Source organism: Macrosteles quadrilineatus, unplaced genomic scaffold (genome assembly GCF_028750875.1).
Source record: "Macrosteles quadrilineatus isolate MER2022 unplaced genomic scaffold, UCM_ALF_1.0 Scaffold_3__2_contigs__length_128488019, whole genome shotgun sequence".
In the NCBI taxonomy this organism is placed as follows: domain Eukaryota; kingdom Metazoa; phylum Arthropoda; class Insecta; order Hemiptera; family Cicadellidae; genus Macrosteles; species Macrosteles quadrilineatus.
Window position 1 is genome coordinate 27,852,998 of NW_026542596.1, and position 207,072 is coordinate 28,060,069.

At 34.4% G+C, this 207,072-nt stretch overlaps 6 protein-coding genes across 15 annotated transcripts; 2 read left to right on the plus strand and 4 right to left on the minus strand.

Annotated features, from left to right (window-relative positions):
• The first annotated feature begins 810 nt into the window (after positions 1-810).
• Positions 811-18,965, plus strand: LOC128988934 (H/ACA ribonucleoprotein complex non-core subunit NAF1). The gene is made up of 6 exons (XM_054410724.1): positions 811-913; positions 6,971-7,991; positions 10,605-10,771; positions 11,717-11,957; positions 15,218-15,332; positions 15,867-18,965. Exons 2-6 carry the CDS (start codon positions 7,063-7,065, stop codon positions 16,575-16,577), a joined length of 2,163 nt encoding a protein of 720 aa, XP_054266699.1. The 5' UTR covers positions 811-913; positions 6,971-7,062; the 3' UTR covers positions 16,578-18,965.
• Positions 18,966-21,644: 2,679 nt separating this feature from the next.
• LOC128988516 (protein Malvolio-like) lies at positions 21,645-139,127 on the minus strand. Of its 8 annotated transcripts, XM_054409874.1 has the most exons (15): positions 139,006-139,127; positions 48,879-49,028; positions 48,484-48,606; positions 47,747-47,973; positions 46,804-46,942; positions 43,848-44,003; positions 43,072-43,230; positions 41,490-41,537; positions 40,393-40,551; positions 39,029-39,252; positions 36,699-36,909; positions 35,739-35,809; positions 33,605-33,685; positions 32,833-32,916; positions 21,645-21,901 (listed from the first exon to the last, which is right to left on the minus strand). In XM_054409874.1, the coding sequence occupies exons 1-14, from the start codon at positions 139,072-139,074 to the stop codon at positions 32,880-32,882; spliced, it is 1,854 nt and encodes a 617-aa protein (XP_054265849.1). In that variant the 5' UTR covers positions 139,075-139,127; the 3' UTR covers positions 21,645-21,901; positions 32,833-32,879. The 8 variants fall into 8 exon arrangements, with proteins under 8 accessions (XP_054265849.1, XP_054265855.1, XP_054265847.1 ...); XM_054409880.1 differs by lacking the exon at positions 33,605-33,685; XM_054409872.1 differs by lacking the exon at positions 32,833-32,916.
• Positions 139,128-143,858: 4,731 nt separating this feature from the next.
• LOC128988939 (5-phosphohydroxy-L-lysine phospho-lyase-like) lies at positions 143,859-162,967 on the minus strand. Of its 2 annotated transcripts, XM_054410731.1 has the most exons (11): positions 162,711-162,967; positions 157,548-157,666; positions 154,294-154,456; positions 152,822-152,964; positions 150,322-150,461; positions 149,212-149,294; positions 148,569-148,776; positions 147,198-147,342; positions 145,433-145,532; positions 144,403-144,612; positions 143,859-144,047 (listed from the first exon to the last, which is right to left on the minus strand). In XM_054410731.1, exons 1-11 carry the CDS (start codon positions 162,776-162,778, stop codon positions 143,972-143,974), a joined length of 1,455 nt encoding a protein of 484 aa, XP_054266706.1. In that variant the 5' UTR covers positions 162,779-162,967; the 3' UTR covers positions 143,859-143,971. The 2 variants fall into 2 exon arrangements, with proteins under 2 accessions (XP_054266706.1, XP_054266707.1); XM_054410732.1 differs by lacking the exon at positions 162,711-162,967 and having other exon boundaries at positions 152,822-152,959; positions 157,548-157,661.
• A 2,649-nt stretch (positions 162,968-165,616) lies between these two features.
• Positions 165,617-184,537, minus strand: LOC128988940 (U-scoloptoxin(05)-Cw1a). 2 transcript variants are annotated; one of them, XM_054410733.1, is made up of 3 exons: positions 184,329-184,537; positions 169,694-169,849; positions 165,617-165,983 (listed from the first exon to the last, which is right to left on the minus strand). In XM_054410733.1, exons 1-3 carry the CDS (start codon positions 184,393-184,395, stop codon positions 165,772-165,774), a joined length of 435 nt encoding a protein of 144 aa, XP_054266708.1. In that variant the 5' UTR covers positions 184,396-184,537; the 3' UTR covers positions 165,617-165,771. The 2 variants fall into 2 exon arrangements, with proteins under 2 accessions (XP_054266708.1, XP_054266709.1); XM_054410734.1 differs by lacking the exons at positions 169,694-169,849; positions 184,329-184,537 and adding an exon at positions 166,935-167,146.
• Positions 184,538-192,034: 7,497 nt separating this feature from the next.
• On the minus strand, positions 192,035-193,471 carry LOC128989058 (uncharacterized protein K02A2.6-like). The gene has a single exon (XM_054410914.1). The coding sequence runs from the start codon at positions 193,469-193,471 to the stop codon at positions 192,035-192,037; it is 1,437 nt and encodes a 478-aa protein (XP_054266889.1).
• A 2,598-nt stretch (positions 193,472-196,069) lies between these two features.
• LOC128989060 (uncharacterized protein K02A2.6-like) lies at positions 196,070-199,279 on the plus strand. The gene has a single exon (XM_054410915.1). It carries the CDS (start codon positions 196,070-196,072, stop codon positions 199,277-199,279), a length of 3,210 nt encoding a protein of 1,069 aa, XP_054266890.1.
• The last annotated feature ends 7,793 nt before the right edge of the window (positions 199,280-207,072 follow it).

The window sequence follows — 207,072 nt, forward strand, 5'->3', positions numbered from 1 at the left end:
CGATTAACATATAGGCATATTCTTATTTCAAAAATCCTTTCGGGCTCCGCCCCAGTGGCTCTGGAGTTTCCCATGTTAACCTTATGAGAAATGGAATTATTGAATCTTAACAGCTGTTTCAATTAAACAAGTTGGTTCTGTTCTATGATGTTCAATAGCATTAAAGTTACAAGGATTACCAACAGGGTGCAACACTATTATTTCTTTTACATTTTTATGACAACAGCTAATTTGCAACCAAAAGGTGAGTGAGCGTAGCGAACGAACTTCAACCTGGAGGCGAGTTAGCGTAGCGAACGAGCTAACCTGAAGGCAAGTGAGCGCAGCGAACGAGCTCTAACCTAAAGGTGAGTGAGCGTAGCGAACAAACTTCAACCAGGACGTGATTGAGCCATGCGAACGAGATAATCTTGAAAATTAAGAAGTTAAACGGGGCAAAGCCCGCGGGTTACAGCTAGTTCTATATAAATAGGGAATAAATATAATATTTTTCAGGAGGCATTTTAGTGTAAATCCAATCAGACAAATGGAAATTCGCTTAGTCTGCAGGTTTGCTGCGGTGGGGGTATTTTTTATTTCGTTTCGTTTTTCTCGGTCCTTGGTTGGACACAACAGACAGTCAGACTGACTGAACTGACAGTGACAGAGACAGAGACGAACCTGAACAGATTACAGAGAGAATACAATAAATAATACACAGTACACACACAGACAGACAGAGACAGAGACCGAGACCGAGAGGGAGAGACGAGAGACTAGTCCAATCCAAACCCAGACCACGTGATGCGATTTCTTTATTATTTTTTTCAACATCACATCATCAAACAACTGAAAACTGAAATAAATTTCCTAATTTGTGTATACCTAATTGTGATTGTGTGTGACACAGATTTTCCCGGAAAGTATGTTACAGGTATGACTGTTAAATTAAACAAAGTTGTATCTAATTGGCAAGTGGTTGGTCTACAGTAAGCCTAGGCCTAGCCTAAACTTTTTGACATGGTTTTACTGATCATTAAGGTCTCTAACAGTAGTGACCGAGCTAGGAAAAATAAACTTGTTGTTTAGGGGAAATTGTATGTTGTTCCTACTTATAGGCCTAGCCAATTTCCTTAACTAAGTTATAGTAGGTATTGAATATAGCCTACTGTAGGCTAATTTTTAAATTATAAGTTGTGCAAGTTTAACTATAGGTAAGCTTAGATAAAACATACTCCCATAGTAGGCTTAGATTTCTCATCCTTAAGGAACAACTGAAGACAATTTTACTGTTTGCTCTGTAAGGTTTATGTACTGTAGAGGGTTTATGTAGAGGTCGTGTTTTGTTTACAATTTGTTATCCCGTTATTACAGTCATTTAGAATCTCATTCAACCAAATAATACGATCTAATCATAAACAATAACAAGTCCCCTAGTTCTATAAACGAACAGTAACTTAAAGCACAAATCAAGAAATTACCGGTAACCCTAAAATAATAGAAACAAAATTTCCTCAACACTAGCGCCCAGTGTCACCGTACATGAATTAGACACGAAAAACGTCTTTCAAAATTTACAATGGTAACTTATGAGAAGTCTAGCCTACTTGTGTTTATTAGTCTGTGGTTTAACTTAGCTGGGTACAGTTTCAATTGGCTAAGTTTACGTGACTATCGATTGAAAATATTGATTTGATTAGTCTGTAGGCTAAGCTAGGCCTATTCTGATATGTCTTCTGTATTCGGCAGTTGGCAAAAATGGGGGTTTCTTTTTAAATAGCTTGCGTGTCTTAGGCTACATTTGTCTTGCTAGTACCGTACACCTAACTTAACTTAGGCCTAGTTGAATTCCATGCTAACTTCAACACCCTTGATTTTGGGGAGACAAGTCTCCTGGTCATAAATTAACATATTTGGCACAGGGTGTCTACCAGTCAGGAATTCCGGGAAATTCGGGGAAAAGTCGGGGATTTTGAAAGGTCGGGAAAAGTTGTGAACAAGTTATGAATTTCGGCCGAAAGTCGGGAATAATCTAACCTTTCAAAATTAGGGATGAACGGGTCCCAAAACTTTAAAAAAATGTTCTGGATCTTATATTCCTGATCATTGGGACGGGATTACATTTGAGGGGTGGGGGATGAAACGAAAATGCATCTGAATTCCAATTCGATTCAGTGATGATCAAAATAACGATTTGAATCATGGGAATTCAGTGTCCACGTTTTTGAATCAGCATCCATACGTTATGGAATCAGTATCTATATACGGTACCGGTATTGAATCAGTATCCATATACGTTATTAAATCATTATCCAAATAACTTTTTGAATCAGTGTCTATCCCTCCAAGTGTCCATAGTTTAGGCCTTAATGTCCACCTATTTTTGGCGCATTTGCAAGGTTTTATTAAAACGGATCTGAGAAGCTTAAAACAATGTTAATTCTAATGTTCTATATACCATTTTGTTTGGAAAATCATGGGCTTCAATATTATATATAAAACATAAGGAACATTTTTTCAAAAAAAAAAAATTTTAAGGTAAAAAAAATATAATTTCGAAAATTTTCAAAAAAAAAATAAGTTCGCGCCTAATGAAATTGTATAAATTATAGGCCTATAAATATTTGAAAATAGCCACTTTGTTCTAAATTTTATGAGGATTACAAATATATAATAATATAAGGAAGTATATTTGCAAATAAATAAGTTATGGGCAAAAAACTGATTTCAGTACATAGCGTTTAGCTAAGAATGCATAGCCTAACCATAGCTAGGAATCTGGCTGATAATTTACATCAATATCACTACCTACTTCTTCAGGATCATCAACCAGCACTTCAAAACCACTTAAATCTTCTTATAATGCACCACGTATATCACTACTTTTGATTTTTAACACTAAAACAATGATAAACGTAATAAAACACATCAGTCATCGGTCCGGGGGAACCTAGCTGTTTACAAATACACGCACGTCAGCTGTCTGCTACAATATTTTCAGAACTAAAATGAATAGCGCTTAGAGACAGACATCTGGAGACAGCTTAGAATGTAACGGAAAGAACGATACCTAACTCGATCCAGTTCAATCCGATTCAGTCAGTTATAGAGCCTTCGCCGTAAACGATGTCTGCTTGTCGAAAAATCGGCAAGTAACACTATACAAAGTGTGGTGCTTGCCGAATTTTCGTCAAGTAACACTGGGAGGGCTATACGTCATTGAATCAGTATCCATATACGTAGTTGACTGTTACATTGATACTGTTACTTTGACTATCAGCATCCATATATAACTTATTGACATTATTCAAATGATTGACATTAATTATATAAGCTATTCATTGAGATGAGACATTGCTTAGCCATACAAGTTATTACCATCCAAGTACATGGCATACATAGACATAGACATACTTTATTTGCACAAAACATTCCATACATGTCATTACATTTAGAATAGGTGCATTGTCAAAATTACAGATCCATACATAAAATATTTAACATTAAAACTTAACTTAAAATTAAACACTTAAAATGAAAAAAAAAAATTACAAACAAAAAAAATGTTCTAAATTGTAGTTCTGTAAAACAGTGTAGTTCTGTACACTGAGACATTGCTTAGCCATACAGGTTATTGCCATCCAAGTACATGGCATACACTGAGACATTGCTTAGCCATACAAGTTATTACCATCCAAGTACATGGCATACACTGAGACATTGCTTAGCCATACAAGTTATTACCATCCAAGTACATGGAATACACTGAGACATTGCTTAGCCATACAGGTTATTGCCATCCAAGTACATGGCATACACTGTGACATTGCTTAGCCATACAGGTTATTACCATCCAAGTACATGGCATACACTGAGACATTGCTTCGCCATACAAGAAGTTATGTATACCTTGTAGTTCTGATTCTATCCTCTTATTTTATCAATGTAAACCAATTGAAAGATTCAGTATTTAAATCTTACAAAGGTTTTTATTTGTTTACACCCAAACATATCGTTATTTATAAAATGAATAAAATAAAATAGGTAACATTACAACATGATGCTGCAAGTAAAAAATATGAAATAGGCAAGAAGCTCACTGATATTTCCAGAAATACTGGTTCTTCTAATGTATGATTGAAAACAGATATTTCACTCCACTGAGAAGTATGAATAGAAAAATTCCATGTTGCTTCGAATCGAGTTACATCAACATTTTTTTTTTTTAATCGAATCGTTGCTTTGAGTTGAAATGTTTTGCTGCTTCACACACCCCTACATTTAATACGGGATTTTCTTGGCATGTGATACGTTTCGATCGTCAGTGATTTCGCTGGGTCGTAAGTGACAACATATGTTGACGAAGGTACCGTGACCGCGAGACGGAAAAAGGTGTAGTAACATGGAGAATGGACTGAGTTTTTGGTCGGGATTTATATAAAAATGGTAATGAAAAGTCGGGAAAAAGTCGGGAATTCCATTTGAGAAATCTGGTAGACACCCTTTGGCAGTGGCCTAGGCCTATTCGTCCAGTTCAACAACGTGGTCAACTCCCAAACATATTCAGCGTTTCAACCATGTAGGCTAAGGCCCCGTTTTAGCTAAGGGCAACAGCGACAAAACCAACGGTTGCTGCTGTCAGCGACAAAATGTGTGTCCACACTGAGTGGCGCGACAAAGCGACGAGACATGGACTGAGGCAGCTATGGTGGATGTCACTTTGTTGCGTCGCTGGTTTAGCACTACCATTTGGTAGTGAGGGGGTTAGAATTGTGTAAATATATCTAAAATTAAATTCCTTATTCGAGGCATTATCAAATTTATGTTTTTTGGTTGAGTACCCTAATACAGTATATGTAGGCCTATTAGAGGTAGCTATGAACTGAAAACAATATATATCTCATGTGAACGTCTTTATTTCTAGGACTATTTTGAGACCAAGACATATTAAATAACTAAAATCAAAATGGAATTACGTGTCATTGATTGCAGATATGTCCTAAGTTAAATAATTTGAATAATTATTGCTGATTCGTAATTCAGCAGCGTGCTTCAGGTACTTAATAATCTAATCTAAAACATCAATCTTACTAAGTATCAAGTAACAATTTTTCAGACTTTTAGGCTATATTTTAAGAATTATTTTGGAGTGACTTGTTTGGACTATGTTTACAGTAGTAAAACATGTCTCGTACTGTTTGCACTTAACAAAACTTTTCATAATTTGTAATGTAAAACAAAAAATTATAAAAACAATTAAAGTAATATTTACAAGCAAAGAATTCATTAAATAAGAACGCCTTTGCAAAGAAAACGCAACAACGCGCTCCTGTATTGCGGGTATTGCACTGACTTTCTGCAGGCGTTTTTTGTAGGCCTATATATGGATACTGACTCCCTCATGAACGAATAATTTTTTGATCACCACTGAATCGAATTGTGATTCGATGCATCACACACCCCTACTAGCTACAGTTCGGCCAAGTTTCTGTGCGCGCGACCAAATCCGGTCGGGTCTAGGCGAGGGGGTTGGAGGGGGTAGGCCTACTTTGTGAAAACATGTGTGTCTTGCTACTCACTCACCCTACCCCCAGCACTGCCAATAACCGGTACCCGTATGTTTTAGTTCGGCTAGTAGCGACCGCACAGAAGTTTTGGCTGAACTGTACTTACTAACCTACACAGGCATCGGTCATCAGCGGTAGCACCAGTAGAATATTACCATTGACTATACAAACACTAGTGTTTAAGTTTATATAGTCAATGCTATTAGGCCACTGAATTTGATACTATACATATTGTGACAGATGTATGAAATGGAGAAACACTTAAGGTTAAAAAACGTGTCTACTAGCTTGCATGACATATAAAAGGTGAAACGGGAGGTTTTTGGACAGTTGGACACAGATATAGACTATATAATAATGGCTTTAAAAAATCAGTAAACAGCTTTTTAGGAGGATATGGCCTACAATATGTTTTGAGATTTATGAATGCATTCGTCATAGTTAGTTTAGAAATGTCTACTTGTTCATGACAAATAAATGGGGAAATGAGAGGTTTTGCACACAGTTCCAAATGTTTAAATTGGCTTTAGAAAGTTATCAAACAGCTTTTAGGGGGATATGGCGGTAGTCTACAGTGTGTTTTGAAATTCATGAATGCATATGTCATAGTTTAATTTTTAAAAGGTCTACTTGCTCATGACAAACAACAGGTGAAATGGGAGTTTGTGGACAATTGGGCACAGTTTTAGGTGTTAAAAATGGCTTTAGAAATAGTCACCAAACGGCTTTTTGGACCCCCGGACCCCCCTGCTTTATTGCAGAGTACTCTACACCAATTAGCTCACAACTCAAAATAAACAAATATTATGCCTCACATGATTTTTCCAATGATATGAAATGTGTCCAAAAACCATAATTTTGCTTAATTTTCATGGATTGATCAGAAAAAAATACTCCAAGATAAATAATTTATAATAAGGTTTTTTGCTGTAGGGATTTAGCATGTAGGCTACAAAAAAATTTGTTTTTATTTTTTTGCAAATTTGTGGGTAATTGAGCACAAACTCCAAATTCAAAACTATTTTTTTTGTTTTCTTCTATATACCAATTGTAACTTTTCCACACTCTTAGAAACTAAACTTTTATTTCACAACTTGAATTTGTACGCACCACACTACTCTGTGTACCACTATTGGTACACCTACCACAGATTGGGAAACAGTGGTCTAGGCTACTATAAATCTAAACTGACTAGCTAACTATATTTATTGTTGCCAACAGCAATTTTCACAGAATCCTTGTTTACAAATGTCTAGTATCTATGTCAAATGTCTATTTAGGCCTGCCAAATGTGTTTAGTAACCAAAATAATTAAGTGTTTAGGTAGGCCTAGGCCTACTAAAAGCTAAAATAACAAGAGTTTTTTTACTTCAGTCCACTTATTAAATAACTTATATAGCTTACATTATTAATATTTGTTTCAGGTTACATTATGTTTGGTCCAAAATTTAAAATCTACCTTTTACCAAGTGAGAATTACAGCAGTAGTTGAAGCTTTCAACACCTCAGTATTTAAATGAGTAATGTTGAGTTAATCAATATGAACAGCAATGAATTAATAGTGTGTGATGTTCCCGATGAAGAGAGTGTCGTTAATGACAAGGGTGGCTGCAACAAGTTGCAAAACAATATTAAGACGCATGCTACTGATCCCCGAAATAATTCTGATGAGTCTATGATTGTAAATGAGGGTGTAAATCAAAAAGTCTTACTTGGCCTCTGCAAAAATGTGTGTGCTACCACCGAAAAAGATTCAAATATATTCCCTGGTGAGGAAAGGTGTTCAAATGAGTTAAATGAAAACTTTGCCTGTACACAGAAGGAAGATAAATGTTTAAAATCCAAGCTGAATTTTGAAAACAAAGAAAAGAATCATGCATCTAAAGCGACCACCAATATGGTCAGTTTTGCAAAGGAGAACATCACAATGGAACAAAATTCTATTGATATTGATAATAAAACCATTCTTGATACTTCAGTAGGAATACCACCAAATGAGAATGTTATACATTCTGTAGATATCGGAAATGAACTAGTACAAGGAGACAACTCTCAGCCTGTTGATTACTTTAATATTGTTCCGGATCCAAACGAATTTGATTGGGACCAGAGGAAGAGTAGGCCTACGCCTCTGCAACATTTTGCCAATCTTAACCAAGCTGCTAAAGAGTTGATTGCCTTATCAGACAACTCAATTGTAATTTCAAACAGTAATGCAATTCCTCAATCAGACAACATTGTGTCAAGCAACTACTCATTATCTCAGCTTCTGCAATATGGAAGTGATGATGATGATGAGTGTTCAATGGTAGAAGATCTGCCTTTAGATGTTCAGAAGTACAGAGAAAACAATGTCGAGATGGAGGATTCAGATGATGATTCAGATTCATCCACGAGTAGTTCTACTTCTATCATTATTTCAGACTCATCTTCAGACTCTGAAAGGTAAGTTACTTTTAAGTTTTTAACCTTGTCTTTAAGTATAATTTTTCAAAGAATCTATTCGTAGATTTAGGGAATTTCCCATGTAGGGAGTAAGCTATTACCGTAGGTGGTACGATAAGAACAAAACCTGGGACCGATTAACTTTTTAATTTGATGGCCCCAGAAATCAAAAACACTTTTCGTTACAATGCATATACATCTCTAGATATAGGTTGAAATGCTAAGATATATTTATATATTATGTGTGTTTCTGTGAACACGATAACTTGAGCAATTTTGGCCTGATTTTGATTAAATATGTCATGAATGTGTAGGACTGGACAAACATGAATGAGTTCTGGGATCAAAAATATCAAGTACTAATAAGAAGGGAATGTTATAGAGTTTTACTTTTTTATTAGTTTTTTCAATTGTTAGCTACCCGTTAAAACATTAATCTTTATTACAGCCATTGTAACTTTAAAAAAATTGTACATTGAGGCGTTGCTGTACAATTAAAGTGTATACGAGACTGGAGTAGTTGCAGTGGTTAAGAAGGTCACTTAATTTTTTAAGAATGTAGTTGACGTGGATTAGTTTTGTAAAGTGCTTCTGTCTTGTGGCTTTTTGAGTAGATACTACCTTGTTTCATTTCATTATCCCATTACAGACTTGCGTGTTACTGATATTGAGTGATTTTAGGCTATCTCTTATACAATTTGGTCTGAGGCTTCATATTCAGTTATTTACATGAAGTATACTAGTTGAGATCGAGAGTTTGCTGAACAAAGGTGTGATCTATCACACATTTATATCAGGGGCGAACATAAGGGGGGGGGGGAAACTAGGGGGCCTGTCCCCCCCCCCAAAATAATAGATATGAAGAAAAAATTGGTAGCATAATATGAATTATTTATCACGAATCATGCGCAAAGTGGCAGCCAGTGATAGTTGGTGCGAGTTTGCGTTGATTCAGTCCGACTCGAGCTCCTGCTCGTGGCCCGCCTATCTGTGCTTGCAGCAGTGACCGCTAGAGACCAGCATAACTACCGGCGACAGGGGAGGGGAGTAATGAAGAGTTCAGTCAGTTCAGTGGTAGTGAACTCGATCGGGTAGTGGTGTAAATGGGAGGTTGGGGTTCAGCGTGCTGACGGTCCCCTTCCTTCTGGCTATTGATGGCGGGTTTGCCTGTCAGGGATTAGATAGGTCCCGAGTGTTGCTTGCACTAAATGCGTCGGGGCGCTCTACCATGGTCCTCTAGGTCCCGACCTAGTGGAACCCAGGTGGAGTGACGCTTAAACAAGTAGCCGGAAACCCTGGTTAGGATTGAGGGGCAACCCTCTTTCCGAAGGGTCTGCTTCGGCAGCCGGTGAGCCTGATGACCTTAAGTCATCCGCCCATGATGTGCAAAAGGTTGATGCGTAAGCTTCGGCCTACATCATGGGGCCCGGGTAAGTCTCACGATAGGTACCGGGTATGTAGTCAGGGGGCTTCGGCTCTCATGACAAATATTGAAATTGGAATTGAATTGAAATTGAGTTCAGTGGTAGCCATTGCTATTGTTTGTTATTTACATCTGTTTGACATATGTTGTACTGAAATGTTAACATTTACAGTTCGCACAAAAGAATACATATACAGTAGTTAGAACACCTTCGAATATGATAATCACAATCGGGTATTTGACTTCTTTAAAAGGTATAGATAAGTGTTTACAGATGGGATGACTCACTGTTAAATCTTGATCAATGTTTTTTTTTACTAACCGCCCGTGCGTGGATTGTATACAGCAAAGCAAGGAGTGAGCCGGTACAGTATAAAGGTGATCTGTACTGATAAAATGTTTTTGGCAGTGACCAGGATCCGAACCCACGACATCGCTGCCTTGGGCCTGAAATCCGCGACGCTACCGACTGAGCCACCGACTCACTCAATGTTCAATGCTCAATGTGTTTTGAATTTATTAATTGAGATATTTTCTTCATTTGGCTTGAATAGATACATTTTTATGATTTAATGGAACAATATAATGATACAGCGTGATCTTGGTAAATGACACATTTAGCGCAAATTACCACAGCAAAACTGAGATTAAGTATCATGGTGTGTCTACTTAAAATCACTTAACTGAACATTAAATTAACCTCGGCCCCCCTAAAAAAAATATATATCCGCCACTGATTTCTGTAGTGGGCTTAGGGTTAGGATGGATATGGATATTTAAGCATTTGAGTCAATGTTAAGGTAAAAGAAGAAAACTTTGCATTGGTGGTAACTTAATTACCTGACTACCATAACCCTCTTTATTTTACGTTTCAGATGCCTAGAGCATATGTCAGCAGTCTAAACATGTCTTTTCCAAGATGAAAGAAAACCAAATTTTCCTGGACCACCAAAAACCTGTCATATTATTGTGCCTATTGAGAGCATTCCTCCCTTACCAGGGTGCATCAGTTGGCGGTCAATTACAGCCATTATTGTCAAATATTAATAGCTTTCGTATAAAATAAATAAATTTGTCAAGTTCGATCAGTAAAAGTCCATAGTCTTATCCTTAGAGACAGGCATAGGATGCTAAAACGTTTTGTGAATTTGTTTCCTCCTAAAACTATTTACAAAGTGTTTATGTTTCAGTGAAGAGGAGTGTGATAACACCATCAACAAACCAGTTTGTAAACCAATCAAAGCCAGAGGAGAACTGGATCTGTGTGATCTGCCTCCTATTGAAGATTTGACTATCAGTGTACCTGAAGAAGAGTGTATTCCTGTTGGGAAAATTTATCAAATAGTTGATCAGCTTGGTGAGAAGCCATTTACCTGTAGTAATTCCTGTTCTTCAAAGTTAATCAATCTCACACCAATGGGATGTGTTATTTTAAATACTAACCAACGGCTGTTAAACCAAAATTTATAACTTTTGACTGCTAATGTAGACATTTTGTTCCCAAGATATGTCTGTTGCATTTTTAATACTAACAAATCGCCACTAAACCAAAAATGTGTAGCCTAAATGATGGATGATATAAGGAGACATCCTATCCCCATATTTAATTAAGCTGTAACCATATTTAGAAGAAAATGGGACTTGGTTTAATTCATTTTTCTATATTCCATTGTTGTTTTGAGCTATGTTATATTAAAAAAAAGGTAATAGCTGGCCCATATATATGGCATCAAATTTAAAATAAAAACATCTCCAATTAATGAAGTTAGAAACTCAATAAATATTTGTGATTTTTGATTTTAAATTTTATTCAACCCAATATTATAAGTTCTTCTTGAAGGCATATGGCATGTCTACTCAGTGCTCTATTTGGGGGGGGGGGGGTACGCGGCGGAACACGCTACCTCTCTTTCGGAACGATAAAAATATTGTCATAAATAAGATACATAAATATGGACAAATCACATTAAATAGATTACTGTACAGTTTTGGCACCTAATTTTTTTTTTTCAAATCGAGCACTGTGTCTAATTCTATCAAAAGTCAGAGATATGAATCAGAAAGTTCTCAGTTCTCATAACCCACATTGGAATGTATATATTTATTTATTTCAAGCGTCTGTTAGTTTTATTCAACGCTCTTTTTAGTATGCTTTGACAATTTGGAACTAATAATGTCAACATTAAATACATTTATATTTAAAATTCCGTGCTTAATCTTACAGTTGTAAAAGGATGAGGCATTAGTAAATATTTTTCCTCTGAATTAATTCCATGCTACAATAGCCTATCTTTGGTTACAGTGATTGTTCAGGCTAACAAAGACACACCCGCTTATGATTTGGACACAGTTCTATTCACTCAAGGAGGCAAGCCGCTGGGTAAAGTGTTTGACGTTATGGGACCAGTCACCGAGCCCTACTATTGTATTAGATTCAACTCTAAAGATCACATCGAAGAAAAGAACATTACGTTGGACCAGACAGTATACGCTGCACCCAACACACAGTATTCTAAGTTTGTTTTCCTGGCACAGCTTATGCAGTGAGTTTCAGTAATTTGTTTATCAAATTCACATATGTTTGATCTATCTACGATTGTATAGCCCCTAAGCTGCTAGAAATATTTAGGAATAAATTATATCCGTTATACTCTCATCACAGCTCAATGCTTCTCAGATTTGTTTGATGTTGAGGCATCATCAGTAGGGACTTGTGAAGTTTTTAGCCGGTGGCATTGTTAGATAGTTCAACCCGATACAATACCACTTTTTATTTTATTCTATTTTTACTGCTGCCAATTAATTAACAATTTCAAATAAAATTAAAGAAGTAAAGTAACTAAGGCCTATCTTACTTTTACGAGATACTTTTCAATTAATTCTTATTTTGCCATTTTCCACAGACTAACTAAATCATAGAAGCATGACCTAAAAGTAGTTTAACTAACTAATCTTGTCAAATGAGATTAGGAAAGGACAGTTTAATGTGCTCATTCTGTGTGTTTTACTACGGTAACCTATTTAATGAATCCTCTTGACCTGAATATTTATCTTTGGGTCCATAACAATTTGCACACATTCAATGCCTCTCTTATTGTATCACGAGCCATCAAAACCGACGGCATCAACAAAGTTGGTTCTCAGAGACAAATCTGGATTAAAATTTAAGAGCCAATAAGATTTATTGCAGCCATTAAACATAACATTTTGTAATAGGCATTGTTATAATAGTACTTAAAAATAGTATCATATATCAGTTATAAATTTCAATAAACTTATATACAATATCTTATTTAGATTCTAAACATGATATGTCACTATTTAAAAATTCTTTCTGAGTGTAGAATGATTTTGATTTTAAAAACTCAATAATCTATAAGTTTTCATTATTTGAAAGTAATGTTGCATCATCAGCATAAATAATGGAATAGGTATTTAAGTTTTTGGGCAAATCATAAATATAAACTGTAAAGAAAAAAGGGCCAAGGATTGATCCTTGTGGGACTACTGATACCACTTCATCTTGGAACAATTACTTCTAACGGAAACATATTGTAATCTCTTTGAGAGGTATGACTCAATCAGTTTCAAGGAACTTTGCGCCACACCGTAAAACTGAAGTTTTTTTTAGGAGAATATCAAATGGGACACTGTCAAATGCTTTACTGAGGTCACACAGCACTAGAGAAACAGATTTTTTCCCCTCAAAAGCATCTAAAGAATAATCTACTAATTTATTATTGCTGATGTTGTTGATTTATTTTTACAAAAGCCATGTTGACAGTTTGTATTTATATTATGAGATTCAAAAAAGTAATTGAGTTGATTATACATAACTGATTCATATATTTTTGATAAAATTGGAACAATTGAGACTGGGCGGTAATTTTGAACCATATTTTTGTCGCCCTTCTTAAATATTGGTGTGACTTTTGAAACCTTAAGCGATTGAGCAAAATAACCTGCCTGCATGCAGTATTTAAGATAAAAGCAAGTGGTTTACTTATAAATTCAATTGTTTGTTTGATTATATGATTTGATAACCAATAAAAATCCATAGCCTTAGAATAGTTTGAAAATATGTATTAAATTCATCTGGATCCAGGGGTAAAAGAGGGGGAATTTTCGTCTCTAATTACCTTCCAAGTGGCTCTGCACTTGTTTGGGGCATTGTTAATATATTTTTCAACTGAAAATTTTTTTGCTCCTACCAACTCTTTTCTGTACCTTCTTTTAATTTGAATATATGCATTGTAAGCAAAAGTAGGTATTAAAACTCATAAATGATCTAAGTTTTCTCAAGAGACAGGTTATTCTAGCTAAACTTAGAATAGATGTAAAATAGAATCTTAGTAATAGTCAGTTTAGTCACTATTAGGCCTATCATTACATAAATGTACCTATGTAAATCATATTATGATAAAGGGATTCTAAAGATAATTCTTTTGCGAGTCCAAGTTATAAGGAAGCTACATACGAAAGACTAAATATAGCAGCAATGAGTCCCATTAACATGATAAAGCCTACTATTTCCATACTTTTAACGTGAACGGTAAATAGCCCTGTGAAACCTTTATGTAACAAAAGATACAGTACTCAATTTTAAATGGCTCTAAAGTCACCCACTTCCTAATCGATGGAATTGCCATCTATTATACCACATGGAAAGTTTGATCCTGATATGGTTTTTTTGTTTTATCCCACTTAGTTATTATACATCAAAACACATGACTGGGTGTGAAGGTTTGCCAACTTGTATCAAAAGACATACATAAACTTTTTTTACACTTCTAATTAGAAATTCAGAAAGCCCAGCTCTTTCATTTGCATTTCCACCAAAACCAAACCTAGCTGTTTTTCATCTATATATAAATAAAATTAGAGTTTTGTCTGTACATTTTTCAGAATCATAAATTTTTAGGTTATTTTTACATTTTCTTCATTAAAGAAGACGAAACAAGTCTCATCTCAATTTCTTGTCTGTCTGTCACAACCTAAGAGCCATTTTACGCGGCCTTCTCCTGAAAAACAAAGAGTACATATCAAGATCCAAATAATTTTAATGTATTCACTGGATTCGCTATAAGATCCCCGTTTGTAGAACGGGCACACAGCTAGTCAAAAATAAATTGCAACTGTGCATATTTGAACCCAAATGTAAGTGAATAATTGGTTTTGAAAGAAGAGAATCAATATACTGTACCTATTACGTTTCTTTTTAACTTAATAAATGTCCCCAGCCGAGACAGCGTGATAAATGCAACAGAAAATTAAAAAAGAAATAATAAAAAACTCATTTATTTTAGACAACATTTGTATGGCCTATTGTGTGTCCAGACTCCAGGGTGTCCACTCAACAGGTTAAACTAAAAACTGAATTTTAATTTTGATGACAAGGGAAAAAGCTGGGAATTGTACCTATATTTTGTAATAGGTTCTCTTAAAACAAAATGAGTCTAATACCATGCAAAACTTGGTTTTGAGTTTCCATTATTTTCTTTCCTCAAATAATTAAAAACCTTCTCATCCATGTAGAGAATACATAAAATTAGTTTCATCATGTGATCTGTTTTGTCGTTTTTTTTTTTCAGGAGAAGTCCACGTAAAATGCCTTCTGGGCCGTGACAGACAGACAGAAATTGAGATAGGACTTGTTTCGGCTTCTTTAATGTATAAAACACAAACACAACCAAAAAAATATTTAATTCTGAGCAATGTACAGACAAAACTCAAATTTTATTTATATAGAATAAATTTGGTGTTTAACATTTAAATATCTCAACAGACTTTCCTGTATTTTCAGACTAAAGGGGAGCGATGCATCTTGGGAGCATGATATTGAGCCACCTGAAATTTACCTTGATTATTCAGATGATGAACAAGAACAAAGAGCAAAGAAAAAGCAAAGAAACAAAAAGGTGAGTTTAGTTAGGTGTTATGTTGAACAAACGGTAAAAATTGAACCTCAAAAAAATATAATTAACTTTCCTATCTGTAACCTGAATAACGAGTATACAAAATATCAGCCTTCTAACTAGTCTGGAAGTTGGAGAATTGGCTATGAATGAGTCAGTGAGTGAGCTTTGGCTTTTATATTTTTAGTTTTGATTAGTCATCACAGAGAAATGAATCCCTTGCTTCAATTCCTCGCCTGATCATTTGAAATTATTTGTTCTTCATAATATGAAGATGGAAGATTAGATAAAGATGTCTGCAACAAAAGACTCTATGCTTACGTTACTTAATTTACTGTTTTTGAAAGACCACTTTTCTGTCTAATTTCTGCACCTCAGATAATAGCAATAATTTGTAATTATTTTGTTTTACATTGAAGAGAATTTTGGTAACCAATGAACAATTATTTAGTGTGTGTGATTTGTATCTTTATCTGGAATAACATTTCAAATTGTCAACAATCAGATATGCAGTATAATAATGGCAAAATCTTGCAGGCTACATCCAAAGCTGAGTGTGATGCAGATGAACCAGCGAGGAAAAAGCATTCAGCTTATGAGAAAAAGATGAACGCCAGAAACTTGAAATTGTCTGCCGCTAGAAACAACCAAACCCCAAATAGATGTAGAATGGATGGAAATGCTATGTGGCAGCCGAACCTGCCCCCTATGTGTAGTACTCCTCCTCCAGCCAGGGGAGAAGGGCTTCATCAGATGTTTGGCCGGCCACCGATGTACGACAGGGTGCCTCTGTCCAATCCTCGGTTTTTTACGCAACATCGTACGAATGAGTTTTCGCCTTACACCTATAATTGTGGTCCAAGCACTTCTCATTCCAGGGGTCCTTCACCAGCGCACCAACACTTTCCCCCCGGACCTCATGGAGCTTGCCATTCCTCTGGCCCTTCCAACGGTTCAAGGATTTCTTCATATCACAACTATCCCTCTCACGGGGAATCAAGAAATCATTTCCCAGAAACTCCTCCCGACCACTCATCTTGGAACTCGTCTTTTCCCAACCCAAACCCACACTCGTTTCCACCGCGTCCTGTAAGTGGATCTCCCTCAACTAGAGTTCCTACACCTCCTTATCAGTTTCCCTCAGGACCATTTACACCTCAAAGACCGCCTACTCCTAGACCTTTCTACAGAGGATCTCAGTATAACTTCAACCCTCCACCTCGTCCACCCCCTGGTAATTTCTATTAAAAATGGTTCACTCCGTCTTCTAAAGACTCCACAAACATGCAAGTGTAAAGTTATGATTGTTGAAGAAATGTGAAATGTTTATCTCTTTTTACCGATCGATGTCTTAAAATACAACTTTTAACTAACAGTACGGCCATATTGTACGATTGTATGATGTTTATAAGTTTGTTACTTACTTAATGTTCAAGGTGTATATGGAGGTTTAGGCATTTATTGGATACTATTTATTCACTTTTCATTTGTTTAAAATGTGTTTAGGTTGTGCCTCAATAATTTTATTCGTAACTGAATATTGTGTAAATACTACACAATACATGAGAAATGTGATTGATGAATGTGGAAAAGAGCTTTATAAATAGTAAAAAATGGGATATATTTTTCCATTTAATTTTCTTCAATACTGGTGCTCTTAGAAGACTAATAATGTATGTGATAACACATATTGTTTTCCTCTAGATTTCTTTTGAGTTTGGTTTTTAGTTTCTTGGAAAGTCTTCCCCTGGTTTTCATAAAGTATAACCTCATATTTAGTAGTTTAGACATTATTTTTCATTGTGCTACTTCAATAGAAAGCCAAGTTGAGTTTTACAGTTTACTTCATTAATGTTAGTTGTTCATTTGTTCCATCTTTAAGCAATTTTCAACTGTCACAGAAAAGTTGTACGATATTCTCAAGGGATCTTTAGAAAGAGGTCCTGACTATATAATAAAATAAATACTATTTTCAATACACTGAAATCAATATATCCAAATCAATTTCAGTTAATTAATTGGATTTTGGTGGCTCATCCAACACGATTAAATGAAAGTAAATAAGTGTTCAGCGGTATTCTTTTCTTTTAAAGCCTACATATTTTTGGCACAGTCAGATGAAAGGGACAATACGTAGGTGAAGGTTTTGATGCAGCTTCTTAACTGATATAAAAGCTTAACTATGTTTTAAGACAGTGACAATATTATCATGTAATGTATATAACTGGCCTAAAAAAAAGGCACTGAATAAGTCTGGACCACAACAGTTTTTGATATAGTCCATTTGTTTAATAATTTTGAGGTGTGTTAAAAATAACGAGAATTTTCTTCTTTTTTTATTTTATATGTTTACATTGATGTTGTTGCATTCAATATAGTCTAATAGTCCCCTAATGATTGGCCTTATGTCAGTGCTTATTCCAATCCCTAAATCACTTCTCAAACTCAATTTTTGAGATACACTAAGTAATTTCAGAGATGTACTTTTAAATGTTATATACAGCTTTAAAACAGCCCTTTAAGCTTCTCTTTATCTTAGGAAACAGGAAATGTCACATGGAGCCATGTCTGACAAAAATAGAGGCTGAGGCATCAATGCAGTATTGTTTTTGGCAAAAATTCACAAACAAGTAATGAAGTGTGAACAGGTGCATTGTCGTGATGCGAATGCTGTTTTGTCAACCAGGCTTTTTTTATTATTGCTTCACCCAAACAACGTTGAACTAGTAGGTGAACTCTGGCCTGTTGGCAGGAATCATGATTCACAATACCATTAAAATTGAAGAACACTGTGTCAACCACACTTGTTTTTTTTTTTTGTTTTTTTTGTCTTGGTGAGCCAGAATGCATACACTGGGATGATTCGATGATTGAGCCTTAGTTTTGGTATCATATCTGTAAACCCACGTTTTGTCACTTGTTATAATACATTTAAGTAAATCTACATTGTTTTCGACTTCTGCCTGTGACGTGTTTCATCCCCAAAGCATTTGACCAAGTCAGAGACTTCTATAATTGTGATTCAACAATCGTGCATGACCAATTCTTTGACTTTTTCCATGTTCCCATCAGTTGTTGATGTGTTGTGGCGCTCGTCATCTTGAACGTCTACCCAGCCATCTTGGAAACCTTATACCATTTGTAAACTCATGCTTTGCTCATAGCAAACTCGCCATTGGCCTTTGTTAACATTTCAAAAATTTTGATTTACTTCATTCAATTTTTAAAACAAAATTTGGTACAAATTCTTTTAACAAACAAAACTCACTCGAGCACATAAAAAACTTCTAACTTAATTAGCTGTTACGGATATATTTTATCATACTTCGGAAGCCTGTAGCCTATATTGTATATATCAACATAATAAACAAATTTTACAACCAAGCCTGCAAAATTTAATAATTCCCTTTATTTTTTAACACACCTCGTATTTGTACCATTAATTCTTTACATTTCATTACTGTACTAACCTGGCGCTGTTCTAACCATATATTATTTTACCTATTTTGAGTTAAGTATGGAACAAATATTAAACAAAAAAATATGTTTAAGCCAACACATTCTTCTTTTAAACTGAAATACTACTTGATTTGTTATCATGTTCTATTTTAAGTACTATTGAATAAATAAAGAATGTTACCATTAAGAACATTGTCAATTTATTTACCATCAAAACATTTTAGCTTGAGCAACAATTAGCACCTCCTTATTAGGTGCTAATTGTTTTCAATAGTTAATTCCAAGGAGGAATCATGTTAAATGAGGGTGTTGTAAACACCGCTCATACTATTGCAAATGGTTTGTTTACAGCCAACTTCACTGTTTAACCCTAAACCACGCGAAGGTTTATGTGGTACGCGGGGGTAAGACATACCCCTACGTACGATAAATTTGTCATAATTTTACAAGTATGGTGGCAACCCTGGTGAGCATAACAGTAGCTGCCTAAAATAGCATATGCTATCATCTGGTCGCAGGGTTGTCAGTCTTGACCGAGTCATTGGACCTGTTATCACCACCCTGGGTCTGGCTTACCCTCACGTGCATACTTTTGTTACCAGTTAATTGTGTTCATTGGGGGGTCTAGTGTACCCCCGTGCGCGTAGTAGTGTCTCAGTTTTATTATCATAATTATTACTTTATAATTTTTAATTATGGTAGTATTGAAAGTTTGCCTAAAAAACTAAGTACCTATCTGTAAACCAATTGAATAGAAATGTCCAACCATAGAGTCCACTGATCTAGCCTCCCAGTGCAAAGGCGTGGTGCGCCGTATGTCTTAGACAAAAAAACGCCAAGACCAAATTTAAGTGTAAAACCTCAAAAAAAACTTATGGAACGACCAGAAACAAATATGTAAAATATTTGTGAAAATTGTTTAAAAGAATTTCTAAACCAACCACTGAACGAGGATGTTTAAAGAAAAACATACATAATAAAGACAGTTTTCAATTTTTTGAACAGTATTTTCTGGAAACCGGGAATATATAATTTATGATACATTAAATGTGTCCATGGTTTTTTACAAATATTGTACTTTTGTAAAAGTAAAAATAATATTTTTTTGCAATAAAAACTTGTTAAACTACGATTTCCCGGGATCACACCATTTGTCCGAGTTTGTTAAAAACTACAAAATATTATGAAAATCAGTTGTCCGAGGTTGGTGTAAATAATAATAATATTTAATTAAATCAACTGTCCTAGCATTCATTTGTCCGAGGTTTTAAATTATTTAAAAAAAATGTTGAAATATCAACTGTCCGAGTATTGTCAGCATCAAAAGTGACATCGCCGCCGAGACTAGCGTCTCAGGGTCCTGGTCAAAAACCGATGAGAACCTCTTCTGCGAAAGAGAGGGGGATCTTTGTATTTTTATTTAGCCTTCATTCAAACCTCAACTTAACTAAACTAGTTAGTTTTACTTCAACTTCACAAAGTAAACTGAAGAAACGTCCATGACTATTTTTTATTTATTAGTAAACTCATTTGATTTATCTAAGCCTATATCTTTTTAGCGAATTTCTCATACTGTTAATACTGTTCTATGAAATGACGACCATACAAAGTAGCATATAGGGAATAAGCTATTGCCGTAGGTCTCATGGTAAGACATGTAAAGAAAAAAAAGAAATAACAAGTTCTTTACTTAATTACTTGACTCGTTCTCATCAAATACAAAATTAATTCACACCTCTATATAATATAATTTAGATATTCCATAAAGGTGTGAAAAGAACAAAAAGTTGCCCCCTGGTGGGGTTTTAATGAATTTAATTTATATTTAATTGAACTCATGAGGACATATAATTACAGAGCAGTGCGCAGTGGAATTAAAGATGTTAAGTTGAGTATATATGTAAATAATATATAAATAATATATGTAAAACTAAACTCCATATCCAATATATAATCAAATTTATGTTTTCTGATTTTGCAATACAGTATCTTGAACTTAACTGATTAAAAATATCAATACCTCAAATGAAAGCCTTTATTTACTAGAAGAATTTTAAGACCAAGACATATCAAATAGCTTAAATAAAAATAGAGTTACGTATCATTGATTGCAGATAAGTACTAAAACGAGTATAATTATTGTTGATTCGTGATTCAGCAGTGTGCTTTAGGTTGTCCGATCTAAATAATCAATAGCTCAAATGAAAGCTTGTATTTCACTATAGGTTTTTAGAACAAAACATATAGGGTAATGTAAATTAGAACTGCTGGAATACATCTTTAATTGAAGTAAAAATGTAGTTCACCAAATTTAGTTCCAAGTGTCTTTTTAACCTAAAACGGTGGTTTCGTGGGCAACGTTTTATGTCAGATGATGAGGTAGGTCATCACTAAAACAGAAGAACATTTCAAAGGCTTTTCAAGTTGGTACTATTTGCTTGGCATAAGGAAGTTAGAGAAACATTTACATAAGTGTGTAGAGCTAATAGTTTATGCTGACAAAAAAATCAAATTTATCCCAAAAATGTATGTTATTCTATCTTTTTTAAGGACTTATTTAACTACTCTCGTAATCATAATGAAATTGGCTAAATACATTTGAAGAATTGTCGTATGTGCCTAGATCCGCCATAGGTAGGTAGGCATATCCCAGGACACGTGCCTAGTATTTTATAAGGTGAACCTTCAAAGAGCTCAAACTGGCACTATTCAATTAACCTTGGAGCTAGTATTTTAATAAGCAAAACCAATATCTGATTTTAATATTGTTCATTCATTCAGGCCAACTAGGTCGTAATAGTTAATTTAACATTTACTTCATAAATTGCTTAAGAAAACAGGAATTAAAACTCTGAGTAATAAAAATACTTTGGTTTAATAATTAATTTAAGTAATTACATCTTAAACAATATACAATTTTTCTATATACTTATACTAGTTAAATAATCTTATTACTGTATGTACAATAAAGCAAGATGATCTACATTGTTGAAATTTCCGAGGCACTTGAAGTTGAAAGTGTTCAATGCGCGACCCGACCCTGATGGAGAAGTGACGGACTTCAAAGCTTGGCGATGTCAAATTCTTTGTTCGACGTATACTTAGGTACTGGCCTGAAAAAAATCATTAAATTAATTATATTTTTATACAGAATATTTATATAATAAACAACTATTATATTATATTGTTTATAGATTAAGGTAAAAAGTTAATATATTTTACTGGTTGTAGGTATCAAACTAACTAACTGAAATAACCGTCAAAAGAACTTGAGATTAAACCTGAATTCTCTTATTTATGTGGTGTGGTTTATGCAACATCAAATAAGCAAAACTTAAGATCATAAAATTACTATCAGATATTTCTCAATTTAATAGAAACAATAAAAATAAACGGTATCAGCAATCTGACACATAGTTTCTCCCATCAGCTTACCAACAACCCTTATCATGGGCAAGTGGTGAGAAAAAGTACTGTATGGTATTTTAAGGGTAAAATGACAAAAGTTGCAATAAACGCAATTTTTACAGCAATTGGGAGTAATACCATTCTGTTTAGAATTATAAGAACAATAAAACTTTAATCAAAATAATTAGTTGATCTTCTTTACAGAGACCCAATTTAAAATTTTTTTTTATAAATGGGAAAATCACATAAGTTACAATCACTTTTGAAAAATAATTTTTCAGCAATTGGAGTTATACCGTTTTGTTTAGAATTAAAAGAACTACATACCGTACTAAAAATTGATCAAAATCATTCAGGCAATTTAAAAAAAAAAACTATTTTTCCGTTATTTTACAGGTTTTTATGGAAAAGTCACCTTAAAAAAATAAAAAAAAAGTTTTTACCAAAATCGAACCACAAAAAACTCAAATTTGAAAATTGTAACGAAAACAATACTTTCTCTATTAGTATGTAGGTATAGGGGGAGAAAGTATATAATTGTACTTAAATTTTATTATGACAAATTTTAGTGTAGTCTTCAATTTACTTGGAGATTAACTATTTATTAATCTTTGTTATAACTGTAAACATATTTTAATTTTAGTTGGTTCAATTTTTAAATTATATGTTTTGCAGATTTTTATTGAAGGGAAAACTGTTAGCTTTGTATACATACTATCAAAAAAGTCCCAGATTGTAACTCTGTTACAGTAATTTGTTGCACGTTTTTAAAAGATTGGATATAATTTTATGCGGTCCTGAAAACTACACATCAAACTATGTACAACACCAGACCAAGCAAAGATTACTACAAAACAAACCAAAGACACCTAACAAATATTTTGATAGCTAAAAAAACCAAATTATAGTTCGGCCGCTTAGAAAGCGACCTCCTCCAGCATTGGTTTAGCATTAGCGCGCAGGTCGTTTTCTAAGCGGCCGAACTATAGTAACAATGACTTCAGGGCTCTACACTACTGGCCTTTAAAGTTCCCATGTTATCCTTATGGAGAAAAGATTTGTTTACATTTGAACAGATGAATAATATACATTTTTTTTTACACAATCATCCATGGGAACAGCTGGTTATTTATTTGGATGAAATGAAAATATTTGTATTATTTTGTGGCATAAAAATTGGAGTTTTACTGCATAAAACTTGTTGAATCGTTAAATGAATTTAAAAATCACGATATGTAAGTTGTGGTTTTTGAGATCTATGTTTCTCTGCAACTAAATCCTTATGTATAATACCTGAAGGTGATTTCTACGAAACACTACTCCTCCGTTAATAATGGACGGATTTGTACAAACATATGACAAAGTAAGTATATTTTGTGTAGACACCCCTTTTACCAATTCCTGTAATAAAAGTGCTTGGGCTTTGCCCCACAGGCCATCAAAATCCCAATGTATTTCTTATGAAGAAAATGTACTAACCCAGCTGTCATGCTCATTCTGCTATTTAATTACATTTGTTTACATGAAGACTAGCGGAACACCTATGCTTCGCTACAGAAACCTTTAAATTTGTTGAAGTGTTTAATAAATTAGTGTTTAAATGATTATGATAAAATAAATCACATTAAATAAATAATAAATTATTTGAATTTTAGCGAATTTCCCTATAGGGAAGTAGCTATTACCGTAGGTCTCATGGTAAGACCTAGGCCCGGGACTGATTAACTTTTTTTATTTTGATGTCCCCAGAGGCCAAAAAAACAATTCTTTCAAATTTTTATATATGTATATATATATTAAATTATTGTAGTAAATAAGTACAACTGAGTACAATAATTTAAAATAACAGCAGCCCTAATACGTGAACACCTAAATTAAAACATATATATATATATGTGTGTGTCCATCCGCACGATAACTTGAGTAATTTTTGTCTGATTTTGATAAAATTTGGTTTGAAGGTGTAAGGCGGGATAAACTTGAATGAGTTTGTGAACCAGCATGAACAGACCATGGCAACGGGAGGTTTTATGGGGGTAAAAATGGGTTTTTCTCATTTTTTACCCTTAAAACACAAAGTTTATCAATTTTTCTCCAGACCTTTTTAAAGAGTAAATACCCCCGCCGCAGCAAACCTGCAGACTTAGCGAATTTCCATTTGCCTGATTGGATTTAAACTAAAATGTCTCCTTAAAAATATCACATTTATTCCCTATTTAAACAGAATTAGTTTAACGAGTACTTAGGTTTGCTGCAACAGGGAGGGTAAAAAAGTATTTTTTATGTAAAATATTAAAAGGTACTGTGGTTTAGTAAGAAATTAATGTATTTTCCAAATTTGATCAAAATATGTTCATAAACAAGCAAACTACAACAGTTGACTTATTCTCCATAAGAATAACATGGGAAATTTAAAATAACAATTTTTTTGAATTTTCTCCGTAACAGTTAGGCGCATAATAACGCTTCAATATACTAAATTATTTGTATTTTTAAGCTCTACAAAATGGTTTAAAAAGAAATTGTAAAATTTTGTGTTTTTAGGGTCAAAAATGGGAAAAACCTATTTTTACCCCATAAAACCCCCCATAAACCCCCGTTCCCATAGTCCGATCGTGCTGGTTCGCGAACTCATTCAAGTTTATCCCACCTTACACCTTCAAACCAAATTTTATCAAAATCGGACAAAAATTACTCAAGTTATCGTGCGGATGGACACATATATATATATATATAGATATATACAAATTTGAACGAATGGTGTTTTTGGCCTCTGGGGACATCAAAATGAAAAAGTAAATCGGTCCCGGGCTTAGGTCTTACCATGAGACCTACGGTAATAGCTACTTCCCTATAGGGAAATTCGCTAAAAAAACAAATAATTTAGAATATCAAAGTGTTTTTGCACGGTGATTGGTTACGGAGAAAATTAAAAAAATGTTTAATTTAAAATTCTAATGTTATTCTTATGGAGAGTATTATAATATGTTGTAGTTGGCTTGTTTATGGACATATTTTTATCAAACTTGGCGGATTTATTTATTTCATACTATTGATATTTTAATAAAAAACACACTTTATTTAAAGTGGTTAGAGTTGCAAGTGCTCTTTGAACTGAAGCTAAACAGGAATCCACTGCTGGTCCTCGGAGTATACAGGCCACCAAGTGCAAACCTAGACCAAGCCATCGATATACTCTCTGAACAACTGGAAACAGTGCTCACTACGGATGAGCAAATATTAATAATGCGGGGTACCACAGGGTTCGGTTATGGGCCCATTTTGTTTTTAATTTTAATTAATGACATTAGTTTCAATTTAGCTTGTAAGTCAACAATTTACGCTGATGACACCTCTTTACTTGTTAGCCATAGAGATTTAGATTGTATGGAAAATGTTGCCGATTCTGTTTTTAAAGATGCTGAAGAATGGTTTACAGTAAATGGATTGTTTTTAAATTCTCAAAAAACACAGAGACTATTGGTGACCTTGAAAAAGAATCATGAAAACCATCAATTTGTTCATGATTATGAAAATGTTGTAACATTACTTGGTATAAAATTAGACTGTAAGCTGTCACGGTCTGACCATATTCATTTTGTAAATAATAAATTGTCCAGAGTTGTACATTTGTTAATAAATCTAAAAAGACATGTTTCCATTAAATACTTGAAAATGGCATATTTTGCATTTTTTGAAAGTGTTATCAGGTATGGTTTGATAATCTGGGGTAACGGAGATGGAATTGAAAATTTTTTAATCAAACAAAAAAGCTGTTAGAGTTTTGACGGACTCAGAAAGGTTAGCCCACTCAAGGCCACTTTTTGTCTCATCAGGGATCCTGACTATTGTTAACTTGTATATTTTGGAGGTATTGATGTTTGTCAAAATTAATTTAAAAATGTTTTCTTTCAGAGAAGAAATACATGATCATGTGACCAGATTTAGGCATAAATTAGATCAACCAAGGTTTAGGTTAAGTAAATCAATGAATTATCATGTTAATTTAGGTGTAACATTTTTCAACAAGTTACCATTGACTTTTCAGAGTTTGCCTCAAAAAGCATTTCATAATGGATTGTATAATTGGTTACAACTGAACCCATTTTATACTCTTGATGGATTTTTAAATATTAAAATAGAGTCTTCAAGCCTAGCCTAATTTTAGATTATACATGATTTTTCTGTGATGTTAGCTCAATTTAATGTTGCTTGTTTATCAATGTGAATCATATATGACGATCCCTATTGCAAAATTTTGTAATTTTGTCAAATGTCTAATAAATGTCTTATTTGTCTAATAATGGGAGACATCAATGTAAACAACCTAGTTGATGACAATGAAAACGAAAAAATTGAAGAACTCCTAACCTCCTTCAATATCTCAAGACTGAGGCTACCTCCCACTCGAATTACAACTGACTCAGAAACATCAATAGACTGGATATGCTCAAACATTGATAATCAACAAATAGAAACCTCAGTTATAACATCAGGACTATCTGACCATACAGCACAAATCGCAAAAATAATCACTAGAAAACCGATCATCCACAACATCAAAGAAAATAAACGGATCTTCAACAAAACAACAATAGATAACTTTAAGACACAACTACAAGAACAAGACTGGGAAACTATAATACAAACTCATGACGTAGATGAAGCCTACAACAATTTCAGCAACATCATCCAGACAACACTAAACCACGCCTGCCCTCTTAAAACGTCAAGAGTCAAACAACATAAAAGCAGACAGTGCTGGAATCGAGAATCGGCTAGACTTAAAAATGAATATATAAAGGCCTTAGAAAAGGAGCAAACAACTGGACTTATGGAAAACAAAGCCAGAACAACTATTAAAAAAAAGGAGTACAACCAGCATTTGAAAATGCTTCGGAAAGAAAACAACACAGCTCACATAAACCAGGCTGAAAACAAGTCTAAAGCACTGTGGCAAACAATAAACCGAGAAAGGGAAGCGAGATCAAATACTGAAAACCAAATCCATCTTCAAGTCAACAATAAAACAATAGACGACCCAATAGAAGTTTCAAACTGTTTTAATGATTTTTTCTCATCAATAGCCGACCGAACACTCCAAAATAACAATAACTCAAGAACCAATGCCTTAACAGACCACTTACCAGCAACACATCACACACTCCAGTTCAGACGGGTCACACAAGAAGAAGTGCAAAAAGCCATTCAATCTCTAAAGATGAAAATTCATCCGGAACTGATGAGGTATCAGCTAAACTTCTAAAAAATTTTAAAAATGAAATAGTAATACCCCTGACAGACCTCATAAATAAATCACTCTCACAAGGAAAATTCCCAGATAAATTAAAAATAGCTAAAGTCTACCCAAAATACAAAAATGGACCAACGATAGAAAGAAACAGCTACAGGCCAATCTCCCTAATATCAACGTTTTCAAAAATAATCGAAAAGATAGTACTAGCCCAACTCCTACACCATCTTCAACAACACAACCTTCTCAATAGTCAACAGCATGGATTTATCAAAGGCAGATCGACAGCCACAGCCTTAATACAACTGACGGAGCACATACTAGACCAAATAGAAGAAGGCAGCACTTCAACAAGCCTCTTCCTAGATTTTAGTAAAGCTTTCGACTGCCTAAACCACAAACTTCTTCTACTCAAGCTGGAAACACTAGGTGTGAGAGGAAGAGCAGCAGAATGGTTTAAAAGCTACATTAGTAACCGGAAACAGCTTGTGGAAATAGCCTATATAAAGAACAACACAAAGTATAAGGCCCAATCCAAAGCTGTAGAAGTGCAAAGAGGAGTACCCCAAGGATCAGTACTTGGCCCAGTCCTTTTCCTCCTTCTCACGAATGAGCTACCTAGTTGGATTGGGGAAGATGGACACACCACCATGTACGCAGATGACACGGTTCTCACATTTGCGGACAAAACAATGGAAAATCTGGAAGAGAAAACCAACACACAACTCCAGAGAACAAAGCAATACTGTACCTCCAATGACCTAGTTCTAAACTAAAGCAAAACCGTTCAAATGACTTTCACTACCAAACGCAACAACACAGACATTACAATACTGGGACTACAAACACAAAATACCTAGGCATCATAATTGACTCCAAGCTATCATGGAAACCCCAAATAGACCAGCTCTGCAAAAAGCTAAGTTCAAGTCTCTACGTTATACGTAGGATCAAGCAAGCCTAGTAGCCAAAGTTGCATATTTTGCTCTATTCGAGTCCCACCTCAGATATGGCATTGCGACTTGGGGTGGAACATCAAAAGGCAACCTGGAAAGAGTACTCCTAAAGCAAAAAGAGCAATTAGATGCCTTGCCGACCTAAACTACAGAGACAGTTGCCAAGAAGCCTTCAAGAACCTTAAAATTCTCACATCAATTTCACTCTACCTACATAAGAGAAGTCATTATCCACACCACACCACTAAAACAGCCCAGCCAAGACACAGACATACACCAGCACAACACAGGACATGCCACCAATTTTTCCCTCCCACAACACCATGTGAGTCTGTACGAGCAGAAACTATCCTACAATGATGCTCTGTACTTTAACAACCTACCAGAGCACCTTAAGAGAGAACAATCCAATCTGTTCAAGAAGCACCTGACAACATGGCTTATGGACCGGCCGTTCTACTCTGAGGATGAATTCTTAAACAATAAGCTACCATAAAAAAAGAAGAAAAAAAAATTCTAATTGTAATTGCAAATGACTGTAATAGTTTATGTACATACTCATACTGTACATTTTACGTACCTGACGCATGAATGTTCTCTAGGAATATTTCAATAAAGATTTTGTCTATTGTCTATTATTAGTTTCCCTGTAGCAGCTAACCTAGGTACTCGTTAAACATAAATGTTAATTTAATAGATTAATTGAAAATCAATCCAGGCAAATGGAAATTCGCTAAGTTGGCAGGTTTCCTGCATCGGGGGTATTTATATTTCATTCTACAATAATGATTGAAACTGTAGCTTAAAGTTTGTTCGTTATTCATACTATTTTTACTTATTTACAGAATGTTTTTGAATACAACATTTTTTGTTTTCCCAGAAGTTGGTCATCACCAGACTCGTAGCTGAGCTGACCCGTGAACATGCAACATAAAATTGTCCATGAGAAAAACAATCCTCTCTTAAGTCTAGTCATGCGATCTTAAGTGACTGTCCCTGCGCTTTGTCGCCATTGCAATGAAAAGTATTAAAGCATTAATGTTGATGGTGAGGGCGAAGCACACTTTGAAAGGGAATTGCAACCTTTTAAAATCAAACAGGTAGTCAAAGGTACACACACCACTGCTTAGACATTTCATAGAAGTATTCCCTGGAATTAAGGTAATTATTTTGTCACTGTCGTGGTATAAGATTGATAAGTAATCCCAGTTCCTCACAAGTGTGTGTATGTATAAGGTGAATTATGAATGAGTATGAGAGTGAAGAGTGAGTATGAGAGTATAAACACTCTGATGTGAATGATATTGTGTAGAACGAACCCCCCATTAACATCCTTATGAAACGGTTTAAACAACTACAAAAATATTGACAGAACTATATCATAATTTCTTAAAAATTAAAATCCAATAATAAACTAAGTTCAATTTTACTTTCTTCAACACTAATCACACATATTAGAAGTTGATAAAATTAAAATGCCACTTTAAATTAGGTTAATTTCACTGACATACAACTAACTGTGATGTTGATGATATTGTCTGAAAAATAAGCTAAACTTCATTTTTATTCTAACAGGTTATGATTAAATAGATTGCAGGCAACTGCTGTCATCTTACTAATATTATAAATGTGAAAGTTTGTGTGTTTGTTTGTATGTTTGAAGTTCAATCACGCATAAACCACTGGACGGATTGGGCTGAAATTTGGCATGATGATAGCTTACATTCCCGATTAACATATAGGCATATTCTTATCTCAAAAATCCTTTCGGGCTCCGCCCAAGTGGCTCTTTAATTCCCCATGTTAACCTTATGAGTATTCATATAAAGGGAATTAAAGAATTTAGTCAGCTGTTTCAACTAAACAAGTTGGTTCTATGATATGGAAAAGCATTAAAAAGTTATAAGATTTACCAACAGGGTGCAGCACTATATTTTTTTTGCATTTATAAAAACAGCTAATTTGAACTAAGCAGCAACAAAAAACTGTGATTCGCAATGAGAACTGTCAAAGTAGGATTGTTTACAGTTATGTTTATGTTTTTCATTTCATGAATAATATGTTATATTTTGCGAATTGAATTTATTTTTCTCTATTGTTTAGATGAAGTGGTAGAACATTATGGCTATGGTAGATGTGTAATACACTGTAAATTTAAAAACAGCAAATTTTATCAAACTGTATCCTCTCTTTTTGCTAACGCAAAGCTTGAGTATAACTGCAATAAGCATTTTATACTTGTATTCCAACCCCGTACGAAGGACGGGTACTCTGCTAGTTTCAAATATTTCTCATCTAAAATAATGTAAACAAAAACCCAAAACAAATTATTCTTTCTATACAAACTCCATGCTAACTTTGACCTTCTGTGGGGCTGGGCTCATTGGGAATTTTATAAAATCGCTTTTTATTGTCTGCCTATGCTATGAGAGGAATATGTATGCAAAATATCATGCTCCTAGGTGATATGGTTTGGCCTGTGCGTTTATCGGAATTTCGCATTTATGTATAGAAGAAGAAGATTTGTTTCTTGGTACCATGTGGTCATTGAATTAGACTTAAGCATATATTTTAAATGCAATAAACTATATAAAGTGATGGTAATACAATAAGAAATCTGCATTTAAATATTCAATAAGTACGATTGAGCTTTATGTATATGTTTCCTGGTAAGTATGCTGTAACTGTTTCTTATAGTTTATTAAAAAAACCGAATTATTCTTTTCTGCATTCTCACCCCGTAGTGAAGCACGGGCAGAGCAACTAGTTATATTAAATGTGTCCAGAGTATCAATGTCGAAGGAACGACTATTTGCAATTGAGTTTCATCTAATATTTCAAGGGATGGCTCCTGTCTTCTTCACTTATGATTGTTAATCACTTGAATATGATTATTTAAAATGAGTGCTCAAGAAAGAAGATCAGAAGTTCTTGATAAGTTTATTACACGTCCCTCCCTACAGGCTTACAATGTCACAATCATGCAATTGCAGATGAGTATGTTGCTTTATGTTTTTGGCTGGTGATGTAAAGTATCAGCGGTTGAAGTAAGTTACAAATGCTTTTCATGCTTTGTTTTATTAATTCCTTTTTACTGGATATTTGAGAAAAGTACTTTTATGTGTGTACATTCCGCTTGATGAAAACATCGTAGAAACTATAGACCTGCAACTGTTTAGAGCCTATGAGGGTTATAAGAACAACAATTATTAAACATTGTGCAACGTTTTTATGTTACTTTTAAGATACATAATACGTTTTGTTTTCAATAAAGTTATAGGAGAACTGACTGAACTATTGGAAAATTAGGTTTAATTGTGTATAAACCTAAGTGATAGGAGATACAGCGGGAATAGTTTTATGGCCAAAAACATTATGTAGGTGGTTTCAGAATGAAGCTCCTGGTGGAAGGACAGTTAATTAATGCCTTTTAAAATGAAGAAGTTCTACCTTAGTTAACTTAAGTATTCACATGTTTACCTTAAATTTTCATGAGCAAAGCCACGACGGGTGAAGCTAGTATTTCTCATAAAAATGTTCATTCTGGAATTAACATGAGACGTATGCGAGTGGACAGGGACATCTCCCACGGTTGTAGGGACATCGTCATTGTCTCCTGTGAAAGTTATTGTAGTCATCCGTGATCGCGGCAATAGTGTGAATTTTTTAATCGTGTGATCCTTCCACAAGCGATCTGCAATTGCAATGTTATTGCGATCGTAAAGTTCAGCTTGAGCTTGATTTGACTTTTTGCTCTATATCTCGTGTAGACCAGGTTCCGCCCTTCTCGAAAATCAATACTCTCTATTAAAATAAACTTTCCTAAGCAAACCGATTTTGACCCAATGTGATTTTGGTCCGATACCCAAGGGAAACATTTTTGACCTGAGGACCCAAAGTTAAAAAATATAGCCCGCAGACCCTTCATAGTATTAATGAAAAATAAAATGAAATTATTTATTATCTAGTGTCCTAGCCTCCCAGGTTTATTTGCCGATCTGATTGTGGAAAAGAAAGATTCAAGTTAATTTAGTTATGCATGGGAGGGAGTCTCTGGTGTGCATACTTTAAACACAACTATGTCCAGCCCAAATAAATCACTAGCCAAGCAAACAAAGCAAACCAATCGAATGTACACAGAATATCTTGAGCTAGGGTGGTCTTGAAATGTACAGAAACGGCAACTCTGAGCTAAATAAACATTCATCATGAAAAATGTTGTTTCTCGTTATTGTTCATTCTAACCCGAAATGGTAGAGTTAGAGTATGATTACCACAGCTCAAGATTTCCCGTGAATAGTGAACATGTTAGGAAGCAGCTTAACAACTAAGGATGATAAAAATGATAAAAGCTGATGACTTTGGTGGTACGCAACCTTTAACTTAATGTAATATGAGGTTTGTAAGCTTAAGTAGAATTACCTACCCAGTATCGGCCAGTTGGTGAGTTTGGGCAATGGTTGAATTACTCAATCATGCATTTACACTGCATGAGGGGTTATCCTCTTCACTGCAGTGGGAAACATAGAGTTAGTACATAGAGTAAAGAGCGTAGAAGTACCACAACCGAAAGCCAAGTGCTTGCTCACCATAAAGATAAAAAATTGTGCAAATAACCATTGGATAATATTTACAAATAGGTAACACAAATTGGATTAGTTTTGTAACATTTGGAAATCAATTAATAAATATACGTTAACCTTATTGTGAACGAAATGGAATTGTAAGGTTGAAAGTGATTGATAAATAAAATATTACAATTGTATGTCCAACTCTTTAGTCTTTTTTTATGTTCTATTGTAAGTCTAAATTGTAGACCAATGATTGAGGGGGCGTCATGCACCCTATGGTAACAATGAAAAATTAGCAACCGCTTAAGAAGGATAAGAGCCTCTTGGTAAAAAGACAAATATCTAAATCCAGTTTGAATTACTACTACACCAAATCCTTTGATTGATGTAGTACAAACCTTGATTTACCGCCCCGAAATTTGTACCTATTAAGGGTTGATTATTGTATTATTATTAGGCTATCCAATATTTACAGTTACAGTACAACCAAATGATTCAGCCCCAAAACAAAACTAATTCAACCTACCATATTAAGCCCAGCGTTTTTAATAAGTTTTTCAAACACTGGCAGCAGTAATCAAAGCAATTTACATTGTTTTATGCAAAACTACACTTCTGTTGACTCACATTGAAGATGCTGAAATTGATTCAGAATTGGTACAACAATCAATTTCCATCGGGTGCATTGATTGTTTTGAAACTGATTGTCTGAAATTTCATTCAATAGAACTTTAAATCCTAAAGTATAATTTTTTTTAATTATTTATTTTAAAATTGAACTGCCACTAAGGATGATACAAATGTTAAAACCTGACGACTTTAGTACTCAACCTTTAACCATTGACTATTGGATACTGAATAAGACATCCCATCTATATGAACCAGCTATATCACCAATATTTATAAAAAAAGAATGTAGTTTGTGAGCCAGTCACAGAATGCGCTAGTGTCTAAAATTTTAAATTCTATTATTTACCTAATCTTTAGTTGCTTACCAGGTTGGTGGATCCTAACAATTGCTATAGCTCACAATAAGTCATTATATGTATTAGTTTGCCTTGGTAAAAAAGTTTGTGTACTAAATAAAATTTAGTAATTTAGATCAGCGCAATCTGTCAGTGGCTCACATCAACTACGACGATTTTGACAAATTTAACATGGGAATGGAATGTCTAGTTGTATTAATAGTCAAAGCTTTAACTAATGTAATGTGAGGTTTGTAAGCTTAAGTATAGTTACCTTTTTACCAAACATTATGTTGTTTAAAATGTATTAGCCTCAATGGTTTATTAAATAAATCATTTAGTTTAGACAATTAAGTTTTTTTACCAACATATCAAGAGCAATTTGTTTTTAACTGTGCCAACTATTTAATTGTATTTTTTTATTTAAGTTTATTAGCAACATGATGAACTCACAATATATTGATCAACTGATGGTATTGATTATTCTTCTAAAAATTATCCTAGTTGATCAGGAAAAGCTAATTATATCATTAACATACAACATCCCATATGTGCCTCCTTCAAAATGTAAACGGTCAAGGATAAATTTAAAAATATAGGCTATGAGGGAGAGAGAAATAGCATCTTCCATTTTCCAATAATATAAGTGAATTAAACGGATTTACTTTGTTTTATTTCTACACAGCAAGTTTTGCATAGTCATAATAGCCTAATTGAGTTTCATTTGTAAGAAATCATACATACATTTTAGCCAGGTAAAAACGACGAATCCCATAGGTAACTACTATGTCCTGCTTATCATATGATATCTGCAGAACACTATTTTATCATTTTTTGACACAAAGATAAAAAAATTTGGTTACTAACCTGTCGACTATCAGTCCTCTATTGTCTTGGATGACTATAGTTTCAGGGTTAAGACCACATTTTCAAATCTTCTCTTCAGTCGTCAAATGTCAAACATATTCTCTTGCATAAGCCGTCGTCAAAATTACTTCACACATACACATAAACACACAGAAAACATTTATATTTACAAAGCATGTACATGCGCGTGAGGCCGGCCAAGGACAAAACCAGACTGCCAGTTTAGTTTTACACTGCATTTTAGCACTACATTTACTTTAACACTACATTTACTGCCAGTCTGGTTTTGTCCTTGGCCGGCCTCACGCGCATGTACATGATTTGTAAATATAAATGTTTTCGTGTGTGTTTATGTGTATGTGTGAAGTAATTTTGACGACGGCTTATGCAAGAGAATATGTTTGACATTTGACGACTGAAGAGAAGACTTGAAAATGGGGTCTTAACACCGAAACTATAGTCATCCAAGACAATAGAGGACTGATTGACGACAGGTTAGTAACCTCATTTTATGTCAATAGATCAATCCTGGAGGCAAATTATGTATAAACAAAGATAAATGTTTGACACAACAAAATGTATATGAACTTACCCACAACCACACAAAAAAAACTCACACTCTCACTTTTTCGAGAAGTTCAAATTGATCCAATTAACTTTTACAGTCTTGGCTAAAGACTGACATCAATCATGTTCAAAACAAAAGAAATAATTAAAAACTGGTATTAAAATTAATTTTAAATATTAGTTTAGTTTAAAATATGCCCCAATAATAGTACTGTTGGGTAGCACTATAGTTTAAGGTAATCTTAAATTAAATTAAATAATTTCATCCTTTTTTTTAACGCACTACACTTTAAAGATCTTAAATTTAAAATACGACCCGCCCCAGCACGCTAAAGAATTGCCAACAAAAACTACATACAAACCTTGATAGTATTGTATCCCTCTCTAGATGAAACTCTGTGGAGACCTTGTTACCAAAGAACTTTGCAACAAACTGCAACATTAAAAATAAAATTACCTTTCAACTGAAATTTTATAGTCAATATAAAAAAAAATAATTTTTAAGTCAAGGGTCCCCCAGGGTATAAAATATTGTGTGTTGTTCTGTGTGTCTGCTTTATGACCTATGGCCTACCTGTACTTCTTCAAGGCCTTTTAAAAAAATAAAAATTATTGTTCCTAGTAGAAAGAGTTTACCAATGCAAGTTCTGCTCGTTTGAGACTCTTGTCGGTTTTTGTTTGTTATTTGTTATGTTATGTTATGTTACATCGGGGATATTCAGGATTTTTCCGCTATTGCAGAAGAGGATGATAATGTCTACACGACCACAGGAGATATTTAGAATTTGACCAAAATCATGGAAGATGATGATGATGTTCCTGTGATTGCGGAACATATTCAATATTGTGTAACATTCTTGGCAGACGACAATATCTTCACTACTGTGGGAGATGAACAGAATTAAGACGTGATAGCGGAAGACCATGATTATATCTACAGGACAGTGAGAGATGTTCATGATTTTACAGCGATTACAGAGGACAGACAATGTTTCCGATCTCTCAGTTACCGCTGAGAGATACTCAGAATTCTGCTTCAATTGTGGAAAATAGTAATGAAATTGAAGGAATTTGATGAGTTAAAATTTTAATTGGTAAGCTAGAATTTTTCATTGCTTCTTTAACATTTTCTTTGCTTCAGAAACACCTCAATCCCTCAAAATTACATTTTGTAAGGACATAAAGACCCAGGTTGGTGTAGTATAACCAATCTATACAGTAAAATTGGTCAAATTAAACAAAAGGCATTGGTCCCGAGAATTGATAAATTTTGGTATCGACACATCTCTATTTTATAATAAATACTGTAAAACGACACTCACTTCATTCTCCGCAAAACTCTTGCAGCAGCCCATGCTGATGAACATGTGGATTAGAAGATATACAACCATGAAGACATAGATGATGGAATACACAACCAGGCCAACGACGATCAAGTAGTTGGACCAAGAGGACATTACTGACTTAACTACAAAAATCACATTGATTGCTAACACAGTCAGTGATAGCAGGACGGACACGAGTTTGTTTTCCCTGTAAATAAGAAAAAACATAAGTAATAATAAACAGAACAATAAATCAACACAAGGAAAAAACACTACGTGAATAGGTAACTTTAATTGCCTATTATGGTTCATTATTGTTTCTAAAATATTTTAGGTATTACCGTGGATCATTCTCAAACAGGATAGAAAATTAACAAATATTCTCTAGCGATTTAAACCTTAAATATACATAACCTTGAAAATAGTCCTTCGAATGAGGGATTCCTCTAAATCCAAATACATACAAATTATGAATCTATTAATTAATTCTAGTTAAGACAAAGCAATCAACTTTAGAAGTAAATTAACCTGACTACACACTGAAATCCAGCAGAAGCAAGGAAACTTTAAGTTTAAGCTAAGCTTTTCTCTACAATAAAAAACCCCCACTTTGGACATTTCAATTACAGGGTGTCTACTACATTCTGGATAAAAAATTCATGGACAATTCCCGTACATTTAAGGACACTTTGCCGTAACCTTTGTCGGTGTCATTAGGCCTACCGAATAATTTTCCTGATTTGTCAAACTGTATTAATCTTGTTATTAACTGCAGTTGTACCAGAGAGAAAAGTAAATAATAATAGATAGCCTAAGAGTTAAAAATTTCAAAATAGAAATTTATTGAAAGTAAACAAGCATAGGCCTACCTATACTTAGGTAAAGCTTTTATAGTGTAACAGAGAAACGCAATCATTGTCTCCTGCGATCGCGACAAATATTTCCATCGGTCACATAAACTTCATAACATAGCTTATACGATCCAGGCGGATTAATTTGGCATGATTCGCCCTGGCACAACGTTAGGCTCTCGACTAATAAAAAAAAAATCTTTAATGCATATTGTTACTCAGTTCTTAGTACAAAATCAAGGTATTGTAAGCGGCTACCAATAAGCAATAAGCACAGACTAAGATTATTGCATTTTCATTTGCAAAGTTAATATCGACACATAGCTTTCATTAGTTGTTTATCTAGGCTCAATTACATTTTCTTAATATATTTTACAGCTATTTCAAGAATCAAAATACCCAGGCCTAGGCCTAATTATATAGGAGGGCCTATATAAACTGGGTAACAAACAATGAGGTTATAATAGCAGCAAAGTCACTATCATCATTCTAGTTCATAAGATTTAGATTGCTTAAAGCATACAACTCAATAAATAAATATATGGGAAACAAAAAACATTGAAAACTGAATAGCCAACAATATAAGACAAAGATACAGAAAATGCAATGACATAATTTGAAACCAAGCAGGCCTACATAGTGATAAAACATTAATGCAAACAACAATGCTTGTGGTTTTGTCAATTGAAAGATAAAATATCCATAAAAAAGGGGTTAACTTACAAAATAAGACTGTAGATTATTTACATGTTTAATATGAAACCATAAACAGTTTTATAGCACTAGGCAATGGCCGCGGCAAATTGAATCGAAAGTACAAGTAAGAAGTGAAATTTAACAGCCATTATAAAGCTATTATTTTCACGATAAAATAGGTTTGGGATCTCATAATAATTCCTCATAATATAATCTCATAATAAGCCCTAGTAATAAAAAAAGAAGTTGTAGAGGAATAAAAGTGATACAACTTTTATGAGCTAGCTAACTGAGTCAACAGTTCTTGGAAGTACTTGACTTGACACTTGATTGTCGTGATAAAATATTAATGGTTTGAGATTGCTAATGGGATTTTTATTGCATAATTACTCTAGTAATAAATTATGAAAATGTAAACAAACATCTGATAAACCTTTTATGTGCTCCTAACCAACTAGCGACCAATAAAATTATGGCCCATTAAAAATTTAAGGACATAGTCTGGCATTTAAGGACAATTCCCGTACATTTCATGGCCAGTAAAAAATTAAGTACAATTCCCGGTTTTCCCGGATTTCCCGGTTGGTAGACACCCTGAATTAGGCCTACTTATACAGACAAGTATTCTTTGTTTGCAGTTGATTTTTGCTGATGAGTATTTATTATTTTCTAGCACAATCAGTAAAAACAAGTTTTAACGGTCAGGAATCTACTAGCTTGAGATTTTATAATAAGATTAGAAGACTACTTACAAAAAAATAGGTCAATGGAAAGACTTACCACCCATTGACAAACTCTCCCATGATTTGGGGGTTGCTAGTGAAAGCTATCGTGGGAATGGTAGCAAACGGAAGCTGCAAGCTCATAACTGCGTTGAGAATATCGTTCATACCACTCAGATCTGTCATATTGTTGTAGAAAGCTACAAAGAACGTTGGCACGATGGCAACAGCTCGAGTCACTAGCACTCTCACCCACCTCTTCCAAGAAAGGTTTAGGAACCCCTGCAAGAAAGATTGATATGTATTACCATTGATTTAAGATACCAAAGTAAACATGTGATCTATGATATGTGGGGTTGAGACAATTTGTTTTGCAGCCCTTGTTTGTACTCAGAAGATAAGCCCAAGGCTTGCACTCAACTGAAATGACTTTAAGCTGGCTGCTTGTCACACAGTTGATTAACTCATCATACCTACACACATCTCTTCTACCTCATGTGTATTTTTCCGATGGAAACGAAGATCTTTGGCTGAGTGGACCAGTACAGTTACAGTAATAATGCTTTTACTTTCATCTAGCTTTTGATTTTTATGTGTTTTTTTCTGAGAATATACACAATTTTACTACAAAATATGTATTTATTTATTTTCAGTTTCAAAATGCAGTTTTTATTGCAAAAAAAAACTTAGCCTTAAATATATTGGTTAAAGGAAAGGCTATAGGCCACGATTTTGATTTTTAGAAAAAAGGATAGCAGCTAGCTTGCCTGATAAAAAGTCCAGACAGTGGTGGTCCGAGAATTTCATTGGGGGGGGGGGGGGTGACCACCCCGATATTCTCTTACAGGGAAGATGTTCGTCTGGGGGGTATGGAATTTCCCCCAGAAAAAAGGGTGGTCCGGGGGATGAACCAGCATGATCGGACCATGGGAACGGGGTTTTACGGGGGATTTTAAGAGGTAAAAAATATGGGTTTTCCAATTTTCGACCCTCAAAACACAAAATTGCTCTAATAGCTGCTGTCGTATATACAGTGTTCAGCCACCGTTCATTAGTTTATAACACTATTTACAAAACATTACATTTACATAGCCTACAAATAAAATCACAAACCACACCTGCTATGAATTTAGCTAGCTGTTCAGTAACAAAACTAGATTAGGTCAACGCCCAAAGAAACTTACAATTTCTTGATTAGCAAAAGTTGTTACAATGGTTTTTACTATACTCCATGTTATCTGGCCTTTTGCTCATCTAAACTGTCTTAACGAGTTCATGTCAAATAATCATACCTTAGTATTTACAGACAATAATATTATATACTAGGCCTATGCAAATAATATATAATTTTATCATCACTGGAAATTACCATTAAGTTTTTTGGTTTCATATTTTTCGTGACACTAAACCGCTAGTACTCACCTCCATAGTGAACTGACCAGCGTAACAGCCAGTCATCGTGCTGCTCTGCCCAGCCGCCAGTATGCCGATGGCCCAGATGTACATGGCCAAGTCTCCGAACTGACAACCAAGGAACACTCCTCCTTTGTAAATGTCCACCTCCAACGTGTCAGTATTGTTCTACAAGCAAAACTATTGTTTAATGTCTTTGTCAGGCTGAACAATCATTGTAACTAAATATATCAGTGAGAAAAGTAAAATATCTGTAAAATGGCATAGATGTTTCACTGTCAACACCTCGTTACTTTTGCAAATTAGTCCACAGGCTAGAAATAAGATGTTAAACCTCTTATTTAAAGATGTTAAACCTCTTATTTAAAGATGTTAAACCTCTTATTTAAGGAAAATTCCGTACATTCATGGCCAGGAAAAAAATTTATTACAATTCCCGATTTTTCCAGTTGGTAGACACCCTGAAGACTGCTGAATTAAGCTTTCCAATGATTGAAAAGCTAATTATACATTCGTAACATTTAATCAAATTGGATTCTCAAGTAGATTCTCCATCTATGGGTCAGTTGTAGCGTTGTAGCCAATTTTTAATTGAAGCATACTTAAATGAGCTAAATGGTGTGCCCTGTTGATTTCCTCCTTTAGTTTTTAGTAGTATGATATTTTATTTGACATAAAAGATGCTAAGGTAGTTAAGGGTAGTTTTTCCTTTCAATTTGTCTAGGGTGAAAAGTTAGCCAATTTGCCATAAACTGGCAATTTACATCAGCACACTATGTTAAGGGATCAATTTCACTACTTTCATTTTCATTCTAAGACAGTATACAACTTAAAATTGGGAATGGAACGTCCAGTTCTTTCCCATAGAATGTTACAATGTGATATCATCCCTACAACCAAAAACTCCAACATTAGTTTTGTGTTCAGTGGAATGAATTTATATTCTACTGAAATAACAGAGGAGATAAATGTCAAGTAAACTTTCTTTCAATAGATGGAAATATTTACACTTCCCAATTTTTTGATCTTAAAAATTATAAAGAAGCATAGCTAAAATCTTGAAAGATTTCAAGATAGGTATCAAATTGTCAAAATAAAATACTTACTGGGAAGACATCTGCATGTTGGTTGTGATTAGCGATGCAAATATTTCTCTGAAAAAGGCAATCACAAATTTAAAAGCTATGCACCATAAAATTTTCTTTATAAACATAAACCTAACTCGTTTTTCAATATAAAATATTTATTCAATGGTGAGTTTTGAGTTGTGTATAACATAGGTATTGTCTTTATTTTATATCAACTTGTACAACCACTTGTTAACACGTTCAATGCAGGTGACGAGTAACCTCGTCATCGCTGGCACTGCCAAGCGGCGCACGATGAGTATACTCGTCAAATCACCACTCCAAAATTATTGCCTCGATATGAGCTGAGCTGTCGATGGAGGATGTTATTTTTTGTTGCGCTGTATGAAGTAGTCCTTTGTGTTTCCTTGGGCGGCGTCAGTCCCATCACACACGGTTTTTGTTATTTGTGTGTATATTTTTGTGTTTTAGTGTGTTATATGACATGGGTGTTGTGCAATAGTGGATGATTATGGCTAATTCTTCACGGATTGATGACTTTCTCACTGAAGATGAACTAGGAGATAGGACAACAACCGTTTACAAAACAAACTATGGATTACTTTTGGTGTCACGTGCGTCAGTTCTACATGGCAGCCTGACGGGTGTATGACGAGTATTACTGACCCAAATGATAACGTCCTATATCTCGTCAAAAATTGAAAATTTTGACGAAATAACACCAGATTATCATTCAAAACGACATTTGAGAAGTTAATTTGAGTGTTCATATTTTAGCCATACAAGTGATATAGCCAATTACGGAGCCGCATTGAACGTGTTAAGCACTATTTTTCAAAAATTTTTTTTTCAAAAACTTAATTCATAAATCAATTTATTGGACGCAAATCAAGTTTTCTTCATAATTATTACTGCTTGACAAATAGACTACTGGGTACAAGTTTTAAGTCATATGATAACTAGGTGATAAAAATTATTCAAAAGTCTAAAGGTGTTTTTTACAGTTTTACTTATCTTCGTGGTTGCACATAACATCATTAGTACCTAAAAGAGATAACTTAGGAGTGTTAACACTTTGTTTCAGTAAATCCTAAACCTAGTGATGCCAAAATGCAGGGTAATATTCCCTAGGATACATCAGTGATCCAAAAGTAGGCTATACACAAATTCCTAGGAGGTATTTACTTAAAATGTTAGGTAGTTGGAGAAACAACTGGTTAACAGCAAATGTAATGGTTCTATGTTGTTGAGTATTAAAACTGCTAGTACTCAGATACAAATTTAATCTTCCTTTACATAAAAAATTCAATACAAAAATTATTATCAAAAGTACCAATTACATTACATTTTAGGGGGGTCAATATTAAGTTTACCAGACTTAAAACTATAAGTAGTACCTCAGTATTTTCAAGGTGTTTCTAATTTCTTAAAAATACCAAATTTTTGGGAATTTAATTATTCTAACGATTTTCAATTTGAGATAATATGCATAAAATATAACAACACAGTAAAACTAAATTTACTTATCTCATTTACATTCTATATTGTTTGTGGATTAAATGTGGAGAGTTACTAGATATGTTTACAGTCCTATACTTACAACATCAACGTTTGTCTTGTTGTAAAGTCCGTGGGCGAACACAGCAACAACAAACACGTTAATAACCAGAGACACTGCCAATGCGATCGTACTCTCTACAAAGTAGTACAGGTTTGCCTCTCTCACCTTGGCTGTATTTTTGCGGTCGATATTCCTTGACTGTAATGAAAAATTTTGGTTTAGAAAAACACTTGAAAATCTTGCATTGTAACAACCCAGTGTTTAAAGAATTAAAAGGAAAACAGGATTCCACAAACACACTTCATAAACCCTGTCATATCCCTTACGTGGTCAGCTGACTTTTCATCCTCACTGATGATGGCCATTTTACGAGCAATAACAGAACAGTATTGCCAATCACCAATAGATTTCGTCTAAGTGGTAATGCCATAGTCCTCTGGAAGTTATGTAAAAAACAATTCAGGGCTGGAGCCTAGAAAAACACACACTCATTGAAACTATATATTTTGTTAACAAATGCGTTGAATGGTTGTAAAAAAGCAGTATTGGCATAAGTAATCATAAATTTGGTGTGGTATGTATATATTATTATGTCATGATAGCCATCATTCCACACCAATGGCAAGATCATCCCACGATTGTGGCAAAATCTTTAAGATCTCCAGGATTGCAAATAGATTATCATCATTTTCCGCTATCTCAGTAAAATTAAATTGATTCTCTGTTTTAGTGTTTTCGCCAAAAGCCAGTAATACTGACATCTGACTTTGATACCTGACATTATTTCAGTAATTTTATCCCGTATGAAGTCTCACCTTGACCAGGCCGGAGTGCAGGTAGAGATTGTGAGGCATGATGACAGCCCCGATGATGCCAACACCTTGCAACAGAGCATCAGAGCTGCAGCCCTCACACCAAGGGATCACCAACCCCTTCAGCATCTGTCCTACATCAGGTTTCACTACGATGAACTGAAACATACCATTGTTGTACAGTTTTGGATTGAATTTAAAACACTATTTTTGATAGACATAAACCAAACTATACACTAGTTGGGTCCATATCTCTAACTATAACTCGTGAACTAGTTCATTACAACCCAAAAATGAAAATACACAAGTTTGAGTTGGGTTGGGTGATACAAATATGAAATTTGGACACGAGCAAAGTAAGGACATGCATAAAGTAGTAGTTGCTTAACTTGCATAATTTCAGGCCAACAATGTTTATTTTATTGGCATCCATAATTTGCCATTTGCATACAAAACTTATAAGAAAAAAGAGAAAGAGTCAAACAATTGTCTTAGCCAATACTTGGCCAAATCTAAAAATTTAATAATAATGTTAACATTAATATCTTTAAAGTACCATACTATCAAGCTTTGCTCTGGTTATTTCTGTAATATATTATATTCTTTAGTCGTAGAGGTGTGCGGATATCAAAAAAATCGGGTTGGATTCGGTTCAGTTCGGATATCCGTAACCGACCCAAGCCCAAATTTGATATCCGACACTATTCCTTAAATATCCAACTTTTTCAGATGGATTGTATATTACGACGTTTTAGACTGAAAACAAATCTTTATAAGATAATAAGCATTATTAGTGTCCACTTTCCAAGGACGTTATTTCAAAATTTCGTTTCCATTGACATGACAGCGCCAACGAGTAAGACTAATTGTCTAGTCGTCAAAACATTCAATGCGCGTCGTCTGGTATTCACCGTGAAAAATTATCGAATCAACAAACAACAGTACTGTAATAACAATAGATATCTAAGTAATTTGTGGTAGCGTAATCTAAGGCTTATGAAAAACCTAAAAAGTGTAGTTTTGAGCCAAGTATTAACAACCAAAGTTACGCCGAACACTAAATTTTATTGTATTTATTATTTTCTCGAGATTTACTTTAGCCTAGCTTAAAATATTTGTGAGTTCAAAGAAGAAGGCGTATTGATATCTCGTTTAGTCGTTATCGGCTGTTTTGCTTTATGATTATATTCATCTGGAACAAATAGACAAAAGCAGAAAAGAACTACTGAGGTCAAATTAAAGTCAACTTGTGATCGTCCCCTGAAACTAGGGGTGCTGCGTCACCATAATAGTTTACAGCCATTGGATGTAAGAAGGCAATTTTACAACAAACTGTTCGATAGTTTTGTCTCCGGCCACTTTGATAGCTAGCAGTGTTTTGGTTTTACAGTAGAAAAATATCTATTAACCATGATTATTTAGCAATGATTGTATTCGACCAGAAGAAATATTTGAATTTGAATAGTAATTCCATTATTTGCATTTTCACATGAATTTACTAGCCTGTATTGCACAATTGTTATATTTTAGGTCAATGACCTTTATTGGATCCGGACATCAATAAGTATAGGCTAAATACCCGTGGTTGAAAACAATTATTTTGTTAACCTATAAAACATTAGATAGCTCATTAAGAAGTATGAAATCATATATAAAGATAATAACAGCACTCGTAAAAAGTATATAAAGCCACGTAAAAAGGATATAAAGCCACGCATTCAATCCTTATCAATCACCCCATTAGAGACTACAAAGCCAAGTCGTTATCAGCCAAGTTTTTGTGACATAGCGCACACGACTGTACTGCAGGAGCAGTTGCTAGCGCGACTTGACCTTGGACTGCATTAATTTTTATTTCCTCAAATGAACTGTTTACGTTTTAAAAACAATAATTTGGGAGCCTAGCCTACTGCATATCAATAATGGACTGGAATAGTTGAACATAGGCTACAATCCTCCATTTTAACAAACTAGGATTACGATTTAAATACTGTACAATTTTTTAAATAATCTTGGTATTTTTCTTAGGATAATGATGATTCTGTTATGTAGTGTAATCATCTGTTCATCAAGGTTATACTGAATTATGTTTGAAGGTAAATACGTTAAATTATTAATTAAATTAAATAACATTAAATAAGAATTAAATTTAGCTATTCAGTAAATGCGTGATAGACAAGTTTTACAGTGTTATTTAACTTAATTGCCCTAATTAACTCGCCGGCAACATCTAATGGTAAGCTAGGGCCTATCGTTTGACATCAGTTGTCTCCTAAGCTGAAGTGTTGTGAGACGATTTCGGCTGCTGGGTGGACTAAAATGTATTCAAGCAACCAACTTTTGAAACTAGATGTTGTGAATTGTGATTTTCAAGAGAGAGAAAACAGTGGAACGTGGCTAATTCAAACTTTTATAATGCAAAATTGTCTTTAACATTTATTTACACAGCTTTAAATTGTATTATAGGTTTGGTATATAATTGTAAATTATTATTAAGCAACACCAAACTATCCAAATTCAAAAATATCCTAATCCGAACCTTCCAATATCCGATCCGATCCAAACCGAGGATTAACTATCCGATCTGAAATTAAATATCACTATCCACACACTTACTTTAGTATGAGAAATATGTTATCACGGTGGAAATTTATACTAGCTAACTTGAAGATATTGTTTAGTATATTTTAATTAGTGTCACCATGGCCTGCGAAGGGGTACGAGCGGTAGTCAACGGGGTTGTGCTAGCCCGGTCTTCTTATTGACTGCCACCAACTGCAGACTCTCATGGCCTCTAGGCCTACTGTAGTACAGCATTGGTGCTATGATTGCGACTATTACTTCAATCCACAGTGGTTAGTTTATTTAAATATAGCCTTATGTGTATATGTATTTACAGACATTCTGGAATGCTATACATATTGTTTAAAGCAACTTTTACATTGATAAAACTGCTTACCTCATATCCAAACGATATGGCCATGACAGTGATAAGGAATGCGAAGAGACACTCTAGCTTACGCAGACCGTACCTGTCCAGTAGCAGGAACGAGAAGGTGTCTGTAGCAGTGATGAGGACTCCAATCCACAGAGGGATCCTGACACAAGAATCACAACTTGATAAATCTGGATTGTTAAGGGCTGAAAAATGTATTTAAGGCTCTTTTCTATCATATTTGTCAATTTACTTTGGTTTGTATGTGTAAAAGGACACACTCATAAAAACATTGTTGTTTATGATTTCTAAAAATGTCTTCTTATTCATGACAAATAAATGAGGAAATGGGAGATTTTGCACACAGTTATGGACGTTAATACTGGCTCTAGAAAGTCACCCAACGGCTTTTAGGAGTATATGGCCGTAGTCTACAGTGTGTTTTGAAATTCATGAATGCAATCGTCATAGTTTAATTTTTTAAATGTCTATTTGTTCATGACAAACAACAGGTGAAATGGGAGTTTATGGACAATTGGGCACGGTTTTAGGTGTTAAAAATGGCTTTAGAAAGTCACCATATGGCTTTGAAAATTCCAAATTTTCCCCGGACCTCCTGACCCCTCCTTGACAAGGTCCTAGAACCGCCACTGACAGTTCTCATTCATAGGTGGACCTTCCCACATTACTTGAACCAATAGGTTGAGACTAGTGGTAGAATAGTAGCACTAATGAAAAATTATAAACTCAATTCTGTAAATTATATTGTAAGCCAGTGTCCAATATTTATATATTACAAACAGAAAATTTCTCAGTTTTTTCACCGGACCCAAATGATTGCAAATATTGATAACAACAAACACTCAACCAAAGACAGCAGATGTTAGCAAACATTTGTCACCCAGAAAGTCAGACAAATACTTTATCTGCCTTATAAAACAAATGTATCTTGCAAACACTAACTTACAACTTATTGGAGAGTAGGTAGAGCGCAATGGCTGTACCGATGACTTCCTGCATGTCTGAACCAATGATGGCCACCTCCGTCATCAGCCAGAGAAAGATACGAGGCACAGTTCGATACTTTCTATAGCACATCTCCGCCAGATGTAGACCCGTCACTACACCCAGCCTGGCAGACAACCTCTGCATCACCAGACCTAGGATGGTGGCACTCATCAGCAGCCATAGGAGCTGCACAGAGTACAGTGGTGTGAATAGAGTAGTATGTTGAAGTGGTCTTATGAAACCCACAGAGAGTAAGCTATAAGAGCTTCAGAGTAATTTAATGCATGATCAGTAGCTATAGAAGCTACATGGGGAAATGTTTAGCAGTAGTTAAGCAATAGGAGCTACAATATATCAATAGTAGTGTATTTTAATAGCTAACTGCAGTGAATAATTCCTATCGAACTAGGTGTACAAGCTGCACAGTGCATTGCATACCAAGAGACAAGCTATAGGAACTGCATAGAGTAATGCAATCTCAGCAACTCCAATATCTGTGTAAACTGTATAATTTATTCTGACAAGACCTCAAGAAGTGAAACCATATGATAATCTGACAATGGCAAAGTTACAAAACCACCTAAACATGCGTAGCCAGTTTCTTCAAACGATGCTCTACTCGTTCCAGATTGTCTGATGATGTATGTTTTAGTCCTTATTTGTCATTAACTGCAATCAAAATGAATTATAACTAACCTTATATTTAGCTAATGTGCCTGATTGCAGATCTGATTCTATGTTTCCTGGGTCTAGATAGGCAATACTCATGAGAAACCCTGGTCCTGTGAACGCCCATAGCTTTCTCCAACTAAACTTATCCTGCAAACAAACATAACATTTAAAACAATGTATTTACAACAAAAATGTTAGCACCTGGTGACATGTATGATCTATCCAAAACATAAATTAGATTGGTAGTACACCTATTACATTCCCACAACTACAATACTTTTTAAATTAATGATAACCTATCTGGTCGTCCTTTACACCTGATGATATTTTACTTTTGTACAGCTGAAGAAGTAATATTTAGGGCCAAAGTTGTTCTCATAAAACATTATTACAAGACAATACTTGACAAATGTACTTACTGTGCCTGTTTCTGGTATTAATATCCTGTTGTCTCCATAGTAGTCGTCACTGCCTGGCTGTAGAGTACTGTGTTCTGAGTTTAAGCTATCTTTACTGCATCTTTTGGAGTTCTCTATATTGTCCTCTTCCTCGTTGTAGTCCATCGTGGGCTGGAAACACAAAAATTTGTTAATTTTACCTAGAGCAAATATTACTAATCAATTATCAATTTTATTCTTTGAGATATCGATGCAAACTTGGGTGCGTGATAAATAAATATGAATACAAGGTGATTGTAGAATGGAGTGAGGTGATATATGTAGCTTCACAGCCTTATAGTAATAGAAGACCACGGCGAGACTAGAGTGACAACACCGCAGTCCAAGTCTCAAGGCAGCAAGTGAATTTATGACAACAGCTTATTTGAACTAAGCAGAAATAAAAAGCTGTGATACACATTGACAACTGTCACAGTAGAATTGTTTACAGTTATGTTTATTTTTTGATTTAATAAATTTGTAATATTGTGCAAAAAGGGTGATTTTACTTTTAAAATGCAAAATTCATCAACTTTTTTACTTAAAAATAAAAAAATTTATAAAAACGTATTGTGTTTGTTTTCCCCAAAAATAATGTCTGGGAAATGGAGTAGCATCCATATAAAATCCCAAAGTACTCATGAACTTTTGAGAAAACTACAAGTCACACCTCCATAAACCATATACTTAAAATGTTAATCATGACGGGAAACCTTGCGCAAAACTATCCATTATAATAATAATAATAGGTCAGTCAGTGTACCGGTCCGTACAACCACAACGCTAGTCACTTTTGTTTAGGCCGGCCAAAATATTAATTTTCAATGTTGCTTGTATATATATATATAAACTAGCTGGCCCGACAGACATCGTCCTGTCCTAATGTGGTTTTATGTCAAATGCTCGTTCATTTTCAAGATGAGCTCGTTCGCATGGCTCAATCACGTCCTGGTTGAAGTTCGTTCGCTACGCTCACTCACCTATAGGCTGGAGCTCGTTCGCTGTGCTCACTTGCCTTCAGTTACATTTGACAACAAATATTCGTAAAAAACAAATGGAATAGAAACCTATTTGACAGCTCTCATTTGTTATGCATGGATTTGTTTTTAAAAATTAGGTTAACATTACAACAGCTGTTTCCTTAATTTAATTTAATCAAGAAATGACAAACATGGCATGGTAAACAAAATAAAACATTCTTCCATAAGATTAACATGTAAACTGCAAAGGGCCATAGGACGCTTCCCTTAAGGGTTTTTGAAACGGAAACAGGCTATTATGTTATTCTAGTACCTAAGGAATATCCCTGTAAATTTTCATGCCAATTGGTTCAGTAGTTTTCTAGTTATAAACGCTGTAACTAACACAACATTCTTTTATATATTAAGATGTTTTGTATGTGAGTATATGTCTACATGTGAACTTCAACAATGACCAATGCTATTAACAGTAATTTAACAAGACAAGAAGATTTGACAATGGAGCTGTTAGCCCCGAAACTAAATCATAAAAATACGACTTGGATTGAAGACGTTAATAAGGTATTTAACCTTATACTAGGAGTACGCTCCGAAGTCGCGTATGAGAATGAACGAAGACAATTTCATACATACAAATATGTTATTTAACAGTAGATCAACCACATTCATATCAGTTGATCAGCTGCTCAAGAAGTTTTAACTTAATTAAGGCACTTATCAAATCCATAATACTATAGATGAAACAAACTCCCTAAGGGAGTATGTTAAATCTACAGTATGACAATACTTTTTCACCAAAGCAGTTTCTTTACTGCACTTTGGGCTTGTGTCATTAAAGCAGCTAGGACCAGGAATCAGGGAGATGGTTTATGCATGGAAACTTTGGTCCAAGGTCATAAGACAGGTTTGAGAAAATCCACTAAAAGAACGGGTAAATCTTTCCAAATTCCGTGATGTATAATCAAAGAATGTATTTCAATTTATTACTAAAACCAGCAATATTGCTAGAAAATGCTAAGCAATATAGGTTTGTCAATCTAATAAATAAAATCTCCAACAATTATTATTTGTGATGATTCATTGCTGTAATGTACAGCAGTGTGTAAGAACATCTCTCACATGACCCATAAGAAGAATTACAATCATATCACAATACATGAGAATTTAAAACTTGTGTGGCGAGGTGGAGGAGAAAACACTATTTTGAACCAGCAGAAACTGCTGATTTTGTTGTGCGAGTGATAAAACAAATGTTTTAAAGTTTTAAAACTTCATATTTAGATTCATATTTTAAGTCATTATGATAATAGTTTTAAATGCAAAATTACTATGAGGGAGTAAATATTTTCTAAATATCAAGTATTTTTTCCCTCCTACAACTTCACACACAATTGGAGAGTACTGTCAAATGTTCGACTTTCTAGAGGACGAGATCCTAAACATCGATGGTGAGGTTACTGTTTGGAGGGATTTTAATGCTAGTGTGGTGGAATGTGAAACAAACACAGGAAGGCGGTATGTTTGTAGAGAGGGCAGCCAGGCTAGCTCTCTATATCCTAAATACAGGTGACGTTTCCAACATCCGTCACCCCCGGCATGGAAAGATGGTCCCTGACATCTCTCTGGCATCTGAAGACCTAGCCCACCGGTCACTGATAGGAGAGTCTCTGAGGACTACTCTGCAAGCGACTTATCTGGCAATTTTCTTCAAGGATATTCCTGAACTTTCCTGAGCTGGGCAAATACACAATATGCCAGCTCAGTTCATCCATCTCAATGTATCTCAGTTGTCTTTGCCAGGGCACATTTCAGGGTTACATAAAAAATTAGCCTGTTGGGGACATTGGAAGTGCCTAATTTCAAGCTACGTTGACAATGCGTTCCACCATCTCCGGCATTTGATCGTTCCATGCCTAGGATTTTTGCCACCGCAGAAAGAAGCCAGTTAACTGGTGGAAACCCAAGATTGTAGAACCCTGGAGAATATGCCTTGAGCTCCAACGAGCAGCGCACCATGCCAGAAACTGGCCTGAAGCTAGATCGGCAGAGCTCAAGGCCGCAATTCAAGATCCCCATATAGTGCTATCAACTGGAGTAACGTCAGGTGCTGGAAGCAACTGTCAGGACATCCAGAACAATTCTTGAGTGATGGGCTACAAGATTGTAACCCAAATGATAGGGACTTGATCACCAACTACAGTCATGGAACCTGTCACCGTTGCTACTGTCATTGAAGCGTTATTTCCAAAGCATCCACCGCTACCAGCGAGGGAATTTGGAGATTAGGGCGCGTTACCAGCCTTTCGGGAAGAGGGACTTTCCTCCGCTGTCCCATTCCTTAGAAATGGAAGAGCACCTAGCCCTGATGGCATTCCTGCATAATTTCTACAGCTTGTTGGTGTTCATTAGACTGTTACTTGAGATACAAGTCGCTAACTAATACCTGAAGAATTCAGTACTCAATACAGAACTTGTAGTCATGGATTCTGCTATGCTGTAAGTTAGTTGAAACCAATCTTAAAACTTAAAGTGTGGCCTATCTTTACATTCTAAGTGGTATTGAACTTGGATTTAAATGCAATAATGTCTTGTAAATTTTTATTTGGTTGCTTGTTTTTATGAATATTAACTTTAAAATAACCTTTAGAGAGTCCCCATTTTCAAGTTTTACATCGAATGAAAGTTGTTTTTTTTTTTATATGGGACTCTTTTATCTCAAACATTCAGTAAATACCAATTTTCATTAAAAATTACCTCCACCGCAGCAAACCTGCCGACTAAGCGAATTTCTACTTGCCTTATTTGATTTTCACTTAAATGTATTTTAATAACATTAGGTTTATCGAGTACCTAGGTTTGCTAATACAAGGAGGGTGATAATAAAGTGTAATTTTTGGTAAAATACTTAATAGCTTAGAATAACAAAAAAATATATATATAACAGGGGAATTTCTTTTAAAATATTTTATTTTTTCTATTTTAAATAACCGTACGAAAACATCTCAATGTATTAAGTTTCTTCTGTTTTAAGCTGTTCAAAATGGTTTAGAGAGAAAATATTTAATTTTTATATAGTCCAAAATGAGAAAAACCAAATTTTACCCATAAATCTGTGTTCCCGTAGTTCGATCATGCTCCTGTGCTAACTCGTCCAAACAGGTTTGTATGAAATTTCATTGAAATTGGATGGTTTTTACTCGAGTTATCGTGCTTACGGACACAAACACACACACACATATATATATATTTATATATTAGTCTGAACAGATGGTGTTTTTGGCCACTGGAACATCAAAATTAAATATTAAAGTTGTTTCAGGTCTAGGTCTTACTCAGACCTGAGACAGTAATAGCTTATTCTCTATATATGAGTAATTCACTAAATAGTAGCTAAGAAACCAAACTAAAGAGTCATAGGCCTACAACTATCTATATATTAATAGTTTTAAATAATCCATAAACTTAAAACAAAAAGGGATTTCATGTAACAACCCTTTTCCAGCCTATCAAATTTAAAACTTAGGTAAGTCTCGGATTTTAATAGTTAGGTGTCATTTTAATGCTAATGATTGCAAATAGTAATTTTTCATAAAGAAATCTTTATTTTTTCCATACAACGTACAAACACAAAGATACATTTACAAAAAAAAAAAAACAATTACCATCTTAGGTTTAAATATACACTTTCATAATTTCCTTTAGGGCTTTACCCCCTCTAAGTTTAATTTATTTCTAGAGTCCATCCAAAGATTCTCGATCTTAAGGTCAGCATATCTGGTATGCTGAGAAACTTTCTTTATTAAGATTGATATGTGAATTGTTATTTACAGTGGCGGTTCTAGGGGCCTTGTTATGGAGGGCTACCAGGGTGTTCCTCACCAGTAGGGGTCTAAGAGCTGTCCCCTGGACAGTTTGCTATTTTTTACGTCACATTTAAGGTCTATAAACTATGTTCAAACACAACCGTTACTTATTTACGACAAAAATTAACTTATGTTTGAATTTATACTTCCAGGTCCAATATAAAAACTCCCGTGAGTGGCTTCAGCCTCTGTGCCCCCCCCCCCCCCCTTTGAATCGCCACTGATTTTAACAGCTGTAATTTAACAGCTGTAACTTTAGGTGAATGTTTAGCCACAGTCAGAATGTAAACAAAAGACTAAGCAGTTTACTTGGTCTGTGGATATGATGATTAGTGGCATATCATATAATAGTTGGCTAAACTTGTTTTTTTTTCTTTGCTGCATCACTGGTTCATGGTCTGTGAGTAGGTATTGTGAACCAAAAGACACCAGCTCTAGATGTGTAATATTAAATGTATACCTTGGTTTGTGACAAAGACCGCAGCGTTGCATACGAGGTAAGTTCGGAAAGTAAGATTCCCCTACTCCCTGGGGGAGCATTGCGATCGCATGTTAGCGCATGCGCAGTAGTTACTCTGAGTCTTCCGAAAGGAAATGACGCCATTTGGAACTCGCTTTTTTTGTCGTACACTTCGTAACGCTTGTTCGTAATGCCTGCGTTGATTGAAAATCCAGCCGATTGTGAAATTCGATCAGTGATTTGTTTTTTTTAATACTGTACAAAAAGTTATATAGCAATTCATTTACCGACAAATCTATTATGGGGACAATGTAATGAGTAATTCAATGGTGAGAAGATGTGTTTGACAGTTCAAAGAGGAGCAAGATACAGTGCATGATGAGGAACAAAGTGGACGTCCATCTGTGGTAAACAATGAAATGATTAGTGCAATTAGTCAATTTTACAATATGAGCTCTTGCACGTAAATTTCCTCAAGTTTCAAGAATTGTAATTTACGAGATTGTTACTGAAAAAATTTGACTTTTATAAACTTTGCTCACGTTGGGTGCCTAACATCCTTTCTGAACGGGGCAAAAACCACTAAATGGGCAGTGCACTTAATTTCTTGACTCATTATGACGAGAATGGTGATACATTTTCATTGCAGATAGTCATGGGAGACAAATCTTATTATGGGTTGCTTATGATACCTCTGAAACCAAGCATCAATCAATGGAATAGAGGCACACTAACTTACGTTTTTGCAAAAATCAAACCAAAGTAATTCTTGCTATCTCAAAAGGTCATGTGCACAGTTTTCTGGGACAGAAAAGGATTTGGCTTACTGATTTTTTGCCAGGAGGCCAAACAATCAATATAGATGTTTATTGCGAGACACTCAGGAAATTGCGTCGCGCAATACAGAATAAGCTCCAAGGAATGCTTACGAAAGGATTGGTTTTCTTTCATGACAATGCTTGATCACACACAGCAAATATGACGAAGCCACTTCTTTAGGGCTTTGGCTGGGAAGTTTTTGACTATCCTCCATACAGCCCTGACCTCGATCCAAGCGATTTTCATTTGTTTCGCAATCTAAAGTCTTTTCTTGGCGGTCAGCGGTTTATCTGCGATGAAGATAAACCGCACTTCGCTCTGCATACTTACCTGTCAAACTGTTTCAATTATTAAATATTTTTGTACAACATTTAACGTATCTCTATGCCAACATCATCCTAAACTGCATGTAGCCCATAGAAACCATTGTAATCCCCTTATCTGCCCTTTAATAAATATTGCAAAACAAAAACAAGAAATTAAAAAAGCTAAAGAAAAGGGTAGAAGGGGACCCCACAATTCACACGCACAAAATTTATCATCAACTGGACGCAAAAAATTCATTTGCCTTTTTTGTAATTGCCATCAATACCTCACATATTTATTTTGGTTCATACATAACGCATGTTCATCATTGTCTTGAATTAATTCATATTTTGTTCAAAACTGTAAAAATGGAGTGTTCCATTGAAATGTAAAATAAAATAAAATAAAGAGCTGAAAGAACGTGTTACCTCATGGTTGACTACACAGGCGGCAACATTCTACGAGGAGGGTATACGGTACTCAAACTTGTACCACGCTATGACAAATGTCTCAAATATTGCGGGAGTTATCTAGAAAAATAGTGTAACAGTTGTAGATTTTGTAAAAATAAATATTTTTCATGTGTATCTGTACTTGTTATTCTTTAATTTCAAAACGGAATCGGTAGCGAACGTGTCACTAGAAAAACATAATCAGACTTATTTCACTCCTTTGAGTTTTAACGGATCAGGCTAAGATTAAAAAATAATCAGATTAACAAAGCACTATAGACAATTATTTTATGATGCTTGCTGTAAGCATGAAACCACTAAGTGTCTCACAGAGTACCTAGAATATATTATCGCATGAAATGTTTGTTCGATATAAATATTGATTCAAATATTTCATTAAACGTTATATCAATTATCTGTTGTTATTACGGGTATATCTAAGAAAGCCCTACCACTACCGGTATTATCTATGGTACTATGCTATTAGTAATAAGTATTAGCTTAGGTAATGGTAGGCCTAACTTAATAGGTGACACTTTACTTTAGTAATAGTATCCTATTATCCCATGCGTTAAATACCCACCACAACCACTATGCTATGTAAAGGTAAATTGCCAAGATATTTTATTCCTTAATTGCTTAATATAGGCCTAACGGTAACTTAAGTTGGGAATTTCTTTTACCTTAGTTAGGCCTTAAATGTGTGACCTGTGGGCTAGGAAAGGTCACAAGTTAAGTATGAAATATTTTTAAATTGTTGCTTAGCCTACCTAAGGCATATTATGTTAGAAGCATAATTAATTTAACATCTAGGTCCTACCATTTAAATTCTACAATTCAAGATGGCCTTGGCGTACGCAATATCATAGACTTAACACGTTCGCTACTGAGCGTCGCATATATGCGACGCCGCGGTCATTGCCACAGACTGAGGTATACATTTGAATCTTACACATAGACCGGCTGTTACTTGGATAACAGTACACACAGACCATGGGCGAAAACCTGTAAACCAGTGATCATTTACATTGTAATACGCTACAATCTTGTTTGTAAATAAATTATTCTTGTTTTTTTGTATTTTTTATAACTTTTTGTAATGTCGCATATTTGCGACGCTCGGTCTACAGCGAAGACAATAGTGAAAATTATCATAGTTATTCTTGAAATAGACTAAACGTCGCATATATGCGACAGTTCATTTTTTGTGTTTTAAGGTGAAAGTAAGTAAAAAAATAAACAGATTATTCAAGAACAGTTTATAACTGAACAAACCCAAGTAGCACACATCGTTGGCCCAACGTTGGGAAATGGTCGGCACGGTTGGGAAATGGTTGGCAGAAATTTTAACGATTTGCCAACGTTGGCCCAACGGAAACTGGTATTCGTTGGCCCTACAAAGGAAAGAATCGTTGGGCCTTCGTTGGGCATTCGTTGGGTTTAAGTATAAAACATTCTAAAACGAATTTTAACAAATTAATTTATTTAAATGCACATAAAATGTTATGGCAGCAGAATATAAGCCAAATATTGTAAAAATTTGGATCCATAATAAATGTAGTCAGATGATGTTGTGATACTAGATACAGTGGGGAACACCTGCTTAACATATAATAATTATTATAATTCATTTTATTTTTTATTTTCTTTAACTTATTTAAGCAAGTTTTTAATAGTTATAGAGAACAGACTAATTAATTATATAACAATCAATTATAACAGTAGCCTACTAATCTGGTAATTAAATAATCTATATTCAAATACTAGTATCCTCTCCAACTAACTACCAGAAAAACAACTCAACTACTTGAGGCCTAAACAGACAGAATCATTATACTGTAGCATCAAAAATATTTGAAGTATTAATTGTAACCATTGCACCTGTCGGCTACTCTTTGACCACTCGAAAACACTCTAAATCAACAAGCACAGTTAGCTCAGAGGTAAGGCGTGAGGCTCACATGTCGAAGGTACCGGGTTCGAGACCTGTCCCGGTCGGAAAATTTTATCTTGTTTTATTTTCAAAATAAGTTTTTATGAACCATTTAATCAATTTACTCAACTCATAATTATGCTTATCATACAAAATCTTTATTATTTTGTGTTTTTTATGTTTATGCTCAATGGGATGGTTGGCCCTTCCGCAAAAAATGGTTGGTTGGCCAACCGTAAGACTGAGTGCCAAAACATACCGTTGGCCAACGATCGACAGAAACGTTGGGCCAACGATTTGCCAACGATTTTTGCTACTTGGGAATATAAAAGCTACATAGGATGTTGCAGCATACATACTGCATACGTACATACAGTGATGCAGAAAAGTAAAGACCAGTTTTTCCAACTATTATATGACATCACCAATCATCATATCCACAGACCAAGCGACGCAGTTGTACGTCAGACATCTCTGTAGACCACTACAGGGAATTCAGTGCCTTCAAATAGACCACTACAAAGATATAAGCGTTTTAATAACATTAGAACCCCGACGCAAATATGCGTCGGCAGTCTATTTTATTGTGACTAGCCGTCGCATATATGCGACGGCAGTCTATGGGTGGTAACCGGCCGTCGCATATGTGCGTCGCTGGTCCATGTGAATGGAAAATTTCGTACTATTGCAGTAGCGAACGTGTTAACTTCATTATGTTAACAATAGGCTATTATAAAAAAAAAAAAAACACTGCATTGGAGTTGCTTATTTGGATAAAGCCAAGCTAAAAATTGCCCACTTTGACTCATGGCTTATTTTCTCACTCTGTCAACCATTAGTATAAGCCTAGGCCTAACTCGGTGTAGGTAAATATTAGAATCAAGCTTATTATGTACTTATTGGTGATGATACTTAAGCTAATTCAAAACAATTTCAAAACTACTTGTATGCCTAGGAGAACAGTTCCGCAGAGAACCTGCAATATATTATCGATTTAAATATCAATACAGAGGGCCTATATCGATTTTGGTTCGGTTCGATAAAGCTATTGTTTCTACAATATATATTTTTGTTGTTTAAAGAGGAATTGAGTTATTAGGTATTGATTTTAAACTCAACCAAAATCAAAATTTATTTTATGAAAGTTAAAAACAAAATAAACAATAACTATCATAATCCAACTTAAACCTTATTAATATAGGCTAACTTAAGTCAATTACCGCATACAGTTAGAAAATTTTTAATTTCTTCCGTTTTTAGTCTAATTTCTTCCGTTTTTAGTCGCTCAAATTTAAAATAATACCTACCTCCCCCGCAGCAAACCTGCAGACTAAGCGAATTTCCACTTGCCTGATTGTTTATTCTCCGTAAGAATAATATAGAAATTTTAAATTTACAATTTTTTGGAATTTTCTCAGTGCACGGTAACCATTAGGCGAATAATAACGCTTCATTAAGAAATTACCGTAGCCAATTTGGTTTTTTAAGCTCAACAAAATAGTTTTTGAATGAAGTTTTAAAATTTTGTGTTTGTAAGGTTAAATAGGGGAAAAACTTATTTTTACCTTAAGTATAAAAACCCCATAGTTCCCATAATCTGATCGTGCTGGTTTGCGAACCCATTAGAATAAATTTAGGTTGACACGTTTACACTAAATTTCATCAAAATTGGATCATTTTTGCTTTTATTGTTATAGGTTAGACCTAAGTAGGCCTAAGTAAGTTTAAGCACAGAAAATATAGCCTACTACTATAACCCAGAATGCCAACCGCATGGTAAAAAGCGTCAAGTACTTTGAGAGAGCTTTGCCTGTCAATTCGTAGGCAGCGCCGCCAGCGTTGCTATGCTGAGGGCATTGCAACGCTGGCGGCGCTGCCTACGAATTGACAGGCAAAGCTCTCTCAAAGTACTTAACGCTTTTTACCATGCGGTTGGCATTCTGGGTTATAGTAGTATATTTTCTGTGGTTTAAGTTAAGTTAAGTTATTAAAATTCATCGAACCGAACCATAATCGATATATTTTTAATTTGATAAAATATTGCAGGTTTTACCGGCACTGCACCCATGCCTAGGCCTACTAAATGAGAAATTCTGAGGTTAGGTCCTAACTGACTTTTAGAACAATCTGTCACATGAATCAATTTATAGATTCTGATTGAGCTATGAATGCTTCAAACCTAACTTAGGCTTTAGAACAGTAATTATGAAAACTTTACTGCAAACTGATAAGCCGGAGTTTCCTAAGTTAGGCACAGAAACGGAGTGCAATACATAGACTCCTCTTCATGTTGTATGTTGTTTTCTGAATCACTGATGTTAAAATTTAGAAACATTACCTTGATCGCCAAGTGATCCATGTTAGTCCAAAAATAGGATTACGCGCATTTCGACGTCAAAGTGTCATTGTCAAATCGTACAAAAACTTTCTAAACCATATGGTCACGTCACAGTCTTTCCGACACACACAAAAATCACATTACCGGTACAAAAATACATTTAAAAGTAGGCTTCTAACTAAGCTCGCATGCCGAGGCTCGACTGCCGAGCAACAAAAATACATTTAAAAGTAGGCCTAAGTTATTAACTAATTTGTGGTAATACGACAGATCTGCTCGCAAGCTGAGGCTTCCACAGATCTGTCGCCTTACCACAAATTAGTTAAGTTAGTAGGCCTAAGTTACTTTAAAGTGTATTTTGGTAGGCCTACCGGTACCTAATGTGTTTATTGTGTGTGTCGGAAAGACTGTGACCATATGGTTTAGAAAGTTTTTGTACGATTTTACAATGACGCTTGTCGTGTTGTGACGATGTCGAAACGTGCGTAATCCTGTTTTTGGACTTACGGTACATGGATCACTTGGCGATCAAGGTAAAGATCAATGTAACCTTATATATAGACTCCTCTTGCCTTAGGTAGGCCTCTTACAGTCATTTAAGTTTAAGTTAATGTTAACTTAACTGTTTACCTAGAAGTGCATCGTTGTTAGGTAATTATTAAGCGTTGCTAATCGCTTTTCCACACTCCGCGCCTAGAAAAACCAGGCTTAAGGCCACAGATAGGCTTACTTCTCCAAGTTTAAGTTTATAAGAAATTTATCTATTAACTTAGGCCTAGGTCCTTTTAACTTAAATTAAATAACACTGTAGAAAAGGCCAAGGTAGGCTATTACCTTTGATTGCAGGCTCTAACTTGATAGGGAACACTCTGTCAGTTACACTTGATAACTTTTAGGCCTAATTTGTTAGTGTATCTAAGTTTACTTAGCTTATAATTAGGCCTAGGCCCTGCCGGATAACGTTAAGTTATATAGGCCTAGTTTAAAATAACACTTGAAAGATCATATCTCAACAATGACGATTGATATTTTAAACACATAGGCCTAACCAGACACAGTGATTAATTAAAGTTACTTCCTTGCTTAGTCTAACCAATCAATGGCCATGCCAGCCTAGATCTAGTGTTTTCCATTGACATGGGTGAACAAAATCGCAAGAAGGTTTACTAATCAAATCGATAGGTAGTTTCAATCAATAATAGCGTAGCCCAGTTAAGAAACTGTACCCCAAAAAATTTTATATTACAACACCTAGCCAAGAACCAACAGAGAAAACACAAAAAACAAAAGAAAACACAACCGAACAACCGAACCGACGACGACGACGTGACGACGATAAGAAAAAAAGACACTATGTTATGGTTAGAAAAAATGTCTCTTTAAGAAAAATCTGATTGGCATAGGCATTTAATAGTATGCTATAACAATAATATTGAAAATTAATAATATAAAAAGCTCAAGACAATGTTAACACCACTTATTTTTAGAAATCCATCATGCCACCCAAGTGATGAAGTTCGGCCCAAGGACTAAGGTCTTAATTCAACAAGCCTACTAAACAAACAACATAAACACATGTAAAAAGTTAAAACATGTAAATACCTAAAATATTGTTATTGATTATAATACATTTGAGTGGATATTTTTAAATCCCATATTTATTTCCTCAGATGAATATTTTTTTTAATAATTATAATTTAAAGATTTATTATGCATATAAAACCATTGGCTAATAATATACCTACACTGTCTACTCCATGGATGAAAGAAATAATAGAATTCACTTCGGTCTCTTTGGTCTCTAGAATTCACAACAAAGTTGTTGGTCGTAAAATGTAAACAAAAAAAAAGAAGAAGAAGGTAGCTCCTAATGTTATTCTTATGGGGGAAAATTAAAATGGTTTTTTTAGGATTTTATAATTATTACTGAACAAATAATCTCCAATAACGAACTTAACCAAGATAATATGATAAAGAACCTTTGTGCAAAACATCAACTTCATATACGTAGTCATTCTCGAGTTTTTGGATTTACATGAGATGCATTTTACACCAGTATGAGAATTCACTTCGTTCATTCAATTATTACTACTCTTTATCAATCCAGGAGGAAAAACATGGATAAACTATCAATTATTTCATAAATTGCCCTTTAAGGTCGCAATTCCTTTCTAAAGGAAGCTGTCCATATAGTTAAAATACCCCAGCTGTACTTATTTGTTTGTTCTTTCAATTTATTACCTTATTAAAATCAGGTGTGATTATTTGTTTGTATTACTGTATTCTGTTTTCTTTATTTCAGCTTAACTTAACCAATCATTAGTTTTATTAATACTTATGAAGTCAAACCAGGGTGGAAGAAAAATACATAGGTGTGCTATTCCCGTCATAATCTGACGTCACTCAGGTTGCAAACACCATTTTACCATTTCAAAAATATTATAAAAACAATAACAATCAAATCAAAACAAATATATACTTACATGCCAATACAATCAGCTGATTTTTTGTTTGCAATCTGGGTGACTTCAGCATATGACGGGAATAGCACACCTATGTATTTTCCTTCCACCATGGAAGTCAAACGGGGTGAAGCCCGTGGGTTACAGCTAGTTATGATAAATAGCATTTGGTTAATAATTTTAGTGCATTACTGATCAAGTCAATGACTTGGATGGAAGGAATCTATATATATAATACGCTAAGCAGATTTTTGTGAACAGAACTCCTCCCACATTTTTGGACCGATTTTGATGATTAAAGTGTCAACAGAATTGCCCTGATCTGTAGTTTTGCAAAGTGTTTTTCGTTTTTTGATATCTTTATTAGTTTGGGCAGGATCTTCCATCAGAGTTGGATTTTCTCCCATAAGATTAACATGGGGGAATCTAAAAATTTAATTGGAAACTTTGTCTCCACTAATTTGAGAGAACGGCTGGGCGTAGAAACTTGGTAGGGGTGTCAAAAGAAAGGTTTTGGTCTGTAGATGAGTTATCAAAAGAAAAACAAAGTAAATTCCCTTAGGGCTCTGCCCCAGAAGCCTTTAAAGATCCCTCTACAGATTTGTTTACATTTTGGCCATGTGGATAATACTTTTTAATGAAACAGCTGTTAATTGTAAATTGTATTTTAAACAAGACACATTAATTGGGAGTTACTGAATTGTCCAAAAGAAGCATTTGCAATGTTATTTTCTGATTTTAAAATTAATTCTCTTCTGTATCATGTCATGTTTGGCAATATATAACGTTCCATGACGAAATCAGTGTATAATCCTTTAATCACAGTAACTCTTAAAATTATTTCTTATTGACCTTATATCTATTTTACGGGTTGGTGACTGCCCTTTTCACCATTTTTGTCTTTATTTTTATCATATTGTTCTAGACAGATCATCATGAGATTATTGTCATACAGGTTTTCAATCATTGGAAAAATATTCAAGTGTGTAGTACAATACAAAATAATAGCCTACAAGTGCAGAAGGGCACGGTGTAAATTTGAGCCGTGTCCATATTTTGTTAAATTAATAGTAGTTTACAGCAACTGGATAAAACAATTTACAATATTTATGTAGAAATATTTCCATGATAAAGAAAGTCACTAAGCTGGAAAACTGCAATATACTGCAGACTTTTTAGAGAGGTTACTTCGATGTATTCATTCAGCTTAGTGAAAACAAAATAAGATATGTATACAAATAAGAACTTGAATTCTTAAAGAGCCTTTGAATGTTATTAGACTAACGAAATGGTTGTGCATGTTTACTAGCGCTACTCAGCAACAAAAACCATTAAATTTATCTCTAAAATATATATTCTTAAAGTGCACTGATCAGCAGCAAAAAAATCTGTGTAACTTAACCATATGTTATTGAAAATAACACTAACACAACATTTTGGCTGCAAATATGGCCCAATGAGTAAATGCAGCTACTGTCATGACAGAACGGTCATATTCCTTTTAAACTAGATCACATCATCCTTCATAAGATACGTTGATTAACAATGCATGTAAACATCAATATTTACGTGACAGCCAATTTACATTATTTTTGCTTTTTGAAAAGGCATCATTGCTATGTCATTTGCATTATTTGTTGCCAATGAAGTCGCACGACCATATAAATGAGGAGGCCCCTAACAGTTCAAGAATAAAAGCCAACTTCACTTCAAGTATATTCCACTACACCTAACATTCCGTAGAGAGATTATATTGACAACTTTATGTACTAATTGATATGGCTGAGACAACTAACTGATATCTCCCATGTCAAGGAATTCCAGCTTTAACTAACCCCACAACAAATTTCTCAAAACTGTGATAGAGGATTATTCATTTTAGCACAGAAGTACGATATGAACTGACGCGACCTGACGAAGGAAAAATCAAACTTACACTGTAATGGATATCTCCCTTTGAAGTTAGAACGTGTCTTCCTAACAAACAGATACTGTATTTTTTTCAAATAAAATCATAGATTAATCTGCTTTACACTGATGAAATCACGGAAGTGTTCAACTACAAAAGATCCACCAATACGATTTTAATACTATTTAAAGGTTCTTTCAAACGATGAGATACCAGATAATATACTAATAACTCCAATGACGTACAGTATGGGAGATATTTTATTCATTGAATGATCAACCATATTTGGTAACTAATGCAATTAATATCAATATCATTATTGTTTTTACACTTATTAATCTTTAAGCAATGCTAAATGCTCAAAATATGTAAAATTTCACTCAATTTATCGCAGTTAGATGATTTAGCGTAAGCCTTGAAAATAACCGTCGATTTCGACGGGTTTCACCTAGTTAATAATATTATAGATATGAATGTTTGGAGTACCGTACCTATGTCAATAACGGGAAAACTACTTGACCAATTGAGCTGATTTTTTACAACGAATAAAGCCAATATATGCTTAATGGACATAGTAATCTTTTATTTTAATACTCTCCTAGGGCTCTGCCCTGACAGCTAGCAAAGTTCCTATGTTATTCTAATGATTACACTTAATATTAGAATTGCCAAATTGATGTAACATGTTTGAAAATGATTTCATTGGCTGTTGGTGCTTTTATCAAAATTGTGAACATTTATTTATAAATTAATAACTTTTCATACAGTAGATCTATAGTACATAATTATTCAATTTAGCGTTCTCTTCCCTTGGCAAAGCACAGGTATGGCGGCTAATTTAGTTTTCTAAAAAATACTTATGAAGCCAAATGGGGAGAAGCCCGCGGGTAACATACATGCTAGTAACATAAGCGGGTAACATAAGCCGCTAGTAGGTACATACATATTTTTCAATTCATTCTTAAAATCTTCACACAGTTTAGGCTAATTACTGTATTGCCAAACATCCTTTACATAATTACTGTATTGCCAAACATCCTTTAAGTTAAATGTAGCTAGTAATTTTCCGAAATTTCGGTGTAGCCATTTGAGCTGTATCTGTCATTGGTACATAACTAAACTACAAAATATTACTCATTATTACTAACTCGTAGATAGATCTTACTAAGACAAACATCAATAATCAATCATTAATACATCTAGGAATGTCTTACTATTTTTTAGACAACTTGCCTTAAATCTTGTTTCCTTCAACATAATTTTGGATATTATATCAAATGCTATCACAAACTAACCACTCTGTCCACAGTAACTGACATCACTGCATTTGCCAGTGTTATTTCCTCAAACCCTACTTGAAGATAACTTACTGTTAAGAACTGTTTACAATGGGATTATTATATTAATGGCCAATGAGTAGAGTAAATTAATTAATTGCGCATGTACCAGATATGGGTTTTAAAAGTTTCTTTGCAGTAAAAACAAAACATTGAATAGTAATCTGTGTTAATCCATAGTAATCATTTTACACCCTATAATCATTATATTATAAGTAATTGTAAGAATAAAATAAAAACTATTTATATTTTTACAATTATTTATAAAACGTCAGACACTTGGTGCATGACATGTAAGCCTAACTTGATCTATGTTTCAATAAAAGTGAATTAACACTTTAGATTACTGAACATACTTGAGCCAATAATATTAGACTATTTGTGAATGTGATTTTAACTTAATACAGTGTTAAAATAGCTGAAAAAATAGCTATTTACATTACAAGTGTAGTAAGAGCGTTTTTACATCACGCAGGTGAATGTTGTGCAACGAGCGGAAGCGAGTTGCATAATTCACCCAAGTGATGTAAACACGCTCTTGTGTAACGTGTAACGTACAAGATTTTACCTGACCCAACAATATACATGGGTTAACGTACAATATTTTTCATTATCCATTTCACTTATATTCTATCAGTAATGTTATTTTACTAACAACATTACAAAAGCTAGGTTAGGAAAATACTTTAAAGCATAACAATAACATTCAAGCGCACAGCTGATTTCTAGCGTTGAACGTCGTTGGCTCCATAGAGTTATATTTTTTAAGTTAAGCACTCAATGTTATTTAAATGGGTTTCTTTACATCACCGAGTGAGTTTTTGATACTTTACATCACTTGAGAAGTAAGGAAGTTGTATACATCACGCTTGGGATAGGGAAGTTTAACATGTCGGGTTAGGTAAAATATTTTAGTTGCATTTTCATTTTTTTTTTCATTCATTCAAGATTTTTTATCTGTTTCACCTTGATATATGTAACAGTAGAGAGGTTGAATCCATTACTGATTCTAATAATTAAATAACCTCGCATCAGCAAATCTGCAGACTAAGCAAATTTCCATTTACCTGGCTAGATTTCCACTAAAATACTCCCTTAAAATTGTTAGATTTATCCTACTAGCAGAGTACCCGTCCTTCGTACGGGGTTGGCATGTAAGTATAAAATGCTTATTGCAGTTATACTCAAGCTTTGCGTTTGCAATGGGGGAGGACACATTTTGATAAAATTTGCTTCTTTAAATTTACTATAATTTATACTTTATTATTACACACCTACTATAGCCATAATGTTCTACCACTTCACCTAAACAAGTACACTAGTATCCATAAACAAGCAAACTACAACAGTTGATTTATTCTCCACTTATAACATGGAATTTTCAATTTACATTTTTCTTACAATTTTCTCTGTAACTGTTAGCATTGACTACAAACTAGTCAATGCCGTTAGGCATACAACAACGCTTTTTTGGCAGTCTCTGGGGACCTCAAGTTACCTCAGTTAAGGGATATTTAACATGTCTCTCGGGCTGTGACACATTCTCTAGCATTCATTCTGCGTAAAAGAACTCTCTCCACTAAAATCCATATAGAAAAAATGTGATTAACTAAATAATAATAGGCTAATGCTCAGCTAATAAACATATTGGTTGTATTTAAAATCACTTTTCAATCTCATACCTACCAAACTGCAACTCTTACCATGAAAGAGAACCCTCCTCCAGATGATCTGTACAGATCTAGCAACTAAACATTTCCGAAAAAGACAAGAACATTATTACCCAGAACCCACTAGTATTATTAGGTACACAAGAAAAGGTAAATTTTACCAACTCACATCATCCCATATATTCTACACAATCAAAACCAGATAACTATACTATGTACAAAGAAATTTTTTACCAGGCCTACAAAAAATATTTTAGCTTAATAAAAGGTGACAAATTTATCTGAAAAATCAGACAACATTACGATAACTTTGGTTATAATTTGTGCCAACTAATTTGAGTTGTGTTATATTATTTAGCCATTATAAGACAGTTGTATTTTACTTGGATTCTGCTTTGTTAAGTAAATGTTTACGGTAGGAATTTTTTTTTTTTTTTTAACAAGTATTTATTTACAATCTATTCTATACTAGAATAATAAGTAAATTTTATAACCATTTTAACATGGGTTAGTTACACTCCATCAAGTGCACTAACATACAAAAACTTTTAAAAAGTTTAACTAAAAAAAATTTAAAAGGTCTATTGGATTAACTCTTTTGAGCCTATATGTAGCTTCACTATTGTCGAGGAGGTTGACTGCCAGGAAATTTGGATGGGTTTCTAATTTTCTTTGGTATTTTTCACTTCGTTTCTTTATTTCTTCTTTAACATAGGGTAATTTTGTATCTTGATGAATTACTTTATTTGTGACAAACCAAGGTGCTTGTAAGCTTTTTCTCAATGTTTTCGATTGAAACCTTTGAACTATTTCTATGTTTGAGTTTATATATACGGTAGGAAATAAATTTAAAAACAACTTAACCAGTGTTTGAAGTTTCCTTATGATGTTCTAAGTAGTCCCATTCTTATCAGTTGAGAGATACATGTACTTTACACCTTTGCAATGACTCAATCTTATCAGTTACGAAGCTGAAAGGTGTCTCTACATGAAAAAAGTGTCATTAAAACCGAATCTTCATTTTAATGGCCATTTAAGCTGCTAGTTAGTTATTTTCATTCAGTTAATGCAAGCAGGTAGGTAGTATGAAATATACCTGATGTCGCAAGCTTGCTGACTGACTGAATTATTTCTGGTTTATACTAAGTTTTACTCAATAAAAACACTGTTCTCATATCCCGCTGATCATTGTGGTTCTCAAACTCGTATGAATAAATGTCGGTTTACTTGATTGTACTAAATTTCATCAAAATCGGATCATTTTTACCCTAGTTATCCTTATCAAGCTAATGGACACACACACACATATGTCCGGTATGTATAAATTTTAATTGATAATGTTTTTGACCTCTAAGAACATTAAAATGAAAAATTAAATAGAACCGGTCTGACTATGAAACCTAAGGCAATATCTTATTCCCTAAATGGTGAATTCGCTAAATGATATAGGTACATTGAACTGAAAATATATGTAAACAAAACTAACTTCATAGTTTTACGTTATTTTCATATAGGTAAATGTACATTATAATGAACTGAGAAGAGTCAGTTAATTAAACCACAGTTTCAAGTGTTTATTTACAGATGGGTAGCTGATTGGTTATAGTGTTCGCCTAACAACCAAAAGGTTGCTGGATGGATCCTGAAAAATCAGTAGCTTTTTGATGGTTTGAAACTGGACAAAGCTGTTCCTGATCATTGGGCAAAAAATAAACTAGTTGTTCTGCAACAAGACAAGAATACTCAAGAGAATTATGTGGATCTCTAAATCTACTCTTAAAAACACAATCACTTGCCACGGATTATACAGGCAAATTTCAATCGTGCTTATTGCTTATTTAAATGAAAATCCCTTGTGTATTTGAATCAAACTAAGAGGCAGAATCAAAATTAACAACTTTATCGTAATGTAAAAATCTATGATGAGAATCAAAAGATTAACTCAGAAAAACAGTAAACAAACTTTAAATAAAAACAAATGTAACAGCTAATGCATCTTCAATAAAGTATTTAAAATGTGATTTAATAAGACCCTTTAATTGAGGTTCGTAATGAGGGTGTACAGTAGACTTCCTCTTATCCAGACTCCTCGGGACCGAGTCCGGATAACGGTTTTTTTTCCAGTTAAACCGACGTCCCAAAAAACTCGTTAAAACGGACCGTTTACTGTGATATTCAACTTAAATTTAGGAGAGCATTGTATTTAGACACGTGATGCTGGTCTCAAATCTTTCCCACAAGAACAGTTGTTTCAGTATAGCCCACTTCCTGCCGATCTAGACCGGTTAAACCAACGTGCTGATAAAAATTGTCCGGTTAAAGAGATATCATTTCTGCCAAGTGGTTCGGTTAAACCGATGTCCGGTTAAAAGGTGTCCGAATAAGAGGGAATCTACTGTACCTATATAAAAAGTTTATATATTTCTGGGAAGTTTCAGATCAAGACCTTTCATTCAAATATGCGGTTGATAGGTGTGCGGCTTACGGTTTTCTCAGAAGTTAGTGATCCTCATTAGCTTTATTTAGGCCTATAGATAATCCTGGCTGATAAAACAGCTGATCTTAGTGAGTAACATATCTACACAGATCATCTCACAATATGCCAATCCACGTTCATATTTGGATTAGCCTAAAATATGTATCTATTGGTTCCCCATCTCAATTGAAAATGATAAATAATAGTATTGGTCATTAACTGAACAAGAAATAATTAAAAATTGTACAATTTACTTTAAATTCATTTGTCATTCATTCATTTTAGATCCAATCAATGATATGTTCACTCCAGTTTAATCTAAATAGGCTATAGCCAATTCCACCACTTCCTATAACTTAACTATCTTAATGAGAAACTAATGAACAATTATATCTTATCTTTGACTCCATAATTACAGCATCAACTGCTATTAAAAAGCACTTAGTTCTAACATTATGTAACACAGTATGGAAATAAATGTAATGTTCTTTTAAGATTCTAAAAAAAAAGACTTTTGGCTACTCTACTATTATTTCTTACAAAGAACAAGCATCTGATTTCTATTTTAATGGGTACAGCTACATTTTTAACACTAAATCTTTAAGAATTACATACCTAAACTTTTAAGGAAAGGCAAGTTTAAGGAAAGTCCAAACCCCTCATTTGTTTGTGAATATTTGTAGTATTAAACCCAGGTCTCTCTCTCACACACTAAATTCCAAGATACTTACCAGAAGGTAATTAAATTTTAAAAGACGACACTGGTACCCAAGCCATTGCTAAATTGTCTGTCACACTTCTACCGACTGAGCAACGGACTCACCAACTAGCTCCTAGCTACCAACAGTTCAGTACAAAAAAGACTTAAAGATTTTCAATCAAAAGTAAGACTATTTCTAGAGGACCCATGCTGCTCCGCAGTGTTAAAATAAATATAATATCTGAGAAATAATCAAATCTATGATTTTTGATTGAGTAATACTGTATCTTGAGCTTAACTACAAGATACTGTATGCTGAACTTGAAGCCAAGGCCAATTCTGATATATTATTACTAAACAGTTTTTTTTTTATTCAAATAATTTGCGTTTTAACACAGTTAAAACTAATTTTATGTGTTTCCAAGCAAGAAAAACTAAACTGCAAAATCTGCCAAAAAATTGCAGTTTTTTTTCCTAGGACGCTAGGCACGAGCCTGGGATTGTTTTTCACATTACTTCAGGCTAGACCCAGGGCATTATCACTTAGATAAAATCCATTCGTGACTTGGCAGGATTTGAACCCGGGACCTCAGACACCCAAGACCCGCGCTCTAACCACTAGACCAGCTCGCTCTCCCAAAAATTGTAGTTAATAAACACTATAGTACGTGTCGTACTGGTTGGCGTCAAGAGATGGATTTAGCTTGCTACATTAGGTGTGAAAACTCACTTTAAAGTGTGTGGTTGACATCTACATTCTCATATAGGGCACCCGCCTACAGTATATAAGAGATAACCAAAATAAGAGCGGATCTATATTAAAATACTAGCTGTTGTACCCGTGCTTTGCAACGGGAAGAGGACTCAAAATAGAAACATTTTAATCTTTACATCTGTTGCATATAATAGTTACACATCCGCCAACGCTTTTAGAAACAAAATTTAACTTTTATGGCCTTAATAGAAACGTTTAAGTTATGACTTTTAAATCTTGTCTAGGCTGATATAAGAAAAACTGACCAAATCTTTGAATAAAACTTTCACATACGATTTACGTTCATCTCCCTTAATTACATATCTTTTTATTTATAATTGACATTTTAAATTTCAATTTTGAAGTTGCAAAAATACTAATTATTATATTTAAATGGATTTTTTTTTAATTTCACTTTTATTCATATTAAATAACAAATCCTTCCATCTTCAGTTTCTTCACTCACAATAAATCATTAGCAAAACTAAGTCAGCTGTTATAAACTTTAGAAGTATTTTTGTGCCTTATCAATACAGTCTTTTGAAATATTAAAGAAACTATATCTATACTATAAAAAATTTTAAACAAATAATTTAGCATTAAAGACAGCAGACAAAACTAGTATGATTATCAAAGAGTCGAGGACTAAAAAATGTAATAGCAAATACAGTATATGTTTCATTGCATCTCTGATTCTACTCTACAAAAATATCAACAAACAACTTAATATACAAACCAGTACTTTTAATCAGTTCCATCGCCCATTGCCTTTAAATTTTCACACTTACCATTAAGTAAACATAGTAACAGATATTTCATTGATTTTAGAAACAAAAGAACACTGTGAACTGCTTAGTTTTATGATATTTTCCTTGGTTTAATTTAATCTGTGGTGTGGCAAAACACAAATAATAAATTTCTCAAATAAAGTAAATGTGAACTGAAAGCTATGTTATGATAAAATAAGAGTATTTTGTATTACCATTTGATAATTAAATATAGTTACACATATACAACAGATTTTAGAACACAAAAATCAATGACGTACAATTTAGTTATTGATGATATTCTTTAGTTTAATTTAAGCATAGGTTTAGCAAAACACATTAACTAAATTTACCTAAATATACGAATGAAAAACAATGTAATGTGCAAGTTATGTTAAGTTAATCTAACACATGTTAAGCAGTTCGAATTTATTTCAAGTAGCCTCTAAATTCATACAAAACATCTATACATTGTAATTTTTATACTGTTTCCATGAAAACGTACCAATAACATTATTTTCATAACTGACACGCTTTAAAAAATCCAAAGCAGAGCCGGAGTTTTTACAGCAACGGTTATAAAATCTTTTTTTCCTATAATCATTGACAGTTTTAGAATGATTAATCCATGATAAAACGCTAGATTAAAATAAATCTACCTCATAGTTATGGAAAATATTATATTTAACTTCTTTGTATCAGCTGTCTGAAATTGTGAAAGGTTCTTCTTGTTTACATTGAAATGTCAAAGCAAATGTAAACAAACATTATTAGTGTTCTAATCGCATCCATGGAGACCAATAAATATTTACTTTAAAAATGTTCACCTCAGAACTTTTAAAGCCAAAGGGGCAAAGCCTATGGTCAGTATCGAAATGTGAATAGTCCTATAATGGTCCTTGGTATGTTAGCTATATTTTTGTAAAATTTAAGCCTAGTTGGTTCAGTAGTTTTTTGCACCTATTAGTAACACACATACAGACAGACACCATTAGATTTGTATATAATAGTACTAGCTGTTGTACCCATGCTTTGCAACGGGAAGGGGACACAAAATAGAAACATTTTAACCCTTAGAGTAACTTAGAGTGCCAGGCGAGAAATAAAAGTAACGCTAAAAAAATGCCGATGATTTTTCCCGAAGGTCGCGCTAAAAATGCCGAGCGCGATCTGGCGTTTTAGGTTAAAATTTTGTAAAAATTTAATTTTCGATATTTCAACCAGCGAAAATCGATGTATCGCATCTAGTAACTTTCGACTCAATGTTAATATATGGGTTAAAAGAATCCGAGTATCCATTCGGTTGTTATGACAACTGTTCGATCATTACGAAACGTCCGGTCAGCCGGACGTTGGCACTTTTGGCTCGTTCTAAAAACGTCCGGTCGGCCGGACGTCGGCACTTTTGGCTCGTTTTAAAAACGTCCGGTTCCCCGGACGTTGGCACTCAAAGGGTTAATCTATTGCATATAATAGTTACACATCCGCCAACACTTTGAGAAACAAAATTGAACTGTTATTGCCTTAATAGAAACGTTTAAGTTATGACTTTTAAATCTGGTAAGTAATGGATACCACCATTTTTGTTTTGATTAATTTTAAATCTGGTGTATGCTGATATATTAGAAAAACTGACCAAATCTTGGAATAAAACTTTTACATACAGGTATATGATTTATCTTCATCTCCCTTAGTTACATATCTTTTTATTTATTTTTGACATTTTAAATTTCAATTTGGAAGTTGCAAAAATACTAATTATTAAATTTAAATCAACATTTTGTTGAATTTCACTCTTCTTCATATTAAATTACAAATCCTTCCATCTTCAGTTTCTTACTTACAATAAATCATTAGCAAAACTAAGTCAGCTGTTATAAACTTTAGAAATGTATTTGTGCCTTATCAATAATCTTTTGGAATATTAAAGAAACTATATCTATACTATAAAAAATGTTTAAACAAATAATTTAGCATTAAAGACAGCAGACAAAACTAATATGATTATCAAAGCACCAAGGACTAAAAAATGTAATAGCAAATACAGTATATGTTTCATTGCATCTCTGATTCTACTCTACAAAAATATCAAAAAACAACTTAATATACAAACCAGTTCTTTTAATCAGTTCCATCGTCCACTGCCTTTACATTTTCACATTTACCATTAAGTAAACATAGTAACATTTAATTGATTTGAGAAAAAAAGGAACACTGTGGACTGCTTAGTTTTATGATATTTTCCTTGGTTTAATTTAATCAGTAATGTGGCAAAACACAAATAATAAATTTATCAAATAAAGTAAATGTGAACTGAAAGCTATGTTAAGATGAAATTAGAGTTATTTTGTATTACCATTTGTAATTAAATATAGTTACACACATACAACAGATGTTACAGGTGATACACCTATTAGTAATACACATACAGACAGACACCATTAGATTTTTATATAACAGTATAGATAGATATAGATTGTAGGTTACTTTTATACCTTAAATTATAAATTATTTAAGTGGGTTGTAAATTATTTTTTTACAACATAATATTTTTGATATTTCTATAATCAGTCATAGACGTTAGAATGACTCTTTGATTGAGGTCTTGCTGTTTATGTTTTTGTTGTTTATTTTTTTGTCACGATTTACAGTTTTGCTCGATTTCGAGCAACAGGTTATCTAGTATTTTAATATCGGGAAACATAAATTCCCCATTATGTAAGTTTTTTTAAACTCATCAATAAGGTCGCTACAGTTTACAGTTTGCAAAGCCTTTTTCAGATTTGAGTAGGGTATAAACCCTACTCTAGATGAAAACTTTACCCAGTTGTGTAAATTGTAAATTTTATTTTTGTTTATGAATAAAAAGTTTCAATAAAAACATGTATTTGGTAAAAAATGTAGGTCTTTAGTTAATTCATCACGGACAGAATATATGCCGTAGCACTTTGTTGCAATTTTCTTCTTATATTTAACGGTAGAAACTTACAAAATGGGGGAATTAAAGTTCACAACAATCACCACTCACATGGACACCTCACAACTCTCACTCTAACCATCAAATTAACTACAGTACTGTCACTGTCACTGACTAATTACTCACACACTAGGCCTACCGCCTTCAGTGGCGGATTTACCATAAGGCACACTAGGGGCGCCTGCCATTGAGGGGCAGCGCGCGGCCCGTCAGCGGGTGACGGGCGGCGGCGGGCGCGCGGTGATAGGCTGCGGCCACACGCGTGGTTTTTTCAAGCAAAATGCAGCTTGAAAACATGCGAAAAATTAAAGTAGTATTTAAACGAATAGGCGCCCGCTATTGTGGAAAAACACACTTGATTTTAGTAAATCATCGATGTATAATACTCTACAGTTATTATACATCGATGGAGTAAATAAGGCAATTAAGTCATTGTTCAAAATTTTGTCCATTTTATTCATTCTCAAATCAAATCAAATCAAATTGTTTATTTCCAAAATATAAACAATACAATAAACAGATATAAATTAAAAAGAAATATATTTTTCCGCATAGGCGTAAGCCCGTGTGCGGAAAAAGAGTTCTAAATCTGCTACCTATCTGGTATATTGTGGATAAACAGTGATTTTTATTGTCTAATTAAAACATTTACTACATTTCTTAAAAATAATTATATATTACATAAAAACATAATTTAAAAGTTAATATGTACAAAATTAGGACACACTTGTGACCGCGCGCTGCCCCTCAATGGCAGGCGCCCCTAGGCACGTGCCTAGTGTGCCTTATGGTAAATCCGGCACTGAAGGCGGTAGGCCTAGTGTGTGAGTAATTAGTCAGAACACAAGTGTTCTTGATTAAAGTAGGCTACTCAATTGAATGACAATATAAAACAGGCTTATTTATTACTTTTTTGTAATGATACAGTGGACGTGTTAAAGGCAGTAATAAGTTATTTAAGTTTTGGCAGAACAATAACCTATATATGTTTATTTAATCTAAAATGTAAAATGTATTAATAACAGGCCCTATTTATTTTATTTATGTGAAAAAAAACTAACTTTTTTTCGAACCGCTATTGGTTGTTTTACTTTTTTAATCATTTTAATTTCGTAATTATGCATGAAGAAAATAATAATAATGAGTGAAAAAGGTTAAGTGGCGCAGCATTACGCAAACTTAAGGAAAAGCGTGAAAGAGAGACTTCCTTTCCTTTTTCGCGAAACACAAAGAGGCGGCCGGCCGAACGGGCCTAGGGGTGGCGCCGTAGGTAAATCCGCCACTGACCGCCTTACTCCTCAGAGTCTCATACATTCAGGGCTCAACAAGTATGACAGTGACAGACGATTGGATTCACGCGCAGCTTGCTTCCCAGTAGTACCAACCCTACACTATTATTATTTCATACTTTATTACATTTACATGCAATTATAAATACCTATAAAATAGTTTTACAAATTATTGTTAACCTCATCCTTATTAAAATCCATATTTTTTAGCCCCTGAGCTGATCATGTGACTAAATCAATAAATAGAATTACCTTCGTCAAACAGCTCATTGTAGTATTTGCATTGTTACGGCCGTTTCAGCATCTTCGTGCCATCATCAGACGTTCAGCCTTAGTGGCGTCGATAATATACAAAAACACAAACTGTCACACGCGACGTACACATAAACATAGTGCGGGCATGTGTGTTCAACAGGCCTGTTTAGTTAAAATCCCCCGTTTATGTTTATGTATGTGTACGTCGCGTGTGACAGTTTGTGTTTTTGTATATTAACGACGCCACTCAGGCTGAACGTCTGATGATGGCACGAAGATGCTGAAACGGCCGTAACAATGTAAATCATCCTTATTTTTCAGATTTGTATTTATTAGCTCCATATCATGTTAATAACCTTCACAATTCATTCAAACCTACAGGATAGTAAAAAAAATTGACCGCGGAGCTTGTCCCAGTTGCCCCCCCTTCGGACGGCCCCGATTATAAACTACGATATTATAGTCATGTTAAGAAACTTATTTTGAAAAGCCTTAGAAGACATAAAAAATTGGTAATTATTTAGCCTGTTATATCTACACTGGGATATGATGTAATTTTTAGATATCTACTTACAGTTTTTTTCACGCTGAATCCACAAATGCAATCAGTTTGTGTCGGAGAGATTCCTAAGTGGCCGTACAATTAAATAATTACGGTAATATTAAACTTCAGTTTTGTTAAGTCATTCCGATATTTGTGGTTCTAGCAGCGACTAACACTGAAAGGGTTGGAAGGTTTGTGGAGTGGAAACAGATTGTTGGATTCGAGATGCTGACAAACTAAAACTCACATGACGACATGAGAGCAAAATCTGAATTACAATTACAATCTGAATACAATTTGATTTGTAAAAGCAAATGGACTTTGATGCCGCTAAGAAAATACAGTAACTCAACTACAATACATAAACTATTAATCACTTCAACATTAATTATAAAACAATGGAATTTATTCTCGTAAAATACAAAATAGTTAAAGGCGTCGAAGAAGATAGGTCGGACTTTATGCGGATTCGTGATTGTATTAAGTCCTTTGAAGTGAGGTTAAATTAGGTAGCCTAAGTTAAACTTTAGGTTATAATGAACCGACTCATTGATTTATGCTACTTCCAGACTGCTTTTGCACAATTGAAATAGTGGGTAAAAACAATGAAATAACAATTTATCACAAATGCACGAATCCGCATAAAACCCGACCTTCCATCCCCACATGCCTAAATAAGAGCTGATTATTTGGTTTCAAAATGAATTGATTTAATCCCCATTAAGTCAAGTATAACCAGCTGTTTGCTCTCCTCACTCAGTCCTCATACGGACCCGTTCAGACCACGCCATATTACCATAAGTAAGTTACCGCTCGATGATCCTTGGATTTGTAATCTTAACCTTCGTTTTACGGCCACTTAATCTCTCCGACAAACACTGATTGCATTTTTGGATTCAGCGTGAAAAACTGTAAGTAGACATCTAAAAACTACATCATAGGCCTAGGCCTATCCCAGTGTAAGATATAGTAAATAATTGCCTAAAAATAATTTCCTACGGCACATTTACAATCAGGATAATAGGCCTAGAGTTTAAATCAATCCTTGCTTCGATTTTAGGCATATAATTTGTTTTGATGAATAAGCTTGAAAATTGTTCAAAAAAGAAACAAGTTCTTCATAGCTGTCAAAATAATATAAAGGTTTTCAAATTTCTAAATGTGCCATATGGCTTGGATATTAAACCCTGGAATAAATAATTGTGTACCACAGTAGGCTAAACTATTTTAAAGAATGATGAACTTATATATGTTCATATATGATATGTAAACTCATGCTGAAACTTACCAGCAAAATGTACTGTCCAGTTGTCATCACTCATTAAACAAGAACAGAATACTTTGATAGAGCAAATCATTACCAAAGTGTTGAACAATATAAATGCATCAGACTGCACTTATTAGTCTACGTTTTACTGATAGTCATAATTTTATCAGCATAAAATGCCGTGCATCATTAACAAACACAGAGCGAGTGCTCAATGAGTTATTTACTATCTCAAGAGGTTAGAGCCGAATACCAAAAGAGAATAAGGTTAGAGTTTCACCCAAATTCCATGATCCAATCCGTGCATAAAACAGTTGATAATTACCTAATGATGAACACACAACACAGATAAATGCTAGAATTGTTCAGCGTAGCATTTCTTTGAAATATGCATTAACCAATTTACTTCAGTAGAAAAGCGATAAACAGTGTTGCCACCACGTTGTTGCGATTTTACCCTAAAGGTGGGCTAAAATTACCCTAAATTACCCTAAATCTACTTTGAGTTACCCTAAAAATTACCCTAAATGTTAATATTTGCGTTTAATGCTATAAAACATTGTTAAAATCATATAAATCTTACATAAGGTGGTTAATTATACTAAATGAAGTTCCAATATCAATCAGTTTACGTAAAATCATACTCGCTTCTAAAAAACCACCCGAAAGAAGAACAAAATGTTGACATTGATCATAGCTCTATCGACTATCGTATAACGAAAAATATCGAATCAAGAACTATCATATTTTTTTACTGTATCGACCCATTACTACTGTTTTTGGACAATCATAGCTTTAAAATAGTACGGTACCACCAAAGCTTTAATCTATAGATAGAAGTAATTTCTTGACACAATTTGTAAAATAATTCAGTTTAATTCAATTCCATCGCATAATTAAATATCAAACCTAGTAATGAATAATATTTCATATTTTATTAGGCCTATATTTTGTTATAGAATCGAATACATTCTAAAACAGATATTTCCTAACTATTGATAAGATCGATTAGGATAACTTGTTATAAAAAATTCATCATAGCAATCGATTTAAACCGGTTGAATCGAATATGATGGTTTAGCCGTAGTATGTAATGAACGTTTTTTGCCAAATTTTGAAGTTTTTTTCATTTTTTTTGTAAAATTTCCATTGTTACGCTAACTTTTAGTTTTACCCTAAAATTACCCTAAATCTACCATTACCCTAAACTTTACCCTAAGACCAGTAAATTACCCTAAAAAAGGGTAATTACCCTAAAAGTGGCAACACTGGATAAGAACTTGACAACGAAGAGGTCGACCGACGGACAACGACTAGTGATGGGAGAATCGAATACAGAATCGAATAGTATTCGAATACAGCCCGAGTATTCGTAGATTCGAATACTTCAGATTCGTACGAATACTTTTTTGTGAATACTCTTGACCTCAGATTTTGCAGGATTTCTTGAATCTAGAAAGCGAATTCAGGGGATTCAAAAATGTACTCAACACTTTTTCAACTACTGAATTCCCTTTTGAATATCTTACGAATCCGTAGCATTCGTAAGAGTATTTAATGTTTTTACTGCAGCATTTGTTTTCATCTATTCGTTATAATTTTACCATTAGCCCTATAATTTACATAAGATTATTATTAATCGTTAACATTTAGAATATATTGGATATGTAAAATATTAGGTTACTATTGGTAGAGGGCAATTGAGTATGTAGAATGTATTATAACTTCAACCGATTTATATAGTTACATGGCAAAATAACATGCATATCTGTTGTAAATTATCCATACAAATGAATAAGACATATTATTATTAAAGATATTAATTAGTTAATACAATAGAAAATAATACATTAATAAGACTGTAACTGACCATGAAATAATTATAAGTCAAAATAAATGTACCTTTTAAAAATCATATAATTTAAAATTACATCGAATAAATTATATTAATGAATTAATTACTGTAAAACGAAATAACAGTGGCCAAAAGAACGGTTGCATTATGAAAAAATAATTACACACTCATTTTCCATGCTTTGCATACTCAAAGGTGTTCGAATACAAGTATTCGTAAAAGTATTCGAATACAGGGGAGGCTACGAATTCACTGTATTCGATTCTTTAAAGTATTCGATTCTCCCATCACTAACAACGACACGACAACGGAACGGACAGGTTCACACACAATAACAAACAGCTGATGAGTGACGCTTGGGCTTGTTTGTTGCTTGAGCTTGACGGCCGACGACGGGGGAAACAGAAACTTTCGTTCAATCCACTTCAATCCAATTAAAACATGAAACGAAACGAATGGAATCTCACTGACTCACTCACTCATCCTCTCCTCTCAGCACAGTTTTTATTTCAGCTGGAGTTTTTTAATACGGACTGCAGTTTTTGAATACAGACAAAATGATAGCATTCTACATTTTTTGTCTAAGTAAGATGTTTGCATTATCAGCAAGTTTGGTTAGGTTATGTATGACAGTTTAATTTTATAATTAAAACATTATAACACTAATTTGAGCTATTTATAGTTTTATTTTATAAATAGGACTGTTTTTTTCGATTAATAAGTTAAACCTTCATTCGATTTTTTTTTCATCATCAGCAAGTTTGGTTGGTTAGGTTAGGTTATGAAAGTTTAATTTTATAGTTAAAAAATTAATTTTATATTTTTACTTAATAATTATTTTTTTTATAATTTATCATTTTTCAGTCCCAATTAAAAAACTGCAGCTGAAATAAAAATTGTGCCTCCTCTCACTCACAGCATGATGCTAGACGCTATAAGTCAGCTCGCGCGGGAGAGTGCAATACCAACGTTGACAGGGAAGGGGGAAATATCTCGCAAATTTATGAACCGATTTTCAATTTTTTTCATCAAAAATTTTATTTTTTCATGCCCTTTCATTTGATATGTCCCAAGGGGTACCTTGCTATTTAAAAAAATGAAGTTGGGGGCAGGGGGAAAAGGGGGGAATGTGAATGTAACGTAGAATTCAAAACAATTGGGCCCCCTACGTCAATAGATGATTCCCGCAAACTGCATATTTCTATATATTGCGGTTTTTACATAAATAAAGATGCAAGTTAAAAAAACACCCTGTATATTTATATATGTGTCCGTTAGCACGATAACTCGAGCAAAAACCATCCGATTTTGATGAAATTTGGTACAAACGTGTAAACCTACGTTTATTCGAACGAGTTCGCGAACCAGCAAGATCGGACCATGGGAACGGGGGTTTATGGGGTAAAAATGGGTTTTTCCCATTTTTTACTCAAAATACATAAAATTTTGCAATTTCTTTCCAAACTATTTTGTAGAGCTTAAAAAAACAAATAATTTAATATATTGAAGCGTTATAATGCACCTAATGGTTACGGAGAAAATTCCAAAAAATTGTAAATTTAAAATTCCCATGTTATTCTTATGGAGAATAAGTAAACTGTTGCAGTTTGCTTGTTTATTAACATATTTTGCCCAAATTTGGAAAATGTTTTTATTTCTTACTAACTATTAACATTTTACATTAAAAAAAACACTTTTACCCTCCCTGTTGCAGCAAACCTAAGTATGTGTGTAGGGTTGCCACCATAGTGAGATGACAAAATTCATGCAGAATTCATGGTTTTCATTGGTAGTTTGAAAAAATTCATAGTCAGTACGCTCATACAAGTTTCGGGCAAAAACTATCTATTTTATGTAGCGCACTGTTCAGCAACATGTCGTCTGAGAGTGGTGGGGGTAGGCTCGTTGGAAAGCATACACGATGCCATTATCTGTGGTCATAGAGCAGTGGTCACCTGAGCATCGCGCGTTTGTTATCGATTCAAATTTAAAAAATAATGATTCATAATGAGTCATTGCAACTCAGCGGCAGTTTGGTGAATTTTTTTTATTAGGGCGACGTCGATTCCGTCATGTGGCACAATCATGTGGTAGACAATCAACTATAAAACAATGGTTTCTGCGTTCAGAAAGAAGCTGACAAGCCGTCCAAAGTCAGATCGGACGCATCGGACGTCAGACAACTAGGGCCGGACTACACGAGCGTATGAAACGCCACCGACAGTACGCGCAAAAAAGTCTAGGACTACACGAAGCCGACAATCAGCAGCGTATTGAACGCGAGAACATTGACTACACGAGCGTATAGAACGCCCAATGTGACTGACATTTGGACCGTTCCAATATTGAAACGATACTGTACAAGTCGGATGTGTAGCTGGTATGATATATTGGTGCAGGCTGTTAAGAATAAACGTCGTGCAAAGAGGCGTTGGTAGTCACACCCAACATTATCAAGTTGTTTAGTAACAGGGCAGTTTCAAGTAATGTTTCCATAGAATGTACTCAGACAAATTCTTTCAGCAATACAAATACAAATATTGAGACACAAAAAACAATAAAAAAAACTACTCCAATTACAACAAGTAGTCCAGAATTGGACTTGCCAAAGTGATGGGAGGGATGTATCAACCAACACGCAGGAGAAATGCTAGTTGCCGCTACGTGTAGTCCGGCGAGCCGACGATCTGCCCGCGTATTTTACGCATCCAGAGGCGTTAGATCTGCCGAACGCCTGAATTACGCGTCCTCACCAGGCAGACAAAACCAAAACGCTCATGTAGTCCACATCATATAAACCTATTGGCTCTTCAAAAAAAGCAGACGGTCGGCGGCGTTTCATACGCTCGTGTAGTCCGACCCTAACATTCGATAGAGTCCGTGCTGCTGTGGAAAACAGTCCTCGTATGCCCGCTTGAAAACGAACATCATCTTTAAACAAGTCTGACCGCTTGGTTACACTAATTTTGAGTTTGATCTCGTTCACCCGGCCAAAAAGGCCTGAATTTTCCCCCCATATTGAATGTCATTAAATATCCTGTATTCTGGTTTATCTTATTACACAATGTACTTATTGGTTTTATCACAGACTATAGACACAATTAATGGTTTATTGTCTGTGGTTTTATCCACAAAGCTAAAAACATCAGGCGTGAGAGCCAGAAATTCAATTTTATTGTTTTATTATGTGCCCTGTTTCAATTTTATGCATAGTCTAAAAATTCTGTTTTTGTGATTAAAGTCCCCATACCCCTGTACCCATACGCGGGGGTAGGCCACCTAATGATTTTTCGAACCATATACAGTCAAAATTCTCATACATCGGAAGACTTAGCTGACATCAGCATCTAACCTAAAATGAATTGGAATGAACTAAGCAATTGTTTCTGAACGTGGAAAATAATCGTCTCCAAATGGTATTCTCTCTTGGTATTTGTTTTACTGAACTGTTTTTAAATATGAAATTTTGGCAAATTTAATGATACTGGTAGAATAATTTTTCCTGATTTTAAACATTCATGGTCCAATGGAGAAATTCATGCATAATCCATGCCTTTTTTCATGGTCACAAGAATTCGTGCATGATTCAAGCTTTTCAAGGTTTTCATAGCTGGTGGCAACCCTGCAAAAAAAAACTGATTCTATTTAAATAAGGAATGTGATATTTTTAAGGAGACATTTTAGTGTAAATCCAATCAGGCAAATGGAAATTCGCTTAGTCTGCAGGTTTGCTGCGGTGGGGGCATTTTTAAATTTGCGGCGCATAGATCCGCACGGGTGCTCTAGTCTATTTATATTACTTGTTTGTTTTATATTTTTTACACAATCTTAATCGAAGGTTACGATAACTATAGACACTCAGTGACCACCTTTAGGAATTTTAACACTTTTAGTGAAAGGAATACAGATAGATTAGGCCTACAATTACAACCATTAACTCCGTGTTATTGTATTTTTGAACAACTTTTTGACATTTAAAGTTATACATATTGTCATCGACGTATATTCATTTTTTTACACACAGATCGAGTGCGATATATCAAATTCTTGGCATCAAAAACTTAATCATGGAAGTCCTTAAATGAACCCTTTACATGGGTCTAGTTTAATTAAGAACTTGCAGAAGTCCTACTTTGTGTCAACTCTAATCTGTGGATGAGTAGTTAGTTAAGGCCATGTATGGTAAATACACACTACTAGGTGAGATCTAGGTAGCCGTGGTTGAGAACATCATTGCATTATTACCGCACCGAATAATCGATCCGATTCGCTCGGTTCCGCACCAAGGTGTCAAGGTGTTACGTAACTGGTCCAAGGTGTGCAAATGTGGGACACAAAATCCATCTGTAGGCTAATAAAATGATTTTGCATTTGCAACAGTTCATGAACAAGAACCGACAGCATGTTAATTCCAACGATTTATATATTTACTAGTGTAGTCTACCTGTTGCTCGAATTCGAGCAATTGCGAAGCATTACATGCGACTCAAAGATTTATGGAAATACTCACGATCTACACAACAGTTATATATAATCAAAATCTTTTGTAAATATCTTATCTTTTTTCAAAAAGTTGATCTTGTTTTTTTAGTGTTTTTAGTGTAAAAAAAATTATTTCTATTTCTTTTACTTGGTTGTGTTCTATGACTTTTTCTATGTCTCCATTGTTTGCAAATCGGTTATTTAAATGATTGCTCAAGAAATGTAGCACAGTGTTAATTCAGTTTTATTTTTAGCCTATATAAAATTGTCCAAGATTTCTCGATCTTTTCCATTGTAATAATTATTACACCAACCCAAGTTTCGTCTACAGATGCATTATGCCAAAGAATATCACCTATGTACAATCTCCAAGAAGTGGTAAAAAGGGCAGAAACCAACCCATACAATAGATATAAGTTAACTCCATAAGAAATAATTTTAAAAGTTGCTGTGATATTAGGATTTTCCACTGATTTGGTAATAGAACATTATTGCAAAACATGACATGATGCAGAAGAAAATCAATTTTAAAATCAGAAAAATCCATTGCAAATACTGTACTTCATTTTGACAAACTAGTGGCCTGTAGGGGCCATAGCCCCTAATTTAGGCACAACTGTACATATGAAGGCAACTCCCCATTTCGCGGTACTAAGTCAGTAATATATCTATGAATTTGTCCCTGAATTTTAAAACAATAAGGCCCATTTCACGGAATCTCTTTTTGTGTAGCGGAAAGCGACGCAAAAACCATTGCACTGTTGTATTGCCTTATGTTTTTTATGAAGTTAGAACCGTGTAAAAACATGACTTTTAGTTCGTAATTTAATTGTGGTTGTGGCATGTTAATAAGTCCATAGTGGCAACATGCGTCGAAATGTCCATTTGTGGCCTTTGAAATGCGCCACAACGCATGCAAGTGCTGTTAAGAGGACCTAGATTGTGAGAAACAACACTCAACTAATTTTACGCCACACTACATTATTTTGACGAACTTCCCACGCAAGGATTTAGTCCAGAAAACAGCTGTTTGCCGCCAGCTTATTCAAATGGGGTTTCATTGCGTAATACTGTACTGCAATGAGTTTTACCGGACACCAATCAGCTGATTATACTGTATTTAGGTGGCAGTGAGTGGTTATAAACAAAAACATAACCTCTCGACTAGTGATTATTAGACCTTTAGTTGGTGGAAATATAAAAAGATTTGTACACATTTAGTAGTATGGCGTAAACTATCGTACGTAACTCGTCCAAAATGTGTGTACCGGACTCGTATAATAATCCCGTACTCGACTTCGTCTCGCACGGGAACGACCACACTCGTCCGGTAAACACTTATTTTCAGGACTAGTAACGTAATATACTATTCCAGCGTTCTTCTGAAGGCAGGTTGTAAACCAGCTTGTGGATTTTCATATTTAGACCTTACGTTCTCGTTCTCTTTCAGCATTCCTGGATACTCTTCCACGTCTTGCAGGTCTTCCCTTACCCTGTTTAGTTGCTTCACTCATTATAAAAACGAAAAACCAAAAAAATTTTACGAATACATTTCATTTTGAAACATTATTAAACAACTTTCGGAATAAATGAAAACATTGCAAATAAATAAGCAACAGCTGATTAGAATGCAGACGTTTTTCAGTCCCCATGCTTTTCTTATGGTGGATATTTTACGTTATATCTCGTTTTCTGGCAACTTTATGGGAATTCTGCTATTTTTCCCGAGTCCCTGGGGTCAAGACCTTTAGTTTAAGACCCCTCCCACCTTTCTGCGACTTACCAGACGTCCACAATTTTCTGGTAAAAAATTTGTCTTACAGAATTATATATAAGGATACCCCTCTGCTACTAATGTACAAAAAACATTCTTATCCTTCTGTTTAGCAGAAATCCTAAGTACTCGTCAATCCTATTGTTATTTAAATAGGTAATAAATCTGACATATGCTTATTTTATTTGAGTGAAAATCCAATCAGACAAATGGAAAATCGGGGTATTATCCTAGTATGTAAAATACTGTGAACTTTTTTGTGGCATTCTGCTAGCTCGTTTACTTGTGTTTTGTTTTCAGATACCGAAAGATAAACGTCGGTTTTACATTATATTCTACGGGGTACATAAAAATATATTTTACTAAGAATTTCAAAACATGTTGTCTATTTCAATGAAGGTAGCCTACTATGAACTTACTTTAAAAAAAACTACACTATTCAAATTTACACAGTGGAAATTCAAATGGTGCTACAAGTGTTTCCGTACTCTTAAAATTCGCACAGATAAGATTGCCAAAGATGTTCTGTTATATCTGCAGCACGTGTATAGGCTATATCAGTTTTTTAAGTGTTGTCTGTCTAGCTTTTGTGACAGTTTTGTATTATTATTCATAAGCTTTGTGGCATGGTATTGGTTTCGATTTAAATATTTTGCAGTTTTGCTTGATTTCGAGCAACTTCAGGCTATCTAGTTAACAATAAAACCTTACTACACAAAGTAGTCTTATAGTGATCGTCGACTTATTTAAAAATTTTACGAGTTTGAATCAGTAGACGACTACTATCCCGCTATAAAAATTATATATCAAATCATTCAATTACATGTTTATATAGACGTACTTAGATACTTGCAGATAAGATACCAAGGGATAATGTAGGCCTATAGTCTATTGTAGTCAGGGCTGGGGAATTAATCTGACTGGTTTCGAGTAGCCTAATCACTAGGGAATGACCAATTATTTATATTAATATCTTAGCTAAAAATAGTTTTAAATTAGTTACCGGTACTAAAATCTCTGTTTAACATATTACACACTAATATAGATTTAAAATATCAGTTCCAATGCGACTGCCCGGAAAGAACATGGGACCGTTTGTGAAATGAATAAGTGGTCAGTTACTTCCGGCGATAAGAACTATCATCCAATTGACTAGGGAATTCCCCCCGAATTGTAGTAAAAGTTTGATAAAAATGGGAAAATTGGCTCCATTGAACTAACTGTATCTGTGAGGCCCTGATGAGTTTAGTTGAGTTGTTCTTTTAATTTTATTCTTTGATTTCAGGGAAACTGTCGCTATTTTATTTGAATGGAAAGGCAATTGTGATATGAATAGTTCAAATGTTTTTATTACTGCATTTGGTTAAATAAGTAGGGGTTTCATCTTGTATGTGCGATTTCTTGATTTATAAACAATACTATCAGAAAGTTAGCAGTTTTTTTGGAAGAGTGAGAATTAAACAATAATTTGTTTGTGTGGTCAAAAGATTAATATACAGTATTAACGTACCAGTAGTTATAGACATAGTTTGAACATATTTCACCTCCAATAACTTCCAACATAAAAATGTAATACTCAAAATAAATTAATTACCACCTTATTAACTTCCATTAAAAATACTGTAGGCATTCCCTTCGCCAATTGAACACCTCTAGATTTTTGAACAGCAGAAAAAATTACTGTAAAATCTTTTGATGTTAATGACTTAGGCCCTACCCCTACCGGATACTGGTTCAGAAATTAGACATTCTTCACTTAGAAAATTAAACTAATGCTAATCTACTAAACCCCGTTCACAAAATTTAGGTGGTTTTAGGGGAAGAAATCTGTCTCCTCCACGTCTTGATCCTACCATTAAAACATATCTCAACAGCTGAGCTTTGCCAACATGTCAATCTACTGCAACAAACATTTAAGCAAATACCCCCGCCGCAGCAAACCTGCCGTCTGAGCGAATTTCCATTTGGCCGAATTGATTTTCAATTGATCTATTTAAATAACATTATTAGGTTTAACGAGTACCTAGGTTTGCTGCTACAAGGAAACTAATAAAGTAGTGTGTTTTTAGTAAAATATTGATAGCTTACTATAAAATAAATAAATTTGCCAACTTTGATCAAAATATATCCATAAACAAGCAAACTACAACATTTTACAATATTCTCCATAAGAATAACATGGGAATTTTAAATTTACCATTTTTTAGTTTTCTCCGTAACCAATAACCGTACAAAAACACTTTGATATACTGAATTGTTTGTTTTTTTAAGCTCTTTAAGAAGGTTTAGAGGAAAATTGGGAAATTTTGTGTTTTGAGGGTAAAAAGTGAGAAAACCCCATTTTTACCCCATAAAACCCTGTTCCCATGGTCCGATCATGCTGGATCGCGAACTCATTCAAGTTTATCCCGCCTTACACCTTCAAACCAAATTTCATCAAAATCGGATAAAAATTACTCAAGTTATCGTGTTCACGGACACATATATATATATAAATCTATATATATATATCTATATATATATATATACATATATAAAAATTTGAACGAATGGTGTTTTTGGCCTCTGGGGACATTAAAATGAAAAAGTAAATCGGTCCCGGGCCTAAGTCTTACCATGAGACCTACGGTAATAACTACTTCCCTTTAGGGAAATTCGCTAAAAAGTGGCAAAATATCATTAGCATTATGGTGGGGGAACTTCTCCCCTCAAACCGCCTAAATGTTGTGAACGGAGTAGAGTAGAGAATCTCATATTCTCAAAAGTATCTTAGCACAACAACGCTTGTACACCTGTAAGATCACGTGACTCGTAAACACTTGTGATTCATCGGCAGCCACTACTGACGTCATCAACACGTGACGAAGGACATGTCTGCTGAGATTGTAAATACTACAATGAATCATTTGGACTATGTTCGAATGTTGTCACAAGCTAGGATAAGCTAGGATCTACGAGCATCAGCTGAAGCAAAATTTAATGTTTTTCATGTAGGCCGGTTGTGTTTTGTTTTTATTTTTTATAATTTTTTAAACTTTTGTTTAAAATATTTTACCAAACTAAACACTAAAACTATGACAAAAGCTTTTCCTCTGGTTCTATAACCAAACTGTAAAGTAAAATCGTAAGATATCTGCCATAAAACATTTGCATGATTATAAACAAAAGTTTGTCCTCTTGGTCCCAAATAGACCCCAAATGTAGACACAATGTAGACACTAATGTAAACCCTACTATAAAAGAGAAACTCTGTAGACAATTTTGACAACACCAACGCACATCTTAATTAACTGTTGTTATGTAATGTATAGGCCTAGTAAAAATTTTACAATATGATGAGATGTCTACTTGTTCTATTTAAAGTCAGTTGCACAAGAATTGGGAGATAAAACATTCCGGCGATAAAAAAAATACGAGCATCCTGAATACACAGCTGATTTAATACACAACGAACAATAGTTTAGAACGTCTAGAACAAAGTAGACTTCTAGGAACTTACAATACCGAACCCTGGAATTAATATAATATAACATAGCACGCACAATTGCGTTACGTATAGCACTTATAACAAGAATTTTCTGGGGAAACATATTTACCTGTTCGATCTGAGCACCGCGGTGGAAGATTATGTAACTTCCCGCAGCTCTACACTCAAGGCTGTACAAAAACTGGCTCGGGCATCCCGTTAGTCACTGCTTGGGAGTCACGGGTTCGAATCTAAATGTTTACATTTAATTTTAGTTGGTTGACGGATATTTTGTTTGTTTCATGTTCTCCTACTGGTATCGGTATGTGTAAAGTTTTCGGTGGTCAATAAGACATATTAAACTCATTTCACACAATTCCCTGTGTGGTTATAGTATTTTACGCAACGATCGCCAAAGATAGTCTTTACGACACGAGTAAAGAAAATGAAGGTGCAAGCCTTGGCGAGTGCCTTTATAACTTCTACGAGTGTCGCAAAGGCGCTTCCAAGAGAGTTATTTTTCGTTCATAACCTCTCATTGCCTCTGATTGTAATGTAACAACTTACCCAGTCACTAAAAACTCATTGTAATTAGTTGATCATGCTGATATGTTGCCATTCGAAGTATTAGCCTTCTTTCACACCAGCACGGTGCGGGACCGTCCCGCACCGGACGAAGCTGTTTAGACTATTGAATCATATGGGAGCTTTCACACCAGTGCGGGTTGACCCGGACAGACCTAAACCTCTGTCCGGGTTGAAAAATCACCCGCACGAACCTAAACTTCCAATGCGGGACGGAACCGCATGAATAGTTTTTAGATCATGGGTTCTTATGTACGCTTTCACACTTGCGCGGGACGGGCTGGTTTTGCCCGCACATAAATCAGTAGTTTTGACTGTCTATGCATATCAGTGTTTGAGTGTGGTTGATTTTGTTGTACTCTTGTTAATAGGTAAGTTTGTTGTTCTTGGTATTGAGGTTGAAATTTATATAGAGATTATTAGTTTGGTCAAGCTTTATATTTTGGTTTAGTTTGAAGGTCAGCGTGTAGGACGAGACCCCCACTGCAGCAAACCATCTTTCATTTGTATGTTTAAATTTTTACAAACGATTTTATTAAACCTGCCTGGTTTATTTAATATAAAAACATTTGGTTTAACGACCACTTAGATGTTCTCATAAATAAATGGAAGGAAATTACAGTAATTGTTTTTTAAGCTAAAACCAACTATAAATATGTGCATACAAATATCAACTATATATCAACCATATATATCAACTACAGAATTACTTTATTTCCTATAGTGCACTGAAATAAAAAAAATGGTCCCAGATGTTGTAGTATATTTCATAACAAGAGTAGAAAGTGAGTCATTACATATTTGAGATCATGTTTGAAGTCTGAGATTCATCCCACAGCTGTCACCATAACTTAAAAAAAAACACAAGGAATTGACATTTTTACACACACGGCATCAATCCAATTAGGTTATTTAGCAAGGGGGGTACTGTATTTTATTTTCGGATACAACAAGTAGCATAACCACCTTACTTTTATTTATTTGAATGAAATGGATCCAAAAATCACAAAGTTTCAGCCTGGAAACGCCCGGATCCGCAAGGCCCTTTCACACTAGCTGCCCGGATCCGGGCGTTTCCAGGCTGAAACTTTGTGATTTTTGGATCCATTTCATTCAAATAAAAAAAAGTAAGGTGGTTATGCTACTTGTTGTATCCGAAAATAAAATACAGTGCCCCCCTTGCTAAATAACCTAATTGGATCGATGCCGTGTGTGTAAAAATGTCAATTCCTTGTGTTTATAAAAGTTATGGTGACAGCTGTGGGATGAATCTCGCACTTCAAACATGGCTTACAATTTTACTTCTTTTCTCTCAATTATTGAACCTCATTTGTCCAAACTTATACTGTAAAGTAACAAATTAATACTGTTAAGTAAGTAAACAATACTGTACTGTTAAGTTAATCTTTTCAATTCTATGAACTGAATTGAAAATGCTTGTTTAAAAAACTGTCGTAGGGAAGGCTAGTTAAATACCCCCGAGGCAGCAAATCTGTCAACTAAGCGAATTTCCATTTGTCTGAATTAATTGATTTTCAAATCTAATCGTGTGGTTTTAGTAACATTTTAATAGCTTAGTATCAAATAAAAAATGTGCCAAGTTTTATCAAAATATATCCATAAACAAGCAAACTACGAAATTTTACAATATTCTCCATAAGAATAACATGGGAATTTAAAATTTACAATTTTTTGAAATTTCTCCGTTACTAATAACAGTAAAAAAACACTTCAATATACTATTTTTTTTTGTTTTTTAAGTTCTTTAAAAAGGTCTAGAGAGAAATTGGGAAATTTTGTATCTTAAGGGTAAAAAATGAGAAAAAAAATTTACCCCATAAAACCCAGCGTAAAACCCGTTCCCATGGTCCGATCATGCTGGTTCGCGAACTCATTCAAGTTTATCCCGCATTACACCTTTAAACCAAGTGAATCGAGAAAAAAAACTCAATTGGATTATTCACTTCTTGCTCAAACGGCAAGGTTACGTTGCCAGTTCCACTTAAGCAAACTTATACAAAGTTAATTGACTGGAAGCCACCATCAATCAGGACATTTCAAGTCAAAAATAAACGGTATCAGCATTCTGACACATACTTTCTCCCATAAGTTTGTCAAAAACCTTTATCATATGTAAGTGGTGAGAGTAAATATACGCAAATGGGTTTTGTACAATTTTGTTAAGAATTCAAAGGACTATAACATGCTAAATTTTTATCAAAATCGTTCGGGCCATTTTTGGGAAAATCCGATTTTTCTGTTATTTTATGGGGGTTTTATGGGAAAATGACATAATTTACAACAACCGTAATTTTTACAGAAATGGGATTTGTACCATTTTGTTTAAAATATAAAGGACTATAACATACTAAATGTTTATCAAAATCGTTCGGGCCATTTTTGGGAAAATTATATTTTTCCGTTATTTTATGGGGTTTTATGGGAAAATTCCAATTAAAAATAAAAATGTCTAAAAAATAAAAAAAACTATAAAAACTGTAAGAACTATAACATACAATGTTAAATCAAAACCGGATTTTTTCTAAAATCCTATTTTTCGTTATTTTATGGGGTTTTTATGGGGAAATAACATATTTGACCATAACTTTTGAACCGTAATTTTTACAGATATGGGATTTGTACCATTTTATTTCGAATTTAAAGGGCTACAACATACTAAATTTTTATCAAAATCGTTCGGGCCATTTTCGAGAAAATTCGATTTTTCCGGTTTTTTATGGGTTTTTATGGGAAAATCCCCATTAAAAATAAAAATTTCAAAAAAATGAAAAAAAACGCCTGGAGATACCATGGATTAGAACCTACATACCAAATTTCATCAAAATCGGACCACAGGTGTGGTCTCTAGCTCTGTACACATCCAGACACACAGACACACACACACACACACACACACACATGTTTGTAAGAGGACCTCGATTGTACTAAGTGCGGCGGAACCATCACAACCGAGGTACTCGAGCCCAATCATCATGATGGGGGACTTCTAACAAAAATCCTTATTACATTAAAAATAATATATTTAATTTTTTGTAAACGCTTTAGTATAACTTAAGATGCATAATATAGTACGTTTATGCATTTTTTTAAATTTTATCGATGACTTTAAAAATGTCAGTCCAATGCACGAAAACGAGGTCCTAAACACTTCGGCCCTAATAAGCATAATCGAGGACCTAACCACTTTGGGCCCAGTTAGCATAAACGAGGACTTCTGAATTAAGTTTAGGATTTCTGTTATATGAGTGTGTCCCCCCCAGTGTCCGGTGTCAGAACCGGCATTTCAGGTTGGCCACAGTTATGGACGACTGGGCAAGCCAGCATCTTTGGGTTGTACCCAAAGAGAGAGTCCCCAGTGATATTCCTCCATCCAGGTTGACTTCGGTCTATCATCTGCCTGTGGCTGTGGTTCTTTGGTTCTTGTGGTTCTTTGCCCTGCCTGATGTGTACGACTGATATTTTGTAAGGCATATCCTCGGCTCTGGAAGTAGCCACTTCTTGGGAGGTGAAAAACGGGGAAGTCTAGCCCCGAAAGGGGAGGTAACGGGGGCTTGATGGTGAGCTTGAAGTCATCCACCCCATGGTGTGTTCAGGGTTGGCGCATAAGCTCCGGCCTATGCCATGGGACCCGGGTATGAGCGATTAGGTACCTACCGGGTATTCGTTGGGGAGCTTCGGTTCCTTCGACAACAACAGTGTGTCGAAGGATATGTGACAAATATGAGTGTGTCGTTTTGCTTTTATTACATATAAAACTGTTTATTGCTATTATATGTATTATTTATTCATAATTATTATTGTCATCCGTACTATTATTGTGCACCGACTCTTTTACCTTACTTTATTTATACTGTAAACTGTGTATCTGGTGTTTCCTACATAATCTTCAATACTTTTAGATATAACTCAGCAGCTAACACAAGCAAAATATTAAAATGAACCTATGACCGGAAATTCATCGTTTGCCAACAACTCCAAGGTATCTCGTTATTTCCCCCCAAAACATCCTAAGCACAAACGAAGATGTCCAAAATTCCTAGGTCCCACATTATTTCCCTCCAAGATGAGGTCCTAAGCACAAATTAAGATATCAACATATCCAAGGTCCCGCATAGTTTTCCTTCGTAACGAGGTGTTTAACACAAATTTTAACTAACAACACCTCCGAGGTCCCGCATTATTTCCCTCACCAACGAGGCCCTAAACACAAATTAAAAGTAATAACACCTCCGAGGTCCCGCATTATTTCCCTCAAAAACGAGGTCCTAAGCACAAATTAAAAGTAACAACACCTCCGAGGTACCGCATCATTTCCCTCACCAACGAGGCCCTAAACACAAATTAAAAGTAACAACACCTCCGAGGTCCCGCATCATTTCCCTAAAAAACGAGGTCCTATGCACAAATCAAGATATCAACATATCCGAGGTCCCGCATTATTTCCCTCACCAACGAGGTCCTAAACACAAATTAAAAGTAATAACACCTCCGAGGTCCCGCATCATTTCCCTCAACAACGAGGTCCTAAGCACAAAACATCATATCAACACATTCGAGGTCCCGCATTATTTCCCTAACCAACGAGGTCTTAAACACAAATTAAAAGTAACAACACCTCCGAGGTCCCGCACTATTTTCCTCAAAATCGAGGTCCTAAGCACAAAACATCATATCAACACTTTCGAGGTCCCGCATTATTTCCCTAACCAACGAGGTCCTAAACACAAATTAAAACTAACATCACTTTCGAGGTCCCGCATAATTTTCCTTCGTAGCGAGGTCTTAAACACACATCTAGATTTTAACACATCCAATATCCCACAACATTTTTGAAATAAAACCTTTTGACCATACCAGAGCTTAAAACTATGTTAGTATATTTTTGTACCTAAATATGAAGTAATCTCCAGTTTCTAATGTACCCTTCGTATCTATATTATAAAATAATTTGTTGGATTTTTGTGTGCAGCAAATCGACCCCTTAATATTTTTTATAGACATATTAGGAATCAATTTAAAGCTCTTATCCTCTAGATGTACCTTTTGTGGGTTTGGATGATATCCCGCCTAATCCCATCGTTTTAAAGGCTTTTAAAAGTGCATAGTTTCTGCTTAATTCTGTTTTCAATCATCTGAACTTTTTCAATCAACACAGATAGCCATGATACAATTTTTTTACATCCATACGAAAATGGGGTTATCTGTAGTTGGCGATGTTTAAGTGAAGTCAAGTGAAATGTTGTAATGTCATTTGTATAAATTGTAAATGTCGTAATGTTGGTTGCATAAAATGTAAAGAATAAAATAAAAAAAATAATAAAAATAAAATGAAATAAAAAAAAATAAAAAAAATAAAAAAATTAAAAAAATAAAATAAAAATAAAAAATGCTATGAAAACACAACATATAACGTAAGTACGTTATATGTTGTGTTTTCATAGCATTTTTTATTTTTGTTAGTATTTCAAACTTTTCTAAGATGTCTCGAAGGGATCGTGCACGAAATGAAAATAATAGGGCTCACAATGCAAATAATAGGGATATGATGAGACATAATCCTTATCCGCTATGTATAAAATATATCACGGAATTTGAAGTCACGAAGTGACGCAGGTTGCTATTCTACACAGGGTGGCTGAAAAGTAACTTGCACCCCCTCCCCCTTAACTCTTCAACCATTTGAGATATTTGAAATCGATTTGCGGCAACCTTCCTAGATATAAAGGGCTACAATAATTATGGTCAATTTTGAAATTTTTGCCTTTAGAGGTAGCGGGGATAATGGGTAGCTTAAAATTTTCAAATGGCAAGTATAGTTGAGTTTGGTATCATTTTATAGGTCTTGATGAACCAAATAATTGACATAAAGAAAACCAAAATCGGCCCACTAATAACAAAATGGTGCCCTAAAGCTGTTCCAATCCAAATAACCATGAGGGTGGTTTAAAATTAACTTGACCACTTTTTAACTTTTCAACTATTTGAGATATTTGAAATCGGTTTGCAAGAACCTGTTTAGATATGAGGGGCTACAGTAATAATGGTAATTTTAATATTTTGCCCTTAGGGGTAGTGGGGGTAGGGTGTAAGTAAAAATGTTCAAATATGAAGTATGATCGAGTATGGGTATGAGTATGAGTATGGTCGAGTTTGATATCAATTTACCGGTCTTGACAAAACTAATCAATTAAAATAAACGAAATAGAAATCGGACCACTAAAAACAAAATTGCAGTTAAAAATTACCTTTAATAACCATTGTCTTAATCATTTTAGCTGCCATTTCGTTATTCATGGTCCGAGTTCTATTTTCTTGCTACCCCCAACCCCCACTACTCCTAAGGGAAAATGTTTTAAATTAACCATCATTATTGTAGTCTTTTATATCCAAACAGGTTGCCGCAAACCAATTTCAAATTTCTCAAATAGTTAAAAAAATAAGAGGGGTGCAAGTTAATTGTCAGCCACCCTTATGATTTCGATTGTCTAAGGGTACCATTTTGTTATTAGTGGGCCAATTTTGGTTTTCTTTATGTCAATTGTTTTTTTAAGACCTGTAAAATGATACCAAACTCGACTATACTTGTTTTTTTGAAAATTTTGAGCTACCCCCGTTTCCCATAAGGGCAAAATTTTCAAAATCAACCACTATTATTGTAGCCTCTCATTTCTAAGAAGGTTGCCTTAAACAGATTTCAAATATCTCAAAAGGTTCAAAAGTTAAGGGGGTGGGTGCAAGTTACTTTTAAGCCACTGTGTATATAGGCAAGCATGTTTCTTTTAAAAAAATTGTGCATCACAGGGAAAATCTATGCATACTGTTTGAAAAATATTTTCCTGTAGACGAAAAAGAAAGATGTTTTGAAAGATATTTTACAGGATACTTTTATAAATTAAAACAAGCCAAAAATAAGCATTAAAATGAATTAAAAAATAAAAAATAAACATGGGCCCAATGTGCTGCCATGCTGGTGACGAAATAACAACGAAACGTAAACAGCAAATGAAAGATTTTACAATCACATGTTTTATTTACAGCATGGGGGAAAATAGAGAAGTATGTCCATTACATATTTTTATTGAGTTTTCGACTACTGGACGACCTCTAGTTATATATTACTCTTAATTATTAGATACCTCCATGATATGCTTACACTGTATCGTGAAAATCAATCGATCGGTGGATTAACAAGTCTTCAATAAAGTACTCTGTTCAATATGTTGCAATAAGTTGTTTTATATTTGAGCTTTTTAGGGACTTATCTCCCTATAATCCACTAGTAATTCAATAAACAGTGTTGTTGGAGAGAGTAATTGCATGTATTTAATCTATTGTGTATATTTATATTTATGCTGTTAAAAGATAGATACGTTATCCAAATTTCAAATATTGTCAAGCATTTAGAGTTGTTTACGATCGCATCAACCACCCATTCGTTCTGCTACGGGCTTATAAAAAACAGTGAGACCGTCCTTCTGCGTAAGGAACAAATACGGTCACATAAACTAACCCTTTCCAACTGCCTTTAGAGTCGTTATCTAGGACCCAGTCTGGGGGATAGATCAGTACTCATTGTCGTGTTGGTCGAGTAACACTAGTTTTTAGCATAGCATTCTCTTAATAGGACGTGTGAGGCAGACCCCTTCTATTTCATTAGTTAGTTTTAGGTCACATAGTCAGTTTCGATTCAGCAATAATTTATTCATCGCATTAATAAATTCCTAGTTAAATTAAAAGTATTAGTGGTATTATAATTTATTATTCTACAATGTTGGATTAACACACTCGCAACAAGTGTTTTTCTCTATGTGTAGCGTTATAATTCAGCTCTGACAACCCAAGTTCATTTCACAACTGGTTCCATTAATTTCATTCAATGCGTCTGTGTACATTCGCAGTGAGTACAGTTTGTGGTCCTCCGTCATTTAATTACGCGAAAAGTGGAATAGAGTTATTCTAATATGGAAGATTCATAGACGTCAGAGAGTTTTCGAGCTGAAATTTGACACATATACCATAGACGTGGAGAAAGTGCCAGTTTATCGCTTGTAAATCCACCCTCTTTAGGACAACGTGAAAATGCCTTCACCCTGTGCTAATTCAACCCTGCCGAGCTTTGCCGAACATAGTCGACTCGACCTGAGCGAGCTCCATCACCAACTCCTGTAGTCTCGAGCGCAGTCCGCGACGTCCGCTGACAAGGGTGAGTGACCGAGGTGTAAAATCATAACATAACCCTTACTGGACATTTTCTATAGTTTAGCAGTTTATGGGCTTCAAACAAATAAAAAAAAAACGTTTTCCTATTATTTCAGTCAACGATATTATTTTAACAGAAGTTAAATAGACTGCAAAACAATATTTTCAGGTCAGATTATATTGAACAAAGAACACTCTCAGAGTATACTAATCAAGTTCCCTGAGCAAAGCTTGGTCCCCAGGTACTTATTAATAAATAATAGAGTGAAATTTAAATTAGTTAATATATTTTGAGACTTAGTCTAGGTATATACAGCAACAACTATTGAATCTTACTTATTTCTATAGTCAATAAAAAAAATTTAAAAATGAAGCCAACCCTTCCACATAGTTGTGTACAATATTATATTTTAATTGCTATAGATCAGCTCTATAACATTTTAAAGTAAGTATTCAACAGTTCTGTTTGATTTCATTTAATGTTAATGCAAACATAAACATTTGGATTTTTCTCATATGCCATGGAGACCAATCAATACAGTATTAAATTTTCAAAATCTCACCTCAGATCTTTGAACTCCATGGCGCTCAAGCGTAGTGGAACCCAGGGAAGTGAATGGAATATGCCCATGACGTTCCTAGATACATGGCTTATATTTCTGCTTGATTTGTGTTATATCGGTTTGGATATTTGTTGTAACAACCGCCTGGACAGTAATCACCTCATTTTAATATTGTTTTTAGATGATTTTTCTTATACAAAATGCCTAAACTCAGTGAAAGCTCATGCCAAGTTTGAACTACAACAGTATAGTAATTTTTGAAATGGAGATTATGTTGTAAAATATACCAAATGTTGTATATTTAGGTTAGTATGCATTTTTGGACACACCATACGGTTGCTTCTTTACTTATTTTGACTTAGAAATGTTGTAATGTTTATGGACGAATTTTACGGACATAATGTAATAGCCAATAAAAGCGTAAGTAAGGACCTTCACCACTAAAAACTATTTACCAAGCAGTTTGTGAGAATTGAAACTATCACGCAAGCTTCTTACCCAAATGATAAATTGCCATACATTATTAGTAATACTATTTTTTTTTATCAAATGTGATATCACCACACTATGGTTGATAATTAAAGTCTAATGAAAATTTTATTTTATATTTACGGTAGAAAACTAGTCTTCATACTTGGCAACAAAACTGCCTCGTCTGTATTTTGTCTCTTAATCGGATCTGGCCTGAATTGCGTCATTTGATATGATTTTTGAACACAAAGTCCGAACATTTTCGATTCCAATCCTAAACGATTTATAAAAGTTCATTGAATGAAGACCGAAACATCCTAAAATAATACAAGCTCCACTCATCTTTAAGCAGATTGTCAAACAGAGTATAGGCCTAAAGGCAACTACATAAACATTTATGTTATTCATATGGGTTTGTTTTTATGAAATTACATAACTAGTGTTTATTTATTAGTACTGTCATGTTACTGTATAATGAAAAGTATTTCTAGACATAAACACTATTCAAAAACTATAATTTTTAAATTTAGTACAGTATTTATGAACAGAAACAGTGCATTTGTAATTGGTAGGATTGATGGATAAGTAAATAAATTTAGTTTGTAAAATCAAATTTGTATTTTTTTACCACACAAATATTCTCATACATAGTAATTATAAAACGAACAAGTAGTGCAGTATATTAAATTATGTGTTAAATAAACGTTAACTTACTACAGAAACCCAATTAACATCAAACTGCATCAATTTTCAGTAGCTTTGCATGGCGTTTAGCAGGTATTAACCATAATAATATCAAGTTAAATAATCTGTTAATACTGTATTTTTTTTATTTATTAAATATATTTATATCGTGTTTTAATGTCAATCCACCAATTTACATTTGTATAATAACGACATCCTCGTACAGATTAAACGTAAAGTGGCGGGGTATATTAGGCCTATACTGTACCTAATACTGCAACACACTGAGCAATAAGAAAACTATGCAACACATCAAAATTTGGTTTAATGTTTAGTGATAATGACCACGATGAAATTTATAATAAAAAAATTGAGCGAAAAGAACAATATAAAATTAAGACAATGCATATGTATATATAATGTTTAAGTATAATGAAATATCTTAGATTTAGAACAAAGTGGTCTTACTGTCAAACAATAAGTATCCATCTTGAATACTCAACATAACTTTGTTCAACTTCGAAGATACACAACTTCGAACTTTAAGTCCTCGAGTTTAAAAAAGACATTTAAAATAGTATAATAAAAATCACGGACAATTAAAGCCACATTACAATAATGTGGTATACTACATGACAATATAAACCAAAGTAGCTTTACAATTTCAAAATAAGTTGCTAACAATTAACTACCGTTTTAAATGATTTTTTACAAAATACTTTATGTCCCTCCAATTCCTTTCTGAAAGAGTTTTATTCTTTTTTAAGAACTGTTCACATTCAATCTTTCCGGGTAAAGTTCCCAATAAGAAATGCTTTTGCATGGCTTTTTTTAATAATTCTTTTTGACTTTCCGTCCATAGTTGCCTTGGTTTTGGACATTTTTTCGGTTTTATGTATGTCGGTGGGATGGGTTCGTCAATGTCTGTTGGTTCATAACCATGGGTCCCAGTCACGGGGTCATCAAGGGCCATACTGTTTTCGGACGAATTTTGAGCGTTTTCTACTTCACTTGTTTGCTCACGATTAATTAAAGGTCTCCCCACATTGTTTTCGGGATTTTCCATGATATTTAGAAGAAAGTGTCCAACTTTAGCCTTTTGAAGAGTTTCTTCCGGTAGCCTGTAATATTTTCTATGAGTAGACTTGTCGTGACCTAAGAATGTTGCCAGAATGTCCACTTCAGCTTCGCTGAGACCGCTTGCAGCTGCTATTGTAGCAGCCTCTTTTCTTAAATTCGTTCCTGTTATCCTGAGGGGATACTTCAGTTTAGCCTTTGTCCTTACATCTCTTATAATGTCAGATCCTCTATAATGTGAGTTGTACGTTCCTGGTATTGCGAAGAAATGTTTGTTGTCTGCGATTACCCCAACACGCGTTCTTTCGTGCAATAATATATCCATCATTTTCTTCAGTTCTGGCGTTAGCAAAATCGCCACCTTCTTCCCTCGCTTTCCTCTGGTCTCAATCCTGGTTAACTTACCAATCAAATGTTTTTCAGAATCTTTTAGATGTTGTACTATATTATCGTTGGTTTCGCAACTTCTCGTTCCTGTTATATACGCGGTCACTCCTAGGTTGTGCGCATCACCTACTCGTTTTTTGTTGAATACTATAACACAGGCCAAAGTAATTTTTAACAGTTGCGTGTAAGTATCGGAGTTGACATCTCTCTCTATAGCATCCAAACAACGTTTCTTCTCAGAAATAATAAAACTCGATAACTTTTTAGTGTCTTCAGCATCAGGTAGTGGATCTGAATTGTTGAATTTGGCTGTATATAGCGTATTTAAAGCTTTAGACGTGATTCTCGTTCCCCAATCTACGTCGAATACTGACATGAAATCATCGATGTCCTTCCTTCTAATTTCATTTCTGCTAATTATGGCGATCTTTCTCTCTATCGCGACGCATTTTTGAATTGACTCACCAATTTTTTTAGCCAATGTTGGAATTTGGAATTGGTTAGTGCTACAATCAAAGCCAGCCAACTCCATTGTGGCATCGACAACTGTGTTAAATTCTTCTGGCTTCAAGAGTTCAGATAAGTTCTTTATCAAGGGTTTCCTTTTTTTTACGCAAACCATAAATCTTCCTAGCTCTCTAAGTTTGTTGCGGATGTGGTTTTCCTTGCCAGGCATACTAACGAGCTTTTCAAACATTTCCGCTCCGAACTGCATTATAGTGTCATCATTCTCTATTTCATGTTTTTCCGGCCCATCTCTCATGCCTGCAATAATTGATCTTCTTAATAGTATTCTGTAGTCGGCTACTGAGGATGTAGGTAACATATACTGTGCCGTATTTATCACCCTTCCAACAGGAGCATTTGTTTTATTTCTTCCTTCACATATTTTCTTGTGCCTAAATAAGATTTTCCTAGTGTAGAATTGATTACAATAGACACAGGGGATTAGTTTTGAAGGAGACGTAGCTGTTACTTTCCTGTACTTAGGGATCAAAGTGCCTTTTTTATTCGTCAATACTTCGGAGTTATGAAGGTACAGGCCAGCATTTCTTAAGCGATTTAGGATCTTTACTCTTTCTGGATCACATGGAGGCAAACTTTCTAATTTTACTACGTCCTTTTCTTGGCTATGCAATTGTTTGAAGTGTCTAGGAAGTTTTGTGACAAAAGATTTACAAAATATGCAAGGAAATTTTTTGTCCCAAGACCTTTTATTATTCAGGTTTGATGTTTGAGCGACAACAACTTTTTGAGCATCTGTTTGAGAATCAATTATGTTATGTTCCATGTCGTATTCATCTTCTAGTGTAGGTAGTCGTATCGTTGAATTGTCCATATTGCAGTCAGGGTTCTCAGAGTTTTCACAAATATTCTTACTTCCCGTCTCAATCTTATCATTAGTTGCATTATCATCCTCTGATGAGGTCGAAGAAGCTTGTGAACTCTTGGCGCAAAAGTCGGGGTCGTTGTCACTGTCGTCTTCTTCCGAGGGTGTCTCATCTGTCCCACTTCTGACGGATTCATGTTCGAGGGTGGGTGATGTTACAGGTTGGTCGTTAAATGGACTGTCTTGGATTTCATTATTATCTTCTGAGAAGGTCGAAGGTAATGAACTCTTTTCATAAAGGTCAGGTAGGTGATGTAAGGTAGGCGATGATGCATGTTGATTATTAGTATTATAGTCTGGATGATTGTTAGGTATTACAAAATCTTCATTCATTCCTGAAGCTATGATCACTTTGCTCGCTTTGTCATTATGTAATGAGATTGAAGGTATAGTTGATTCAGCTTGAGATTCAGGTGTTTTGTAATTATCACCCTTTACAGCAGCTGTCTTGTCTGAACCTAAAAAATGCATTTTAAGAAATAACGCGTAATATAAGTAAATGAGCCTTAATGAAATTTAAATTACTGGTTGGGAAACAATTTTGCAGTGGAAACAAAATAAATTTAATTTTGAGCGCAAGGCAGGAAAATGTTCATTGTATAATGTTCATTGGAAAATGTTCATTGAATATGTTCATGTGCCTTAAGGTGAATTAGAAATTATTTTCCGTTAAATTGCATTTGTTTACAAGTCAATGCTTTTGATTTTGGTATAGTTTAATTTTTAATACACGTTATTTTAGTAGGCCTACTGTTAAACAATTCTATACAATTTACAGTTTATAGACCCCAAAAGGTTTATAAATTTGATACACATGCAAACGTGGCCAAAGTACCCTCGTGGGACGGGCACAAGCTTACGGGTACTTCATAAAATCAAAAATATGTATAAAATATTAGAGGTTGCTTCGATTAATTAATCGAATGGTGTAAGAACTGTAGTGTGATAGGGCCGAGTCATGTAAGTTATATTACCCTTAAGCTACAGCAAACATAGAAATAAGTGAATCAAATTGCAAACAAGATATATCCATAAAAAATAAAACAACAAATTTCTTTTCTTCATAAAAATAATATGAACATTTGTAACATTTTTGTGGAATGGTCTCCGTTTATCCTTCAATCATGCATAATGGCTTCAATATACAAAATTGTTTCAACAGTTTTATTTTATTTGTTGTACAGCGCCATGCTCGTGGCACACCAGGGAAAATGGGGGAATATCGTGCTCGTACAGCGTAGTCTACTTGGAACGTTCGTCCTTCCATCCTGTAGGCCTATGCCTGCTGTGGACTTCAGGAAACTAGTGGGATGGACTTTAGGGCTTCTCATAAATAATTTATGACCTTAAGATTGCCGATTGCCCAAGCACCAAAATCGTAGTTTGACGCTCCAGTTAGTTCTACGCTCGATGTTTTGAGTTAGTTGTGGGCGCTGTTGAGAGTCAATAATACGTGTCGCATTATTCAATTTTTAGATTAGGAGGAGTTAAAACTAACTTTCATGGAGTCTTGATGTCAAATTCACCTAGTTTGCTCAAGTTGTGAAGCCCGTTTGAATATTATTTTTAAGTTTTAACGAGTTAAAGAAAATTTTTGAAAACATTATGAATTTTCCTTAATTTAATGTTCCAAAGAGCAAATTTAATAAAAAAAACCTGTTTTATTCTCTTCTTATAAAACTTTATATTCTTAAATTTTGTCATAACAACACACAAAAGCAATGTTTAAAAGTCAGAACATGAATCATTATTCACATATGATCATACCTTTTGGTAATTCCAAAAAGTAGTTAATGAAACCAAAGTCTTTTAAATAGTGGCATAGTGGTTAATAAAACCAAAGTCTTTTAAATTCAATTCTTAAGATTTACAAACCTTAGATTAGGGAATATTTATCATGTTTAACGGAATTTTCACTTAAGCTGTAAAAAAAGTGATGCAGCTTAATTCACAACCAAGTTTTAAAAATTAATAAGTGACCCTGTTAGTTTAGTACAGTATACAGGACTATTAAAAAAGAATAGTACAGTGCAGTAACTACGAGCGTGTCGCGCTATAAGCATGGCGCTGTAAGATCACAAATCGTATGCACAGCCTTACAAGGAATTTAGTTTGAATTTAAAAAAATTACAAAAGAATTAGGAATATATCATTTACCTTAGTTGTATTGTTTATATGTTTTAATTTACCTACATGATTGAAGTATATTGGAATAGTTATTGATCACGCTCGAAAAAACAGATTTCCTACCTAATTTCTTTATCATAGCAGGGTAGTATTTTCCATCTGTCCATTTTACATGACGGATGTCCCCTATCTGTAGTGTGCACTTCTCAACAGATTGTAGAGTGGTTCTGTGGATCACTTTATCTTCAGCATATTTAACTGTTACGCTGCCATCAGTTTCTACAAAAAAGATAACTACATTGTTTTACAATGATTGCACGAGAAATCCGATATGGTTATTTTATTTTAATTCATTATTTAAACAACAATAGTAAACACACACCAATACATAGCCAGTTTTATTAGAGGTCTAAGATAGTTAGGTTGATGCAAAATGTCATAGTTCACCCTGGATGAAATCCAGATTTTGTTAAAGTTGAAAATGTAGTACATTAAGCAAGATTCAGAAAACGTTGTAGTTCTGACAATTAATCTGAACAAGCGTATGGAATACGACTCGAATTGTGCTCGCCCCAGGCCAAGGCCGCACTACTAGGCCCCCTTTTAATAGTAGCCGTGATGAGAAATTGTCACAAGGGGCAGGATATTGTACGGGATTTTTGTTTCCGTAAAAGAGGCAACGATAAATTTGCAGTTGCGAAGTATTTCATAGAGGGGTTGTTTAGCATAGCATAAAACATTAAAATAGCGGCCATTTTCAAACGGTTAAAAAGGTTAAAAGGTTAAATCAACATTACGTAATTGCGTACGCACCAAGAATAAATATACATATTTTGCAGAATTTCAACCCTATAGCTCAAAACCGTCAAGGGGTTATGAATGTTTTTGTAAAAACACATACAGACAAATAGACTGAAAACGGAATGAGATAGAAAACATGTTACACATTTTAATAGCCACTGTGAGGGTGGAATAATGTAAGCAATTTTTGAATACATACTTGATTGATTTGCTTTATTTTAATAAGCGGTGACTAGGATTTTGAAACAAAGCTATGTCAAAACATAACAAATATGTAAAATTTGAAAATTACGAATCCCTGAAATAATTATGTCAAGGAATTAAGGGTTTACAAACATTATTAGGCTACAGAGCCGTTCAAAAACTTCAACTATCAAACCAAACACGTCTATGGTTTGAAGTTCGACTCGTAGATTTAAATCAAATTATATTGGACATTGAATCCGAATGTAAATACCTTGTCAGATAACAAAATTGTAAAATCTGTTATTATTTAAATATACACTTACCGATTTTAATTATTTCAGCTTCGTAGAACAACCCATCCTTCCATTTTACATTTCTTTTATCTCCTGGCTGTAAGGTCAATCGGTTTTTTATTTTACCAAGTGGACATTTGTATTCCACTTGGTCTTCTAAATATTTCACTGTAGCCGTTGAATCTGTAAAAGTATCAAATAAATGCATCGTTTCTGTCTATATTGCTAGAAATGCGTATCTTTTTTATTTAAGATGTGTTTTGAGTTAATAGTCTGGGCGTCGACCCATTGTAATTAACGATGACCTGGAAATTTGGGTGGACAAAGGTTTTTTGAATAAGTTTTTTGTGCTTATTACTAATATGGGTAAACGCCGCCATATTGGAATAATGGCAGCCAAAACTGGGTTTTCGATAAATACTCGAAAACTGTTAGTTTTAGAGATATTTATGTGGAGACATACAGTGTTAATGTTGGTGACATACATATGTTACAACAATATCTTTAACAAAGGTTACTTGTACAAATGTGTATCGCTTAATATAATTCAGTTTTTTAAGAATGAATGTAATATGTCATAGGTATTGGCACTAAATTACAAATTTATGTTAATAATAACTTCAATTTCACAAAATTATGCTTAAACCGTGAGATTTACAAAAGAAGCGTAGGTATAATTTATGTGTAGTTTTTTACGCTTTACATTTTATGTCCCCACATTAATATCTCTAAAACTAACCGTTTTCGAGTATTTATCGAAAAACCAGTTTTGGCCGCAATTTTTCCAATATGGTGGCGTTTACCCAAGGGTGCCAAGGTGGCACCCGGCATATTCGTAATCAGCGCAAAAAACTGATTCAGAATCAGTCAAAAACCTTAGTCCACCCAAATTTCCAGGTTCCCCTAGCTGACGCCCAGACTGGAAATAGTCCATAAAAGTTTTAGTTTTGTCCATAAAACATAATATAATCTAGTTTCAAATTTGGATTTTACTTCGTTAATAAAAAAAAAAAAAAAAAAAAACTATGAAAACTAATGGTACATGGTGTTCATTTTATTTTTATGCAACCCAATTGAGAAGTACTAAAACGAACTGAAGTAAAACGAAGTAACATTTGGGTTCACACATTCTATTGGACTGAGTAAAAAATAATTTTAAGCTATTTGAGAAGTTTGGTTGGGTTAGGTTAGGTTATTATTAAATATATATATATATATACATATTTTATCAGCTTAAAATACGCTTCTAGGTGTGCGTCGCTGTCTCAAGAAAGTGATAATAGATATTCAATGATAATAAGCAAGATGCCAATGGTTTAAAAAAACTCTTGGAGTAAGTAGATCACTAGATCACTGCTGATAAAGCCCAAGTTAAACACGACCTAACTTCATTTTAGCACTGCCCAAATGAGTAAATTTTATATTAAATGTTGGGTTTTAACAGTGTCATCTGACATTACCTAACCCCACCAAACAAACTTCTCGAAGAACTTAAAATTTTCAGTAGTTTTCGACTATTTTGTGAGTTTTCTCAAAATTTAAAACTTGGTGTCCAAAACCACCCGTACACCCCTTTAAAAACGAGGGAAACCTTTTCTTACAAACAACAAATTAATACATAACTAGATAATATATATCACATATATATAATATATATTATATCAAAATGAAAAAGTAAATCGGTCCCAGGCATAGGTCTTACCGTGCCCGGTAAGTGCTTGTAATAGCTACTTCCCTTCAGGAAAATTCACTAGAAGGACTTTATAAATTTGAATATAAATAGACTAGATAAACATATAAAAATCTCTATTTATTTCGAAAAGAGTATTAAAATAGTTTGGTTTTGTTCCTATTTATAAAGATCAATAACATTTTAGAATATCCGTAGCTTTGGATGAAAACTGGCTTGACAGTTTTCTCGTAAGTTAAATAAGCTGATTAACATTATTTGCTTTAGTTTTAACTTTGATTGAATGAACACATTCAATATACTGTACCTATTTTATTAGTGGTACTTTACAATTCTATGTAATAGGTACTTCCAATTAATATGTTCCTTTATACTGTAACTAATATAACAATGTAATCAAATTATTAAAGCAGTACATGCAAATACAAAATAAAAAAAAACATTATCATTAGGTTACTTTATGAATACGAGTAATCAAATTCACTTACCTTCAGATAGGCCTACGTCACTATCCATCGCAATTGCACTCACTTCACTTGTAACTTACATAACACCTCGATCACAATGAACTAAGTACTTAACTGTAAGATACTGAATTGAGCTGAACAGAGTACCTACTCCGAAGCAAGCAGTGGTCCCAAATGTACTAAACGAAATTACTGTATTATCTTATCTACACTTTACACATGCAGGGTCTGATTAAGGGTCTAGTCGCCAGTAGGCTGACGTTTTTTCGCGCCCCCCTCCTCCCTACCACTACCCCTCATCTCTGCTACCACTTTCAAAATTTCAAAGAATGAATACTAATACTGAATTCCAAATTCAAAATGGCCAAAGGCATTATACTAATATTCAGTTTATTTAAAAACAAAAGAAAACTGATCATAAATAATTAATGCATGGTTTGATTAGGAACTTTTAAAATAGTAACAAATCAGTTGTTCAAGGAATGTAAAACTTTTTTATTTAAAATAATGTATTTATTTTACATTTTATTAAACATATGATTGTATTAAATCAAAAGTAGACCTAACCTAAAATATCAAAAATCCAAACAATAATATATAGGCCTACGTACCTTCTAAATTAACTCTGTTAATCACCTAGGCCTAAAACAATTTTATTAGGACCTATAGATGGAATTACAGCATTTATCTGTATTTATCTGCAACAAAAAGTATCGTTAAATGTTTTTACAAAAATGTTTTTACAAAAATGCAAGGAGTAAATAAGTCTTAAAATTGCATCCACATTCCATAAAGACCATAAAATACGTTAAAAATATTAATTCTATTATTTCAAAAACGGCGGCAATTCTAAGACTTATTAACTCCTTTCATTTTTGTTCTAACTTACTTGTTTAGGTGCTACATGATGTGAAATGTACACCGGAAGTCATTTTTCCATAGGTTGTAACTCCTAAACGGGTGGGTTTATCAAAAAATGTCTAGAATAAAAAAGGTTTTAAATTGCATGTGCTATACACTAACATATATAGGACTAACATATGCATGTTCTATACATATGTTAGTAGTCCTGCTACTCTCCTTTAATTAGAGTAGTGGTGGCAGCGATACATCCTGTAGACCATTGGACTTTACTCGCAACTGGTGCAATTGGTGCGGTACATTTGTAATCTAATCTTGGTTAGGCCCCGTTTATGCACCAAGAGCGGGAGCGGTAGCGACAGCGGGAGTGATTTCTAACACCATTGAGTTAAATGGGGCTGTTGTTTATGCACCAAGAGCGATAGCGATAGCGGTTGACCTCCCGCTGCGGTTTCTAATTCGCCCGCTGTGTAGTAAGAAATCGCAGCGGTTGCTTGGGATAGAGCGTTTTCAACTACTGTCTGCGAGAGTAAAGAAGTCCCTTGAGCCAGAGCGATACGCAGCTATGGAGGGTATCGCGCACTATTTTCAGGCGCCAAGCATCTGGGCACCTCGCCTCGATGTCTGTCTGTAAACAACTGTTGTAAACATAATTACTCATATCTTTGTTTTAGTAAGTGGGTTATCATCATGTGGTCACGTCATTTGATTCAGTGCAGTCTCCTGTGTTCGCGTTGTGAGTTCTGTTTTGTTCTGGACGGTCCTTGTAGCTCTGGTTTTAAGAAAACGTGGTGCTACTATACAAAAATATGTTCACCCGGGAAAAAACGCAAGAAGGCTGAAACCACAGATAATATAACCCCATCTGTGCTGAAACCATCTATCTATATATATAATGTTTGATAACTTCTTTATTTTACCATGAATTCTTTTGAACTAACGAAAATTTTGACGGAACTATCCGGAACTCACGCGGAACTAACTGTTAACGCTAATAAAACGATTGTTGATATATGGATAGCCTACAATGAAGTTAGACCGCCCCAACTTTTGATGTTTATTTTATTTATTTTGTATGATAACAATAATAACATTTGCAGCACATTATAAGGTATCAACTATGGTGCTGACTTTATGAATATTATATGTGTGTCTGTTAGCACACTTTGCATAATCCTTATATATAATACGTGAAGGCGATTTCTACAAAACACTACTCCTCCGTTAATAATGGACGGATTTTTACAAACGACGTGTCAAAATAAAGTATTTTTTGTGTAGACAACCCCTTTCAACAATTCCTGTTATAAAAGTCCTCGGGATTCGCCCCACAGGCCATCAAAGTTGGAGTTTCTCCCATAAGATTAACATGGGGGAATCTAAATATTTAATTGGAAACGTTGTCCCCACTAATTTGAGAGAACGGATGGGCGTAGAAACTTAGTAGAGGTGTCTAAAGAAAGGTCTTGGTCTGTAGATGAGTTATCAAAAGAAAAACTAAGCAAAATCCCTTAGGGCTCTGCCCCAGAAGCCTTTAAAGATCCTTCCCCAGAGTTGTTTACATTTTGGCCATGTGAATAATACTTTTTAATGAAACAGCTGTTCATTTTTTAATTGTATTTGAAACAACACATTCATTGGAAGTTACTGAATTCTGATTCTACCAAATAAGTATTTGCAATGTTATTTTCTGATTTAAAACTGGATTTTCTTCTGTATCATGTCATGTGTTGCAATATTAAGTTACATTACCAAATCAGTGGAAAATCCTTTTATCACATTAACTCTTACAATTATTTCTTATTGAAATATCTTATATATATTTTACGGGTTTGGTGTCTGCCTTTTTCAGTACTTTTGTCTACATTTTATCATATTATTCTACACATATCAAATATTTATGTAGAAATATCTGCTCTTATCGTGTATAATAAAATTTTGATGTTGGAATTGTATATTTTTAATGAAACAGCTCGTTATTTTTAAACTGTGTTTTAAACAAAACAAATTTAATTGGGAGTTACTGAACTGTCCAAAAGAAGTATTTGCAATGTTATTTTCTGATTTTAAAATTGTTTTTCTTCTGTGTCATGTCATGTTTTGCAATATAACGTTTCATTACGAAATCAATGGAAATTCCTGTCATCACAGAAATCATACAATAATTTATTATTGGACAATCTTATATATTCTGTTATACGGGTTGTTGTCTTCCTTTTTCACCACTTTTGCCTATATTTTGTCTATGCCTATTATTCTCCAGATCATCATAGGTTCATGAGATTATTGTCATACATGTTTTCAATCATTGTAAAAAATCTTCGATTGTGTAATACAATACAAAATAAAACAAGTGCAGAAGGGCACGTTGTCCATTTGAGCCGTGTCCATATTTTGTTAAATTAGTAGTTTACATAAACTGGATAAAACCTTTTACAATATTTATGTAGAATTATGTAGATGATTTAGAAAGTCATTAAGCTGTACAACTGCAATTTACTACAAACTTTTCAAACAGGTTACTTTGATGTTATCATTCAGCTTAGTGAAAACATAATATAAATATGTTTTATAAATAAGAATTTGAACTCTTAGAGAGCCTTTGAATGTTATTAGAATAACGAAATCGGTTGTGCATGTTTACTAGCGCTTCTCAGCAACAAAAACCATTTAATTAATCTCTAAAAGTATATTCTTAAATTGCACTGAGCAGCAGCCTAAAAAATACTATATGTCACTTACCCATAGGCCTATAGTTACAAAATGCTCGAACTCGCATTGTGTCATTTAAAATTCGGCTTCTATTTCTCCAACAGATAATTCATTTGCAGAAGTTCATTGTGTTCTTATCGTGTCTAATAACATCCAAACACAGAACCCTTGCCTACAATGGTACCTATCTTGACAAATTATTTGCAGTTGCCTATATTATGGACCGTTGCCAACTGGGTTGTTAACATGATTGAAAATCATACGACATTTCGTCTGTAAAAAAAGGCACAAATAGTGAATACTATTTAAGCAGCTACCGTCATGACAGAAAGGTCATATTCCTTTTAATCTAGATCACATCATCCTTTATAAGATACGTTTTTAACAATGCATGTAAACGTCAATATTTACGTAACATCGAATTTACAGTATTTTGTGCTTTTTGGAAATGCCGCATTGCTATGTTATTTACATTATTTGCTGCCACTGAAGCCGCACGCCCATATAAACGAGGAAGTTCATAACAGTCCAAGAATAAAAGCCGAATTCACTTTAATTATATTTCACCACCCCTAAATTTCCGTAGATGAATTAGCGTTAACGGTACCTCCAGAGTGCACGCCGATTCAGATTCAGAATCAGATTCAGATTTTCGGCGCGTCAGATATTTTGTTGGTGGCCACGGTGGAAGCAGGAAATACGCCGCCGGTACTGACTCGGTTAGCAAAGGAACAAGTCGGTCATTGTTATGAAATTGTCTAATGAGGAATTAAGGTGCAACATTATAGCGTCTGAAACTGTTGTGAAGTTACAGCCAGTGAAAAATGGTGTTCATGATATTATAATTATACAGGGTGGCTGAAAAGTAACTTGCACCCCCACTTACCTTTTCAACCATTTGAGATATTTGGAATCGGTTTGCGGCGACCTTCTTAGATATGAGGGGCTACAATAATTATGGTCAATTTTGAAAATTTTGCCCTTAGCGGTACCGGGGGTAGGGGGTAGCTCAAAATTTTCAAATAGCAAGTATCGTCGAGTTTGGTATCATTTTGTAGGTCTTGACAAAACATAACAATTAACATGAAGAAAATCAGAATCGGACAGTTATTAACAAAATGGCAGTTCAAAATTACTTTAAATAACCATCGTCTCAATCATTTTTAGCTACCATTTTGTTATTAATTGTCCGATTTCAATTTTCTTTATGTTATTTGTTATGTTTCGTCAAGACCTGTAAATTGATACCAAACTCGACTATACTTGCTATTTGAAAATTTTGAGCTACCCCCTACCCCCACTACCCCTATGGGCAAAATTTTCAACACTGACCATGATTATTGTAGCCCTTCATATCCAAACAAGTTGCCGCAAACCGATTTCAAATATCTCAAATATATAGTAACAAAGTTAAAGAGGGTGCAAGTTAATTTTTTGCCACCCTCATGGTTATTTGGATTTAAAACTTTTTAGGGCGCCACTTTGTTATTAGGGAGCCGATTTTGGTTTTCTTTATGTCAATGTTTATGTTTCGTCAAGACCTGTAAAATGATACAAAACTCGACTATACTTGCCATTTGAAAATTTTGAGCTACTCCCTACCCCCGCTACCCCTAAGGGCAAAATTTTCAAAATTGACCATAATTATTGTAGCCCTTCATATCTAAGAAGGTCGCCGCAAACAGATTTCAAATATCTCAAATGCTTGAAAAGTTAAGTGGGGGTGCAAGTTACTTTTCAGCCACCCTGTATCTCTTTTCCTATAGCTAGAAATTATATAGCTTCTTTCTATATTGCGTTGAGTGGGAACCACTGAAACGTATTATTAAAATTAGACATAGTTTTGTAAGAAACTGGCATAACCTACATAAAAAAAAATCCTGAAGACCGTTTAGTGATAACCCTAAAAGTAAGAATGAAAAAAATAAATATTTTACTATAAAACATAATTTCTTTAACTAAATAGTATAATTTATATAACTAAATAGTATGCGTAAGAGAATCTGAATCTGAATCTGAAACCCGAATGAAGAATTCATTCCGGTAAGCAGGTGCCTGCGCAGCGGCTCGGAAACCGGCGGCCACTATGGATGGACACATCCATTTAAATGCATGTGCCATTGTTGCCGCCGAAAATCGTAATCTGAATCTGAATCTGAATCGGCGCGCACTCTGGACGTACCGTAAGCCTTGACAGTAACCGTCGATTTCGACGGGTTTCACTTAGTGTATATATATAACCGAGATGTTTCACGTTTTTTAGATACATTTTTAGAGTTTTTAGATTCTTTTTTTTTAGTTTGTCCAATAATCGTCTTCATGCCCACTACTACTAGGTCTGGCTAGTTTACGTGCGAAGCTTTCCAGCAATCGCCGTTTTCCAACTACGATATGACGGAAATATTAGTTAACGTTATAAAATCACTAAAATGATGAAAAATATTTGGTACCACCCGAGTACCCGTCTTCGTACGGAGTTGGCGTATAAAATAGTAATTGCAGTTATACTCAGGCTTTGCGTTAGCAATGGGAGAGGATACGGTTTAAGTAAATTTGGTTCTTTTAATATAGTATAGCACATCTAACATAATATTCTACCACTGCACCCAAACATAGAAAAGGTAAAGTTAACACAGCTTTGTGTTGGTGCTTGGTTCAAATAAGCTGTTGTTATTAGTGCAAAAAGAATTAGTGAAGTAATTCTTTACTGAAGTAATACTTTAGATTTACTGTTGTTAAACCTTATAACTTGTTAATGCTATTGAATATAGTAGAAATAACTTCTTGATCAGCATTGTTCGTGTTATTAAATTTACGGGAAGTAAATAAAAGAAACGTCTTATAACACTTAACACATATATTTACGCTTAAATACTGTTACTCACAAGAAGGTTAATATACAAAAAGGATGGTAAGCGGTGATAGATTTCGATTGGACACTCCAATCATCATCAGACCCAATAGGCGAAAGTAATTTTTCTATAATATGCAATAACATTTTATAACATGCAATAACATTCTTTGCAGTCATCACAAAGTTAAGTCCATGTTTCCTACAAAAATAGTCGCACTTCGGCTCATATCATTGTTAATTTTTTGTGGGAATCTTCAAATTATTGGACGTTTTCTTCATCGAATAGGTTGTTAAATAAAAATATTAAATTACATTTAAATGGAATCATCATCATCTAGTCATTACGTGTAAACTAGCTGTTCTGAATTATACGCAGTTTTAAATGACTACTCGATTACCGTAAGTAAGACGGGCTAACACCTCGTCATATATTAAAACGTGACAGGGTGATTCTGAATGAATTACTTGACGGAATTTCACGATTTTTGTGTTTAAATAAATATAATTTTGATAAGTAAGGAATGTCATTGTGGTTTTGTCATTTATTATAGGAAATAAGTAAGATTCTATAACCATTGCTATACGAATCGATGCTCACGAGCTTTAAAAAAAGCTTATGAAAATTTCTTTTGCTACTAAAGTTTTTTAGGAAAGGTTGGGAAAATACAATGATCAGATGTTTTAATTTATCTTATCAGCTTTTTCTTTACAATACATTTTGAGCTGCTTAAACTATGCTTGAATTAGGAATAGAAATATTGATATATGTAATTACATACATTTTTAATGGACTACTCGATTCCCGTACGTAGGACGGGCCGACACTACGTAGGACTCTGTTGCCACTGGTTAGGGTTCCATTGTCGTGTTAACGAAACCAATCACGAAAAAAAAAACTTTTCACCAGCATTGATATAGGTACATATTTTTGGTAAGTGAATCGTAAAGAAACGGAAGCTACCTCTAGGGTTTACTGTTATAGATTCTCCCTTTACTACGCATATAAGGCTACATATTATTTCAGCCTTTTTTTCCTTGGAGCAACAGGCAGTAGGTACGCCTACCTGGTTATAATCTCCAAATAATATGTATTGCCTGTACGAACCATCTGTATTTCTTTCTAACAACATTTACAGCTTCTACTCAGTTCGTGGCATAAGGACGTGAATCCTCTGATCTGTTAACCAACAGATGCGTTCTGTCTGTTTCTTATCTGCACCTCTGATAATTTCCTCCAAACAATAACACTACTGTAGGTTCAACGTCAACTATGTCCAAGGCTATGGTGTATAAAATAAGAGCATGATCGTTGTGATTTCGAATATTACATATGTCAAGACTTTTAATAATCGAACTAAAATCAAAGAGAAAATAATTGAATAAAAAATATGGGTTAAGATCATATTACATATATGTTCAAAATGTTGACTTCTGAGCTCTAGAACAAAAACCAAGTTCAAGTTTACACCCAGGCCACGTCTTTAATCTAACGTTTTTAAACTGTGTCAAATTTGGACAAAAGTCGGCGTTAAAACACCATCGTCAGCTTTAGGTACTCGTAAAGTTGATCAGTTGTAAACATCGTAAAAAGATAAAGACCCTCCTATTATACATATACAGGGTGTCCCGTAACTCTCTGGACACTTGTATATAGCGTTATTCCTTAGGTCAAGACAAACACATTTCACCATAGGAACATGGGTCTGTGGTGTCTAGTTTACCGACTGTCTGTATTTATGTGTTTTTTACAAAAAAACTAATAACTCCTAAACGGTTTGAGATATAGCTTTGATATTTTGCAAAAATGTTAATCTTATTAAGACCTATTATCGTTAGAAATTATACTAAACAATCATTAACCGTTTCAAAACGGCGGCCATTTAAAATATTTGATGCCAAATTTCACGAAAACCGTTAACTTTACAAAAAATTTGCAAGAGACAAAAAAGTTTGTAAATTTTATGTTGTTTTCAATAATACCTTATTTGTTAAGATTGGATAAATAATTACAGAGAAACGGGTTTTTTTCGTAATGTATGACCACTTTTCTCCATTTAAACAATGCTAATACTCCTTTTACGTTGTTTAGCATTGTTTAAATGGAGAAAAGTGGTCATGCGTTTAGAAAAGAAGACATTTCTCTGTTATTATTTATCCAATCTTAACAAATCAGGTATCATTGAAAACTACATAAAATTTACAAACTTTTTTGTCTCTTGCAATTTTTTTGTAAAGTTAACGGTTTTCGTGAAATTTGGCATCAAATATTTTAAATGGTCGCCATTTTTACGGTTAATGATTTTTTAGTATAATTTCTAACGATAATAGGTCTTAATAAGGTTAACATTTTTGCAAAATATCAAAGCTCTATCTCAAACCGTTTAGGAGTTATTAGTTTTTTTTGTAAAAAACACATAAATACCGACAGTCGGTAAACTAGACACCACAGACCCATGTTCCTATGGTGAAATGTGTTTGTCTTGACCTAAGGAATAACGCTATATACAAGTGTCCAGAGAGTTACGGGACACCCTGTATAAGACTAGTAGTTACCCGGCACGCGTTGTGTAATATAATATTAACTAGTGGCTTGTATAGGGACATAAGTCCCTAAAAAGATAATAATATGAAAAAATTATTCTAATATTTAAACAAACTAAGAAATATATTATCTATGTGTCATAATAGATATCGCTGTACGCCATATCTTTTGTGTAAAAAAGAGTTGTTTGTCTTTGTTTGCCTTTGTTGATGTTTTTTTTTCATTAAATCAATCGAATCACTACTTAGGTTTAACCGTTTTAACTCTGCTAAAGGCAGCAAACATATGATTGTTTGTGAATTAATATGCTGGTTTATTTAGGTAGCTTTGGTCTTGTTGTTAATGGTGATAAAAAAGACTTCCCTGACTGGAATTTTGGAAATTGTCTTCGTCAAATATGAAAAGGCAAATAAAGGTGTGTATCCCTACCCAGTTAATATTTAAGTGTATACTCCTTTTGTTAAGGCTTAAACACATTAGGGCAAAGTAAAAAAGCATCCTATTGACCAAGCTTAACCCTAATTTTTTTCTGATCAACATAAAAAAATTATAACTAGTGTAAGTTTATGTGGTGGTATTCCTGTTAAAGGTGCGATTGAAATTCTATCAAATTTGGCTTAATCATCGGCTGATTCTTAATTTTTTGCGAGCAACAGACAGTACCTGTTTAAATCTCCAAAAAATATTATTTTCCTCCAATTGGAACTTGTTATAGTACTTACTTAATTAACAATTTCCTGTACGAACCTATTCAATTTATCAATCAATTGGCACCTTTCAACTGTCAGAAGGGGAGCATCCCACATATGCCCAAGTTTATATCTACGGACGTCGAAACCACTGTTCAAGAAAGAATGCTAAACAAAGCTAATGGCTCTTTCAGCACTGAACTCATGCACATTTTGACTCAAAATTTGGTTAATATTAATCCATACGCACAAGTTTTCAGCATGATGAGCTCCGTCCTGCAAAATACTCCTAAGTAAAAAGACCTTAGCATGCATATTGCATATAGCCTACGATCGAGCTCAAGACCAACGCCGATACAACGACGCAACTTCTAACGACGTTGCTATAATATCCTAATTTATTATTCGTGCGAATTCGCACGGGGTCACCTAGTCTTAAATTTAAAATAAAGAAAGTGATGAATAAATCTAGAACATATGTTTTGAATTAAAAACAAAGCAGAAGTTTTTCATTTAATCTTCAATCGTTAATTAGGCCTTTAGTCACTGTGGTTATTTCATGTTAAACGTTAAAAATACACAAATTTGAAAAGTTTCACAGTAAAATAATCCACATTCTATAACGTAACAAAAGTCTTAATTATTATAGGTAGCGTTATCCCTGGTTTTATACAGGGCGAGTTTTAAATGAGTTCCCCCCAACTTTTTCTACATTTCTAAAGATATCAACTCCGGACCACGTCAGATCATTGTAGAGTAGTAAGTACTTCATTTTGACTGGGTTAAAATTTTTGGTCGCCATCTTGGATCCGCCATATTGGATACAAAGTTATTTTATCAAATGAAAAGGTAGGGTTGTGACCCACCGTTCCAAACAACATCCTTACCTACCCTTAATACGATGTTGCAATCCGTTTTTGAAAATATTGATCAATTCTACAGTTATGAGAACTTTTTATAACTTTATTTTGAGCCTATTTTAACATTGTGCATTTACAAACTAAGGCCATAATCTCAAAATTAGTGCTAGTAAAGATAAGTGCACCATTCATTGTCGACCTATTTTCCAGTAGCACATTGTGCATTACTTACCATAAATAATTGCGTAGTTTTGTAATGCAAATATATAGCATCTATATTTCCAAGAATATAGATATTGCCATCATACAATATCATATGTATTTTCCTAATCTAATTGGAAACTAGTTTTCCTTGTCTCAACTAATTTGAGAGAACGGTTGGGTGTAGTAACTTGGTTTTTGTATCTCCAAAGAAAGGTTGGTTTGTAGATGAGCCAACAAAAGAGAAATGAGCTAATGCCCCAGAGGCCTTAATAGTGTAAAGAAAAGAGTTGTTTACATTATGAGTATATGGTTATGTTACACTATCTTATTCTAAAATAGTTGTTAATATTAAAACTGTAGTAGCAGTTACCCAGCGCGCGTTGCTGCACTTAACTACTATTATAGTAATTTAAATGATAATCTTTTTACTATGATAAATAACAACAATAGGGATACCAATTGACAATAATTAAATGTGTTATTATTTGTACTTTGTGTGAAAATCATACATTTCCTAAAATTAAACCTGTGATACTCAGAGATGCCATTGTGCCTTATTAATCGTAATTTAAAAAACAAGAACCAAAGGAAATTGTAGTCACTTAAATTCCAAGGGTGGTTCAGATTAAATCATCGGTATTCTTTGGATTGGATTAAGATTATATATCCTTTGAACGTACCGCTGATGATTTTTTCTTCGGTCAAGATTCGTTTCATTTTTATATACGTCAGTCTGATTCCACTATCAGACAGTAAATGCGCCGCGAGCCTGCAGATTGGGGAACGCAACATCCATCACTTTTGGAGCGAACGATCTTGGAGTGAATGCAACAGTTTACTATGATTGCATATTTCAATAATACTGCTCGTTCACTCCAATGTGCATTCGATCCAATGTACAGTACACTTTAAAATTTGTATTTTGCACAGGCCCGTCTACTTCTGGAACTGACTGTACCCTTTGGATCGAATGAACATTGGAGTGAACGAACAGGAAAATAAATTGTAAAAATAATTTTTGGAGTGAATGATCTTGGAGTGAATGTAATAGACCCTATATAACAGGGTTAGTAAAAAGTGTGGAGACCCCCTGTTATTTTTTTTTAACGGCCCATACTAGAAAAACTAAACTCGGCACACCTTTATGGCATGTTATGAAGTACTTTTTGGGCACAACCACCACTTGGTGTACATCCCCAAAATGGGGGATTGAGGGGGAAACTAAAAAATTCAAATACAAAGACCCATCGAGTGACCCCTCATTTTGAAGGTCCTGGTAAAAGAAAACGAACAACGCAAATTAAATGTCTCTATTTAATCCAGTAAAAAATTACAGCCAATTCAAATTATCAAAAAATTAAATTTAACTTACAGCTTTCCAAGTCTGGAGACCCCCTGTAAAGTTTGTAACGGCTCACAATGGGAAAACTAAACTCTACACAACTTTTTGGCATGTTATGAAGTACTTTTTAAGCCTAATAGCCACTTGGTTCCCAAACCCAAAATGGGGGATTTTAGGGGAAACTCAAAATTTTTAAATGTTAAGCCACATCGAGTGACCATTTTGAAGGTCATAATAAAATAAAACTAAAAACGCAAATTAGAGGTCTCTATCTAAACACAGTAAAATATGGCAGCCAATTGAATATAAAATTGTTATTTCAGTTATTTCAGTATGTTTTATTTAAGTTTTTTCTGATTCCTGTATTGAGATAGAAACCTCTACTTTGCGTTGTTAGTTTTCTTTTACCAGGACCTTCAAAATTAGGGGTCACTCGATGGGGCTTATAATTTAAAATTTTTGAGTTTCCCCCGAAATCCACCATTTTGGGGATGTACACCAAGTGGCGGTTATGCCCAAAAAGTACTCCATAACGTGCCATAAAGGTGTTATGAAGTTCGTGTTCCATTTGAACTAGATATCCTCATTCCCCCTAAGATACGTTGATTAACAACAATGCATGTAAATGTCACTATTAACGGATTACGTAGCCTAACAATTTACTGTATTTGCTTTTTGGAAATGCAGCATTGCTTTGTCATTTGCAATATTCGTCGCCAATGAAGCCGCATTATATTCATAAAAAAGAAGATAAACCAGTTAACATAGGAATAATAACTTATATGACGGACGGATATGCCTCTATCGCAGCAGAGTCGCTAGTCTCGCCGTGCACGGTCGCAGGACCTCGGTAATGACATTCATTAGCGTAGCTGTAAAATGAGTGCTTGCGCGAGTTTCAGAGCGATCTGGACGGCGCACTCTGAACTACCACAAGCACTCCGACACACTCTGTAGTCAAATTGTCACTATTGAGGTCCCTCCCCGATTTGGAAAAAAACATCGAAATATACATATTTTAGGTCCATATTTAACGAAAATCATGCCAGATACAACCGAGGTCCCGAGTGCGAGACCTCGTTTGTGTGGTGAGACCTCGTTCGTGCTTGTATGGCTGGCATCAGGACCTCGTTCATGCACCCATACAAACTCACACACACTCACACACACACAGACATCACTTCGAAAACCACTTTTTTGGGTCCAGGGGGACCCAAAACGAATATATCCACTCAAAACTCAAACTCGAAAATTTTGACGAAAACAATACTTTCTCCATATACTATGGTATAGGGGGAGAAAGTAATAAGAAGTTTCAAAAACTCATGTGCTAAGGTAATTTGTTAGTCGCAATATCAGACCACAAACAAAAGAGAAGGACTTTAAGTAGGTATGTATTTAACGGTCACGTTCATTGCAGAATATAAATAACACCTACGGAATTACAGTCGCCATGGTCAAGTTTATTTTTCTGATTCAGTAGAGACCAATAATATACACCGGTCAAAGAAAAAATTAAAATTGTTATCTAAATCTTATACAAGAGTTATCCAACCTATTCGACAAATAAATCCATATTTTCAAGCTTTCAAAACTTTGGGACAGGGAAACTCAACTGTATATTTTATGGGGGTGTGACTTGTAATTTTTTGTAGTGTTAGAAACCAAAGGATTTTCTCCAAAGGGGAATCCTGAAAATTGGGGTGATATAATTTTAGCGAATTTCCCATATAGGGAATAAGCTATTACCGTGGTACCTAACACAATCTGAGAAAATCTTCGGGACAATGACCAACTCTCAGCTGTGAAACTTAGTTGTTGCATGGGAGTCACGGGTTCGAATCCATAGATTTATGTTTAATTTTAGTGCATGACTTGGCTTATGTTTACTATATATATACTAACTAGTGTAGGTACCAGTTGCTCGATTCGAGCAATTGCGAAGTATTACGGGCGTTACGTTAAAACAAATAACAGTCGTAATTTCCTATGACTTTAAAAGAGTAGACTCAAAGATTATGGAAATACTCACAATGTACATAACAGTTCGATATAATCAACATTTCTTGTAAATATCTTATCATTTTTCAAAAGCTGATCTTGTTTTTAAGTGTTTCCTACAAAATGTTTCCCACTCATAGCCGCATTAAGGTTGTCCTTAACAACATCCAAAGACCAAAACTATACACATTTTTAATACAACATAGACAATTTACACATTGACTGTGTACAATTAACATATGTTGTTCTTCTCATTATCAATTTCAGACAACAGCTGGAGTTCCATAACAATGTTTCTTTCACATGTTAATCTTATGGAGAAATACGAAACTTTAAAGGGCCCCAGGGCCTCACTCTATAATTATTTCCCTAAAAAGAAAGTTTCCTGCACAACTTCACGTTATGCTCTTTCCAATCACGCCAAAAACATGTAAATCGGTTCCGTAGTTTCGGAGGAGTAATTGTCACAAAAAACTTGCTTGCGTATTAAATAAGTACTAGTATCCCTGTTGCTCGAATTCGAGCAATTGATAAGTATTACAGGTGTTATTCTAAAACGAATTTCAACCAAGTCAGCAAATATTTTTAGCAAACTGTTAAATTAGCAAACTTATTCACTGTTACAATTAACATATATGCTCTTCTTCTCACTTTTGATTTCTGACAACAGCTGGAGTTTCATAACAATTTTTGTTTCCCATGTTAATCTTATGGAGAAATACGAAACTTTAAAGGGCCTTAGGGCCTCACTCTCTAATTATTTTCCAAAAAAGAAAGTTTCCTGCACAATTTCACGTTACGCTCTTTCCAATGACACCAAAAACATGTCAATCGGTTCAGTAGTTTCGGAGAAGTAATTGTCACAAAAATCTGCTTGCGTATTAAATAAGTATAGACTGTCACAAAAAACCTGCTTGCGTATTAAATAAGTATATATGTAGATACATTTTTCACGTTCACCTTTCTACATTGTTTCAGGCTATAGTAAATTATTCCATAGAACGCATTTTGTTCAATTCCATCCGGGATGAAACATTGGTTTAGCATCGAATCAGCTGTTCTGTAGTTCATTGTTGACATTTTAGATTTTAACAGGTGTTAAGTGGTGTGTATGTGTGTCATGTACTGAAATATGAACAGGTTTAAATTATTGTGGGATCATTTCAAGAGAAGAAACACAGAGAAACAAAATTATTGCCTTTATTCCTGACAAGTGACATGTTATCACCGTGAATGATTTATCTGTGCCGTCTCTCTTTTCTTGCCGTGTAAACAACTTAGCTTCTACGTTGTTTTTTCTGTGATGTTGACATGCAATTTTGAATCCAATACTAAATTATTGGTAGTTTCAAGGTTCAAAATAAAAGGTGGAAAGTCACACTATTTTAAGGTTAACAAGAATTTAAAGTTTACTCTTGGGTTTAAAACCATCCTGAATTTATAGCTATTCTTAGAGAGGCTAGTTACACTTTAATTAATTAAAATCACTTTATCACACGCAGAGTGTTATGTCACTTCGTTCAGTGAAGTTAGTTAATTTATTAAACGCTAAAACATTCAAAACATTTTGTTCGATTCAAAACAAGAAATAATTCAACTATTCCATTGATTGACATTAAAAAGTTCACATGCTTTGTATGTAATCAAAGTAGGCTAGTCAAATAAAGAAATGTCTGTATTTGGTTGGTTTTTTTGGTAAAACATCGGTTTGATGTTGCATGATGTCAAATTTTCATTATATAAAATAAAGTCAGGAATAAACATTTGAATTGGAACATTTTCAATGCTATAACTATTTTACAGATTGAAATTATAACTCAAAATATGAATGGGCTAGTATCGTAGATAGTATTAACTTGATCTAACCAATAATTTACTGAATAATCATCAAGGATGTTTGTCAATGCCCTCAAAAATTATGAAATTCAAATTTAAATTGATCAATTGTTCACCACCACAATCAAAGCTTCGCGAGCGTTTGTTTAGGCCAAGGTGCACCTGGGAGGCGCGATTTGCTTTGACAATGTAAATAGCACAAGTGTTCCATAAAATGATCTACCAAGGATAATAAAACGGTGGGTCACCCTCAATACCACGGCCTTCTCAATGGAAAATACTTAACGCTAGTAATATTAACGGTATTAAGAAACAACGATCACTATGTACGTTGGTCGTTTTCGTAATCGAGCGAAATCCTGGTGTAAAATCAATGCAGATCACTAACTAGAGTCAATTTTAAACCATAGGCTATTTCATAAAATTACGTCAATGGTACCACTAAATAAAAAAAAAACATTCCCTACGGTTCGTTTTTATCAGCTTTAAAACTTTGGAGTAAATAAGTAAAATACTGCGAAAAACTGTGTTTTTAAATTGTCGTTAATTTAGTTACAAATAACTTTATTTATGATTATATAAATTGTTTACATTCTCAACAATTTAGTTAAACACGGGGGAAATAGTTTAATCTTGGTCGATGGTCGGAGCTACAGTTTTCTCGAAGTTGGCAGCAGAAATTGAAATCTTGGGTATGGACAGACACACACACACAGAGACAAACAGACACATTCCGATTAGATTACTTACGGCTAGTACGATTAGTACGATTCTTACGATTAGTAGTTACGGCTTTCAATTATAGGCCTACCATGGCTCATATAAATAACAGAAAACATGTCATTTCTGTGCAATTTACAAACTAAACTGTTTTTTAGCGAATTTCCCATATAGGGAATAAGCTATTACCGCAGGTCTCATGATAAGACCTAGACCCGGGACCGATTTCTTTTTCGTTTTAAGGTCCCCAGAGGCCAAAAATACTCACTAAATTTAATGTTAATTGAATAGGAAATAAATCTGACAATTTTTAGGGAATATTTTAGTAGAAATCCAGCCATGTAAATGGAAATTCGCTTAGTCTGCAGGTTTACATTATATCATAGACTAAGCAACACAAGTACAACAATAAATTTTAGTGAATAGAACCTCATTTAAATATATTGTTTAATTTATCATACTTTTAAAAGTAATTAACAATTAATTGTTTAGAGCAAATAAAAATGAACCACTTTTGTTGGAAAAGCCTAAAAGAATGTCTCTTTGTTTATTTTTCTTTTCTTAGCAACCAAAATTCAATAAAACTATTTAAAACATCTGTCAGCTGATAGATCTGTCAGCTCACTACAGATATCTATACTATTATATAAAAATCTAATGGTGTCTGTCTGTATGTGTGTTACTAATAGGTACAAAAACTACTGAACCAACTGGGCTTAAATTTTTACAAAAACATAGCTACCATACCAAGGACCCTTATAGGATTATTCACATTTCGATACTGACCGTAGGCTTTGCCCCTTTGGCTTAAAAAGTACTGAGGTGAACATTTTAAAAGTAAATATTGATTGGTCTCCATGGCTGCGATTTGAACACTAACAATGTTTGTATACATTTGCTTTGACATTTAAATGTAAACAAGAAGAACTGCTAAACTGCATATTTCACAATTTCAGACAGCTGATACAAAGAAATTAAATATAATATTTTCCATAACTATGAGGTAGGTTTATTTTAATCTAACCTTTTATCGTAGATTATTTATTCAAAAAACTATGTCAATGATTATAGAAAAAAAAGATTCTATAACCGTTGCTGTATCAACTCCGGCTCTGCTTTGGATTTTTTAAAACGTCTAAGTTATGAAAATAATGTTATTGATATGTTTTCATGGAAACAGTATGAAAATTACAATGTATAGATGTTTTGTATGAATTTGGAGGCTACTTTAAATAAATTATAACTGCTTAATTAACATGTGTTGGATTAACTTAACATAACTTGCACATCACATTGTTTTTATATTTAGGTAAATTGAGTTGTGTTTTGCTAAACCTATGCTTTAATCAAACTAAAGAATATCATCAATAACTAAATTGTACGTCGTTGATTTTTGTTTTCTAAAATCTGTTGTATATGTGTAACTATATTTAATTATCAATAGTAATATAAAATACTCTTATTTTATCTTAACATACCTATCAGTTCACATTTACTTTATTTGATACATTTCTTATTTGTGTTTTGCCACACCACTGATTAATTTTAAACCAAGGAAATATCATAAAACTAAGCAGTACACAGTGTTCTTTTGTTTCTAAAATATCTGTTACTATGTTTACTTAATGGTAAGTGTGAAAATGTAAAGGCAATGGACGATGGAACTGATTAAAAGAACTGGTTTGTATATTAAGTTGTTTGTTGATATTTTTGTAGAGTAGAATTAGAGATGCAATGAAACATATACTGTATTTGCTATCACATTTTTTAGTCCTTGATGCTGTGATAATCATATTAGTTTTGTCTGCTGTCCTTAATGCTAAATTATTTGTTTAAAATTTTTTATAGTACGTATGGATATAGTTTCTTTAATATTTCAAAATTAATAAGGCACAGCAATATTTCTAAAGTTTATAACAGCTGACTTAGTTTTGCTAATGATTTATTGTGAGTGAAGAAACTGAAGATGGAAGGATTTGTGATTTAATATAAAGAAGAGTGAAATTATAAAAATGTTCATTTAAATTTAATAATTAGTAGGTACTTTTGCAACTTCAAAATTGAAATTTAAAATGTCAATGAAAAATTAAAAAAATACGTAACTAAGGGGCATGAAGGTAAATCATGTATGTCAAAGTTTTATTCGAAGATTTGGTCAGTTTTTCTCACATCAGCCAACACAAGATTTAAAATTAATCAAAACCAAAATGGTGGTATCCACTACATACCAGATTTAAAAGTCATAACTTAAACGTTTCTATTATGGCTATAAAAGTTGAATATTGTTTCTAAAAGCGTTGACAGATGTGTAACTATTATATGCAACATGCAACAGATGTAAAGATTAAAATGTTTCTATTTTGTGTCCTCTTCCCGTTGCAAAGCACGGGTACAACAGCTAGTATGCAATAAAGGACTATTAATCATAATTCATCTTTGGTACCCATAAAAATCACGATTCCGAACACGAGTGTAAAATTTGCTTGAACTCCAGATTGAATTTCTGGTTACAATTAGGCTTACAATTTTTACAACAATTAAGCATTTAAAAGTGACAGCTGACAGCGACAATTGCAGTTATAACTCAGTGGGAAGGTCGCAGTTGGGGACTTCATTGTTATTTGCAGGTGTTTAATTATCAAGGGAAGTGAAGTGACATCTCTTTGTTAAAACTTTTTACTGGGGTTACACGTTCATGCGTCGGTTTGGTTTTCACTAGTTTATGATTTAGTCTTCAAGGTTACCTGTATTAAGAATTTTCTCAATAATTAAATCGAATCTTCCATGTGATATTTTATGATAACATATTCCCCTATACACTTTTTGCATCACTTCAAATAGTGAAAGTAGACTTCCTATTGTAAAATTTGAAGCATAATTTTATCCTTGTTTGTTGTGTTGGTAACGAAATGTCCTTCTGTATTTTGAGTAGATTTTACAATTAGTGCTTTGCACTTTTCTTTGGTTGTAATACCACAGGAAAAGCAAAAAGATTATACATGAATAGTTTTATATTGCTAAAACAAAACGCTCTCTTCCTATTCGGATGTAACTAACGTTAAAATTGTATATAATATGGAGGTTGAATTTGTAAGAAAAATCATTGTATGCTTTAACTTTTTTTCTTAAGTTATTGCATAATTATGTGTTATTTTACGACAAATCATTCCACTCCAATCTTATTGACCTTGAGGTAACCGTTAACACTTGGGACAACACAGTACAGGTGTTCACAAAGACAGTATTCACAGTAGTATCGCACACAATAACCTTAATAGTAAAGGGTTTTTAACGCAGTCCAAATTACAAGTTCAGAGATTCACTGTTTAGGGACAAAACAAGCTCATAAGTAGAGAGCCCTGATTCGTCCATCTCATTACGAATTAGCTGATATATACATTTGACACATGAAGCTGTTTGATATACAGCCTAACGGGTGGGGTTGGACAATTTTTGTTTGGCACTTTTTGTTCCTTTTAGTAAATTGAATAACTGGTAAAAATTAACGCACTTAGTAGAAAATCACCCTGTATGTACATTGTAGGCCTACATCGTATTACTTGCTAAAATGACAAACATACAATGATAAAGATTTGGAAAAAAACAACTATTATTTTGATAATAAATCTTAAATAGGGATTTTTTATCTGCGGGCGAAGTTAACAAAGAAAAAACAAAATAGCAAAGGAAGTCTTCGATTCTAACTGATTCTTTTTTCCGTCAAAAAAGGACTTTACGCCACACTACATTATTTTGACGAACTTTCCACGCAAGGATTTAGTCCAGAAAACAGCTGTTTGCCGCCAGCTTATTTAAATGGGGTTTCATTGCGTAATACTGTTCTGCAATGAGTTTTACCGGACACCAATCAGCTGATTATACTGTATTTAGGTGACAATGAGGTGTTATAAACAAAAACATAACCTCTCTTAGAGGTTATGACTGGTGATGTTTAGTCCTTTAGTTGGTGGAAATATATAAGGATTTGTACGAATTAAGTAGTATGGCGTAAACTATCGTACGTAACTCGTCCAAAATGTGTGTACCGGACTCGTATGGTAATCCCGTACTCGACTTCGTCTCGCACGGGAACAACCACACTCGTCCGGTAAACACTTATTTTCAGGACTAGTAACGTAATATACTATTTTAGACCATATGTATTGAGAAAAGTTGTTTTTGCTGAATACGACAAAATAGTATATTTCACTACTGACTCGCATGTAAACCACTATCTCGCCCCGAAATGGGACTTTCGTGACGAGTTTGAACGGTACTTTTGATCACGATGAAAAAACTGCTTCATCAAACTTAAAAAAATTTTCTGAAATTCAGTTGTAACTATGTAGATGTCAGGCAAAGTAACATTGTTTGTGTAGCGAAAGTAATGTTTATGTCAGGAAAAGTCAGCTGACCACTTTCGTTTTTAAATGGAAATTGAAGATTTTCTAAGATCTCAGCTGTATGGGAATGGGCTATTTTTGAGTGATGAAAAGTACCTTTACGTCACATTGCAGCAAAAACAGCAGTTTTTAATGCATGCATTTTGGGTCTTAATTGGCATTTTTACTCAATAGAGAGTAAAAATCAGCTGATGTCAACTCAGTTGTAAATTTGGATTGTAAACAATCGCATAACAAAAGTATGTATCGATTGTAGTTTATTGATGCATTATTGTAAATAGTGGTGCATTAATGGTACACTAACCCAATCGACGAAGCGGAATCTTTTACTAAACAGCTAAAAACATTACAGCTATAACTAAACAGCTCTGTTTCTATTTTTTATCGAATTAAAACTGAAAACAAGTTAGATGTAGTTTTTTGAGGTTACTTTAAATGAAAACTATTTAGTTTTGTAACATAGTTTGTTCAAATAATGGTGCAATATGGCGAAAAATATAGTTCATCAACGAAAAACGTGGGGTGCATGCAATAGATCATAATAGTTCAATAGGTGATGTTAATTGTAAATTAGCATGCGCCCCACGTTTTTCGTTTTAAATCTTACAAGTATTTATTCTCTCAACATTTTTATAAATTATTTTATACTTTTTAGTGCGTTTAAAAACGTGGCATTTAAAAAAAGTATTTTATTTATAAATTATTCATGAATTAATTAGCAACCAATAAAGTACTCGGTTCATAAAGCATAAAGAAAACATTTTCTATGTACTTGTTAACGATTCCGACTTAAAATACATTAGTTTATTTTTTCACCTTTTCACAATCGTTGGATAATATGTTCTACTAGTGTACCTGTTGCTCGAATTCGAGCAATTGCGAAGCATTACAGGCGACTCAAAGATTATGGAAATACTCACAATCTACACAACAGTTAGATATAATCAAAATCTTTTATAAATATCTTATCTTTATTTCTTATCTTTCTTCTACTTGGTTGTGTTCTATGACTTTTTCTATGTTTCCATTGTTTGCAAATCGGTTATTTCAATGATTGCTCAAGAAATGTAGAACAGTGTTAATTCAGTTTTATTTTTAGCCTATATCAAACTGTCCAGGATTTCTCGCTCTTTTCCATTCTAATAATTACACCAACCCAAGTTTCGTCTACGGATGCAATATGCCAAAGAATATCACCTACGTACAATCTCCAAGAAGTTGTAAAAAAGGCAAAAACCAACCCATACAATAGATAGAAGTTAACTCCAAAAGAAATAATTTTAAGAGTTACTGGGATATTAGGATTTTCAACTGATTTGGTAATAGAACATTATATTGCAAAACATGACACGGTGCAGAAGAAAATCCAAATCAGAAAAACCCCATTGCAAATACTGTACTTCATTTTGACAAATTCGATAAATCACAATTTAAATATTAACAGCTGTTTCGTTAAAAAGTAGTGTAGAATTATGCATACCGGTATCGTCGTAATGTAAACAAATCTGAAGAGGCAACTTTAAAGGCTTCTGGGGCAGAGCCCCAAGGGAATTTACCTCGTTCCTCTTTTGATGGCTCATCTACAGACCAAGACCTTTCTTTAGAGACCCCTACCACGTTTCTACGCCCAGCCGTTCTCTCAAATTAGCTGTGACAAAAACCCCGTTTTCCTCCATAAGAATAACATGGGATGGGAATTCAAAGGCCACTGGGGCAGAGCCCCAAGGGAATTTACCACGTTTCTCTTTTGATGGCTCATCTACAGACCGAGACCTTTCTTTAGACACCTCTACCGAGTTTCTACGCCCAGCCGTTCTCTCAAAATAGCTGTGACAAAGAAAAACTGTTTCAAATTAATATATAGATTTATACTCGTGAATAATCATAATTAACAAACTTACAAGAAAAATTATTCTTTTTCGAATCGGTCGAATCGGTTCTGGGGGGGGGGGGGTCCCTCTTGGCACAGACAAATTAATCCTCTTCGATTTAATTCCCTTGTCTGTGTTCATCAACGAGTTTATATTATGTGCTCGTTGGTGTTCATGGGCTCCATGAAGTCGTTCGGTGCCCATTCTCTCCTGACGATTTAACCGGTCTTCAGGAATTCGCTTTGCTTTGAGGAATGCAACGATGACGACCTTACTTAAAAGACAGACAAACTCCTAGCTTGCGATTGAATAATTTTTATTATTCAGACGTGGTAATCGATAAAATAACAATATTTAAGTTAGGGTTTAATACTTTTGGTGGGTTACTAGCCTAGTGGTAAGCGTAAGCGTCTCGGACTTCGGTGCGGGAGGGACGGGTTCATTTCCCGGCACGTCCACAAAACTTTAGTGGGTTTGTACCGCTTTCCCTTAAAAGAGTTTGAACTAACATTTACTTAAATTTAAAATGTCACTGGAGTAGGAAAGAAATGCTGAAAGAATATACTCTGTTTATCGTATATTATAAATACTGATTGACAGCGACCCGATTTCTTGGCTCTTCTACACTCTATTGGGTAGTTTAACGTTTTGAAAAAGGACGGCCTTTCACACTTTTTTGAAGCTTCAACCTGTAAGTTGACAGAAACCCATCGCTGTATACTAACTCCCTATTATTGAGCGAAGCGAGCAGAGCGAGCGAAGCTCACTTTCCCTCACTTTGTAATTTCTTTGTAAGAGCATCAGAATGTAATGGTTTGACCAATTGATATGAAATTTGGCCAACAGCTAAAGAGTACTGAGCTTTCTGAGCTTACTGAGCGTTCTGTGTTTTGGTAAAAAATATTTGCGAATTTCCTTCTGGATTTTATTTTACGGGTCACGCAATTTCGCTTGTTATTTTAATGTAAGTTGAAAGAAAAATTATATTGGGTTTATAACATATGGGTTTATCTCGTTTCATTTAAATAAGATAAACATATGTTAATTGTTTGTAACTGTTTTGCTTACATTTCAATGTTTACTTTCATCCTAGGTTAAAGATGGAATGTAACAGCATAGATACTATGGTAACAGTTTATCAATGTTTTGCAACAGTTTTGCTATATTTGTTTTGAGCATGCCTCAAAGGCCCAACGTAATATTGGTCGTCGCGCCAATAATGCAAATATTGTAAGAGAGTGGCGTTATGAACAAGAAGAACCAGATGAAGCAATGGCGGAAGAAGCTGATAATGATAGACAGTTAGCTAATCAATTCCAACATGAATTAGATGCACTAAAATTTTACACTTGCACTAACTGTCATCGGCAACAACTAACAGCTTCAAACCAATCACCGATTTGTTCGCGTTGTCGTTCAAATGCAACTAAATTCACGGCGTTAAATAATATGGATGTGTCAAGTGTCCCGAACGAATTAACTGACCTGACGATTGTAGAACAAATGTTGATTGCACGAGTACATCCTGCTATGCCCATTTACAAAGTACAAGCAAATGGTCAGGATGGCCAGTTTCACTACAAAGGTACAGTATGAACTATCAGATAAATTTGTCATTCTTAAGGACTCAAATAATATCGGGCAAACAAACGGTGAATCTGTTGAAAGGGAACATATTTCAGGGTGTTAGCTGCTTTAGCCATTGACAATCTTTAAATAATGCTTCGCTCATTTATGCGTCTAAAGTGTAACGGCAGACCAACCTAGTATAAATCGATAACACTAACTCCCTAATACTTAACATCGATGTGAAGAAAAATGAGTTGATAATTATTTTACGCCACTTTACACTGTTTTAACAACGAACTTCCCACGCAAGGATTTAGTCCAGAAAACAGCTTCGTGCCACCAGCTTAATCAAATGGGGGTTCATTACGTACTACTGTACTGTAATGAGTTTTTAGCGGACACCAACCAGCTGATTATGTTTGGCAATGAGTGGTTATAAACAAGAGGTTATGACTAGTGATTCCTGGTCCTTTTCTCGATGGGAATATAAGGATTTGTAGGCCTACAGATTTTTATTGTTAAGTTATCTTAGAGTAGTATGGCGTAAAATATCGTAGGCCTACGTCACTCGTCCAATATGTGTTTACCGGACTCATATGGTAATCCCGAACTAGACTTCGTCTCGCAAGGGAACGACCACTCTCGTCCGGTAAACACCTATTTTTGGGACTAGTAACTTAATATACTATTTCACCACTATGATGTTTTTATCTTTTTTACAAACGTTAATTGCAGGCTGAAAGCTACGTATTGCTGTCCAGGGTCGAGAAAAAATTTATATGGTTATGTTAAAGAAACTATAAAGTTAAAACTTAATTATAAGAATAAAACAAATGCTATTATTTGCTTATTTTCTATCGATAGCTCCTTTTCACAATTGCTATAGTCGATTTTAAACAACAGCAATTCTACATAGTATCTACTGAATTTTTCAATCAAACCATCATCGTCCTTGTAATTTATTCCTCTTGGAAGTTTAAAATTTGAGATTACAGTAGGCCTATTTTCAGTCATTTTGTTATGTCCTTGTAAAAACAGCTTGCATATACATTTGTAAACAAAACCAACTAAAATAACACCTTGTTATCGTTCTTAGTTCATTATGTTGTTTACCTTTTGATTGCCAGGTTCTTGATGAATTAATAAGTTAAAGCTCTATGTACATTTCGCCACAAGTGTGGCATCATCAGGAGCTGTTTCTTGTTTCTTCTCACATCACTATCACTTAGTCACTAAAAACGCACTATCCTATTTTATTTACACTTATTTACATTCGCGGGCGATTCACGGCGCGAGTGTGGAATATTTACATTCGCGTGCGCGGACCGGGGCACTACGTACATAGAGCTTAAACTTATCAATTCATCAAGAACCTGGCAATCAAAAGGTAAACAACATAATTAATTATTTGTTCTTGAATCTGGGAATACCACATAAGTTCTTAGTTAAGTTCTACATCCATAATTTACTCATTAGAATTACGTAAGTGTACAAGTGTTAGCGTGAATCATACTATTTGCTTAGTTGATTCATAGTTCTAATTCAATGTAGGCCTAAGCTTTATCACAGCCTACGAAATAACAAACAAAAGACATTTAGGATACAATGGCTACGGAATAAAAGATAGTTTAGTACCTCCGTTTTGGTGTATATAAATAATATACCTGCCGCAGCAAACCTGCAGACCAAACGAATTTACATTTGCCTGATTGGATTTTTATTTAAATATTTTCTTCAACATGTCAAATGTATTCCCTATTTAAATGACAATTAATATCAGCGAAAACCGGAGTTGCCCGGGTCAAAATGCAATGCGCAATAATTACTATTTGAAATCAACAGTTGCATCGAAGTGTCTGGTATCGCTCAGTTATTAGAAAAATATTAATTTGATTCCCGTTTCATACAGTAACAAGCTACCTGCATTTTTATCTTCAAAATGTTCATGCCTTTCAAAATTTACATTCTGTATTCATTTTCCCGAAAGCAATAGGGTCCTACTAAGATGTTCATAGTATTTTTAATTGCATAATAACGAAACTATTAAAGCTCTAACCATTCGTTTGTAAAGAGTTGTTGGCCTACCATGACTGTTTCTCGGCATATAATGAGTTATAATATGCCCCTTCTTTATCCAAATAATTGTATATAAGGTTTAACGAGTAAAAGTTATAGGTTTGCTGCTACAGGGAAACTAATAAAGTGTTTGTTTTAGTAAAATATAAGCAGATTAGCATTTAACAAATAAGTTTGTCAAGTTTGATAAATAATGTATCCATAAACAAAAAAACTAGAACAGTTAACTTATTCTCCCAACATGGGAATTTTACAATTACAATTGTTTGAATTTTCACCATAAACATTATCCGCATAAAACACTTCAAATTACTAAATTATTGTTTTAAGCTTTAAAAAAGGGTTTAGAGAATAATTTGAATATTCTTTGTTTTGAGGGTCAAAAATTAGAAAAAACTATTTCCCCCCATAAAACCCCGTTCCCATAGTCCGATCATGCTGGTTCGCAAATTCATTCGAATAAACAAACGTACGATTTCACGTTTGTACAAAATTTCAACAAAACCGGATGAGTTATTGTGCTGACGGACATATATATGAATTCGTACGGATGGTGTTTTTGGCCTCTGGTAATATTAAAAAAGGAAAAGTATAATTATTCGTCCCGGGTCCAGGTCTTACCACGAGACCTACGGTACTGTAATAGCCTATCCCCTATGGACAATTCGCTTGATAAAATCTTAACAGCCTAGAACACACATTATAAAACAAAGAGGTTGCCTGAGGTGACTTTTAGATTCCAGTGAATTTTAGGACATGTAGTGACGATAAGTGTGTATTTTTAAGCTAAGTATAAATGCGATTGGAGTGTAGAAGTGGGTGAGATCATTATTATGTGTAGCTTTTGTTTTACAGGGATAATTGTTAAAATAAAAGCCCAACGATCAAGTACAGTTGAACCATCAAAACTATTCCTTGGTTTGCTACTGACTTTTCCTTCGATCGCCAAACATGCAAGTGTAGGAGTTGTAAACTGTGTACTGTGCTTTTTCATCTTCTATCTATATAAATAAAATTAGAGTTTTGTCTGTACATTGCTCAGAATCATAAATTTTTAGGTTATTTTTACGTTTTATACATTAAAGAAGCCGAAACAAGTCTCATCTAAATTTCTGTCTGTCTTTCTGTCTGTCTGTAACACTCAAGATGGCATTTTACGCAATCTTCTCCAGGAAAACGAGAGTACCTATCAAGATCCAAGTCATTTTAATGTATTCACTGGATTGGCGAGAGTGTCTTTAGCCATTAAAATATGGCCTCACTACTTTGTAAATAAAATTACGGACGTTCAAAAATGCAGTTTTGTGCGATTATTGACAAGTTTTTGTTCAATTTTTATCACATAATCATCTATGAAAAAACGAACAGCTGTTCAGATCAAGATTATTTTTTCTTGCTGTCACTGATATGTTTACAAATGTTGTTTACAAATACCGCAACCATTTCCTATCACGTTTTGAAGGCAAATCCCAACCAAGTGAGATTAAAAACGTTTTTCTTACATAACGGATTTAATTAATCACGAGTGTAATAATATAGTGTAACCGTAAATGAAATTAAATAACTAGGCATCATCCAGGTCAGGAACCAGAGATTCTTTGTGTATAAAATTGTTCTTGAGTTTTGATAACCAGAAAGAAGACCTTGAATCAGTGTTGTATAGGGCTGGGAAACTTAAATTTATTAATGATCGTCACCAATAGCTTACAAACAAAGTTTCCACTCATTGACGGCGCTTCAATGGTGGTTGTGTAAGTGTAAAGTAAAAAATCACACTGCAGTGAGTGATTGTATCAGAGGTTTACGGTTTATGGATGATGCTAAACTCGCTTTTCCAATGTGTCACTTTCTGTTCCTACTCACCGTGTGATGCAATCGCTGGACCATACAGCCAATAGGCCCATCATAGCCCATCTCTTGGGTACTTACGCCTACTCAATTATTCATAACAACCTTTTTGACGACGCTTGATACAGGTACCTTTTCCCTAGAATACACGGCCTCCCTACTTAAGAAATAAAATTACAAACGTCCAAAAATCCAGCATTGCGTGATTTTTGTCACATTTCCTTCTAATGTTAAAAGATATACCAATAATTGTTTAGATAATACGTAATATATTAAATAACAAAAAGTTGTTTGTATAAGGGGTTTTTCAAACTGACACCAATAAGTTTACATTAACAGTTGTTTACGAATAAAGCAATTAATAGGAAATAACTTTGATTGCTGATAACTTTTTACGAGAAATCCAAAACTAATAAATCAATAACCTTGGGACTTGATTAACGCATTTAATTGGTTGGACGTAATTCTTAACTGTAAACGTTGGTTTTTGGTACTGGTTCTTTTCCTTAGAACCGTTGGTAGCAGCAAGAATCATTTTTACGTACCAACACATCACTATAATTTACAAAATAGTTATCGTTGGTGTTGCACCTTATTTATAGGTACAGTCGTATTACAGCACTTATTACAGCCGTATTCAATTTAATTGATGTCTTAACTGTATAAGTTTAGCTTTTTCTGTCTGGATTCCAAAATGTTAGTTTATGCTAAGAAAATGATAACTCATTTAAGTAAAACATTTGTTCAGCAAACCATCATGAATTTACGTTGTTTATGTATCAATAGTTAATGGCTTATTTTGGTAATTTTTATTATAATGTCTATAGTACTTCATTTCATATATAGTAAACCGTCATTTCGACAGCATTTTGGGTCATCTTTGGTCCAAGCAAATATAAATTGTTATGATAAAATTTGATGACATTGACAAAGATTTCAAATACTAATTTTATATGTACTCTTTGTTATGCTTAAAACGTAGCAAATTCCCAAATTAAGTTCTGTATTTGTGTGTGTAAGATGTTGGTAACATTTCTCAGTGTCACGAAAAGGACAAGAGCACCTTTGATAATGAAAATTCCAACCTAAATAAAGTGTTAAATGGTGAGGTTTTAAGGTAGTACTTTAAATACTTTTAACCATTGTGGGAAGTAACTTTCAACTATAGGCCTACCTTAGGGCTATGCCTCATAGATCTAGGCCTATAAAGCTTTTTTTAGTTTAATCATTTGATTTAGCATGTGGACCAACACGATCCGGGTGACAGTTAATTGTGAAGCATTTGTTTTGGCTTGAAACTGTCAGATACTGTATTTGCGAAGGTTTATATGTAATAGTTTTGCCAGCATATCTGAAAATATGCAAACCAACAAAATTCAACTGACTACTATAAGATCCCCGTGCGTATGACGGGCACACAGCTAGTACTTATTAAATTTGTAATAATAATTTATTAAATAAAATATGAGTTGTGTTCCAAGCAAATGGTATAGTTCAATATTACAGAAAATAGTGGTCTGTAAAATTAACTTTGATAATGCATTCTCATTACTGTTGATATTTGACCAGGACTAGACTATTAGAGCTGTTATTTAAATCCCGTAAAACAGTTATGTAACAACTAACAAGATCGTCAAGTGTTTACCTTATCACAGACTTGTGTAGTGGTTTTGTCAACGACAGAAGTGGGGGCCGGCTCGGTGGTTTTCTCCATCTTGAGGCAGGCACCCACTGATTATCTCACAGCAAGGCTACATACACGCACTATGGACCGCGCTAACAGACTGCCGCAGCTTTGCCCGACTTATCAGTGTCTCAGCTGGCGGAGGGGATTTGATAACATCTACCAGATCCTTGGAAGGGATCATTTTACTCTCAGTTCGAAGTTTGTTCTTTGTTCTATTCAGCGTAGTTCTTGTTCAAAAAATAATTCTTTATTCTTTACACGATTTTAATTTTATAAATAACACCTTTTTAATTAAAACCTGTAATTACATTAGCTTTTACCAACCCCATAATCGAAATTGAACTATAATTTATTTTTCTATCATAATTTTGGAAGAACTAATGAAGATTTTTAAAATTAATTCATATTACACATTTTTCTGGTTTTAACTTATCAAAGTAAATTGAAGCGAACTTATAGTACCTATCAAGTTTAAGGACATAAGTGTGTTTAATTATTTGGTGATTTAGTTTTTATCATAATCATAAGGTAGAGAGTAGATGCCAACCATTTCGACAAATAATATTATGCATTGTGTTTGTGCTGTAATTAAAAAAAGTGTAAATACCTTGTATTTGTATAGTTCTATCTGTATGATAACACAGAGAAAATAAACGGTATCAGCAATCTGACACATACTTTCTCCCATTAGCTTGTCAACAACCTTTATCATGGGTAAGTGATGAGTGTAACTAACTACCGTATGATATTTAATGGGTAAAATCACAAAATTTTCATTTCATTAGCTTTTTAACCGTGATTCTTACAGGGGATTGCACTATTTTGTTTAGAATTATAAGGAACATAACAGACGAATTTAAATGAAAATCTTTTTTTCCCCTTTTTATGGGTTTTTATGAGAAAATTACATAAGCAACAATAACTTTTGATTTGAACCACAGTTTTTACAGAAATTGGGGGTTGCACTATGTTGTAAAGAATTATAACGATTATCCCATATTAATTTGAACCAAAACCGGCCTTTTTAAAAAAATACGATTTTCTCTTATTTTGTGGGGTTTTATGGGAAAATAACATAATTTACATAGCTTTTCAACCGTAATTTTTACAGAAATGGGAGTTGTACCATTTTATTCAGAATTTGGAGGGCTTCAACATACAACATTTTTATCAAATCGTTCGGCCCATTTTTGAGAAAATCCAATTTTTCCGTTATTTGATGGGTTGTTATGGGAAAATCAAGATTAAAAATCAAAATTTCATAAAATGTGATATCATGGATTAGTACCTACATACCAACTTTCATCAAAATTGGACCACAGGTGTAGTCCGTAGCTCTGTACACATCCAGACACACACACAGACATCACTTCGAAAACCACTTTTTTTGGGTTTAGAGGGACCCAAAATGAATATATCCACTCAAAACTCAAACTCGAAAATTTTGTCAAAAACAATACTTTCTCCATATACTATGATGTAGGGGGAGAAAGTAAAAAGAGAGAAAACATTATTTATGGGTCTTGGGTTATATTATCTGTGGTCTTACTAAATGTACTGCTGTGAATTAACCCCTAGGTACTTATTTGATTTTTTCCCAATAAATATTGATGTATGGTATTTACAGGTTAGATATCATGTCTGAGGAAACAAAATATAAATTTGGATTGAAGGTAGTTAAAAATCTAGTTTAATAATAACTTTAAATAAATACACTAAAGTAACACTTTTTTTTATTTATTGACTGTAAGGCATACAGATTTCAACATACCACAGTATCCCCAATAAAGGTAAGATTTGCAATGGTAAATTTGTTTACCAAGTAAAATGTATTAAATATAAAATTATCAAAAAGTGTGTTATTCCCAGTTTCAAGAACGAATGGTTAATTAAATTGGTTTACCTTTTTTTTAAAAAAAAGGTATCACACCTTTCTTAAAAAGGTAAACCAAATTAATTATTAAAAAGTATTATTTGAAATACCTTTTTAAGGTTTACATTGCCCGGTCCCCTACAAAAAACTGTAAAAACTGCCGATAGTGCTGTAAATACAAAAATGATGTATCTTGGAGTCGTAATTCACTTTAACTGTCCAATGATATACAGGGTGTTTGTGAACTCTCTCGAAAAAATTCACAGGATTATTCCTTGGGTTAATACATGAATATTTTACATTATAACCATGGGTCGCCGGAGCCTCGTTTTCCGTCTGTCTGTCTGTATGTGTTTTTTATAAATAACCTTATAACTCGAGTTTGAATCAAGGTACAAACTTCAAATTTGACACACTTGTGTATTTTAACATGGTACACAAACATGCAAAATTTAATTTCGTTGACTATAGCCGTTTAAAAATGGCGGCCATCTAAAATCTTTGACCTCAAATTACATGAAAACCACTAGAGTTACAAAAAAAACACAAGAATAAAAAAATGTAGGAAATCTTATGCCAAATCAAATGACACCTAGATCTTAAAGATTGGACAAAAAACAGCTGAGTTATAAACTTTTTAAATAATTAGTAATTTCTTTACTGGCTTTTAATTGTTATTGTTTATTCTTTAAAATCATCTGATACAGAGTACATTACGTAACCTTAAACAGATCTCAATAGTTAAGGTAAAAATAGGACACTTAATACATTTACCATCAAGTAAAAAAACTAAATGTTGTTAGGGATAACCAGCTGTCTTACATTTTTGTAACTATTTAGAAAGGATCAGACGATTTTAAAGAATAAACAATAACAATTAAGCCAGTAAAGAAGTTATTAATTATTTAAAAAATTAATAACTCAGCTGTTTGTTGTCCGATCTTTAAAATCTAGGTGTCATTAGATTTGGCATAAAATTTCCTACATTTTGTTATTCTTGTGTTTTTTTTTTTTTTGTAACTCTAGTGGTTTTCATGTAATTTGAGGTCAAGATTTTATATGGCCGCCATTTTAAAACGGCAATAGTCAACGAAATGAAATTTTTGCATGTTTGTGTACCACGTTAAAATACACAAGTGTGTCAAATTTAAAGTTTGTACCTCGATTCAAACTCGAGTTATAAGGTTATTTATAAAAAAAATTGTTAGGGATAACCAGCTGTCTTACATTTTTGTAACTATTTAGAAAGGATCAGACGATTTTAAAGAATAAACAATAACAATTAAGCCAGTAAAGAAGTTATTAATTATTTAAAAAATTAATAACTCAGCTGTTTGTTGTCCGATCTTTAAAATCTAGGTGTCATTAGATTTGGCATAAAATTTCCTACATTTTGTTATTCTTGTGTTTTTTTTTTGTAACTCTAGTGGTTTTCATGTAATTTGAGGTCAAGATTTTAGATGGCCGCCATTTTAAAACGGCAATAGTCAACGAAATGAAATTTTTGCATGTTTGTGTACCACGTTAAAATACACAAGTGTGTCAAATTTAAAGTTTGTACCTCGATTCAAACTCGAGTTATAAGGTTATTTATAAAAATCACATACAGACAGACAGACGGAAAACGAGGCTCAGGCGACCCATGTTTATAATGTAAAATATTCATGTATTAACCCAAGGAATAATCCTGTGAATCTTTTGAGAGAGTTCACAAACACCCTGTATAGCTATTAGTTTGACTAAATACAGTATGGAAATTATTGGGATTCATTGTAGACCTGCAACTGCAATGTTAACTGATAAACAAGGTACAGTATCTGTCAGCAGTTCCTAAAGTAACAACCAAGGTGTTGCATTTTATGGGGAGATTATGAAACACTTCAGTCCAGGCAATACAATCAATCTGCATGGATAACTTCATGGAATATTTAGATAAACATATATTCAATACACAACATAAACAACAACAGAATAAATAATGTAATGTTGATAAATCTGTTGAGCATCGACTGCATCCATCTTTAGCAGGTCTGATTAAATGTGATGTCATTCCATTTATATGCCGACCCACCAGAGGATGCTTATTTTAAGGTAAAGATGAAGGTTGGAAGAATAAGATTAGTGATGACAGCTTTGTTACTGATCAACACCAATGAATACAGAACCTTATAATGAATACAGAAGCGAAACCGCCATATTTTGATTTTGAGGCGACGCTACGAAGATTGCCGCCAGCCGTAGTTCACAAAGACTTATGTAGGGAGCGCTAGCGTCGCCAGCCATAGTCTTCGTGAACTACAGCTAGTGGCAATCTTCGTAGCGTCGCCTCTTTTAATATGACGGTTTCGCTTCTTATAAGGTTCTGTATACTTGTCAACAGCTGGATCTTTAGCCAGGACCATTTATTAAATGCCCAATGGCAAGGACAGCTGGATACAGGTTCAAACCATCAAAAAGCATCTGAGTTTTTGATGGTGTATATTTGTAGATGGGTTAGCCAGGATGGGAAAAAACTTCTCACAGCAAGGTCTGCACACTATCAAAACCACTGTCCACTCCTTTTCACTACCCAACTCATCTTGACATGCACAGTAGAACCCCGGTCAACCAAAATAAAGGGGGAGAGCCGTTTTGGATAACCATTATTTTGGTTAATCCGTCATATGCTAAAAATTGCCTTGGTGTGTAGGAAAAATGAATTAAAAACCATGTCTATATAATACAGTGTTTTATTCCAGCTACACAAATGTTACAATGGTTTAGAGAATACTTTAAACTAAACCACTGAAGTTACTAAAGCATATTTTATCCCTGTATTATTTTATGGAACTGTTTCGGTTAACCCGGGTTTCGGTTAACCCGAATTCGGTTGGTTAACCGGGGTTCTACTGTACTACAGTATAATACAAACAGGCTCAGGGTGAATGAAATCGAATGCTTTGAAACTCATAAAAAATGTATTAAATAACCATATGTATTTACAATGTTAATTAAGGAGATCACAAAAATATTATGCATGTCAAAAATTAATACTAGTTGTTAAAACTATTGTCAGTCCAAGGCATCGTAAGGGTGTTGAGATGTGCTTATGAAAATGTGATTGTCTGGTGATGGCTGCACTCCAAAACTGCAACAAATTATTTTTTTATGTTAAAATACATCATTTATCAGGATTTCCTAACCAACTAGGCCTATCCAAAACTTAGAGTGAACACTAAGTTGATAAGTTGAAGATGGTTGGATACTGTAAAATAGAAAGGATCTAGTAGAAATGTCCATTATGTTCAGCTAAAGAAAATTTTAACACCAATGAGAACAAATCGTGAGTGATTCCAAAAGCTTTGGTTTTTATTAGTTGATCCTTAATTTTTTATTCACATTATTGTATTAAATGTTGTACTAAATAATTTTGATACTTGCTAACAACTATAAAAACAGACAATATTTTTTTTCATAATTTTTGCTTGAACTTATGTTTTTACCTTGTGCTAGGTTCCAATTCACCAGGGGAAGGGGAGTTGATAATGTCATAGATGTCGTCCATATATGACAGCTCGACGCAGCGCAATACCTGGTCAAGTGTCTTTATGACGCATTCAACATCGCTATCCGTGATGCACAACGCTGGCAAGAAGAGCAACACATTCTTGTACTCCCCCTCGCATCCAACGAGAAGTCTCTCCTTTCTCAGGCTAGAAGTCACGTTAAATTGTAAGTAAAATATGTAATATAGGAGGGTGTAAGGTGTGTGTAGAATGTTTTTACAAGGTTTGCAGCCTACATAACCTTGTGTGTCTTAAAGGCATGGTGTAGAGAGTATAAAGCAAAGCTAGGTGTGAGCCAATACAATGAATGAGCTGTACAAGTGGCAAACCCACGGCATGGGGTGACTTAGATTCACCTATCAAAGTGTGCACTCTAAAGCTTTAGCTATGACATTTGTTGACTATCACATCTAGTTATTAAGCTATAAAAAATGTATTGACATTTCTCAGGTTACAACTCACATCTTCGGGTTGGTACCGGGAATAAATAGGTTCAAGAATAAATAGGCTAAAAAAACATTTAAGTAATATATGGAAGAAATAAACGGTATCACAAATTGATCCCTCTTAGCCTTTAATTCATAGTGAGTTGGTGGCTCAGTTGGTAGCGTCACGGACTTCGCGCCCAAGGCAGCGATGTCGTGGGTTCGGATCCTGGTCACTGCCGCAAATATTTTATCAGTACAGTTCACCTTGGTACTGTACCGCCTCACCCCTTTCTTTGCTGGATACGTTCCACACACAGATCTGTAGTCTATGTGGACGGGCAAATACAAGGTTTAATAGAGGCTGCCAACCTCTTTTACACTTCTGGGCAGAGTACATATCTCCAAGTATAGAAAAGGGAAAAATTGTTTAAAAAATAAGCGTATAATAACTACTGGTCTAGGTCTACTTGATAAGAATTAACAACATATTCACCATTAAAAATATGATTTTGAATAAAAAAAAATTAATTTCTACTTACCCATTGCTGATTTCCTCAGCCATTTCAGTAGCAGGTTTCATACAATCGCTAGAATAGACAATGTCCACTCCAATAACGATCCCTTTGTGCCTAATATCACCTGAAAAACAATTGTTTTTGGTTTCTAAAAACTGAGGTATCAAGATTTCTACGTACCAGGAGATTAGACTTCTTCCTCCATCTTACATCATACCCATAATTTTCACTGCTCCATACAAATTGTGTTGTAGCACAAGATGTATTACCAACCAAATCATAATTTACATGACTCAATTGAGGAAATAGACTTGCAATCAGGAACAAAGTTTTGTTTTTATAATTATGTTTTTATATTTATGTTACTGCGATCTTGTCCCACACATGAGGGGCAGTAATTGTGAGTGAAGGTGAACGAACCAACAGAGTTTTGAGCTCACTCTTGTGTCACACTGCGACACAAATTTAAGCCGAACGCCTAAATGCAGTGCAAGAGGAGCGGCGAGATTGTGTGCAGAACACTATCCAAACAGGCAATGTCCTAACCATACCACATTCGGTGCTGTATACCTTTCCAATAATCTGTTATACGTCAATCAGGAGTTTTAAAACATAACAGCTTATTGAATCATTTGATTTTGTTATTTATAAGTATAGAATAAGTTGTTGTTTATTATAAGTAACATCTTTCTTTAAACTTTTTTTTTATATTGATAATGTAAACATTTTTTTGTAATTATTAAATACAATTGGACAATACCTTATCGTCCTTCTTTATTTACAAGAGGCCTCCTTTACTTACAACAACTGTTCAAAATGACGACTGTCAACCCGGTTGCATAATCTTAACCGGCCAATTATGGATAGTTGAACTTGTTCAAAAACTTGGTCATATTCTTTTATTACCGTGGCTGCCTCAACCACTCGAGCTACTAGTCCATCTCACTCTCTACAGGTGTACTATAAACTAATTATGTCATTGTGCCCCAAAGGAAGAAGTCAAGAAGAGTGAGGTCGGTCGATCGAGCGGACCACGGTATCGGCCCTCCACGCCCAATCCAATTGCTAGGAAAAGTGAGGTTTAAGTAGTCGCGGACTATGTTGCCACCAACAATAAATAATGACTTTAACTAGGTTGTAAGAACCGTAAGCAAGTAGTAAAGACTTGCAGTAATGTTCAGACAACAATACTTTTATAAATAAAAACAACAAATGACTCAATCAGCTGTAATGTTTTAAAACTCCTGATTGACGTATAACAGATGATTGTAAAGATATTTAGACAATGTAAACGAAGTATTAGCTTTGTTTAAATGGAGAAAAGTGGTAATGCATTATGAAAAATCACTGTTATTATCTACCCATTCTTAACAGATTGTACCATATTCTGATATTTTGGACCATATTGCGTTACCATAGTTTGACACTCATACCATCATGTAACCACAATTTCTGTTTAGGTTGGCAATATGCAAAATCAGGCGATATTTCTAATAAAGCAGCTCATGGCTATTTCCCGTGACGTCATATCACGCCACCATCACACCACCTTTCCGAACAAGCCTAAATCCCCTCTCCTCACGTCAGTCCACACCATGTCTTAGACCCGTCAACATCATATACCCTTTGTGGCCCTCTGAGTGTTATTTAAAATGTAACAAGTGTATTTATTACAACACCCCATCCCTGACTCTAGACGTACAGTACGATGACGACGTACTGTACACAAATAAGGTATCATTTGCTACAAAAAAAATCAGCTCACAAAAAAAAAAGATTTTAGCCTTACCGATGATGGGGTGGGACCTCTGCAGTAACTGGAAGCCTTCTGCCATCATATTGCCCAACCTTCGAGCATTATCCATCAGTTGTCTGTCTTTCATCTCCGTCATCACTGTGGCAGCGATGGCTGCACCCACTGGGTCACATTTGTACTGGAAAGTTTGTTTGTAAAATTTGTTACTCGCTTATTTTATTAGGGAGAAATCAAAGATTAATTTGTAAGCACTTTTTCAATCAAAATTGTAATCAATAGTGTATATTTTTCAGTTACAAAATTGTAGTTTTAGGGGAGGAAAAGAAATAACCCAGCTTTACGAGCAATTAATAGCTTTTTACTCTTAGAAGTATATGGTAACTAGGCCTGGCACTCACAAGGGATTCCCACCAATCACAAAACATTTTGTCATCAAATAAAAAAATACACTTATTGGCTGACCTCTGAAATTTACTGCATGGCCTATAATCCCCAAAATCCTGAATGGACTATGAGTAAGAAAACACCCTCCTGTGTTTCCCCAAAGAGTAATTTTTTCGAGGCGTGAATCGGAGAGTGTTCACAGGCAAGAAACTTAAAACTTGAATGCTAATTTGTTTGACTTCACACTGGTTTTTCATTAACAACTATGTAAAAAAGCACAGCAAAGTAAAAATTATGTTGTTAGTATTAAATTCATAAAACTTTTTAGAAATAATTAAAATAAGTAAAAAAAAACATTTAATTAATAATAATAATAATAGAAATCATTTTCTATTATTATAGAGCAGGAGACGACGATGATATTTCTGTGTTCCCGGGGGACGAGAATGGTGTTTTTTTTACCGCGATTGCAAATCCTCAGAACAATAAAGTTTCTGAAATTGCTGGATACGATGATGATGTCTCCGGCAGTTCAGGAGTTGTTTAATATTTTGCCACAGTCACATAAGACAATGATTAGCTCCAGACAGGCAAAAAACTATGATATTACAATGATAACAACGTCACCGATAGGCGATGGCACATTCGGATTAAGCGAAGACGGACAAGCCGAGGTCGGATCAGCGAGGTTTTACTACTGTAGTTATTATAATTCCTGATGTCTTAAAATCTAAAACTGGAAACATAAAAGCTATTCATTAGATTACTGAGCTTTATCTATATCACAACATTATATCCCTGATGTTGTCCGCTTCATTACATTCCGCTGGCCAAGCCAGGCCAACTACCCTTGCCACAACATACAGCTCCTCTTGCATGGCTAATTTTCCAATTTATTTTAATTTTTCATTATAGTTTCAGTTAACTTGAGTTTCAATTTATTGGTGTGCTATTAAAAGAGGTTTTGCTGTATTGTAGTAAGTATTTCATTTCAAAATCACAAATTCTAGCAACACTTACAATTTGTTCAGCATTTTTGATTGTAGCAGCTATCTTTCTGGAGGTGATGACGGCCCCGATAGGATGCCCGTTGCCCAGAGGTTTGCCAACAGTCAGTATGTCGGGCACTGCGTTCTGCCCCTGGAATCCCCAGAACGTCTCTCCTGTACGACCCATCCCACACTGAATCTCATCTGCAACTACGATGCCTCCGAGCTCCCTGATGTAGCTGAAAATGAAACACAAAGTTGAGGCTTAGCATATACTACCATAAGAGTTACAAGATGGTACTGTAAAATTCTGCAGTCTCTTAAAAAAAATTGGTCTGCGACATTTCTACCAGCTGCTCTGTGCATTTTAATATGGGAGGGGGGGGGGGGTGACAGTACGATATGTAAGTATGAGTATATTGTCAAGACTGTGTGGAAAACAAAAAGAAATTACAACTGAAAGCCTTCTGAGAACATTTAGGAGCAGCAGAAGAAGTTATTTTGATGCACCCGCTATGTGTAAACCAAGCAAAATGGAAATACCTTGGAATGTCACAGTACTCATCTCAATATTCCTCAGGAAAGGTAAGATAACATGGAAGGTTGTATAACTGAAGATTAGATAATCATGGTGTTATCAAAGGTTAACGTTTAACAGCTATAGACCTACATACCTGTACATCTTCCCCAGCCAGTCATGAGGAGGAATCACCATCCCATGCACAACCATCACCGGCTCACAGATGAACCCAGCGATCTAGGTCAACATTAAACCAATTAGTTTCTTGCTTAAATAGAAATTAAATAATTAAGAATGACTAATTGAACATGAGTAAGGAACTAGCTATGGATTCACAATTTCCAAACTGAGTATGAGGAATAAATCAATCTCCGTCAACATGAATTTGGCCAAACTGAAACCTTTTATTGTATATGTTAAATTACTACACTAATGTTTTGTTTTGTAATTTCTATGGCATTGGCATTTCTATTGTTTTAAATAGAGGAATGATACATAGCCTACTGTACTCTGGTTTTGTAACTATAAGGCATTTTGTGGTAACTAGGTCCAGAATAAATACTTATGTATTTTTTAGTCTGAGGTTGACGATGTAACATAGAGCACAAGTGTTTTAAGGATTTTTTGTGAGGATAGCAGGCTTACCTGAATGGGAAAAAGTCCAAACTGGTACAGGATACACAAAACTTTACAATATATACACAAAGCGTTAGAATATTTCTCTGTCACAGACAGCATTTTCAACTGAGGAGGTTTTCTTTAGGTCCAATATGTATTTAGTCAATTAAATTACAACATCTGGAATTGTTCAACGACTAATGTACATACAAGCAAGGTGTCTTAATTCTTACAATCTCAAAGCTGAAAAAAAGTACAACCATTGACTTCTGAATATTTGAGTAAACATCCCACCCAAATGGACCACCATAGTTTGATTAGCCGCTCATAGAGAGCACAACTGTCAAAAATTCTTATTTTTTAATGCTTAATAAATTGATATGACATAAATTATACTATAGTTTACAGTAAATCGCCGCGTCCTGTCAATTTGGCTTGATTAAAAAGTTGGTGAATACGTCAGAAATCAGTAATTGACTTCAGCACACTCTTTCAGTGACTTGATTTAACTTTAAGTTCATTTTAATTCTTAAACTGAGGTACAACCAATTTTAAAAACCAGAATATTATTTCCTCACTCCTCAGGTAATGTATATATTATTTTCTATTATGTAAGCACCATATTATGTGTTTAAATTCCAAATACCTCATGATTGTTGACGGAGACAAGCTCCAGCACTCTCTTGGCATCCTGGAAGTACTTTTCTCCAGCCTCAGGGTCGTCGCTGGTGTACGGACCTCGGTACATGTCCGGTACTGGCACTACATGAACCCACGGCTTCTTGCCTGTAAAAAAATTACTAAAATATGGTGGAGCTCTTGAATCTATGTTTTGGTAAGGGTATAATCCAATGATGCATAATCAATGAAGGTAAAATGCTAGGTAAGCAGAGCTATTAACAAAGAATACAACCACGTCAACTTCTAACTGATCCATATAATGCTTATTGTTGACATACATAACCCACCAGTTATGCCAATGACTCAAAATAGTCAAAGTTTTACAGAAGAACTGTGACTGATGTGACAAGATTTAAACCCACGATTTAGGCCCGTTGCATATTGAGACGCAGTCCGAACAGCGCAGCGCAGCACAGGGCAGGGCAGTTTTTTTATAAACCATGTGTTCACTAGGGCATGCACATTTTGTGGCGCAGCGCAGGGCAGGACAGTGAAGACATGGAGTGCGCCCACTTGTGGCCGAGACACAAGTGTGCCAGCGTCACATTGTTCACCTGCACCCCCTTGTTGACTGGAGTTGTGCAATGGATCTACAGGAGAAGTCTATAGTCCGCTTTATTAGGACAAAAATAGTTCATAAAGCTTTCACTACTTGTCAGAACAAATTCCCCATGTGAATTTCCTTTTTTTCAGGTAGTCACTATTTTTTAGATTATAAAAGGTATAATGTTACCTGGATCTGCCAGAGTAATCCAAAGGCTGTCTGTCGAGACTACGCGTTTCAAAGCATTAATAGCTTCATCATTAGGTCTTCAAGAACACTTATCACTCATCAGAGGTTGTCAAATAAATATAATTTTTACAAACATACATATGAAAAATAGTAGGCCTACGCGTGCGCGCACTTAGACAGGTTTGTCATGACTACTATTTTTTTAATTTTTTTCTTTTTTGTTCTTTGGTGGAGCAGTAACAATAAATCTAGAACAGCATCTAAATCTGACTCAGAACTCAAATTAAAATATTTTGACATGTTTGCACAAGAAACAGTATCGCTCACATATGAGAACAGTATGACACTGCCTCCCAATATGCGATGTTAACTGTGTGACGCAGACTTTTTACCCAATGCTGCGCTGACCCACAGCTCAATATGCACCTGGGCTTACAAGAATACGTTAGTAAATTAAAGTTTGGTTACTCATAAAAATCTGATAAATTTGGAAATTAGAGTTAGAAAGATTTAAACTCAACCTTAATAAACAGTGGAAATAACTTTACAGTGGGACAGAGCCCTGATTGAATTTCACTTCTTGTTGCACATCTAGAGCTAATGTGGAACCTCCATGCCAATTCCTAAATTCTTTTTTCTTAACGTTTGTAATTATTGAGTTGTAGTGATCAGTGAGTGGTATTTATATTTTACTAGCGGAATACTCGTGCTTCGCTACGGAAACTTTCAGATTGGTTGACATTTTTGATAAATTATTGTTTAAGTCCTTCTACTTATTAAATGTACAAGGGTGGTCCACGGGAAACGGATGGATTTAAAATTCCTATTGCTATGAAGTTTTAAACATAGAAACGTTTTATTGACATAAAAATGAAGGCAAAGTTATGCCATTTACAAAATAAAATACCTTATTTAAGTTTTGAAAATTACATCCCTAAAATTATGGCTATTGAAACAGACACACATTTTCAAGCCTTGCTCGAAAATGTCTTACTTTGTTCAGTAACTATTCATTTATTAGTTCAATTTGGCTACTGATTGAGGCCTTCAATTCTTCGTGAGTACGTGATTTTTTTGTAAACACGTGTCTTCAGATGACTTTCCAGGGAAAAGTCACTCATTGACAAGTCCGGTGAATGTGGTGGCCACAAAACGTAACCAAACTATGAGATCACACACCCAGGAAATAACACTCAAACTGCTGACAAAGAGGCATTGGCCGTGTAAGCAGTAGCCCCATCTTGTTGAAACCATATGCTCTTTATGTCGATTTTCTACCCTTGAAGTTCTGAAATGAAAACATCTCTTATCATGTTAAAAAAAGATGGCTCATAAATCCCACATTTTCCTACAGAATACTTAACTGTGTTCCAGGTGTTTTTGTTTTCATATCTGATCCTGTAGTTCTAAATAAGAAGTCCACCTTAAAATTGTCTAAGTTCACCATGACAACCAATACAACAATGACGTCTGAAACATTGTTGTGCTTCCACCCTTAACCCACCACGTTGAGTTTCACAGTTGACTCACAATTTTTTACAAAAGCATCGTATGCCAACATGCAATGATCTTTCGTCCACAACAGCATGATGGTGACTAAATGGCATTGGATGGGAAACTGAATGACCTTAAACCCGAGTTTCTCTCTCCATCAGTTGCCGAGAAATGCGCGAATCAAAAGTGTCCGTTTCCCGTGGACCACCCTGTATAAATACTATCACAATGCTGTCACCTTCAGGAGATATCTTGAAGGCGCGAGGACTGATGTCAGCTAGCAAATTGCCAGTGCCGTGGAATGAGCCGTCCACAACCACGAGGTCTTTTCTGTTGGTGTAGTTGCGAGCCATCTGAAGAGCAAGGTCGTTTGCTTCTGCACTGCAACAACCTTTCACTGTGTTACATGAACTTTTTAGGTAATTAATAAATTAAGCCAGACATCATTTCAGTGAGCTAGATTTATGTAGTTATTTATAATCCTGCAATGTAAATGTTTAATGCTATAGAAAAATTTGGATTTTTTGTCGTAATCGGTTTTTGCATTGCTATTAACTTTGTGAATAACTATACAAGAACATGGTATAAAAAGTCATACCATGTATTTTCTTTGCATTAGCAGATATTTTTCATAAGTTTGTTATGATAGAATGTTGTTCGCTTTTTTTGTTGGAGTGCATGTGGTTCATGCTAGAGAATAAAGAGGGATCCTTGATTAAAAGCTTGCAAAACATATACATATTTTGTTGGAAAATTCTAAAAATGGGAGCTAAAACAAATACCTTTTTCAAAGGTCATAGCCTTGCCTTGAATGTAATAGATTCAATTGGGACTACCGTTCGGGCCTTCGGGCAATTAGCAGCGTACGCACACACACTCACACACACACACATATACACATCATAAAGAAGTAATACAACTTGTACAGATGATACAGGGGGAAAGGAGTGGTACAAACTGAATTTGAGGGTAGATTGAGTAATAAATGAGGGTACAGAAAGAAGACTGCTGCTTTGTATTAACCTCAAGAATTATGTCTTTATGTAGTCGTACTATTTGGGCACCATTGAGAGTTTCCTCACAGTCAACTGAGCATTCTACTTGTGTGTAGTTGATGCCAGCAGCACTGTAAACTCAGAGGCAACTCCGAGAACTATTCGGAGACTTGATTTCAATTGTATTCACCATTTAGGGCAGCTCTGAAACAAAACTATTCTGACTTGATTTCATTTGTACTTGTCATTTAGCGCAACTCCAAGAACTATTTTGATTTGATTCTTAACGCATTTGTGCTCTGGTATACAGCTCTGTTGACTTGCATTTGCAATTCTTAAAACTATGTTTGAGACACTTATAAACACTTATAAAATTTAACAATAACCTCATCTGATACAAAGCCTCCTCTGATAATCTTCTGTTTTGCATAATTGTATGTAAAATATATTGTGTGTTTATGATGTAAAACTGTTTTTAATTCAACTTACCACCTCTTTAATAACAAAGCGGTACACAGAGGGGAATTTTTATTTTTCACTAAGGGTGTTTAAAGAAGTTTGAGAACCGCTGCCCTAGAGAATAAACAGAGTATTTAAGTGTGATAGGATGGCTAACAAGTTAACGTCAAATTTATATCCTATTCTACTCCATCCTTATCAAAGAAAATACTTAAATAATTCTATCACTGATCACTCATTATCGTATCTGTCTCACCCAGAGCTGGTGAAGAGGACAACCTCGAAGTTGGGAGGCAAAGTCTCGAGCAGCAGAGTCGCGAGGCGATGCTGCATCTTGACCACATCAGTTCCGACTGCCAATCCTAGCTGAGCCATCTGACTGCATGCTGCAGCAACTACAGCTGTGTTGCAGTGGCCCACTGTGAACACAAGTCTCTAGTAGTACCATAGACAAAATGGTACGGTGCAGCGCACACCGCTGCAGCATCAAGCGCTAGCGACCGTTTCCATAACAACTTGGTAGTTGGGATTAGTGTTGCCAACTTTGAAGGAATCCCCCGGAATTGGAGTTTACTGACTTATTTAATATATGCAATATATTAATTTAAATGCCATCTTTTATTGTATTTTTTTTTTACATATATTTGTTATCTATATATATAATTCCGTAAGTCAAATTTTTGTAAAGAAATTGTGAGTGACTGGATGGCCGTAGAAGGATGGGAGGGGTTTTATTTTAAAGGTCTTGACGTGAATTTTGAGGGAAAACTATTCATTTTTCTTATTTTTTTACCATAAATTCGCAACAGAATAAAACTTTTTCCATTAAAACAACATGGGGTTTAATTTGTTTACATCTTTTGAAATTAAAACAGCTGTGCCACAGATTTGAAAACAGTGATCAATACACACATTTGGTTTACTTTTAGCCAGTCAACTATGAAATGTATACTATAATAAAACTGAAATATTATATTTATTAGTCGGAAAAACGTCTGCATTCTTTGTTTATATTTAAATCATATACTCAAGTATCATTTTTTCATGCTTTTACGTTATTGTCGTGTTAAAGGAATAAACGACATAGAATAAATATTCTGTATAAATAATCAAAAAGTCAAAATTAAATCTAACTTCTGTTTTGTTTTTATTTTTAAATCATATGTTCAAGTTTATTTTAAAGGATGTTGTTTTCTTTATATTTCTACACATTTTAAGGTTAAGGTTGTGTAAATATATACAACTAAAATAACCTATAAATGTTATTGGTTCTAAAATGGTGTATTTGCATTCCTTCGTAAGTAAATTTTTTTAGTGCAGTGAATATACAACGTAGAGTAATCATATTCGATCATACTTTTATAAAATCACCAGGGATTCAAGATGTTTTGGTATGTAGGCTGCTGGATATATATTCTTTTCATTATAAGTACTGTAATTAATATGAACGCCAGGGGAATACCACAAAGGCGGGGAACTGTTCATAGGAATGACAGTGCGCGTAGGAGAGCAAGAGTAGATAATGACGAACTTAATCAAGATATGTACAACCCCTTTTTAGGAGACCCATGGTAGACGAGAGAAATGTAAAGATCCATGATGCAGGATTATTGGACCAAGAGTGCATTCAATGTAGTGCTCTTCATTTTAGAGAAGAACTAACGAATAATCATTTTATGACATGTTGCCATAACGGACTTATTAACCTTCCTCAGTCAAAAACTAATGTAGAATTTAAAAGTTTGTTTGAAGAGAGCCCACAACTGTATAAATTCATTCGACAATGCAACAGTGCGATGGCTTTTGCTTATTTTTCAGCCAGTAAGAAAGATATTCCAGGAAAAGGACCATACTGTTTCAAAATTCAAGGACAGATTTATCGTTCAATCTCAGATTTGCTGCCTCAACATGATGAAGACCCCGTGTATGGCCAATTGTACATTATTGACACATCAACAGCAACAGAAATTCGTCAAAGGCGTCGAGAAAATAGTGACTTAAAACCTGAAATATTGTCAAAACTAGCTGAAATTCTATTAGAAAATCCATTTGCACAAATTTACAAAAGAGCTTCGGAAGAAATGGTTGTACAAGGTGACAGTGAATTAGAACTTAGGTTTGTAGACAGGATAAATATGGATCGTCGTAGGTATAATAAGCCTACTGCAGATGAAATTGCAGGCGTCTTCAATTCCTCTGAAGGCGAACCTCCAATGAATTTTTAAAATTCCAAACAGGGAAGCTTTTATTTATCCTCATTAACCACAAGACCAAAGCTACCTTAGTAAACCAGTATTTATTCACAAACAATGATATGTTTGCTGCCTTTTCATGTTAAACCACTGGAGTGATTCAAAGTATTTATTGAAAATGACATCAACAAAAGCAAACAAAGAAGAACAACAAACTGGTTTTTACACAAAAGATATGGTGTAGGGATGCCTATTCTGACACATAGATAATGTTATTCTGAGTTTGTTTAAATACCGGTATTGCAAAAAGTTGTTTTACATTTGAGCTTTTTAGGGACTTATGTCCCTACAAGCCACTAGTACTTTTGTAGTTTCATTACAATGATTCAAAGTTTTTCTTTATTAATCCATAATTTTAGAAAGTGGTTTATTGGAAGGTTTTGTTTTATATTTGCAAGGTCAAAATATAATTAACCAGGATGTCTAGTAGTCGGGGAAAACGGGAAAGTCAGGTATTAGTATTGAATTTCAAAATGGTCTTGAAAAGTTGGGATTTAGTCTTTATTTTGATATCAAAGTCGGGAAATTTCATGATTTTACCTCGATCGCGCTAGACAACGATCACGTTTCCGTGACGGCGCAGGACGATTGATTGTTTGTGCTCTTAAAACAAAAGATTATTCCCACCACCATAATTAATTATCATAACACACAGATTGACTTTTTTAGTTGTGTATAAAATGTAATTTAGGTTATTTGCTTTTTTTAGGGAACGGGAATGAATAAAGCGAAAATGAGCTATTTTGCTTACAGGTGTGGCAATATGATCATTTCCATGAAGTGGTAGAAAAAATAATATATTAAACTTTGGATTGAAATGTTAAAACCAGGGACGTATTTAACTATCTGCCGCCTCTAGGCAACGAAGTTAGCCGCCCCGTCCCCCCACCCTCATCTATCTTTTTTATACTCACTCAAAGTATTTAAAATAGCATTTTGGCAGTTCTCAAAATTAATTGCTCAACATTCAGTATTTTTTAGATTAAAACCTCCTTTTTGATTATTTATCTTCCAAAATTTTACCGACCCCTTCAATTTTCCGGCCTAGGCGCGCGCCTAGTCCGCCTATTCGGAAATACGGCCCTGGTTAAAACTGTTATTTATTACCGTACTTGATAATCAAAACAATTTAGGAACCTTCAGAAGCTGTTAAACTTACTTTAACCAGCTTCTGACCGGTCTAACTTATCACATATTGACCAAAATAAAAATATTTTGTGGATGTATCTGTAAAAAAATGTTCACATATCACTCTTACCATTTGTAATCCTGGACACAAAATCAAGGTATTGGTTGCCAAATTCATCATACAAGTATTGGTCTTTTGATCTAACAATCTTCATGGGATCATTGTTGAAATGAAGCTCACATGACTCCCTGAAAATCAAAATCCAAAAAAATACAATGTAAAAAGTAAGATGATGCTTTTGTATCTACTGGAGGATCGGTGAACCATCTCAGAACATGGATTGAGAAAATCCTTTCTGGAAACGGGTTGAATGTATTACCTTCTACTTTCTTTCTTCTTGACCAGCTAATGGGAGAAACTATGTGTCAGATTGCTGATACCATTTATTTTGTTATCAACATTTATCTTAACATTTTCTATACAGTCTGTAAATTATGTATTGAAACAAATCTGTATTTTTAAAACCAAAATAGATAGAAATATTCTGTTTGTGGCAATAATTGTTAACAAAGGTTCCGCAGTTTTTTACATCAAAAATATTTTTAACCCCCCTAACAGCTAGGATAGTGGGTAGGGGGTGACTCATTTTTTTCATTAACAACCCCTATTGAGTGACCCCTCATTTTGAAGGGTTTGTTAAAAGAAAAACAATGACGTAAATCCGAGGTAGATATTTCACCCCTAGCCTAAATGGCGGGTATTCCAAAATTTAATTTTTGTAAAAAAGCACCCATTTTGGAATATCCGGCTAGGGGTGAGATATTCACCTCGGATTTGCGTCATTGTGTTTCTTTTGACAAACCCTTCAAAATGAGGGGTCACTCAATAGGGGTTACTATTGAAAAAAATAAGTCACCCCCACCCCCTACCCTGTTAAAGGGGTTGAAAAAATATTGTTGATGTAAAAAATTGCAGAACCTATGTTAACAATAAATTCCACAAACAGAATATTTCTATCTATTTCGGTTTTCAAAATACAGATTTGTTTCAATACTTAATTTACACACAGATTCAGGACTAATTTGTTTAGTCCCTACTCAAGGAGTGGGGGATGCCCATTATGTGTCAAAAGGTACAAAGCTAAAGAAAAAAGGCTGATAACAAACTAAAACTTACAAAAGTTATATTGCTGTTAACTTATATTGTATATTGAATATACAGGGTGGCTGGAAAGTAACTTACACCCCCCCCCCCTTAACTTTTCAACCATTTGAGATTTTTGAAATCTGTTTGCGGCAACCTTCTTAGATATGAAGGACTACAATTAATTGTTATGGTCAATTTTGAAAAATTCGCCCTTAGGGGTAATGGGGGTAGGGGGAAGCTCAAAATTTTCAAATGACAAGTACAGTCAAGTTTTGTATAATTTTATAGGTCTTGACGAAACATAACAATTGACATAAAGAAAACAAAATCAGCCCACTAATAACAAAATGGCGCCCTAAATCGTTTGAAATCCAAATAACCATGAGGGTGGCTGAAAATTAACTTGCACCCCCTTTAACTTTTTAACTATTTGTGATATTTGCAATCGGTTCCCAGCAACTTGTTTGGATATGAAGGGCTACCGGTACAATAATTATGGTTAGTTTTAAAAATTTTGCCCTTAGGGGTAGCGCGGGTAGGGGGTACCGGTAGCTCGAAATGTTCAAATAGCAAGTATAGTCGAGTTTGGTATTGTTTTGCAGGTCTTGACAAAACATAACAATTAACATAAAGAAAATAGAAAATAGACCATTTATAACAAAATGGCAGTTCAAAATAACTTTTAATACCCATTGTCTTAATCATTTTTAGCTGCCATTTTGTTATTTTTTGTATTAGTGTTATTTTTAGTAGTCGGGTTAAACTTGAACAGTCCGAAGCTCATAGTAGTGACCATAAACCATATTCTAAGGCAAAACAACTGGTGTGGGCCTTATTAATATCTTGCTGTAGAATTATTGAATGTTTTACTGCTATATTTTGAGATAAGAGCTCATTGATAAAACTCACTGACCTTAACTAATCATTTATTAAATTATTGAGGCCATTCAGATAATTCTGTCTAGTAGTTGAAAGTTGAATAGTAGTTCAATTACTGTGTGACAACATTTAGTAGTAAGCTTTTTATATTACTCTAATAATGAGTTTATTCTCCTTACATTTTGATAGTAAAACACATAAGATTTTCTCTTATAATGGTATAAACCAAATTTAATTCCCATTGTGTAAAAAAAACTTGTAATTCTGCCAAACAAGCCTACAGCCAAAGTAAATTTCCTGTTTATTTTTATTAATGTTTTTTAATCTATCACAGGTTCTTGATGAAGGTAATTTATACTTACATTCTCTCTCACTTTAAATAGTATTAAATAAAAAATAAATACCGGTACTTAGATTTCTTCGAATGATATCAACAAAAATTTATGATTGATGATAAATTTTAAAAGCTGTTGACAAAGTAAAAGAAGTATCCTAATTCCCAATAAAATTGGACAATTAAACACAAATGGTCACATAAAAAAAAATTTAAAAACATGTTTTTGGTTTTCAGGGACTAAAAAAATAAAAGAAGTCCTAGATTTTGATTTTCAAGGATGAATTGTTTCCAGATATGTAAATTGCTTTAGGCTCTGGAGAAGAGTACAAGAGACAAAACCTCAACTTTCACCTCATTTAGTAACCAAAACAAGGTACTGTATCAGTTTACCAGAGAAACAATGTCCAACCTATTAGTTAATGATAATTTTCTAAACAGAATTACCTATGAAGATGATAGTTCAATCAAATATATAGGTACATGCACCTATATACATATGTATATACAGTAGGCTTAAAATGAAAAAAAAGTTCTTTCAAATTAAAACATTACTAGCTGCTAAATTTAACTTCTGCCCCTGTTGCAACAAACCTGCAGACTACGCACATTTCCAGTTTTTATGGGGATCAAAATTAAAATACCCATAGAAAAATGAAGACCAATAATGCCCAAAAACAACATTGTCATTGGCTAAAGAAAGACCTACTGGTAGCCTGCTTTGTTTACTACTAAGAACCACAAACAAATTAAACATTGATTTAATTTTAAGTTCTTTAATTAAACCCAGAATTGTCTAGTTATAACTTGCAATAAAATGTACTGTGTTAAAGGATTTTAAATATCTAGCTAGCCAAAAGGCAAAAAGAACACAAGTTCAACATACAGCAAACTGTGTCATTAGCCTGGTAAAGGAGTTGTGAAATGAAATAAGCTTAATTAGGTAGCTACCATTTCTGAAGATCTAGAAATGACAAAAACTACTAGTTTTTTTTAAGTACGTAAAAATCTTAAGAAGAATTCATATAAATAAAATACACAAAAACTTGTGTGGTTGATATTGATTTTTAGTTATATGAAGTCAAAAACGTTTTTAAGGCCTAATGCAACAAATAAAAAAAAGAACCATCTTTTCAAATATAATGGAGCTCTCAACATATATTTTGGTTGAAATAATGGCCCGACTTTCAATCTTATTGTACTGAAACAAAAATAATACTTGCTCTATATGAACGAATCACGGTTTCTAACTATAAGGAGTAGAATAAAAACCGAACTTTCTATAAACTTCCTTGAGTCCTTGAAAACAAGAGTTCAAGATAATGGTCAAGAGCAACATCCCTCAAAAGAACAAAGAAGAGAAATTTAGAAAGTTTAAGAACAATTTTACCAAATTCACGTCACTATTTATAGCCTACGCGGACGCCCATTGGTGATTAATATAACAGAATAATTAGTGATAGTCTGTCCAGGAACCTAGTGTTTGCATTGTAAAATAATAGGTTTCAGTTTAAATATATTCTTTTTAAACTGTTTGTAGCCTACTTTTTATAGTTTAGTATTTTTCATGGCATCTGTTAATAACGGTACCTAACTATATGTAATGGACTTTTAAAAATATAAATAATAGTAATAGCGGTTATATTACATAACAAAAATAGTCTTGTGGATATTGGCTTATTTATACGTAGCTTTATTTCAATGAGTAAACTACTTAACCTAATTTAAAGCTTTTAAAACAATCAAGGAAACGTTAATTACTACTAAAACTGTGAAGTTAAAACGGCAAATGTAACACCATAAATAAACTGATGAAATAGCTTAGCAGTTAATTTACTAGCAATTAAAACCATTCTATTTCGATTATTATCACATAATTATATATCAGTTTATAATTATATAATATAGATAGCAAATATTTGGATTATTTTTTATGAGAATTATTATTCTCGTAAAAAAAATTCCAAATATTGTTTTAGTAAAAAGCTTAAATTGGTGTGCGAATAGAAAGAATAGGCCTACAATAATTATTAATGTGTACAAAACTCTGCCATCTTTGAATGAATAGCCTAGAAATTATTTCATTCACTAACATAATATTTTGTTTGATTAATTTCCTTAGTTTTACCAAAGATTACATATGCTTGGTTTTACGTAATGCAAACGCAAAATATTATTGATAAACAAACAAAAATTATTTACAATACGTGGGTGCAGTACAGACAGTTCACTACAAAAAGGTCAAGGATATAAATGGATCCTGCTTTTTACCGGTATGTGTTGTGTAAACAAATACAATACAACCAACTATACTTGGGAACTTATCGCAGTTCTATTTCCAGATAAGCAAGTCAAAACATTATCTGTACTAAATTTTGATTGATTCCAAATTCTATTGAAAATGGTGTGCAATATTAAATTGGTAATCCAGCGGTTATATAAAAACATCATAAAAATACTCTCATTTTGTTGCCTGAATAAACATAAAACGTTAAAAAATAGACAAGGACAGAATTAATATTATCAGCCCATGATAAAAAATAAACGTTTGTTGTAATGATTGAAAATACTGTACAGTATTATCTTGTCATGACAATCTTAAGTTAAGTGGATTGCCACGCACGAAGACGTTACGGTCGTTAGTGATTAAATTAAGTTCACCCTTTGCGCTCGATCAACAATGAAATTACAGTATTTTAAGTCAATATTCATCTTTGCGATTTGTTTTATCGTTGTTTGTTGCGCTGTGACAAGCGTAGCCTGTTGAATGACGTAATTTAAAATCGGGTTCGGTTCGGGTATTCCTTGCTCCCAAAACACATCAAATCCGATCGACGGAATCCAAAACCTTACTTACACCGTGAATTACATACGGTTTCACTTTTTTACAGCGTCTAAGTAGAAAAAAATAACCTCTAAAAGATGTTACTTACGCAATATGCTGGTTTCGGAGTAACAAGTTTTCCTCATTAGTCATAGATGGACAATCGGTAAACATCATTCTGGCACTACAATCTCCACATACACTACGCGAGTACTGTTGTTAAAGTAAAAGTAAAAGTACAGTATTGTACTGTTCCTTCAGTTGCAGTGACACTGGTAACATGTAGGTTGAACTTGAACAGCTGAGTGTCCAGGAGGGGGCGACGAGTGCAAGGTGAACTTGTTTTCATCCTGAAGTTACATAACATAGAGTATAAACTGAAAAGTAAGTCCTTCCACAGCTGAGTAGTCGTGACAACTGACCTAACCTCAACAACGGGGACTTTGAGCTCATTCATCTGATTTCTGTTTGATTGCGGGTGTTTTGGTTCACAATACTTATTGGAATGTTCATTTTAAATTTAATATTTATTTGCCCAAAATAGTTAGAATGATTCAATTTTTTGATGATTTATAGTGGAGTTAGAACGGCAGTTTAAAAAAATGAATAAATTAGGCAATATATAAATTTTATAACACAAAAATAATTAAAATTTATAAAAAAAAATGTTTTTTTTTATTTATTTTATGATATTATCATTTATTTAGATTGTACATAGATATCTTCTCCTTTCTAGTTTATTATCGTGCTCAGAATCATGCAACTAAAATTACTGTAAATGTTAGCTTCATATTATTTTTAATTTTACATGAACCATATATTAATTATTTAATACCTGCACATGTGCAGTATACTAAGACAATATTTATGTTTTCTACAATTAATTCTTGACTTTTAGATCCAAGCTCACATTTTATTTTTAGAATTGGGAGCTGGCTAATGTACATTAGTGGGTAGAAAATATGCATATTTTATTCATATTATGTTCATGAGCATAATATATGTTATTGTAGGCTATTCGCTCAAGTTTACTACTCGGTGTATATATATATATATATATATATATCAGCGCTCGATTTGTAAAAAATTAGGTGTCGGAGCTGTAACCTATTTAATGTGATTTGTACCTATCTATGCCAATATTTTATCTTTCCGACAGAAAGGTATCGAATCTCTGTTCCGCCGTGTTCTCCCACAAATTGAGCACTGTATGTATATTACTGTATATTATTATGTATATTACTTTCTGAGGTGTATTACAATTTCGAAATCTGCACCAATTTTGACTTACACTGTTATATGAACAGCTATCATAAAATGAGTAAAATGTTTCTAGAAATATTGTACTAATTATCTATTTTGTATATTTCATGAAAAAGAGTAGAAAGTGAGTCATAACATATTTGAGACGATGTTTGAAGTGCGAGATTTATCGAGTATAGACTACTTTCACTCGTGTTTTGAACATTATTTTTCGCTACACTACAAATACTAATTATTTTCTTAACTAAAAGTAAAACAGGCATTGGATATTTCTCTATTACAACTAGACAAAACTAAAAGATTTTTTTTTTATGTTGTACTGTACCTTCAATTTAAAGTAAATATTTACTTTGGTTGTACAGATTTGGTTGTTGAAAATTGAAACAGTTGAACAAACAATAACAAATCTATGTTTGTTTATCTTTCTTTGTTGTTATCAGCAAATCCAAAAAAGATAATAAACATTACTTCCACATAGTAAACATTCTTTTTTCGTAGTAAACAATGTAAATGATGAATTTTCGCAGGTGATAAACATGTAACAAAAACAGGTCATTTCACAGCAGTGTAGCAATTTGGAATAACAACCACTTTTTAGCTTAGTTGTAAGTTCAGTAACCTAACTAAAATTAGCATGTTATTATGGCATGATAAAAAGTTCCAACAATAGTTTTAGCAAATAGTTAAAGCAATTGATTAATGTCATAAGATACAATAACTATTATTTTTATAAATAAATTCTTTTCTCTTAAAACATACTTATGGGGTGGAAAGAGGTTCTGTGTCTTTGTAGCTTGAGTCATGTTGAAAGAAAATGTATGCTAAAGACATAAAAATAGAGGCTTAATGTAAATGATTGTCCAGTACACCTAAATATAATACACTTGCTGTTATACCGATATCATAGCTCTATCTATAAGACATAATCTAGTTTTAGAGTATGTAGTTGATGTACAACACTATTAGAGAATGGTGCTGTGAACTGTCATTAATTTTCTGCTGTGCACACCTTTTCAATCTAACAAAATTGAATAAAGGACAAATTGTTTGGTATTAGCCACATAAACTGGGATGTCTCATCAAAAACTAGTCCACAAAGCTGGAATGTATCTAAAGCCACGTTTACATGAGGCTAGTAGGCAGGCAGGTTACCTCTAGTGTAGTATTTCAAGTTAACTGAGGCAGTTAACCTGACTTAAAAGGCAACTAGACCTTGCCACTTAAACTATCATTTGATTTGATTTGTTTTAAGACAAATCCTCAGTGTAGCTTGTAGCTGAGTGTAAATCTGATGGTCACTTGGTTTGATTCCAAGTGAGATCGTTACAGAACCCAGATGCTATTGGTCATTGGGCTGTCAATATTAATGATGCTATCTAACAAAGGGGCCGACATTAGATAGTAACAAGACCAAGGTTAGGACTGTTTCTTTACAGCAAAATAAAAAAAGGCAGATTGTGTGGATACAAACATGTAAAATTGGCTCTATAGAAACTGTATCAGACAGAATCCATAGATTTTTGTCAACAGAAAAAGTGTCGTCGAATGGAACTCATTGGCAGTTTTTTTAGCTTATTCAGTGAGGATGCCACTTCACAGCGGGGGCAAACTATCTGGCAGTGAATTTCATCTGCATTTGCCTCGATTCCCAAAAAAAATTACTGATTAAGATAATCCACTAACCAAACCATCTCAATCTATATAATAACATGGAAAAAACAACATTAAAAGGTAATAAATAATACAACAAAATATAAACCTCCGATTTATTTAAAATACAAAATGTGTACATAAATATGTCAACTCTTAACACTAAAACACAAATGGCAGCTTGTGCAGAAGGCCACGACAGATCTATTAAGGTACTTAATATCTAAAATTTACAATCAACATTTGAATGTGAAATTCTAAGAGAAGAGCTTGGTGGAAGCGAGTGTGATTGTGAGCGCTGCAGTAATGTGTGTCAGACTGAGTCGCAGAGTGTTGCCTGCGTTGCAGCCGTCAGAGTCACAGGTGTAGACACACGAGCGGTACTCCATCATATCCCCAGGTTGTCTGATGTAGTTGCAGTAGTTGCCGAGGTCCAGAGATGAGCAAAACCTCTTTGTACCAAGCCCGCCTGGATGAAAAAGCATTGTCACTAAATGTTGGGTATATCATAAGGGACAGATAACTTTTTAATCTGTAACAATTTTAAAATTAACAGTTGTAACAGTTTGATTTATAAGCCAATCAGTATCTTTCAATTGAGTTGTAGTTGAATAAACATCAATAAATTGGAGAAATGTTGCAGATTTATTCAAACACACGTTGAAAGCTCATTTTAAAGTTTTACTTTAATTTTCAGTTTTAAGCTCTTCAATTTGGATCATGATTTGCAATTATAGTTCAGCCGCTTAGAAAACGACCTGCGCGCTAATGCTAAACCAATGCTGGAGGAGGTAGCTTTCTAAGCGACCGAACTATAGTTATGTACTTACTCTTATATTAAATAATTCACATTTATCTTTTTGCCATAAAAAAACTCCTTGCCTTTGGGCACATTGACCACCTACTGTATTTGTTATAATTTATAATTCAAGCAAATATTAAGACTTTACTCAAGAACAAAATTTTTAGAAAGAATTTACATTATTGTTTGGATTATGAAGCAGACTTAACAATCTTTACTTACACATTTTTTGTTCATAGACTATTGTAAACAAAAGAACTCATTACTAACTCACATAAACCTTAGAGACATCTAGGAACAACATCACATCTTATTTGCATTGTGTTAATTCTATATTGTTGGAAGAATTACCACCTCTGTAAGGCGTTATTGTTGAAAGTGAGTAGGAAAACCGTTAGAACAAGGCATTTACTTAATATTAAGTATTAAGTATTTATTATTATTATCTAGTTTGATAATAATGGTTGGAATAAACTTGTTTCTTTCCACTGTAAATCTTGTCACTCAGTTAGTTGCTGGTGTTGTTGGTTAGTGTTGTTAATGATGTGGGAATTTAAAATCATAATTGATTATTCTCACAAAATGTACTTACATTGTTTAAACTGACTCTGAAATTACCTGAGTGGAGCCCTGTTGTTTTAACACAGTAGCTCGCCTCAAACATATAGCTACAACTGGTCGGCTCGAGCGAACTGTCAGCTCGGTCGTTGATAAGCGGAGCACCACAGTCAATGTTAGTTGCGGACGTGCATTGGTAGCAATCTATTCCATACACTAGCAGCATGCACATACAAAGCCCATTACCACTGATTACAGAAGAAAAGAGAACCAACCACAGTTAATATAACAAATGCAGACATTTGTTCATCTCAATCATTAAACAAAAATACACCAATTGGCTCTCTATTCTAGACAAGTAATCAGTGCAATCCATAAGCAACACTATAGTTAGTTAGCTCCATCCACCAATGAGAAGCAAAGCACTTGACGGGGCGATTCCAACATGTTACTGCATGAGAATGGTTAAAACAATAAACATGCTGAAATAAATAAATATATTAGTGAATATGATAATGGTAATACCTTGAATCAGTAAAGCTAACAATGCCAAAACTGCAAAGCATAAACATGTAAAGCATAAACATGTAAAAAAAATGTATAGTAAGTATGAAATCTAAAACTGCTTCAGAGGTGATATGATACTTGAAACCAATGTTCGCTTGTCATGGGATTCCGTTCCAAGTAGTTCCAATCCATTTGGGTCTTATGAGTTTAAAGACTTTGCAAAGGAATTGGGTTTTTATATAATACATTCCAGTCCTTTATATCCAAGAACTAATAGGCAAGGAGAAAGAACAGTCCAAACTGTAAAAAATGTTTAAAAATATGTTGTGATTTTAAACAAGACATTAGCATTGCATTGCTTGTGTGCCGTAATACAGATTGGGATTCAAAAGTAATGAGCCTTTGTTGATATACTGATCAGATTGGTACATGATGGGACTAAAAATCTTCAAAACAAGCTCCTCCTGTGTCGATACCCTTTTGTAGGGGACTTTTCTAGGCTTCGAAGGCATCAATCAATGAAATATTCTTTATTCATAAAGTTTAGACAATATATCTTGAATAGCGAATATATCTTGAATATATCATTAAACTAATTTAAATAAAAATCTGTGTAGCCTTGTTCCGTGAAAGCTGCAATGGTCGCTTTGACAGCAGTTTTTATTGCTTGAACCAGCATCCTTTCTGCGCTGTTTTTATACGTAGACTAACGGACTGTAGGAAAGAATTCAGGATCATCATCGCACATTTGAAGCAGTTCTTGCCATCTGAGCACTCACTTCCTTTCTGATCATGTGTCAAGAGCCTGGGGACAAGGAATTTCCGCATGTGTAGATCCTCCGTAACAATGCGTTGCACCATGGTTTCTGACAAAGAACTGCCACTTTAAACAGATTTAACCGACGGTCTGCGTTTAAAAACTCACACACATAAGGCACATTTTGATCCATTTGGGCTGTTGACGGGCGTCCAGACCGGGGCTCATCGCCGACATCTTCCCTACCCATTCGGAGAGCCTTGTGCCACTTTTTTGTTTGATAAATTTAAGACACTAATCCCCAAAGGCCTGCTGAAGCATGGCAAACGTTTCTGAAGTCTGAGTCTTGCCCAACCGGAAGAAAAATTTGATTACTTATTGTTGATATAGAGAACTCTCTATTTCGCCGTGTCACGAATTTACAGACAGAGGTTCACGTTATGCTTACTCCAAACATTGTGAGAGCTCGGAGGCCACTACCCTTGTTGTCAGGCGAAGCAGACACCCTCCACTACCAAGCAAGCCATCACACAGCATCGCTCGCGGTATCGTTTTGTCAGGAAAAAACAAGGCTCATTACTTTTGAATCCTACCCTGTACCCCTGTTATCAATGGTCTGAGTACTGCTCAAATCCTAATGAGTAATACATATTACTACAAAAATACATATTGCTAAAAAGGCTCTTAAGTCTAGTTCATGTAGTACGTATCAGGTAAAACAAGTGATACTAAAGAACCAAGTTAGTTCTGCTAATCATTACAATGAAACTACCAAGACTAAGGTAAACTTTAAAGAGTTTGATCCAGTGTATGTTTATAACTTGAGAAGAAAAATCCAGGAACCTGCAGAGATTGTTGGTGTCAATAAAATATCCAGATCTTACATAGTAAAGATGAGTCATACTGACATTTTGTGTAGGAATAGTTCCCATCTTAGGCACTGTAGGAGAAGTGGAAGGGTTGTAAAATCTCTTAAAAGGTATTCTGAGTAAAAAAAAAGTGTAGAATGTCATGTTTACGTTAGGAAAAAAATTGTGTAGTAAAGTGTTAAATCAAGTGAATAAAATGAAGCCTAATCAAAAATGTTCTAAAGGGGAAGTGTTGTTATTAATTTTCATTAATTATGTTTTGCCCAGATGGCGACACAGTGCTGTTGTACAAAAAAAAAGAGAGTTCCGTTTTTAGAAATCATTCAATAGAATCAGATCAGAATGTAGTGTGATTTTGATAGTGAGGTTAAGTCACATTGTGTCAAGGGAAACAACTACGTTTAAATAAACTATATCATTTAGAAAGGTGTATTTAATTAATCACCTAAGTGATCAGTCAGTGTCAAGTGATAAAGACACGCACAGACTGCACCACAGAACAGCTTATGACACCTACAAGAATCTCATAGCTATTTTTCACACCTCTTAACTTTATCATCCATCCCACTAACCAAGATGAAAGATGACACCCCAATAATTTCATCCAACCTCCACCTTTCTCAAAGTGCAAAAGCGTGCAGAATTATGGGACCCAGGCACCGCCAATCTATAAACGGTAGAGCCACCTTCAAATCGGCCAGTATGTTTGATGCAGTAGGCCGCGCCATACACACTATCACAAGGTGTCGGTTCTATGTCCCGATCGTCCGTCATGTACTCTCCACATTGAAATGGGTCTGTATGATCGGTACTGGTACACTGATAGCAATCAATGGCAGATACTGCAACATACCAACATGAAACACTACATGCTTTACAGTTAAGCTCAAAAACTTACTAAACCACTGCCATCTTCTGCGATCCTGTGAACATTTTGAAAAATTAGACAATATTACTACTAGACTATGGTAATGGCAGATGGTAAAAAAAAAAACAGGTGAATGCTTGGTTATGTGATATGGATAGTGTAGAAGTAATAATTATACATGAATAAATATATGAACACATACAAAAAGGTGCTCATGGTTGGCTACACTGTGTCGCTCCAGTCGACTTGGATCAGCGATGGTCGTCACTCTGTTTCCACAATCATCGATGTCAAGGTCAGTCCTTCTTGTTTGCGTTCTTTATATTAGATATGACAAAAAAAGTTTCTTTAACACGTTCACTGCAAGAATCCCTTAGTTGGCAGTACGGTTGAAAATGCGACACAGCCTCGGCCAGTGAATCAAGGAACGCTATTGCATTAAAATATTTCAGTCTTGACAGCGGCAAAACAACGGTGGTGATGGTGCTATGTTACCCCGAGAGTGGACGTAGTTCACTGAAAAACTCACAGATAGCAGCACTGCCTGGATCCGTAGCCAGTGTCTTTGTAATGTGGCTGGAAGAGAGAAAATCCCTGAAAACGAGACAAAAAGTGTTGCCAGACAGGATTTTAAAGGAAATTTTACTACCAACCTCAACCCAACCTACACCAAATTAAAGTATAGGACCAGAACAACATGCTGACATAGTTTAGTTGTTCCCCGATAAATGCGGAGATCACAATACACCAACTTGTATAACACTGCACCATTACTCTGACTGGAGTCGTATGCACGCTGTGCCAGTACGGCATGTGTTAGAAAATGTTTAAAGTTGTTTCTTTTCTACTGGCTCAATCATGTCACATGTTATAATTCATATGGTTATTTTAATACTCGTATTGTTACTCTTGTAAACAAAACATGAGTTAGTTTGAATTAAAATAAGAAAATAAAAGCTTGTGTTACAGAAGTGGTTTTGATATTATAATTATTTTTTTGAAAATCACTTATTTGATTGGCAAGTTTTTACAGCATGACTCTGATCGGAGTAGTCAGCAGCGAACGTGTTAAAGAATATACATCTAGATCGGCCAGAGAAAAATTAAATCACAAGTAGCAGTCCTGATATTTGTATCATAGGACAGCAACTAAGAAAGTATCAAGAGCAAAGGGATGCCACTCATCCTAGGCTGTGACGCCAATGCCCATGTCACATCATCTGGGGGAGCACCGATACCAACGAAAGAGGTATCTCCCTGTATCTATAAGGTTGACTTACAATAGAGAATCTGGGTAATAAACCTACCTTCATCAATAGTATAAGAGAAGAAGCCCTAGAGTTAACCCTACCAATCAACCTAAGGAATAATAAAATTGGAGGATGGCATGTATCTGAGGAGGCCTCGCTGTCAGACCACACACACACACATTTGGTTCGACGTAGAGGCTAACCTGGAGAGGAGTTCATCCTACAGAGTCCCCAAACAAACCAATTTAAAGGGACATAGAGAATCCTTACAAGTGGAGTTGGAGGGAGTAATGGTGCATACCAGAACAGTGGAAGGCTTGGAAGAATTAGCAGAGTCTGTTGAAACCGCAGTACAAAAAGCCTACGAAGATAACTGCCCCCCTCCTGAAATAAGGAACAGTTTAGGGGTGTAGTGCCTAGCAAAAACACATTTTTAACAATAAATTAATGATGCTATCTAACAAAAAGGTTGACGCTAGATAGTAACAAGACCAGGGTTCCATTTCAAAACGTAAAAAATGCCACTGGCGTAGAAACACACAAATGAATAAATAAAATGTAATAACGCTTTAATCACTTAGCTTGATTTTATAACTTTTACTTTTTCCCCTTATACATAGTAGGACGAAGAAAGTATTGTAGCCTATTCGTCAAAATTGTCGAGTTTGAGTTTTGGGTTCACCTGAACCCGAAAAAGTGATTTTCGAAGTAATGTCTATGTATGTGGATGTGTACAGAGCTATAGACCACACCTGTGGTTCCATTTTGAAAAAAATTTGTACTGATCCATGGCATCTCCATGGCCTTTTTTGGTTTTTTGGAAGTTTTGGTTTGTAATTGTGATTTCCCATTAAATAACAAAAACATTTAGGCTAATCTTCAGAAAAACGGCCCCCACGATTTTGATTAAGATGTTGTATATTATAGTCCTTTTAACTCCAAACAAAACGGTACAACCCACATGGCTGTAAAAATTGAGGCCTAAGCCACGAACAAGACTACAAGATCGTGCCACTCATCCTACACTCAAAAAATACCTACAATAGTAGGCTATGATCGCCATTTTATAAGGAAGTACAGTATTTAAGTATTTAACGTTCAAAAGTTATTGTAATTTAGGCTTTCCTATACAAAAAAATCATAAAATAAAAACAAAACTTGATTGACCGATTTTAATTAAAATTTTATATGTTATGGCCCTTATGATTCTAAACAAAATGGTACCACTCCCACAAATGTAAGAATTGCGGCTTAAAAGTTATTGCAACTTTTGGGATTTTCCCCATAAAATACTTACACCGCTTACCTAAGATAAATGTTGTTGACAGGCTAGAGGGGGAAAGTATGTTTCAGATTGGTGATATCGTTTATTTAAATACATCTACAAAGGTTTGAGTGTTAATAATGATACACAGATTGCATAAAAAAAGATTATTTAAGTTAAATACAGATAAATTCAAACTTTTAGATTTTTTTTTATCAGACATTCATTTGCCTGATTAATATTCTTAATAATTAAATATTTAAATAAACGGTATCAGCATTCTGACACATACTTTCTCCCATAAGTTTGTCAATAACCTTTTTCATGTGTAAGCGGTGAGAGTAAATATACGGAAATGGGATTAGTACAATTTTGATCAAATTTAAAGGACTGTAACATACTAAATTTTTATCAAAATCGTTCGGCCATTTTTGTAAAAATCCGACTTTTCTGTTATTTTATGGGGGTTTTATGGAAAAATAACATAATTTACAATAACTTTTGAACCGTAATTTTTACAGAAATGGGATTCGTACCATTTTGTTCCGAATATAAAGGACTATAACATACTAAATTTTTATCAAAATCGTTCGGGCCGTTTTTGGGAAAATTCTATTTTTTCGTTATTTTATGGGGTTTTATGGGAAAATCCCCATTAAAAAATCCAAATTTTTAAAAAATTGAAAAAAAACTATCAAAATTGTAAGGACCATAACATACTATGTTAAATAAAAACCGGATTTTTTTCTAAATTCCTATTTTTCGTTATTTTATGGGGTTTTTATGGGAAAATAACATAATTTATCATAACTTTCGAACCGTAATTTTTAGAGAAATGGGATTTTAACCATTTTGTTCAGAATTTAAAGGGCTACAACATACTAAATTTTTATCAAAATCGTTCAAAAGTCGTTTTTGAGAAAATTTGATTTTTCCGGTTTTGAATGGGTTTTTATGGGAAAATCCCCATTAAAAATCAAAATTTCAAAAAAATGAAAAAAACGCCTGGAGATACCATGGATTAGAACCTACATACCAAATTTCATCGAAATCGGACCACAGGTGTAGTCTCTAGCTCTGTACACATCCAGACACACACACACACACACACACACACACAGACATCACTTCGAAAACCACTTTTTTGGGTCCAGGGGGACCCAAAACGAATATATCCACTCAAAACTCAAACTCGAAAATTTTGACGAAAACAATACTTTCTCCATATACTATGGTATAGGGGGAGAAAGTAAAAAAGGATAGGTAGTTTAATAATCCACAGATTACGACGGGTAAATGTACATAATGAGAGGACGGGGGCGTGAAAGAGTTTATCAATAAGTGAATGACCATTGAGGTAGCCTAGATAAGAGCACTCTACTCAGCTGAGTGAGCAGTTAGTCCGCCAACGCGAAGTCACCGCTTATGGTTTCAATGTTCTACGTTGAGCTTTTCTGAACTATCAATTATATATTGTTTACCATTGACTTTTGGATACTGAAGTAGATCCATATTGACTACCTGTGACAAATTTACAATAACCCTGTCGCAGCAAACCTGCTGACTTAAGCAAATTTCCATTTGTCTGAATAGATTTTCAATTAAATCTAGACAGTATTTAGCCCAAATAACAAACATTAGTTTTAAGGAGTACCTAGGTTTGCTGCTACAAGTAAACTAATAAAGTGTGTTTTTTTAATAAAATAATAATATCTTAATATGAAATAAATAAATTTTCCAAGTTTGATCAAAATATATCTACAAATAAGCAAACTACAACATTTTACAATATTCTCCATAAGAATAACATGAGAATTTTTAATTTACAATTTTTTTTAATTTTCTCCGTTTCCAATAACTGTATAAAAACACTTTGATATACTAAATTATTTGTTTTTTTTAAGCTTTATAAGTTTTTTTTTAAGAGGAGAGGGGGAAGTCCCTGTTGCTGTTGGAACTGCTAAACTTGTGCTCCTCAGTTTTTGCCATAATTCCATGTTAATCCTGTGTTTTTAACCTAGTGTTTTACATGTAAATGTTCAGTTTGTTTTTCTGTGCTCATGTAAGAATCCGGTTTTTTTGTTCAAGTAACCAGTTGCAGTTAATTTACGATTTATTAAATAAAATTTCAAGGAAAATCAGGTTCGTTAAAATATTTAAGATAAGATGGGTCAAGAGATAAGAGTCCAGTGAAGCAAGGTGCAAGTAGTTGACCTTTGAGCCAGTAGACTGATAGCTCTAGCTCAGTGTTTACAAACATTGATATTTGCAATAATATCAGTACTTATTTTATTTCATTGACAGGTCAAAATATTTTACTTAATAAATTATCATAAAAATTAATTATCAGCATTTTTTAGCTAAACCAGAACCATATATTATTTTTACTGCAAATAGTTATTGCCTTTTAGTTTGTTTGAATTTTTGATCAATCCAGTTTTCCTGGTCAATAGTGTTAATTTTTGACAAAAGAAATGGATAAAAATACAATAGATGGGTGGGTAAGGAAACAGACTACCCGAAAAAAAGGAACAACTAAAGGGAAAGTTGACATTTACTACTATTCTCCTAAGGGAAAAATATTCAGATCTAAATGTCAACTCAAAAAATACATAGATGAAAATAAGCTCAAATTAAATATTGATGACTTTGATTTCAAATCAGTTATAAAATCACCCACTAAATGCAACACTTTGGAAACTCCAAATAACATCACTCACAATGAAAGTGCTATCTCTGCAGACATATTAGATGTTATATCCAGTACACCTGAGACTAGCTTATGTCAAAATCAAGCTAATGATAAGTCAGTGTTAACATTACACTCGGGACTTGAAGAGGTTTTCTCTAATGAATTCTCAATTGATTTGGAGGATAAATTACATCAGTTAAGTAATTTTTTAAATAAAGCCAACGAGGACATGCTTCAATTGAAATTTGAAAAGGAAAAAGTTGAATCATCACTTCAAGTATTAGAATTTGAGGCAGAGGAAACAGTTCAAAATCTACAACTGAAACTTAACAATTTATCAGAAGAAAATTATACTTTAAAAGGGTTACTGAGTGATAAAAACAAAGAAATTATGTATTTGAAAGAAAACGCATCAGTTGCCAATGTAAATGTACTGATAGAAAAAACTCCCTCAGAAGGGACTAACAATAAAAATGATGTAGTTGAAAGTGAAGAACTGCATACACTCAATAAGAGATTAAAATTGCTTCAAACTCAAGTCGACAGCTTAAAAAGACAGAACTTACATCTAATGGAAACCATTCAACCATACCCGTTACCTGACCCTGAACTAATAAGAGAGAATGCAGCATTGAAGAAGAAAATTGCATATATGGAAAGTAAATTTACAGAAGAATCTAACTCTCATAAAGAAATAATAAGACTACTTCAAAGTGATTCTGAAAATTCAAGTCTGCAAAATGAAAAACTAAAAAATGAAATACAGCTTCTGAAAGATGAAAAACTTACAGAAATTACTGATGACAGCTTTGTAGTGCCTAAACATTTTGCTAAATTTGTAGACAGATCACAAGTTGTCACTGACTCAATCAACCTATCTAACAGATATGAATTATTGTCATCTAAAGAAACACCTGTTTTAAAGGAGTTGCCAGTAGATTCAGTTACATCTGAGAGAATGCCTGTTCACACACCTCAACATTTAGTGAAATTTAATGAAATTGGACTTGCTAAGACTACTAAAAACTACAAGCTTGGACTTCAAAGTTCAAAGAAAAATGATTTACTGTTGATTTCCGATAGTCATGGTAGGGATTTGTACAGAAACCTCATTGAAATATGGCCTACTACAAATGTAAATATTTCTGTCATCTACAAGCCAAACGCTCAGCTAAATGGAGTGGTAAACAGCCTTGACAAACTTACTAAAACGTTTACTAAATCCGACACAGTTATTGTCATTGGAGGTTGCAACGATATTGTAGGTGGTGACAATAAACTAACTGCTAAGTATCAGGAGATTATTGAGAAGACCGCTCACACAAATTTAATTATTGCAGGCTTGCCCTACAGGCATGATGTTCCTGGTTTAAATAACCAAGTAGCCTTAATAAACATGGAACTTGAAAAAATCATTAGCCAAAGTGATCATGCTAAATTTCTCCCCATCAACTTACTACCAAGGCAAATGTACACAAAGCATGGATTGCACTTCAACCGTTCTGGGAAAAAAGAAATTTCAAAAATGATTAAGCTCTGTATTTATGGAAACAACCTAAATCGCCTGAAAAATAGCTCAAACAATCAGGCTGATAAGGTGCCGGTATTCTGTGAGGAGTCTTTTTTTGATATCACCAAAAAGGCAAAGGGGATACAAGTGGTGGAGACAGATATGTATAAGGTAATTGAGGGGCTAAGGAACGATAATTCTGTAGCCTTCGCCCATACCATCTCCGGCGACTTCCATCACCCAAGAAGAATGACTGCGGGTGTGGCCGTGGCTTTTAGGAAACACTTTGGGAAGCCTGATTTAAAAGATTGCATAACAAACTTTTTGACATGCCAAAGGACCAATCCTAAACAAGCAACGGTATATAGCCTTATAACCAAAGAACACTTCAACGGCAAACCCACACTGGATACTTATAACTCTGCTTTCAAAGATCTTACAGATAACATTAAGACCAAGAGCTTCAGAGTGCTAATCTGCTCCCCAATGGGGTGTGTCCGAGATCTTGTGCAGATTGAGCATTTTGCCATGAAGATAAGCGAGTTTCATGATATCACCGGTGTACTGGTCATAGTTGTCACCAACATGCAACCAGGAGCTCAGCGTGTTCTCCATCATGGACTCTCCCATCCCCAATTCACCCTCAAACTTCGACAAGAATTACAAAAAGTATCACAATCAAGAGAATTGATTTCACAAGATCAATTTCAACTTCAGCTACAATCACCACCTAGTAGCTCTCAACAGCAGTCATCACCGGATCAGCATCCCTCAACACAACAACATCCCTCAACACAACAACATCCTTCTGCAATAGAAGTTCCTGATGTTGGCTCCACAGGCTCCCGAACGGTTCCTGGTCATCTCAACTACAATGAGGTGTTGAAGAGTAAACCATCAGTGTCAAGTGCCAAAAAGCAGAGTAAATGTGTTGTGTCAAGTGGTGAGAGCAATCAGGTGATAGATGTAGATTCCTCCTTAGATAATAGCTTACATTTGTCTTTAAACTAAGATATCCTGACAAAGACCAAATGCCTGCTAAACTAGTTCTAGACAAATTTTATAATCTCAACAGTGTAAAAGCTCAGAGTAATATTAGCTCAGATTCATTAAAAAACAGCGATACTTACAGTAAATTTAATTTAGTAATGCACTACAATTGTCAAGGGTTAAATTCTACTAAAATATCAGAGCTCAATTTATTTTTATCACAGTCCAAATTAAATATTAAAGTCATGTCATTAAATGAACTTTGGTTGGATAATGATTCTATTTCTTTACTCAATACAATAGATAATTTTAGAATTGCTGACTCTTATGTAAGAAATAGTAGCCTAAGGGGTGGTTCATGTATATTAGTTGATAATAATTGTAAATACTTAACTGTACAGGAGTTTTCTTATTTAAATGAAGATTTTATTTTTGAATGTTCTGCTATCGAACTTGTAGATTTCAATTCAGTATTTTTTTCCATTTATACAGTGCCAAATTATAATTCAAGTAAATTGTTTTTGGACAAACTTGAAAAGCTGCTTGTTAGTTTACAAAAAAAAGCCAAAAGGAAAAATGTTTTTATAACAGGGGATTTTAATATAAACATTTTAAAGGATGATGCAATCACAAGTAGGTTTAAGGAAATTGTTGAATGTAATGGTTTCTGTTTGCAGTTTAATGAGCCAACTAGAATAACTGCCAATTCATTTACTTGTATAGATAACATGATTACAAAAAAAATGTATAAAGTAGACCATAAACTGAATACTGATTTAGGTTTATCTGACCATAACGCCATATTCCTGAGCCTCCCTGGGCAATATAAGAATATTTTGACTACTGGTAATAATAATAATACAAGTTCCTATACCAAAAGAATAATTTCAAATAGAAAAATTGATGAATTTTGTACATATCTAAACCAAAATATTAATTTTACATTTGATCCAGTCCTGAACCCAAATGAAAACTTTAGCAACTTTTTAAGTGATTTTCTTTTGACTTTTAATTCTATATTTCCTCCAAAGTTTCTTAAAAATAATAGTAATAATTCTAAAACCAAGTCTTTCTCTGTAAACTGGATTACTCAAGGTATAAAAATTTCAAGTAAAACAAAACGACAATTGCACATGCAAGCCAAGCTCAGTAATGACCAACAGTTTATTACATATGTTAAGCATTATAAAAACATATTTAACAAAGTTGTAAAAAAAGCAAAATTACTAGCGAATAGCAATTTTATAAAAACATCAGAAAACAAAACTAAGGCAGCTTGGCAAATTGTAAATCAAGAGCTTGGCAATACAAACCAAAAACCAAAAGAAAGAATAGTTTTGAAAGATACAAATGGTTATGAGCTTGGTAATCCTGGAAGTATTGCTAAAGTTTTTAACAATTTTTTTTCGAATACAGTAAGTAACTTAAATGTTCAAAAGGCTACTGTCAATGGAGTCCATGCTTCAGTGAAACATATCTGTAATGATAATGGGATATCATTGTGCAGCCTCAGGCTAACTAATGTGGAGGAAATCAAAAAGATTGTTCTGTCACTAAAAAACAAATCATCCGTTGGCTGGGATGAGATCCCAATTAAATTGATAAAAGCCACTGTTAATATCATTGCTGAACCTTTATCTCAAATTATTAACCAGTGTTTAATACATGGAATTTTTCCGGATAAACTAAAACTTTCCCAAATCTCACCAATATTTAAAAAGGGCCTAAAATCGGATATTAACAATTACCGTCCAATTTCTGTATTGAGTAATTTTTCTAAAATATTTGAGAAGGTCATAAATTTGAGATTGGTTAGTTATTTTGAAAGCAATCATCTATTTTATAACAAACAATTTGGATTCAGGAAAAATTTAAGCACAGGTTCTGCACTAACACAGTTTATAAATGAGGTTACCCAGGCTTTGGACGGGTCTCAGGCTACAGCTGGTGTTTTCTGTGACCTGTCCAAAGCTTTTGACTGTGTTGATCACTCAGTCCTTCAGCTCAAGCTGAGTGATTATGGTATTAGGGGAAGTTGTCACTCTCTATTGAGTTCTTACCTTTCTAATAGAAAACAAAGAACTGTAATAACACTGGATAAGATCAAGTACTATTCGCCATGGGAAAACCTATCGGCAGGTGTGCCCCAAGGTTCAATCTTAGGTCCTCTATTCTTTCTAATTTACATTAATGACCTCCCTAAAGCTATTGATCAGGAACTAATTCTTTTTGCAGATGATACAACAGCCTTGATAAAAAATAATAGTACTTCTGAAATGCTATCTTCTCTTGAAAATGTGGTTCATGACATGGAAGGTTGGTTCTTGAACAATGGATTAAAACTTAATCTTGAAAAAACGCAAACAATAAAATTTTCTGTCAGAAACAATGGTAATAAAATTGAATCCCTTAAATTGGCAACGTCTCATAAATTTCTAGGTGTTTACATAGACGAATCACTTAAATGGGATGTACATCTGAATCAATTAAAAAGTAAACTTAGATCCATGTCAATTGTATTTCTGCACTTAAGGGACTGTGTTCCTAAAGAAACTCTGAAAATGGTTTATCATGCTTATGTAGAATCAGTATTGAGGTATGGTATAATCTTATGGGGTCAGGCTACCGGAGTCAAATCAATATTCAGGCTACAAAAACGCATTATCCGTATTATGACCAGCTCTCATCCACGTAGTTCATGCAAAAACCTTTTTCGAAATTTAAAAATCCACACCCTAACAGGACTGTACATCTTGGAATCACTAAACTACATTCATTCAGCTAAAAACGACCTCCCAGAATCAATTCAAATCAACCATAGATATAATACTCGAAATGAAAACATTTTTAGATTTCCAAGGCACCATTTGACCCTTTATGAAAAAAGTCCACTATATGCTGGGCTGAGGCTGTACAATGTGCTGCCTGCAAATTATAAATTGCTAAATGAAAATAATTTTAAAGATAAAATAGGTGAACTCTTAATTGACAGAGCCTTTTATTTAATTGCAGATTTTCACAATGCCCCTTTAGTTTAGAATAGTTTTATCATTCAATTTTGTTAATTATATTATCATCTTGATTACTATTTTATTTTTTATATTCTGACAATTCAAACTCTGACAATGCACCTATTCTGTATGTAACACATGTAAAGAATGTTATGTGCAAATAAAATATGTCTATGTCTATGTCTATGTCTCTTTAAAAAGGTCTAGAGAGAAATTGGGAAACTTTGTGTTTTGAGGGTAAAAAATGAGAACAACTGATTTCTACCCCATAAATCCCGTTCCCATGGTTCGATCAGCGAACTCATTCTAGTTTATCCCGCATTACACCTTTAAACCAAATATCATTAAAATCGGAAAAAAATCACTCAAGTTATTGCGTTCACAGACGTCACTGTCCGACTACACAGTTGTTGTCTTTGTACTGGCTTCTTGAGGTGTCGGTAGATTAGGGATAAACCAGCTAGAAGTACAATATGACAACACCGCAGAGACTTGGCAACACCGCAGTCTTACAAGAGAAAGCTCCAGTACAGTATCATAAACTCACCCCCATCCCCTAACATACCAACACCTCAAGAAGCCAGTACAAAGACAACACAGCCGGGCAGTCAGAAAGTGACATATGTAGCGCCCCCGGTCCGCTCACGCGCTCGGAATTCCACACTCGTGCCATGAATCGTCCGCGAATGTAAATTAGTGTAAATAAAAATAGGATAGTGCGTTTATAGTGACTAAGTGATAGTGATGTGAGAAGAAACAAGAAACAGCTCCTGATGATGCCACACTTGTGGTGAAATGTACATAAAGCATTAACTTATAAATTCATCAAGAACCTGGCAATCAAAAGGTAAACAACATAATGTAAATATATTATTACAAGTGTTATTTGACATATTTTTTGTGCTTTCAGATAGTTAATAGGACAGACGGATGACCCTTGGTCTGTTGCTTTCACACACTTATTACTGGTACACTGATTTATAATCAGACAATTAAAAAAATCGGATACCCCACTCCACCAGGAAGTTAATTAGCGGTTCCGTGGAGTATCCAATAGAAATCAATCACCACTAACCTTTTTTTAGCCTATATGTATTTACCGTTTTGTGAGTAAACAGTATAAGTGTAATTATATTATTACAAGTGTTATTTGACATATTTTTTGTGCTTTCAGATAGTTTTAGATTGTTGGTCTGTTGCTTTCACACACTTAAATATACATGTCTGTTACACTAATTTATAATCGGACAATTAAAAAATCGGATACCCCACTCCACCAGAAAGTTAATTAGCGGTTACGTGGAAAGTGTTGTAACATATAGTTAACTATTGACCGTGAATATTTCATTGTTTCGTTTTTACTTTACCGACATCGAAAAAGAAAAAAAAAACGTGACTGGGTTCATTCAACTAATCTGAAATATGATGAGGTGGGGATGTTTCATAAGAATAAGAATCGTTATTACCATTTTAACAATTTACAGTGCAATATTGTTTGTCATTTGCTACATAATAAATTGCTAGGTACATCGTATTAAAATGTAGGCCTAATTAAATGTCTCACAGAAAGGAATAAGAATAATTTAATGAAATAAGTTAAATAAGTAAATGAAAGTAAATTAAATTAAGTTAATTAACCCTAGAAAGGTATCGTCATACAGCATGACGCTAAGGTATCGTCATGCATTGTGACACTAAGGGTATCAATACGTAAATTTTACGTACTGCTGGCCGTGTTGCCATACACTAACACAAAGGGTATTTACACATTTAAGTTTGACGTATGCGTTCCAAGAAACTGACTAGCAAGTGCTTAAGAACAACACTACGACCCAACCAAGGCAGCCATCGCAAGGAAAATGACTGCTGAGAGCACTGCCAGAAGTAGGGTATTATCGGTTGAGGGGGTGGGGGGTGAGACGCTAAAAATAACTCGCAATACATCAAATTTACATGCAATACCCATCTAGGGTTAAATACAGTTAAAATATGATAACCGCAGGAACGTAATAAAACACTACAGTACCTGTGGTAAAAATGGTAAAGTACAATTTCAAATAGAACGAGTACGGTACCTACACTAGTAGGCTACCTACATAAATAGAAACAGACTAACTTGGCTAGATGATAAACAAAAATTTGAAACAAGTCAAACAAAAGGTAAATAAAAACATGACTAACCTTGATCAAAATGGTTAAAAATCAGAAACAAGTTAGGCTAGCCGAACTTAACCCCTGAGCTGTATGTGCCCGATATTGGGCAAATTATGCCGCAGCCCAGGCGGCAGCGCCCAATGTTGGGCTCATTAACGGCGTTTGGTAAAACGTCAATTTTAACCTCGTAGGCTATTTATTTAATCGAATCTCACTTCATCCCTATAGTATGTATTCCTATCCCGACCTGTCGATTGATATCCATTTCATCAGGTTTAAGTTAAATGCCTTTGGAATATTTTTTGACAGCTGATGTGGCGACGTTGTTATGACACACTTGACATTTGGCAAGGCATTAACTTTGTTTTGGTTAGTTTGTTTACGTGTGTTACATTTTAAGTATATGGTACCCTATATATGAATTAGGCCTAATATAATTTTTTGGTCATAAAATGTTGCACATTTTGTAGCCTACATTTTGAAATTTGAATTTAAGAGCATTAGTCTATGCTATAAAACGATTTTATAGATAGGCTAGGTATAGGTATAAAAAAAAATATTTTTCCGCTCTGTGAAATGAAAATTTAAAAGAATAAGTTAACTAAAAATACATGATAAAATCACTTTTATATTATTTCTTGTTTTTTCCTGAAAAAATTGTATGTATGTTGGCCTAATGTTCCTGTGTTATTAATTTTTATAAAATTATTTGCTATTTGTTCTATAAAATAGAAAAAAAGAACGATTGAACGAGTAATAGGCCCTATTCCAGCTCTATGTAGACTAATATTTTTGAGGGTGTCAATTGGGAGAGGATTTATTCCGGCTCAGATGCCACAAATGCCTTCTCTCTCTTCTCAGATCTTTTCCAGATGGAGTCTGACTCTGTTAAAACAGTCAAAAATAAGTTTAAAGACACTAGGCCTAAGTTCCTCAAGCTCTCATCTAAGAACTGATATAACTTACCCCAGAATTGAGTAATTTGCACTCTCTAATGGTTATAGTACGGTACATGACCACTACAACTCGACCCATGACCCTGCTTTGTAAACCAAATACCTAATTTCTCTCTCTACTCTAAAATAAAGAAAGATGATGTTTACAGCTCTAAAGTTAAAACTGCCAAAAAAACTCTCTAATGCTCAAGCTTAGAGCATGTCATCATGATAAATAAACAGGGGCACACTTCTCTTTTTGCTGGCGACACTACGTTATTTACGAGGCACAGCAACCTAACTGATCTGAAGGGTGAGGCATCCTACTTGCTTGATGAGACCAAGGAGTGGTTTGCAAGAAACCGGGTCAAACTAAATAATGAGAAAACCCAAGCCAACCAGTGGGGTGGCATGTATATAGAATGAATAGTAGGCCTAACTCTATGGTACCCTTAATTTAGCTTTTAAAATTTAAAAACATATAGGCCTAACCTACTAAATAAGATTACACAAAATGCAGTAGTAAGACAACTTTAACAGACTGGAAGAACTTTAAAATTGAATGGAATTATTGATTAAGTTAGATAGCCTATGTTAAATATTACTACCCGAGACTGGTGTCAAAAATCATTTGCTGTTAACCTTACCTGAATTGATGGTGGAAACTAAAGCTATGCACAGCACAAATATTGAATCAAATGACGAACAAATCATTGTTCTTTGAAATGAATTCTTATTAAAACGTTAAACTAATCAAAGAAAACTTAAACACTTTAGCCGTTCTTACATTGGATAAGTAGAAACAATGAATGAATGCATAACAAAACAACAAAACAAAACAAACGGAGACCAAGACTCCGTCGTGGGGTCCCAGTTTATCGACATCCCAAAAGATCGACACTGAAATAGTCCCATAATGTCGACAACTCAAAATGTCGACAGTGTCGGTAATATGGGATGTCTGTAAAGTGGGATGTCGGTTATGTGGGATGTCTGTTATGTGGGACGGTTGTGTAAATTTTCCCACTTTATCGACACGCAAAATGTCGACAAGCAAAACAGATCGACAAAGAGCGGGAGATTCAAATTGAAGGTGAACAGCTCTTGCTGAACAGCTCGGTTGAGTCCAGAATAAGAGTCGTTCTTTTTTAAACTCCGAACGACTTCTATCCACGGCGCCTGCAGCTGCAGTCTCCTTCAAATTTGTCAATGCTATCTCAACTATTTTGTGTATATCAATTGTGTTCTGCCGTTTTGAAGGCTTTACAATAATTTGTCATTTTTCACACTTGTATTGTGATTTATTATACTGTTTTTTTTCGTGCAAGAAAGTAGTTAAAACTTGCTATCTAGGCCAAACTTTGCTTGCGGATAGTTAGTTATGGTATCCATCCAACGTTTTTTCAATCAGAAATTAATTTGAAATTTATAATGATATACATAGTTTTCATTTAACTTGCTAGCTTAGTGTTACAAACAGATTAACCCAAATAACGATTTTACGTTGTTCATTGTTACACTTTGAAATATTAAATGAGTTGTAGTACGTATCAGCAACTTACACCGGAAATGAGGAAATGTAAAAACTGCGTTAATTTACCTAAAAAAACTGCAGATGCATTGATTCTTTTGTTAACCTTTCCATTACCAATATGGCGATCCATAAAAAGTAATGACAACATAAAATTTTACAAATTTCTTTCCAAACTATTTTGTAGAGTTAAAAAACAAATTATTTAGTATATTGAAGCATTATTATGCGCTTACTAGTTACGGAGAAAACTCGAACAGTTTAAAATCCCTATGTTTATTCTTATGGAGAATAAGTAAACTGTTGTAGTTAGCTTGATTATGAACATATTTTGATCAAATTTTGAAAATGCATTTATTTCATACTAAACTACATGTAATAACATTTTTTAAAACCCCTTTTAAACCCTACCTGTTGCAACAGACCTAAGTACTTGTTAAACTAATGCTATATTTAAAAATTAGGGAATAATTTTGTGATATTTTTAAGGAGATTATGTAAATCCAATCAAGCAAATGGAAATTCGTTTAGTCTACAGGTTTGCTGCGGAGGGAGGGGTATTTAAAATAAATCATAGAGTTGTAACAGTATTTTCAATCACACAAACCACTACTTGTAAACTGTAATGGCTACTTAGGAAACGTAAACACCTTGTCTAAATGCAGTTGGTACTGTATAAAGAAATAGTATATGCCTACTTAAGGCTGTGTCACACTAGGCTACTTTACTAGCCGCTAGCGAAATAGCGGCTACTCATAGCCAATCTGACATAGGCAGTAGCGGCTGGTAGGAGTAGCGCGCTAGTCTCATTTCACTAGCGTCGAGAATTGAACATGTCCAATTTTCCGAGCTACTAACTAGTAAGTAGCCTAGTGTGACACAGCCTTTACTGTATTTGGTTACTAGAGTATTCTAGCCCGGTAAGGTGTTTCACCAAAGGCGTAGCCGAGTGCGGGATTTTCGTGCGAGTACGGTAGCTATAGTACCGGGTGAGTAACACGATAGGTACTTTACATCATACTACACAGAAAAATCAGTACATATTTAACTCATTCATAACACAATCTATTTAGGACAGAACATATATTATATTTCAAAAAATAAAATAGGCCGCTAAAATTAGCTGTTTATTTCAACAGCAACAGCTGACTAAGTACACGGGAAAAGTACATTACGTAAATTTTCCGTGTGTAGGCATGGCAAAGGGTAACTTTCCATCCACAGGATGGAAAAGTACCTGTTTCTGTGTAGAATTTTATTACACACAAAGTTAGGTGTTAAAATTAAGTGTTTATTCTTAGATCCATAACAGGCCTAGATTTGTAAACTATACATCCGATTTAACCACGTTCTCTTCCCGTTGCGAAGCTCGGTTACTATATAGCAGCTCGTATTTTCTGAAAATGTCAGATTATTTCCTCGTTAAACAACGTTCATTTCAATGAGTACCTACTCGGGTTTGCTGCTACGGGGAAGGTAATTTCGGTGCGTTTTTGTATTGAAAAGTTGTTGGCTAAGCAGTATGAAATAAACAAAGATTACCAAATTTGATTGAAGTAAAATCCGAGAACAATAAAACTAAAACAGTTTTGTTATTATCCTTAAGAATAACTTGGGAATTTCTTATATATCCTTAACCGGTAGACATGCAACAACGCTTCAATAAACTAAACTATTTCTTTTTTTTTACTCTAAAGTCATAATTCATTTATTTAACCAGATTTACATAAGTTACTAGCATTCGAGATTCAAATATTCAAGATTCAAATAGTCTTTATTCAATATATAACATATGTTAAACATACGTGTATCTGAATAGAGTCAAAATCTACATATAAACCATTGATGCTGATCAAGGTTTTTTACAATATTTTTTTAAATAAACCACATTGAGAACTCAGAGCAGTCATTTTTTGGCAGCGGGTATGGTATGGTAAAAATCGAAAACTCTAAATTCATTTACATAGCTAATGTGTTTATTAAAATACTAGCTGTACCCACGGGCTTTGCCCCGTTTAACTTCATATGTGAGCTCGTTCGCATGGCTCAATCACGTCCTGGTGGAAGTTCGTTCGCTACGCTAAAAATAAAATTAGCTGTTGTAAAATATTAAAAAAAATAATAGTGTTACACTCTGTTGGTAATCCTTGTAACTTTAATGCTATTTAACATCATAGAACAGAATCAACTTGTTTAATTGAAACAGTATTTTAAGATTCATTAATTCCATCTAAATATGAGTACTCATTAGGTTAACATGGGAAACTCCAGAGCCACAGAGCCCGAGAGTCCGATCAGAATAAAAACCACTTAGTTTTCCTATTTAATGCCTAAAGAATCAGTGTACCAAATTTCTGCCTTCTAGGTAAGTGGGAAGTGGGAGAATTAGTGATGAGTGAGTGAGTGAGTCAGCCAGTCAGTGAGGGCTTTGCCTTTTATTTAACCTTTCAGAGGGCGCATTGGTTTTCAAAACGAGAGAGGGCGCACCCGGAGGGTTACTTCCAGGTCTATAAAAACAAACATTTATGAAGTAAAATTTGTATTTTAGTGCCCAAATTAGGTTTTAATTTAGTTTTAAACATTATAGTGAACTCTTAATTATAAGATAACGTAATTTTGATTTTCTAAATATAAAGTTAAACTATTATTCTATCAAATGTTCTAACATAAAAGTATATGAATACATCTTTTACAAGAATATATTCAAGAAGTTAATTTAAATTTCAATGTCCTATAATGTGGTTTTAGATGATACCACTCTCAGGTTATCAGCATTGCCCAGTTCGTATACTATTTATTTTTCAAATGAAACTTGAATTAATATAAAACATTCATTTGGTTAAAATAATATATCGGTTTGATTAACATAAAATAGTTTATGCAGGCAAACTATCAGTTATATTTCATGTAAAACATTAAACAACCCCTAAATAAAATACAAAGATAAACAGTATTTGTTAATTATTATTTCTTTTATTGCTGACAATATTCCCGTGGCGGAGCACGGGCGGTTAACTAGTTATTATTTGAGTGAAAGTGTTATATGACTGCCACCATAGAAGACGGACTTTTTCCCTTGCTGTATCTATACTTATTTAATACGCAAGCAGGATTTTTGTGACAATTACTCCTCCGAAACTACTGAACCGATTGACAAGGTTTTGGTGTCATTGGAAAGAGCGTAACGTGTAGTTGTGCAGGAATGAATTCACATTGCCTTAATTCACAATGTTTACATTTGCTTTGACATTTAAATGTAAAAAACCAGAACTGTCAAATGCCTATTTCACAATTTCAGACAGCTGATCCAAAAAAATAAAACAACTATGTGGTAGGTTTATTTAATCTTAAACTTTATGATGGATTATTTATTATAAATCTATACAATGATTATGAAACAGATTTTTCCCGTTGCGAAGCAAACAATAATAGTGAGAAGAACATATGAATTGTAAACAGTCAACGTGTAAATTATCCATGTTGTATTAAAAATGTGTATAGTTTTGGATGTTGGTTTGTGTTTCATGATATAAGTTATTAGTTATTGAATTTGTATTTTAAGGATTTGACATATGAGTAGGCCTATGATGAATAACACCATTTCAGAGTTCTGCCAGTTTTTGCCTAACTCTGTCCTGTAGAGTTTAAAGTACCGTAGCCTACACCTTATTGTCTACAAATTTGCTAAATAAGGTAGGTACGGTACTTTATAAAAGCTGACCGCCTTTTTTCGTTGACTTAAATTGTAAGCTTACCTTTTCCCGTCCATGGGCAGTTTGATTGTTAAAAATTAACCCTTTAAACTAGAATGGGACTGTTATGTAAATTGTGAGTATTTTCTTTACCAGTTAATAATCTTTTAGTTGACTCTTTTAAAATCATCGGAAATTATGACTGTAATTAGTTTTAAACAAGTTATTTGTTTAGAAATAACTCCTGTACTTGTTTGCAATTGCTCGATTTCGAGCAACATGTACACTAGTTTGTTTATTTATATATTTTAAATTGTAATACTCTGTTAAAGATCTTTTTACATGATTAATGCTACTGATGTGTCTTTTCTAACATACTGTATGTTTAACAAAATACCATATGTTATGTTTAATAAGTTAACTTTGTTTTTGTTTACAATCATTGTTATTTAGGATTCAATTCAGAATACACCTATTTTATTTTACACATCTTTTATTTAATATGTAACAGTTTGGCAACGAGGAAAACCAGTTTTTAATTTTTTTTTACATTCTATTTATTACAATTTATTTTTTAATATGAGTGACCTAAGTGTCAAATAATGAAGTTTTATAGTGTATTAAAAACTTTTATTCTAGGAATAAAATGTTACATCTGAATTATTTGTAAATACAAAAATACAACAACCTCCAGATGATCTTAATAATTATCAAATCAATATTACAGAATAACAAACATATGACATCTTCTCTTCCTCTTTTTAAAGACACGTTCTTGGATTTATTTGTCTACCAAATGAGGAAAAACAATTAGGCTCAGTTCCAGGGTCATCAGATGTTTTGGGTTGTAGTTGTCTTAACATTACCCCGTTGCGACGTAAGATGCCTTCATTTGTCTTAACTCTGTATGATCTTGGAGCTACCTTATTAACTATCTTCCCATCTTCTCTCCTATCAGGAATATACACGTTGCATCCAATAGTGAATTGCTTTTCATCTCTCACTCCATGCCGTTTATTGAAGTAATCTGCTTGAGTTGTTCTATATAGTTTGTCCAATTCTCTAAATCTCTTGTGATCTACCATTTTAGGCTTAAGATCTTTTGTCAACGACGGTAATCGGGTTCTTAATCTTCTTCCCATCAACAATTCCGAAGGGCTGTACCCTGATGGACCTGGTGTTGACCTGTACTCCAATCGTGCAAGAGTGGGGTCTTTGTTCTTTGTAAGCATCTTTTTAAGCGTTTGGACTGCTCTTTCAGCTTCACCGTTTGCCTCATGGTGTGTAAGGGACTACAACAAATAGCTTTAAACCCAAAATCGGCTGCAAAGGCTCTCCATTCTGAGCTTATAAACTGCGAGCCAGAATCAGAAATGACGATTTCAGGGATCCCATGTCGAGCAAAACAGGCTTTCATTTTCTTTATTAATTCATCTACAGTCATAGTGGACACATTTATCATTTCCAAGTATCGTGAATAATAGTCCACAACAGCCAAGTACTTGCCTTTCACAAAGTCAAAGTAATCAATGGCTATTCTTTGCCATGGATAGTCATTCAGGAGTGTCTGATTGAATCATTTTTTCTGACCTTTGATTTTGGTGTTTAGCACAAGTGTCGCAATTTTCAATCAGGTTATGGATCTCTGTTGTAATTCCTGGCCAAAACACAGATTGTTTCGCTCGGAGGACTGTGCGTGTAGACCCGAAATGACCATCGTGCAGTTTACTCATGATATCCTTTCTAAGTTCAAATGGGATGATAATTCTTTCTTTATAACAAATCAAGTCTTCTATTAGAGATAGGTCGTCTTTAAACGTATACCACTTTCTCATTCTCTCTGGCACATCCTTCTTATATTCAGGCCATCCATTTTCTGTGTATTTCACCAACATCTGACATTCTTCACACAGGATCTGGGCATTCTTTATTTGTTCCAATCTTGTCTGTGTTGCTGGAAAGTTTAAAGATATTACCTTAATGTGTGCCTCTACCTCTTTTGTGAACTCATCTGTAGAATCTGGGATCGGCGCTCGGCTTAATGTGTCTGCTGTAAACATTTCTTTTCCCGGAATGTGTTCGATGGAGTAGTCAAATTTCATCAATCGCATTTTGAATCTCTGAATCCTAGCTGGTATTGTGTCTAGGTCTTTGCTTCCAAGGAGCGAAACTAATGGTTTGTGGTCTGTTAGGATTCTAAATTTTTTTCCAACTAAAAACTTAGAAAACTTTTCTGCGGCCCATGCACATGCAAGAGCCTCCTTTTCTATCTGGGCATATCGTCTTTCACAATCCTGTAAGGTCCTTGAAGCAAACATCACTACTTTGGGAGATTTATCTTCAACCTGAAGTAACATCGCACCCAATCCATATGCTGATGAATCGGCTATAACAATAGCTTCAGCATTTACATCGCACTTAGTTAAAGATATTGATTCCTTGACGGCCTGTATAGTGTCTGAAAGGGCTTCTTGATGTTGGCTTGTCCAACAAAATTGTCTATTCTTTCTAGTAAGCTCACAGAATGATTCAGTTTTATCAGCTAAGTTTGGAATGAACTTGTTCAGTTGATTCTACATACCATTTAAACGTCGAACTCCCGCAATATCTTTAGGAGGGGGAAGTTCCTCGAGTGCTCGTATGCGATCGGGATCGATCTTGATACCATTACAGTCAATCAGGTTTCCAAGAAACTTCACAGATGTTTGAGAAATAGAACATTTTTCTTTGTTCAGTACAACCTTTGCTTTTTTCAAGCGATCTAATACTTGAGTGAGCCGGTAATCGTGTTCTTCTTGCGTTTGGCCATGTATAAGTATGTCATCCATGTGACATAATACCCCATCGATACCATTCAAAAGTTTAAACATCTGTGTAGTGAAGAACTCTGGAGCGCTTGTAATGCCAAAGGGTAATCTCTTGAAATAAAATCTTCCGAATGGAGTAATAAAAGAAGTTAGTTTAGCTGTGTCAGGTGATATTTTAATCTGCCAAAACCCTGACTGGGCATCTAGTTTTGAAAATATTTTAGAGCGTCCAATTTGTCCTAGTGTTTCTCCTACATCTGGTAATTATCTTTGGGCGTTTAACATTCCTATTAAGTTCAGTATAATCGACACACAAACGTAGACTACCATTGGGCTTGTGGTACTATTGGTGCACACCAGTCAGTTGGAGACTCCACTTTTTCTATTACTCCTAAGTCCAACATTCTGTTCAATTCTGTCTCCACTTTTGAACGTAAAGGAATTGATATGTTTCTTGGAGCACGAACTGAGTACGGTTGAGCATTATCGTTCAATTCAATCTTATACTCTCCTGGAATGCTACCCAGACCAATGAAAAGCTCAGGATGGCTAGTTAATACAGAGTCTAGGGTAATTGAGTTAAGTCCTGCAGTATCAGATTTTCTGAGGGTTATGAGATTTAAAGATTTAATCGCAGGAATTCCAAGTAAAGGTTCATTTAATCCTGCAACAACATAAACCTTTTCTTTTACCATTTTTCCATTGTAAGCTATGTCTGCTATAAACATACCTCTTACATCTAGTTCCCTCTGATCAGCATTCCTAAGTATACGGTCAGATTTTATAAGTTTTGCATGAATTACATTTAAAGGAATGGCTGTAACTTCTGCACCTGAATCAAGTTTCGCTTTAACTAACTGGTTATTGATAAATATTTCTACATACCAAGAACTGGAGTCATAGCAAGAAGCATTCACAGGTCCTAAATATGCTACTGAAGCTTCAGTGTTGTCAGGCTTGTCCAAATGTCTGATTTCGTTAAGTCCTTTCGTATTGCCCGTTGTTTTAGTCTCTAATAATCTGCTTCTACAATGTTTGGCAAAGTGACCGATTTTTTCACAGTAATGGCATGTTAAATCTTTAGCAGGGCATAAGTTCCTGGGATGACTTGGACCTCCACAGTTCCAACAACATTCTTTCCTAGCTGTCTTTAAATCTTGGGCTTTGTTAAATCTTTCATTTTGTTTTTGGTCTGATTTGATTCGGTCAACTTCTGCAAGTTTTCCTTGGCATATCATTTCTAGTTCAGCTGCTTGTTTGCTGATGGACTCTTTTTGTTTGCATTTTTGAACTGCTTTTTCCAATGTAAGATTCGAATCTTCTTGTAATTGGGCCGATAAACGTTTGTCAGTTATACCCACTACAATTCTATCACGTATTAGTTCTGCCTTAAGGTTCTTGAATGAACAGTGTTCGGCCATTGAGCTTATGTCTGCCAGAAATATATCAAATAATTCACCTGGTTGTTGTGATCTCGAATTAAACTTTGCTCGTTCGTATATGACATTTCTTTTGCCAGTAAATATGTTATCAAAGGCTTCTGTTACAGCTTCATACGAGGCTTTGTCATCTTCTGAGAGGTGTGCTGTCGATAAGATATCCTCAGAATCAGGCCCCATACAGTAAATCAAGCAGCTCACTTGTTTTACTTGAGGTTCATTGTCCAGTCCTGATGCAATTCTATACCTTTCAAATCGCTTAAACCACTTTTCCCATAACTCTGGATATTTGGAATCAAAAGGTTCAGGAGGTTGAAACATGACTGATGTAGTCCTATTTTGCTGCAGTCTTTGTTGTAGAACATTTAGTGTTTCTGATGATTGATTTGATTTACTGTTTCCTTTGGTGGATAATCTATTGTTTCTTGGCATTTTAAACAAACTAAACCGCTGCCACCATGTCAAATAATGAAGTTTTATAGTGTATTAAAAACTTTTATTCTAGGAATAAAATGTTACATCTGAATTATTTGTAAATACAAAAATACAACAACCTCCAGATGATCTTAATAATTATCAAATCAATATTACAGAATAACAAACATATGACACTAAGTTACACTGAAAGTTTGACTGATTTAAAGAAGATTAGAGTAGTAGTGAAGGGTCAGTTGTCTAAGGCTGAAAGATGGCTAGCAAACCTACAAAACATGTCAAAAGAAGTAATCAAAACCAGGATAACAACAATTGAAGATTATTGGGAAAGATTTAATTCTGTACAACAATTAATAGAAGAGAAAACTGAAGAAGCTGAAATTGAGAAAGAAATAGATTACAGAGTAGAAATGGAGGACAAATATTACAAGGTAATGGATGAGTTACAAAAACGTATGGGACAGCTTGCAGAACTACAAGTGAACACTCAAAATATTGTTCCTAGTACATCAAATTTGTCTACTCCACAACGTCGATCCACTACTTCCTCAATGATTTTCACACCATATCAGGAAAATGAATCATTCAAGAACTTCATTCGTCGATTTGAGATATTTCTATATCTACAGGGTGGGGCAGCATAACTTCCTTTTTTCAAAGCTTAATAAAACGCACTGTATGAGTCAGACAAACTTTATTTGGTTTTTATAGTGTAAGTACATTCCTAAAGTTTTGTTTTACGTAGATTTGAAGAATAAATAATGCAGGTGACATCCCCCATACTAGATATATTGAGTATACCGATTTCTGGTGATTTTCATTACCTTTTCAAGCATAGCAGGCGTTATGTTTGCAATTTCTTCCTGGATCTTGTTTTTTTTATCTTGAAGGGTCCTTAGACGGTTCACATAAACGCGGGACTTAAAAAAAACCCATAGAAAAACCCGAAAGGGGACAAATCGGGAGATTGGTCCGGCCATTGCAAATTGCCCCTGATTGAAATAAGGCGTTTTGACAGATCCTGCACAATCGCCATCTTGTATGGATGGAAATGTAGGTCATCACGGAAAATTCTCATTACAGAACGATTGGAATGTCCAAGGGCAGACGCATGTTTGAGCGCTGGGCGCCTTAGTGATCGCAACATTGCCTCAATGTCATGCTCTCACTGCCTCAATGTTCTCAGGTGATCTAATGGGCCACGGGACTCCAGTTGTTGTTGTTGCACTTGCAGTTTGTCTAAACGTATTGAACCACATAACAATTGATTTCCAGTCCGGAACAGGGCCCAACTGGGCTAAATTAAACCGATTTCAAAAAGGCGTGCGATCACTGAACATACACTCGAAAAGTAGGCGTCAACAGAAAACGCACGCTCCTCACTGTTCCAACCCATAATGGCGACTAAACTGTGCTAGGGCAAAACTTTATAGCCTCGCCTCTCCAACGAGACTGCTAACTCTTCGCTATGACATGAACAAACAAAATGGCGCACATTTAAAAAAAGGAAGTTATGCTGCCCCACCCTATACATAGCCAAGAATTGGAACCAAAGGATCAAGTGTACACAATGCTACATGCCTTAACCCCACATTTACATCAGAAGCTGTATGATTTGTGCGCTCCCGAAAGTCCTTTGGATAAAACATATGCTGAATTAGTAAGTCTTTTGGCTGATTATGTTGACCCTAAACCTAGTACTTGGGCCTTACAACATAAATTTATGACAAGAACACAAGAATCTGAAGAAACCGTAAAAATATATTCCGTTGAGCTTCAAAAGTTATCTTCAGACTGTGACTTCAACTGTAATAATTGTGGGAAATCAATTGCAAACACATTACTACGCATGCAGTTTATAAGAGGTATTAGCAATTCGGTACTTTCCTGTTAAAGGGAACATTCATTATTATCGATGATTTATTTTCGATATATCGATATTTTTGTTTTCCATCCGATATATTGATAGTAACAAATTGAAACATATCAGCTGACAAGTACGATATAGGATACAGTAAATAAATATCGTTCAGTATCAACAAACAATTAAAAAAATATTATTTTGAAATGAAACTGTTCTAAACTAACCTAACCAACCAAACTTGCTGTAACATTTCAAAATCCAAAATGCCTTTTCTGTTATCAAATGTAATTTTTAAACGGTAACTTAGCCTATACAGCAAGTTTGGTTAGTTATGTTAGGTTAGTTTAGAATAGTTTCATGTCCTAATCCAATATACAGGCTATTATTTATGCCTAAACAAGGTTGGTTCTTCATTTGTAATTTAAATGCGTATGACGATATTAAAACAGATGTACCAATCATGAAGTAAAACAAAAATATCGATATATCGAAAATAAATCATCGATAATAATGAATGTTCCCTTTAACAGGAAAGTACCAGCAATTCAGACATAAGAACAAAATTATTACAAGAAAGATCTGCTTCATCGTTTCAAGATGTAGTGAAACTTGCCTCCATCATGGAATTGGCAAAGAACGAAAGCTATATAGTAGAAGAAAACATTCATTCAAATGAGAAAATCAACAAGATAGCAGGTACAGGAACAAAACCACCCCATTTTTCTCCTACTTGGAACAAAAAGTTAAAGTCTCCATTTGAACGCCTCAAAGGTAAATGCTATTGTTGTGGATCACCTAGACACAGGGCACATCAGTGTAAATTTATCGGAGAAATATGTAAGAAATGCAACAAACAAGGGCATATTGCTAGCGTATGTTTAGGCACAAAACAAACAGAAATTCATTGTACCGAAACTGACAATACTATAGACTATTATAAGGAAGAGAAACAAGAGGTTTTTAAGATACACAACCAGAGTGCCGGTAATGACAAGTTAATGGTCGAGATACTTATTGAAGGTAAACCTGTGCGGATGGAGTTAGATACTGGAGCAGCAATAAGTATTCTACCATACTCTACCTTCAAAAGTCTCAACATAAATAAAAAGATTTTCCACACAAACATAGAACTAAGGACATACTCAAGCGAAATAATCAAACCCCGGGGTGTCGTCTTTGTAGAATGCACTTACAATGATCAGGTGTTTGTTGGGAAACTCTACATAATGAACCAAAATTTCGATGCAATTTTTGGAAGAGAATGGATTAGAGAGGTCAAACTGGATTGGGCAGAAATTAAAACAGTTAGTAACAATACTACATCTACTGCACTCGAAGATCTTTTGGATGAATTCAAGGAATTATTTGAACCAGGAGTAGGACTCATACCTCACAAAAAAGCACACTTACAGCTTGTTGAAGGGGCAAGACCTATTTTTGTGAAGGCTCGTCCAGTCCCATATGCACTAACTGAAAAAGTAGAACTCGAGTTGAATCGTCTGGAAGAAGCTGGAATCATTTCCAAAACAGACAAGTCCGATTGGGGTACTCCAATTGTACCTGTAGTAAAGCCTAATGGTAACATACGAATATGCGCTGATTACAAGGTTACAGTAAATAAACAAATCAAAGAAGAACATCATCCAATACCTCGGATCGAAGACATTTTTGCTCAAATGAATGGAGGACAGTTGTTCTGTACTTTGGATTTAAGTAACGCTTATCTCCACTTGGAAATGGATGCTGAGAGTGCAGAAATTCAAACTTTGAGCACTCATAAAGGACAATACATAGTTAACAGACTGATGTTTGGTGTAAAAGTTGCTCCAGGAGTTTGGCAAAAGGTGATGGACGGAATCCTTCAAGACCTTCAAGGTGTTCAGTGCTTCTTCGACGATATAATAATTCAAGGAACGTCATCAAAAGAACTACTAGAAAGACTAAAGCAAGTGTTTGAGCGTTTAAGGAGTCAAAATTTGAAGTTGAACCGTGACAAGTGCAAATTTTTTCAAAAGAAAATTGAATACTTAGGACATGTTATTGACGCCACTGGAATCCACAAAAGTAAGGATAAAATCACAGCAATTACAAATGCACGAAGGCCTCAAAACATACAGGAACTCCGATCTTTCCTAGGGCTTGTTAATTACTACAACCGGTTTGTAAAGAATTTGTCCACTGTTTTAAATCCTTTACATGGACTTCTAAAAAAAGGGCAGTCATTCATATGGGACAGTAAGTGTGAAGAAAGTTTCCAAAACATCAAGAAAAGAATAACAAGTGACACAGTTCTTTGTCACTTAAACCCAGACCTGCCATTGATCCTTGCAACTGACGCTTCACCAGTGGGACTTGGAGCAGTGATATCACATCGTTTCCCAGATGGAAGTGAAAAGCCTATAGCTTTTGCTTCAAGATCATTGACCAATGCTGAAAAACATTACAGCCAAATCGATAAAGAAGCCACAGGTATATACTGGGGGTTGAAGAAATTTTTTTCTTATTGCTACGGACGTCATTTCACACTCATCACGGACCATAAACCATTAGTGTCAATCTTCAATCCCAACAAGAGCCTACCGTCAATGTCAGCTACGCGACTATTCAACTACTCCCATTTTTTATCAGGATTTAACTACACAATTGAATTCAAGAGAACTGGTGACCATGGGAATGCAGATTTCCTCTCAAGATTTCCTGTGGAAGATTCAAAATTTACAAGTATTGACCAGTTTGGACATTTTCAAACAAACCAATTGAACACCATAACTATCAATCCCAAAGAACTAGCCGAAGAAACTAAGAAGGACGCATATCTAAAACAAATTCTTGAGGCTCTTGAGGAGGGTCAATCATTAGAGCCATTGGGATTTCACGATAATGAAGTTACATTACATGAAGGATGCCTCTTCAAAGGGTGGAAAGTAATCATACCAAATTCCCTCAAGAAAAGAATTCTCAATGAACTACACTACGGGCACATTGGTAAAGTAAAAACCAAAGCTTTGGCAAGAAGTTACTGCTTTTGGAGAGGAATGGATAAAGACATTGAAAACATGATTGCTGTTTGCAAGCCTTGTCGTGAGAAACAAAATTCTCCAACGAAAGAGATCAACCATCCTTGGGAACCAGCAACTCAGCCATGGGAGAGAATACATATAGATTTCATGGGCCCAACAAATGGACAACAATTTTTTATTGTTGTTGATGCCTTCTCCAAATGGGTAGAGGTAATACCCACAAAAACAGCAACTACCGATTGGACTATTAAGGAGTTGAAGAAACTTTTTAGTACTTTTGGTCTTCCAAGCCTCCTAATTTCAGACAATGGACGAAGTTTCACTTCTCTTACTTTTCAAGAGTTTCTTAAGTCATGTGGAACTCAACACAAAAAGACTGCTCCGTTCCACCCATCATCTAATGGACAAGCTGAACGCTTTGTACAAACAGTGAAGAAGATGTTGAAGTTGATATTAGATGAACCAGGAACACTTGACAGTAAAATTCACAAGGCGTTAATTCAACTCCGTCAAGTACCAAACTCAACAGGAAACTCGGCATACTATCTCATGTTCAACACACAAGTAAGAACATACCTCAGTGTTATGATACCTTCTAGAATCGAGGACTCAAAAGACAAACCTAAAGGTATAACACGCATATTTAAGGTGGGAGACCGTGTTCAAGTGATAAACTACTACAAGGGTCAGACAAAATGGAGTTTCGGAAAAGTTACATCAAGAGATGGAAATCTACATTACAACGTTGAACTGGAGAACGGAGTAACATGCAGACGACATGTAGATCAAATGCTGCGATCAAGACTTTAAAGGGGGAAAATTGATGTGTCTTTTCTAACATACTGTATGTTTAAAAAAATACCATATGTTATGTTTAATAAGTTAACTTTGTTTTTGTTTACAATCATTGTTATTTAGGATTCAATTCAGAATACACCTATTTTATTTTACACATCTTTTATTTAATATGTAACAGCTACAGAGTAATTAATTGGCATTTGTGCTGTTTTGTAGCTTTAAAAAATAAAATAAAATAAAATAAATAAATAAATATTTATTCCCAATTTTAATAACATTAGATTTAACGAGTGTTTAGGTTTGCTGCTACGGGGAAGGTAAAAAGGGTTTTTGACAATACGTCAATAGTATAGGATGAAATAAATATATTTGCCAAATGTTATCAACATATATCCATAAACAAGTAAACTACAAAAGTTTTCATTTTCTCCATAAGAGAATAATATGGGAATTAAAAATTACACTTTTTTTTATTTTCTCCGCGACCGTTAGGCATACAATGGTGCTTCAATGTATAAAATTATTTTTTTTTTTAAGCTCTACAAAATGGTTTAGGAAGAAATTGCAGAATTTTTGGCTTTTAGAGTCAAAAATGGGAAAACCCCATTTTTACCCCCATATACCCCCCACCCCCCCCCCCCCCCATAGTCCAATCATGCTAGTTCGCGAACTCGTTTGAATAAATGTTGGTTTACACGTTTATACAAAATTTCATCAAAATTGGATCATTTTTGCTCGAGTTATCACGCTAACTGCTTTATCCGCTTTATGAGGCAAAAATTGGTTTTTCCCATTTTTTACCCTAAAAACTTAAAATTTAACATTTTATTTTCAAACCATTTTGTGGAGCTTAATAAAACAAATAATTTAGTATATTGAAGCGTTGCTATGCGCCTAATGGTTACAGAGAAAATTCCAAAAAACTGTAAATTTAAAATTCTCATTTTATTCTTATGGAGAATAAGTTAACTGTTGTAGTTTGCTTGTTTATGATCATATTTTGAACAAATTTGGAAAATGCATTCATTTCATACTAAACTATTAAATAGGGAGTAAATGTGATATTTTTATGGAGACATTTTAGTGTAAATCCAATCAGGCAAATGGAAATTCGCTTAGTCTGCAGGTTTGCTGCAGTGGGGGTAGTGAAATATAGCTTATTCCCTATATGGGAAATTCGCTAAAATCTATATCTATAAAAGAAGAACTATGTATGTGTGTACCTTATGGACTCCAAAACCGCTCGACAGATAGTAATGAAACTCTCAGGCATTTAAGCATCTTTCAAGGATGGTTCGAGTGGAGTTTGGTGCATATCTGTCAAAAGGGCTCTGCCCCAGAGGGTTTTAAGTGGGCCAATGTCAGACTTTTAGATCTACAATGTTTACAAATAAATCTATAAGTATAAAAGAGGATGTTTGTATACATATTTGGCAGTGATAAACTCAGACACCGCTGAACCGATTGCCACGAAACTTGGTACATAAGTGTAGAATTTCATGGAATAGGTTTATACACCATCAATTTCGTAATCCGTCCAATCGGCTCCGCCCCAGTGGCTCTGGAGTTTCCCATGTTAATCTTATGAGAAATGGAATTAATGAATCTTAACAGCTGTTTCAATTAAACAAGTTGGTTCTGTTCTATGATGTTCAATAGCATTAAAGTTACAAGGATTACCAACAGGGTGCAGCACTATTATTTCTTTTACATTTATGACAACAGCTAATTTGCAACCAAATGGTGAGTGAGCATAGCGAACGAACTTGAACCTGGAGGCGAGTTAGCATAGTGAACGAGCTAACCTGAAGGAAAGTGAGCGCAGCGAACGAGCTCCATCCTAAAGGTGAGTGAGGGTAGCGAACGAACTTCAACTAGGACGTGATTGAGCCATGCCAACGAGATCATCTTGAAAATTAAGAAGTTAAACGGGGCAAAGCCCGCGGGTTACAGCTAGTACAATTTAAAAGCAGATGTAAACATGTTAGTTATTCAATAAATTAATCTAACAAAAAACCACTAAGTGGTAACACTTTCCCCGCCAAGTCAGCAATCCAAAAAAGATGATAAATCATTGCTTTTTTCCGCCAAGAAAAACAATGTAATGTATGGCTTGTTAAATACTTCAAAACATTAATGACATCTTTACAATGGCAAAAGTTGACTGTTAATTTATTTTCTGTAGTAAAATTACATCATTATGTTTGTTTCTACTTTTATTTTTTATTTTTAAAATCACCAAGTTTGGCAACTTTTGCTTGGTTTTTTTCATTAAAGTTACGTTCGAGGATAATTTCATAAATCAACTTCTCTAATTAAATTAGTCCAACTAACTAAGTATAATAATTTCTAGGTAATTAGTAAATATAAAACCATCACTATTATGATTTTATGAAATGTGGCACAAATAAGGTGAAATTTTGTAAAATAAGGTCTCACCTAGCAATGTACTAATGGGAGAGATACTTGCTCAATGAAACTAGTTTTATGGAATTTTTTAATGTGATCGAGCAAAAGTCTACCGCCAAGTTGTCAACTTGGTGATTTTAATCACATTAATTCACATATGAAGTTAAACGGGACAAAGCCCGCGGGTACAGCTAGTACTTTATAAAAGTTTTAAAATCATTATCAGCTGTTCCTATGAATTGGTGCGATACCAGGGGCTCCCGACGACGCAGACTCCCGACGACACAGACTTCCGAACTGTGACGTCACGGCCGACCACCCCTCTCTCTATCTGAGTGGAGTGGGAGAGAGTCGTTGCGGCAACACCCTCGATCCAGCCGATGGCTTGTACTCCACACGAAAAACCCCTACAACACTATGACGTCACGGCCGTCTATCCCTCTCTCCGGGTAAAGTGGGGAAATGTGAGTTTTCGTCCGCGATTTTGATGTTGTTGATTTCCACTAAATTAACGATACAATTGTTTTAAATCAGATTTGTAAAGCATGGCATAGACATATATTTTTGATATTGTTCATTCCCACTAAATTAGCAATATATTTTAATCAGATTTGAACATAATTTTTACGCAATTTGGACATTATTGGGAAAGTGTTGAGGTTTGTGAGTAAGTATGACATCCACATAAATCACTAAACTGATTAAAGTGAATGTTGGCTTTTGAATGTAATTATTGTATATTATTAAAGCAATAAGAAGACATGTGCTGAATTTACTCTGACTTTTAATGTAAACCTGTAGAAGTTTTAACAGCACATTGGGATATACAACGTCACACAGCTGATGTAAACCAATAATTTAATTCAGAATAATCGTTTCGTTTGTTTAAACCATCGATCTCTACTACTTAGAGATCGATGGTTTAAACTAATTGGTGGGTTTATTAATTATAATACTGTGTTATTTACTGTAGGACATGGGGATTCTATAATGGTAGGTAAAACAGACCAATGTTGTATTATTCAAGAGTATTTATGTTTAATAAATTATCATTATGCCACACTACAATGTTTTAACGAACTTCCCAAGCAAGGATTAAGGCCTAGTCCAGAAAACAGCTGTTTGCCGCCAGCTTTAGTCAAATGTGGTATCATTCCTTCCAATGTATCGTAATGAGTTTTTACCGGACAACAACCAGCTGGATGATTACGTTAGGCAATGAGTGGTTATAAACAAAATCATAACCTCTCTTATGACGAATACAGTACTTATTTTCGCCCCTCCTCCTACTTTAGAACGAATCATATAGTTTTTCAATATAAGCACAACCCACTTTACCCTAAAGCCACTTAAAGGTTTAGTTGATGTTTAAAGGAGAGTGATCGGGAAGTAGAACGGCGTGTGGTGGATATCGGGATGCATCGAAGTCACTGTCGTGGACAGGGCATATCTGAACAAGGAAAAGGCTACCTACCTACCTCGGCTATTGTGGGGTGGCCCGCCTGGCCGACCCTAATTAATTTCGCTTGACTGCACTCAACAAAAACAACTACTATACCCAATATCAAAAAGTAGGTTATCTATACAAAATATTAACATTCATTATCATATTATATTTTGTTTTTTCATGTCGATTATTTTGTCACTAAATTTGATGTACTGTAATGAATAATAACATAGTTTAACCATATCCTGTTGTTGTAATATTTTGCTAAATCTATTATGTTGAAACACAGTGTTGAAAAAATACAATAAATCGCAAATAAATCATTGCATTTAGATTGCAGCATATAGATTTTTAAAACTGTGTGAAACCCCCTCCTTTGCACATAATAGCCCTTGGCAATTCCCTTAGAAAAGCCTTTAATTCCAGGAGTATTTTTAAGATAAAGACAAATAAAATAACTGAAATAAAAATGAATTACGTATCATTGATTTCAGATAAGTCCTAAAACAATTATAATGAATTATTTGTTGATTCTGCATCGTGCTTCAGGTACGTCCGATCTAATCAATAGCTCATTTTAGAATTAGCAGATTTTAGAACACAAAAATCAACGACGTACAACTTAGTGATTGATGATATTCTTTAGTTTAATTTATGCATAGGTTTAGCAAAACACAGTAACTAAATATACAACCTTAATATACATATTAAAAAAACAATGTGACGTGCAAGTTATGTTAAGTTAATCCAACACATGTTAAGCAGTTCGAATTTATTTTAAGTACCGGTAGCCTCCAAATTCATACAAAACATCTATACATACAATCGTCTAAACCTACTTTGTACGTACATTGTACATTTTTTTTACGTTTATTCGAACGAGTTAGCGAACCAACATGATCGGATCATGGGAACGGGCCTTTGTTTTATGGGGGGATATATGAGGGAAAATTTCACAAATTTTCTATAGACAATTTTAAAGAGCTTAAAAAACAATATAGTATATTGAAGTGTTTCTGTATGATTATTGGTTACGGAGAAAATTGTAAGTAAAAAATTCCCATTATATTCTTATGGAAAATAAGTAAACAGTTGTAGGTTGCTTCTTTATGGATATATATTTGGATCAAACCTCTCATATCTATAAATTGTATATTAATCTATTGAAATTTTATTAAAAACACACTTTATAACCCTCCCTGTAGGCAGCAAAACTTAGATATTCGTTAAACCTAATTATATTTGAAAAGATTTAATTGAAAATCACATCAGGCAAATGGAAATTCGCTTAGTCTGCAGGTTTGCTGTAGCGGGGGTATATTAATTTGTTTGTTTGATATATTAACGGACATTTCCAATTTTTTAACTTTTATAACTTATGGTTCAGCGTTTACAAATTACAATACTGTAATAAATTATACTAGCGAGCTTAAGGCAAGCAATAGTTTTTAATGACCCGAGACCACAGGGTAGTGAACAGAATGTTGTGCAATTTGCACCAATACGTGAGCATGGTAAGAAGTTATTATGGAAAATCTGTGAAGGAATTAGTCCAATATCGCACAAAAACTGTGTTACCTTCTAATATCCAGTAGTGCATGCGATGGGTCGTTGTCGCGTTTAACATTATCTATCTTCCAAATTCAATAACAATCATAGCATGTTAAAATCAAGCCACGACCTAAACACAGTACAAAAGGAAAAATACAAATTATGATTACTGATCAAATAATACAGAGAAAGTCTTAAGTTGACATTTAAATCACAATTTGGAAACGACCACTGATTGAATGGGTACAGTATTTTACGGATTTGAATAACGTCGTTTTTGTATGAGATAGTTCCCTATGGAATAAGACATATTTAAATTGAATATCACATGGCCAATATAATCGAGTTTTGGCAATGAACAACATAAAGATTTCGGGCGACTATTTTAATAATTCTAATAATTTGTTCTAATCTTTTTAAGCGGAAATATATGTGTAAGGCATTGTATGTGTCAAAACTGATTAAAAATATATTGCTAATTCAGTGGTAATTACGTGCCATCGGCTGGACCGGGGGCGTTGCCGCAGGGAATTACGTGTGGAGGTTAAGCCGTCGGCTGGACCGGGGGGGTTGCTACAGAGAATTACGTTTGAGGGTAAGCCTTCGGCTGGACCGGGGGGAGATGCCACAACGACTCTCTCCCACTCCACTCAGATAGAGAGAGGGGTGGTCGGCCGTGACGTCACAGTTCGGAAGTCTGTGTCGTCGGGAGTCTGCGTCGTCGGGAGCCCGTGGCGCGTTCCCCTATGAATTTCTCTAACATTTAAATTAATTGAGATTTAATCGCAGCTGGTCTTTCATATGTTTTGATTTTAATCCCATGTTATTTAAATGGGCCAAAATCGTACTTTGAGGACTTGCCAAGGGTTTACTGAAAGACGCTCGTAAATAAAGGCATTTTTATTTATTTATTTATGGGTCAACGCACCGACTTGTGACCCTCAAAAGGCACATCTACACGTTAAGGGCTTTCAAACAATATAAAACACATCAAAATTGAGCCAGTGGTTTGGGCTGTAGGTCCGTCAACATTCAAGGAGAAGGAGGAGAAGGAAAAGGAGAACACGGAAAATTTGTGAATTTTGAAACTAGTTTTTCTTGGCTCAAACACTACCGTTTTTTAAATTCTTTTTTTAAATTTTGTTGAGAATGAGTGCCCCTATCCAGTAGATGAACAGTTATTTTAATAGCTTTTGTTTCTTCAGAGCTATAGACGAGTAAAAAAGCCACTTTGTCACGTCATGTATATATACACTGCAGCAGCTGTGTACCGCTGGGGGACTTGGCGTGCCGGAACGCTGCCACGTTCCTTAATAACTAAAGGGTACTAAATGTTTATTATTTATTTCAATTACTAATATATATATAAATATATATTATTCTTGAGGAGATCTTGATAGAGTTTATGATAAATGACACATGAAACATTGCAAATTTTCGTTTAGTACAAATGTTTTCAAGTAAATTGAAATTAATGAAAAATGTAAAAATGAACAAAACAAATAAATATGAACTTTTTTTTCATAAATATATATACCTATACATGAATTTTAATGGATGGTGTTTTTGGCCTCTAGGGACCTCAAAACGAAAAATTAAATCGGTCCCGGGTCCACGTCTTACCATGAGTAAATGGGAAATTCGCTAACAACATTTCATTTCATATAATTTTATTCATTTCAGTACATCAATACAGGAATAGCGATCTATACTATATAAAGTTGTAAATGATTAATTTACTAAGTATCAAAATAAGGTTTCAACTGACTTATACGATCCCCGCCCATAGAACAGGCACCCTGCTAGTTAAATATCAAGATGTCTCTTTTCACCCAAGACAAGGTCAGTTAGTGAAAGTAATCATTTTAACAAACTTAATAGACAGTATATTTTTTTAACAGGCAGAAGTACAAACAAATATTAAAAATTTAAGAAAACATTTTCATAAAAACAATAAAATTATCTGAATTTAATAATCTAAATGAGAAAAAAATGTAAATAAAAGTAGGCCTATACTGATGTACAAAATAAATATTAAACTAATCAACATAATGAATCTAAACTGATTTGTCTCCACTTCTTCAGCCTCCTCTCCCCCAACCTCCATGCCACCCTGTCATCAGGCCTGGAATATAACAGAACAAAATTTAATATTAAAAACTGTATTCTGAACAAGTCTAGTCTTTTTATGCATACTTCTATTATTATTTAATGTGATCAGTGGCGTACTGAGGGGGGGGGGTTTGCACCAGGCCCCACACCAACATAGGCCTCCAAATATCAGGGCCGTATTGCCCTAATGGCGGACACTGTGATTTCCGAGGGCTTCGGCCTGGGAAGGGGACTCACTTGGGGCCTCAAAAGAATGTTTTTTTCTCTTAATAAATTTTCTCACAAT

Excerpts from the sequence above, each read along its gene's own strand:
- LOC128988516 (XM_054409872.1), bottom strand. The coding sequence starts at position 139,074 with ATGGAGAAAACCACCGAGCCGGCCCCCACTTCTGTCGTTGACAAAACC. Across the intron at positions 47,974-48,483 it reads GCACATTAGCTAAATATAAG|CTCCTATGGCTGCTGATGAG; the intron begins GTTAGTTATAAT and ends TACTCTGTGCAG. Across the intron at positions 43,231-43,847 it reads TGCACTCCGGCCTGGTCAAG|TCAAGGAATATCGACCGCAA; the intron begins GTGAGACTTCAT and ends TTTTCATTACAG.
- LOC128988939 (XM_054410731.1), bottom strand. The coding sequence starts at position 162,778 with ATGATGTTTACCGATTGTCCATCTATGACTAATGAGGAAAACTTGTTA. Across the intron at positions 154,457-157,547 it reads TGTGTCCAGGATTACAAATG|TGGGCCACTGCAACACAGCT; the intron begins GTAAGAGTGATA and ends TTGTGTTCACAG. Across the intron at positions 152,965-154,293 it reads GTCCTCTTCACCAGCTCTGG|TGCAGAAGCAAACGACCTTG; the intron begins GTGAGACAGATA and ends AGGTTGTTGCAG.
- LOC128989060 (XM_054410915.1), top strand. The coding sequence starts at position 196,070 with ATGGAATTGGCAAAGAACGAAAGCTATATAGTAGAAGAAAACATTCAT.
- LOC128989058 (XM_054410914.1), bottom strand. The coding sequence starts at position 193,471 with ATGTTTCAACCTCCTGAACCTTTTGATTCCAAATATCCAGAGTTATGG.
- LOC128988934 (XM_054410724.1), top strand. The coding sequence starts at position 7,063 with ATGAGTAATGTTGAGTTAATCAATATGAACAGCAATGAATTAATAGTG. Across the intron at positions 10,772-11,716 it reads TCAAATAGTTGATCAGCTTG|TGATTGTTCAGGCTAACAAA; the intron begins GTGAGAAGCCAT and ends CTTTGGTTACAG. Across the intron at positions 11,958-15,217 it reads TTCCTGGCACAGCTTATGCA|ACTAAAGGGGAGCGATGCAT; the intron begins GTGAGTTTCAGT and ends CTGTATTTTCAG.
- LOC128988940 (XM_054410733.1), bottom strand. The coding sequence starts at position 184,395 with ATGATTTGTTCGTCATTTGATTCAATATTTGTGCTGTGCATAGCTTTA. Across the intron at positions 169,850-184,328 it reads AGTTTCCACCATCAATTCAG|TATCTGCCATTGATTGCTAT; the intron begins GTAAGGTTAACA and ends GGTATGTTGCAG. Across the intron at positions 165,984-169,693 it reads ACATACTGGCCGATTTGAAG|GCGGGCTTGGTACAAAGAGG; the intron begins GTGGCTCTACCG and ends TTTTTCATCCAG.